Raw genomic sequence first — 288,358 nt, forward strand, 5'->3', positions numbered from 1 at the left:
ATGTGTGATCAAAAACTAGGTCACCTGATCAAATGAAAGGAAAAGCTTGTGAACACTCTAGAGGCCACAGTTGTGACTTAATCTTTATGAAACTTGGTAAGAATGTTTGTGTTAATGATCTCTAGGTCATGTGGGTTCAAAAACTAGGTCACCAGGTCAAATCAAAGGAAAAGCTTGTGAACACTTCAGAGGCCACAGTTGTGACTCAATCTTTATGAAACTTGATCAGAATGTTTGTCTTGATGATCTCTAGTTCAAGTTCTAATCTGGGTCATATGGGGTCAAAAGGTGCATGTAAATCACCTGTTTAAATCAAAGTAAAAACTCATAAACACTCTGGAGGCCACAGTTATGACTCAATCTTTATGAAACTTGGTCAGAATGTTTGTCTTGATGATATCTAGGTCAAGTTTGAAGCTGGGTTATGTGGGGTCAAAAACTAGGTCATTAGGCCGGATCAAAGGAAAATCTTGTTAACATTCTAGACACAATTTAAGTTTCAAACTCATGAGAATTGGTCAGAATATTTTTCTTGATGACCTCTAGATCAAATTCGGATCTTGGTCATGTAGGGTAAAAAACTAGGTCACTCAGTCAAATCAAAGGAAAAGCTTGTGAACATTCTAAAGGCCCCATTTGTGACTCAATCTTTATTATGCCCCCCTTCGAAGAAGGAGTGATATATTGTTTTGCAGGTGTATGTCTATCTGTCTGTATGTAGACCAATCCGTTTCTGGATAACTCAAGAATGCTTGGGCCTATATCATGAAAGTTAATAAAGGTCAAGTTTGAATCTGGGTCATGTGGGGTCAAAAACTAGGTCATCAGGTCAGATCAAAGGAAAAGCTAAACATTCAAGAGGCCATGTCTATAACCCTATCTTCATGAAACTTGGTCAAAATGATGATCTTGATGAACTTTAGCCAAAGTTCGAATCTGGATCATCTGGGGTCAAAAAACTAGGTCACCTGTTAGAATAAAAGAAAACCCTTGTGCATGCAGTAGGGGCTGCATTTTTCATTTGATGCACGAAACTTGGTCAGAATGTTTGTCTGCATTAAATCTCGGATGAATTTTTATCTGGGTCTTGTGATGTCAGAAACTAGGTCACCAGGTCAAATCAAAGAATAAGCTTGTTTACATCCTAGGGGGCACATTTTATATGCCCGTTTGAAAAACGGGATGTATTATGGGAACGCCCCTGGCTGGCGGGTGGGCGGGCGTCCACAGAATTTGTCCGGAGCATATCTTCTTCATGCATGGAGGGATTTTGACGAAACTTTGCACAACTGTTCACCATCATGAAACAGAGTGTCATGCGCAAGAACCAGATCCCTAGGTCTAAGGTCAAAGTCACACTGAGAGATCAATGGTCATATTCAAGAATGACTGTCCGGAGCATATCTTCTTCATGCATATAGAGGTGTTTTGATGTAACTTGGCACAATTGTTCACCATCATGAGACAGAGTGTCATGCGCAAGAACAAGGTCCCTAGGTCTAAGGTCAAGGTCACACTTAGAGGTCAAAGGATACAATAATGAAAACTTTGTCTGGAGCATTTTTCCTTCATACATAGAGGGATTTTGATATAATTTGGCACAAATGTTCACCACCACGAGACGGAGTGTCATGTGCAAGAACCAGTTCCCTAGGTCTAAGGTCAAGGTCACACTTAGAGGCCAAAGGTCAGATATAAGAATGCATGGAGGGATTTTGTTGTAACTTGGCACAATTGTACACCATCAAAGTGTCATACGCAGGTCCCTTCTTTAGAATTACTTCCCTTTGTTGTTACTGTAAATAGCTTACTAGTATGTTGCAACTTTTTCATTTAAATACTAGTCGTAGAGAAAAATCAAGATCACTTTTCTGTAGTACAATATGCATGTTACATCCAATTTTGAGGTGTATTTTGACCTATCTCTACCTGGTAAGGATTTTTGTTTGGACTTACAATTTTTTTTATTTTTTTTTTAAAGATTAACTTCCCTTAGTTGTTACTTTAAATAACTTATATTTTAACTTTTATATAATTGACCATAGGGAAAAATCAAGACCACTTTTCTGGAAAAATCAAGACCACTTTTCTGTGGTACAACATAGATGTTACTTTCAAATTTTAGGTGTATTTAAAGATATCTCTACCTGGTAAGGAGTTTTTTTGTGGACTTAGAAAAAAAATTACTAAACAACTACAAAAAAAAATTCCATTTGCAAAAACAGGTGTTAGTGTAAAGAAATTTGCTGTGACTGGCACATATTGTGACATTCTGGCACTCGTTTTTGTTCACTTACAATATTTTTTTTGAATTACTTCCCTTTTATGTTACTATAAATAGCTTATTTTGAAATTTTTTTATTATTGACTGTAGGGAAAAATGAGACCACTTTTCTGTGGTACAACATGGATGGTACCTCCAGTTTTTATGTGTATTTTGACAAACCTGTACCTGATAAGGATTTTTTTGTGGACTTAGAATTTTTTTTTGAATTTCTTCCCTTTGTTGTTCCTGTCCTTTGGGCTTCAGCAGTCAAGTTCTTTAAATTTTGCTTCTATCCTCTGATGTAAGCCTTCGGGCGTATACTTCTCTGCTTGGCGGAGCTCTTCTTTGTTTCTATCTTCATAAAACTTGGTCAGAATGTTTGTTATCATTAAGTTTTGGATGATTTCAAGTGGGGTCAAAAACTTGGTCACAGTAGGTCAAATCAAAGGAAAAGCTTATATACACTATAGAGGCACTATTTTGCTCCAATCTTCCCGAGACTTTGTCAGAATGTTTGTTTTCATGAAATGGACAAGTTTGAATCTGGGTCATGTGGGGTAAAAAGCTAGGTGACTAGGTCAAATCAAAGAAAATGCTTGTCACACTGCAGATGCCAAGTTTATTTGTCCTGTCTTAATGAAAATTGGTCAGAATATTTGTATCCATGAAATCACTAGGTAGAACATGTTTACACTGTTATGGTGTGTTACTCAGGTGAGCAACTATGCCCTCTATTGGCAATGTTTTTGATGACTGAATAATCTGAACATTCATGGAAGAGGGTCAACTAAAACCATTTCTTTTTATCTTGCTCGATAATCAGATTAGTACATGTTGTTTGAACCAAGCTGAAATTTGGAACAATCTTGGAAGAATTTTGAAACTTCCATGCCAAGTTTCATCACGTTCCTGTAGTTTCAGAGATGTTGTTTCAAGAAAATGTGAATGTGTGGACTGGTATCATCTTATCTCTAGTACTGTGCTCAGGTGAGCTAAAAAGAAGGTACAACACAGTTATTGTAAACTGTTCAACAGGAGAACTCCAAAAACAAGAACAACATTTTCTTATTTAAGTAAACATTTTATTCTCCAAAATTATATCAAAAAGATGAAAATAATGACATTGAAAAATGAAATGGTAAATGGCTATGAAATCTATCATTCTACATAACATTATCTACATAGTTCATGCAGCCTTGCAGAACATGGAATGATTATATGATATTGTGTCATAAATACGCTACTAGCTATATATTCAAGCATTAACTAGAGCAACAAGACAGTAGACTATTAAACTGGAGCTTTTATCAAAGTGGAGACATTTTCTATTGTGAGTTTTACAAAAACTAAGTGCATGGAAGATAAATCAGCCACAGCCTTTCCTTGCAGAGTTTGGTTAAAGACATTTGGAAAATAAAAAGAAATCAACACAACCACATGAAAAAATGCTGAATTTTCAAAGAAGCTAGAAATCTTTTGTCCTTTTATATGTATTTTTACCAATTTTAACAAAATTTATATTTCAAATTTTTACATACTGGTATACAGATGATACTCAGAAACAAAATAAACCCATTAAATTAAATACCTTTTGTGGCAATTTTAGTATTTTTAATGACAAAAAACTTGAGACAAAAACGAAATTCTAAAAAATACTTTCATCAAAATTCAATTTCAAATATATATTTGAATTTATTCTAAATTACCTCATCCTCGGTACTGCTGCAGTTCTCGGAATACAAAAGAAATAGCTGCAAGTGAAGCACTAATAAAGAACATGCATTACCAGTACTAAATAAAATAAAACACAACCTTCAAATTGTATACTACATGTTTGTTTAAATAGAATAAAAACTTCAATCTCACTACAACATAGTACAACCAAATATAATGAATAAATGTAAGTTTCATGTAAGCGTAAGTTTATACATATTTTAGCGTAAAATGAGAAAGTATAAATGCAATACTTGTGAAGGAATTTTGATTCACAGGAAACAGAGACAAGAAAAAATTTAATTCTGAAACAGTAAGAGACAATAGCAAAATATGTATGAATGAACACTGGAAAATCATACAAGTGATCAGAAGCTTGTTTCATGAAACCTACTGGTAAGAAAGGTATTTTTAAAAGATTCATTTTAACTTCTTGGATATTGCAAGGATCTACGTCCAAAATTTACATAATACATTTTGTTAAGGAACAGTGAAAGTTTTGGGAAAAAAAATTATAATCACTAAAAACTGTTTTTCACATGAACATCATCTTGGATGACAACATAGGATTAAACTTAATAGCTTTTGCAAAACAAGCCCCACAACATCATTTGTTTTATGCTGGAGGAACCATTTTACACCAATATTTCAGTCATGCAACGACAGGAAGTTAATCTAACCAATATTCTTGCATATTATTGCACTGCTAGCCTGTTGTCCACAAACTCTTCCACATGAATCAGAGGTGTACGACAAAAGATTTCAGAAACAATGTCCTGTATCAAATCATCACTGAGAAAACAAGCCTCACCAGACATCAAACTTGGGACTTCATGGTCCACTGATGAGTACTCTCCATATTGAGGTAAACAACATCACCTCACCACAATTACATAAGTACATTTTCAAATGCCACTGTATGGTAAACTCATTTTCTGACATGGCACAGTTCATTTCGACTGTTGACAAGATTAGTTTGTCACGTTATCATCCACTGAATGTTTACATGATTTTCCAGCATTCATTCATCACGAGACTAGTCACACACTATCAATAACATGTTTCAATAAAGAGTTACAAACATTTTTGATTTTCTACATGAGGCAACATCTGTCCATAACCAGACTGGGAAGATTACAGTACAGACTAGACAAATATCTGAACCCAAAATTTTACCCTGAATGAAAAACAAGCATGTACACAAAACAATTCTTGAAGAAGAAATAATTAGCTAAATGAAATCGATGAACATTGCATTCCCTAATTCCATACATGGTATTGGTCAACTTGTTTCAGAATGCTGAAAATATTAATTGTACAAGTCATTAAAAATAGTTTTACAGTAACTGGAACATTTCAATTTTCAAAATTTATTTTAATGATTAACTAGTTCTGAATTTTAATTTTGTCGTATTTTCTAAATTTCAGCTATTTTGGAAACCATTTGTTTCTTTAATAATGAAGCAATTCTAATTTTTGTTCACTTTTTTTATGCTTTTAACATTTTTTAGTTTTTTTTCTTTTTAATTTTATTTACCAAGATTTTACATGTGGATTCACTATGAAATCATCAAATGTTTTTCCCCATAACATTGGAACAACTAAAAATATCTTTCAAAACTCTAAAATTTTCTACTACTTACTCCAAAAACATGTAAAAAGATTAGTTTAGTTCTTGCAAAAAACACAGAGAAAAACCAACAAAAAAACAAAAGATAACTGTTATAGAATTGTTGAATCAAACAGTAATATTAATATATACTAAAAAAGTCAAATGCTTTTTACAGAAGCGGCTATAAATAATTTTCTCGCATTGCAACTTCAATAAAATTTGTATAACACAACGTTAACTAGCATAATAAATATCAGGAAAAATGAAACTTCACATAATAAATACAAATATGCAAAACCTGTTTCAAACTGCAACCAACACTGTTTGCTAACCACACTGACCAATACAGATAATAGAAGTTTTCATGAAGTATAAACTTTTGAAAATGACAATAATGAAAGCATGACTGACAAAAAAATGCAAGACAAACATAATTTTTAAACTTAAATAAAATCATAAAGATTGAATTTTTTCTGAATATAATAATTACTATGAACTATATCATGGATATGGTGATTCTTCCAGATAAAAATCTTGTTCCGACATATTTACAGAACAAGAGCTGTCCATATATAATGACAGCATGTGAAACTTTTGCAACTTACATACAATAGCTTTACCTGTCTAAGTTGAGACAGAGCAAGACTTTGTAAATTTTTAAGTCAGAGAAATAGAACCTGGTTTAAGATGTACATGTCAGGATGTTGATAACATTATGAAGAGTTTGAAATCATTCATTACAATAGAGAAACCTGCTGACATGCAAAACTTTCACCAAAAATTTCTATGTTAAAAAGAGGCATAATTTTGCCAAAATCTTAGCCATACTTATGAAACTTACCATCTGTGGCAAACTCATGATGCAAAAGATGTGTGTAGAGATTGAATACATTTGGTCAGGTATGTTTCAATGAAAGTGTGACAGCAGAAGCTCCTCTATTTGAAAAATTTCGAATGGTCGACCGGAAAATGAACTTTCAAAAAGTGCAGCTGACATGAATGAAATGCTCGTATTGCAAAGAAACTATAACCCCCGACAGACTGTAAACCAGGTGAGAATCTGCAAACTGCAGTGTATTCCTAGTAGACAGGTTGGTCATTGTAAAAAAAATAAGAACTACAATGGATATACAGTTGGTACCAGCCAGGAATTGTATATACATGTAATAAAATTAAACATACAAAAATTTACATGTACAATGTGTAACAGGAAACGTAATTGACAAAATAATCAAGGTGTTGGGTAATCAAATTAAGACAAAATTAACTTAATAATACTGATCAATTGTGACACAATAAAAATAAAGGGACAACAATGTAGTAATATAAATAACACAACCTTGGAAAAAGATAATTTATAAGGAAACTAAGAAACAAATATCTATTACTACAACCAAATGACATCAAGTCCAAGTTACAAAACGATAGTTTTCTTTATTATTTTGTATGTCAATGGATATTTTGTTTTAACATAAAACAGAAAAATAAAACTGTTTTCATTGACAAAAATGTTTACAAAAAGCACTTTTACGTATCTAAAATAAGTAAACAACAGACATGAATTTCACAACAATATATCAAACTGATTATGTCCGAGATTAAAGCTTTTTTAAAATGTAGCCAAAGCAAAATATGTCTATTTTTCTTACATCAAATTTTACTAAATTTTCACTAAAATATATTTCAGCTTGTATTGTACTCTAGCCTCCTAACTTCTTCTGAAAAACCCAACAAAAAAATTCAAAAATACGTTGCCTAGTAAACACGATACTTCAATTTCATAAGTTACAAGTTTCTCTCTCTCTCTTTTTTTTAAATTTAGTAAATCAAGTAGTAATACTACAGTGATCAGGCTTAAAAGTAAATTAATGTATATTATATGTATATTACTCAAAAATGAACACAAGCTGTATGTGTAAATCTGTTTACTCACAATACTGAAAAACAACATATGAACATTCACTTACAGTAGGCAATGAAGATATGCATGTTTATACTTTTGTGAATGCATAATGGTTTTACAGTAAGACTTGGTGGGATAGCGATATTGCAAAAATAAATCATCATAAACTATGTCTTTCATCTATAAAAAGATACATTGGTCCTGATAAAATTAGAACAATGAATGGAAAAAAAACTAATGTGCTGGCAGGGTTACAATGGTTCCTATAGGAACATATACTAGTAACACATATTAACTACTGACATGTGTGTGGATTGAGCTATTCATGCATTACATATCTTCAAACCACAAATGATTACAGGAAGAGGTTAGAACCAGTTTGTTGGAGTCCCGATTCCTCTAACCATAAAACTACATGTACTAACATTCACATTGGGTGATTTACACCTAGCACACTACAGAACCAGTGAAGAGTGATGAATTAGAGCATGTTCTGTACCTTGCACTACAATTACTAACAATCTTTTGCGAGAGTCACCAATATGGGTTACTGTTGGTGACTATGAATAAGCTTAAATACATGCAAGCTATATCTGGTTTATGTATTCTTCAATTTGTCTGAACTGAACTACAGAATTAACTTGAGCAACTTATATATTCTGAGACATGTTCAAGCTGTTGGACTACAGAACAGACCCTCAAGAAAGATCTTCTTTAGCATTTGTTCAATTAATGTGATCCAAAGTAAGTCTTATTCTTTTTGCATTCTAGTGATTCTAGTTGCAAGTTTATAACATGACTGGAGCCAAAACACAGATATACCATTCTGTTTGTAACATGAATGTAGCTGTAGTATAGAAACATCATTCTGTTTGTAACATGACTGGAGCCAAAACACAGATATACCATTCTGTTTGCAACGTGACTGGAGCAGAAACACAGATATACCATTCTGTTTGCAACATGAATGTAGCTGTAGTATAGAAACATCATTCTGTTTGTAACATGACTGGAGCCAAAACACAGATATACCATTCTGTTTGCAACATGACTGGAGCCAAAACACAGATATACCATTCTGTTTGCAATATGAATGTAGCTGTAGTATAGAAACATCATTCTGTCTGTAACATGACTGGAGCCAAAACACAGATATACCATTCTGTTTGTAACATGAATGTAGCTGTAGTATAGAAACATCATTCTGTTTGTAACATGACTGGAGCCAAAACACAGATATACCATTCTGTTTGTAACATGAATGTAGCTGGAGTATAGAAACATCATTCTGTTTGTAACATGACTGGAGCCAAAACACAGATATACCATTCTGTTTGCAACGTGACTGGAGCAGAAACACAGATATACCATTCTGTTTGCAACATGAATGTAGCTGTAGTTTAGAAACATCATTCTGTTTGTAACATGACTGGAGCCAAAACACAGATATACCATTCTGTTTGCAACATGACTGGAGCCAAAACACAGATATACCATTCTGTTTGGAACATGACTGGAGCCAAAACACAGATATACCATTCTGTTCGCAACATGAATGTAGCTGTAGTATAAAAACATCATTCTGTTTGTAACATGACTGGAGCCAAAACACAGATATACCATTCTGTTTGCAACGTGACTGGAGCAGAAACACAGATATACCATTCTGTTTGCAACATGAATGTAGCTGTAGTATAGAAACATCATTCTGTTTGTAACATGACTGGAGCCAAAACACAGATATACCATTCTGTTTGCAACATGACTGGAGCCAAAACACAGATATACCATTCTGTTTGCAACATGAATATAGCTGTAGTATAGATACATCATTCTGGTTCTAACATTCCTCAATGCCCTATTCTAAATTAATCATTTTTCAACTTGAAGAAAATAAATGGGTATATACATAATGTGTTTTTTCAATTGTCTTGTATAAAAATACTCTATGATAAACATGACTGTACGTCACAAATTAACATTTCCATTGACCTTTCTATGGGCTCATGTATCAGTGACTTGTACACAACCTAAACATTCATAACAAACATGCACTATTTATTTCTTACACAAGGACAGTTGCAGTTACTCCTTAACAGCAATTACTCATTTTTAAATGTTTATCATGATTTAAACTAGTAAAAGATAAACTTCTTTGAGACATAATTTACAACATATAAGATTCAATGACAATATTATACTAGACAAACACAGACTTTTTTTTTGCACAATTTACAAAATTTAATCTCATATGGGAATGCTTGTAAACATCTATCTTCCAACTGACAACATGGCACAAAGGTGCCTGAACATTTCTTCTCTTTAAACCTTTAGCACTTTTTCTTTCTTTTCCCCGTCACAAGTACCAAAAAAACTGGATAAAACTAAGAAACAAAGTAGAAATACCATTGTAATGACACTTCATCTTTGGTCACACAACCACCTTGTGTCGTAACTGAGACAGTTTTTGTAAATAAATACATATCTACATCTTACTATAAAGCTAAGAACTACCGGTAAATATAACTTCAGTAAACTATTTAGTATTATTTTTTTTAAGTATTATGCCTCTAAAGTAGTGGGACGGTCAGCCTTTCACAACCTTTGTAAGTATAAATATAACAATGTAATCTCACTGTGCAGACAGGGCAACAGCCTCTCAATACTGCACATAAATCTACTATTACCTTTCCATTTATATTTCCTAGGGTTTTGAAAAGTGTTGGTTATTATCTTTTTCACCAACTTTTTTGCAGTTACCTAGAGAAAATTTGTCAAAATTACCCCTAATCACATACATAATTTGCGCTAACAAACGTTCCTCATTTTTAGTCCTTGGCCACAGCAACCTGGTATTCCTTTTGGTCATACCATGAAACTATTGTGGAGCATTATGAGACACTTTCAATAACATCAACAATAACACGGCAGGTCTTGAAAATCCATCCAGATTACAACGTTTCAGTCATGTAGAAATAACAAGCCTGACTATCTCTCCTGTATTTACGTATATCCTGTCCTGTTTATGTAAAAATATGTCACAGACCATTGATCCATTATAACACTGAACATATTTTTCAATACAAATTCACTTTAGTTAGTGTTTCACAATGTAAATATACTCTGTGAGATCTGTTATGTATACATGTGTTCCTCCTCGTCACCTCCATACATATTGGCAAGTTTTGCAAACTTCGGTCCCCAGTCACTGAGATAATCGTAATCCTGATCCTCGGATCCTGATGATGTTTGTAGTGAACTCAGGGAACCAGCCTCGCTTCCGCCACCCTCAAACACAAACTCTCGGACACCGTCATGTGGCGGGGCATTAGGGTCCTCGTCAGCATCTCCTAGTCGTTGTTCTATGAAGTCTCCAACATCAGGTCTCTCACCTGGAGCTGGTACAAAAGAAATGTGCAAAAAGATAAATATGATATTCATAATAAATATGTATGTAAACTAGAGATGCTTTTGAGAAAAGCGCATGTCTCCCACAACTGCCTTGTTTGTCTGGATTGTTCAGACGAATGGTTCCTATCAAAAATGTCTAGTCTGTCTGGATGGTCTGGACGAGTGGATCCAATCAGTAATTAAAGGGCCATAATTCAAAAGTGCCTGGGCGGATTTGGCTAGTTATCGAACTTGGTCGAGGTCTTATGGTCAAACACATTTTGTTCAAGTTTGGTGAAGATCGGATGAGAAATGTTCGACTTACGAGTGCGGACAAGCTTTGTGACAGACAAACAGACAGACTGGAGTAAATCAATATGTCTCCCACACCACTGTGTGGTGGGAGACATAATTAGATATCCTGTAACAAAGGAACGTTTTTTAATGAAGCATTTCATTGTACCCTTTACAGCAGACATGAATAAACAAGAACATGATTTTCACAGACACACAACATTGTAATTTGTATCTCCCCACTCATGCTCTCCTAAAATCGCTAAACTGACCTATGCTCTGGAAATGTGGCCTCTAACGTTTTAATATTATAAAGTATGACCATTTTGACTTATTCAAGGGCCATAACTCTGGTGTTACTAGAGCAATCTGTCCAAGGATCAAACTTGACTAAGATCTTGTGGTCACAAACACGAAGATTGTCAAAGAAATAAGGTAATGTGTTAACAGTAAAATTAGTCACAGACAACACAAGGTTGGAAGAAGGCCAACCACAAGAGCTAAAATCCTGGAACGTAGTCATTTCCACTTAAAATTTAATGACATTATCCCCATACTTTTTGTAGTTTTGACTGAAATTTCTGTTAATAGTTATTTGAATATTACTCTGACTTGCATAGGTATTCCTGCAGAAGCTCACAATTTTGTAAAACAAATAAGATTACCTCTCCTGCCATATCTCTCATGCAATGGGTCATATCTACCCAGTGTATCAACATCATCAGGTTTCCTCAACCTAGTGATGTCATAACCATCTTCATCTTCTTCACCTGCAGAAAAATACATTTCTGTGTCATGCTAGATGTTTATATACACATATCTAAATTCCTTAATTTCAAAAATTACCAAATTTTGTTAAATACATTTCTATTATAGTTTCAGTTTTTTCCAACTCCCTATATACGAGTTGAGACTACAAGGATTAAAGGATGGGTGGAGATATCACCTATGATTAAAATCTACACATAATTAAAATATGTAAAAGACTGAAAGTAAAATGTCACTTCTATCGTGTTCACAAGGTAAAAATTAACAAATTTTGGCTATTTCAAGGGTCAATCAGGGGCCATAACTCCGGAACCTATGACTGGATCTGACGGATTCATCATGGAATCCAAGATCTATTGTTGTTAAAGATACTTTGCAAGTCTGTATCAAATCAAACCATAAATGAAGTCTCTATGTGGCTGCAAAAGCCAAAACAGCAAATTTTGGCCCTTTAAGGCGCCATAACTCTAGAACCAATGATGGGATCTGGCCAGTTTTCGAAAGGAATTGATATATTATGCCAATACAAGTTGTGTGCAAGTCTGATTAAAATCGATTGCAAAATGTGGTCTCTATCGTGTTCACAAGCCAAAATAGCAAATTTGGGCCCTTTAAGGGACCGTAACTCTGGAACCCATGACGGGATCTGACCAGTTTTCGAAAAGAAATACAAGCTGTGTGCAAGTTTGATTCAAACTGATTGCAAAATGTGGTCTCTATCGTGTTCACAAGAAACTGTGGATGGACGACGACCGACGCCAAACGACGGAAAAAGTGTGATCACAAAAGCTCACCTTGTCACTACGTGACAGGTGAACTAAAAAAAAAATCTGTTCTATTTTCAATCTGGCAGTATCCAATGTCTCAATATGTAAACATTCTAGAGCATTTACTAGCATGTGACGGTAAAGGAATCATATAAACTTGCACAAACCTGCCCCTTCCTCGTTGTAATTTATCACATTTTCACGTATGTCATCATCTGGGTCAATGTCCAGGATGTATTTCTCAGGATCTGTTCTCCTCTTGTAACGCATCAACAGGAATGCTATTAATGCCACAGCTACAGAAAATAAAAATCGTTTCAAACTGTTTGAAAATTTGTGAATAAGAACTTTTCATAATCAATGAAAATGACAAACAGATATTTGAGTAGTTCCATGCTATATAAAAGTTTTATGACTGTTCGCATACAGACAGATTCAGTTGGCATTAAAATTCACTTTCTCTGAAATGCTACTTATGTATGAATACGTGAAATGCATCTTTATAACTAGAAGGTGTTTTTGTCACCAAAACATATGTCTCCTCCCTATGTACTCTAAGGATGGAAGAGGGGCATGTTTGTTGTGTTGGTATGCAGGGCAAAAGTCAGTTGGCGGCCATTTTGTGCAGCGAATCGGAACGTGTTGGCGAAATGCACAATTAGGCTTGGTACTGATTACTCCTGTGAAGTTTCATCAAAATCTGTCCAGCAGTTTGACCTGTGAAATCCGGACAAGATTTTTTCATTTTTAGCTCTAATGGCCATTTTGTGCAGCGAAGCAGAACATGTCAGCGATATGCAAAACTAGGGTTGGTACTGATCACTCCTGTGAAGTTTTGTCGAAATCCAGCCAGCAGTTTGACCTGTGGAAGCCGGACAAGATTTTTCTATCTTTAGCTCTGGCGGCCATTTTGTGCAATGAAGCAGAACGTGTCGGCGATATGCACAACTAGGCTTGGTACTGACTGATCATTCCTGTGAAGTTTCGTCGAAATCCGGCCAGCAGTTTGACTGTGAAAGCCGGACAAGATTTTTCTATTTTTAGCTTTTGCGGCCATTTTGTGCAGCAAAGCGGAACGTATCGGCTATATGCACAACTAGGCTTGGTACTGATCACTCCGGTGAAGTTTCGTCGAAATCCAGCCAGCAGTTTGACCTGTGAAAGCCGGACAAGCTTAATGCGGACTGACGGACGGCAAAGGAAAACAAGAGGACCATGATGGTCCTGAATCGCTCACCTGTCCCAACATGACCCAGTTTTGAACTGAGTATGACGTCATTTTTTTCTATTATTTGACATAGTGACCTAGTTTTTGAGCTCATGTGACCCAGTTTTGAACCTGACCTAGATATCATCAAGATGAACATTCAGACCAACTTTCATACAGATCCCATGAAAAATATGGCCTCTAGAGAGGTCACAAGGCTTTTTCATTATTTGACCTACTGACCTAGTTATTGATGGCACCTGACCCAGTTTCAAATTTGACCTAGATATCATCAAGATGAACATTCTGACCAATGTTCATGAAGATCCATTCAGAAGTATGGCCTCTAGACAGGTCACAAGCTTTTTCTATTTTTAGACCTAATGACCTAGTTTTTGATCGCAGCTGACCCAGTTTCGAAATTATTCTAGATATCATCAAGATGAACATTCAGACCAACTTTCATACAGATCCCATGAAAAATATGGCCTCTAGAGAGGTCACAAGGTTTTTCTATTATTTGACCTACTGACCTAGTTTTTGATGGCACATGACCCAGTTTCAAACTTGAACTAGATATCATCAACGTGAACATTCTGACCAATTTTCATGAAGATCTTGTGAAAAATATGGCCTCTAGAGAGGTCACAAGGTTTTTCTATTTTTAGACCTACTGACCTAGTTTTTAACCACAGTTGACCCAGTTTCGAACTTGGCCTAGATATCATCAAGATGAACATTCAGACCAACCTTCATATAGTTCCCATGAAAAATATGGCTTCTAGAGAGGTCACAAGGTTTTTTTATTATTTGATCTACTGACCTAGTTATTGACGGCACGTGACCCAGTTTCAAACTTGACCTAGATATCATCAAGGTGAACATTCTGACCAATTTTCATGAAGATCCATTCAAAAGTATGACCTCTAGAGAGGTCACAAGGTTTTTCTATTTTTAGACCTAATGACCTAGTTTTTGACCGCAGCTGACCCAGTTTCGAACTTGACCTAGATATCATCAAGATGAACATTCAGACCAACTTTCATACAGATCCCATGAAAGATATGGCCTCTAGAGAGGTCACAAGGTTTTTCTATTATTTGACCTACTGACCTAGTTTTTGAAGGCACGTGACCCAGTTTCGAACTTACCCTAGATATCATCAAGATGAACATTCTGACCAATTTTCATGAAGATCTTTTGAAAAATATGGCCTCTAGAGAGGTCACAAGGTTTTTCTATTTTTAGACCTACTGACCTGGTTTTTGATCGCACGTGACCCAGTTTCGAACTTGATCTAGATATCATCAAGATGAACATTCTGACCAACTTTCATAAAGATCCCATGAAAAATGTGACCTCTAGAGAGGTCACAAGCAAAAGTTTACGCACGGACGACGGACGCTGCGCGATCACAAAAGCTCACACTGTCACTTTGTGACATGTGAGCTAACAAATATCTCCCCTACCTATGGGGGAGACTTAAAAAACTTTCAAGAATTATACTTACTTGGGATCGCAAATATACAGATGACAATGATGATGATAAATTCTGTTGTAAGTCCTGCTTGAGCCGGGTCTGTGGCCGACAGTATATTACATAATCTGCCTGTCCAACCTGATGGACAGACACATGTGAAATTCTGGTCATATGGTTTGGTGATGCATATTGCTCCAGTGAAACAAGGTTGGTCTCTTGTACAATAGTCAATGGGCAGACAGTTATAACCTTCTGTGTATGTTCCAGCAGGACATCTGAAGAACACAAGTCATGTAGATGCTGTAAATTCTATTTTTTTTAATCATCATTTAAGCTTACAATTAATATTCTTTGCAATACATTCTTTAATTTGAATGATTGTTTTAATGAATTTTTATCATGGTAAAACTATGACTAAAAGTGCAATATATTACCGGTACACCTACTTACTAAAATTCTAATCTGGCAAAAAGTCAAACAATAAGTCTGCTTTCGTATTTACCCTGAAGAGGGAAACTGTCCAGAACAGGAAACCAGACAAACAACCTACCTGCAATCATATGTTCCCCACAGTGGAAAACAGATCACACGAAACAGGAAACCAGTCAAACCTCTAAATTGCACATCTGCAATTATATGTTCTCTAGTGCAGACAATATGGAACAGGGAACAAGTCAAAGAACATACCTGCATTCATACAAACCACAAAGAAACAGGGTCATACAGATTTGAAAACACTGACACAAATTACTGTAAAATCATTTAATTCTGTTGGCATGAAATTTCATGGTTTTGGTCAAAACGATAATTTCGTGGGGATATGAATTCATGGATTTCAACTTTTGAACATAAAATAAATGCGAATTTTACTTGTTCGTTGGGATTAAATTTCGTGGTTTGACTAAACCACCAAATCCACGAAAATTAGTCCCCCACGAATATTAATGATTTCACAGTACCTGCATTCATATGTTCTCTAGCCAGATGCAGACCATATTGAGCAGGGAACCAGTCAAACAATATGCATATCCCAGAGTGGGAAACAAACAATAGGGAACCAGAAAAACAACATACCTGCATTCATATGTACCCCATAGTGGGAAACAAACAATAGGGAACCAGACAAACAACATACCTGCATTCATATGTACCCCATAGTGGGAAACAAACAATAGGGAACCAGACAAACAACATACCTGCATTCATATGTACCCCAGAGTGGGAAACAGACCATAGGGAATGGAGCACCTTCCGGACATTCAGCCTTTTTACAGTCGTCTCTGTGACAATCATTTTCAACACCTTCTTCAAGCTCAAGTGTAGCTGCTTCACTGAGCTCGTTTTCAGAATTTGTCATTGGAAACCATTTAGAGTTAAGGCGAATGTCAGTAATACATGCTGAAAATAAGAAATAGTTTTGTCAGATAAAAAACATAGTGTCACCTATTGCAAAAGAAAAGGCAAAGATAACTATGGTACATTTACCCATTCTGATCCAATTCCAATGTTTTGAAAAACTAGTTTATAAATTATAGGTGAACTGCTCCAAGACATTTTGATTCTTAATTCAGTTAATGCTAATTAATTTTACAACAGAAAAAAAAACGTTCTATGTTAGTTACTGTAAAAGAGCTTACTGTTATTCAAATCAAGGCCATCTGGTATGGGATTTTTAGTGAATACAACATGGGCACCAGTTACGATCTGGTACATCCTTATTGAAATCAGTTCCCGTCCATTCTCAGGTCCCCAAGTCTCGTTCCTGTATCGTCCCTCTCCACTATCCATTTTTAACTCAAACCATTTCCCAATCCTCTTCATGTAAACTGTATGCCATTGGCCATTACTGGCTGGAGCCTCAGCCAATGAGATTGAAGATTCTCCATTGGCCCCGCCCAAGTTGTATAGAACTTGGACATGTCCACCAACCAGCTGTTCAAAAATATCAAAAATGCATTCAGCTTCCTTTAAGAATATTAACATACATGTAAACAGATTTTTTTACTGAAATAATCATCAAGAACAAGCATGGACCCCTTGGTCCTCTTGGATATTTATGCAAAAAGCTCGAAAGACAATGTTTACAAAAAAAATATTAAACTGACCTCAAGAGTGATGAACTCTTCATTATTTGAAGGTAAGTGTAACAGGATGCCATCTGGATCTCTAGTTCGGAACTTCATCTGTATATCTGTGGTGCGTGGTTTTATCTCTGTGTTCATAAAGTTAAACTTGAGAGACCAACTCATAAAACTGTTCATTTTGAGATCCCGTACTGTTGTCTCTGTGAACGAAGGGAAAATAAAACATCGTGATTAATTTGCTATTCAAAAATCATTTCTTTTATATCTTTCGAGGAAATATTTCTACGGGCAGTTAAAAAAATTCTATATAGTATTACCGTTTTCAAGAGCAATTCATTGGCAAGCGTTTGAAGTATAATTATGTGCTTGCATCAAATAGTGATCTATTTATTTCTCACACACACCTTACATTTTCACTCATGGCCATACCACTCTTTTTGCTTTTAATAAAAGATATTTCGAACTTACACTGAAAGAAACATATGAGCCGTGCCATGAGAAAACCAACATAGTGGGTGTGCGACCAGCATGGATCCAGACCAGCCTGCGCATCCGCGCAGTCTGGTCAGGATCCATGCTGTTCGCTAACAGTTTCTCCAATTCCAATAGGCTTTAAAAGCGAACAGCATGGAGCCTGACCAGACTGCGCGGATGCGCAGGCTGGTCTGGATCCATGCTGGTCGCAAACCCACTATGTTGATTTTCTCATGGCACGGCTCATATATCCTTACTATAATGAGTGGAGCTAAAACTTTACCTTTACTACAGTCATTTGAGCTAGATGCTGTTGATCTATACCCTGTATGACAGGTACACTTGTACTGTCCATTGATCAGGTTTGTTACCTCACACGTGCCGTGTGTATCACACTTTGGGCCCTCGACTGAGTTTATACCACATAAATTATCCTCATCTGGACAGCCGTTTACATGGTTCTCTCCCTTTGAATACTGGCCAGTGTATAAATCATACAGCTGAAAAAAATGACAATATAAGTAACATATGAAACATGCCTTCTTAAAATGTGATATAACTACGCATATAATATTAGCAATAATCATTTTTAATGATTTGGAGACATACTTTAAAACACGAATCTCAACATTACATGTATGTGCATTTTTACTCTGTGCAGTAGTCATAAAAAAGTCAAAATCTTTATTCCCTCGATTCATTTTTGATCAAGGGAAAAAAGGTAGCCATTCAGCTAATAGCAAAAGCTATATCTTTTATTATAGATTTTGAAGAATGCAAGTAAGGAAAAAATTCAATAAATAGTTCACTCTGCAGAAATAGCAGTAGTTCTTTATACACACTATGAATATGAAATTTTACACTCATGCTATTTTTGTACAACTGCCAAAAAGGAATACATGTTATTAAGATTACCTCTCCATTATGAATCAAGTTTCTCATACATCCTACAAATCTTGTGTCAGTGATATCAGCTGGTATGCTTGGTTGTATATATCTGCCTCCAAGTTGTAACATGGTGTTTACATTGAGGAATAAGTTCTCTCCCGGTGTCTTCCTGCTAACCTGACACGGTGTGCGATCTATAACCCTGTCAGTAGCAGGGTCTATATCTAACATGTCACAGCGGTCCACTATCATTGTCACTTCCTGTACAAAGAAAAGTTGTTACCATGTTAAATTCTATTCATCTCATTTTTAGCGGGACAATGCAAAGAACAAGCAGAGCTACTGCATTCATCCATTCCCTGGCCTCGGTGTCGGTGTCCTGATTTGGCTGTGTTTTTTATGTACGCTGGTACCTCAGAAACTTCACACACTTGTTCATTGTGATGGTCTAACATGCATGCACTTCACAGGTTCCATAACTCTGTTTTTCTTTAAATTATGCCCCATTTTTACTTAGAAATGTTTGGTTAAATATTTGTATATACACTGGTATCTCAGTAACCACTGGTGGGAAGAATTGTGATGATCTGACAGGCAGTGCACATGTTCTATCACTCTTTTCTGCTTTTTCATTAAGTTATACCCCTTTTTCATTTTTTTGTACATTTTACTTTTTTAGTGCCAAGGCTTTTGGATAGCCAAGCATTGCTGTCCTTGGACAGTTCTTGTTATATTTCTTATACTGAGAATACAAAACCTTGCATAGGAAATCAAAATGTTCGATTATCATGAATGTCTATTATACCGTTGATAAAATTATGAATTTACTGTAATTAAATCCACATTCAGTACCAACATTATCACAGATGAGGAATTAAATGCAGACAATGGGGTAGATGAAGAATGCTTCCCTTGCACATCACATGACAACTACAAACTAAGAAAGCAATTACAATCATTTTCTAAACAAAATTCAAATGCATTTCTACAAATACGACAATTGTCTCAAAGCTTTGTTACGTTTGTTAATTCACACTTCATGCTTAATAAAAAGATTTTAAGATAAGGTGGAACAAACTGACCTTTCCTTTCCTCATAATATCAATATGATGCCATCGCCCATCGTTCAATTTCTGTAGTGGTCTGTCACCTTTAAGGTCAAGCCCATCCAAGGTCAAGATCACAGTCCCTGACCCATGATCAAGTTGCAGCACTGGGTACCCATCCATTAGCGACAGAGCAATGAAATCTTGTGCATCATCTCTCCCAAGTTCATCAACAGGACCGTTATAGAAGATAAGACCATCTGCTTTCTTAGAAAGGAATTCTATGCTAGTCATACTCTCCTCACACTGAGCAAATGGAGAAAATAATGCATAACCTTCGTCAAAACTGTGGCGGGTCATCTGACATCGTGGGCCATCAAATCCATTTGGACAATCGACACATCTGAAAGACAAATTTGTTTCTGTTTTTTTTAATCATGTTTATTTTTTGTAAAAGAGGTTATTAGAAGATTTAAACTTTTCCTTCTGTTGAAGATAAACAAAGCAATATTTTGTGTGTCTTTTTTCTCATACTGATATTACTGTGAAATCATTAATATTCCGTAGGGGACTAATTTTCGTGGATTTTGTGGTTGAGTCAATCCACAAAATTGAATCCCAACAAACAAGTAAAATTCCCATTCAATTTATATTCAAAAGTTGAAATCCACGAATTCATATCCCCACGAAATTGCCGTTTTGACCAAAACCATGAAATTTCATGCCCACGAACTTAAATGATTTTACAGTATATACCCCATTTTTATATGAAACTACAGTCTTACAACAGTTTAATTTCTCCATTCCAGTAAATTATCTGAATCTCTAGACAGAAAACAAAACAAGAGGACCATGATGGTCCTGAATCGCTAACCTCTTCCCAAATGACCCAGTTTTGAGTATGACGTCGTTTTTTCTATTATTTGACATAGTGACCTAGTTTTTGAGCTCATGTGACCCAGTTTTGAACTTGACCTAGATATTATCAAGATAAAAATTCTGACCAATTTTCAAGAAGATCCATTGAAAAATATGGTCTCTAGAGAGGTCACAAGGTTTCTCTATTATTTAACCTATTGACCTAGTTTTCGAAGGTACGTGACCCTGTGTTGAATTTTACCTAGATATCATCAAGGTGAACATTCTCACTAATTTTCATGAAGATCTCATGAAAAATATGGCCTCTGAGAGGTCACAAGGTTTTTCTATTTTTATACCTACTGGCCTAGTTTTTGACCGCATGTGACCCAGTTTCGAAACTGACCTAGATATCATCAAGGTGAACATTCAGATCAATTTTCATGAAGATCCATTGAAAAATATGGCCTCTAGAGAGGTCAAAAGATTTTAATAATTTTAGACCTACTGACCTAGTTTTTGATCGCAGTTGACCCAGTTTCAAACTTGACCTAGATATCATCAAGATGAACATTCAGACCAACTTTCATACAGATCCCATGAAAAGTATGGCCTCTAGAGAGGTCACAAGGTTTTTTTATTATTTGACCTACTGACCTAGTTTTTTAAGGCACGTGACCCAGTTTCAAACTTGACCTAGATATCATCAAGGTGAACATTCTGACCAATTTTTATGGAGATCCATTCATAAGTATGGCCTCTAGAGAGGTCACAAGGTTTTTCTATTTTTAGACCTACTGACGTAGTTTTTGACCGCACATGACCCTGTTTCGAACTTGGCCTAGATATCATCAAGATGAACATTCAGACCAATTTTCATACAGATCCCATGAAAAATATGGCCTCTAGAGAGGTCACAAGGTTTTTCTATTATTTGACCTACTGACCTAGTTTTTGACCGCACGTGACCCACTTTCGAAACTGACCTAGATATCATCAAGATGAACATTCAGACCAACTTTCATACAGATCCCATGAAAAATATGGCCTCAAGAGAGGTCACAAGGTTTTTCTATTATTTGACCTACTGACCTAGTTTTTGAAGGCACGTGACCTACTTTCGAACTTGACCTAGATATCATCAAGGTGAACATTCTGACCAATTTTCATGAAGATCTCATGAAATATATGGCCTCTAGAGAGGTCACAAGGTTTTTCTATTTTTAGACCTACTGACCTAGTTTTTGACCTCACATGACCCAATTTCGATCTTGACCTAGATATCATCAAGATGAATATTCACACAAACTTTCATACAGATCCAATAAAAAATGTGGCCTTTAGAGAGGTCACAAGGTTTTTCTATTATTTGACCTACTGACCTAGTTTTTGACGGCACGTGACCCAGTTTCGAACTTGACCTAGACATCATCAAGATGAACGTTCTGACCAATTTTCATGAAGATCTTGTGAAATATATGGCCTCTAGAGAGGTCACAAGGTTTTTCTATTTTTAGACCTACTGACCTAGTTTTTGATGGCACATGACCCAGTTTCGAACTTGACCTAGATATCATCAAGGTGAACATTCTGACCAATTTTCATGAAGATCTCATGAAATATATGGCCTATAGAGAGGTCACAAGGTTTTTCTATCTTTAGACCTACTGACCTAGTTTTTGAAGGTACGTGACCCAGTTTCAAACTTGACCTAGATATCATCAAGATGAACATTCTGACCAACTTTCATAAAGATCCCATGAAAAATGTGACCTCTAGAGTGGTCACAAGCAAAAGTTTACGGACACACGCACGCACGGACTGACGGACGGATGGACGGACGACGGACACCGCGCGATCACAAAAGCTCACCTTGTCACTTTGTGACAGGTGAGCTAAAAATAAATTCTGCCATAATTTTCACAAAAATGATATGTACCTGACGTCCCCCCAACTATCTTTGACACAGTGACCTCCATTGAGACAGTGTCCAGGTGTACAGTCTGGTGGTGCTGAGAAATCTGTAGCTGCACACTGGCATTCTGCCACTACACTCGTAGCTACACCAATAAATGAAGTGCCGTTAGCGTTAACGTAGTTAGGATTGTCCCCGATGACAAGCTTGTTGGTACAGCCACCTGATTCACAGGTTTCTCTAAGACACATGTCAATGTTCACCATGGCAATTTGTATTCCTGTTGCTTGTTCAAACTGTAATATACAATACAGTAAAAACTGAAATAAACTGCATTATATTTACTTCTTATCAGCATTTGAAATTTTTTTTCAATCTTTTAAACTGACTTAACATCAGTGAAATTTAAAAAGGTAACTAATGAGAATTTTTTTGCAACAGGAAAGATTACTATGGTTGAGAAGTAAATATTGAATATTTTCACTAATCAGCGACCTGATTATCAATCTCAAAGCATAATTCTTCACAAGAAATTTTCCCTGACATACTAAAGAAATGTCTTGTGTTGTGACCTGTTAAGTAAGATAAACATGCTTTCCTCACCAGTAAAATTGTTCATACTAAAAGTAAAGAATGAGCATGTTTATTCACGTATTACAACAACAGGCCCAAACTGGTTGGTGAAGATCCATTAGTTGGTTCATAAGTTAAAGGTTAAATTTGAGTGTGGTCCATACAAGGGTACTACAGGCCCAGTTTGATAAAGATCATTTGGTTTTAAGGAGCTCCATAAATGGTGTTTTATTTTTAGCTCTTGTTGCCCCTTTAAGATTCCAAGCAAAACCATCTGAACTAAGTGAGGACCATACAATGATGCTACAGATCAAGTCTGATTTAGATCTACAAAGTTGTTCATGAGAACAAAACATTTACAGGTTTATTTCAATTTTAAAGGGGCCAACAGGGAACCAACTGAATAAGTTAAAGGGAGGTCAATACAAGGATGTTTCAGGCCAAGTTTGGTGAAACTCCATCATCCGGGTTCACATGAAACTGTTCAAAAGAGCCATTCTTTAGAAACTGTGAGGACCTAACAATGATGCTTCCAACAAAGTTTAGTAAAGATTCATCAAATGGTTCATGCGAAGAAGTCATTTAAAGGTTTATCTATTTTTAGCTCAGGCAGCTTCCAAATGGGTCCTAGCTGAACCATTTAATCAAAATTGAAAGCAGTCAATATCAGGATGCTACAGACCAAGTTTGGTGTAAATATGGCCAGTAGTTTCAGGAGGTGTTAAAAAAAAAAATGTTGGAGCAGGATCATCGATGTCAGACAGTCCAGCTATACCAAAGGCTTACACTGAACAAAGCTCAAATGAGCTATAAAATTTTCCTTTAACAAACCTCACTTTTAATTCACGAATTAACAATAAACTCTTGCTAACCTCTTCTGTGTCCAGAGCGACAAAGCTGTCTAGTTTACTGGGTGGGTAGTAAGGTGAACCATGTGCTGCATAGCGAATGTCAACCATATTGTTCTCTACATTCATCACACTGAATATTGCGACATTGTTCAGGGGAACACGTAATTTGTCTGCTAACACAGTCTTGAACTTGTCATATGGACTTTTACCATTATCTGGACGTGTAACAAACTCTTCAGCAGTCATACCTGTAAATATAACACATGGTCTCAAATAATGATTCTTAAAGACCTGTTTCTAAATAACTTCAGCAATGAAATCAAAAGGCAATTTCAATTTTTATGTACCCATTCCTCATAAATTGTAAGTTCAAGCCAGCCAGTTTACTCTCAAGATGACCTGAATACCAATCCAGGACATGCAAGCTCATTCGCTAGGCCAGGCATATGTTTCCAGAGGAAATATGTCTGTAATTCATCATCTAAGTTTAAACATGAATTAATGTTTAGAAAATTACTTTAAGAGAAAGTCATTACACCTACATAGAGAACAAGTTGGCACTTAGATAAAATCCAAAGTAATTGGATAGGCTTATAATTATGCTACCATACATAACTAAACACTGCTATTTTTCAACAACACTGTAGAAAAATGACACTAAGAATGAAGATCTATAAAAATCTGGTTCAACAAGTCTACAACGAAACAGGCTTGTCACATATTTCCTTGGTACCAACCTTCAAAACCAACAGGTTATTCCTGGAAACTAAAGAGACACGGAAATCAAATTAAACCAAATACCTGAAAATCTGATGGAACCAGAACTGAAGATGGCTTCATCTGTGATCTCCTCAACTATAACCCTCACTGTAGCTGAAGCATTGATCTTTGTAAACACACGGAAATCATGAACCTTTGCCTTGAAATTATGTACTCCTGCTGGAGTATGCTTGTTCATTCTGATCAACCCATTGTCAAAATCAACACTGAAAGCAAAATTAGTAAATAAGTATTTTACTGCAGATGTGAAAAATGTTATCAGAAGCTTATATTGTATTGTATACACTTGACAATTACCTCTTTCAGTATTCTCAAACTGAATGAACAGATTGGTGAAATAAAAAAAAATCACATTCATGGCCTCCAGAAAACAAGTCCAGTTCTTCATCTCTGCTATGCTACACTGCCCTTATATTTTAATCTGAACTTTGTGCTACAAATTCATTTACAGTAAAACATTGTTCTCTCGAACTTGAGAAAACTGGAACACTGCCTTTTACTCGAACTCACCGTAAGGTCCCAGCAAAATACCAGTATAATGTAAAGTGTTTAATGGCTCAAACTACTGATAACTTGAACAAATTTTGCCAGTCCCGTCGAGTTCGAGGGAACCAAGTTTGACTGTATAAATGTTTAAATCTATGTATTTTATCCATCAGTTTTAAAACTTAACTGACTTAATTACATTCAATTATGTTTTACTTAATGACCGAAATATACGTTTTGAGTATGGTTAAAGGAAACAAAAACATTTACCTGAAATATTTGGACATTGCTGGTGGTCCAACAAAGTAGTAATGTTTGTCTACAACATCCCAGTCATCTAGGTCAGCTGAATACACATTTCCTATTGTAATGTCATCTACCACACCTACAATACATATTTCCAATAACAATATCATGTTTGTTTGTATACAGGACTCCTCCAGAAGACTGTTAGTAATCTTAGTTGGAGGATAGTGCAAGATACAGAAGACATTCCCAATTCCAGAAGCTTCCCTGGTCCTTTAGCATGTCAGGTGTAAAGCACCCATACAAGGGACTCTTATCCCAATGTTAGTATTGTAATGTTTAGTTGGAGAAGTGGGGGCTCAAACTCACGGCCCCTAGTTTCGTAGTCAGTGTTTCCATTGGACCGCTGCATCTGCTCTTAAGAAAAGACAACATTCCCCGGTGGGCAGTAACAATATCATCTTCCACACCTACATTAAATACTTCCAATAGAAGGTGGGAGATATAAAGCAGATGGAGGTCTGGGGGTCCCATTGGAAGTCTGGGAGTCCTCCCATTTCGAACTTTATTTACTACAGAAAAAGTAGCAGAGACTTCAGACCACTATAGCAGGAGGAACTCCCAGCCTCTTAATGAAACCCCTGCAGAAAAATGAGTAGCATTAAATAATAGTTAAGTAATATAATGTTAACAGATTGTAGAAATAATGCTTCATTCAATTTCAATATATTTTCTTACTGTTCTAAAGAATCTTAATTGCTGGTTTTGAGTTTTCAGGATTTCAAATACAAAATTTAATCTGACAAAAACTATCTACTGTCTGGGAAGAATGTGCTACTGTCAAAGACATAGTGCAAAAAGTGTGAGGGTGTTTGAAATGTGTCTTGAAAATGTGTGCCACACTGTGGGAGAGTATACCTGTATCAGTGGAGTCTCCTGTAAATATGATAAAAATACTCTTTATTATACATAGTACTACAAAAAGTAACAAATCCACATAAAGATTCCACAAATATCACTTGACTTGATGACGTGATTTTGGCACACTGTGCTGAATTATTTTGTTTGTTTGTTTGTTTTGGGTTTAATGCCATTTGTTAACAGTATTTCAGTTATGTAATGGCGGGCAGTTAACCTAACCAGTGTTCCTGGATTCTGTACCAGTACAAACCTGCTCTCCACAAGTAACTGCCAACTTCCCCACATGAATCAGAGGTGGAAGAGGAATGATATCAGACACAATGTCATTCATCAGATCCTCACATAGAACATACGCCCCACCCAGGAATCAAACTCACAACCCTGGGATCCGTAGATCTGTGCTCTCCCTATAAAGCTAAGCGGGCAGGCTGACTTATTTTACTGACACAGTTCTGGTCCCTGGCAGTAGGCAATTTCTGATGTTAACAATATACAGTCAAACCTCGTTCACTCCAACTTGGATAATTCAAACACCACCTTTTGCTCAAACTCATCGTAAGGTCCCAGCAAATTGGCTGTATAATGTAAGTTGTTTGATGGCTTGAACTGCTGGTAACTCGAACAAATTTTGCCGGTTCCCTCAAGTTCGAGTGAACGAAGTGACTGTATAGCAATGTATATAAATTTGATAAAAAAGACAATAAACAGCTTAGACATGCTTTCTGGCTATAATGACACACCTAGTTTCTCAATGCCCCTGTTGGCTAGTAACCAAACTGAAACAAGAGGGCCATGAAGGCCCTGTATCGCTCACCTGACCTATTGACCTAAAGATCATCAAGATCAACATTCTGACCAAGTTTCATTAAGATATGGTCATAAATGTAGCCTCTAAAGTGTTAACTAGCTTTTCCTTTGATTTGACCCGGTGACCTAGTTTTTGCCCCCACATGACCCAGATTCGAACTTGACCTAAAGATCATCAAGATTAACATTCTGATTAAGTTTCATGAAGATACAGTCATAAATCTGGCCTCTAGAGTCTTAACAAGCTTTTCCTTTGATTTGACCTAGTGACCTAGTTTTTTAACACACCTGACCCAGATTTAAACTTGACCTATAGATCATCAAGATTAACATTCTGACCAAGTTTCATTAAGATATGGTCATAAATGTGGCCTCTAAAGTGTTAACTAACTATTCCTTTTATTTGACCCCCGTGACCTAGTTTTTGACCCGACATGACCCAGATTCGAACTTGACCTAAAGACCATCAAGTTTAACATTCTGACTAAGTTTCATGAAGATATAGTCAAAAATGTGGCCTCTAGAGTGTTAACAAGCTTTTCCTTTGATATGACCTAGTGACCTAGTTTTTGACTCCATCTGACCCAGATTTAAACTTGACCTAAAGATTATCAAGATTAACATTCTGACCAAGTTTCATTAACATATGGTCATAAACGTGGCCTCTACAGTGTTAATTAGCTTTTCCTTTGATTTGACCCGGTGACCTAGTTTTTGACCCGACATGACCCAGATTCAAAATTGCCCTAAAGATCATCAAGTTTAATATTCTGACTAAGTTTCATGAAGATATAGTCATAAATGTGGCCTCTAGAGTGTTAACAAGCTTTTCCTTTGATATGACCTAGTGACCTAGTTTTTGACCCCACCTAACCCAGATTTGAACTTGAGCTATAGATCATCAAGATTTGACCAAGTTTCATTAAGGTATGGTCATAAATGTGGCCTCTAGTGTAAACTAGCTTTTCATTTGATTTGGCTTGGTGACCTAGTTTTTTATCCTACATGACCCAGATTCAAACTGGACCTTAAGATCATCAATATTAACAATCTGACCAAGTTTCATGAAGATACAGTCATAAATGCGGCTTCAACAGTGTTAACAAGCTTTTCCTTTGATTTGACCTGGTGACCTAGTTTATGATCCGAGATAACCAAATATCGAACTCGTCCAAGATTTTATTAAGGGTAACATTCTGACCAAGTTTCATTAAGATTGGGCCAAAAATGTGACCTCTAGAGTGTTAACAAGCTTTTTCTTTGATTTGACCTGGTGACCTAGTTTTTGACCCCAGATGACCCAATATCGAACTCGTCCAAGATTTTATTGAGGGTAACATCCTGACCAAGTTTCATTAAGATTGGGCCAAAATTGTGACCTCTAGTGTTAACAAGCTTTTCCTTTGATTTGACCTGATGACCTAGTTTTTGACCCCAGATGACATAATATCGAACTCGTCCAAGATTTTATTGAGGGTAACATTCTGACCAAGTTTCATTAAGATTGGGCCAAAAATGTGACCTCTAGAGTGTTAACAAGCTTTTCCTTTGATTTGACCTGATGACCTAGTTTTTGACCCCAGATGACCCAATATCGAACTCGTCCAAGATTTTATTGAGGGTAACATTCTGACCAAGTTTCATTAAGATTGGGTCAAAAATGTGACCTCTAGAGTGTTAACAGTCAAATTGTTGACGACGGACGGACGGACGGACGGACGACGACGGACGCCGGACACAGGGTGATCACTAAAGCTCACCTTTGAGCACTTCGTGCTCAGGTGAGCTAAAAAGTTAATAATTACCTTTGAAGTCATATTTGTATACAAAAATATCTTTGTGTCCGGTACCATGGGGATGATTATTTTCGTCACCAATCTCAATAGTCATTGTGTTTGTTGCCGTTCTACTTTCCGGACTTTTCTTGTCCCGCATGTCGGACATAATGATCGGTAAATAATGGAATTTCTGCTGGTCTCGGAAAAACATTTTCTGTGCTGTGATAGTTCCGGTACCTCTGCCATTGTCACCATCTGTAAAATAGCTTGCATTTTAATTCATTTATTAAAAGAAACCATATTCTTTTCTTTTAAAGAAGTATACTAGAGGTAAAGGAGACATATTTTTTATCTTGAGCCAAAGCTTACTCTCCAAGATACACATTTTAGTTCCAACCTGATTCTTTTTTTTTCTTTAATTGGTGAATCTAAGTGCTTCAGCTGAAGAGCCATTTTCTGTATATCTAATGGTGACGTGCCATTTTTTAACATCCAATTTAATGGCAAGTTTCCAAAGCAGGACCTGTTTTTGTAGGTATTTTTACACTTCAATCTCTTTACTGATGTATATTTTGGAAACTATTTTTATCTATTTATAAATCACATTCCACGTGTTAAAGTATAATTCCGTAACAGTGAAAATTATATGAGCCGTGCCATGGGAAAACCAACATAGTGGGTGTGCGACCAGCATGGATCCAGACCAGCCTGCGCATCCGCGCAGTCTGGTCAGGCTCCATGCTGTTCGCTTTTAAAGCCTATTGGAATTGGAGAAACTGTTAGCGAACAGCATGGATCCTGACCAGACTGCGCGGATGCGCAGGCTGGTCTGGATCCATGCTGGTCGCACACCCACTATGTTGGTTTTCCCATGGCATGGCTCATATAATGAAAATCCCACTGTTTGAAAGTGAAAGTCATAATCTACTGATATATTTCAATAAAGTACTGAAACACATAAAATAAACACTCAAAACCAGGATAAATCTCACAGAACCTTTAAGCTATACATTCCATTTTCATTCATTTTGCTACAAAGTATGCAGTCAAATGTCTTCTCCTTACATAAAAAAGCACTGCTCATAGGCATTCTATTTGTATACAAGTACTTAACAAGATCAGTTAAACATGCATTCTCACAGGCAAAAGAGGATTCTGTTATACTTACTGGGATCAAATTCCATGGTAAATTCTAAATCCCCATTATTACATGTAGGATTTTCTTCACAAGGTGGGAGTGAGAAATGGAACGGAGCTCCATATTTGGGCGTGTCTTTGTCCTCAGCGCTAAATGTTATCACAAACTTGGGTGGAGCTTCTAACTCCATCACCATTGGTGGGTATGGTAATACAAACTGTGGGGCGTTGTCATTGAGATCTTCCACAAAGATGCGGAGAACAGCGGTGCCAGTCTGTGGTGGGTAACCTGTAGGAAGATACATAAAAGGATCCTCAAGGAATTTGAAATTATTGGACAGAATGGACTATTATATAGTAAAAGTAACCAAACAGATTTAAGAAAAAATTATCACCATTGTATTTATTGCCTGTATAACTTTTTGTCACTCTGGCAAAACATTCTATCCAAACCATGTAAAATATTTCATAATACATTATAATCAATACAAAGCCATCACTTACTTCAAAAAAAATTCAAGTTCTTTCATATGTGAAAATTTCTGCTCTACATCTTGTGTTTAAGCACTATCTGACACATTAACTTTCAAGATTTACATAAACATAGTTAATTAACATAGTTTTACTGAACTGCCTATTTACCTTTATCTATGGCTAGTATATGAACTTCGTATCTCTCCTCTGGAAGTCCAGCTAAGCCCTCTCGGTCTAATGTTTCCCCATCAAAACCTCTGCGTACTTTTACTTCTCCATTCTGGCTAACAGTAAACCTCCGACCTTCATCTGTGCGCCGGTCAATAGAATACCTGTCACAAAAAATACTCTGCATCAAGGAACTAATTGATAACCATATGAAACAGTCAAAATACATATTATGGCGGCAAACAAGTTTTGAAATCTGTAGTTTAATTACACTTAACAAATTTTGGTAAAAATCTGAAGAAGGATAATAACAACTTTCAAGCATTTACTTTTTCAATTCACAAAGGCCAAGTGGTCAAGGTCCTCGACTTCGATCACTCCCACTTTGCTCATGTGGATTAAAATTCAATCTTAAGATGTAGAATTCTTTTTTGTAAAGATTCCATCAAGCTGCCGCACAGAAGGTTGGTGGTTTTACCAAAATGCCCACCAGTGCCTGAAAATAATGCCTGGAGGGGCACCAGAGGTCTCCCTCTACCCTCAAAAGCTGGAAAAACACCATATAACAATTTCACTTGGGACATCATAATCTTCTATTTTTCATCAAGAAGTGAGCATACTTACTCAAACTCGGCATTCATTTTATCATCTTTGTCAGTAGCCGTGCACTGCCATAGTACCGTTCCTTCAGGTAGGTTCTCTTTGTGGCGTATTGTTTTCACCTTGGGTTGAAATTCCGGAGCATTGTCATTGTAGTCTTCAATGGTAACTTCAATGTAAGCCGTGTCTTGATGTAAACCAGTTGGCTCATTGTCCTTTACTATCACTGTCAAGTTGAAAAACTTGATTTTCTCATAATCTATTTCCTGAAAAATATTTAAAAAACCTTTTTTAAAAAAAAAGTTTTCAAGATCACAATACAGAACTTGATGTTCATTTTAATTATAAGATATCTTTCATTTTATAAAAAAGTTAAACCTTCATGACGAAATAAGAAATCTTCCAATTATCTAGTCCTATCAGAACTGAACAGAATAGAGCTATATTTCACCCAGGTATTTAAGAATAAAACAAGTGGTTTATCCAGCAATTTGAATAAACATTTATAACAATGGTTCCATTACAAAGTTAAATATTTTGTTACTAATAAAAATAAATGTAAGATTTGAGAAAAGACTATATCATACACATAATTCATATTACAAATAATATCACAAAGTATAGGTATAAAATGACCAATCATTAAACTCAACACCAAGATGAACAGGTATATAATGAAATTCTACAACTAATTACATGAATCCGATGCCTAACACCTAATGATATTCATCTCCATGAGGGCATGAGGGAAGAGAAGCCAGTTTCCCTCTTAATGCTGAGCACTAAGGGAGCTACTGGTACTATTTTTCATGTCTCTAGTATGACAAGACCAGGCAGCAAACCCCTGAACTGCTCTTCCACTAGGCTAATGAAGTGATGCCTTGCATCAATATTGTATCACTTTTAGTGGGACAGTAAATACAGTAAACGTGAGGTGAATGCTGGCAAAAGAGGCAGCAAGTTTTGCATTAATAAAGCCTCTAAATGCAAACTGGATCATTAAAATATTATAGTACGGTTGGTAGTAAAACCAAAAGCAAAGCTAGAGCTGCTTTTGAGAAAAGCACATGTCTCCCACAACTGCCTAATCATCTAAATAGTATGTCAGTCTTTATATACTGTTTACTCACTACAAATAGACCTTTGAAGTGTAAAAAGGCTGATTTTGGGTTATTCAAGGGCCATAATTCTGAAGTGCCTTGTGCCATTTGGCTAGTTAATGAACCTGGCCGAGGAGTTATGGTAAAAAACATTTGGTTCAAGTTTGGTGAAGATCGGATGAGAAATGTTCGACTTACAGCATGGACAAGAGTAAAAAGGCCGATTTTCGGTAAGTCAAGGACCATAATTCCGAAGTGCCTAGGCCAATTTGGCTAGTTATCGATCTTGGCCTAGGACTTATGGTCAAACACATTTTGTTCAAGTCTGATGAAGATTGGATGAGAAATGTTAGAGTGCGGACAAGAGTAACAAGAGCTGTCTCCATAGGATGACACATGCCCCCGATGGCACTTTGAATGAATACTTATGGCCGATGTTAAGAGTTTAGGACCTTTGACCTACGGAGCTGGGTCTTCTGCGTGACACGTCGTCTTACTGTGTCACACATTCATGCATAGTTATTTTAAAATCCATGCATGAATGACGAAGATATGGACCGGACATGCCCATCAATGCACTATCATGAAAAATGACCTTTAACGTCTAAGTGTGACCTTGACCTTTGAGCTACGGACCTGGGTCTTGCATGTGACACGTTGTCTTACTGTGGTACACACTCATGCCAAGTTATTTGAAAATCCATCCATCGTGACAAAGATATGGACTGAACACGCCCATCAATGCACTATCCTTTAACGTCTAAGTGTGACCTTGACCTTTGAGCTACGAACCTGGGTCTTGTGCACGACATGTCGTCTTACTGTGGTACACATTCATGCCAAGTTATTTGAAAATCCATCCATCGATGACAAAGATATGGGCCGGACACGCCCATCAATGCACTATCCTTTAACGTCTAAGTGTGACCTTGACCTTTGAGCTACGGACCTGGGTCTTGCGCGCGACACGTCGTCTTACTGTGGTTCACATTTATGCCAAGTTATTTGAAAATCCATCCATTGTGACAAAGATATGGACCGGACACGCCCATCAATGCACTATCCTTTAATGTCTAAGTGTGACCTTGACCTTTGAGCTACGGACTTGGGTCTTGCGCGCGACATGTCGTCTTACTGTGGTACACATTCATGCCAAGTTATTTGAAAATCCATCCATCGATGACAAAGATATGGACCGGACACGAAAATTGCGGACAGACCGACAGACGGTTCAAAAACTATATGCCTCCCTTTGGGGGCATAAAAAGGCTGATTTCCGGTAATTCAAGGGCCATAATTCCGAAGTGCCTTTGCCGATTTGGCTTGTTATTGAACTTGGCAGAGGACTTTTAGACTGCGGACAAGATTTTTGACAGACATACACACACAGAGGAGTAAATCAATATGTCTCCCACACCACTGTGTGGTGGGAGACATAATTCTGTGATTTACCACATAAAAAAGGGACGTATTTTTCTGACAGAAATGAAAATATCCAATATTTGTTATACTGTGAGTTTTAATCTGACCAAAACTAAAAATGCCATTACATTATATATTAGTATATTTACCCTATAGACAGTTAGCACTCCAGCATTAGGTGGTATATCCTCCACACTGAAATATGTTCTATCACTTTCCTTCAGTGTATATGATAACCTTGCATTCTCATCAATATCTTTATCTGTCGCCGACACCGTCACAACTGGCCCGGACTTCTGGTTCTCAGACATACTCACTTTATAAATTTTCTGAAAATTTATCAAAGAAAGGTAAATATCATTTTCGTTATTCTCACAAATTTCAGCTTAAACTTTCAAAGTAACATATTTTATGTAGGCATTCATTGCCTATCCTAATAAATAATTCCTCCGAGCTAAAATTCTGTAAAACTCATGGATTTTCATTCTAAACTGAAATTGTGTCTCAGAATCACTCATTGCCTGCTTTTACTTTAATGCATTAAGCTCACAAGAATTGTTACCTCCAAATCCTACTGTTCCATGTTGCAACTACTTATCTAAATTCCACAAAAGTTTCAAGATTTACAAAATCAGTTAGTGTACTTCACACTGCCTACCTGTACAAACTGTGGGATCTGATCATTGATATCCAATATGGTAATGGTTGCTGTGGCACTCGTTCGCTTCTGTTCAATGCCTCGATCCTTCGCCACGATAGGTACAAAGTACTGCGCTATATTCTCTCTGTCCAGGGAATCGGCTACACTCGTCTGTATAAGTCCTGTTTCTGGATTGATCTTGAACAGGTGTTCTCCATTCGGATCAGCAGGTGGGTTACCAAACCGGTCAATCTCATAAATGACAGTTCCGTTGAGCCCTGCATCAGGATCTGTTGCAACCACTGTCATCACTGACTGATCTATTTAATGCAGAAATAAATCTTAGTGAAGATGTAGAGTAACATGCATAAACTTTACTCCATATAAATTTTCTAACTCTCAAACCTTGCCAAAATTTATGAAATTCAGTCTTCAGAATAAAGATAAGGCCAAGCTTAATTTGACCTATGTTAAGCATCTTCAAGCCAGTAATTTTCATCTATCTGATGGTAAAAACAAAACATTTCCGAAGATGTTAAAAATGCAAATGAATTACATTACAATGGCCTTTCTGTTCATTACAGAATCTCTATACAAGTTTTAAGCTATTTCAAGTAAACAATAGCTTACTTGTAAAACACATTATGCCACTTATGATGGAATGTTGGAAGCACCTTGACCTTTGACCGAATGATCTCTAAAACAACCGGGTCATCAACTGATTTACAGGCAATCACTAGCATTCTCTATATATTGATCAGGAACCATATTCAGTCACAAAGTCTGTGACCTAGACTTTTGACTTACTGATTCCCAAAAAAAATAGGCGTATTCTGTTGATCACATGTAATTATCTGATAAAGTCTGAAAACTGTAGGCCATGGTGTAGCAGAAGCCTTTTTCATTCTCAAGATCAGTGAGACCTTTGGCCTTTTCCCCCAAAACAATACAAGTCATAAACTGACTACAGACAATCATTCTGTGACATTTAAAGGCAGCAGGCCTACAGGTACATTTTATACTTTAGTTGTTGAGAGGAAATCATTTTCCACCTTGATGGTCACTGTGACCTTGACCTTTGACCTACTGACTCCAAAACAAGAGGGTCCATCTACTCACTGCAGACAGTTGTCCTACAACTTGTACAGGTGTAAATTTTTAGTTTCTCTAATGTATATTACGTAATTGTATCGTCAAATATTTTATAAGGAATCAAGGAAAAGATTATTACAGAAAAGTTGTATCAAACAACAGAATGTGACTCACCTGCTCTTGAATGTTCCTGTACAGATCCCTTCAAGTCCCCCTCTCTGAAGACAGGAGCATTGTCATTTATGTCCAGTGGTAGAACTTTAACATAGGCATAACCAGACAGAGCCTCTGGAGTGTCCGGTTCATCCTCTGCTCGAACATTGAACTGGTAAACTTCTCGTCCATAAGGTTGGTCTCTGTCTAATTTTTTGCGTAGAAATATTTTTCCTGTGTCTGGTTCAATTGAGAAGACTGGATCAGCAGAATTTGTGCCATCCCCAGTAATGTAGAACTTGAAGTTACTCTGACGGCTCACATCTTTGTCTGTAGCCGATACCTACAATAAAGTAATGTGTGCAAATACACTCTCCATATAACTGAGCCCAAAACAAAGGGACTGCAGCAAGCATATGGAAGGCAGCAAGTAAATGGAATGACTAGGTAAAATCAATAGCAAGCAGTGTCTTACACAAGAAAAGGAATGGCCAAAAAACTGACTGCAGAAAGTAAAGGAATGTCAAGATGGTTGGTAGCAAACAGAAGGAATATGTCGGCCAATGCTTCTTTTTTCTGACTGATCAATAACCATTTTCAATCTCAAGGCACTGTGACATTGACCTTTGACCCCTCAAAAATAGGGGTCAGCTACGGATCACAGTTAATCATTCCATGAATTTTTTGATGACAATAGGCCAGAGTTCTTTAGTTATTGTGTAGAAATCATTTTCAGTTTCAAGATCACCGTTACACTGACCTTTAACCTACTGATCCCTAAAACAATACCGGTCATCTACTGAGCACAGACAAACATCCTATGAAGTTTGACAACTGTAAGTCAAAGTGTTCTTTAGTTAATGAGCTGACACTGGTTTAAGTATAAAGGTCACTGTCATCTTGACCTTTAACCAACTGACCCCCAAAACAAAAAGGGTCATCTACAGACCACAGACAATCATCCTATGAAGTTTGACCATTAAAGACCAAGCAATCTCTAGTTATGAGTCAGAAGCAAAATATAATTATTGTTTACTAAAGGTCAGGCAGGCTGACCATCAATGAGCAAAACAATACACCCCGTGGCAAAGAAATATATTATGATCAAGTAGAAAATATGGCCTCTAGGGGGCAACAAGGTATCTATGATCTGACCTAGTGACATAGTTTTTTACCTCGGGTAACCCAGTTATAAATTTGAGTTAGATTTCATAGCAACAAACATTCTGACAACAATATGATTTTTGAGTAGAAAATGTGGCCTCTTAAAGTGATTTGACTTAAGTTTTGACCTCAGTCAACCCAGTTTTGAACCTGACCTAGAATTCATATAGACAACTATTCCAACCAAATTTTAAGAAGATCAGGTAAAAAATGTGGCCTCTTGAGTGCATACAATGTTCCCTATCATTTAATTCTGATCTCAGGTTGAACTTTACCTAAATTTTATAGGGAAAAACAGTCTGACAAAGATTTATGATTTTTACCATTTTTACCAAGGGGATTTGACAACCCGATCATTAGAGATAGACCCTAATATTTTCAAAGATAGAAATACATTAATTGACTTCTAAGTCCTTCAAATGACCAAAAATGATTTTACAAATGTGAAATTTATGATAGTTTTGTTTATATCAATAACAGAATTTTCAATACTTAATTTAAATTGTGATCCACAAAGAATGACAACTCTTGTCTTAGGCCAGTACTTGTATAAGCAGAGATATCTATTAGTTTACTTCCCTTGCAATTACACAATTGAGTGGAAAATGAAACAGCTTTAGATAAAATATCATAACTTTATGCACAACAAAAACATTTAGGATATATTCATATATGTTTGATTTACCCTTTAAAAACTGCTTCATATGTTTTGGTCAGAAGGGTTCTACTTAAGGATGAATGACACAATTTCTTATATGTATATAGGCAAAAATTTTCCTACAGACAGAATTTCTTTAATCTTTGTGTACTGACTGACAGTCATGTTTAAAATGGAAATATGTATTAAAAATCATTGGTACCCAGGCTTGATATTGAATTATCTGCCCTTGAAACAGAAAATACTAAAAAATCCAATTTTCAAGGACAGATAATTCAAGATCAAGGCAAGGAAACTGTGCATTTTAATTTATATTTCTGTTTCAGGCTTCATTTGCAGTCAGTATACAAGGTTTAAAGAAATTCTGCTCATGGGAAAGACTTTGCTGTATTATTTTGTCATGTTCATAGTGAAGGACATTTGCCACAGTGTCTATATTGACATGGGGCAAAATTTTCTTACAGACAGAATTTCTTCTTTAAACTGTGTTTACTGACAGAGAATCAAATCAAAAACAGAAATATGAAATAAAACAAATCATATGTACACAGCCTTGGTCATGAATTATCTGCCCTTGAAAGCCGGCAAATACTTAAAACTATTTTCATGGGCAGATAATTCAATATCAAGTCTGGGTACCTATGATTTTTAATACATATTTCCGTTTTAAACTTGATTCTCAGTCAGTACACAAAGTTTAAGGAAATTCTGTCCATAGGAAAATTTTTGCCTACCTACATATAAGAAACTGTGGCATTCATCCTTAATTTGCACTTCCCTGATATTATGTACTAAATACATAATGCACAATGCAGATGTACATAATTTACTTAACTGTTTCACTTTACTTTTTATCATTAAAGAGGCACCACAAAATAACTGTATTTTTTTGTGTTTCCATGATAGTAATTATACATTATTTGCATGAAAAATGTCAGATATACAAGAATTTAGTTTCAAATTGACAGTGACATATAGTAGGCCAATTCTTGAATTAATGTAGTAATATATAAATAAATCAGTGTATTTACAGTCAGCGAACGATAATAAAAATGGCGCGAAAATGTCAGGCGAGTCTAAGAAAGATAATTTAGGTGGGTCAGTTATCACGGTAAATTAGATAGGCATTCTTACTATACTAGTCAAATGAAAATTAACATCTATTTGAACAGAGAATTAGCTCAGGTGGCTAAGCTGTAGGTTCTCAATTGCAGTGCAGAAAGTAGCACGAGTTCGAATATCGCAAGATGTTTATTTTCTAAGGAAATGTTTTATATAGCCTGCTTTATTTTTGTTTTATTTCAGTTTGATTCTCAATTTGTCTTCTTTTTTTTTTTTACTTATTACGTGTATAACATTTTCTTATTTTATATCAATGAAACTTTAATCATTACTATTTACAAATCATTTCATTTCCGACTCGTCCACTGTATCTTTGCAGATTTGTCAGCTGTCTCCGTTTCAGAATTTTTACATTCATAAGCTGTGAAATCACTCATTAGAAGTTCTTTTAATGTTCGCCATTTCATGCTATGGAATAGTATGTGAGTGTATAATGTGGGAGTACGTACCGTACTTACATTCTATCGATATAGATGGATGTTCACGAAAAACCCGTGTATGCTGTATTACCGTATTATTTTCAAAGCCAGCGGAAAAACTGGTATTGAATCTATGCTGAAAAAAGTGAAAAAAAAAATAAATTCTTCAACCAAGTATCGAATTCCTGACCCCGGTCGTCATACCTAGCGGCCTAATACGTTGCGCTAATACAATACTTTGTTCATCGATTCTCAGTTTGAGATACTAATTCATATCGTTTATGCGTGATTTACCTAAACTCGTAAATAATACGGTCAACTGCGTTTGTTTACAAATATCAAATTTTCGTTTGATTACTGTACTATAATTTAGATAAAGTTGTGAAAACACATTTATTCAGGAAGGGCCTAAATTGTCCACCTGAAAACTTGTAGTATAGCTGTATATTACCTGTATTATAAGAATGATTTTCGTGAAGAATTTTTGTTTAATTTCAAATTTCTCAACAGTTAGATCAGCTAAAATTTCATAAGACCATAACAAGTAATGTGATAACATCAAATTGTGTGTTATTGTTTACTGGCATCCATACATATATTTGGTAAGAAGTTTGTGAGATAAGTAAATTTATCAAACATTGTAATAGACAGACAGACATGACAAAATCAATATTTTCCCAAAACAGAAGAAAAGAATATCAGTTTAAACATGTACATAAAGGTAGTTTAAACAGATAAAGCCACATGTGTGTATTGATTAGACTTATAACTCTTTATCAAAAATATTCAAAGAGTATCTAGAAAAGAAGGTATAACCAACCTAAGACATCAAGAACAGAAAATGCTAAGGCTAAGAGACTTCACAAACAAGACAAAGGACTGTGATGCAACAATAAGAGTAGAGAACAAAGAATTATTTGTTTCCACTGCAGTCTTGAGCATTGCTTCTCCTGTGTTTGCTGAAATGTTTGAACAACAACCTACAAAAATACTGGAGTTACCTGGGATTGAATACAACCAGTTTACAGAGTTTCTGAAATGCATCTATCCTGATATAATGCAAGATATAACAGGTAAGTTAAACACATAAGTTTTGTTTTCATACATTAATTGGGCAAAAACACGCCCAGTTGAAATTGATGGTTTATTACCATGGTAATTCATGGTTTACCATGGTAGTTCATGGTCATGGGACAATGGTTTACCATGGCTGTGGTAACTGGCACCACAGTCACAAAACATGGTATCAGACCATGGTCAACCATGGTTGTGGACCACAGTCTACCATTTATAGTCAGACTAAGAAAGTTTACCTTTGAATCTATCTATAAATGCAGGAAAACTATTCTATAACTAGGAAAACTTTTGGTGCCGAAATGCAGTCAGGTGTCTTTGGTGCATTGTAAAACCTGATAAGTGTGAAAATTACTAACATGACCATGGTCAACCATGGTTAAAAAAAAAGTTGACCATGGTCAAACTGCTGATTGTCTTTTCTGACAATGGTCGACCATGCTCCTAACCATGTTTTCACCATGGTATTTGATGGCTGATCATATTAAACATGGTCAACCATCAAAAACTGTGGTGACCACAGTCAACCATGGTCATCATTTCGTCTGGGCAGATAATGTGCAAGAAAGTGATGAAAAAAATTAGGAAGTATCATTTACTATTGTCACACTACGATAAGCTTAATACTTCACTTTTATGTCTGGAATAATTGACAACAAGAGCCATGTTAGACATGGCTAACACCCCTGCCGGGCATATTATAATTGAAGGCTAAAGTTCCTGGCAAGTTAGTGTCTGAAAGTATTAATTTTGGGGAAAGCTTTGAAGAACCGTTTAGTTGTGGTCTGCATCAGGGTTTTAAAGATGTGGAAGAAAGAATAAGTCAGTAGTGAGGTGGTTTACTGCTAAATTTTATTAATTTTCATGAACAGTATAGCTATGATGTTTTTCTATGTGGCTACTGTAAAAAGAAGGAATAGAAAGCTAACAGGGAACAAGAGTGCCAGAATGTCACAATATATGCCCGTCGCAGCAAATTTCTTTACTCTAGCAGCTGTATTTGGTTTAAACAATATTTATTTTTTCAAATTGATTACATGCAATTCATACAATATACACACTACAAAGTTATAACTGTACAATGTAACAAAACAAATTACAGAACGTGTTAATGATTGCTCACAGAATTGAGGAGAAAGCTTGGAGCTTATACTAATGCCTCGCTTCTGAAGGTCGTATAATGCTTCACTTACGGTGTTCAAACATTTCAGTTATATGGGTTTAAACCTACGTAAAACAAAAAGAAATAAATATGTACAGTAAAGGTTGATAATAAGAAATAAATGAAAACTTGGAATGAATAGCTTAGCAAGCATGAACAGCATACGTAAAATGATAATAGTTGCAATGATATCAGGTATCACATATATAATATTAGTTAAATAGGAAAGAGTGAAAGATGAAAGATGTAGAGAAAGTAGCAGTTATATTTGCAAATGGAATGTTAATTTTGTGGTTGTTTAGTAATCATTGTAAGTCTTTTGTTTTTCTAAGTCCACAAAAAGACTCCTTACCAGGTAGAGATACCTTAAAATACACCTAAAATTGGAAAATAACATCTATGTTGTACCACAAAAAAGTGGTCTTGTTTTTTCCCTATGGTCAATTATAAAAATGTTACAATATAAGTTATTTATAGTAACAACTAAGGGAAGTTAATCTTAAAAAAAAAAAAAATTGCAAGTCTACACAAAAATCTTTATCAGGTGGAGATTGGTCAAAATAAACCTCAAAATTGGATATAGTGTGCATGTTGTACTACAGAAAAGTGGTCTTGATTTTTCCCTACGACTAGTAATGAAAAAGTTACAATAAAAGCTATTTAAAGTAACAACAAAGGGAAGTAATTCTAAAGAAGGGAACTGCACATGACACTTCATCTCATGGTGGTGTATAATTGTGCCAAGTTACATCAAAATCCCTCCAAGCATGAAGAAGAAATGCTTCAGACAAAGTCATTCTTGTATCTGACCTTTGGCCTTTAAGTGTGACCTTGACCTTAGACCTAGGGACCTGGATCTTGCGCATGACACTCCGTCTCATGGTGATGAACATTTGTGCCAAGTTATATCAAAATCCCTCTATGCATGAAGAAGAAATGCTCCGGACAAGGTTTTCATTCTTGTATCCTTTGACCTCTAAGTGTGACCTTGACCTTAGACCTAGAGATCTGGTTTTTGCGCATGACATTTGCCTCGTAGTGGTTTACATTTGTGCCAAGATATATCAAAATCCCTCCATGCATGAAGAAGATATGCTCCGGACAATTTTTTTTAAAGAAAATACGATAAAGGGGAATAACTCAAAAAATAGGCAAGGTAGAGTTATTGTTCTTGCATAATGCACTTCCTCCCAATGTGTTCTATCAGTGTATGAAGTTTGAAGAAAATCCCTCCAGTACTTTTGGAGTTATGCTCCGGACAAAGATTGTTGCAGACACACGGACGGACGGACGGACGGACAGACGGAGAACATTTCTAATATCCCCTTCGCCTTTGGCGGGGGGATAAACAAAATACATATATGCAGGTTAATAAGCACTATGGGCTTAAACTCTGCTAGTACAAGAAGTAGAACATTGGCTTGGGTACACTGTTAGGCTACATATTTTCTCAGATTTAATTTGAACCTCTCTAGTAGTTTTAGGATAAGGTTATGACAATAATGAATCTACAGACATAATAGATATAAACAGTACTTCATCTTCAGGAGGCTTAATAAGAATTCAAATCATTTATTTTAAGTAACTGTTATGTTTTTCAGAAACAACTGCCTACTGGATCCTGCCACTTGCTCACAAATATAAGTTACATGTACTTCAGGAAAAATGTGTCAATCTGATTGTTAAGATCATCCAGAGAGATCACACAAAAAATGCTGAACAACTGTATCGGCACATAAAACTTTCCGAACTCTATGATGTCCAAGAATTTGAAATATGTGTTGAAATGGTGTCAGAATGTAAACTACACATGATGGAAGAAGCAAACAAGAAATACCCTATATTACCAAATACAAATGTAACAATACTAAAACTGGCATTAAGAAAGCTTGAGATTGCTATGGAAGATGCAATGGTCTGTGAATTGCATATCAACAAAGACACCTTACAGACTTGGATTAGAAGAAATTTACTGGATTCTTCAACTCAACAAGGCCAAACTGTACAGGATCTAGGTATAGGGTACCTGAAAGCGCTTAGACTGATTAATAATCACAGTTTAGATGACTACCTGAGGCATAAAACCATTAGAAAACTTAAATCTCTAGAGGAATACAAGTCAGTAGAAGAATACAACTTACTTCCATCTGACCTTAAAAAGAGTGTAGAACAGTTTAACAGTACAAAAGTTTGGTGGTAAAGATCACAACTATTTAAGGTTGAGTTACTTTCTTCTGATTGTTGACTGTAAACTTATTACAGAAGAAAACATTGCACTTGTAATTGTGATTTAAATGTTTGGCAAAGTATAAGAGATGGAAAAGTGAATTTGCAGAGGAATCTGTAAAGTTATCATTTTGACTAAGTAAATAGAGAAACATTACAAAATTCATTTTCTGCACTTATTTTTTACTCATTTTAAAATTTAAATATAAATACCAAGCTAAAACAATAATGTCGGCATTATTTCATCCATCTACTAGGGACTTCATCAGCCAACTGATCTTCTTTACATTGACTGGGGATTAGGATTAACACCACCCGAGGGCTTGAGTGACGTTAATGCTGTGACTGGAAATGTATGCAATTATTCTCTGAAGAGAACTTTCAATAAACACAAGATAAATGTGCGTTTTAAACCACAGCACACTTAGACAAATCCTTGTAAAACCATAGGATAAAACAAACAAACAAGAAATCAGCAGTCAAATTTACCATATAAAATGAGAAGGACATGAAAAGTTTCAATGTAACAAGGACTACATATGTGAAACAGGACAAACTCTGAAAGCAAGGTTCATGGAACATAGATGACGTAGTTCTAGTAGTTGCGAGGTATCATGCCTAATACACCAAGACAGCCCAAGTCATGCTGTCTCATTGGAATCTGTGCGAATTCTTGACCGGGAACACTCTTAGTTTAAAAGGTGTGTGTGTGTGGGGGGGGGGGGGGGGGTCAAGGAGGCCGTGTACATCAGAGCATACACACCGGTGCTGGACAGGGACTGGGTCGTTTCCAGTTACCGCACATGTGGGACACAGCATTAACATCACTCACGTCCTCTGGTGGTGTTAATCCTAAACCCCAGTCAATGTAGAGAAGATTAGTTGGCTGACAGAGTCCATAGTTGATGGATGAAACTTCCCAAGGCTGGATGGACAGACAGATGGTTGGACAGACAACCTGTGAAACCGGTATACCCTCCTTATAACTTGGGAGGGGTGCGCTCGGGTTTGTCCGTAAGACAGCAAATGCTCGACTATTCTAACTGTTGTCCCAAGAAGCAGGAAATTTTACCCTAAGTGTTAAAACATCTATAGATCTATAGCGTTTCAATCCAGTATCTGCATTAATTTTGGAGATAAGAGGTTTAGAGTTAAGGGACTTGACCCAGTGTGGTTGGTAATTGACCTTGAAAAAGAAAAAGAAATTTTAAAGCCATATCCCTTTAAATAATAGCTATACATACTTGCACGCAAAATGTTATGTGACGCCAACACTGACACCAGGTTGAGTAGAATAGCTCGGACTATTCTTCGAAGAGTCAAGCTAAAAACTGTTAACAGGATAAGTAGGGACACTTTTCCCAAAACATACTGTAAGAAGAAATTGCACAAGTTCATGCACATACCTGTACAAGAAATTGCCCATCTGGGTATGGAGGGATAGTTTCTTCCACAACATTGACTATCTCATATACATTCTGACTGAACTCTGGTGGGTTGTCATTAACATCTGTCACATTAATGAACACTTGTGTGAAATTCTCAAATCTTCCATCCTGTACCATCACACGTAGTTGGTAACTCTGTAAATGTCAAATAATTTCAGTCTAAACCAGTACCACTTTTTTGAAGAAACTGTGCAAAGTTCACTATCATATTAATATCCAAATCTAGGTTTATTATGAAATGTAAATCATTTCATTTAATAAAAGGCTGTATTACAACAAAACTTCAGGCAGGAACAGCAATCATATTACACAGACAAAACTGTGTATTTCTTACCAATATTTACTTGTTTACTAATTTCTTACATGAAAAATTGGAGTAAAAAGACGAAACTGGCAGAGAGAACATTTACCCTCTAATGGATCAAGGTTGGTAAAGCAGAACTCTCTGTTTAGGCTGGCTTCAATAAGGAAGTCTCGTTTTATAATATACAGATGTAACTTGGTGTCTCAGAATTTAAGGGACCAAGCATTATACGTCGAGACAACCAAAACTCAAATGAAATGATACTTGGTCTTTTAGGAAGGGACTGTGACAGCGGGAATTTTGAGATAAACAAGTTTGAGATACCAAGTTTCCATTGCATATTGCTTGACAGGTACAATCACTTACTGTAGGTGGTGTTTCATAATCCAGGGTCTTTGCCACATAGATGTCTCCAGTCTTCTGTTTGATACCAAACACATTGTTCACATTGCCCTCCGTGATTGTATAGGACAGCTGGTCGGCTGAAATCATTAAAACATATATTATTCATAATAAAAATTACACATGCACATTTCAAACCACGGAATGAAAAAATACTATATGGACTGATTTTAGAAACTGATGTCAAGTGAACTGTATATAAATGACATTACGGCTTCATTGCATGGACAAGAACCTCTATGGAAACTACTGTATGATTTCAAAGTGTACTGATCATAACATATGAAGGAATGAATTATTTTGCAAGCAAGCTGTTATCAAAGCACAAACAGAATTTATTATGAAGAAAAGCATGCTTTTGATTGTTTATTCATAGCATAATTAAATCAAATAGCAGAATTTAATACAGTTTACACCTAGTCTATCTCATGAACCACTTGATTCAACACAATAACCCATAAAGCACTGTCAAATACACACTTACCTCGTCATTAAACCATAAAGCACAGTCAACTCCACACTAACTTCACAAATAAATAACATCACACAATCAACTCCACCCTTACTTCATCCTTAACCCATATAGCACAAGTCAACTCCACACTAACTTCACAAATAAATAACATCACACAATCAACTCCACCCTTACTTCATCCTTAACCCATACAGCACAAGTCAACTCCACACTAACCTCACCAATAACCCATATAACACGGTCAACTCCACCCTTGATTCACCAATAACCCATATAACATGGTCAACTCCACCCTTGATTCACCAATAACCCATATAACACGGTCAACTCCACCCTTGATTCACCAATAACCCATATAACACGGTCAACTCCACCCTTGATTCACCAATAACCCATATAACACGGTCAACTCCACCCTTGATTCACCAATAACCCATATAACACGATCAACTCCACCCTTGATTCACCAATAACCCATATAACACGGTCAACTCCACCCCTGATTCACCAATAACCCATATAACACGGTCAACTCCACCCTTGATTCACCAATAACCCATATAACACGGTCAACTCCACCCTTGATTCACCAATAACCCATATAACACGGTCAACTCCACCCTTGATTCACCAATAACTCGTACAACACAGTGAAATACATCCTTACTTCACTAATAAAACAAATAGCACAGTCAGCTCACACTAACTTCGCAAGCAAGCCAAATAGCACAGTCACCTCAACCCTAACTCACCAGTAAACCAAATAACACGGTTACCTGTGCCCTAACTTCATTAATATATAGCAGAGTCAACTCCACCCCAACTTCATAAGTAAACCATATAGCAGAGTCAACTCCATCCTAACTTCATTAGTATATAGCACAGTCAACTGTGCCCTAACTTCACTAGTAAACACTATAGCACAGTTTATTCCACCCTAGCTTCATTCTTAACCCATTTAGCACAGTCATCTGCACGTTAACCTCAATAGTAAACCATACAGCACAAGTCAACTCCACCTTAACTTCACTAGTGTATATAGTCAAGTTCACTCTAACTTCACCATTAAACCATATAGCCCATTGACATGCATTACTAAATGGTAATAAACCTTGCATACTATAATTTAGAATTCTTCATGCTGCTTCAAAGATCATTAAATTGCTAAACAGTTCTTTATATGCGTCATTTCATGTTTATTGTTAACATGCAAATAATAATATTAATTAGCTCAGAAAACGAGAGGGCCATGATGACCCTATATCGCTCACCTGAGTACCATTGCTCTTAATGATAAGATCAAGTTTTGACATAGACATACACTTTAAATACCATCAGGATAAATATTTTCTTGTAACAGTCCCTTTTGACCTATGGGTCACATACTAGTCATAACCAATCTTCATACCAAGTTTGAGGGTCCTAGGCTCAAATGCTGCATTTTTGTACTAGCATGACTATTCCTTACCCTGGAAGACTTAAATAACATTTAAAACCAATCTCATTAGATGCTGCTGAGGTATATTCATTTACATAAATAAAGGGAGGTAATTTGTCATAAATTCAGTCAAAAGTTATCTCCCCTGATTGTCCGAGTCCATCTGATGGCATAAATGACATTTCAAATCAGTATCTTATACACCCATGAAACAAAGGGAGGTAATCTGACATAAAATCAGTCCATTGTCTCAGTCCAACTAATGACAATAATGAAATTTCAAATAAGTCCTATAAATACTGGCATAAATGAAATTTCAGATCAGTATCTTCATTAGTTACGGAGATAAACCAATTTTAATTTGAAATAAAGGGAGGTAATTTGAAATAAAATCACTCCATAGTTATCTACCCTGATTGTCTGAGTCCAACTAATGACAATAATGAAATTTCAAATGAGTCCTGTAAGTACTTACTGATATAAATCCATTTTGATTACAATCAGGGGAGGTAATCAGATGTAAAATAACTCCAGAACCTATGATTGGATCTGACAGATTCATCACGGAATCCAAGATTTATTGTTGTTGAAGATATTTTGCAAGTTTGTATCAAATCAAACCATAAATGAAGTCTCTATATGGCTGCAAAAGCCAAAATAGCAAATTTTGGCCCTTTAAGGGCCATAACTCTGGAACCCATAATGGGATTTGGCCAGTTTTCGAAAGGAACCGAGATATTATGCCAATACAAGTTGTGTGCAAGTTTGATTAAAGTTGATTGCAAAATGTTGTCTCTATCGTGTTCACAAGCCAAAAGTAGCAAATTTTGGCCCTTTAAGAGGCCATAACTCTGGAACCCATGATGGGATCCGGCCAGTTTTCGAAAGGAACCCGAGACAGTACGTCCATACAAGTTGAGTGCAAGTTTGATTAAAATTAAATACAAAATGTGGTATCTATCGTGTTCACAAGGAAACTGTGGACAGACGGACGATGGGTGATCACAAAAGCTCACCCTGTCACTACATGACAGGTGAGCTAGAAAAACAATGAAAATAGATACATGTAGTTTAATATTCCACAACTAAATCCCACAAAATCAAGTAACAGAAAAAGAATGGAAGGGAAACCAACATTTTGGCATATAGATGCCTAAATCCATGAATAATAGTAACCAAAATGTAACATGTGTTATCTGTTGTAAATAAACATACTTACCCATATGCAATACGTTTGAAATATGATTTAAACTATAATACAGATATATTCTACCCTATTTCAACATTTTTTTCTTTCCAAATATTACTTTTGAACTGAACCAGAACAAAACATAACACAACACATTAACATGCAAGACAAAACGTAAGATGACAAAAAAGATTGAGTGAAACAGACATGAAAATCTATGGTGAAAACCAATCAGTTCCTAATGATTTAACAATGACATGTACATACCTGACCCTGTTAATGTAGATGAAAAATGAATGTTAAAATATGTGATATACGTGAAAGAAACATGTGATATATGTGAATGTCAACAAATGAATTAGCAACAGATGTATGTTAGATCTACCTAAATTTCTACACAATGTATGAAACAAAGATCATATCTGAAGTTATTACCTAATGCTCTATACAGTGCTTATCTGACATAATTTGACTATTTTTCACAAATTTTATCAATCAAGCATATGGGGTGAACACAAATTTAACTATTTCCGTCTCAGATGACTGTTCAATGTGCAACAGAGGTACTTAGCAGTACAGTCTGCCCAAAGTAGTTGTACAAATCAGGTTTTTTTTGGAACTAAATTTCAATTATTGCAACGTTTTTCAGAAATTAATTAGGTAATGAAACAGTCATTTCATGGATATTTCAGAAATTAACAAGCAAATTCGATGAATTGGAATCCCCCGCCGAAAGGGTCAGAGTTGAGGAACGGCAAAAAAGTATATCCAGGAAAAAGTTAAGAATGTTACCAAGAAGTAAATAATTTCATTAGTCAAAATCAAATTAAAAGAAAATGAATGGTTTGTTTGGGTGGGGGGTGGGGGCTGGGGTGAGGATACAACAGTTTACATGTTGATTATAAATATTGATAGAAAACGAAAAATGAAAAAAAAAAAAAAAAAAAAAAAAAAAAATTGGGAGGGGGAGGGGGGGAGGGGGAGGGGGGGTGACCAAGTTAAGGTGGTGACCAGGTGTAGGTACACAACATCACATGTTTATAATAAATGTTCATGGAAAAGAATGAAAGAAGTTTAATGAAATTCTTCCAATTGGTTGGTTTGTTATGTACAGATCTGTGGATTTTTAAACAATTAAAGGGCAATAACTTTATGGAAAATTGACCAACTGAAAAAAAAACTTAAAGGGCATCGTCGCAGTATCTTGGTTCATGTCTATTTCAAGTTTGATGAAATTCTACCTGCTAGTTACTGAGAAATGGCTACAGACGGACATTTTTCATTAAATCAAGGGCAATAACTCTGAGGGAAATTGACCTATCAAAAAAAAAACTTGACAGGCATCAGCGAAGTATCTTGGTTCATGTCTATTTCAAATTTGATGAAATTCTACCTGTTAGTTACTGAGAAATGGCTGCAGACGGACATTTTTTATTAAATCAAGGGCAATAACTCTGAGGGAAATTGACCAATCAAAAAAAAAACTTGACGGGCATCATCGCAGTATGTTGGTTCATGTTTATTTCAAGTTTCATGAAATTCTACCAAGTAGTTACTGAGAAATGGCTGCGGACGGACGGACGGACGGACTCACGCCATTTCAATACCCCCCTCCCGATTTCATCGGCGGGGGATAATTAGGTAATGAAACAGTCATTTCATGGATATTTCAGTATTGAGGGCAAAACAGACAACAGGCAACAATGCTAACAATTTCAGTAACTTTTGTGACCAGCTTGATGCATGATGTTTTATAATTTTTTTTTTTTTTTTTTTTTTTTTTGTAAAGTTCCCAAAACTCTTGTCTTAATTCTGTAAAACTGTTTACCTTCATCAAGATCCTTCGCTACGACTGTAAGAATTCTTCCATTGCTATCAGCTCGTTGTTCCGGTACAGAGATCTCCCAGCTCCCCTTGGTAAAGTACGGAGGATTGTCGTTTTTGTCGGCGATCATCACTTGTACCTGAGCAGTGGCTGAAACAACATTGGATAGTGTTAGGGTTGAGCAAGATAAAGTCATGTAGCCATGGTACAGTTGTTAATAAAGGAAAACAATGGTGAATGGTTCACATATTACACTGGTTTCAGATGTTTTATTTTTCAGATGTAAATATTCACAGTAATTGTATGATTCAAATCATGAGTCTCTTGAAACTCTTGAACCATTATCAGCAATATTCATTCAAGTTAAATATACAAGGAATTTTGCAATTATGCAACAATGTATTAGGCAAGCTTTTTTTCAAAGTCCCTGATAAATGCACTAACAAACAAATGACTGGATTATCACTGGGAATTCATCTCCATTATAAACTGACTATTTCAAATACTGTATTTTTGCCTGCTTTCCACCATCTGATTTGTCTTTTGCAAACTTTACACTATTTTGGATATTCTTTGCGAATGTACCATGGCTGTGAGAATTCTTTGCAAACTTTCCACTATTTGGGTAATTCTTTGCGAAACTTAGCACTACTCAGAATAAATACTTCTTTTTCAAATGTACCACTAGTTGTGGTATTTTTGCTAACTTACCACTATTTTGGTCATTTTTTTACAAACTTAACTACTATTTTGAATATCTTTTGGCAAATTACCACTATTTTGACTCCTTTTTTTAATCAAACTTACCACTATTTGGTGTATTTTCTGGGAAATGTCCTGGAGCATCAGAGTTAACTCCATCAACTGCCTTGATCTTGATATAATACACACCCTGTTCTTCACGATCAAACTGGCTTCGTGTTGTAATAATCCCAGTCAGTCTATCTATACTGAAGTGCATGTACGCATCATTCGGATCTTCCATCAAACTGTAGCTCACCTACATCATAAAATACACAAATTTACATGAATTATGAAAATGCTTTTCATATCTAACTATTTGATTCGCTAGTTTCATAAAGATTACTCAAAATCTGAAATGTTTATTCTCAATCTTTACCAAATACATGTATAACTTCATACACTACAGAGTCCATATCCACCGATGCTTTTCCTAAATATTCAATTTGCCAGTACTTTTTTATATGGATTTATATCACTAAAAGTTTGTTAACCTGTCTGTAGCTAGAGAAGGCAGACTGCAAGTTTCATTACATTTTAAGCTCTTTTATAAATAGCACAGCAAAACAGAAACTTAGCTAACTTCAGACTTTAAATGTTAATGATACAGACCAAGATTTCAGTTTCGCTTTTGTTTGGTTTTCCATCACACAGACACAATAGTAAGTCATACAAGGACTATCCGACCTTTTCTTGGTGCCCCTCTCATTATCATTTTAGAAACAGGCAGGAATCTGGGTAGTACCATACACCCTCTGCAAGCCAGTGGGGGCTGGTTTACTGACATGAAAGAACTCTTCACCGCAAATGAGATATCAAACCCACAGTGGTGAAGGGCAAGTGATTTCATATGAGTGACCTTAACCACCATCTAGACAGTAGTAATGGTATGTACCTCATTATTGGGTGGATCATGATCAGGGTCAACAGCTTTGATCTGTAACACTGTCTTTCCGGGAGGCTCGTTCTCCGGTACACTACCTCTGTATGAGTTACTCAAGGTTGGATCAAGACCTTCGAACTGTGGAGGTTCATTGTTCATATCCTTCACCACAATGATTGGTCGAATCTCAGCTGACAATGGGGTTTGTCCCTGGTTCTACAAGATTAATAAAATATACACAGTTTGTTTTTACACAAGTAATAATTTTAAGATACCTGTCCATTCATGAATCTACAATAATCTTCTGATTAACTTCATGTAAGAAACAGCCTTGACCTATCACACAGAAATGAATCAAAACATTGTGCTAAAAGTCTGTTTCTTCATTTGAAGTAATAATAAGGTCACATTCATGGTAAGTTTAACATAAGGAATTTAGCATACTACGTAACAATTCTCATCCAGTTATTAAGAGCACACTACACTAGGAATATACTGTAGACACTGTATAAAGACACTACATAAAGAAATATCAAAAAGTGGTCTCTTAAAAGAATGGTCCCATAATTATAAAATTATGTAAATTTAGAAAGACAAATAATGTGCTTGACTATTAATATACCATGTACACCAATTTGAAACTGTGTTAACTGTTGTTCAAGATCTGTATGAAGATCACAGATGCTTCTTTATGTCACATGACTGTTTTGTGGAATGTAAGAAATTTTGATAATATATACATTTGCAAACAAAATTGATATTATAATTAGAATTGCCAGGATATACATGTCATTTAATACTTTTGCAATTTTAGCTGCTGCTGCTGAGTCTGCTAGTCACATAAAGAAAATGCATTTAATAGGATCTATTTATATAGTCAACATGTCAGGGCACGATTTAAAGCAGTTGCTTACTAGATGAGTCACTTAAAACAAAGTGGTCACATACACAATGCCAAATGTAATTGATGGAACCTACTGTAACTCGTAAACGAAGCTCATATCTGTTCTGTACATTATAATCCAGCTGTCCCTTCAGGATAAGTGTGACCCTGTTGCCATCTTGGTAAATTCTGAATGGTCCCAGTTGTTGTACAGTGTTCTCCATTGAGTCTATCAGTGCAAATGAAAGACCATCAAAAGGTGCGGGAGTGTTTGAAGCTGCTGCCATTGTTGCTATAGTGTATGGGATAGGTGCCGTCTCTTTCACTGTGTATTCTCGCTCATAGTTATCACTGTTCCAGGTAGGTGGGTTGTTGGTGCGGTCCGTGACACTAATGGTAACAGAGCTAAATGCACTCAGTGGTGGGTCTCCCTGGTCTTCTGCCTTCACCCTCAGAATCACAGAATCCCTCTGAAAAATTATTGTTCAGTATTAATGGGAATAAACTTGCCAAACATTGATGCATCTGATTTCTAGCTTTCCACTTAAAATAACTAGGATTGAGAAAGAATCTTTTATGCAGTCCAAACAATTTTTTTTGTTGGGTTAAACATCACACCAGCACAATTATAGGACGTATGGCGACTTACCAGCTTTTGATGATGGAGGAAGACCCAAACTGCCCCTGCATGCATTATAATTTATTTCAGCAAGAGCTGACACCTGGACAGAACCACCAAAACCTTCCATAAACCAGCTGGATGGCTTCCTTACATGAATTCAACACCCCTGAGTGAGGCTCAAACCCACATAGGTGAGGGGCAAGTGATTCGAAGTCAGCAGCCTTAACCACTTGGCCATGGAGGCCCTACAGTCTAAACGTAAAAGGCATCAAGTTATACAAAAATCCTTACCCCATGTAATCCTTTCTCCAGGTATATAATACCAGTGTCTGACTCCACTCTGAAAAAACTGCCAGGATTATCTGTCAATGTATAAACAACATTTGCATTTTCCCCTTCATCCCGGTCTGCTGCACGCACAGCAAAAATCCTCCGCCCTACGGTGGCTGATGACTCACTTATTGATGTAGCATAAGATGGAGAGTCAAAGGCTGGAGAATTATCGTTGACGTCACCAATCTGTACCCAGAACGTGCAATGTGAATCCAGTGACTGAGGCTCCCCCTGGTCAGCAGCTTTTACAGTAACAGGGATGCTGCGAATACCTGTGAGTGCTTCACGGTCAAACCGTACTGCTGTTACTACACGTCCATTCGTTGGATCAACTTCAAATTGTTTTGGTTGCCGTGGTGATGTAACAATAGAGTATGTTACATTACCATTGTTTCCTCTGTCATTGTCAATGGCAGTTACCTGAAACAATGTAATTAATGTTAAAAAGATCTAATACATTCATTTTATTTGATCAGATTCCACTATTAATTAAGACAAATGAATTTTGTGACCAATACTTAGTCTAGATACATGAAATATCATTAGTTGACAAGGAAAAAAAAAACCTCTTTAACTTTTTTAAATAATTTTACAGGTTTTTAAAGTTATTTATTATACAGCTACACTGTAAAAACACTTATCAAATTTGAATTAATGTCTGTAAACTAACAACAGATAAAGGAGTATCACCTGTACAACAAAAGTTCCTATATCCTGATTTTCCAACACTTCTGGGGCATAATTACAGCTGGGGAACTGTGGCTGGTTGTTGTTTGTATCTTTGATTTCCACGATAATAAATGTATCACTGGACAGCGACTTGGCCTCTCCACAGCAAGAGCCGTCATCGTACGCTGTGATGTTCAACGTGTAGAAAGGAACAGACTCAGGAAGACTGCTAGTCAATGTTATCAAACCCGAGTCTGGATCAATGCGAAATGGTGGGCTTTCTACTTGCATAGCTGAAAATAGTAAACATTGTATAAAAACACCAGATATCTGCAATTTTACATACTTAAGAACATCAAATGCTGAACATTACAAATTATGATTTTCTTTTTATATTAATCAGTTTTTCTGAAACAAAGACTTCTTTTCAACAAAACCATTTTCTTATTTCAAGGTTTCTGCTTCTACAGAAGTAGCAAGAGAAAGTCTCTCTGTTTACAAAATGAGAAAACATGTTTAAAGCAAAGTTTTAGTTGTTTTAAGAAGGGATGGAATCTCTTAGCTAAAAATAATTGAAGATAACACTTCGAAACACTTCAAAGAAAATGGGATTTTTTCAAAATACTAAACTAATATATAGTAATGACAGACAGACAACACCAAACACTTATCTAGGACCTCTAGACATTGTTGAGTTTTCTGAAGGACATAATATGAGATAAAACATTGTATGATAACCGCACTTTCTGTGACTAAAATATTAAGCCATTTATAAAATACTTTAAGCAGAATGACTTACGTGTAAAATAGTATTTGATGTTATCACCATCATCATCTGTAGCCTGTATAATCGTGACAACACTTCCCGCAGTCTGCTCTTCACTGATCTTAGTCAGCAGATGATCACTTCCGATCCCAAACACCGGAGCCTCATCATTCACGTTGGTAACATACACGATAACGGAAGCCATACCAGACCTCGGTATCTCTCCTTTATCTCTAGCTGTCACATTAAACTTGTACTGATGATCAATGCGGAAATCAAAGTCCAATTTCCTACAGGAGAAATAATTAAGATTTGTACACGACAAATGCGTGATGACATAACTGCGAATCTCTGCTGTAACTTAATACTGAGTAATTGTCTGCAATGTTGAGAGACTAACTGACAAGTTAGTGACAGCTCACTGACAATTCCTGAGAAACTTTCCTGCTCACAAAAAATTCCCATTCTAATGGGGGAAGTTTTGCATCCAGGTTACTTAACGACTCCTGGCATTAAACGTAATGGAGTTCATATTTTCCATGGTTAAATAGAGTCCCAAAAGTGACATTCACTAACTGATATTTTATTAGCTCTTGGCATTTACTTCAAATAAAATCTACATTTTCATCTGAAACTTCCTGAAATGGTCATATCAAGGAACATCTTTTTTTTGTTCATTCAAATTGCAATATTAATCAACAAGCAAGTGATGCAAAATACAGCAAAATAATTGCTGAGAAAATGTAAACTTCAGAGTAAGACCAATGAATCAAATCTGTTAATGTTCCATATTGATTTAATTCTATGTATAACAGAGAGAGCAGCTATCCAAATAGAGACTATGTATTATTACATGGTTAGACAGGCACTACTTTCAATGTTGCATATACATATTCTGTCAAAACCACAAAGGAGGTAATAAAAAAAGCATGGATTCAATAATACTTTCTGCTACGTTTATCAATTAGACACTAGATAAGAATTAACAAAAGTAAGTAATATAGTTCATGTTGAACCAAGAAAATGTGGCAGTGACACTGTAACCAAAATCATCAAGACCCTTCAAATATGGTTAGTTAATTAACTGATGACTGTTCAGGGCTTTATCATCTTTTGAAAATAACATGCAATAGTATTTCATGACAATGGTAATTTCTTCATCCAATAATCGTTAGATTCCCCACTGTTCTAAAGATCGTGCTTCAGGATACAAGAAAATTATGAAATAATTTTATGTCTACATTATATGCAAAATTATAAATGTTAAATACTACTTCATCAGGTGTTTAGTGGTCCAAAACTGTCCCCATTGAAATGTTCAGACAAGACACAGCTGTGGGTCTGAAGGCTTCGTTTTAATTTATAAAAGAACATTAATCAAGCAGGCTAAACGTAGAACATGTTCCCCCTGAACTAACCAAGCAAATGGTGTTAAAAGTATACACTGAACTCCCCCAATCCATATAACTATCCTACTAATTGCTGCTTGTATTTTGTGTAATTAAAATAAGCCTGATCAAAACTTTACATATATTCAAAATTTTATATAGTTTTTTAAATCGTATCTCTTCTTAAGAACATACTTAGCAACAGTAATTTGTCCTATGTACTGGTTGTTGATATAAACAGTCCGTACAGTGAAATGACTGTCACTGACAAAATATTCGATCTCTCGATTTACTCCAAAATCTCTGTCTGTAGCTGTCACTGTAAAATATACAAGTCATCATTAATGTTGCAATGTAGACATCAGTACAAGTTTGTGTCATGGTATGGGTTTAATGACATTTTTTCATTATTTTAATAATGTAATGGTAGTCAAATAGACTAACCCTTGTTTTTAAGATTCTGTAACAGCCCTGGCTTGTTCTTCACAAGTGCATCACGGGGTGGGTGGGGGGGATTACCCTGAGATCAAACATGCACCCTCTTACTTTAGTGTCTTCTCTGCCTACTGAGCCAAGCATCAGTACAATATAATATGATGTTTCATACAACAGCTTCAGTTTGGTATAAACATTGGTGACAGGAACTGTAAGGTTAACCTTAGTTTATTTGCCTTTTCATTCAAACCCTTACTTCCTAGGCCTATATTACTGAACAGAGATACTGCCATGCCCTCTCAGATGGGCAAACTTCCAGGCTAAAATATCTAAGCACCCAACTATAAAATTTCAATATACAAATTATCCTGTACAAATCTTGTCACCTGTAAACATAACCAGTCCATAATTACCTGTTTTGATAATGCCTAGAGGCAAACTGCAAACTTCAAAAGGTCTAGAATTAAAACTTATAATGACTAGTCACAGACAGTGTAATAATCAGCTTTTTTTACTGTCAACTGTTAAACAGTACTCTCGTTTTACGGCACAGCATTTTTTTGCTAACCATCCTTTATTTTCAGGGGAAATACTTTGGGTTCAAATACTTGCATACAGAAACTCATTTTATTACACACAGAAAAGGCCATACAATATTCTAATAACTTGTTGTTTTTTTTTCAAAACCTGGTTTAAAATGTCTGTAAATGTCTTATAAATGGAAGGAACTAAAACAGATCTATGATATAGAATACCTTGTAAGGGTATAGCAGGGCCTCCTATAGGTGTACTCTCAGACAATACAAAGGTGTAGGTGGACAGCTGGAACTTGGGGCTGTTGTCATTCACATCCTCTACATCTATTATCAACTGAAATTACATTTTCATCAACACATCTAGATTAAAGTTCAAGGTCATTTTATATTCTAGATTCAACAAATTTAAAACTGAAGATTCTCCTAAAGAAACCAGAAAGATTTTACGAGTTTGTTGTTTTGCAATAATGTAAAGTCAATTTAATGCAGAGATGAAATTCCACCTAATCAACTTGGTGATTTCTGCAATCTCAAGTTATTAAATTACAGTAACAGCAAAACCAATTGCCTTTTAAAATTGCTCATTAAAACTTCAGAGATTACAAATCAATGAAAATAACAGTTTTCCAAGAACCATATGAAAATTAATCACACGTAGGAGTAATTTTGATATTATTATAGCATGGAAACAAAATAAACCACTTTTATGTTTTTCTGGTATATTCCCTGAAGATTTTGCTGCCAGATTCAGACTTTCAAACATTCTAAATGTATGTCTGTTGAGTAGTGCTTTTATCTTTAAAGTAAGATACTTAACATCAAGCAGTTTTAGAAGTTTCCAGGATACTGCTGTTGCAAATTTTATATTCTTCAGTTCAAGACTAGAATATTTTTGCAATCTTGTTACCTGTGAAGTACTTGACAGCCCAGTTTCTTCTTCCGTTGCTGTGACATTTAGTGTGTACTGGTTTGGAAGCTCCTCATAGTCGAGGTCCTGTAGCGTCTCGACGTAACCTGCACTTGTAATGCTGAACAATCCTGACAACCTGCCGCTAGCCTCTGTCAAGTTGAATGTTGTTTTATTTTGGACTGAATCTTGAAAAAGTTTCAAATGAATCCGCAAAAAGTTATTGTCCATGTCTAAAATTCTGAAAATAAAGGAATTAATCTAAAGGTCATGTTTTAAATTCAACTGAACCTCTACTAACATAAAAATATGGAATGCAGCATCTGAAGTGCTCTGTCACAATCTGTATGAACAACTGAGAGTAAATATGGTACAGGGAAGATAAAGGTTAATGCCGTTGCACCATGACAAGAAATAAAGCAAATATTCTAGATGACATAGCAGTTTCCAGTTACCTTTAATACTGCTGGGAACTATTGCAAGACATGACAGAAATGTTAATATAAATAGAACTAAATTTACATTTCGATATTATAGTCATACGAAAATCAAACAAGATCTGTTTGTAGAACATAGATATCCACCATGATGTCTAGTCTCATTTTCAATCCCAAGATCACCTTGACCTTGACCTGTGATTTACTGATCCCTAACACATTAGGGGTCATCTACTGACCACAGGCAATCCTCCTATGAAGTTTGTGGACTGTAGGCCAAGGTATTCTTTACTTACCTAGCAGAAACTGTGCTGCTGTCTCAGTGACTTTGACCTTTTACCTACTGACCACCAAAACAATAGGGGTCATTACTGACCACAGGCAATCATCCTATGAAGTCTGACCATTGTTAGAGCAAGCAATATTTAGTTATTGATTGGAAACCAAATGGTCTACTGACCAATCAACAGACCAGCAGATAATGAGTAAAACTATTCTTCAAAGAGAGTCATGGTTATTGCTTAGTACTGGCATAATTTACTGATTAAATCATCTCAGTCAGTTAGCTTAACCCTAATCATGCTGGACACTATTGATTCTGCCTTTGCGGCCAGTGTAGATTATGATCAGCCTGCACATCCGTACAGTCTGATAATGAGCTGCACTGTTCACCATTCAGTCAGTATCCTTTTGGTATGAACCCCTTTTAACAGTTAATGGTACTGTCCAAATTGAAAGATGGACAAGTTCTTTATAGAAATTTAGCATGTTAAGGGTTTAAGTAATGGAAGTGTGTAACCTGGCTTCCTGGATTCTCTACCATACTAATCCATTTTGCACAACAAACTGCAAACCTTCCAAAGAGAGGTGGATAACAAATGAATTCTGACATATTGTTTTCTGTAAAAAAAAAATTGTCAAAGAGAATATTTGGCTTGCTTGGGGATCAAACTCACTACCTCTCATTCAGTCTTGTACTTTACCTTCTGTGCCACTCTGGTATACTAAAGAGAAGTTTGTACATTGTCAATGAGATCAACATATTTAAGGGTCTCAAACCTAACAGTGACTTACTTGCTTCCAGGTCCACTTTTTTCATAAACTTTAGCCTTGAAGGGATTCTCAAACAGCTGTGGTGGTCTCAGACCCACTAGAACCTTTACAATAGCGAAGTCAGATTTCTGTGGTGGTGACAATCCAGCAGCCATGTCCTGGGCTGACACTACCAATGTGAACTCAACTCCATTTGAAAACTGACCCGGCCCACTGACAGTTGTGACAATTTTACCAACAATGTCCCCAGTATCTAGGTCTTCCTCCGTGTTGATTCTAAACTTTCCTTCACCTCCTGCAGCAACAACAACAATGTTAATGGTAATAACATTTATATAGTATACTTTCAGCCAGCGTCAGGAACAAGCACCAATTTCTCTAAATATTGAATACTGCACAAGAAATATCAATAAAGATCACATGATCACCAAAGTTTGTACATGTATACTTTTTTCTCCATACATGTTGAGTTAATTATAAGACTATTTTTATGTGTAAACAGGAGAAGAAGAAAACAGGAAAAAAAGTTGTAACAGTTTTGTCTTCCATTTCCTACATTACAATGTAATACTGGTACAGCTACCAATATGTAAACATGTGTAATACAGTTTGGTTCAGACAATATTTATTTCGAAATACGAGTTGCACACAAACATGTATTAAAGTCACAGAAATGAGTAAGTTACGTTACAAGCTTGTATTAAAATCTCTTTCCTTTGTATCTGCCATTTCTGTTCCCAACTGCGCTATGAGCATTTAACTGTAACATGCAATTCACTCTGCATGATATTTATTGCTCTTTGAACTTTTATTAATTGACTATTCACAGAAATAATTTGATCAAGTTACATGTTCATTACAACTGCACATATTTCAGAGTAACTTCAAATATGGACAGCAGACGGGCAGTCTGTTGGAACTATTAATCTATTTCCTTTTACAAGAACTTGGCACCCCCTGGAAATTGGCTATTTCCGGTTCTATAAGACTTCATTCCAGGAAAAGATTTAAGGTATATGTTAACCTGATTTGAGACAAGATCAGCTTATTATCTGTCTGGTTTTGGTAAAAAAATTCAGATCTTATTTTCTTCATCAAATAAGTCTTGATTTAAGTAAAAACTTCAATTAATCCTTAGCATGCTAGACATGATTGATTCTGCTTTTGCGACTAGTGTAGATCATGATCAGCCTGCACATCCATGCAGTCTGATCAAGATCTGCACTGTTCGCTATTCAGTCTGTACCTTTTTAACAAGCACCCCTTTTAACAGTTAATGGTACTGTCCAAATTGTTTGTTTGTTTGTTTGTTTTGGGTTTAACGCTGTTTTTTACAACAGTATTTCAGTCATGTAACGGCGGGCAGTTAACCTAACCAGTGTTCCTGGATTCTGAACCAGTACAAACCTGTTCTCCGCAAGTAACTGCCAACTTCCCCACATGAATCAGAGGTGGAGGACTAATGATTTCAGACACAATGTCGTTTATCAAATAGTCACGGAGAACATACGCCCCGCCCGAGGATCGAACTCACGACCCCGCGATCCGTAGACTGACACTCTACCTACTGAGCTAAGCGGGCGGGTCTCTGTCCAAATTGAAAGATGGACAAGTTCATTATAGAAATTCAGCAGGTAAAGGGTTAAACAATCTTAGTTTTACAGTTACACAATTAAAATCATAATAATGAAAACTTTCCTGGTTTAATATCTGTCGATGACTCCAAGATTCCCCTCAAACATTATGTTTGGTTAGGAACAAACAACCTTCTTCAAGCCAGCTTGATGGCTTTCCCAAAAAGAGAAAACTGATCATCCAAAAAAATATTCAGTGAAGTTCTCAGTAAAGATACATTTGATAAATTTCATTCTGCCAAAGTACATGACTGAAAAATGTACATACAATAGCACTAAAACAGCTATTAAGTCTATGTTACCAACAGCATCACATTTCCTTTAACAGAGAAATGATTTTTTTCTTGACCCTCACCTGACCTTCATTTGTACATAAAGTAACTACAGATAGGTGATACAACCAAATATAAAGCTGCTATAGTGTAACATACAGACATAATGACAATTTTATGGCTAGGAGCCATGTAATTGACTACCATGACAACCTAATATCTCACACTGTAACAGCTTCTTGTTATAGCAGTCTCCTCTACTACCACTTACTTTAAGAGGTTCTGATTAAAAATTCCCTACCCCAGACAAATTACATCCTTGCTGATCAAATATAGATATTTTATTTATAAGCTATATTCCAGTTGTGACAAATGAGTCTATGTGAATTTTTGTTGGTGCAAAGGATTATGTAACTTATCACAGTACAACATGTGAATTTGAAGATAATTAATGGACTTTCATCTGACTCATTGAACACTAAAATTAAATTAAGGCTGCAGCTCTAAATTCAGCTTTAAATCTAATTTTTGACAGTGGACTTGGATCGATCTGCTTTGGTGTTTCGGGGCAAAAAAAGAACAAAAAGAGAATCTGTAGGAAATAACTCTAGTTAAAAGCAGATTGTTGAGAAGATGCTAAACTGAAAGTCCATTACAATGCTGCTTTTTCATGGCCTCATGTATCTTTACATTATTTGTATTTGATATTATGAATTCATCAGCCTGTCACAGTATTTATACAGATGCAGCAAATGACAAGAAGATTTTCTAAATATCAGTAGACATTATCGATCAATCACACCCTATGTTGTAACAGACATTAGTGTATACTTTTATTTTCAGGCAACTTAACCCTTACCCTGCTATATTTCTATAATGGACTGGTCCATCTTTCAATTTGGACAGTACCACTTATTACTCAAAGGGGTTTTCACTGAAAATTTACTGACTGAATAGCGAACAGTGCAGACCATGATCAGACTGCACGGATGTGCAGCCTGATCTTGGTCTGCACTGGTCACAAAGGCAGAATCATCTGCCGCCAGCAGGCTAAGGATTAATATTCAGAAGCAAGTATAAAATTGACCAAAGACAAAAGAGGACTAAACACTGAATGGTGTACTTTTATGCTACATTTCCATTTTCAGTAGTAGCTTTTTTACATACTCGGCACCTATGAAATGACTGGCTGACACAATTCTCATGCAAACACAATGTCATGCCATCCTGACTTTGAAGTCAACTTACTATTTGATGGTAAGAATCTAATTTTACAGACATTTATTCAAATAAATTAAGAAATAAAAATCTTTACTGCAGGAAAAAGTAACTCCAGTCCTGAAAACTGCTTCTCCAATATGGTTTATTATATTAGACAGTGCCATTTACTTAAAAGTTTTACAAACTGGCTTAATTTCAGACAGAACAAGTTCAATTTCCTGCTACATTAAAAATTGGAAACACTGGAATCTTCCATTACCATGCTATAGCTCTGAAAGTGAGGATTTTTATGGAATCTGACATGTAAGAAATGGATCAATTCATAAAAAATGTTGCCTGACTTCTCAGTTTACAACAAAGCATATAGTGACAGCTGATGGCATGTTTGTTATAATTAAGGAAACTCTTCTTTCATGTTGTTAATGATTTAGACGAGATGTTCCGATCTGATTCTTGTATCGGTACCACCGCCTTGCTAAATTACGGAGACAAGTGATTTTTTTTATCTGGCTCAAGAGGCTAATATCTTATTTTCTTCAAATAAGTATTTTTTATTTTATGCTCTTCAGTGAAATACTAAAAGTAACAAAATCAGACAAACATGAGGGTCATGATGATCTTATATCACTCACCTGCTAAACCTGGCCTAGGAATCATCAAGATGAACATTCTGACCAAGTTTCATGAAGATAGGATCATAAATGTGACCTCTAGGGTGTAAACAAGCTTTTCCTTTTATTAGACCTGGTGACCTAGTTTTTTACCCCACATGACCCAGTTTCGAACTAGGCCTAGAGATCCTCAAGATAAACATTCTGTGCAAGTTTATTTCAAATCAATGCATAAATGAAACCTCTTTATGTCTGAAAGGGTCAGAATAGAAAATTTTGCCCCTTTCAGTTTTCGAAAGAAACCGAGATATTATGCCGATACAAGTTGTGTGCAAGTTTGATTAAAATTGATCGCAAGATGTGGTCTCTATCGTGTTCACAAGCCAAAAATTGAAATTTAAGGGGCCATAACTCTGGAATCCATGATGGGATCTGGCCAGTTTCCGAAAGAACCGAGATATTATGACAATACAAGTTGTGTGCAAGTTTGATTAAAATCAAATTCAAAATTTTTAATGTGGTCTCTATCATGTTCACAAGGAATTGTGGACAGACGACGGATGGATGACAGTAGAAGGGTGATCACAAAAGCTCATCTTGTCACTACGTGACATGTGAGCTAAAAAGGCTTATTTTTACATAAGACATTTTAAATTTCTAATAACAGAGCTTTGAGAGGGAAACATATCCATGACAAAAAAAACCTATAATTATCTTAACATATTTCGACAACATTAAATTATCTTTAATTGACAAAAACTATGTTTATTGTTGCCCCTAAAGCACATCAAAATTTAAACAACCTTTACCTTGCTAAATTTCTAATAATTCAATTTGGGCAGTATCACTTATTATTCAAAGGGGTGTTCATGGATGTGCAGGCTGATCTTGGTCTGCACTGGGTCGCAAAGGCAAAACACTTGCCACCAGCATTCTAAATGTTAAAAGACACTGCCACAGTACTTTGTATTTACAGCTACTTCAGCGAGTGTCTTTTTGACACGCAAAACTTTTCATACAAGACAGTTCAAATATTCCTGCATGTTGCATCAGCAATTACCTGATTCAAGGTTATACTTGAGCCGAGAGTTTTGGTCAGGATCATACGCATATAGGGTGTACACGTTCTCGCCAAGACCAGGGTTCGTGGAGACCGTTGCCAAGAATGGTACAGGTTTGTTCCGAAATACCGGTTTCTCATCGTTCTTATCTTGTACACGAATCGTAACTTCAACAATTGTGTGATCTGAAAAATATGAAAATAGTACTTACTTTTAACTAATTTATTTCAACTCACTTAGAAGAAATTTTTAGTATTACCATTAAAAGTATCCTATGAACTTAATTGGGTTCAAATCAATACACTCCAGATTCTTAATCATGCTGCAGTCAAATCAAGTAAAATATTTGATTTTTCATTAATTAAATAATATCAGATGCTTCATAATTGTTTCAAGATTAGCTAGTCACCAGGTTATCTAGTCATAACTTTTGTTGTTTTTTTAGGACCATATCCCCCCTGAAGAGAGCAAATTTACAATACACTGGAGACAATTTCTGTGCCCAGATGGTCTTATAAACAATTTTTCTACACATGCATTTTGTCACTTTGCTTAAAACTAGAAAATAGTATAACACAATATAAACTTCACTTCTGTCCAGTTTTTGCCTTAGAAATAATTGTACCATAATTGCTTTGGCACTGTCACACTATAGGAACTGACAAAACAAGACAAAACTATTTTAGCCGCCTGTCTACTTAAGTGGACACAACTTCTTCTGCATGTCTTTAATAGACGCTGATCAATTATGGGGCCGATTTCTCGCCCAACAGGGAGCTGAGAGCAATCATTGGGATTAATTTCATGCTTCAGTCAGATGGAATAATGAAATTAGTGACATGTTTGTCCAGTGAATGAGCAGTTTTATAGTCAGAAAACATCTCAATTATTCAGGCATGATTCATGTTCATTTTCTTCAGCTACTATTTCAGGTTTTCTCCAGTATAAAATTATTTATAGCCACAAACTATTTCCATCAGTATGTCCACCATCTTTACAAAAAGGTACCAAATTTTATAAAATTTTGATAATATTCGTTTTAACAAAAAGGGATCGCAAAGATGCTAGCTTCTCAACCTTGAAGTCCTATGTTTGAGTCCATTGGTAGGGACATGACTGGGTCTCTTCATTAGAAACCTGAGTTATATGTATTTCTAATGTAAAGAAAGGGAATAAGTCCTATAAACAAAAACACAGTAAAAATCATGTTCATATTGCTATCACTGTGATCTATGTACTGAGCTGAGTATGAAAAACCTGCAAACACAAAACACCACCTCTAGATCTGTCAGTAAAAACTGATGGAATACATTTTTTTGCCACACAAAATACTCTTGTTTTTTTTTTCTTATCTCCAAAACAGAAGGTTTTTCTTGTATACTGAAAGTGGCAGGAACCAATATATCACTCAGATAAAAAATTACACAAATAATCACACTTCCATGTACAGCATTACTCACAAGGCTACCATTAGTAATTGGTTATAAACTGACTTTCAACTTATTTACCACTGTATTAACACAAACAGACATTTTTCAACCTTAAACTCTGTGATTTTTTTATGTTATATAATATACCTTACTAAGCAATTTTAGGGTCTGTGATCAAGTCATATTAAAACCTTACCCTGCTAAATTTCTATAATGAACTTGTTCATCTTTCAATTTGGTCAGTACCATTGACTGTTAAAAGGGGTGCTTACCAAAAAGATACTGACTGAATGGCGAACAGTGCAGATCATGATCTACACTGGTCGCAAAGGCAGAATCAATTGTGTCCAGCATGATAAGGGTTAACTTCCTTTTAATATCATGACTTTGAAAATAACTACATAAAGACCTTTAATTAAAAGCCAGGTATGTTCAGCAACACTAACAAACATCATACCGGCAGTGCTTTTTACATTAAAACCAAATCTCCTGAAACAAGATCTTCCATGCCTGTTTAAAAAAAAAAACAAAAAAACATTCTTGTACAAATCTATTGGATGACTAAATAACAAATTCTGATACCTTTTGCTAAAACACACATCTTTAAACACAAGATTCATGTTCAGATGAAGTTATTACAATAAATACATAACTGGCATGCCACCACCATCACGTGGCACGTGCGAAACATGCTCTCACAGCACGTCATGTCATAAACCACCGACTTTCATACATGATTCTATCCACAATAATAATTAACAACAAACTTCCATAACTTCAAACATCATTTCTACAACTTGCCTACAAACCACAAAATTCCCAGAACTAAATTTAATTATGTTTTGGTATTATAAACATTTCAACCTACATTTTATTTTTTAAACAGAAGATGCATAAATATTATAATCAAATATATGAAGTTTATTGCAACATTTTGACATCTGTAAAAGTACTGCATCAGCATCAAACAACTCCATTGAAGCCCTACAATTCAGCATGAGAGAAATAACTATAAATGTTCTACTTTTCAGCACTTCAAGCAAAACTTAAAGGTTATCAGTCTTATTACAATTTATTTAATATACACTTAAAAAGTGTTGTTTTTTTCAGAACATTTTCAGCCTAATTATTTTTCATTGACAGGAAGCATATTTATTTGATAGTATCTACAAACTGTTAACGAATGTTAATTACCAGTCGTACTCAAGCAAAATTTATCTTCCAGAACAGATATAAAATATGAATGTCTTCAATTAATACCAGTTGTCTTTGATGCAATTATTCCTAAAAATTTCTTCTTCCCAACAGACTGACCTCACAATCACATCCTTTATTAAGAAAGTTTGCCTGCGCGAAAAAAACTAAATTAAAATTTTTTCAATACATTTTAATTAAATTGACAGTTAATACATATACAGTTCTGTAAAATGATAGAGGGGGCAGTCACTCAAACCACTGTTTTAGAGCATAACTCACATTATGAACCTGCCCATACTTTAAATAAATTGCCTGGTATGTCATCTGGTCTCTTCCTCAACCATTTAACCTAGTGACTACATAACCTCAGCTATCATGCAGTGTCACTGGAGGTCCAGCAGTGCAAATGACCATGCAGCCACACTGCTGTCACCTAGCATGTATTTGCCTATTTCTCATCTAGTCAGCCAAGAAAACACCTATCTGATACATATCAGACAATGAAACACACATCAAGACAATCATTTCCTAGAAAAAGCATGTTGCAACGCCACATCTACAACTCCAGATGTTGTTGTACCTAGTCTACCATGGTTAATTAAGAGTTCAAAACTCTGTGTTCCACAATCATGGCATGGATATGAGGAATTTCCTAGCAGCCAGTTTCTGCTGCATTTTTTCTTCTACCTGTCATTCTCAACAAAAATAAAACACATTATCACACTCACTGTTATATATAGGACTGACATAGGCCTGTCAGAAAGAATTTCAAATACCAATTATCTTTTATTTTACAAAACTGTGAGCTGTCCCTTACGAAAATGAAATATGGAAACAAGCTGGCATTAAGCTGCAAGGTAACTGTCAATGATCTGGCAACAGTCTGTCAAAAAAAAAAAAGGTAACTGGAAATAATCTGACTCCTATATGGGAACAAACTTCCAAGAAAAAAAGTTTAGCTGAAAATAATATGGACACTATTTCCATATTATTTCCAGTTTCTGGGAATAATCTGCAAACTATATGACAATAAACTGGCTCATAACAATCAGCATGTAAACACACTGACAATATTGTCAGCTTGTTTCCAGTGTCTGGAAGAAATCTGGCTGGAAAATGGCAAGAAATTGGAAATAAAAAACATAATTTCTATAATCGAATTGAATGAGTACTGAGATACCAGCTTGCATACAAAAACTTAAGCCAAAAATGCTATGTGGAAAAAGGGGCTTAATTTTGGAAAAAAGTATAGTTATGGGACCTGCTTAGTACATGTCAGGTCCTGACATTGAACAAGTGTGTAATTAGTATCAATCTATAATTCTGTGAAAAAAAAAAAAAAGAAAACATAGGGGCATGTCCAATAACTTCTATTTTTTGAATAATCGAGATAAAAATTACATAAGTGACAATATTGTATGGATTTTCTGTCTGTCTGACAGTACATTGGATATAAATTTACTCAGAGCAGATTCTGACAATGAACTGGCTACACAATGGCAATACACTGGCAATATACCCATCTTAGCAATTTTCACAGCAAAACAAATATTACAAGACACCTTATCAAAATGGCCGAGTGTTGCATTTTTCCCTCCAAAACTATTTTCAGTTTTCAATAGTTTTCCAGCACTGATGGGCACATGGTAAAGGTACTTTTTCATCATTTTACAGTTACTTGTTTTCATTGTAACACAGATTCTGTCCGCAACAAGTATTTTTGCTAAACAGATGCAGAAATTTTAAAAGTCATGTGTTTTCGCTACCCTGTAAAATTAAACTTGCAGATTTACCATAATCTTTGTCAAATTTTCTTTGGTTTCAATATCATATTATTGATAACTGAAATATTGCAAATCTTAATTGGTATTAAAATTGAGTCACAAGCAAATGAAGGTTTTAAGTCACATTAAAATTCATAATAAACATTAATAAGGATAAATAGAAAAAAATATATACTGACACTAAACTGGAAACAAACTTCCCATACACTGACAATGCTATGACAATACAATGGTAATAAAGACAATTTTCCTAGGGGGAAATAAAAAGAATTAGTAACACTGAGTAGTAAGCGATATATTGGGATTCTAGTCCATCTTTAGCTCAGTAGGTAGAGCGTCGATCTACGGATCATGGGGTCGCGAGTTCGATCTTAGGACGGTGCTTATGTTCTCCGTGACTATTTGATAAATGACACTGTGTCTGAAATCATTAGTCATCCACCTCTGATTCATGTGGGGAAGTTGGCAGTTACTTACAGAGAACAGGTTTATACTGGTACAGAATTCAGGAACACTGGTTAGGTTAACAGCCCCCTGTTACATGACTGAAATACTGTTGAAAAACAGCATTAAACCCAAAACAAACAAACAAAACTAGTCCATCTGCAACACTAATGTATACCCGCTGTTACATGACTGAAATACTGTTGAAAAACGGCGTTAAAACCCAAAACAAAAAAACACTAATGTATAAGTGCTCATAACTTTGTACTGCATAAAGGAATTTAGTTAAAACTTTAAATAATGATAGTTTGCTAAAGTGTTTCTCTTGTCCATATAAGAGAGCCTGGCATGTTGTGAATGACTATACACTGACAATACAATGTTAACACACTGGCAATATGCCAGTGTGTTGTCAGAAAAATATTTCCAGTTTACTGGCTGTGCACTGACAATACAAGGACAACAGACTGGAAAGTCCAAAAAGCCGCTTGTTGTCAGTTGTGTATCCAGTGTGTTGCCATATTGACATTGCATACCAGTTTGTTGCCAGATTGTTGTCAGTGTTTATTTCCAGATACCTCTATATAATTTAGCTCCTTCAAATAGTTTTATATGAAAAATCGATGAAAGTTTGTTAAAACGTCATTACAAACATCACTGACAACAAACTGTATATAAACTGACAGCAGACTGGAAGTTAAATTTTACAGCTGGTTTTCAGGTCTGGAAATCAGCTGACAAGCACATGGACACATGATGGTTATTCAGTGGCAACACACTGGATCAGTTTATTGTCAGCTCTGGAAATAGGCTGGCAAGTAACTGGATTTAAGAGTATTATTGACTGGAAACACACTTGACATAAACTGACCACACACTGACAATAGGGAAGGTTTTTCATAAGGGGTGTTAAAAAAACATTGTCATTCACTGTCTAAAAGTGATGGAGCTCACATTCAATACCACAAAATGCTAAACATCTAACTATCTAAATATATTGAAGGCAACTCCCATCTTGAAACAGATTTTGTTTTTTCCCCCTGAAATACAAGGATGGCAAACAATAGAAACATTATAAAGAGATCAGGCTTATCAGAGCCTCACATACCAACATGCATGTTACAAGGCAATAAAATAGCACATAAAAATGCTTCCTTGACACACTTGGTGCTGTTATAGAACAAACAGAATATAGCATTGCATCAACAGAATGATGTGAAAAAAATGGAAACTTGAAGAAAAAAATGTTTGAAAAAATAATAAAGCATGCTTACAAGGTTGAAATACTATTTCAGAATATATAAATTGATGGAAGAGCAATCAACAGAAAAACTGAAAACCTTTTATCCAAAGTCTAGCGAATGTTATCTTTCGAAACCGAACAGTAATATGGTATTTGTAATAAAATCTAGTGAATTTACAACAATATAGCAGAATCCATTCTGAGAATGCAATCCTTAGTTTTTCAAGCCATTTACAGGAAGTTCATTATAATGACAACTGACAAACTTCACAGGAGTTTCGCAAAAATAAGGACAAACATCCATGGGTACGCTCCAAGAATGCATCCTCAGGAATGCATGTACTATGGATGTGTAAATGATTGATATCTACATTAGAATATGTAGATAAGGTAAACAAAAGAACACATGGACAAAAGAAACAAATTACAAAATAACAAGACCTGATTGTAAACCATGTTTGCCTTTACGACAGCCTGTTTCATTTTTAGTCTTGAGATCACAATGACCTTGACATTTGACCTACTGACCCCAATACAATACATGATATCTAGTGAAAACAGACAATCATCCTATGAAGGCCAAATCCAATGAAAACTATTTTCAGTCTCAAGTTCACTGTGATCTTGAACTTTGACCTACTAACCCCGAAAATACTAATGGTCAAGAACAGGCAATCATATGATAAGTATGAAGGCAGTCAAGCCAAATGGTTTTCAAGTTACTGAAAGGGAACAATTTTCAATCTTGAGGTAAATGCAACCTTGACCTTTGACCAGTACTGACCCAAAAAAGCCAAAACTGTTTTTACTTACAGAGTGGAAACTTTTTTAGTCTTAAATTGATGTCAATGACCTTGATTTTTGACCTAATGACCCCTAAACAACAGAGGTCACCTTGTGAAGACAGGCTATCATCCTATGAAGTCTCAGACGACTGTAGGCCAAATCATTATTCTAAGTTATTGAGCAGAAATCTTTTCAGTCTCCAGGTCACTGTGACATTGACCTTTGACCTACTATGCCCTCAAACAGTTGGCTTCATCTGTAATGATCGAAAACCACAAGGTCTACCAGCAAACCTACAGACAGAATGACAATGAGCAAAGAAATATACCCAACTTGAAGTAGGGCATAATAAGACTTCTGTAAATATTCCTAGGGTTAAAAACTATAATTCAGTTCAATTCAAACAAAGATCAATAGCATACAAAACTAAATATAAAATGCCATTTACTATTTAAAGATTTAAAAATGCATAACTTGTTTGTTCCCCCATTCATCTGTAATGTTTCTATTACAAAGGAATTCATAGATGAGTACAATGGGAGTTCCTGAATACAAGAAATATTAGACAAATTATCTGGGAAATTTCTGCATGGTTCTGATTTTGAAGAAGTACAGCTTCCTTTATTATCAAGAACCACTTGAAACTCTATGCATAATACAAGTTCTGCCATTGTTATGTTATGACAACATTATCTCTAGCTCTTGTAATAATCATTTATCTCATACTAGTTTAAGAAAAGTAAATTTTAGCTTGTAAAAAATTCATTATTATAATGAATCTTTGACCATTTTGTCTTTTGCATAACAGCATTACACAAATTTTCAATTTAAGAATTCATCGACTTTGTCCCTTTTATGAAATGTATACCAGTGATTCAGACTGCATTAAAATCTAGAAAGAACTTGTGTTACTTGCAAGAAAGCTTTGTCTATCAAGTGAGTACAATATATGGAATTATTCAATGTTTCTGGAACCATTACAAAGACATTAATTCTATAAAATTCCAATTTTCCTGATACACTTTTATCATAAGGCTTTTATCATCAGAAAACGGAGACATAAAATCCTATTTGCAATCTCATTCTAGACAAAAAGGTATGTTTTAATACAGGCAATGTAGCTCCTGCCACTGATCAATACTGGGTTGTGAAGGAACCTTACACCAATATTGTGGTAGGAAAAAATGAAAATACATACATTCTTGGAATGAAGAAATATCAATGTCTGCTGGAAGCTGGCAAAGGTTTCAAGGCAGACGTAATTGTGTGTAATAATTTACATTTTTGTGACATCTAGGTTATATACTCTTTCCTTATATACCAATCACTGAGACTGATGGACTTAAGGAGCAAAAAAACCTTTAGTTTTGCCAATCATTTATATCTTTAATAGCATAAGGATTAAGGAATGAACAAAACATACTCCGAGCACAGAAAAATGTACTGAACGTGCATGATACCATAAACCAGAAATACTGGGACATTTCCATAGCCAAACCACGGGGGAATAACTCTTCCATTTATGGTTATATCTAAATTTATTAATTAAGTGACTACAGAAATAGACATTCATTTTTCTGTAAAGCTATCTTATATCAAATGTATATTAAAGAACTCGAGCTATGCTCGTAGACTAGCTTCCTGCATTTCTGACCAGAACTGAAGAGATTGTGAAGACCATCATTTCATGGTCAAATTCTGCATGTTCTGCTGTCGCTAGAATTTGATCCTGTAACATCTCAGCTCAATCCAGCCCCACTGTGCCTCCTATGACTCCAAAATTCAACAGTTACTGCATCAGTTTCCTCATTCATATGTCAAGCTGGCATATTTTCATAACCAGTTTTATTGCCAATATCTGAAGCACAGTCACTACAGAACACCTGTGGTTAGTGTTGATTCACTGCATGAATACTGCTCATTAATGCAAGATCATCTACTATTCCAACTAATATTGTCCAAGATATTGAAAGGTTCATTAATTTCACTACAAAGAAATAAAATTTTCCCCTCTATATTATGCATCAGACTCAATTTACCTGTATAATTAAGGAACTTTGATACTAATTTCAACAGATTGCCAGACATAATGTTGACCAGTTTTAAATCCCTGGCTAATAATAAAAGCCTAAAATGTTCAGAGCATTGTCACTGGGAATTTAATCAGTGAGAACAAATTACTTATCTCTTACAAAATCTCTGAGTGTGAGTTAATTGATTAGTACCACACTTTACTTGATGTTTGACAGTACTGAATGTTGTCCCTGAGATCACAAGCAGAAACTTTTAATATATACTTTGGTATAGTCATGATCTAGATGATTCCGTTTCAATTAAATTAAATCTAAATTTAGCAAGACAAGCAATCTGAAAAGGTTCCATATATATATATATATATATATATATATATATATATATATATATATATATATATATATATATATATTAATTACATCAGCCAGAAAATTACTGCCTAAAGTGTTGACAAATGACTTTGTGACCTAGTTTTTTTTAACATTTCAAACTTCACCCTGTTCAATTGCTTTCACATAGATCTGTTAGCCTTAAAAATATACTTTGTAGAGTGGTTTTGACTGCAGGTGACTCAGCTTTTCAATCTCACCTATATTTCATTATGTAACAGACAAAAATTCTGACCTTGAAGCTTAAATAAATGTGGCTTATAGAAGGCTTCTTAAGTGTCCTAATTTTTAACCTCATATTTCTAACTTGACCTACATTTCATAAAGGCAAGCATTCTGATTAGGTAGAAAATATGACTTAAATAGTTAACAACCTTATCTATGATTTTATCAAGTGACCTAGTTTTTGACTACAGATGAAACAGTTTTGATCCTGAACTAGACTTCACTTAATTACCATGTTTATATATAGAGTACCAAATTTCATTTGAAAAATATGGAACTGTAGGAAGAGTTAAGTATTCTTGTAAGTAAATAAAGGCCAGAATGACAGACAGGTCAAGCTATATATACCTCATGAGTCTTGGACACTAGGTCATAAAAATAGGGCTTGATCTTAATTAATCAGCATATACAATAAAGAAATTCTGAGCACCCAATTTTTTCAACATGTACAGTAACTGTTTATCTTTTTCTTTATATTTCTGTAGACAAAAATTTGAATCACAGCATATTTTTCTCCCTATAAATGCAGACATCATTACCAAAATACCAGCAGTTATCTTTAATCTATTTGATATACCACTTTCATTTCTCAGACTCTGACAGAAATATGTTAAGCTCCTTTTGATTTAGGAGTTAGAGAAAAGGTAACAGGAATACCTTATGATCCCTGGAGCTTGTTATAGAAGCTTTATTGACATATAAACAGGGGAAGAATGACTAACACATATCATCTGAAACATATCTTGTATCAAAAATTAACAGCTAGGGACAAATATTGCTCAGGTACAGAATAGCTAAAAGAGGAGTGCCAGAGTCTCAGTATAATGATCTAAATCAGTTTAAAACTGTACTCCAGTTAATCCATTTAACAGAACAGAACAGAACATATATTTTATTTATGACTTGTATGTACATACATTGTCATTAGATAAAGAAAATATAATACACATATATAGTCACGAATTTCTAACAAACAATAACAAAATTTTTGACATAGGTATCGTTCTAGATAAATCATTTTAGATAAATATGGTAACAGCTAATTCAGGGATAACTTAACACAAAAGCTCAAACCTGCCTAATTTCATATCCGACTATTATGAGGATGAACTATTATACAATTTTTCTTTTCTTATTGTTAATGCTTCCTAAATATATCTGGCTAATCTAATAAGAATGGTCTTATTTTCTGATTTAAGCAATTCTATAAATTTAAACATTGACGGCCGGTTGAAGAAGTACTTTTTAATATATTGTTTTCTTATTTGTGAGTAACAAGGGCAAATCAATATGAAATGGTATTCGTCCTCGATATCACGTAAATTACAACAGTCACAGTAACGTTCATTTCTTGGTGTTCTGTTTCTACCATATCTACCTGTATGTATTTTAAGAGAATGGGCAGACAGTCTAATTCGTGATACAAAACTTCTTAAATTTTTTGGTAGTATGTCAAGGTAACTTTCATAAGAGAAATCATTTTTACATCGTGCATATAGTTCTAAAACGGTATTATTTTGTATTTAACCCTTAATTACAAACCCTTAATGAAGAAGTAATACATTCACAGGTTCACAGAATCTGATGACAGACTTTTCTGAGATCTATAATTAATTGTTTTCTGAGAAAACAAATGGCCATATGTTGGAAACATTATCACTGATTGATAATCAGGGACCAGGTATCGATCAATTATCAATCAGAGATCATCTATACTGACAATGTAACTTCAAAGAGATTCTGAAACGATAGATACACCTGTGCTATAACTTATATCGGCAATATGAATCAACAAAGTGACACTCCCATAGTTTTTAATTTTAGAATCTTTAAGTATAACTATTTAACCAATTTAGCCAGACTATATTTATTTTTCAAAACCAATGGTTCATCAACGCAATGTCAAGGTAAAACAAAAGCTCTAAAAACACGAAATGCCCCCCTTGATGCATTCTGACAGTAATTGCACAAGGAATAGAAATTATTTGGTCACTGTACAAAAAAAGCTCTACTGTTCTGGGTCAATGTTACCTTAACCTTTGACCTATTGACCTCAAAATCAATAGGGCTCATCTGCTGATCATGATCAACCTCCCTATCAAGCATCCGGAAACTGTTTAACTGTTCTGGGTCAATGTGACCTTGACCTTTGACCTACTGACCTCAAAATTTATAGGGGTCATCTGCTAATCATGATCAACATCCCTATCAAGTTTCGTGATCCTAGGCCTAAGCATTCTCAAGTTATCATTCGGAAACAGTTTAACTGCTCCTGGTCACTGTGACCTTGACCTTTGACCTATTGACCTCAAAATCAATAGGGATCATCTGCTGGTCATGACCAACCTCCCTATCAACTTTCATGATCCTAGGCCCAAGCATTCTTGAGTTATCATCCTGAAACCGTTTAACTGTTCAGATTTACTGTGACCTTGACCTTTGACATACTGATTTCAAAATCAATAGGGGTCATTTGCTGGTTATAACCAACCTCCCCAGGGGTCACGCTGTCGATCGCCACTTGAGCCATTTGCGACAAAAAATTAAATGTGGCTCCGAAATTTTCGTATTGGCGAAAATGGCCCAAAGCTATGTCTGTCTGCAAAACTACGGCCAGTTTTACGAACCAAAAGGTGTGAAAAATCGATAATCTGTGTAGACACAACATCCGTTATTGAAAGGGAGGGAGCCAATTTGCATTTTTTTTATTTGATCAGGCAGTTAATTGGCGATAATTAGATTATTGAATAACAAACTGGCCGATCTTCGTTTTGTGCACTTGATACGACTTTATGAGCAGTCGGCCATTAGACAAATTTTCTATGATTGCCGAGGGTTAGTTTGGGCAAAAACAAATAAAAATGCTTTAGACAAGCAGAAATTGTAAGTATTGAACAGCTATGATGATAGAAAAGCAATAAAACATAGGTATTTTATCAAATATTTAATTCTAACTTACGTTTTTCCAAATTTGTCACCCGTTTTCGCGTTGTGATTTTCGGATATTTCTGTCATTTCTGACGAGATTTTTTAGTGCAATCTTAACAAAAAGCCAATAAAAAGTCTACATTTAAGAAAAATATGACAAATGTTGCAAAAGGAGCTCTTATTTTGAAGTAATTTTTGAGAATAAAACATGCGAAGGCATCGAACCCCACCCACTTATATAGCAATGTGCAAAATAAGACACTGTTTTTTTTTAAACATTTTTTTTTTTTTTTGACATCTTTATTTTAAATGTGATTTTCGGAATTTTTTTATTAACTGACATGTTTATAAAAATGATAATTTTAAGAAATTAACACAAATTGATTTTCTAAATAGCTTTTTAAAGGGTTACTAAGAAATATGTAATAACTACATTAATTTCTTGAGTAGTATGAGTACTTTGGTACATATAATGTAGTCCTACAAGAACGTCAATGCTATGCGCTTCGCCGTTGTTGGCCTCATAATTTTATCTTCGGAAAAAGCAGTGGCTCAGAGAAAAAAATTCCCAGTGTGACCCCTGCTCCCTATCAACTTTCATAATCCTAGTCCCAAGCATTCTTGAGTTATCATCCAGACCGTTTAACTGTTAAGGGTCACTGTGACCTTGACCTTTGACCTACTGATCTCAAAATCAATAGGGGTCATCTGCTGGTTATGACCATCCTCCCTATCATTTTTCATGATCCTACATCAAAGTTTTCTGGATTTATAATCTGAAAACGGATTGGTCTACATACAGACCAACTGACTGACACATATGCAAAACAATATACCCCTCCTTCGAAGGGGGGCATAAAAATAGGCATTTATAAGAATGCCCAAGAACAGTTTACTAATACTTATTTCTTTTTTTTTTTCTTTTTTTCGTTTGATCTGGAGGCCAGTGCCTTTAAACTTGCAAGATCTGTTTCTATCTCCAGTAACAATGGTGTCTGAAGCCCATCATCAGCAGTAAACAACAAATTACTGGAAATAATTGCCTGCAGTTCTAACTAATTACATGCAAAGGAAACCATTATTGCTCTCCTAAGATCATGTTGTTATTTCTCTCCATCCTCAATAAAACTTGAAGCTTTTAAAATCACCTGTTTTTTATGACCACTTGCCCTGAAATGAACCCCCTAGACACACTCCAACTTGAGAAATGCAAGACCTAAAATTGTTTTGGAAGCAAAGATTTTCAGTGAAAGACCAGTTTATTATTCTTAGCATTACATTTTGTTATCCTTGTAACCCATGGACTTAAACTGATTTAAAGACATAACTATGCAGCATATTTGAATCTTTTGGTCCCTTTAAAATCATTGGTTTCTTTGAAAATGTTTAGTTTATCTGCAAAATTGAACACAACAGTTTACAAACAAGACAACGACTGTGGAACTTATATCTACAATCAATTTGTCATTTCTATAAAAAATGTACCTCATGGCTGTAATACCCAAGTTCCAAATACACGATCAAGTTGGTGAACAGACAGACTGGACCTATATGGGGTTCCCAGTATTGTATTAAAATCATTACACTAATTAGTTTAAGAATATCAACTATTTATCAAACAAATTACTATTCTCTATCATAAACAAATTAATAGAAAGGATACAATCTAATTATTTCCCAACCATCTAATTAGCTGTAACCAATCTGTCAATAACTTCAGATGAGAGCCTTGCATGCTTTGGACCACACATTATTCTTCAAATGTTTTGTATACCTAAAACTTGACTGACCTCAGCTGGGACTGAACATCTGTTCAATACATTACTGGCAGACTGACCACTGATCTGTTTCCAGGTTTCTTAGACTGAACAATGCCAGTCAGAGGTCAAAACATCAAAGAAATGTGGAATGGCATGTTGACAACTGACCATGAAACTAAATTATTTATATGCAAATACATGTACTTGAATGTCATTAAAAATTCTTTCAATCAGCATGAAATTTCATAAAAATAGTTACTTCCTTGTGGTTTTAAGCTTGTTTGTTTGTTTTTGGTTTAGCACCAATTTTCAACAGTATTTAAGTAATGTCAGCTTTTCTCCTAAACTATCGAAGCTATTGCTTTGAAACTTGCAACATTTGTTTACCATCAACAGCTGATTCTGTACAACAAGAAATACAACTCCATCCTGCTTTTTTGCAGGAATTATGGCCCCTTTTGGACTTTGAAAATATCTGATTTCTTGGTTAAGTTTTATGTTTAGGTCAACTTTTCTCCTAAACTATCAAAGCTATTGCTTTGAAACTTGCAGCACTTGTTTACCATCAAAAGCTGACACTGTACAACAAGTAACATAACCCCATCTTGCTTTTTGCAAGTATTATGGCCCCTTTAGGACTTAGAAAATCAGATTTCTTGTACATAAGAAACATAACTCCATCCTGCTTTTTGCAAGAATTATGGCCCCTTTTTGACTAGATTTCTTGGTTAAGTTTTGTATTTAGGTCAACTTTTCTCCTTTATGGTCAAAGCTATTGCTTTAAAACTTGGAACAGTTATTTGCCATTAAAAGCTGATTCTGCACAGCAAGTAACATAACTCTACATTGATTTTTGCAAGAATTATGGCCCCTTTTGATCATAGAATTTAAAAAAAAATCAGATGAGCATCTGCACGGCGGTGCTCTTGTTTATATATAGAACTGTAGTGGCTTATGGATAGTGCTTCAATTCAAACATTAAATTTCTTTTATCTTCAGCTGCTATGTTTCAACTGCAATAAAAACATGCATAGAGCAATGCACCATTCTTATTACTGGAGATAATGGCTCCTTATAATTGTGGCTGGTGACCCATAGGCCAATGTTTAATCAGGATGGGGTCAGTTTACAAGTCATAAACTTGTGATTTATATATCCAATTACTCCTGTTTATGACATTTTGGCACTTATATTGAACAAATATTTACACTGCTACACCAACTCCCAGCAGGGTTGAAGCAATTTTTGCCAGATAAAGTGTCAACTTCATTTTTGTTAATGTCTCTCAATGGAATACAGGAATCTCAATGATTAAGACTTCCTGGACAACAAGTTTTAATGATCTCAATCTTAAATTGTTATCTCAATTTAACTGCAAAGTACATCTTTTCAGCTGTGAAATTTTCACTGAGTTTTTTATATTTTGATTCTCACATAAAAAGAGAGCTGTTAAATGAGGAGCACCATTCCACCCACTAAGTTCGTATAAGTTGAAAATAGGATATTATACTATAAACTGTAAGATATGACGCCTGGCTAAGAAGGGTTATTTCATGATGCTGTTTAGGTTCCAAATAGAAGCATTCAGTCGAATATCTCTTGTGAGACATATACTTACATAATATGTAAAGCTTTGTCAAGTGTAAAAATAAACCTGCAAAACTTTCAACTGTGACAATTACCAGAAGCTCCAGCTAGAATGTGAAAAATTTCAAATTATAGTCAAGCTAAAAACCGAGCTGTTAATTACTTCTGGTATTGAGGTAACTTTTAATTGTTTGTACAGGAAGAAACTCCTAGTAGTTCCTATTGTTTTACTTATCCGAAAACAAGGCAATTTGCAACCCAACTCAAGAAAATAACGTCACTTTAATGAATAGGACATGGGGGACACATTAGTGACTTGGGACATTTTGACTTAATACCTTAAATCAGAATGGCTGAGAATCCACCAAGCTGGGAGATCAAACTTGCAACCTGTCATACTAGCTCTCCTAACTAATATTCTGTTTCATCTATCCCTAACCCTACCCCGATTTCCCAAACTGAGAATTGCAACTCAAATTTTCAACTAATATAAAACTATTATCAATGATGCAATAACAAATACTGGCTGTCTGTTACAAAATCAGATCAAAGATTCCGTCACAAACAATAATGACCATAATTTTTGTTCCTTGTCATTTAGATATCAACTGAGACAAGGCTTGAAAACTAATTATCTGGATTAATTTTCTCCATACATTAATTGCCAACTTGCATGCACAGTCTCTGCAACACAAAGGAATCTTTGCAAACAATAATGTGCAACCTAAAACTGATATGTTCCCAGAAGGAATATAAAACTCAGGAAAATAAGATTGGTTATTAGTTTCAATGTTTAAGGGAAAAAAAGAACAGTCTAAGCTTTTCATGCATGATACATTAATTAAAGCAAAACTGATTAAAACTTCTTCTCTGTGCTTATATGTGTATTTTTGGTTTTCAATCTTATTAAAAAAAAATATTGTTAAAACATAATTATTACACCTATTCTTAGGTTTAGACAAGCTGAATATTGGCTAGAACATGCAACCATGAGCAAAATTCAATACCATAGAAATGTCCCTTATGAAAACAAGTCGGAAATCACTGGATACAATAGCAAATTACAAATATTATGCACAGAGCCACACAATTTCTTGCGATTTTGATCAGAATACTGGCCTAAAATACCCTGCTAAATTTCTATAATGAACTTGTCCATCTCTCAATAAGAAGAATTTCATTTGCAACATCACAGTTACTGCCCTTGAAACGGTTAAAATTGTTAGGTTCACATTGTTAACATACTCCGGGCCACATTTCCAGCATGAATCTTTAACACAACAGAGCTCCAGATAAGATTTTAGGTTAAAGGGTATTTTACCCCCTAGTTTTTTTTTCAAATGGTATTTTACTCCTAGATGTTTTTTCAAAAGGGTATTTTAGAATTCTAAATGGTTTTTCAGAATTCGAAATCATTCAAAAGGGTAATAATAATAACTGTTTGTATTTATAATTTTCTGATATTCATGTGCTCCGCTGAAGTGCCTTTGTTGACCAATGCTGTTTTCCTGAATATTTTTGAGCCTTCATTCAAATAGTTTTAACATTTAGTTTACTGCATACATTACATCTTACACTACATCTTAATTTCAGTTACTGACCACTGCGATATATCAACAGCCAGTGATACTTTGACTGTCAATGTTTTTTTCAGAAACACCAACATGTATGTGCTTCGGCTTTTTCAACAGTTACCCATTATATATCATAGATCACATGCTTAGCGATAGGCATTGTCCGAGTCATCTCCTGTCACACACTAATATACTTGAAATGGAAAAATGGCATTATTTTACGATATCGTTTGCGTTTGCTTTTTTATGAGACACCTTTTGTTTGTTGTACTCGATTACAAAAAGGATGTGCTTGATTTACGATAAAATTGGATTACGCACTTAAATCGAGTAAAATACGTATCCCGTTTTTTCAATGCGTATCAGTATGCGTAGGTTTGATTTTAAATGCGTTTTTTGTAAATTTCAAAACGTATTTACGCAAATACGCATCTTATCTGGAGCTCTGACACAATATACAATTATGGTCATATGTATGATGTACGTATGATCATTGTCAAGATTCCTTCAATAATACAAGAGTTTTGGCCCTTGAATTAGTCCAAACTAATATACGACTTCTAGTAAACTTTTTTCAAAAAGTCCTTATTTTCTGGCTTCCAGTTTTTTTTCTTCAAAATTTATGATCAGTCTACAAACTGAAACCTTAAAAAGCAGATCATCTTAATCAAATGTTAAAATGAGCTGCACCATGAGAAAACCAACATAATGGCTTTGCGACCAGCATGGATACAGACCAGCCTTCGCATCCACACAGTCTGGTCAGGATCCATGCTGTTTGCTTCCAAAGCCTATTGCAATTTAGAGAAACCGTTTAGTGAACAGCATGAATCCTGACCAGACTGTACGGATGCGCAGACTGGTCCGGATCCATTCTCAGGTTCCAAAGCCACTATGTTGGTTCTCTCATGGCGCAGCTCAAATGTTAAAATGTCATTTCAAGACCACATGTTTCAATGATTCTTTCAGACTCAGTTATCTATGTTGAGCAACTGAATATCTTTCTATAATAGTTCAATAAAAAATGAAATATTTTCATCCATTTTCATTAAATTTCTTTCTTTCTCAGGACAAAATCAAAGGCCTGAATGGCCTGAGTCGGCTAATGATTGATGTACTGACAGTATAGTCTACCAGTTTCAGTTTGTTTTTAGTTTTTTTCTTAAAATTTCATAACACAGCTGGATATTTACCCAAAATATTATATCCGGATACGATTACACTTTTCTCCAGTTTGAACAATATATTTTACAAATTGTGATGATACGAAGACATTTAGCAGCAACTGGCAGTATCTGACATTGAAGTTTACGGTTAAATTACCTCTTATTTAAAACTTTTCATAAAAAAGTTGTTTCGTTTCGTGAAAGCAGCCAAACATAGACGATCTACTTTCGATTTCAAAAACTACAAGAAAATACAATTTAATGTTTCGCTGATTTGTTTATTTCTCGAAAAATAAGAATTAAAATCATTTTTAATATCAGTAGTAACTAAACAAACCAGTAAGAGCTTCTTCTTCCGATAATTTATCCGTTTACTGACTGCAAAATTCAACCCAAGCAAAGTTCATAGAAATCATACAATGCGTGGTTACGTTCAATGTGGGAGAATTAAGGCTGATCGGCTATGTTACCTAACGCATCCAGACGATTCAGATTTTGTTTTTAAAAAAGCATTGTGTGCGTTTCTGTAATTTTATATACGTTTTTATAGCTTAGAAATTATTAGACATGCGTATTTGCATTATTTCTATACGTAATTTACGCTAATACGCATTTTATCTGGAGCCCTGTGGAACTATTTTTTGTCTTTTGCTGGATGTTACCCAAGCTTTGTAAGCCTGCGCAATTCTTAAAATGCACATTTATGCTTAATGAGTTACATTCGAGAAATGCACAATTACAAGTCATAAATATGACAGATTACATCGTATATTGGTCATAGCAAAGGGAATTGACACAACTTAACTTCATTCATGCAGTGAACTGTTTGAAGTTTAAGAAATCTAATGGAACTACATCCCTTCACTGTGTTATTTGGTCCATTTAGAGAATCGTTGGATAGCAAGGACTCGTCAAAAGGCTTTCAGCCTTTAGCCGACTCAAAAATGCAAATAGCTTCAGATAATATCAGCAAAATACCATTAGCTTTTTCTGTAGAAGAGTTTTTTGATTGATGGAATTTTTGTCAAGTCCCAGCAACTTGGATGACATAATTAATTCGAATATGACCTTCACCCCAGGCCAATCTTTCTTGGCAATATCAATTCCCTGTGTTCACAAGGCATTACTAGAAATTTTCTCAGAATCTGCCTGTTTGATTTTCAGAAATCTTAACTGTAATCTTGCAGTGTCTGTTTCCAATATCGTCACAGCAACATAGAAATCTGAATTTCTAAAGCACCAAGCTGCAAAAATGTAAATCTAAAATTTCCATAAAAGGCATTAACACAGTGAACTCTATTTATGAGCAATCTGTTACTATGACACCAAGATGCAAAAAAAATTCCTGTCTAGACGTTCTTATGGAAATGAAGGCATATACACAAAGATCCATACTTTGTTTCAATTCTGTTTTTATTTCTCCAAGGAATGCCATTAATAATGGAGAACAGTGGTGTGTAAATTTGAATATTTATTGAACAGATAACAAACATGAGTTTTAATGAATAATTCAACCCTTTACTCTGTTCCCCTAATGCCGCTTAATGATCCCAAAGGTCATAAATTTGACATGCTTCCCAATATTGAAAGAAGCAATATTTCTGTGAATTCAGGAGCACCACTTGCATTTGAAAGACTTTCGATTTTATCATTAAACATTAAAATTAATATAAATGATTGAAGGAATTTTTACAAGCTTGTTTGAGAAGTAACAATAAAATTACTTTCTCTCATGTCTGTGTGATCATATTATGAACTGTACAAAGTGTTGAACCAATAAAGGGAGGTAATAAAAACACTGAAGTTTACATATTAAACTGCATAGTTCTGATCAAATATTCTGATCAGTTTTAATTATTAATATGCTCAACCTACATCTATAGATGAAAGTTTGGTAACACTCATTTTCACATGTTATCATTTCTGCAGCAATATTTCACTACTCATTTTTTTAACGAATAAATAACATTTGCATTAGAATAGAATACTTAGACTAAAGCATTTCTTAGCAAAAAGACTTAAGATTAAGAAAAGAATAGCAATTAATCCTTCCCTGGAAAATGGAAAAGATGTAAGCCATATCCTGGTTCTTTCTAAGACATATTTTAGCATGAAATCTTGTTAATACCAAGGCCATTGTGCTTATATTTATCAGTTAGAACTACAATGCTACTGACACAAATCTTATTAGCGCCCTGATTCTGTGTTAATGAGCCAGCTACCAGAAAATTTCATTCCTGGAAAACAGCTCCCTGGGGACCTAAGATTAAGACAGCATAGCTGATATTTTTAAACCCATTCTTTCCCATTCCATTCTGATACACATTGAATATATTCCAACATGCATTACACTGATAAATGGACTTCTTTCTGACCTCTAAATAACCTTATGCAAATTACAGGGGGAGCTCAAAGCATTCTTTGGCATTGTATATTAAAAGCTAGGGGTGGGTATTGCCACGAAAATTGGTATTGCGATATATTGCAATATTGTATGTGGATACTGCAATATACTGGGATATATTGTACCAGTTATTTAATGAACAAAAACATGATGAATCATACTGTTTTTTTCAAATTTATTCAATTAAAAATGAGTAAAATGACTAACTAGTATCAACAACACGAGTGTTTGCTCCACCTTCTCAATAAATAAAAATACCAGTAAACAAAAAAAATAAAAAGTTTTGACTAGATTATGGGGAGTATTGACAATTTGTCATACACAAATACTATTAACTGTTGATGATTTTGCCTTTATTTTCAACAATCTCGAAGTCCGACATGTTGCTATCATGCTATGACGCCGATTACCGGATATTCAAAAGTGAAAGTAGACTGCGTCAAAATACTATTTAGTTTATTGTGCGGCACTACATTCGGTTTACGGATACAATCATATGACACAGGTTGCTCAATTCACCGATTATAAACGAGGAAAGTGGTATAGCTGTTGTATGAATAATAAATTCTAGTTGATAGAAAAATTACTAATGAGTCGCTGACAAATACGAAATTATATTTATCTAAATTTTCTTATTGGTTTTATTATGTGGAATTGGGTCCGTAAAATAGCTGTAAACCAGTCTGCTACCTGCACCGGAAATGAAAGGAGAAAAATGAAAACAAAGTTGAATCGTGCTGGCAAGAAAAGGATTTTTTTTGTGAATCTTCTTGGTTTACGTTAGTGTTACTTAATGTTATAAAATAACCGGTATTCGAAAATCATATCGCAATATCGTATCGTCAGAAAAAACATCGCAATAACCGGTCTACCGCGGTATATCGCCCACCCCTATTAAAAGCACATTAAAACTAGAGCTATCACTAAAGGTGATGAATGTACCCCCCCCCCCACCCCCACCCGCATGCACTGACACAGTACATTGCAATTTGACCCACACAAGATTGCATAATTATGTGGACTGTATGTATACAGTATAGTAACAAAAAACAAAGTCTCATAACTATGCAGAATATTTATCTAAAAGAACGTAACATGCACCATGCACAACTAGGGTTGGTACTGATCACTTCTGTGAAGTTTCATTAAATTGTGTGCAAGGGTTCAGAAGATTAGGCGCACACAAGACTGCATATGCAGACTGTATGTACATAGTATATTAACAAGAAACAAAGTCCCATAACTCTGCAATTTTTGTCGTTGAAAGCACCTAACATGCCCCATGCACAACTACTGTTGCTACTGATCACTTGTATGAAGTTTCATTAAATTGTGTCAAGGGGATGAGGAGAGATGGTGCGCACAGATTGTGTCTATGTTTATAGTTTAGTAACAAAAAACAAAGTCCCGTAACTCTGCAAATTTTTTTTCTGAAAGAACCTAACATGCCCCATGCACAGCTACTGTTGTTACTGATCACTTGTGTGAAGTTTCATTAAATTGTGTCAAGTGGATGAGGAGAGATGGTGAGCACAAGATTGTGTCTATGTATATAGTATAGTAACAAAAAACAAAGTCCCATAACTCTGCATTTTTTTTTCTGAAAGAACCTAACATGCCCCATGCACAACTACTGTTGCTACTGATCACTTGTGTGAAGTTTCATTAAATTTTGTGATGGGGATGAGGAGAGATGGTGCGCACAAGATTGTGTCTACGGGACAGACAGACAGACACGGACGGACAGACAGACAGACAACCTGAAACCAGTATACCCCCCCTTACAACTTCGTTGTCGGGGGGTACAATAATAATTCTGTACCTGTCATGCACAAGAAACGATGATAAAGTTAGATAAATGTTAAGTTTACCCTGGCTTACCCTGCTAAATTTCTACAATGAACTTGACCATCTTTCAATTTGGACAGTACCATTCACTGTTAAAAGGGGTGCTTACCAAAAAGATACTGACTGAATGACATACAGTGCAGATCTTGATCAAACTGCATGGATGGGCAGGCTGATCAAGATTTACACTGGTCACACAGGCAGAATCAATTCTGTTCAGCATGATAAGGGTTAAAAGCAAAAATATTTTCAGAATACCATTTCGATATATTATTAGATAAACTAATATACTGGTCATTGAATCAAAAACAGTCAATATAATTTAGCCCTTTTCCTTTGTTTACAAAATTAGTACAGGATGATCTGACAAAAAACATTAAAGTTTCAAAAGAAGACTTCTAACTTCAAATCATTTCAAGACTTGTAAAATAAAGCATGGGTCTGAAAAAGTTCTTTTTCCTTCAATTAGATATGATTGACAAAGCCATTGTGAAAGGGCTTGAGACAATGTGTGCATACAGGGAGAAGCTAGGGGATCAATACAAGTCTCTTGTAGCATCTCCCAGACACTAGCACTGTGTGCACCGAATACTGATATCTACTGACCATCTGTTAATGGTTTCCTCTAAAATCCTACAAAATCTCTAATGCATCATGCAACAAGCTAATGATGAATTTGGAGCCAACTACATAAAAAGTATACAGTTAAATACTGTAGCAGAGTGCATTGTCTGTAATAAAAACTTGTGTGAATCAGTCCCTATGTTGTTTATTCTATCATACCTTGTGCACTCTAACAGAGTAAAAGATAACAATATTCAAAAATTGTCTGGGCATGTCAAGCTGCAAAATAGATTGCTAGAGGGTATGTCAAACTGCCAAGTAGATTGCCCATGGGCACGTAAAATTTCCAAGAGCATGTCAAATTGCCAGACTTAGTACACTGCCTTGTGGGCATGTCAAATTGCCAAGAAGATTGCCCGTGGGCAAGTAAAATTACCAGACATAGTTCACTTCCCTGTGGGCATGTCAAATTGCCAAGTACATTGTCCTATGGGGCATGTCAAATTGCCAAGTAGACTGCCCTGTGTGCATGCAAAATTGTCAAGTAGACTGCCCTGTTTGCATGCAAAGTTGCCACATAGTTTGCCCTGTGTGCATGCAAAATTGCCAACTAGATTGTCCTATGGGAATGCAAAATTGTCAAGTAGATTGCCTTGTGGGCATGCAAATTGCCAAGTAGATTACTCTGCTGGCATGCAAAATTGCCAAGTAGATTGTCCTATGGGCATGTCAAATTGCCAAATAGACTGCCCTATGGGCATGCACAATTGCAAAGTAAATTGCCCTTGAGGCATGCAAAATTGCCAAGCAGATTACCATACAGGAAACTTACATTTCAGATGATTTAAAATCTGTATTTTCTGCTTTAAAATCTGTACTTTTTTGCTTGTAATTCTGCAACATGTGCAAGAATTAATATGGCTGAAAAACTATCTGCAGGAGATTTCTTCACATCCCATTGCCTGCCTTTCTTTAGTATTAATTATCGGAAAAAGTATGGAAGAGAAAAAACTGGTTATTGATTATGAAAAATCTGCTAAACTGTCACCAAAAGAGCCATACTAGCTGAGCAAGCCAGCCACTGTTAGACAAGTCCATAATTAACAGAACTCACTAGGAGTTTTCTGCATGTCAAATGGAAGTGTCAGGACAAGATTTATGTATCTAATCCCGAGACCAAACTAGGGCTTGAACTGCCTGTGATAAAAAGATTCTTTAAAATAGTTAATGCTAATTCTATACTGAAAGCCAATCAATATGCAAAGAGATGTCAACATGCATACCAGACTCCTAGATCTATATCTTCAGGCAAAAAAGCAAGCTCACTCGGCTTTTGTTTTATAGCTATTTCCCAATATTTGTAAGGCAATTTCAAGCATGTGAGAATACCAAATGAAGATTTATGCCTGATAACCCACAATTTTCTTCTGACATGATGTTTTTATATTACACTTTTAGTGCAGATGTCTGCTTTTTGGCATCAGCAGAATTTTTACAATCAAATTTCTATCGATTCTCCCACTAAAAACACCCTGGTCTATATGTTGGCGATACTTATACATAAAGGAGTATCAAACTCTAGCTGATTTTCTTTGAGCCGAATACCATCATTTCAACAACATCTTTATATACACCAGCATTTCAGTTGTAAGACAGTGTTTTATATCATATATTCATATAGCACCCTTTTCCTGATAAAAACATTCAAAGATGTTACCAACACTCGCATTACTTCTAGAAGTACCCAGAAACTTCCAAACAAAACAGAAGGATGTAACATTGTAAAATTGTCTGGGAGAACATTTTGTTAAGCAGAGATCAAACTCAAAACCTTTTCAAATTTGTTAATCCTTCAAAATGTAAGAAATTGTTATACTTTTATTTCAAATTGGAACAAAGAATTACCTACTACTGCAAAAACTTTCAAAATACACAAAATACTGTATAACAAAAATTTCAGAATACAGAATTAAGAATGATTATCACAGCGAAGACATCTGAATACAGCCTTTACAACTGTATTGTAAATCGAAACCATTTGTGGCAATCTTATCTCTGATTTTCATCTAACCTAGGGTAAAAAATCCATTGCCGAACAATAGTATCAAGTAACTGATTTCCTTTTTTTACATAAATAACAAATCTGTCTTTTCATTTATTGAAATGCAGGACATGAATAAAAGTAACCACTGGGGTCATTTAAAATTTTGTCTTGTGATTGTTACAATTTATAAGAAAGACATACTGAAATGTGTGTGCCCTTGCCTCTAATTAATCCGACAGCATAAAAGGACTTGTTGATCTTATCTTGGAATTTATCCAACCTATTGACTGTAAATTTGTACAAAGCAATAAGTCCATCAGTTTTAAGCCCCTATCAAAGTTGTAAGAGTTTTGCTATGTTTACTGGTTTGATATATAATGAACTGGTTATCAACCGCTAAAGGCGTAAAGGTCAAGGTCACAACAATATTTTGAGGCTGTTAGTTTCCAAAAAAAGACCCCGTTTTTCTTTTACTTTTTTTAGAATGAGGAGGTGGGGGGGGGGGGGGGGGTTATTTTTATCAATATTTAGGCATATGGCAGTAGAGCCTCAGGCAGATTGGGCAAAAAAAAAATGAAATTCCAGTCAACATTCCATATATGCCATTGTAAGTTCCATTTCAATGATGTTTGATAAATTTGTAAAACAGTAATGACACTTAAACATCTCTAAGAAAATCAAAGATAAAATAAACATCTGACAGTTAACTATTATAATTACATATAATTTACCAATTAAGAGAAATGAACCGCATATCGTACTATTAAATTTTGACATAACGTTAACGTCTTGGATCACTTCCAACTGTTATGCACTAAAGAAATAAACTACAGAAGCAATTTAATTTAAATGCCTACAATGTATTACAAATAATACCAAGGGTGCTACTATTATTTTCTTTATTATATTAAAATGATAATATCTAAATACAGCATGCCAGAAAAATATATTCTAAATACTGATTAAAACCCGTGACTAAACAGAACAACTACTTAAGTGAAAGTAAGCATTCTTACTTATGGATTTTAATATTATTTATTTCTGCTGCAGATTACACTTTCAATAAAGTGTTTTCAAAAAGGATTATAGAGGTTTAAATACAAGGCCAGAATTATGACCAATCTTAATACCAAATATATAATCATCTAATGCTCTATCTTTACACACCCACACCACCAGAACGGATCACAGGTCAAAGGTAACACATATGGGCCGCACTATGAGAAAGTCAACATAGTGTATTTGCGACCAGCATGGATCCAGACTAGCCTGCGCATCCATGCAGTCTGGTCAGGATCCATAATTATGCTGTTCGCTTTCAAAGCCTATAGCAATTAGAGAAACCATTAGCGAACAGTATGGAACTTGACCAGACTGCACGGATGTGCACGCTGGTCTGGATCGATGCTGGTCACAAATGCACTATGTTGGTTTTCTCATGGTGCAGTTCATATATAATACAACGGTTAGGGCCTCAGGTGTAAGACTACTGTGCTGGCAACTCATTTCTGGAAGCCAAAGGTTGAGTTCCTGCCTCTAATTAACCAATTACTCAAAAGGTTGTAAGTTATCTTGAATAAAATTAAGCACCCATTAAGACAATACAGTATTATGCAAAGGAGTTACAATACTAATGGACCATTATGTCAGGTAAATTATACTTTCAACAGATCTCATTAAAACAAGACATGCACTGTTCAAAGCATTATGCAACAAGGCTGACTGCTGACTACTACATTCATGAGAATATTTTAATTTGATATTCGATACACAACTAAATAAACAATTTGATGAGTGTTATCACAAAGGGGAAAATAATTGAGATAACTATATAAATCTGTGGCTAAATTACTACGTGCATATCATTAACATTACAACAGCAAAGCTATTCATGACCTAATCATTTAATTGCAGATTACAATTTACATATCAACAAATTTGTTTAATGTAGTTACTATACAGATGCACTTCTACTGCCTTCAAAATATCAAATAAATATTATATACTAAAACAAAGGTACTAGGAAAAATTATCAGGGGCTATAACTCAAGTGATTAGGGGCTATAAATCTGGTGATTAACCAGAATAGGGGCTACAATTCTGGAGATACTTTGTGAATAATAAACACATTTGCTAAGCAGCAGTTCAAATTATTATACAAACATTTTAGACAAAGTTTAACAATCCCAACAAAAGACAGGTACAAAATTCACGAACACTCTTTACTTGTATTCATGCCTAATGTTTTGTTCATAGGAGATAACCCCTGAATTATGCCCCATTTCCTTTCGAAAACACAGGGATTAAGAAAAAATTTGTTGAGATAGCAAAAGCAAGAAAGCAGAAATTTAATAAATAAAGACTATATATATCTAGTTGGCAGGCCGACTGGAACATTTGTCCTTGAACTACAATTTGTAGAGTCACAATTTACCCTCATATCAGTGTTTTTTCAGACATACCTTAGACACCAGCATATGTAAGATGGAAGCATAAAGCATCAGGCTTGGTTAGCTCTTATCTCCTGTATACCAAGCATGTCAAATACATCATGATCTCATACACGTTTTAATGAAATCATTCATCTTGGAAAGCAGAAAATATAACCGATGTTATTATTTTAAATTTACGAAGTACCTCTCTATTTCATTTCAGTTAGGCAGAGCTGATAACAGACCGATCTCCTTGGGTTCAAACTTTATAAATTATATTTTGCAGCAAAACCAAAAAAACGAAAGGAAATCTTGCGAGACCTACAAATGTTGTAAGAAGGTAGGGAAAAGCTAACCCTGCAGTGGTTACATTCACAGAGGACACATTATATCTGTAACTGTCTAGAAAGTCATTCATTGTTTGTTTCTTTTAAAGAACAGTTCAAGACTTAGAGAATTAAACACGTTTATAGGTTTATCCACACTTAATTCTTAACCAATATCTAAAATATTGTTCTAATTCAAACAAAAGTGTCAGTTTTAATATGCTTAAAGGTCAATATGAAACAATAATGCTCAAAATTAAAACAGAATTTTACAACAGACTTCCTAGTCTTTATGAATCTATTTCTGAAAATTTGTAGCGCAGTTAAGATATTATCATGGATATAGAAAGTAAATTCATGGGAAATTCATATTCTAGGCAGACCTGTTATAAAGTACTTGAAGATAAAAATGTAAGGCGGAGACAATAAAAATGCCTGTGCTGAACAACAGGCTGATAAAAACTGCTATAAAGTACAAGTGGCTGGGCTGTGAAGTCTTAATCATATGGTTCTTTAACTGGGCTATTAAGTTTTCACTCAATTTTACAGGTATGTATTCTGAAAATAACAAAATTTTATGAACAACCAGCGGTTATAATCTATAGTTTGATTTTCATTTTGTAAAGTGAGCAGAATTTTTACTTTCACTATTTCACTAAAAATGACTAATTCAACTCAAGCTCCTCCTCTAACAAAAATCAAACACATATACCTCAATACATTAGCTGATAAAACATTTGTGCTTATATTCTTTTAACATTTTCCTTTTTTTAACTGAAACATTTTAAATGTTGGTTTTTACATAATATATGAAAATAGTACTTTTTTATGATGATACAAGTTAATCACCTTGTCAAGCAATCATGCATGTTAGTTAACAGGGAAAATTATCAAAGGAATACAGTGACTCATATGTTTTAATGTCTTTATCTTAACCAAAAATAATTCAATTAGAGTATATCCTTTTCCTGAATAAAGATAGTGTAGGACACAAAATCTGATCTAGGGTTGGGACAGTTTAGGGGACTGCAAATGAAAATCCACAGAATCTGGTCATTCCAGAGTACATTAATAAAAAGATTTAACAATTGAACTTTGGGCATGCTATGCTACACTAATGGTATTTAAGAACAATTCCTTTTTTTTTTGTAAGGAACCCAAAGCAGATATTTTTATCAATGGATGATGGCAATGTGTGTCCAAAGTAAAATTCTTAATTTATTCTGAGTTTTAGATGGATGTGCCCCTCCAACCACTATCTCTGGGATGAGCAAAAGCTTCAAGAAACATTCAAACTTACATGTTGCAAGGGTGTGGTGCAAATTAAAGTAAGCCAGCAGCCTTCATTGCTCCATCAAAGGCCTTCTAGTACAATTCTACAGTTGTTTTTGTAATAAATACCATCAGTCGAGATATAATTTACAATTAACAGCTCTTAAAACATTTCTTTACAGCCTCCAGTTATTATCAGACAATGTGCAGCTTACATTTAAATATTTTCTTTGTCTGACCCTTCAGAAGGGAAGAATACGGAATTTCTACAGAACTAATAGAGAAAATGTCTCTTAAGAATAATTCTGACACCCTAAAATGTAACTATTACATTAGACAGACAGGAAGAACCGAGACAAATTATAATGACAAAAATGAAATCAATAATTCACACTTGATATCTCTTTGTCAAACTAGTGTCTCTTCCAAAATATCTCCAGTGAAAGTACTGGCAAATATTTCAAACAGTGTCTGTGTGTGTGTGTGCACAGCCGCTGGCAGATTCCTAGAAATCTGCAGGAGCTGCTGGGAATTCAGTGTGCAAGACACAGTGTTGCTTTCTGTTTAAGTAACAAATTTATGCAGTCTCTAACTTTAAATATGTCTGACATTTGCTTTTCTGATGAAAAAACTTTCTCGCCAGCAGTGTATTTTCTGACCTGTGCATTTCATACACTGAAGGAAACATTTTATAAAAATTTTAGTGAACATCCTCACATCACAATGTTACGACACCAAATGTAAAATGATATATTTTGACATTAGTTGATATAGATTGATTCTCAATCATTCTGTCTAACAAATAAAACATTTTTCTCAAGTAAGGTGAGGGAAAAACATTTTTAGATTCTCATTCATATTTCACATTCACAACCAATGAAAATTTTGAAGGTTGAGGGTTGGGCAAGGGGACTGATGGGTTCATACTGGGGCAGTGGAATCTAACAAATAATTTTTTAAATTATTGTTTTACACTGAAATATTTTAAAAATATTTCTCCCCACAGCATATCATATTTCAGATGCTATCTTACCCAAACAACTATAAACCCTTCTGTTCCATCTTATATCTACATGGTCTTTAACAAGAATACCTGCCCTGAGACAAAAGACATCAGCAACTGGCACTAGCAATTTGACTTGACACCTTTCAGATAATCAATGCACTCCTGACTTCTATCATAGTAAAGACAATGAGAACCTAGCTTGAGAAAAGCTACATCAAATCAATACTGGATAACCTCTCTATCAGTTCAACCTACTCTAGATTTTGCAAAGGTTAACACACTAATGCTTGAATATTGTTTAATGTTAGACATATTTCAATGCATACAATGTTGTACTGGTAACAAGTACAAATAACATCTGCACTGCAATGTAATGCTAGTAAATAATAACACACAATCAACATTTGTGCAAGAGAGTTTGATGGCCAGGAAACTCTTTTTAGATAAATCATGGCTTAATAATTCTCAAAGGAAACACAACAGTGCAGATCTACGATCTAATGACTCCAAAAACAAAAGAATACTGCATGAAAAACAACATCAGAGAACAAAGCAAAATCCATCAAGGAAACAGACCATCTTTCTTCATAAACAGGAATAAAGTGAGAATTTTAAGTAGTGTTGGTGAAATGTAAACATTATCAGATGGTTTGAAGTGCTCTCATTGAAATAAATGACTAAACTGACCTGAGAAATGGTCAAAAACCTTAACACCCCTGCACAACCATAAACCAGATCAATATTGATTGAGCTGTTGAAACACTGCTATAAAAGTATAAATGAAACATTCCAATTTTCACGGAAATGATACTGGGTGTAGGCAAACACTAATGCGTCAAATATAATCATTTCAGCAAGAAAAAAATCGATAGTAAAGTTACATTGACATAAAGATGCACTTACCCCCTATTTGCACTGAGGGGATTATAAACAGTTTATTCTTTATCACCACCTCCTATCTTGATTCTGACAAGATCAAAACTGAACTAAATTGCTTGGTGGATGCTATTTGTCTCAAAGAAAACTCCAAACCAGTGGTTGTCTTGCTACTCAAAGCTTTTAACATTTTACCATAAAAAAATAAATGGAGAAAGTATTTACATTTTTTGTAAGGTATTGGATGTTTAAACTATACACCACAGAAAGAAAACATTTAACAGAGCTGTGGAATCCTCTACAGCTTACTGAGCTTAGAGACAATATTTCTGTTATTATTATAATCTAGATAAAGATAAGTACTTCCAGTTCAGTCTGTTATAGACATTACATAACCCGTAAAATATATCACCCAAAATAACATAATAGAATCCATATGTGCTGTATCTTCTATATACCTGTTGTTCTACCATATACTGTACTAATGAAACCCACACATCACAGCTGAATGTTTAACTCTTTGAGGAATTTAAACTTCAACTGTATCCTCCATTTTGTTTAATACTTTTTAGTGTTCTCTTCAATAAGATATCAAGTTTAATATACATCAGATTTCTACAGAAGGATCATCAAGTAGTTGTAAGTTAAATGCATTTATCTCCCGACAAATTTCATACTTTTGTATAAACTGCACTCACTGATAGTTTAGCAATGACTCAACTATGGAGATGTATAAACAGTGTATTGTCAAACAACTCAACATAATGAAAAAAAAAATACAGAATGACAAGTTGACAATATAATCTAGATATGCAACCATGATTGTCACAAAAGAAATAATAACTTTGCTACCTGTATGAATATATACAAGATCATACAAAAGGAAGCTATTTACTTGCTGTTTTATCTGCAAACTTACACCCATTTATAAATGAAATCTAGAAATAGATATTTTGCAAGAACTATAAACTGGCTTGTTTTTAGATCTGACAGCTCAAGCAATTCAGCTTGTCTGCTGATGAGTAATTTTGATGAATAAAAGCTTTCCTTGTCATGCAGCTTAGAAAATTGCAACAGCAACTATATGCACTGAAAGTTGCGAACGACTGTAGAAACTGGCATCAATAAATTATTTTGAGTGACCGAAAGAAGTTAAGCTACACTTCTGTAAAATTTGGTGAGGATGGTGAATGACTGGGACTGAAGCTTACCTTCAGGTGTGTTCAGATTAGTTCTGTTATATATGAGAACAATCTGACGATGATTCATGTCCTCATAGTCTAAACTTCTTCCTGGTTTCAGATACACCTGACCATTGTAATCCGGTTCATCAAATATATCAACACTTGCCGATATTTGCTTGTATCTCTCGGCTTGTGGTCGCGGTTGGACAGAGGCAACTGTAAAAAGTGAGGAGGATATTGTGCTGTTTTCTACTATATCAAACTGCCTTTTTATAGTCAGAGTTGCCCTTTTTGTAAGATGGTGACCATTGCTATGTTTAGGCATGAATGTGAGAGTATTACTCTGAACCTTGATGCAAAGTGACAATGGCTCACTAACATGCTCTGCAGAATCTGTGGCAAAGATATTAACATTGTAGCTTCCTGGATAGAGATAATCACTTTCGGAGTACACATCACCCGTTTCCTGGTCAACATAGAATTCTGTACTTCCTGTCAATGTGTATGTAATGCGATCATTTTGGTCCCCATCAAATGCTTTAACTGTTGTGATTTTACCCCATGACTGGTCAGATGATGTTTGAACAGACTGAACTGACAATTTGAATTTTGGAATAACATCATTTTTATCTAGTATATGAATCTCTATAAAAGTTGAAGCACTCTTTCCACTTGAACACTTTCCCTCAAGCCTAACAAGATATACATCCTGAAATTCTCTGTTGAATGATTTTAGAGAGGTAATGATATTATCATGAGTTGATCCATAGAAGACAGTTTGAACACTAAAACTTTCACTTCCATTTAACAATGAATATGTAACATTTTCACAGCCTAGCACTATCAAATGACCGATGATTTTCACATGTTGACCTACATTCTCATTCTCTTTGATGGTGCCAATGTACTTGGGTTGTTGAAAGACTAGATGATTTTGCGATGATTGTACTATACTGATATGTAATGATTCCAAAACGTTATCATTTATTCCGTTCTTCACAACCAACACTTGCGACTCACCAACTAAACTGTGGAGTTTATCTTTGGTAACTACAGCACCATTTTCTTGCACGTTGAAAAAATTTTGTGTATCTCCATAACATGACTCAATTACATGAGGTGCTTCTATTTTTGTTAGTTTTGTTATTTCATATCCAACAGGTGCACTTTGTGGAACTTGAAAGCTCCTGACTATTTTGGCATCACAAAGTGACTGAATGGAATGCAGTATTCCAAACACAAATATCCATAAATTGGTCTCCATTTTATATTTCCCTGACCTATGCAGATGTTGAAATAGATACATTGCGGTTAACTGCTAACTGCACAAACTAATGCTGAAACATTCTGAAATATAAATGTGAAAAATTGTTGATTTAAAACATAATAATTCATGGTATTTTTACTTATTATTAAATATTAAGTTATAATTTACTGATAGTGATAAACATTTCCAAAAATTGTACTCCCAAATTCCCATGCAATTTACAATCAAAATGGAAATTTTTAAAAGTCATAATGTAGTATTTACATTTGTATAATCTATGTTTATTGATACAAGCAATGTAAATAAAAGGGTTTTTAAATACACAAATTCCGCTACACATCTGTGCACTCTATTCAAACCATTCATTGTACATCAAGCGTCTCCAATGAACCAGAACAAAAAGAAATTGATTAAAAATTCCGTTACATCAAACAACGATATTTACTCGCACTACTTACGCACTCATGAAAGAGCATCATTTTTTATTTAATTTTAAATTCTTCAACCGAAATCACACATTTTCTCCAAAAATTCCTTGCACTTGTCACTGAAAATAACATAACATCACTCTCTCACTTCCCAATGCTGAAAGCGTTCGCGCAGTGCAGATGAATGTCAGATTGCGCTGTTCTATTGAACTCCCGCGGTATCTAAAGAAGTGAGTTACGCGCGAAAAAATACTTTGAAGATGACAATCATTAAGCTCTTGTAACTAAAGCAGTGCACGGCTTCTGATACTTTAAAAATGGTTGTAACATTCACCCTATATTGATGCTAAAGATTTTACACTGGAAAATAGACTACATTTAAAAATCTATCTTGTTTTAAAAGGTTGAAATAGTTAACCACCACCACCACCACCTGGAGACTTCTAGAATGACGCATGCATAGGGCCTAATTTAGAACTAGATCTAGATCTAATATCTGAATTTTTAGAAAATAATGCTTCTAGATTATAAAATTTACTAGATCTAGATCTATTAAACTCTTTTTATGGATTTGTTGCATCAAACAGAAAGCGTTTTATGCAGGCAATAAGTAAAATGTAGTGTTCCAACATGTAAAGTAGCAAAACTAACAACATCTAATGACTTGCTAAAATCTTATATAAAATTCTTAGAAAAGTCCAAAGAAATTGAAACCCATTTGAATGTATTTTTACATTACGGTTGTTAAAAGTAAATGAACACGGATATTCAATCTGATCACGTGTGTAAATTATCAGGTATGGGAGTCTATCCCTACTACTCTAGGAGCGGTAAAGCAAATTAAAGAAACACTTACCACCGTATATGTTGATAATGTTCCGTGTTTTGCCAAGCTATATTAGAATATTGCAAAATAAATCAGAGGATAGTTATCCCTTGTAGTTATTTCAAACTACCTTGTAGCGAATACTTATGTGACAAAATATTTAACTCAGCATGAGCTTTTCATACTTAGGTCTTTCACAATAGATTTGGTCGTTCCAACCACAATCTACTTGTTATATTGACAATACCCTTTAAGATCGTGCCATTCAGACATTTTGTAGGGATTTTCTTTTTTTTTCTAATGTACTTACGCTAATCAGGCTTATTTTATTTACCGCGTTTTCAAACAGTGATTCATAATAATATGCCTATGTAAGAGACCATACACTCTCATATGTCGTGTAAATGAGAGAAAGTTGAGTACATTTTCAGGGATACCTAAATATTTCAAAGACTATTGCAGTTCACACCCAGTACACCATATCTAAAGCTAAACAAGATATTTTTTAGCAGTGATCTTTATTAATAATTCCGTACAAAGGGCAAATGCACATAATATAGAGTTATATTTTATCACCATTTAAAAAAAAACGAACATCGATTCGCATCACAATTAAAACATTCACAAAGTACGTAAGAAGAAAACGTTATAATAAAACAGACCAATAGCCTACTTCTAATATTAGACTGGCATCAGTCGTTAGAGTCCTTTAAAAAATATCTCTGTCATTAAATCCTCTCAAATAGCACCTTTTGAAAAAATCTCTTATCTCTGACTCTAATCGACTCTGTTGAGATAAGCCTAGAGAGAGAAGGTTTTTTTTTTTAGAAATTATCAGTGTCATTATGAAGAAATAAATAAACAATCTTTGTAAGTCTATTCTAATAGCAAAGGATACACATTCATTCTTTTTTGTTATAAATTTATTCCTTTATAGTAAAATTTGTTCGTTTTACGAAGGACCGATGCTGACTTCACGTCTAACTTTTCCTATTTCTCATTTCTTATTATAGGCTACACTATGAAATGAAAAGTGAAAAATGTCAACTTCACATTTCTCACTTCTCACTTTTCAATTTTTTGGTAACGAAACTGTGAAATATGAACTTCACATTTCATAGTTTTTATATCTTACATAGCGTATAAAAAGAAATGAGATGTAGGAAATGGATTATATAATATCTATTATTTTAACTTGAAGAAATATTTTTAATTTTAAGTCATTACCTTTTAAAGTACCAAAGATATGTCTATAAATGAAGATTAAAAAAAAACAGCCTTAAAAATAACCGAAGTATAACAACTTGGTGTCTTTGACCTTGGGTATAATGAGCCCAGCCCCAGCACATACTTTGTTTGTATCCTGAACAATGTTTATGTGAAGTCGCGATAAGATATAAGCAATAATAACAAATATATGACAGAATAACAAAGGTTGCCGAAAAACTTTAACCTTAAAAATAACCTAAGTATAGCACCTTGGTGACCTTGACCTTGGGTATAATAGGCCCATCCCTTGCAAATACTTTGTTTGAATGCTGGACAATGTTTATATGAACTTACAGTAAGATATAAGCAATAGTAACAAAGATAGGACAGAAAAACAAGGTTACCGAAAAACTTTAACCTTAAATATAACCGAAGTATAACATCTTGGTGATCTTGACCTCCGGTATAATGGGCCCAGGCCCCGCACATACTTTGATTGCATGCTGAACAATATTAATGTGAAGTTATAGTAAGATATAAGCAATAGTACTTAACAAAGAAAAACAAAGATTGCCGAAAAACTTTAACCAAGCCAAAACGCCTGGGCGAGTAGAATAGTTTCCGCTTGTGCAAGGGGTGAAACTATTAGATTTGCGACTAAGACCTTTCCGGAGTTATTGCTCTTGATTACGTTCTATATTCCCAAATGTTATATGGTTGAAGAGTTGCGAAGTTTATTTTTGTATACTATGTTATTCCCTGGCCAGAATGATGTTGTCAGGAAGGGTTATAACTATTTTCTATCAACCACTAGGTATGCTAAATTGAGAGTGTGATTTTTCTTGAATAGAGAACAGTTACTGACAGTCTGTGCAGTCAGACATTTGTATTTTGATTTAATACTTGGTACGTAAATCTTTCGAAATTATTCTCGCATGTGATTTCATGCTTGACAAGAATTTCATAATACTATCTACTGAAATAGTATATATATTATATTAACGACAAAGAGATTAGTTTCAAGTTACAGATATTGGCAATACATTCGTTAAAACCGATCAATACAGTGGCTATATAGATCACGAGGCTGAAAACAGTGAGAAAATAAAAATGGCTGAGGATACTGTACAAGAACCGATGAGAAATCAGCTATTTAATCTATTGAAATCATTACCAACGATGGAAAGTGTGGCTTCGGAAGCTAGTGATCTTCACAAAGCTGCTGTTACAGGTGACATGGAATTATTAAAATTAAGTCTCTCTTCCAAACAATGCGATATTAACTTACAGGATGAATGGGATCACACAGCCATATATATGGCGGCGCAGAAGAGCCATAGTGAAATAGTTTCTATCCTTATTTCACATGGAGCTAAGATAAACGCAGACGGTGATGATTCGTTCAAAGATACCAATCCAATGCATCACGTTCGTGATGTGCCTACTGCAAAAATTCTACTTAAAGCAGGCGGAGATGTAAATGCAAGAGACTCCAAAGGTAATTCACCATTACACAGAGCAGTTATGAGAGAAGACATATCGATCATATCGCTGTTATTAGAACATGGTGCAGATGTTACTATAAAGAATAATGAAGGTTTGTTAGCTTTGCATACCTGCTGCAACTCATCGGGCAGCGATACCATGGTAACAGCCATGAAAACTTTAATTTCGCACGGAAGTGATGTAAATTCAACAGATCATTTTAGAATGACACCGCTACACCACCTAGCTAAATGGTCAACGGCATCAAAATTAACAGTTCAAACTCTTGTATCAGAAGGGGCGGATTTATATTGTCGGGACTATCGCGGAAACTGCCCAGTTCATTACTTTCGTTTATATTTTAAAGATGAAGAAGACAGTTTCATAGAGACGTTGAAAGAGTTTTTTCCGTCACCTAACACCGCAAATGTGACTGACATGAAAGGACAGACTCCACTTCACTTAAATACAGACACATCTGCTAATGTTGTGGCAAACTTAATAAAGTGGGGTTGTATGATAACGGCACGAGATAATCAGGGGAAAACTGCTCTTCATGTTGCATCAGGACTGAAGAACAAGATAGGAATTGTAGAGGAGCTGTTAAAAAATGGCGGAAACGCAAATGCGCACGACGACTGGGGGAGAACGCCATTACACGAGGCAGCGAAAGCAGGTAACGGCGGGGTAGTCGGGTTATTAATCAAATATAAAGCTGATGTGAATTCACGAGATATACGTGGTTGTTGTCCTCTTCACGAGGCTGCTCTAAAAGATGATGTTCAAGTTGTAGAGATGCTTACACAGAGTGGCGCCAGTGTAAATAATGTGGATGAAAACATTTCTTCTCCTCTTCACTTTGCCGCATGGGGGAATTGTGAAAATTCGGCGAAACTTTTGCTAAAGCACGACGCCAATGCCGAGTTGAAAGACAAGCTCGATGAGACACCTTTGGAAGTTGCAAAATTTAGGAGAGCTGAGAACGTTGTCTGCGTCCTTTCTGATCTCACAGGGAAAAGCAATACACACGCAGTAGATGAACATACTGAAAACATTTATGCATTGTCTAATTGTGGAGACAATTTCCTTACCTCGGACACCGTTTTACGAATGATTGAAAATAAAGAGATAAAGAGAAAAGGACAGCTTGATCTCCAGTCTTACCTTAAACATATCCTAAAATCGCCTGAAATAGGTCGAGGGTTTGATGAAGACGAAGCGAAAGAAATTCAACTGGCAATGGAAGAGTTAATGCAAACTTTGGCAGAAAAGATTGGAAGAGAAGACAGGAGATTTATTTGTAAACTGCTGCATGCTGGAAGCACATCGGAAGGCGCCAAAACACGATGTCCAGATGAGTTTGATTACATATTTGCTCTGGAGGAGTTTACTAAACATTGTTGGCCTGTCTTTTCCGAACTGGACAGTAAAACCCAGGCTGGAGTTTATGTACCAGCGTATTACCCCAGTAGAACTGGCGGAGCAGATGTAAGACCTGATTGCGTAGAAAGAGAAATGTCTGTGTCCGTATCCGATTATGCGAACATGACAATAAACAGTGCACCAGAAGCAGAAGACTTTGTCAGGTTTGCTGGATCGACAACAATGCCAGTTCACAAAATGTATGATGGATTTTCGCAACTTCTCACAAAAATCGTCTTTAGCAAAGATTTTCCAAAACATCCGAAGCTGAGGATCATGGAGACGACCATTGATCCAGCAATGACGCTCTGCTGGAGAGGATGTAGGTACAAGGATTTGGAAATAAGTGTTGATGTAGTACCAGCTATAATTCTACCAAAGTGGCCGGAACAGTTTAATAAAGAAAACATTATTTTAACACCGGATATTCTTCGGATACCTAGCCTTGTCGTACCGAAAATGACTGCAGGAACAGATGAAGATCTGTGGAGATGCTCCCTCGCTCCTGAGGAAACGGCTATATTCAGAAAACTAAAACCGACTGTAAGAAACAGTTACATTACTTGCAAAGCGCTGATTAATTCATGTATTTGCCCTCACGTAAATTTTGGAGGTTACAATGAAGCTACGGTTGTATACAGAATGGAACACGATAGTCTATCTTCAGAAGAAGACATTGACATTTACGAGTATCCAGAGTCCGTAGTGCCATCTTACATGCTGAAAATGATGTTCTTTGCTGCCATTGAATCAAAAGCTAGAACGTCAGGGTTAGATAGTGTGTATATTGACCTTACTAAAACGCCAAGCGTACCCGACATTGAAAAGGGAGAAGACAGCAAAGAAACTGTTTATGGACCAGCTGAAAATATGTATGTAGCAGAAAAATGCTATGACTTGGACGTACCCCTTGTACTTGATGTTTTTAGGCGATGCGAGGAATGCATTGAGAATGAATTTATACCGTCATTTTTCAATCCTAAGCATAATGTTTTAGGTGCAGGTGTAATGGAGCGCGGTTTAGAAAAAGTTGCATTATTTGTTAAATTCATTCGAGCGTTGTTAGAAGAACAATCCTGAAGAAATTGTAAACTGTTCCTGTAGTTGTAAAGGACACAAATTACTTTAAGATCTATGAAAAATAAGCTTAGATTCTGTATAAAGTTAACAGTGGAGTGAATCTTTTACTGCTAGTAAGCAACAGATACTGCTATGGAAATGTAGTTTCTAAAGGTTTATCTCTGTAAAATTCTGTTTACTAGTCTTCCTCACCATTCCAGTTTCCAGATCCATATATTTTTAAGTACGTATCTTTCAAATACCAAATACTTACATATTTGTTTGCAAAAATAATGCATAAACTGTGCAGCGGAATTATTGCACAACTGTAGGAGCCTAATATCTTTTTTGCGTATTTCTCAATTCAAATCTAATAATATTTTTACCAGATGCTTATCTTGTATTCTGATACTTTTTTTGAAAGAGATTATTATTTTGTTCAAAACATTTTTCTCATTACTGCTAAAATCACAGAAAAAGTAGGTATTTTTGCAATATTAAATGGGTTACTTTTTAGTAGGAAGTACAGTAAAGAATTGATCGTTGGTGAAACTGTTTTTACAGAATTTATGGTCATCATTTGGTTGTGGTCGACAGGTGTGTCCAGTGTTTTGTAATCGTCAGATTTGTTTCTTCTCTGTCTTAAAAAATGCAGCAAAATATTGCATGCAGTTACAATGAAAATAAACCTAATCTACTATATTTAGAGGCTTTTAGTGTTTAGGCTATTAATGTATTACAAAATCACGTGTTCCTTGGTAAAAGAAAGATGTAATTATCCCCCTTTGAAAAAAAATCGAACAGAACAGAAACTTTATGTTGATATTACATTATATAACGATAGTTTTTGGCTTTCGAGATATTCCTTTAAATCTACAGTCAAACCTCTCTGAACGGAGAACACCTGGCCTAAACGACCAGTGGTTTGGTTTCTGTTCTAACATATACACTGTATTTCAACCTGTGAATAAAAACCTCCTGTCAATAAAGAACTTGTCACTCTCGAGGGTGGTCTTTTTGAAAAGGTCTGAATGTGTTCACTGCAACAGAGACCCATATTTTGAAAAGCTTGCAAAGCCAATTTAAAACATTAACAGAGATGAACATTTGCAAGAACCCAAACATAATTGTTTTTTTTAACCATTACCCGCTAAATTTCTAAATGGAGTAATCCATCATACAGTTTGGGCAGTACCACTTATGATTCAAAGTGTTCACTGAAATTTTATTGACTGAATAGCAACCAGTGAATGCATGGAGGTGCAGGCTGATCTTGGTCTGCACTGGTCATAAAGGCAAAATCACTTGTCGCCAGCAGGCTAAAGCATCATAGACATTTTCCTCCCTTAGAATCACTATTATTGTTCCATAAATAAATAAACACAATTTACACAAATCCCTATGTACAGGATTATGACAAATGATAACTCTTACTTTGTAATAACTGGATTTCTGCTTAAGTATTATGTAAAAGAATAAACATTTTATAACATATTTTGTCATGTAATTTATATTTCCTTTTTCAGTAGACAACACACTTTCAAATGATTCCAAAGTTATACAAGCTTACCCCACATCAGTATTTGATAAATTTTAATAGCACTGTTATATAGAACTTGCTTATTTATGGATCGGATACCTTAAAACCTGTTTTTATCAAGTACTGAATCATTTTAAAGTTACTGCTAATTTAAGTTTATCAATTCTAGAAGTTATTTAAAGTCAGGTGGAGACAAAGTTTGTGAATATACTTATGTAGGAGTTATATTAGACTCAAATTTTGTATCTAAAAACAAAGAAAATCTTACTGATATTACAAAAATACCTTTTGCTGTATTTTGTTAAATGCATTTTGCCGTTTATGTATGTAACGTTGTTTAGCCCATTAGAACCATTTTTCACGCTGACGTTGCATCAGTTCTACCCTGATCAGGCCTTTTGGCGAAAAGTTGATATATTAATACTGAAACAGTTTTTCGTGTTTCGTGGTATTTTTCGACTAAATGTATCTAGAAACAAGAGGGCCATGAAGGCCCTGTATCGCTCACCTGACCTATTGACCTAAAGATCATCAAGATCAACATTCTGACCAAGTTTCATTAAGATATGGTCATAAATGTAGCCTCTAAAGTGTTAACTAGCTTTTCCTTTGATTTGACCCAGTGACCTAGTTTTTGACCCCACATGACCCAGATTCAAACTTGATCTAAAGATCATCAAGATTATCATCCTGATTAAGTTTCATGAAGATATAGTCATAAATGCGGCCTCTAGAGTGTTAACAAGCTTTTCCTTTGATTTAACCTAGTGACCTAATATTTTATCCCAACTGAACCAGATTTGTACTTGACCAATAGATCATCAAGATTAACATTCTGACCAAGTTTCATTAAGATATGGTCATAAATGTGGCCACTACAGTGTTAACAAGCTTTTCCTTTGATTTGACCTGGTGACCTAGTTTTTGACCCCACATGACCCAATATCGAACTTGTCCAAGATTCTATTGAGGGTAACATTCTGACCAAGTTTCATTAAGATTGGGCCAAAATTGTGACCTCTAGAGTGTTAACAAGCTTTTCCTTTGATTTGACCTGGTGACCTAGTTTCTGACCCCACCTGATCCAGATTTAAACTTGACCTATGGATCATCAGAATTAACATTCTGACCAAGTTTCATTAAGATATGGTCATAAATGTGGCCTTTAGAGGGTTTACTAACTTTTCCTTTGATTTGACCTGGTGACCTAGTTTTTGACCCTACATGACCCAGAATCAAATCTGACCTTGAGATCATCAAGATTAACATTCTGACCAAGTTTCAGGAAGATATAGTCATAAATGTGACCTTTACAGTGTTAACAAGCTTTTCCTTTGATTTGACCTGGTGACCTAGTTTTTGTCCCCAGATGACCCAATATCAAACTCGTCCAAGATTTCATTGAGGGTAACATTCTGACCAAGTTTCATTAAGATTGGGCCATAATTGTGTCCTCTAGAGTGTTAACAAGCTTTTCCTTTGATTTGACCTGGTGACCTAGTTTTTGACCCAGATGACCCAATATCAAACTAGTCCAAGATTTTATTGAGGGTAACATTCTGACCAAGTTTCATTAAGATTTGGCCATATTTGTGACCTCTAGAGTGTTAACAAGCTTTTCCTTTGATTTGACCTGGTGTCCTAGTTTTTGACCCCAGATGACCCAATATCGAACTCATCCAAGATTTTATTGAGGGTTACATTCTGACCAAGTTTCATTTAGATAAGGTCAATATTGTGACCTCTAGAGTGTTAACAATCAAATCTTTGACGACGGAAGAACGGACGGAGGACGGACACAGGGCATTCATAAAAGCTCACCTTGAGCACTTTGTGCTCAGGTGAGCTAAAAAAGGAAGAGTTACTACATTTATGTAAATATAAAAATAGAAGATGCTTTTGTAGAAAAAAGCATGTCTCCCCTAATGCATAGTTGTATAGGTAAAGTCAATGGGGACAGAAACGAAATTGAAAGAGACAATGATGACTGGCTGCAATTGTGATAATCTTTGTTTGTTTTGGGTTCAACACCGTTTTTCAACAGTATTTCAGTCATGTAATGGCAGGCAGTTAACCTAACCAGTGTTCCTGGATTCTGTACCAGTACAAACCTGTTCTCCGCAAGTAACTACCAACTTCCCCAAATGAATCAGAGGCGTGATAATCTACCTGCCATGTCCAATCATTCCACTAATTTTCAACATTCTGGGCCTAGTGTTTTCAAGTTATAAATTTGAAACGGTTTACCATGTTCAGGCCGCTGTGTCCTTGATCTTTGATTTAATGACCCCCCAAATCAGTGGAGGTCATCTACTCTGCATGTCTAATAATCCTATTCAGTTTGAACATGCTGGGTCAAGTGGTTCTCAAGTTATTGATTGGAAAGTTTTCCATGTTCAGCCCCCCCCCAGTGACCTTGTCCTTTGATGATGTGACCCCAAAACAATAAAGGTGGTCATCTACTTTGTAAGTCTTATCATCCTATGAAATTTGAAGGTTCTAGGTCAAATGGTTCTCAAGTTACTGACAGTAAATGGATTTCCATGTTCTGTCTGCTGTGACCTTGACCTTAAATGGAGTGACCCCAAAATCAATGGGGTCATCTACTCTGCATGTCCAATCATCCTATGAAGTTTCAACTTTCTGTAGTTCTGAAGTTACTGACCGGAAATGGTTTTCCATGTTCAGGACCCTGTGTCCTTGACCTTTAATAGAGTGACCCTAAAATCAATAGGGGTCATCTACTCTGTATGTACAATCATCCTATGAAGTTTGGGTCAAATGGTACTCAAGTTATTAATCGGAAATGGTTCACCATGTTCAGGCTCCTGTGACCTTGACCTTTAACAGAATGACCCTAATATCAACAAGAGTGTCAGACTGTCACAAAATACGCCCGTCATCGAATTTGGCCTAATTCAATTTATTTATTTATTTGGGTTTTACGGCGCACCAACACAGTATAGGTTATATGGTGCCAAACAGGACTACAAATTTTGGTTCCACATCTCATTTACATCGAAATAAAAACATGAGGTATGGAATCAAAATTTGCATACCTGCTGGAATCACAGAGTTACTGCAAAACCAAGTGTTAAGACCCTATTAGTCGCCTCTTACGATCATGCAAGGGTAAGGCAGTGTTTCCAATTCTTTTCATACACAGATTGTCCCAGAACCTTAGAGTGCCTGGAGTGATTTTGCTGGTTATCGAACTTGGCTGAGATACTATGCCCACGAACACTGTCACCAAGTTTGGTGAAGATCGGATGAAAACTATCTGACTTAGAAAGCAGACATGCTTTTGGACGCCTACCGGCTGTCACGGTTAATAAGGGTCATCTACTCTGCATGACCAATCATCATATGATTTATTTATTTGGGTTTTACGGCGCACCAACACAGTATAGGTTATATGGCGTCAAACAGGACGTTTCAACATTCTGGGTCAAGTGGTTCTCAAGTTATTGATCGGAAATGGTTTTCCATGTTCAGGCTCCAGTGACCTTGACGTTTAACAGTAACCCAAAATCAATAGGGGTCATCTACTCTGCATGACCAATCATCGTATGAAGTTTAAACATTCTGGGTCAAGTGGTTCTCAAGTTATTGATTGGAAATGGTTTTCTGTGTTCAGGCCCTTGACCTTGACCTTTGATGGAATGACCCCCAAAAACAATAGGGGTCGCCTACTCCATAAATCCTACGAAGTTTGAAGGTTCTAAGTCAAATAGTTCTTCAGTTATTGATCGGAAATGAATTGTGACGGACGGACAGGGCAAAAACAATATGTCTCCCCTTGTTGCGGGGAGACATACTTAACAAGTTTAGGTGTATTACAGTACTATGCGCTAGGTTCAAAATAGTACATATTCATTTGTATTCATGTATAACTAACACACACTATAAATGTGCACAAATGGAAATCTTTTTAACAATTGACTGTTGCTGTATGAAATTTAGTTATGAATGTAACTCTATGTACATTTGAAAACAATTTTCTACATTTGAAGTGAATACCTGAAAATAAAACATTTCAGTGAACCATGGCCATTGGATATCTTTTAAAAAGTGCATAAAGACCAGTAATTCCAAATCCAGTTTAGTACAGACAAGAAGATATCAGCTAACCTGGCGAGCCCTCCGGTACAGTCAAATCATATACATCTGAACTAAGACTCCTCTCAAATGAGCCTCACAAAAGATAAAACACATGAGGAAAACAATGTTCTTTAAACATATATTCATAACATTTCCTTTTCTTATGATACAGAAATTTTATAAATATTAATTTTATCACAGTAATATTTTGTCAATGCAACACGAATACTTTTTTGAGGTAGCGAAATACGTTTGATGAATCTTTTGAGCTAAAATGTACAAAGGGTTTATAAAGTGGTTTTGGTCAAAACGGCAATTTCGTGGGGATATGAATTCGTGGATTTCAACTTTTGAACATAAAATGAATGTGAATTTTACTTGTTCGTTGGGATTAAATTTCGTGGATTGACTCAACCACGAAAATTAGTCCCCTACGAATATTAATGATTTCACAGTATGTAAAACAGAATATAAGGTTTCATCATACATACTGAGCTACTTTTTGATAAAAACACCAATAACTTTTGAGACTTTAAATTCTGCTTGTATGTAATTAATTATATATCAACTTTATTTTTACAAAACAAATAGAACTTATCATCTAAAGTTAGCACCAGAAATATGTACCTAGGACATCCCAATTATTATAAGCTCGGGAACAATTACTACAGTCCACTTGGCAACTCTGTGAACAAATTAACAAATTGCTAATCGATGCTGAGACAGCATTGTGACATTTTTTTACAGGCAAATGCAGGCAATTTGAATTCACAATATGTTCTGGAATAAATAAAGAAGCTAAAAATATATTATACTATTATAATGAGCTTAATTGGTTTTTTCTAAACAAGTGCTGGGAAACTATCCACTCATTGCCATCTGAGTAACCAAACACTTCAGAACAAAATATGAAAAACAGTCTCCAGTTGAACAGTTGCTGGTCAGCATCTTTGCCGTAAGCTTTTTGTAGAATCTGCATCACTTTGTCCTTGTTTTGATCCAGTCTTTCTAACCACGCCTCTAACGTCTTACTGTAATGTTTCCCATTGATAATCCAGTAATCTTCTATCCTCACTCCATTCTGAAACATCCACATCAGAAAAATGGAAAAACAGAAAATAAACTAATACTCAATATACCCTGGAATCATTTTATTTTGTGGGAATGCTATTTCATGGTTCTGGCCTGTAAATGTAGACTGTACAAGGCCCTCTATAACTGCTGATGTATTGTAATGTCTGGACACAATGCATCTGACATTCTGTGGGTAAAATGGGTATAGTGGAACCTGTCTAATCCGAACATGCTCGGACCAAAAAAAAGTTCGGATAAGAGGGGTTTTCGGATTAGAAAGGTTTCTATTTTAGAATGAAACATTATGCTGTTTGTCACACATGAAGTGTAAATTTATCTTTCTGTTTACAGACTAATAAAAATTATCAAATTATAAGCAGCATGTAGATTGCTTTAGTGTAATGTAGATTTCATGTTAATTCAACTTCTAAATATCACTTGTAAACATTTTTTCACCACTCCTACATTCCCAGAAAATGTAATGATCAGATTTAGTACCACTTTCAGTGTTTAAATGAACAAACTGCACAAAAAGTTTTGCGGAAGGTACAGATTAATAAGGATCTATACATTGGCAGTACTTATTGCACGTATGTCTATTCTTACAAATTTCTGTTCAAACAAACTATCTGAACTTGCTTCTTTCACATCTGTGCTTATTGCATGGATCCACAAAGCAAAACTCTGACAATGACATGACTTTTGATTACCCCTACCAGTGTTGGGGCCTATTGATGCTGACACCTTTATAAAGAGTAATAGCTAAAATTGTAAACAGACTGAAAAATGTCAAAAGTGAGCAAGATTTACATCAGATACATTGACTAAGGTTCGGATTAGAAAGGTAGATTGTAATTAATGTAATTAGATATAAAAATCGCAAAATTTTGTTCGGTTTTCGGAGTAGAGAGGTTTCAGATTACAAGGGTATTTTTACAATAGAGAATGAATAAGAAACTAGAAATGTGTCCATGGGACTACATGACAAAGGACATAAATTTTTTCCTAGGTCAGGGGCCATAACTCCTACAATACTGAATGAATCCGGACGCGAAACCCCAGGTGCACAACCGCAAATGCTGACCAACATTCCTTTAAACTTTGGTGACTCTAGGTCAAATACTTTTGGAGCTACGCGCGACAACATTAAAATGACCAATTTTTAACTAAGTCAGGGGCCATAACTCCTACAAGACTGAATGAATCCGGACGCGAAACCCTAGATGCACAACTGCACATGCTGACCAACATTCCTGAAAACTTTGGGGACTCTAGGTCAAATACTTTTGGAGCTTTGCGCGACACAACATTAAAATGATCAATTTTTAACTAAGTCAGGGGCCATAACTCCTACATGACTGAGTGAATCCAGACGCGAATCCCCAGGTGCACAACTGCACATGCTAACCAACATTCCTGTAAACTTTGGTGACTCTAGGTCAAATACTTCTGGAGCTACGTGCGACACAACATTAAAATGACAAATTTTTTACTAAGTCAGGGGCCAAAACTACTACACAACTGAATGAATCCAGAGGCAAAACTCCAGGTGCACAACTACACATGCTGACCAACATTCCTGTAAAGTTTTGTGACACTAGGTCAAATACTTTTGGAGCTAGGCACGACACAACATTAAAATGACCAATTTTTACAAAGTCAGGGGCCATAACTCCTACATGACTGAATGAATTCGGACGCGAAACCCAGGTGCACAACTACACATGCTGACCAACATTCCTGTAAAGTTTTGTGACTCTACGTCAAATATTTTTGGAGCTACATGCGACACAACATTCTTGGAAGGACGGAGGACGGACAGACAGAAGGAAGGACGGACAGACAGGGGCAAATCTATATGCAGCCCCACAAAAGTGGGGGCATAAAAATGGGACCAAATAATTTGTTCAGTTCAGAAAGGTTTTCGGATTAGAGGGGTTCCACTGTATAATGTTTTTAAAACCAATGAAAATCATAAAATAAAAATTTGATACACATGCAAGACTGAAATATATTTCATCCATGGCTTGGCCACTCATGAGAAATATTACATATAGTGTTCACTCAGCAAAATATACTTCAATCTAACAATGAAACAAACAAATATTCTCAATATTATTTATTTCCAAAAAAGCAGCCTACCTAGAAAGTCTCCTCAACTTGTTAGGTATATGCATCATCAAAGACAATGATCTATGAGGCCAGAGGAAAAACTGTGTTACTCTACACTGGAGGTTCTACTGAGAAAAACGTACTGATTTTTTATAAAGAAATATGATTTACTTAACAATACTTAGATTGAAAATTCATGAACAAAGGATGCAAACCTGAAAATACAAATACAGGTCTACTGAAGGCATTGTTCCACCCGTGAAGAAGTTTTTCGCCATCCACTCTGTGTCGGACCCTGGCTTTGTATCAAAGGCGTATGGGTGAAGTTTATGACACAACACTTGTATAAACAGTTTCCCAGAGGGTTTCAACCATGAAGAGACTCTTTGCATCAAGATTTCATAATTCTTCATATGCTGTAGTAAGTGAAGCAAAAACTGAGAATATACATTGAGAAATAATCAAGAGTTTTTCATGTTTGCAATAAAAGAAATTACCTGATTGTGCATGAGGGTGGCAAACATAAAGAGTTTTCTGGCAATAGTGCAATCTTCATTGAATAAATTTAGCAGGGGCTTTGGCAGTCAAGTGATTAAGGTTGCTGACTTCAAATCACTTGCCCCTCGGTTCGAGCCTCAGTCGGGGTGTTGAATTCTTTATGTGAGGAAGCCATCCAGCTGGCTTACCGAAGGTCAGTGGTTCTACCAAGGCGCCAACCCGTGATAAAATAATGCACGGAGGGGCAACCAAGGTCTTCCACCACTATCAAAGCTGGAAAGTCACCATATGACCTTTAACTGTGTCTGTGTGACATTAAACTCAAATCCCCATTCCCCCCTAAATAATAAATAGCAAGAAGTTACAATAAATTTCAAAATCAAAATCTGTTACCATATTACCATAATTTATCTAGTTTTTCTCATCAACTACATATACATGGCTCAATTATCATGATCTGGTTTTAAAAGACAATGATGAAAATGAAACGACTGAAACTGTGTGTTATTTGCGACACAAGCACTATATGTATCTCACAATTATTATGTCACATCATCAAACGTCATTTGCTCATGAATAAAATCATTGCTTATCATTTAAGATGCACATTATTGTATCGGAAGGGTTGTGCCCTCTTGATATAATTCCTTCATACTCGAACTTCAAACGATGATTTTATTCAACAACAATCTGTGTGTGGGACTCATTATTTCTTAAACAAACAGGTATCATCACAACAGCACAGAGAAGAAGCAAATAAGCTGCGCACCTCAAACATTTCTATGGAAATTATCCTATCAAATCTTTTTGCTGTCGTGAAAACATTTGCATCTGCTGTGATGCACTCGAGTCGCCCCTGGTAACCTCGTTCTAAAGCTCGATCTTGTATCAGTTGTCTTTGTGTGTTGGAGTTTGATACGCAGGTGACAATACATCTAGGAAACTTCTCACAGATATACAGTGATAGTGATCCCCAACCACAACCAAGATCCTAGAACACAAAGTCAGAAGGAAAATAATCATTGGAAGTCCTGTGCCTTTGCTTAAAGTGCAGAGAAACACTTTAAGCAAAACCTAAGTGGATAAACATGTAATATAACAGAAAATACAGCTTTTGTATCATATTAAATGAAAACAAGATGATTAATGGCCATTAAAAGTATTCAATTTCAGAAGTATATAACTGAGTGCTTTAACTTTAAAAGAAGGAAATGGCTTCTAACATCTCAACACAATATTATGTTTATTTGAATCTGGTTTAACAATTGTTTCAAACAGTATTTCTGTTGTATAATGCCAGCCAATGACCTAATGAGTGTTCCTGTATTCTGCAACAGTACTGCCCCACATCAATCAGAGGTGGAGGCTGACAGAATGACTTCAGACACACCATCTTCTGTCAAATGAGCAGGGCCATGAGAAAACCAACATAGTGGCTTTGCGACCAGAATGGATCAAGACCAGCCTGTGCATCTGCGCAGTCTGGTCAGGATCCATCTGTTCACTAACAGTTTCTCTAATTGCAATAGGATATGAAAGCGAGCAGCATGGATCCTGACCATACTGTGCAGATAGCTAACCCACTATGTTGGTTTTCTCATGGCACGGCTCAAATTGTCACTGAAAACAATTGCCCCGCTCATGGATCTAATTCCTGACCTTTCAATTCATAGAGTTAACCCAGCCAGCAGCAACACAACATTTAGTAAACAATTTACAATGTACATTGAATTATCATAAATTAATTGCTAAAATGCACTGAAAGACTTTAATATGTCAACACTCAAGATAAACTCCAATAAAATATAAGTTTTTTCTTGATTTGTTTCTAAGTTTATTTCTGATAATATATGAGCCGTGCCATGGGAAAACCAACATAGTGGGTGTGCGACCAACATGGATCCAGACCAGCCTGCGCATCTGCGCAGTCTGGTCAGGCTCCATGCTGTTCGCTTTTAAAGCCTTTTGGAATTGGAGAAACTGTTAGCAAACAGCATGGATCCTGACCAGACTGCGCGAATGCGCAGGCTGGTCTGGATCCATGCTGGTCGCACACCCACTATGTTGGTTTTCCCGTGGCACGGCTCATATCATCTTTCTACCATTCCTAGAAATTTCATATCTGATATAAAAATAAAATAAAACAGACTTAATGACAGTTAAGAAAGAAGCTGTTTATCTTAGTGATGCAATATTTAAGTGTTTCTGTGTAAATAAATGATAAAATTACCAGAACTGTTTGTCCATCTTGTACACCTGCTCTTTCACATATTTCTTTTAAAGATAAATCTTCAGCTACACATGAAAAAAAAATGTAAAATGCATAATCCTACCTTCATAACACATAAACTTGAATAAGAGGTCAGAATTTTGAAATTTCATTTTTTGAGGAGATTAAGATTATCACATTCTGGAATATCCTACTTGTTTTGTATATAACCATAATCATATCTTTCACTTTCGATACAGAATACTACGGTTTTCATTTCCAATGATTATATTTAATATCAAATTTATAAAATGACCTTTTTGTTAAAGGTGGGTAATCAGATTTTGGCCATGTAACGGATTTGTTCGAAACTTTAGCATCTGATCATTTACACTCATTTATGTTCACTTAACACTTAATACAAATTAGATTTTCACTGGAGGTATTTTTAAAATTTCATTTTCCTATCCTGGTTGCCCAACCAAGATAGAGTTATTTTATCATAAGTATAAATTTGATAAACATACTTTGCCTAAGGAAATGTATAAATATTAGACATATTGTAATATATTTGTAAAATATTTGCATTAAAAGTTATGTATTTAGATGGAATTCATTAGAAACGCAAGTTTGAAAAATTATTATTACCTCCCTTTGCCTATCTTGGTTGCGCAACCAAGATAGATTGGAAATAAATGAATTAAGAAGCTACAGACAGCTTTAAAACTTGTATTTTGGTTCAGATTGTTCAATAGTTGATATGTCTATCAAATGCAAATGTAAAACTAGACATTGTATCGAAATAAAAAGAAATACCCAGCTTTTTATATACTTTCATATTAAAGGGGAGTAATTACAAAATTTTATAAAAATAATAAAATATACATTTCAAATAGGAATCTAACTCTATGTAATCGGTCTTTTTGTTCCTTAAATAATTCTCTACCAGAATATGCAAAAAGTAAAAAATGTCATTAGATGTTGATTAAATGTGACTGACCACCTTTAATCATGCTTTATGCAGTATTTAAGAGAAGGGGAACAAGGGACATTTATGGCATGATTTTTTTATATAAACTATTCAGTAACTTTTTAACAACTAAAAGTCCAAACAAAACATACTTTAATCATGTTTTTTTTTCAACATTATTAACTTCGTATTTCTTTTAAATTTGATATTTAAGTAAGCTTTTATTATAATTTAAATACAAATTTACCTTCTTCCAGTGTGTTAACGCCTGCTGGCCAACTGCAACCACTGTATTTCAACCTCTTGCCCAGAACCTGCAAAATGCATACATATATAGTACGTCATTTTTTTGTGGCATCAAAAGTGCTCTCATCTGATAAACATGCTCACAAAAATTCTTTAGAAACAAAAAGACTCAACCTTCATAGAATTAGTCACAATTAGCACTACTGGAATAAGTAACGGTCTCGGAATACATTTTCATAGAATATGTTGTAAGGTCTGCAAAAATTGGAAAATTTCAAACAGCCGAATTCCTTGTACTAAAGTGTTTTAAAAAAAAACTGAAATAATCAAGATGAATATCAATTAACTAGTAGAAGTCATCAAAATAATGCCAATGCCTGGATAAATGATCTTTCAAATGAGGTACACAATGGAAAAATGTAGCAGAATATTGAAACTGTTACTGTCCTTTCCCATGATAAGGTATAGTATGTATAATACAGGGGCAACCAATCTTTACTGGGTGCTACTCTAACATTTACCACTATTATTTCAGTTAATCACTTTCAAACTTAGATACCTGCATATATAAGAATACTAGTATTAAAGCCTGGTTTACCGTTAAGAAAAATTCTGATGGTACTTCATAATGTTGCTCATTAGCTTTTTCAGTCTCTATGGCAACAGGAGAATCTCTAAGCCTTTGGATAAACTTCTTCTTGAAGAAAGCCTGTTTCTCTAGATCTCCTCCACACTCCAGTTTCTGTATCCATGCTGAAAGGTTTGCTCTCACTCCTGGAGTACAAAAGAACATCGAAATTAATGACTTCTCCAAAACATCATAGAAATGAGTTTCCAGTTTTACCGAAGGCGGATTATCTTTAAAGCCTTTAAGATTCATGAGGCTGCCGATACGTGAATTAGTTGGACTGTTATCATTATTTTCAAGATTTTACACTGAATATTCATATATATTTAGTGAAACAAGAGGACCATGATGGTCCTGAATCGCTCACCTGCCCCCACATGAACTGAGTATGATGTCGTTTTTTTCTATTATTTGACATAGTGACCTAGTTTTTGAGCTCATGTGACCTACTTCTGAACTTGACCTAGATATCATCAAGATAAAAATTCTGATCAATTTTCATGAAGATCCATTGAAAAATATGGCCTCTAGAGAGGTCAAAAGGTCTTTCTATGTTGAGACCTAGTGACCTAGTTTTTGAGGGCAGTTGACCCGGTTTCAAACTTGACCTAGATATCATCAAGATGAACATTCAGACCAACTTTCATGCAGATCCCATGAAAACTATGGCCTCTAGGGTGGTCACAAGGTTTTTCTATTATCTGACCTACTGACCTAGTTTTTGAACGCATGCGACCCAGTTTAAAAACTGACCTAGATATTATCAAGATGAACATTCTGACCAATTTTCATGCAGATCCCGTGAAAAATATGGCCTCTACAGAGGTTACAAGGTTTTTCTATTATTTGACTTACTGACCTAGTTTTTGACCGCACGTGACCAAGTTTCGAACTTGACCTACATATCATCAAGATGAACATTCTGACCAATTTTCATACAGATCCCATGAAAAATATGACCTCCAGGGAGGTCACAAGAACTTTCTATTTTTAGACCTACTGACCTAGTTTTGGATCGCAGTTGACCCAGTTTCGAACTTGACCTACATATCATCAAAATGAACATTCAGACCAACTTTCATGAAGATCTTGTGAAAACTATGGCCTCTAGAGTGGTCACAAGGTTTTTCTATTATTTGACTTACTGACCTAGTTTTTGACCGCACGTGAACCAGTTTCAAACTTGACCTATATATCATCAAGATGAACATTCTGACCAATTTTCATCCAGACCCCATGAAAAATATTACCTCCAGGGAGGTCACAAGAATTTTCTATTTTTAGACCTACTGACCTAGTTTTGGACCGCAGTTGACCCAGTTTCGAACTTGACCTAGATATCATCAAGATGAACATTCAGACCAACTTTCATGCAGATCCCATGAAAAATATGACCTCTAGAGAGGTCACAAGGATTTTCTATCATTTGACCTACTGACCTAGTTTTTGACCGCAGTTGACCCGGTTTCAAACTTGATCTAGATATCATCAAGATGAACATTCTGATCAATTTTCATGCAGATCCAATGAAAAATACGGCCTCTACAGAGGTCACAAGGTTTTTCTATTAATTGACCTACTGACCTAGTTTTGGACCGGATGTGACCCAGTTTCGAACTTGACCTAGATTACATCAAGATGAACATTCTGACCAATTTTCATGCAGATCCCATGAAAAATATGACCTCCAGAGAGGTCACAAGGATTTTCTTTTATTTGACCTACTGACCTAGTTTTTGATGGCACGTGACCCAGTTTCGAACTTGACCTAGATATCATCAAAGTGAACATTCAGACCAACTTTCATGAAGATCTTGTGAAAAATATGGCCTCTAGAGAGGTCACAAGGTTTTTCTATTTTTAGAGCTACTGACCTAGTTTTTGACCGCACATGACCCAGTTTCGAACTTGACCTAGATATCTTCCAGATGAACATTCTGACCAACTTTAATAAAGATCCCATGAAAAATGTGACCTCTAGAGTGGTCACAAGCAAAAGTTTACGCACGCACGCACGGACGGACGGACGGACGGACGCACGGACGACGGACGCCGGACGCTGCGCGATCACAAAAGCTCACCTTGTCACTATGTGACAGGTGAGCTAAAAAGAAACATTTATGCTAAATATTCTTATTTTTTTATAGCAGAGCTACCGGCGCCACAAAGTGGCGCCGACAGCGTTGCATTAAGGTTAGACGTATGAACAAGAAAAGGAATAGAGAGATCTAACAGTGTATACTATCGAGTTGAAAATTCGTGGTACTTTTTTGGAATCGGTGTTGTTCGGATTTTTTCATGTGCTCTATGCACATAGTAATTAATCAATAAAGACGTCAGTAGACGCTTACTGTTTACGGTTGACAAAAGCGTCTCACTTACTGCTTTGAATATTGAATAAAAATGTAAATGCGCGTTTGATAATAAAAATTAAGAGCTAAATACATTTTGTACGAAGGAAAAAGAAATAAAATACAATATTTTCATTTTGAAACGACTTTCCTCATGCTGCCAATACCAAACTTTATTATATATACTTATGTTTGTCATGATGACGTCATAACTCCACAGCGATGTAGTGGTTAGCGAGTTCGCGTTGAAAACTAGAGGTCGTGAGTTCGAACCTCACCTGGACCAGATTTTTTTTTTTCATTTCCTTTTTTAATTTCAGTTTTTTTTTCTATTAATATGAGTTTTGAAAATATTGTATAACTAAAGTCATTCATGTGAAATTTAACAAGTGTTTAGTTTTGATGTCAGGCTCCAATGTAGTGCCTGTGCAGTAGTCAGTAGACATAACTTTAAAAACAAAAACAACTTTAGGATCAAAATATACAGGCAATGAACTGTGGAAAGCAAATAATGCTCCAATCTGACTAAAGTACTTGATCTTCTAAACGAAGATCTGAGAACGACCCATTCACATTCGTCTTCTGTATATTTTGGATTTCCAGTATTGCTATTTTTATTTTATCCAATCAGACGACATGTTCGAATGTCAAAGAGTAAGAAAAATGTGCAGTTATTCCAGGGCTCGAACCCAGGACCCCTCGCTTACAAAGCAAGAGGCCTACCGACTGAGCTAACCGGCTATCTGATACATTATGACATAAGAATTGTAAATATCAAAAGTCAAGGCTACAGGTAGATCTGCAAGATGTTGTAAGTTAGGCTCTAAATGGCTAGCGAAAGGGTCGTCAGAACGAGGCAATGAATAGGTCGTTCTCAGATCCTATGCGTAGCGTAATAGGATATGTACTTTAGTCAGATTGATAATGCTCTTCTCCCCGTTCGCATATATTTCATCCGTTAGCTTTAAAAACACTAACCAGAGATTATCTAAAAAACTAAAACTAATGGCGATGAATTATCAATAAACATCAAAAAGGTTCTTACTACCATCCCTATTTTATAGTGCCAAAAGATTAACCACAAAAAGCCATAGAAATGTTAATTTAGAAGTTTAGTAAATAAACAGGGTTTTTCGAGAATTTCGGCATACACTGTTTTTCTCAGGTAAAATTCTGATCATTAACTTTTAAAAATTGCTAGTCTTTTGGGTTTAAAACAAGCTTTGTACAGTCATGTAAATGATTGTAATTTTCCCGTACAAGGCGTCTATTATAGCAGTTTTTTGACTGAAAGTTGGACACAATCATTCTTCCTTTCAGAAAGAACCAAAATTTGACAATAATGACATTTAAAAGGATTACAATACTCATTTCCAGGAGTACATAAATTCTAATTTCTATTAACTTTGGAACTGAAACTTTAACTTTTTACATTAAGTCCTTATTGCCAAACATTCACACGCAAAGAGACAGAATTCCTTCGGCTATTGGCCTAATGAGATTCTGTTAGGTTTGAAGCTTTTCAATTTGAAGGGGTTATCATTTGTGACTGGTTTCCAGTACAATGTATAATAATAATTTAATATGTAAAATTGTTGATGCAGTACGTTTTAATAATGATAACAGAAGTTATTCAAATACGTTTTCTTCTTTATCTTGGTGCAGATTTATATCTATATCGAACTTTCTTTTAATTATATAGAGAATATCTTACGAGTATTTCACATGTCAAGAATTAAATTTGATGCAGTCTAAAACATGCATTCAGAAATCATGAATTATCGTTAATACTTATAATTTTAATAGATCTAATAGAACATAAACTTCCTAAACGACTCCATAATTCCAGACAATTCCAACACCACTCCTTTAATTTTAAAGGGGCACTGTGATTTTTCAGGGAGCTCTGCCTTTTAGGTAGCACCTAATTTCATATTATATTAACTACAACAAGCAAATTCAGTGAACTAGTATCCCCTGCTGAATGGAATATGTATATGTGCTATCTACCTTTCTTCCATATAGTCAAACCCCTGCTGGGACCTAGACTTTGTGCATCTGCTATTTATGTGAGCGTCACACTATCTATCTGCCATTGACATCAAACCCCTTACAGGACAAATTGTTTGAAAGATCTGAGCCAATGTACATGACAGATTCTAAGTAGGATGATATGCAGATAGTATTGTAAGGGAACACCTTTACTTAGATAAGGAAACTGAAAGCAGCTAAAAAAATACAGTCCAAATAAAACTTGTCTGACAGGAATTTAAGATCTTCTAATTACCGTTTCGTAAGGCTTCATCTGATGCCATGACCAAAATTTGCATAAAAACACTAAAAGAAATTTGTGTGTGCAAAGTGGTCAAAGTCCTTCTTTCTCTATGTTAAAATCCGAACATTTCCAAATGTGTTTACTTGAATGGTTTACAAAAGGGAACCAACGGCAGCCTTTTTTTTAAAAAAAAATTTGAAAACAGTCTACTCACACGGAACAGTTTTGATTTCATCCAAAAATGTCAACAGCTCAAAATTCTGAGGAAACTCCTGATGTTTCACAAGAAAACAAAGATGAGAGTCAAGGAGCGAGTGGAGATTCTAGTATTCCAACAAGCCCCACGCATGTCAAATCTAAAGGTGCTGCAAAAATTTCGTTAAAGTGTTTTTAATTCAATTGTCGTTAGTTTTCGCGAGACAAATTCCTGATATCCAAAATTAAAAATGGGCTGAAACTACAGTCGTATCGCTAATAGCGGAGCACTAAGGAAACTTTTTAGTGCATGATAATGTGCATTCATAATTCGTCAATTTCAAACATGTCTAAATTTGAGATTAGTGCCACCGCCTTTTATCAGTCTATTCACATGATTCATTGTATTGCTCTACAAAAAAGTACAAGATACAAGAATCTTTATTTTACGTTGGATAAAGTATAACAAAAAAATTAGCTCATGAGCTATTTCCCGGCAAACAAAGAAAACAGAAATTAACAAAAATTAAAGCGGTTAAAAAGAAAGATAAGCAAAAGGTACTAGTTAGGCATAATAAAACATAACATATTTTTAGCACTTGGTTTTTATAATTAATATGAAAAAAGCAAAGCCTCTGAGCTAGCGTAGCTTAAACGACAAAGAAACTATTCACTGCATAAAACAATTCCGAGAACCTATTCACTTGAAAAGAAACAAAAATTTAGTGTCATTATACCTGTAACAGCGAATATCATACGTTGCAAAATTTATGGAAAGCCGGTGTCACGGTCACGTCATTACCTGTTTGCGGAGTTCTTATGGCTTTATGCTTATTTATGACATTTTATACCATTTTCTGGCCAATGCGTGATATCCCAAACAAAAAAAAAAGGCCCAATAAACACTGTCAATAAATGCCACTAAAACCGTGATCTGCAAGCGAGTTATTTATCCAATAAACACCATCAAAACCATGTTCCAATTTCACATGCAAATGAGCTTATGGATCGCTAATTAACATAAATGTGTCATTTAACAACACGCTAATGGAGCGCACAATAGATTGCTCAATGGAACGCATAATAGATCGTATAATGGAACGCATAATAGATCGTATAATGGATCGCATAATGGATCGCTTAACGGAACGCATATAATAGATCGCTTAATAGATCGCTCAGTGGAATGCGTTTCATCAAACTGATACATTCCTAACTACAGGCTGTATTTAATTGAAACCTGATGCATTCAGTTTTGGCAAATCGTTAATGTGATTGGGTATAGCCTAGCTGGCTTTGCAGAGATATGTTGAAAAGGTCTTTCTGTTAAAATTATTCAAATATATTATTTGTTAAATTATATATATTATATATAATACAAATTTAGCAATCATTCAACATTTTCATGATCATTTGGATGCAGTTTTATACAAATCGTTTGATAAATCATGCAGCTAACAGAAATTCCATCTTAAATTTTGTAAAATATGGATAGACAAAGAGAAACATATATTTATTAACTAGTTTCCATATAAGAAAGTATACAGATCATTTGAATCAGCATTTCAAAAATATTGTGTTATGCATTTAATAAATCTTGGAATTCTAACATACACTTATTTTATTGAAATCTATAAAGAATCACAATGTAAACATGCATTCATTTATACTGAATTGTAAGTACATGTTTTAAGAAAATACCTTTAGTTTAAAATCACAGAAATTAAATGAAATAACAACCACCATTTTCTCTTCAGTAAATCCATATCATTTGTCCAACCTCTACACTTACTACCTAAAAATGCACTAATTTCTGTCCCTCAATATTATACCTTAGATGAGATTACATAACATAACCTAGCAACTAGAAGATCTGCTGTTATATGGTACATTGGATGGATTAAAACCATATGTTTCCTGATAAAAGAGGAGAAAGCCTTCTGAATGGCTCTGTAAAGTTAATAACTCGCTTCAAAATCGCGATCCATTTAATGGAACACATTCCGTTTGCGATCCATTGCAACCATTTCTTGATTGTTTCAATGGATCATTAATGGAACACACTAACAAACACCAATAAAGCGGTTTTGATGGTGTTTATAAGGTGTTTTTATAGTGTTTATTAGAAAAAAATTTTGTTTGGGGATCTTTTAAAAGAAAATCTTATTTTTTTCTACCAACTGGAAATCTTTCTTGCATTATTTTTGAGTGATAGATAATATTCAGCAATCAAATGAAGTTCTGTATTCACTGCCAACAAAGCATTTCCTGTGAGCACCTGTCCTCTAGGGACACGCACTTTGTAAAATAAAAGCAAAATTGAAATTATTTCCATAACATAACTTTTTTAAAAATAAAGACACCTAATGAACATAGAGATTGTAACTCAAATATAAAATTAAAAAAAAAACAACAAAAAAACAATTTTCCCGACTTTGACGGAAGTAGAACAAAATGGCGGCGCCCAGACGAGAGGAAAATTTTTCAGCTACATCACTTTGCCCCATTCGGCACACCTTTGTTATATTCGCCTACACAATGCCTTAAGGTGAGCTACGCGCTCGCAATTGCGCTTTGCGCAATTGCTCGTGAGCTATGCTCGCTCTAAAAGCCATGCCAGTCTAACTCAAGCAATGGTGCTATAGCCCTACTAGTAAATAATAGTACATACGCAACTATATAGTGTATAGACTATGCTAAAAAACTATGATTTTTTATCTCTTTTAAAAAAATATATATGGTATTTTTAAATGTAAATACTGATAATATAAATATGTGTCAGAATGTACATGCGAATATTATGACAAATGGAATAGAATTAATTAAAGATAATTCATGATAATAATAGTAAAGATAATTAATGATTAATACCAAACTGGGAAAACAAATTCAAATGGGCCTATTAAAGAAGCGACAACGCTTAACATCTAAAGATGTTCTGGCTTCTATTCTACATGAAGTACATGAATAAATTAAATGGCAGCAGTTAAGAATGGCATAGTTATATGGTTAAAAAGAAACTTACATACATAGCACATACAAGCACAGACCTGTAAAAACTAGGTACATAAGTAAAAGGGAAATGACATATTACATATAAAACACTACATAGTGAGTTTATAATATTGCATAGAAGGTGCTAATTTTGGCAGCAGCTATATATAAAAGACAAATAAAAGTCTGATGAACAGAATGGCCAAGAAACTGATTTCAGTGTTAAATGCAACAAAATGTGTGCAAGTTACAATATAACATCAACATTCTCATTCATGCTAAAGTTCGCTAAAATGTTATGCTTTATCCGCTATTGGTTATATGACTGTACGAATTACTTTGAATTTTTCAAAGACATGAAAAAGTCAAAGTGATCCAAACTGTCAGTAATTCTCCTTTTAGTTCTACCTATGCATGCAATATGTGAAACAATCCATTTTAGCTCCGCTATTCGGAGAATAGGGGGGGCTATACTACTCACTTCGGCATCGGTGTCGGCGTCAGCGTCGGCATGACCCTTCTTGGTTCAAGTTTTCGGCAACCTTTGTTTTTCTGTCATATCTTTGTTACTATTGCTTATATCTTACTGTAACTTCGCATAAACATTGTCCAGTATACAGACAATATATATGTAGGGACTGAGCCCATTATACCCAAGGTCAAGGTCAGCAAGCTGTTATACTTAGGTAATTTTTAAAGTTAAAGTTTTTCGGCAACCCTTGTTTTTCTGTTATATCTTTGTAAATATTGCTTATATCTTACTGTAACTTCGCATAAACATTGTCCAGTATACAAACAAATGTATGTGTAGGGACTGAGCCCATTATACCCAAGGTCAAGGTCAGCAAGCTGTTATACTTAGGTAATTTTTAAGGTTAAAGTTTTTCGGCAACCCTTGTTTTTCTGTTATATCTTTGTAAATATTGCTTATATCTTACTGTAACTTCGCATAAACATTGTCCAGTATACAAACAAATGTATGTGTAGGGACTGAGCCCATTATACCCAAGGTCAAGGTCAGCAAGCTGTTATACTTAGGTAATTTTTAAGGTTAAAGTTTTTCGGCAACCCTTGTTTTTCTGTTATATCTTTGTAAATATTGCTTATATCTTACTGTAACTTCAAATAAACATTGTACAGTATACAAACAAAGTATGTGTAAGGGCTGAGCCCATTATACCGAAGGTCAAGGTCACCAAGTTGTTATACTTTGGTTATTTTTGAGGTTAAAGTTTTTCAGCAACCTTTGTTTTTCTGTCATATCTTTGTTACTATTGCTTATATCTTACTGTAACTTTGCATAAACATTGTCCAGTATGCAAACAAAGTATGTGCAGGGACTGGGCCCATTTTGTCCAAGATCAAGGTCACCAAGGTCTTATACTTAGGTTATTTTTAAGGTTAAAGTTTTTCGGCAACCTTTGTTTTTCTGTCATAACTTTGTTACTTTTGCTTATATCTTACTCTAAGTTCTCATAAACATTGTCCAGCATACAAACATAGTATATGCAGGGGCTGGGCCCTTATACTCAAGGTCAAGGTCACAAAGGAGTTATACTTGGAATTATTTTCATGTTAAATTTTTTCAAAAACTTTATTAATAGACATATCTTTGGTACTTTAAAAGATAATGACTTGAAATTAAAAATATTTGTTTATAATCATCATCTGCATGTGTGGTTACGTACTTCATAACTCTGATTGTATTTTTGACAGAATTATGCCCCTTTTGTACTTGAACTTTTTTTTGCAATCTTCGCTTTCTGGATATTACTTTAATGCAATATAAGATAAAGACTTGAAACTTAAAATGTATCTTTATCACCATCATCTGCATGTGTGGTAGCAATCCCCATAACTCTGATTATTTTTTTTTTGCAAACTTCGTTTTCTGGACATAACTTTGGTTCTATATAAGATAATGACTTGAAACTCAAAATATATCTTTACCATCATCATCTGCATTTGTTGTAACAATCCTAATAACTCTAATTTGTGTATTTGATGGAATTTTGCCCCTTGGTGTATCTTCCTTTTATAGTAGAGGTCTCTTATTCAGACATATATTCATTTTACTGTCAAATCCCCGTATAGTGGAGCGCGCTGTCTTATGGACAGCTCTTGTAATCTGTGGTTTTGAGTTAAATTGTAATTTCAACAGAATTTCTATAAATTTACAGACTGAAAAACCTTTAAATACATGGACAGTCCATATAGTTACAGAATGTCTGTAAAACATATAACTCCTAGACCAGGTGAATATTGCCAAATAAATGGGTGACTACAGTAGTCTACAATTGTTAGAATAAATCTCATTGGTCTTGTTTAACTGTTGCAGAATCCTTGGATTTAACATGGTGATCTTGACACTTCACCAGCAGGTGTTACTTCTGTCATGTTTTTGGCATTTTCAGCTGATGTTCTCCTTAAACCAAGAGGGAATGCTCCAATCTTATTTTTGTTTTGTTACTTTCATTCATGTTCTTCATCCAGCAGTTGATGCAACAGTCATGTTTTGTTATATTCAGTTGATGTTCTCCGGAAATCAACAAGTGATGTTCCGGTTATATTTTGTAACTTTCAGCTGATGTTCTCAGACCAACCAGTGATGCTCCTATCATGTCTTGTTACTCTTATAGTAAATGTTCTCAAACCAGCAGGTGAGGTGATGCACCTGTCGTATTTTGTTACATTCAGTTGATGTTCTGCTCAGACCAACAAGTGATGCTCTTATCATGTTTTGTTACTTTCACTTGATATTAATTTTCATTACTTTGATGCTCTCCTCAAATTAGCAGGCAATGCCCCTATCGTGTTTTTGTCTTGTTGCTTTCAGTTGATGTTCTCCTCAAACCAGCTGGTGATGCTCCTATCATGTTTTTGTCTTGTTGCTTTCAGTTGATGTTCTCCTGCAGACCAACAGGTGTTTTCCTATCATGTGTTTGTCTTGTTGCTTTCAGTTGATGTTCTCCTGCAGACCAACAGGTGTTTTCCTATCATGTTTTTGTCTTGTTGCTTTCAGTTGATGTTCTCCTGCAGACCAACAGGTGTTTTCCTATCATGTTTTTGTCTTGTTGCTTTCAGTTGATGTTCTCCTGCAGACCAACAGGTGTTTTCCTATCATGTTTTTGTCTTGTTGCTTTCAGTTGATGTTCTCCTGCAGACCAACAGGTGTTTTCCTATCATGTTTTTGTCTTGTTGCTTTCAGTTGATGTTCTCCTGCAGACCAACAGGTGTTTTCCTATCATGTTTTTGTCTTGTTGCTTTCAGTTGATGTTCTCCTGCAGACCAACAGGTGTTTTCCTATCATGTTTTTGTCTTGTTGCTTTCAGTTGATGTTCTCCTGCAGACCAACAGGTGTTTTCCTATCATGTTTTTGTCTTGTTGCTTTCAGTTGATGTTCTCCTGCAGACCAACAGGTGTTTTCCTATCATGTTTTTTGTCTTGTTGCTTTCAGTTGATGTTCTCCTGCAGACCAACAGGTGTTTTCCTATCATGTTTTTGTCTTGTTGCTTTCAGTTGATGTTCTCCTGCAGACCAACAGGTGTTTTCCTATCATGTTTTTGTCTTGTTGCTTTCAGTTGATGTTCTCCTGCAGACCAACAGGTGTTTTCCTATCATGTTTTTGTCTTGTTGCTTTCAGTTGATGTTCTCCTCAAACCAGCTGGTGATGCTCCTATCATGAAGAAGAAAAAATGGGCAGTAGAGAGAAATAAGAAAATTGTCTATATATCTGACTTTATCAAGAAATTCATTAAAATGAGTGCAAATGAATCACTTGTAAGTAATACATGATTTTAGTTTAATTTACGTGTATACTTATTTATAATGGCTTGACTGTGATGAAAGCCTGAAGCTTGTACGAATCGGTCCCAAGTCTGGTTCCTTGAAAAAAACAACAGTACCAGTGTCATATGGCTGAGCGATTGACACCTAAACCACTAGAATGCTCCCATGGTAATTATGTCTCCCAATGGTGTTGGATGAGTTGTGTGGAAAGACGGACAGAAAGTTAGCACTAAATGAATATGACACACAACTCATCCAACACCACCGTGCAGATTAACACAAAACTGCACAAAAGTGATCGATGCCATACCTGGTAGTGCATGTCCTGGTATGTTCTGTTTTGATGATTTTCATATGAGATATGGCTTTTGATTTGTCAAATTTTATGAGGTGTTGGCTTCTTCTTTTATGTTATTGGACGGAATTCCACGAAACCTTACAGGAGTGATCAATGTAAAACCTTAGTATGCATATTGTTGGCATATTCCAGTTTAGTGATTTTCAGTGGAGTAATGGCCACTAATTTGTTGCAGTTCACCTTGTTTTGGCGATTGCTCTGATACCACTAAAAGGAATTATACTAAACTTCACAAAATTGATGATTACCAAGCTTAGTTGTACCTGACTTGTGCATTTTCCAGTTCAGTGACTTTAAGTTATCAGTGCCTAGCCTAGTTATGCATACCATCGGCTTACTCTGGTTCAGTAAGTTTCATTGGAGTTAAGGCCCTTGAGTTTTTGTATTTTTACAGTGTGTACACTACTTGCCATATATCATTGAGCTGAATTTTGCCAAACCTCACAAGTGATCAAAGTTAAATGACATTGTCATGGACATGTTTTGGTTAAATGATTTACAGCAGTGTTATGACCCATGTTTTGTCAAATTCTATCATGCCTGCTAGTTCTTCTATACTGCTGGTTGGAATTCCACAAAACTTCTCGGGAGTGATCAGTGTCAAGCCAAGTTGTGTATACCTCTGGAAATTTGTGGTTCATTGATTTTCTCTAGAGTTATGGCCCTTCATTTTCAGCATTTTACAGTGCCTTCATAATAAGAGTTGGGAGAAATTATTAAGTTTTTCATGAAATGTCCAGTACATTGTATATTGTAAAAGTTTATCCTCTATCTTTTTTTTCCACTAACTATTGAGGGCTTACTGCAAAACTATTGTAACTATTATATAGATAAAGAACAATATACAATAGTTTCCTGCTAAGCCTCCAGTATTGTGTCTTTGAATTTAAGACATTCCCTTCAGCCACCATTATGTCAGCTCACCCTTTTAATACAGTTGTTTTGAAAAATAAATTGACATATCATTCATGATTGAGTTTGATATGTCCTATTTCTGTACTCTTTAAGTCAGAGTGTGTATGGGAAATAGGTTTCAAATATTTTAGATTGCTTTTGTTTGTTGTTGTTGTTTTTTTTTGGTGGGGGGGGAGGGGGGTAGGGTAAGGGGAGGTTTAATAGGTCAATGGTCAAGGTCACAGTTACTGTAAACTGAAACTGGACTCTTAGTCATACAGTTCAACAGCTATACTTTCAGATGTAACACTGTGATCACTGAAAGAAGATCTCTATTGTTTTTGGGGTCAGTGGCTTAAGGTCGAGGCCACAGGGACCTGAATTCACATATGGTAATTCCTTCGTTTCTGGACCCAGAGTCAAAAAGCGTAATGGCTACAGATTTCATACTTTACAAAATGACTAAGCACCACTTGAGGATGATCACTATTGTTTTTGGGATCAATCAGTAAAGTGTTTTACTGTCTTGTCCCATTCTGCTTATACCCTTTTTAGGCAGAGCTCTTGTTTTCATTACTTTTTTCATCTTTCTGTTTCATGTGTTTCAACTCCATATTGTTTTTAGTAGTCCCTTCTCTTTACCTCCCTCCTTCCTTTATAGTATTGTTTTCTTTCTTCCTTGCTTCACTTTTTTTTTCATGAGTAACTGCAGCTTGTTAGTGTTGAACTGTAAGAGAAAGTAAATGTTACTTTTAAACACTGTACATTTGTAATATTAAAAAAAATGATGTGGGATGTAAAAGGATTATTCATATTTCTGATTTTGCTTTAAGGTTAAAGTTTGCATAAATGTGATAAAAAAACACATTTTTTCATGAGAATTATATCTCCCACATCACTGTGTGTTGGGAGACATATTGATTTACTCATGTCTGTCTCTGTGTGTGTCCGTCGTGTCCGTCTGTCTGTCACAAATCTTGTCCGCACTCTAAGTTGAACATTTCTCATCCAGTCTTCACCAAACTTGAACAAAATGTGTTTGCCAATAAGTCCTCAGCCAGGTTCGATAACTAGCCAAATCGGCCCAGGCACTGGGGAATTATGGCCCTTGAATTACCGATAGGCCGCTTACTCCAAAACTTTTACGATAGGCAACTTCCTCCAAAACTTACTTCAAAACTATCAAAGTTATATTTTCTGTGAGTAAACAGTATAATAAAGACAGACTTACTATTCAGATGATTAGGCAGTAACTGTTGTGGGAGACATGCACTTTTCTCAAAAGCAGCTCTACTTAATATCTCAGTTATGTCAATTTTTCTTGCTTCAGTTTATACTTTTATATATAATATTTATTACAGTTTCTGTATGTAAACCAGTCATTTTCACCATCACCAGATACTGAAGTTGGATGTGTTTTTGATGTAAGTACTGCTTATTCTGTCTCTGATTGTGGCACAGAACTTACGTTACCACTAATTTTCAATCATTTTCCTCCGATATCATTGGCTTTTGCCTAACAAAAGCTGAATTGCAGGTATTTTAAATGCTGCAGCCACTCTGCTGGCTTGTGAAAATTGTTAGTTCTTGTGTAACTGGTTAACTTGTTTATATATGGCATAGGTATTGATTTGGGTGTGACAAAGCAGGAACTAAGCAATATAAAGGGGGAAGGTCACAGGTTATCACACAGAAAATATAAGCAAAGGCCTGTAAGACTGGCTATGACATTAAATAAACTGATTTTTCTTCTATTTAGACTAAACAAAAATGCTGAAACAGCTCTTTATATGCTGAATGAATCGTCTAAATAAATTCATTAGTGTTAGTGAACTTTTTCATTGCTATATTATTGTAATATTTTCTATACGTTATATAATCTTACTTCATGTTTGTGTCGTTTCAGTGTTTTGGTAGTGACGGCAAACTAGTTTTACATTACTGCCGCACACAGGCTTGGGGATGACAAGGGATGTTACAAATGATTGACTTTATACTTTTTAACTTAAATTAAATTATATAAAACACTGGAATATATGCCATACAGTGTTATCAAGGGATCTTAGATTGCATAGGCCACCCTGGCACTAACCTGACATAAGGGTATCACTGGAACTTCTTATGCCTATTATGGTTGTTTTTATAAGGAACGTTCAATTTATTTATTGTTATTGCGGTATATTTTGTGTCCAAAATATAACCTTAAAAGTAAGCATAATAAAGGTGATTTTTAACCTATATTTGCTCTACGTCCTGCCAGTCTGTCCATCAGTCCATTGCTCTTCTTGAAACTACAAGAGGGAATTTAATGAAAATTGAGGTGTTTAATGCATGGCAGTGGGTGGAAGTTCGTAGTGAAATAACCATTACCGTACGCTTCTCAAAGTGTCTCCCTTTCTGTACTTAATGTTGTTCTGACAACAGCTTTGACACAGTTGAAAGTGAATATAAGAAATGTGTTAATATTTAAACTTGGGACTATTTGGAAAGAATATAATATCGATCATCAACTATCCTGAATAGCTCTTGCAATAATATATTCAAGGGTATTCATAGAAAATTTAGATAGTCATTCATTTCCAGTTAATTTTGTCTATTATATGTAATTCACAACATTTTTTTGTCTGTCCCGACAATTTTACAACTGCTGATACATTGATAGATGACACAAAGTAATATCAACTTTGTTAATTACTGATTTATCTCCCTTCCACTCTAAGAAGAAAGTGACTGGGGATACTGCTGATACTATACTTTTGAAATGAGACTGATGAAATGTTGAACTAAATACAGACTCCTTAAAGAAAGAAGAGCCTTAGTGAATTAGTAATTAGCCTACTCAGTGTATTATACAATGTTTGAATGTGTTAACTACATGGATTTTATTTGTTGTGTATTGGTTGAGAGGTTGAAATCTGATCTTGTATTTCATGTTGTCAGTGGTTTATTGAAATAAACAGGCAGATTATACTAAAAAAGTTCACTGTTTGAAACAGTACAATATTGATTTTATAATTGTTACTATTACAGAACTACATTTGAATGTTAAAAGATATTAATTAAAAAGTATACATTAATAACATACAGAAGTACATAAAAATTTACAAAAATTTTAACATATCCACTCAACTATATTAATACAAAAAGTTTTTAGAATCACCAAGAATTTTTTTCAAATACCAATTTTATGACATCTTGATTTTGTGTGTGATATTGCCTGGTGCATGTGAGGTTGCAAGGATGAAACTGGTATGATCATTTAAAACCCTTAAAAAAGACATGAAATAAAAAGAAAACTTGTTTGTTTTACATGATTTAAGATTGAAATATATTTCTTTTGTGAACACTGAATTTTAAATGTTCACACGTGGTCTCACTCTGACATTACTTCCTGAAAATATGCCATCTAATGTTCACTCAGCGAAAGATATTTCGATTTTATGCTGAAACAAACAAAGTATCCTCTATATTTGACTGTGATATTGTAAAAGTATGGTATACATGTGCTTGTATTATTTTGTTGTCTTGATGAGTGACTTCATTATTGTAAATTTGTATTGTATTTTTTTTGCTATAAGTTGCTTCACATATTCCGTAACCACATCTTCTGTATTTATCATTACACATAAGAGCATGGAAAGAAAGTACCGAGTACATGTATAGTAGGGACTGTTTGAATTTTTCATGCTGTTTGAGATAATGATTTTTCAAATATAATTACACAGTGACTATCTTTATGCTTTTTCTAACTAAGTGTTGATAAAAACTCTTTCAGATAAAACATTATTTGTACATTTTAAATTGTATCAATATATGATATGTTTCTATTAATACAAGCAAATTAATTTGAATGCCTTGAAAATATAAACAGAAGTGTTACTTCCAAAATGTTCCCAGACTTGAGGAAATTTACTCTTGAAATTGCCCGTTAAAGTGTATGTTTATTTTTTAATTGCTTAACTTCATTTATATAAAATGTTCATGAATTAAAGTTGTTTTTATTTTCACTACAATGACTGTAAGAATAGTGTATTGTGTATATTATGGTGTATATAACGCATATATTTTTGTCTAAACATGGTCAGTACATGTAACAATTAATTGCCATACTGACTCATGAGCAGAACCAAAGACATTAAATTTTGTTTCCTGTGCAAAAAATTCTCTGCAATGAACTTGAACTTGTAATAATTACATTATTATACTTAAGTAAAACCAAGTTACAGTGAGTCAAACAACAAGGAGTATATCTGTCAACCTCTGTGATAGCCGGTGCTAGGGGGCTCGGGCAGTGTTGCATTTTCCATTACTGCTCATGAACAGACTCAATCAAACCGAGTCTGCAATTTTCACTTTTGCCTTGTTCTCGGTGCTTCCGAGGGATCTACTTTTCAGGTTTTATTTACTGCAAATTGATGGATTTAATAATAACGAGTTGTTGCTATATTTGAACATTTATTGACTTCACTAAAAGGCAATAATGTGCAGTAACAAAATAAGAGAAACTTTATCCAGATACTGTTATTGGTTAAATACACAGTTATTTCCCTTTGACCATGTATGTTATTAACACTTGGCTTACAACTTTATTGTTTGTTTATTAATTATTTTAGTTAGTCAGGGATATTTGTTTTGTTTTCTTAAAATGTTGATACATGTTCTGCTGGCAAATATAGTAATTAAGTCAAGACAAAAAAAAACAGTGTGACCTTTAACCCATATTGTGCTGGACGTGATCGATTCAGCTTTTGCGACCAGTGCAGACCATGATCAGCCTGCACACCCTGCTCTGTTCGTCATTCAGTCAGTATCTTTTTGGTATGCACCCCTTTTAACAGATAATGGTACTGGCAAAATTGAAAGATGGACAAGTTTATTATAGAAATTGAGCAGGGTAAGGGGTACCATTCCTTTATATTCTGGTAACAATGTTCCTTATTATCTAGAAGATTTACTTTAAAAAGTATTTATAAATTTAATGGATAATTGGACTATTTTAAGCTTAATTATTTGTTAAAATAGATAATTTTATATACAGAGTATTGTGTAAAGCTTTTAATGAATAATGGTACTTTTGAATACATGATATCTTAAAATTTGAAATTCACATTGTTCTTTATTACACCTGCACTCAGTTTCTAGCTGGACTAAACAAGTACAGCCTCAGAAATAATCAGTACTAGTGTATAACCACTTCAGTCAGTTTCTTCAGTTGTGTACAATGGCTTGTGTTGGTATGTAGAAACCATTTTGGTAAAGATTTCTTGGCTTCATACACTTTTTAGTTCCACTATTCGGAGAATAGGGGGGCTATTCTACTCGCCCTGGCTTCGGCGTCGGCGTAAGCTTTCTTGGTTAAAGTTTTTCGGCAACCTTTGTTTTCTTTTTACTATTGCTTATATCTTACTGTAACTTCACATAAACATTGTCAAGCATACAAACAAAGTATGTACAGGGGCTGGGCCCATTATACTCGAGGTCAAGGCCACCAAGGTGTTATACTTAGGTTATTCTAGGATGAAACTTCCAGCACAACAACATACACATTTTAAATCATTTAATTGTTATAGTTTTCCACAGGATGTCAAATAAATAACTTTTATAACATTTTTAGCTCGACTATTCGAAGAATAAGTAGAGCTATCCTACTCACCACGGCGTCGGCGTCGGCGTCGGCGTCACACCTTGGTTAAGTTTTTCGTACCAGTCCACATTTTGACAAAGTCTTTTGAGATAAAGCTTTGAAACTTTCAACACTTGTTTACCATCACCATGGCCAGTTATAGGCAAGAGTACATAACTCCATCAGGGATTTTGGCTGAATTATGGCCCCTTTTGACTTAGAAATCATGGTTAAGTTTTTCGTACCAGTTCATATTTTGACAAAGTCTTTTGAGATAAAGCTTTGAAACTTTCAACACTTGTTTATCATCACCATGTCCAGTTATAGGCAAGAGTACATAACTCCATCAAGGATTTTGGCTGAATTATGGCCCCTTTCGACTTAGAAATTTTCGTACCAGTTCATATTTTGACAAAGTCTTTTGAGATAAAGCTTTGAAACTTTCAACACTTGTTTACCATAGCCATGTCCAGTTATAGGCAAGAGCACATTACTCCATCAAGGATTTTGGCTGAATTATGGCCCTTTTTGACTTAGAAATCTGGGTTAAGTTTTTCGTACCAGTTCATATTTTGACAAAGTCTTTGAAGACAAAGCTTTGAAACTTTCAACACCTGTTTACCATCACCATGTCCAGTTATAGGCAAGAGTACATAGCTTCATCAAGGATTTTGGCTGAATTATGGCCCCTTTTGACTTAGAAATCTTGGTTAAGTTTTTCGTACCAGTTTATATTTTGTGTAAAGTGTTTGACATATGGCTTTGAAACTTTAATCACTTATTCAGTATAATAGTCTCTATCTGTAGGAAAGAGTACATAACTCTGTCATATATTTTGGCTTAATTATTGCCCTTTTTGGACTTGCAAAATTGGTTCTGATTTCATACAAGTCCACGTTTTGTCAGAACTATTTGACATATGGCTTTTAAACTTTGAACACTTGTTTATCATCATGATTTCCATCTGTAGGGAAGTGTACATAACTCTGACAACTATTTTGGCTGAATAATGGCCCTTTTTGGACTTTGAAATTTGTTCACACATTGCCATTTAGTGCAAGACTTATCAAAATCCACAAATATGGGAACATTGTTTGTCTAATGTATTTTTTTCTTTTGTCTGAATATCTGTAGAAATATTTTGACCCCATTCTTCAATCAATTCTTCGAATAGTCGAGCGCGCTGTCATCCGACAGCTCTTGTTATATTGTATATTATAAGTGAGTGGAGCATGATTGGTCATGTCAGCTTCTGATATAGACATAGATTCTCGCGCGAAGAAGTGATCGAGGGCATATTTTAAAAACTTATTTTCCTAACCTTTTAGCGCTATAAACAAATATCCAGTATACCAAGGCACCTCTTTAGTACCTTTAAACGAATGGCACTCCTCAGTACCATCATGTATCCAAATAAACCATATAGCCAGGTACCCTATTTGTACCTAATAATGGTAACCCTTGTACCATATAGCCAGGTACCCTATTTGTACCTAATAATGGTACACCCCTGTACCATATTAAACCGATAAACCATATATCTAGGTACCCTATTTGTACCAAATAATGGTACACCTTCTGTACCATATTAAACTGATAAACCAAATCACCAGGTACCCTATTTGTACCAATAACCATTAGCGTAACAATGCCTACCTTCAAAAAGACAAACCTATGCAAAAGAGGGAGTCATTGTAAGAACGCCTAGCCCTTTTCGCTCTCTGGCAAGTTCCTACAAGCTCACAAAAAACTGTAGTCACAACGACTGTAATTTAGACCACATGGGCTTTCAGCCTCCGCAGATAACTACTGTGGTAGGCCGAGATAGCCATGGGGATGCAAAAAGATTGTTATTATATTAACGGTATATAATGATATGCCCCCGATCACGTCCAAGCGAAAGAATTTTCCGCTGACATAACAAGAAAGAAAGAAAAATAAAATGAAAAAATTATAAGACAGATTAGAATAAAGAAACATATGAATTCACTAAGTACATAAAACATAGTAACAAAACACAAGTTCAAACGATATGTTCATGTCTTTTCCTTTTAGAGATGTTTTCAAAATAACACAATTGTCATTTATAGCTCGGATTATTTTATGTTTACCAACAAACTCACAAACACATAGGTTTTCAGCCTCCACAGATAACTGTTGAGGTAGGTCTAGAAACCATAGTGATATAAGAAATTGTCATTGTAAATAAATTGACTTCACTTAACAGTGAAGATCGCAAATTATGAACTGAAAAAATTAGCACAAGCATGTTTGATACACAGTTGTCATTTATAGATCGTGATTATTTTATGTTTACCAACAAACTCACAAACATCAACAGATAACTACTGTGGTAGGTCTGGACACCATAGTGATATAAGAAATTGTGATTGTAAATGAATTGACTTCACTCAACACTGAAGATCGCGGATTATGAATTAAAGAAATTAGCACAAGCATGTCTGATACACAGTGTTCATTATATATATCGTGATTATTTTATGTTTACCAACAAACTCACAAACACATAGGTTTTCAGTCCCCACACATAACTACTGTGGTAGGTCTAGACACCATAGTGATATAAGAAACTGTCATTGTAAATGAAATGGCTTCACTTAACACTGAAGATCGCGAATTATGAATGAAAGAAATTAGCACAAGCATGTCTGATACACAGTTCAGGTGGTGATATCCAAAATGTAGAAACGAATCCGGGAATAACAGGATTACAAAACTTTCAACACTTTAAATAGTTGAACTTTTTAGCACTGGAGGTAATAAAATAACTTTACATGATACAGGTGGCTCACTTTTGTCGTCGATGCTATTCATGATTACGTGTATATTTGTAGCTTGGTTTCAGCCTCAGTCTGGCTCCAGTCCGATCGATCAGATAGATGTATATAAAACCACCTGCATTGAAATGTTGCGTCTCTGTTCGATGAACAAAAACTTTTGCAGACTGAAAATACAGAGAAAATTGGACGGCAGGCAGCGAAATTGAACGGATGTTTCATAAAATAAAAGTTACAAAACGAGAGTAGGCAATAAATCTTCCAAAATCAAATCCGGCTTAAATCATACAAGGGTGCGGTGGGTGGGTTTTTTAATGTTGTACCAAGCTGAACTTGCGGACTGAAAGAGAGACAACGTGGCAGTCATGTGACTTTTATACTTGGCGGAAACGCAAACGATCTCACGAGATTTACCATGGTTACCATGGACAGCATCTCACAACGGTTATTTCCGGTAATTATCTAACCTGGCATAACTGGGAAGTTAACACCAGAATAAACTAGATTAATGTCTAAAATTAATCTCTCTTATTTTCAAGGTTAAAGTTTTTCGGCAACCTTTGTTTTTCTGTCATATCTTTGTTACTATTGCTTATATCTTACTGTAACTTCACATAAAGAATGTCCAGCATACAAACAAGTATGTGCATGGGCTGGGCCCATTGTACTTAAGTTCAAGGTCACCAAGGTGTTATACTTCGGTTATTTTTAAGGTTAAAGTTTTTCGGCAACCTTTGTTTTTCTGTCATATCTTTGTTACTATTGCTTATATCTTACTGTACCTTCACATGAACATTGTCCAGCATACAAACAAAGTATGTGCAGGGGCTGGGCCCATTATACCCAAGGTCAAGGTCACCAAGGTGTTATTACTTGGAATTATTTTCTTGTTTATTTTTCGAAAGCTTTGTTTATAGACATATCTTTGGTACTTTAAAAGATAATGACTTGAAAAAAATGTTTCTTTATAATCATCATCTGCATGTGTGGTTACAGTCCCCATAACTCTTATAGTACTTTTGACAGAATTATGCCCCTTTCATACTTAGTGTTTGGGCAATCTTTGCTTTCTGGATATAACTTCAATCCTTGCGTGTATCAGTGCTATACACTGGGCACGTTAAAGAACCAGGCTGTCTATTCGCAACGAGCTAGGCTAAGTTAGCCGGGCAAGCCTGTATCTGATTTCTGATCTCTCTGTCGTGGGGGCTTTGTCTCACTCTGTCCCTCTGGTCAGATCGCTCTGTGTCTGTACTAGTAGAGGATGAATTATGCGCCCTGTGTGGCAGCAATTGAACTATGTAAAGTGCCTTTGAACGTGAAATTGATCATGAAAAGGGCGCTACAGTAAACCTCACTTATAAGGAACTCGGATATAAGGAACACTCGGTTATAAGGAACAGTTTTCAATTCCCCGATCTAATTCCTTCTTTATTCATTGTAAAAATCCTCGGTTATAGGGAACTCGGTTATAAGGAACACTTGGTTATAAGGAACACTTTTTCCAGTCCCGAAGTACGAAATTCTATGGAAAACTAATCGGTTATAGCGAACAGACATAAAGAATAAAAAATATTAAAAGCCGGAAATAAATAAACAGGAGAATCGCCGATGATGTCAGAGTAACGTCGCACGCGCATAAACACAAATTATTTGCTTTCTATGATCTTTAGTTTGTTAATTCATGGATACGATAAAAAGAAAATATATAATATTATCATTAAAATTTACCAAATACTAGACGATTATGTGTTATGCTTCAGTCTTTAAAATATACTCGTAGATAGCACATGTGTGTTATTTAGTTTATATTCCTATATTTGTAATTCTAACCACCGTAATCAAATAATACAACACGCTTAATTCTGCGTATTTAGACGCATACAAATGTACTTTATGAAAAAGGGACGCTAGAAAATCCCAAACGCGATTCCCCGTGACGCATATTTTTTTTCCATACGCGTGCTTGCTCAATACACAATGGAAAACAGTTGGCCTGTCAATCAAAAGGCGGAGTTTACGATGACTCTTAGTGCTCCTGAACAATCGGAGATGCACGTTTTCCAATAGATGCATGATCGATTAAGTTAGTATTGTGTATTCTAATCAACATGAGACAAACCACAAATAATTTTTGGTTTTTAACACGCGGCGCACTTAGGAGTTTTGAATTCGCCGCTAATCGGGATAATTGGATTAAATGATGATTGAAATTAAACTGTTGCAGGACAGTCACAGGACTTGATTGTGTTGTTTTTCATACCCGTTCCCGAATTAATTAAACAATAATTGGTTTACATAGTTTTCAAATGGATGCGATACGAAATATATTCTCTTGGCTGATATCGTTTAGTAATTTTTAGCGTAGAATTTCCTTATGCAAAATAAATATAAAAATGGACAGAAATACGCTACTTTCTTACATAAAGATTCATGGTCGGCCCGGATTGTGAACACATAGTCCACTTCAAACGTCAGTCAAATAGTGTACGCTATACAAATTATGTTCATTATACAAACCTCGGTTACAAGGAACTAGTTCGCTATACGGATATAAGGAACCTCGGTTATAAGGAACAATTTTTAGAGGTCCCAAGCTGTTCCTTATAAGCGAGGTTTACTGTATATAAATCTGGTATAATAATGATAATAATAATAATGATAATAACTTTAGTACAATATAAAATAATGACTTGAAACTTAAAATGTATCTTTATCATCATCATTTGTATGTGTGGTAACAATCCCCATAACACTAATTTGTATTTTTGACCAAATTATGCCCCTTTCATACATTTTTTGACAATCTTCGTTTTCTAAACATAACCTTGATAATATATAAGGTTATGATTTGAAACTCAAAATATATCTTTACCATCATCATCATTACCCCTTCCATACTTGACCTTTAACCCCTCTGAGTAGTAGGGTCTTTTTATATCTTGGTGTTTCTTCCTTTTAAAGTAGAGGTCTCTTTATAATTGAGATACAAATTCATTTTACTATCAAATCGCCGAATAGTGGAGCTCTCTGTCTTACGGACAACTCTTGTTAGCCTGCTGATGCAAGACAATGCTAACCAAGCTAATTGCCAAATGTTTAATGTCGGATATTGACTTAGAATTAAAGCTAGTAGAAAACTGAAAGGCAGAACAATAAATGCCAAATGCTTCTTTGCATGGGCTTAATAAAAACATTATGAGCTGAGAATATGAGAATAGTCCTTGGCCCTTTGTTATAAAGCTTTAAATCTTTTAAAAACCTTTCTTTTTGAAACATTTTAAAGGAAATGGTTGCAGACCCGTGTTCAGATGACCAGTAGAGTATGACACTGTTTCAAATCAGATATATATCCAAATAATTGAAAGTAACATTCATCAGCTTAAGATCAAGTTACATATCCTTTGCTCAAAAAGTAAAAAGAATGACTACATGTTTATCATTTGGCAGATTTTGCATTTAGCATATAACATTCTGTATGCAGCATTTAGAATGAAATATTTGGTAAGAAGCATAAAGCACTTTTTTTTTTGCATTAATAATAAAAAAAGTTTTGAAAGGCGTGTCATTGACATTTTCTGGTTCAATTATTTTCAGTGGAGTTCTGGTCCATTATTGGTCATATTTTATGTTTTGGCTACTTCTCTTACATATTGTAATGAGCTGATTTCCACCGTACATTACATGAGTGACCAGTGCCAAGTGTAGTTGTGCATTGTCACCACGTTCTGATATTCCCAGGAAGAATTATACCAAACTTCACTGAAGTGATCATTGCCAAACCTAAATTGTGCATACTGTTGGCACGTTCCAGTTTGAAGATTTTTAGTGGAGTTCTGGCCTTTGATTTATTTGTCAAATTTTATGATGTTTTGACCACTTACCTTATTTTTATTTCCATTGAACCTTAAAGGAGCCAGACCGCCTCGTTAACCCAATGGCAGAGCACCCGCTTTAAGTGCAGTAGGTCATGGGTTCAATCCCTGACTGCGTCATACAAAAAAAGTAAAAATGCTACAAATGACTTTTGTATGAACGCCCCATTCTTGGAACGGACGTCATTTCATTTTACAATGTAAGTCTGTGGGGAAAATCACAAAATATTGATTTTTAACATCATTTTACATTAAAAAAGAAGAAAAACATGCCTAGAGTGTTTGACTATGTTATATTATGCATGTTTTTTTGTCTATTCAGTAATAATCAGAAACATTATTACCACCACCATCATCATCATGATCATTGTCTTTACCAACACCACCATCATCGTCATCATCACCACCACCAACAACGCCCCTATTATGATTACTATCATTGCCATCATATTTTTCATCATCATTCCTGCTATCATTATCATCATCATCTGTCATCGCATCATCATTGTCATCTTCAGTTTTATGGACGTTTTAGCTGACCAAGATTAACAAGCAAATTTGATGAATTGGTATTCCCTGTTTAATGGGTTTGTGGTGAGGAATGGCGAAGAAATATATCTGGCAAAAAAGTGTGTGTGTTTGTGGGAGGAGGGTGGGACTTGGTGGAGTAGCGAGGCGGGGGGAGGGTACTACTTTGCATGTTGATAGATATTCATGGAAGGTTTAAGGTTTTTAAAAAAGAAAAAAGGTAGTTTCAGAAATGTTCTAATCTCTAAAAACATCAATAAATTTGCTTTTAACATTTTATTGAAAATTATTTAAAGTTCTGTTTAAAGATGTATCAAAATGTCTGATCACACAGACACTAAGCTCCAGGAGCACATCTTTGTAGGATATGGGAAGTATATATCATATGTTAAATGTACGGTGATAAAATGTGTGTTTGCGCTTATACAACGGTGTGTGTGTGGGGGGTGGGGGTGGGGTGCGGTCAGATGTTGATAATAAATTTTCATTGATATTTATTAAATATAAGAATTAGTTAGTCTGTTATGTGCAAACATGTGGATTTTTAAACTTATAGGGCAGTAACTTTGAAGTACTACATTTACAGAGCTCCTGACAAAATTGTGTGTGCACTACCAAATTTTGGTGATCTAAATTCAGTTTGTTTCATAATTCTAGGTCGAATGTGACATGTTATGAAGCAGAAATTACCATATTTATAGTACCCTATGTAGTTAACACTAGAAACTACTATGGGCCATAACTCTGGTGTTACTTGGACAATCTGACTGAAACTTTACGTGCAGCATTTCCCTATAGTGATGAACATGTATATAAAGTTTTATTAAAATATTCCAAATCGCTTCCCAGATATGGCTCCGGACGGACGGACAACGCCAAAACTATATCCTGCCTTCAGCGGGGGTTAAAAACATTGCTTAATCAGAAGAAAACGGTTTGCTGTTTTTATTGTTTATATGGTAATGGGCATGTTAGTAGTTTTTGTTAATGATACTGATGATGATTAATGTAAATGATTTTGTTGCTAGTATCCCTAGTGAAAAAATCAATGGAATTCCAGTGGAATGCTACATAAATTCCACTGGAATCTGCTATGTTACTGGAATACCAGTGGAATTACCAAATATACCACTGGAACTGGAATTTGAAATACCAGTAGAGGTGGAACTCCAATGGAATTTGAATTTGAAATACCAGTACAGGTGGAATTCCACTGGAATTTGAATTTGGAATACCAGTACAAGTGGAATTCCACTCAACTGAATTTCATGATTTGTGAATAAAATAGCACCAGTTTTGGCGGAAAAATGATGGTTTTTATATAGTTTGAAATTCTGGACCAGATTTATGTAAATAGCATGGTATCAGCTACAGTAAGTGCCTTATATATGTTGAAAACAAAAGAAGTTTAATATTATAAAATGTGATATTTTTTCTGTTTCTTTCATTCATATAATTCTAGTCAGATGCAGTCATATTTTTGTCATTGGTTTTCATGACTTTTATTCTTCTTTCCATGCTTCTTACTTTGTCAAAATATGTGTTTTTGTGCCCTCACTATGAGTGGCGGGGGCATATAATTTTAGTCAAGTGTCGTCCATGCATCTGTACGTCCATCCGTTTGTGTGTATGTGTGTAGGAAAAAGTGACGCGCCTAGCTCAAAAAGTATTTAATAAAAATTGATGAAATATTGCATAAGTCTTTAACATGATATGAACGTGTGCACCTCCTATTTTTCGTCTGTCTCTGCTCCCTATTTCTAGAGTTATGGCCCCTGAAATAGTCAAAAAAGCACATTTTCACCTTGTGGCGCACCAAGCTCAAAAAGTATTTGATATAAATTTAATTTAGCTCAAAAAGTATTTGATATAAATTGATGAGTCTAAATTATTATGATATGACCTTGTGCACCTCCTATTTCTATTTTCCAGCTGGCAATGCACCCCTCTCCCAAATTCCAGAAATATGGCCCCTGAAATAGTGAAAAATGCACATTTTCATCTTGTGATGATGCACCTACCTCATCGGTGTGAAGTGAGCAGTTAGCAGTTGCAGCAGTTAACTGCTACAACTGCTGGCAGTTACAGCAGTTAACTGCTAGAACTGCTGGCAGTTACAGCAGTTAACTGCTAGAACTGCTGGCAGTTACAGCAGTTAACTGCTACAACTGCTGGCAGTTGCAGCAGTTTACAGCTACTTGTATTATAGTCCATCAAAGGGAAATTAATCAGAAAGGATTCCTCGGAATTGCCTTCCCTTATAATTGTAACCGTTCCATCAGCTCAGACTTAAAATAGTGCCAACTGAAGCTGATCTTGTAGGATGCACTTAACTAGAAACCCTCAAGTTCACTCAAGTTTCACTAAGCATGCAACTTTCCAGCCATGCTATAGCTCCAAAGAGCAGATATTTCAGCGGGGTGGTTACTACCCTAGGTTCGTACACTGGGTATATCAAGTTTATTCTAAAGTTAGACCAAGTAAAAACCAAGCTGAATAGCAGTTTTCAAATATATTTACAAACCCTTAACAATAGCGAACAGCTAAGTTAATACATCATAAAATGAAATGTGACAAGTAAAATCATGAATACTAGGTACAGTTCATAGATGATGCTTTGCTAAGAACTTGCGGGTTATGACGGAAGAGGGCCGTCCGTAACCCATAATGTACCATATACTATATAAGGGTTATGACAGAATTGGGCTGCCTGTACCCTTTTAGCCTTTAGCCTGCTGCCGGCTAGTGATTCTGCCTTTGTGACCAGTGCAGACCAAGATCAGCCTGCACATCCGTGCAGGCTGACCATGGTCTGCACTGTTTGCTATTCAGTCAGTAAATTTTCATTTAATAACGCCCCTTCTAATAGTAAATGGTATTGCCCAAACTGAATGATGGAACAGTCCTTTTTAAAAATTCAGCAGGGTAAAGGTTAGATGTAGAAATTTATGTGATCAACTGGGTTATGACAGAAAATGGCTGCCCGTAACCCACGGATTTGTGACAAACAAATATGCTAGACGTAGGGTCAGAGTTGCTGACATGGTTGCTTTGATTTCATTAGTATTTAGGTGAAGTTTCAGTAACAGTTAAACTGGTATGAAATTAGCATATTAACATATTCATAAGTAATAAATATTTTAGTCACATCATAATCAGAATTCTTTTACATTTTAAAGAGAAATAAAATTGCTCTTAGAATAATTATTAATATGTAATTCTAACAAACTGTATATATGCTATGAAACAAATGTAATTAAATTTTCAGAATAAAAGGGAATTAATTCATGTGATATTACAGAATTAATTAAGAGTTAAAAACCATTATATAATCATCCTTCACTAAAACGAAAGTGGGGAATTCCAAATTTCAAAGTGGAAACTGAAAAGATTTTGATAGTTTTGCATGTGTCCCGGGCACTAAATTTATATAAAACACGTATATGCATTTTACATGCATTAATATTCAAGTAGTTATTTATCATTATAATTGAACAAAGGAGAGGTAAAAAGAATAAACATAATGTATGACAAGAAACGAAATGAGTGGGGGTGCTTCAAAGTCTGGGCAGAACGTAAAATGGCGAGTTTCGGTGTCGGGCTCCAGTCCCGCAACAGCAGAAGAAACTGGGATGCCACCGGGTGGTCGTTGTAGAGAGGGTGGACGCCCGACACGCCCGGGTGGTGGCCATCCTGGTTAAGGTCTGGTTTCCGAGCAACGGTGGACTTTGGTGTTTGGCCAGGAAGGCTCGAAAACGCCATTTCGCCTCCAGCAGTTGATTGCCTGGCCGTAACCGTAGAAGAAACTGGGGTGCCACCGGGTGGGCGTTGTAGAGGGGGTCCGTGCATGCGGACCCGGCATAGCGGCCATCCCGGTTAAGGTCTGGTTTTTTCGTGAGCGTGCGTCAAAGTCTGGGCAGAACGTAAAATGTCGAGTTTCGGTGTCGGGCTCCAGTCCAGCAACAGCAGAAGAAACTGGGGTGCCACCGGGTGGTCGTTGTAGAGAGGGTGGACGCCCGACACGCCCGGGTGGTGGCCATCCTGGTTAAGGTCTGGTTTCCGAGCAAGGGTGGACTTTGGTGTTTGGCCAGGAAGGCTCGAAAACGCCATTTCGCCTCCAGCAGTTGATTGCCTGGCCGTAACCGTAGAAGAAACTGGGGTGCCACCGGGTGGGCGTTGTAGAGGGGGTCCGTGCATGCGGACCCGGCATAGCGGCCATCCCGGTTAAGGTCTGGTTTTTTCGTGAGCGTGCGTCAAAGTCTGGGCAGAACGTAAAATGGCGAGTTTCGGTGTCGGGGTCCAGTCCCGCAACAGCAGAAGAAACTGGGGTGCCACCGGGTGGTCGTTGTAGAGAGGGTGGACGCCCGACACGCCCGGGTGGTGGCCATCCTGGTTAAGGTCTGGTTTCCGAGCAAGGGTGGACTTTGGTGTTTGGCCGGGAACGCTCTCCCCTTTTTTGACTTGCTTATTTGCTTATTTCTAATGTTTCTCCAGTGGGATAATTGTCGTGTAGTTTTGACTCAAGACACCATTTTCACTTCCAAGGACAAGTTTTCAGTATAGAAAGCTATACTGGTATCTCGTTGCGTATCTCTCTCTAAATAGCATTCACCGAGTAGGTTTATATCATACCCCCCCCCCCCCCTTCCACCCCCACACACACGCACACAAAATAATAATATAAAATAAAATGAGTCTAGGTAAATAAAATGTAGAATGATGACAGATGCGCTATAGTATAGTTTACGTTAGATTTTGTAGTAGTAATGATTTCCTACTGCGTTTCACATGGTCTCCCGTTTTATCTATTTCTTTCACCCTTATTGTGATAAAGATTCACACTTATTCTGCCCACTTCCTTGAAAAAAGTAAGATTAAGGTGTTGTCGCGACCCTATAAGAGCTTGAACCTATAACCCCAGGATCGAAAGACAAACACCTTGACATTGACCCCGTTTTAAGATTTTTTAATCAATCACTAGCCAAAATTAACTCCATGTGATCTCCAGTCGGAACTATCTTTTAATGCCGGGCAAAAGACAAAACCACATTGGAACTGCAACCAGTGAAATTGGAACCTTGACACATTAGTTCCGCGCACACGATACTAGGGGAAAAAGACAACATTGTTCCGACAAGATATTATACGTACTATAACAATGTAATATCATAACAGTTACATTAATGTAACTACAATTTAAACATACTGAGGTCTTTTTTCTTTATAAAGGTATTAGACACAATAATTCTATTAATTCAGTACCAAAGACATAATGTTGGCGTTGTATGCTGAATTGACAGAAATGGTTGATGTCGCAACAATTTAAAACTGTAACATTTTTTTCAAGATGACCAACATGTTTCTGAAAAAAAAATGCTTTTTAATGCTGTATAATGACAGAGCACTAGATATGTGCACATTTTGTAATTAGGTATCTGGCATACTGACAATCCGTTGCTGAAGCAATACATGATAGTTTGATTCTAATATGAAAATTACATTTAACAGGTACGAATAAAGAGTGCTGCTATATATACATTTAATCTTCTATTTCATATGAAAGGCTTGTTACACTTAAAAGCTAATTTAGGCACAGTGTATGGATTACTAGGTACGCAGGATAGAATTCACTCTACGCACTCCTATGTTTTTTCAGCGTTGTTAGCACAAATACACGTTGCACGGTGACGTGTCCACCTACAATATTTGGTGCCTTAAATGAGACGTGAACTAGTGCTTCCCCATTCTTCCATCTACGTTTTTACATAAAAAAAGAGCATATTACAATTGATCGAAATAATAATCAGCGGAACCATGTTTTAATTATCCAAACAATACTAGTCAGTTACAAGTTGCGTGGATAATTCACTCGGACAAGACTCGTGGAATTCTTTCGCAGGTGTAGGCCCTATACTCTGTGTATTGTTTATATAATTTTTATGTTAAAAAATGTTTATGCTAGATATTATTTCAAAAATAAACGTAGCTACATATGGTTCGCCCTCAAAATTGGGAATACAGTAGTAACTGTTAATTTAATGTTTGTTGTTACAGCAGTAATAGAATAAAGAATGTTGTTACCGTAACTGCTATTAAAACCTAAAAGCAGCAAAACTGCAAGTACTACTCCAGTGCAAACTTCCGGTGATCCGTAGGTTTATGCTACTTCAAACTGTATACATTGTATAGATTTTACATTCTTACTAAAAGCTTTGTTATTTTTCAGCTTTGTAATTATTGACATTTCATATATTCGCAATGTTTAACTGCTGTAACTGCCGGCAGTTGTAGCAGTTAACTGCTGTAACTGCTGCAACTGCTAACTGCCAACTTCCTGCTGGTTAAAAACTAGCATGAGTCTTTATCATGATGTAAACTTGCACATCTCCTATTTTACACATGATGATGACACCAACACCCAATTAAAAGCAACACTGCAAGATATACAAGTTTTACAAGTTTATTCATATATATTCCACTGGACTTTAAGTTCATGGTGGCAACATTTACATAATATATGACGAACAGTGAATACATATAAGTGGAGAAGGTATGACATATTACATTTTGACATAATAATACAATTACAATTCATATTATATATCAATTTTTACAAATGATGTATATCTAAATTGTTAGACAATATTTCTCACTGCTGAGAATATGGCTAATTATATCGATACTAACGTACGAGTGAGCAAAATAACTGAAACTTAACATTTATTTGCTAATAAGCTAAATGTCACATTTAATGAACTTCATTTGTGTCAAAAAGTAGATACTATGATTTTTATAGATCCAGGACTCTAGACTCAAAAACTGCCGCACTAACCTTACTGAAACGAAATGTAAGGTAATAACGGTCTAATGAATTAGACTTTGTAAATATAAACTAAGCCGCGTAGGGCCAATCTTACAAACTCGAAATATTGATGTAAGATTGGTTTCACGGTCGTGCATGTGTATATAATAATATTCAGCTGTATCTAAGTTTAATTGTTTAGGAAGTTGAATTTACTATATTATCTGTCTGGTTTCATAACTGTGACACTTTTCTAATACAATAATACATTTATAATACTTTACGTGCACGTAAAGATACAGTCACGTTAAATGTTGTTTGTACCATACACTGCTTCATTTCGAATCACAAAAGCATGATAAACATATTTACCTAGGTTTTTGATTTGTACTGTATTATTACAGCTAAACAGTTCTATCAATTTAAATTTAATATATATTTACCTAATGCAAGGATTTAAGTCACATGATAAATGAATATCCACTGACAGACAGGGCCATCTGTCAGAATCGTCATCTGTCCAGTGTCCCTTGAATGCCCGCCAGTTGCAGTGGGAAAAATGCTGTCCATGCAGTGCATTTTTTACCACTGAATTTCATTAGATATCATTAGTACCATTTCTATTCATTGATTAACCATTGATTTTCATTAGATATCATTGAAGTACCATTTTTTTTTCATTGACTTACCATTGAAATACCATTTATTTTCCATTAGAATTCTTCCAGGTGAGAGTTGTGGATGTAATTTAACTAGAACAAAAAGGATTTCCACTGCCTTTAGGGGTGGGGGTCATCAGCATTTCACTGGTATTGAGATGATATTCTGCTTTTATTCAGATGGAATTCCACTGGAAACTTGATGGAATTCTACTGGAGACTTGATGGTATACCACTGGTATGTTAAGTGGAATTCCACTGGAAACCTGATGGAATTCTACTGGAATCTTGATCGTATACCACTAGTATTTCAAATGGAATTCCACTGGAAACTTGATGGAATTCAGCTGGAATCTTGATGGTATACCCCTGGTATTTTAAGTGGAATTCCACTGGAAACTTGATGGAATTCAACTGGAATCTTGATGGTATACCACTGGTATTCTAAATGGAATTCCACTGGTATCTGGTGGAATTCCACTGGTATTTTTCAACGGTATTTTGGTGGGATTCCACTGGTATTCCAAATGAATTCCACTGGAAAATAATCGCTATTCCAGTGGAATACCAACACTATTCCGTTGAAAAATACCAGTGGAACTGAGATGGAATTCCAGTTGAAGTTCCAGTGGTATTCCAGATGTTCATTTTCACTAGGGATGAAGTGTCCAACGATATTGTGTGCCAAGAATGATAAATTGGTTTTCAGGATAACAATGAAGATGACAGTGATGACGATAACGTAGTTGTTAATATACATTTTCATCCTAAAAGACACAAACATCAATCCATATTTATTTGCTATAAAACAACAACATTTTCATAAAAAAATCAAACTTTAGGTGAATAACTAAATTAAAGTTGACTCTAAGAACTCGCTCGAAAATAGGACTCTAATGTCACCCCAAGGTCTCACTCCAGACTCCAATACAAGACTCCATTCCATATTTTGTTGTATGCCGTTATCTTCACACTTTTTCCAACACTAGCCACTAGACTGATTATAAATATATTTCTACATCATTGTTTGTCTAATTCCATTTTATAGAGACAAAGGCCAGTCTATTTTAGATATTTTCACACAGGAATGACATTAAAATTATTATGATATTGGGCATAGGATATAGACTGGCTCAGTTCACTATGCATTCAATCATAAAAATGTAAAAATATATATCATAGTCTAGGAGCTAGTCTATGTTTTTTCCAGAAAAACCAGTTAGGCGTAGCGTCTGAGAGAAGAATTTAGAACTTATAGTAGATTCCTTATGCTAATAAAGCATTAATTTTCCTGTTTTAGACGCTCTTTACGTTATAAAAATCTGTTATAATAATATATAACAAACTTTCTTTGTGTTAGGTATCCAAAAGTCACATGGGTATGTCACCCAGTTAGTTTAACTTGGTAAAACATATTTATACTTGCGTTCAAAATGAGAAAGAGGAATGGTGGTTGAGGGATTGGAGCAAATATTGTATGCCTGTACCCTTTCAGACAAATTGTTGCCATGTTGAAAATATAGAATTGTACGCATATTATGTTTATTATCACATTCAATGAGTAAAACTACATTTATAATTCAACAAAATACATCTCATTATTTAGTTACATCTGAGGATATTTTCCATGTGTTAAATTAGCAGAAGATTAGAACATAGTCCTGGGGACGACCGAACAAACAATTGCAGACCTGTCCACACTTACACACACATATTCTCAGTCTGCTTCTTCCGCTAACACAGACTATAAACCATAAAAAAGTGCCTTTTACAGCAAACATTCGCTTGAAAGGACAATATGTTAGGGCATAACAGGCAACCTAACAATCTATACCACATAAGCAGAAAGCCCGCCCGCTCAGATATATAGGCAGATCGCAGATCTACGGATTGCAGGGTCCGACGGTGAGTTCGATCCCCAGGGTGGGCGTATTTTCTTCTTGACGATTTGATAAAAGACATATTCTTCCTTTACCACTGATTCATATGGGGAAGTTGGCAAATTCTTGCGGATAACAGGTTTGTACTGGTATAGAATCCAGAAACACTGGTAAGGTTAACTCCCCGTCGTTACAAAACTGAAATACTGTTGAAAAAACGGTGTTTAACCCAAAACAAATACATGCACACAAGCAGAATGAAAAAAAGGGACAGCGTCTAACTATCAATCAGTGGAAACTCAAGAGAGCTGGTATTTAGATTCACCAGCAGTAGTATAATAAGGTACCGGTTGCTATGTAAACTTGTAGTATAAAGTTTAGGGGAAAAGAGGTATAAAAATGAGCAGTTTGTTTATACTTGTTTACATATGAGTAAACAATGTTACTAGGAAAAGTGTAGGTATCGGAATGTGAAAGATAACAGATGAGGTAATAGTATTGATTGAATATCGAATGCGAGAGATAATGAGTTCAATTCAGGGGGACTAGATATATAAGTATATGTAATGGTAAATTGTTTTCAGGTTTCACTGAGAAATTTTATGATTTAATAATTTATTTATTATTTATTTTCAGTTGTTGTTGGTATAGTGCTCCTTGTTTTCTCAACAATTTTATATGTGATGAGAAAAAGATAGAGTACCCGTCCATACAATACAACACTTGAATTATAGTAAGAGAAAAGAATATGTCTAGTTTAGATGTAGTACAAACTCTGTAGCAAGAATTAGAAACCTATTCTTGTGATATGCTTGGATAGGAATATATTCCATATATTTTAAGAAATATCAATTGTATATTTACAGTGTGCTTGTGTCTGTTCCTTCTGTTCATGCTAGCTTTTGTACTCAAGAAAAAATGTATGAAAAAGAGGAGAGATAGAGCTATTTCGTTAGAGGAAATTGTACAAATTGAAGCTTTTAAAAATAAGTAAAAGACTAGAATATAAGATTAGTGCACATACTATTTTCAGGTTCTATGGGTTTGGTGATTGTACTTTTCGGAGTAGTAAAAAAGAACTTTTATGCAATAGTTAACATCATTCCTCATCGCCAACCTCAACGAAGACCAAGAAGGAGACGAGTTTTGCAAGATATTGTCCAGTTTGCAATTTTAAGAAGGGGAGGACGTAACAGACGTCCGCCACAAAGATATGTTGCTCAGTGAGATATATGATTGCAAATACAGTGATTCTATTTCTACAAACTCCATTCCATAAGATATTACTTATACTTTGGATGATATTTTCATACTGATCCGACCATCCATAGGTCACAGAAGGTTACAAATGTCTGTTGACTTGTCTTTTTTTTGTTTTAGAGAACTAACAAATTGAAAAAATCACTTGTTGACAATTCTAAAAACTATCACGGTCACTTTTGAATTTGTCATGTATAACTGATGAGAGGTCAAATGGGAACAGGGAGGAAGCCTTGCTGGTGATGTGTTCAAAGATATTATTTGAGTCACCTCATGCGAAAACCAACCTTATACTGATTGTGACTAGTAAGAATTCAGATCAGACTCAGCATGCACATCTGTGCAGTCTGATAAGGTTCGATGAGATGTTCAGCGAACAGTATGGAACCTGATCAGTCTGCGCGGATGTGCAGGCTGATCTGGTTCCATACAGGTTGCGATCGATTTAAGGATTCAAGGTTGGTTTTTCCATGACGAGTCTCATTTGTAAAGTTCTGTTCTTTCCTTATAGTATTATGTAATTTATTAGTGAGTATAGTTTAGTGTAGAGTCTAGTCATACTGTTTTATTTCACTCATGGTTTTACTTTAACTTTACTCAGAAGCCAGTCACTTCTTGTAAATATTTAACAGTAGATTTTTCTTACACTCTCGGGTTTTTAAGATTTATAGTTCAGCTGGAATTAATCATAATAAAACTGTAGTTACACAAACTTCATTTTATAAGATATAAATGAGTAGTACATGAGAATATGTACTTTTTTGTAACAATATTTTTCTACATGCATTGTTGGTTTGTTCAAGATTGCTCAAATTGATCTCACTACTTCACTTTTCATATCATTGAACCAATTAGTTTCACAAACATAAACTTCATTCCATAAGATATTTATATAAATGAGTATTATTTCATATACTTTTGGTAACATATTTTTCTACAGTGATGCTGTTGTGTTCAAAGTTTGCTCAATTGATCTCACTAGTTGTATTATTAACCCTGTACATTTTCTTGATTTTAATTGAATTTGCTCAAATTGTTGATGTTTGTTTTGTGTAAGCATTCTACCATTTATCAAGATAATTTCATTTTAAAAGTAGTTTACACATTTGGTTTTAGAGAACTAACAAATTGAAAAAATCACATGTTGTCAATGCTAACAAGAGGACCATGATGGTCCTGAATCACTCACCTGTTCCCACATGACCCAGTTTTGAGTATGACGTCGTTTTTTCTATTATTTGACATAGTGACCTAGTTTTTGAGCTCATGTGACCCAGTTTTGAACTTGACCTAGATATTATCAGGATAAAAATTCTGACCAATTTTCGTGAAGATCTATTGAAAAATATGGTCTCTAGAGAGGTCACAAGGTTTTTCTATTATTTGACCTATTGACCTAGTTTTCGAAGGTACGTGACCCTGTTTTAAACTTTACCTAAATATCATCAAGGTCAACATTCTCACTAATTTTCATGAAGATCTCATGAAAAATATGGCCTCTAGAGAGGTCACAAGGTTTTTCTATTTTTATACCTACTGGCCTAGTTTTTGATCGCACGTAACCCAGTTTCAAAACTGACCTAGATATCATCAAGATGAACATTCAGATCAATTTTCATGAAGATCCATTGAAAAATTTGGCCTCTAGAGAGGTCAAAAGATTTTTCTAATTTTATACCTACTGGCCTAGTTTTTGATCGCACGTAACCCAGTTTCAAACCTGACCTAGATATCATCAAGATGAATATTCAGACCAACTTTCATACAGATTCCATGAAAAGTATGGCCTCTAGGGAGGTCACAAGGTTTTTATATTTTTTGATCTACTGACCTAGTTTTTTAAGGCACGTGACCCAGTTTCAAACTTGACCTAGATATCATCAAGATAAACATTGTGACCAATTTTCATGAAGATCCATTCAAGGGTATGGCCTCTAGAGAGGTCACAAGGTTTTTCTATTTTAAGACATACTGACCTAGTTTTTGATCGCAGATGACCCAGTTTCGAACTTGACCTATATATCATCAAGATAAACATTCAGACCAACTTCCATACAAATCTCATGAAAAGTATGGCCTCTAGAGAGGTCACAACGTTTTTCAATTATTTGACCTACTGACCTACTTTTTGACTGCACGTGACCCACTTTCAAACTTGACCTAGATATCATCAAGATGAACATTCTGACCAATTTTTATGGAGATCCATTCACAAGTATGGCCTCTAGAGAGGTCACTAGGTTTTTCTATTTTTAGACCTACTGACTTAGTTTTTGACCGCACATGACCCTGTTTTGAACCTGACCTAGATATCATCAAGATGAAATTCAGACCAACTTTCATACAGATCCCATGAAAAATATGGCCTCTAGAGAGGTCACAAGGTTTTTCTATTATTTGACCTACTGACCTAGTTTTTGACCGCACATGGCCCAGTTTCGAACTTGACCTAGATATCATGAAGATGAACATTCAGACCAACTTTCATACAGATCTTATGAAATATATGGCCTCTAGAGAGGTCACAAGGTTTTTCTATTTTTAGACCTACTGACCTAGTTTTTGACCGCACGTAACCCAGTTGCGAACCTGACCTAGATATCATCAAGATGAACATTCAGACCAATTTTTATGAAGATTCATTCACAAGTATGGCCTCTAGAGAGGTCACAAGGTTTTTCTATTTTTAGACCTACTGACCTAGTTTTTGACCGCACGTGACCCAGTTTCGAACTTGACCAATATATCATTAAGATGAACATTCAGACCAACTTTCATACAGATCCCTTGAAAAATATGGCCTTTAGAGAGGTCACAAGGTTTTTCTATTATTTGACCTACTGACCTAGTTTTTGAAGCCATGTGACCCAGTTTCAAACTTGACCTAGATATCATCAAGTTAAACATTCTGACCAATTTTCATGAAGATCTTATGAAATATATGGCCTCTAGAGAGGTTACAAGGTTTTTCTATTTTTAGACCTGCTGACCTAGTTTTTGACCGCACTTGACCCAGTTTCAAACTTGACCTAGATATCATCAAGGGGTACGTACTGACCAATTTTCATAAAGATCCCCTGAAAATTGTGACCTCTAGAGTGGTCACAAGCAAAAGTTTACGCACGGACGCACGGACGGACGGATGACGGACGCTGCGCGATCACAAAAGCTCACCTTGTCACTTTGTGACAGATGAGCTAAAAACTATCACAGTCACTTTTGAATTTGTCATGTATGACTGATGAGAAGTCAATTGGGAATAGGGAGGAAGCCTTGCTGGTGATGTGTTCAAAGAGATTATTTGAGTCGCGTCATGCGAAAACCAACCTTATACTGATTGTGACTAGGATGAATTCAGATCAGACTCAGCCTGCACATCTGTGCAGTCTGATAAGGTTCGATGAGATGTTCAGCGAACAGTATGGAACCTGATCAGTCTGCGCGGATGTGCAGGCTGATCTGGTTCCATACAGGTTGCGATCGATTTAAGGATTCAAGGTTGGTTTTTCCATGACGAGTCTCATTTGTAAAGTTCTGTTCTTTCCTTATAGTATTATGTAATTTATTAGTGAGTATAGTTTAGTGTAGAGTCTAGTCATACTGTTTTATTTCACTCATGGTTTTACTTTAACTTTACTCAGAAGCCAGTCACTTCTTGTAAATATTTAACAGTAGATTTTTCTTACACTCTCGGGTTTTTAAGATTTATAGTTCAGCTGGAATTAATCATAATAAAACTGTAGTTACACAAACTTCATTCCATAAGATATAAATGAGTAGTACATGAGAATATGTACTTTTTTTGTAACAATATTTTTCTACATGCATTGCTGGTTTGTTCTAGATTGCTCAAATTGATCTCACTACTTCACTTTTCATATCATTGAACCAATTAGTTTCACAAACATAAACTTCATTCCATAAGATATTTATATAAATGAGTATTATTTCATATATTTTCGGTAGCATATTTTTCTACAGTGATGCTGCTGTGTTTAAAGTTTGCTCAATTGATCTCACTAGTTGTGTTATTAACCCAGTACATACTGGTTCGAGTCGTAAATTCGGCCAGGTCGTAATATTCGGCCACCCACTTTAAAGCTTTTTTCGAGCCAGATGCTTGAGGACGCATCTGTGTCATCACAAGCACTTGCGTTAGCAACAAAGTCGGCAAAAAACAACAAGTTGAGGTGAATATAAAAAAAGTTGTCCTTCCCTAAAGTTGTGTACTCTTAATAGCAAATATTTTGTCTCGCGGGTCGCGTGACGTCATTGCACGCGCTCGTTTATGCTGAGGCATGGCAAGGGTTAATTCAAATCTAAACTTTATAACACAAAAAGAACATGCGCTAACTAGCATAAAACGTGTTAAAAACAAGAAAATGAATATATTGTCCCTCAACGTCATTGAATTTCCATGTCTACGTTGTTTTTTCACGTTGACGTCATTTCCTTTTGAATCATCCGTTTTGGGGCCGTAATACGTTTATGCTTTGCCACGGAACGCGCATATATAAAAATGTGTTATAATAGCACGTGAGCGAGAGATTCTTTTTACTCTCCTGTTGAAACACCCCCGAAAAGTGACAAGAACAGCAGTTTTATGCTAGAATGTGTGATAAACAGTGACGTAAAAATTAAACTATGTCATGCTGGTGTGAGAAGGATGACTATTTCCCACGAGGTATGCTATTGAAAATTGATTGCAGTTTGTTGAAAAAAGAACAATTATGGCTGTAGCATCGATTTATTTCCAAGAAAATGTTGAAAATACAACTAACTTTATGTTTAAAAAGTGGCCGAATATTTACAACCTCTAGAAGGCAAAATGTGGAGGCTAAACCTGTCTGTTATTTTAAGCGCGGTTGTATTGTTTAGGCCTACCATACTGTAAACGGCCGTTAATGATATTAATCAATGTTGCTTGTATTAAAGCACATGTGGTAGAAATTTTGTACAAATCAATTGTAAAACGAAAGAAATATTTATGAAAAACCGCAAACAATGACCGAATTTACGACTCGAACCAGTATACTTGATTTTAATTGAATTCGCTCAAATTGTTTATGTTTGTTTTGTGTAAGCATTCTACCATTTATCGAAATAATTTCATTTTAATAGTAGTTTTACACTTGTTTACCATCATGATGCCTACCTCGAAGCAAGTCAGTGAACAGAATTTGCCTGAATTATGAGCGGTTTTGTACTTAAAAATTGTTTTATGAGCAAGCAGTGGGAATAGTCGTGCGTGGTGTCCTACTGACGGCTCTTGTTATGTTTGATGTTTGCATACATATCTAGTTTTTTGATAGACGTATGTTAATTATGTATTTAAAATGATTCTACTTTTTGTTAATTACAAAAGTTTTGATAAATAAAAACGAATATAAATCTCTCGTTTTTCATTTGTGTCTTGTTGAAATGAGAGAAAAACACTTTAATGCATTTACGGATATTTGATACAATCGTATAGCGTGGATTGAAAAAAAACGAACAGCCTCCGTGGATTAAAGAAAATGGAGACGTTAATGAAAAACTAAGAATATGTTATGACCAGCACAAACATTTAATTTTACTCGCAAACGATGACGGAAATAACGAAGAAAAAGCTGTCGGAAGAAACGAACGCCTGTTTAACTTTCCTGTTACAAACTCAGTATCATTAGATGATATAATGTTACATATAGAAGAAATATATCACAAAAATCCCTACGCGTTTAAATTAAATTTAAGTTTTGGGATCATTCTTAAACATATAGAAACAGGTGAATTAAACGAAACCTATTTCGAAAATCCGCTGCTAATTTCTAATCGAAAAGATGTTGTTGCTTTGCGAGACAATCTCTCCCAAAAAGACATCATATCTTATTTAATGCGGTAAAGAGAAAACACTAAATGGAAACCGTTTGTTATAACAAATGTGCAGTACGAAGTATATCAAACTTCTTTTCCTTTAGGTAATTCGACTTCCTCTAAATTACCCGAATACATAACTAAAAGTAGAAGCATAATAAACTTAGAAAGACACCCACATACTAATCAAATCTACTCTGATCAAAAATGTTTTTTTCGTTGTCTTGCTTATCATAAAAAAAAATCATTGTACATTGAAAAGCTTACAATTCACTTTTATCAAAAATGGATAAAGTATGTATTAGAAAATAAACTAAAATCTTCAGACGTGACTTTATTGCGTACGGCACATCTTGAAAAATGTTTTAAAACATAAACATTCATGTTTACAGTATAGACGAAAACCATACAACCACTGCTCTGTATAAATCACGAGAGGTTATAGAACTTAACGGAGTAAAAGATGTTATGTACTTAAATTTATATGATGATCATTTAAGTTACATAAAATCTTTTGAAACATATTGTAGCAAGTGCAGTTGTATTTTGTGCGGCAAACTATTTTCCAAAAGAAAAAAATGCAATGTGCATGAGAGTTGTCCAATGAAAACAAAGTTAAAATTTCCAGGAGGATATTTTAGTTTACCAAAAACTGTCTTTGAAAGGTTAGAAGAAATAGGAGTTTTTGTGGAAGAAAATAAAAGACTTTTCCCTTGGTTTATTACGTATGATTTCGAAAGTTTACTCGAAAAAGAAACTTACACGAGTGCATCTAAACTAACATGGATGAATACTCATAAACCTGTGTCAGTTAGTATATGTAGTAATGTTGAAGGTTTTCAATCTCCTCACTTCATTTTTGATCCTGATTTAGACTCGCTTATTTCGAAAATGATAGATTACATGAACAAAATTAGTGATAAAGTAAACTCTTTGCTGTTGAGAAATGGGGTAATGTTTTTAACTCTCTTGAAATGTTGGAAAGAAAATAAGGAATTTCGCAAGATAAGGAACAAACAAACTCAACGTTATCGAAATCAGTTAACGATGATGTTTTTGTAGATGAGGTTCGTTTTATTTATGATGGTGATGATGTCGATGTTGATGATGATATGGATGAAGATGCTTATGATGAAGATGATGATGAAAATGAAAATAATAGCTGTTCTGCTAAAGAAACAAATGAATACGAACATGCTTCAGAGGAATTTTTGAAAGCACTTGAGAAAGAAAATGTGTTTTATAAGTTTCTTAAAAGTGTTAACGAAACATACAAGTTCGTGGAAATAGAATATAATGACTGGGATCAATCATCTTCATCATCATCATCATCATCATCATCACTATCATCATCAACCCCTCCAACAGCAACGCCAAGGTCATCTTTCTCTTCCCAGCGAGAAGAAAATGAAATTGAAGTAGCCCGGTTCTCTCCTTTACTTTCTTCTTATTCCCCAATCTCTCTCCCCACGTGTAGTAATTCTATTACTTCGTCAGAACTGGGTGATGATGTCAGTTCATGTGTTTCAAGTGAAGAAAACAGTAATAACGTTGTGACCACAGTGAAAGAAAAAGTTTATTTACCAAATTTAAATTCGAAAAATCTAATGAAAACACTTCTAAAAAATATTCGCAAAGATTTTGAAAATTTCTGTCATGTTGTTCCTGTATTAGGCTTCAATTCAGCTAAATATGATCTCAACTTGATTAAACAAAATTTAGCTTTTCATCTTGGGCTTCATGTGATTAAAGAGAAAAAGTTTATTGTTAAACGCAACAATGCATACATGTGTGTTGCAAATAATAAATTAAAGTTTTTGGATATGATAAATTACCTCCCCCTAGGAACATCATATGATAAGTTTTTAGCCACATTTAAAATCGAATCTCGTCAATCAGTGTTTTGTTATGAATATTTTTCAAGTTTAGATGTGTTGAATGGAACCTCTTTACCACCTAAAGAAGCGTTTTATTCTTCCTTAAAACAAAAAAAAAAAGTCTTTTGGAAAATGAACAATATATTGTCTACAACAATTTAAAGGAAGAGGGGCTAAGTAAAGAAGAATGTTATAAAATTTTACATATCAAAGAAGATGGAGATGAACCAAAATCTACATTGGAAATGAACTATAGAAAACTTCAGAATTTATGGGAAAAAGAATTTTTTTCTACCGTAATGGATTACTTAAAGTATTACAATAATCAAGATTCATTTCCCTTTGTGAAAGGAGTTGAGGCTTTCTGACAATTTTTTATACAAAACGTACATATAGATATATTTAAAGATTGTATTTTAATTCCCGGTGTTGCGAGAAAGATGTTATTCGAATGTGGAATGAAACATGGAGCTACTTGCTCGCTTATAGACCCTTTAGACAGTGATTTAGTATAAAAAGTTAAAAAACGCGATAACAGGTGGACCAAGTATTGTTTTTAAAAGGTTTCACAAAGCTTCAGAAACCTATATAGGTTACATTCTACCAATTCAATTCCATATTTATTTCATATTAATAACAAAACATTCAGACCTCATTTTCAGCACTTTAGAGCATTTCAATGATACGAAAACCATATATGGTCATTTAGTATAGCATGTCTTCTTATCAAAATTAGAAAAATATTGACATGTTATGTTGTATATAAGAAAAATAATCTGATCTGAGAAACATCACCCTCTAAAAATGCCCCCATGAAAACAGCCGTTTAGCAGTTACGCGTAGGTAGACTTTTTTCGCATAGAATAAAACTTATTCCAAGAAATTTACTATGAAAATGGTCTAGATCTATTCTCAATACTATAAGCAATAAACATAAGCCAAAAATTTAACTGTCACCTCCTCATGTCACTCATTATACCAGATTTCATCCATAGCATGGAACTACATTTTAGACTACTTCACATGTAACACTGAGTAGTCACTTCCGGTTTGGTGTAATCCGTCCTTCAAAGGGAAAAAACTTTAAATCCTGTAAAAGTATTTTAGGATTAGATGCAAATAGTTTATATCTTCACGCAATCACTAAACCGATGCCTACTAGTAATTATGTTAGAAGAATGAAGAAAACAGGTTTTTATCCAGATGTAAGAAAAAGAAAATACAATTCCATGTTTGATTGGGTGGATTATTTTAATAAGTTTAATTAGAAATGTAAAAATTAATCATAAAATGAACTATGGTCGTGAACTTCGCGTAGGTCCTTACTTAATAGATGGATGGGAAAGCGGGAATAAAAAATTGTATGAATTCTTTGGTTGTTTTTATCATGAACATAAAAATTTTGTGTTAACACAAGGTAAAAAATTTAACGAAAACAACAATAAATATGAAAAAACATTAGAAAAGATTAACTTTTTTACAAGAACAAGGATACGAGCTAGAATTTATATGGGAATGTGAATATAGAGAAAAGATTAGACAAGACGAACAACTCCAACTTTTCATTCAAAGCAGACGCCTTCCTTTCCATAAAAAGTTCCCCATATCTGTAAGCATGGAAAAGATTATAGACCATGTTTTAGATGAAACATTTTTTTGGATTTTTAGAAGTAGATATAAAAGTCCCGAAATCGTTTGATGAGGTAAAATATAAACCTGAAACAGATCTAAGTCCGTACGAATACTTTCAAGGGTTTAGTTCCATTTTTTTGCACTAGTGAGATTCCATTTGAAGCAATGGGGGATTTAATGCAAGATTTCATTAGGGAAAATAACTTAAGCGAAAAACCGAGAACGCTTTTAGTTGGTGGAATGAAAGCTAAAAATATTTTAATCGCTTCTCCATTGCTGAAATGGTATATTTTACACGGCATGAAAGTAACTAATATCAACGAAGTTATAGAATACGCAAAACAAGTGTTTCGTCGAATTCGGAGAACAAGTTACCGATGGCAGGAGGAAAGGGGATATTTACCCACATTTGCAAATACTTGCAATGATTCAAAAATTAATCGGTAATAGTGCATTTGGTGGAACAATTATAAACAAAGAACTATTTTCTCGAATTAATTTGTGAAAGGTTTCAAACAATCATGCTACTGTGTAAATAATCCTAGATTTAAGAACCCCCCACCCCCCACCCCCTCCCTATCAAATTCTTTACGGAAACTGTTATGATGACTTTAAACCTACAAGCGAAATTTGGTTTCCTAGAAAATGTTGTGAGAAACATGCCAAATTTGACAGTCGTACTCCAGGTATATTTAAAGAAGAATTTGTTGTTGATGAAATGATAGTACTGTGTTCGAAATCATATGTCGCTAGAAAGGTGTAAACAAAGATTTTATTAAAAAAGAAAAAGTGGAAACTCCACAGGTCGCTCAACACAACAAAAACGAAAATGTTGCAGGCTCGGTTTGATTGAGCCTGTTCATGGACGGTAGTTAAAATGCATGCTACCGTCCACGCCCTCTAGCCCCGGGTTGAGCAGAACTCAACATTTACACATGCTAAAAGTACAAAAACAATTTAGAGACATCCGCAGATGTGTTCATACGGCGGTGCACATGGAACCTTCAATGCTACACTAGCGTGTAATTCCATGAAGAGCGGCGTATGGTCCCCAGTTAAAATAATGGGTTTGCCCTAAACGAGAAAACAATGAGCAGAACAAAAGAAACTGTTATTTAGAGACTGGATTAGAGGTTATGAAGCCTGCATATCACGGGAACTGCCAAAAGACAAAATTAAAAAGCAGGCAACATATCCAAGGGGTGATTAAACAATACCCAAAGCTATGAAAGCGGGAGTATTGGAACCACCCAGGCCGAAATGTTCATGCTGAGAAACTAAAGAGTACCAGTAACACGACATAAAAGTCGTGCTGAACGATCTGAAAAGATCGAAATATAACAGCCCTGATTGAATGTACGGGGAGACTTTTTACGGCCGCCACACGGCACAAACAACGCTGCTGTGATAATAAAATTAAATCCTCTTTCCATGTACAGGGATGTTTTAAATTCACAAAAAAATATCGAAGCAGTGAACCGAGGGTTCAGATTACACAATAATGAAATGAAATCTTATGAACAGAGAAAAACTGCTTTAACAAATTTTTACTGTAAAAGAAAGGTATTAAAAGACATAATTCACACTGTTCCTTTAGATATCACATAACACCGACTGATAAAAAATAGATATGATTTTACGCAGTAATAGTGTTATGTTATTGATTTCTGATAAATAAATAAACTAATATAGGTTATCTTCTTTTCATTCACCGGCGACAGATTGAAATATTTTGTCTCTCACAGTGACACAGGAATGTTTACTGTTATCAGTTTTTTACCGCATTCATGTATTTCATTTTATGGCGAAATAAATATCTAATACACAATCCACTTTTTTTGTTTTCTTTTTCGCACAATTTTCCCCTTATTTTCTGTAATGTTCAATATCCCCGGAGGTCCGTCATTAAACGGGTGCTCAATTTGGAAAATTCCGCTTCTCCCTGTTTGCTGGTGTTCATTTTCATCACTATCTTCTGTTTGAACTGAAACCGAGTGTGTTATTTTATTCGGTGGTTTAATTTTATTCAATAATTCTTCATATTTTTGTTTCGCTAATAAAACTGTTTCTCTTAAAACCATATTGAAACAAATGTGTTTTTCTGCGAACATTTGTAATTATATTATTTATTTTTCTTCACAATAGATCTAACAACCGGTTCTATTACAATGTGAATAATGGCAGATAACCTTAACAGTAGTCTTCTCTTTTTCTCATATGAAACTGATTTATCAGCCATATCACGAAACACTGACTTATAACGAGACAAAAACATGATTTGTTTTTCGTTAAAGTCACATACCTTGTAACATATTGAATATTAGAGAGTTTGAGATTTCAACCTTCGCCTTCCCTTTCAACGTCTCTTGCGAAGTTAACGTATGAAGTTGAAGTTCGATTAAAATTCCTTGAGATTTCAAACTTTAGAATGAACCTTACTTCTTTTAATCCGCCCATTCAATTTATCTGTAATTATGATCGTTTTTCTCGTGCATTTTGATATCAATTGTCCGAAAGTGCAGGACTTTTACAAGATGTTTTAGAAATGAAAATTAAATAAAAATATTTCAATTAACATAATCATTGAATGGATATTAGTGCGATTACAAAAAAAAAAACAAAAAAAAAAAAAACAAAACAAAACAAAAAAAACAACATTTTATATAAAACGATGTCAGTATACAATGCATGATTGTAAATCATACATGAGAGGAAATAAAAATGATAATCATATCAACGTATTCTATTCCTGATGGTGTTCTTGAAAGACATTTCAGTAAATATGTTTTAAACAAAAACATGAGACATCAACTACAACAAATGCATTTCTCGATATACTTTGAAGTTAAATATATGATATAAAGCAAACACAAAATGCGGTTGACTAGTATTTCATAGTTTTTCTTAAAGTTGTTTTTTTTTACTTTGAATTGGTACTTTGTACATCGAATTCCTTAAAAGACGCGTTTTACTTGTAGACTGTTCCTGTTGAAAATCTAACCTTTTAACAGATATGTTGATAACATGAGCCAATATACACAATTTATGAATACATTTAACAAGCGATTTGAAAAAAATGTAAAATATTCTCGTGATACGATACGTTTGGCATCATGACACTCAGTTTGACTCTGTATAATGCCAAACTCTCAGACAGCACAGTATAACCGTGCCAAGTCACCATGTGCCTAGCGAAACAGTCAAGAACTGTTAGGTGGAGACGAAAATTGTCGCACAAAATAACATGTGGGCATATACACGTATTTGTTTAAATATACTATTTCATAAGTAAAGCATGTGCAGATCAAAGAATTGTGGCTAGAGGGACACCAACTTTAAGAGGGGGGTCACCCATTCAGGGCGACGGGGGAGGGGGGGGGGGGGGGGTGGTAGTCACACCGAGTTTCAAGACCGATGTTCTTTGTAAAATGTTAGAATCAAAGGGGGATTGACCCAAATGCCCCTCTGCCATGTTCTGGGTCCGTGCATGTAAAGAATGGAGCTATCCCATACGACTAACAGGAAACCTCTCGCATCACGATATCATAGATCTAAAATTGTCTAATACTTAAAAAAAAATACCGTCTTACTAGGACCATTTTATGTTTATAATTAAAACGCAATTGTCTTATTAAGTGTCCGGCAGAAACCGATTGATTCTATTTGGAAGTTAAAATGTTCCACTTAATAATAATCGCGCGTTATAATTCATTTTTTCAAGTTAAATTACTGTCATGCCATGTGCCTCCATCCAGATTTCAGTCTTTGATGCCGTGTATGGGGACAGAATAGATGTACAAAGACTGAAGTTTTGACTTTCGTGATATCACATCTTCGGACGTTCAAAACTTCACTTCTTACGACAAAAAGGCCCATCTGGTATAATCAATACCGCCTGAGGACACAAATATGCCGTAGAAGTTAAAGTTTGAACAAAATCTCAAAGTTTCTCAAAATCAGTTTATAACTTCATACTATCAGGTTCAATTCAATGTATTTAGTTAAAATCATTAGCCAAACAAAATTTCAATATTCTTATACTTATTGATAGTGCATCGCATCAAATTAAGTCCAGTTATACATATGGATAATCGAATAACTTAATAAGCAGAAATCCTGGAACTAAGCTTTTTATTTCACATAGTAATAAAACGAAGTCTTAGGCTTACTTGAAATTACATGGAAAACTTTAGTAGCAACGTCTGATATAAATAAAATAAACGCAGATTGGTGACGTTTTACCCTAAATATATATGAGAGACGTTGAAGGGGAAGGCGAAGGTTGAAATCTCAAACTCTCTATTATCTCACTTATAGCGCGTATTTGGTTTTTATCCATAATTCTTATAATCGTTTTCATCTGTTTTTTATTTATTGATATTAAAAATTGTAACATTGATAAATGTTGTTTTAAAGATCACTGCATGATTTAATTATCTTGATATATCAACGTATTTTCACCAGGAAAGATTAACGTTCTCAGCTGCGGACTTTGACTGCCCGCTGGATGTAGATCACAAATAATGTATTAATACAACTTCTCCTTAGCCTTTTTATACGATTTCATGAAGAAATATTTCCTCCCGGGAAACATTTGCCTACCTAGCATCTGTATTTGCAAGCTGTCTCTCAAATTCCGAAACAGACAAATATAATGTAGATTAACGCTAATACTACGTGCGTTTTTTCCTTTCTGAAAGGGGTTCTGCATTATATAAATTATTGTAGCCAAATGGTGATGGGAATGAGTGGTGAACATTTTTTCTGTCCATTCATTGCAATTTTTTCCATCATTAAATCATCAAAGACGTTTATCGTATGTCCATCCCCTGAGACTAGCGATAAAAATTCCTCCTCACTCGGAAAACCTTCGTAAAAATGAATATTTTTAATACTTTTTTCCATTTCAGAAAAAACAGTTTGATATTTACTTCCATAAAAGTAATTTTTTCGTTTTGTTTCCCTAGTAAACATTCAATCCGCATTTTCTAAAAGTCGTTTTGTAAAATATGTTTTACCAACATTAGTTGGACCTATAATTGCAATGTTAGCGGGTGTTTCAAATTTTATGAAACCTTCTTTATCATACCAGGGTGAAGACATGTTGACGTGAAATCAGTTTTGAATTGTTTTAACTAGGCTTTTTCTATAGGATTAGATGGGAGGGATTTTGTGACTTGTGTGTGACTCAGACTCATTTGTACACTTTTCACTTTATACAACAAACAAATATTTCTTATTAATATTTTTTTAATCACGCTACAATTTTATTTTATTTTTATGATCAGTAAGACATAATATTGTTTTGAAACACAACTCAAATTATCTTATTATATACTACTCTAACACTACAACAGAAATTATCAAAATACAAACAATAATATACTATAACTCATTAAACGTGGGTGAGGTGGAAGAGGTAGTTGGAAATCACACATCTAATAACCAACTACGTTTCTTGTCAACGTTATTTCAAAATAAGTACTGTATTTCAACAGAATTACACACGTTACTGTGTGAGGCAAAGGTTTCGCAAATTGAACATCAAGTCTAACATTCCCCTTTTTTACAAGGTTTAAATACGTTTCCGTTGGAAATATCGGCTCCACATCGAAAGTATAAAGTGCAAAACCGGCTGTCAAATCATTTTCTTCTATCTGATTCCCGCAGTCCTCCATCCATTTTCCACTACCTTTTAACATCCAAAGATGAGGTTCAACAGTATCTACACCCGTACCCGCATCATAATTCGCTTTAATCGGATTCCCATTTACTGGTACTCCATCGATTAAAATTGAAATCCTACTTAATTCAAAACCTTGGAAATTCCATGGTGAAAGATTAAACGAACCTATAGCTGATTGACTATTTACAAAACCGATAACAACTTTATTTGGTAATCGACTCGGACAAACATTATCGTAAGTGAAATTGAGCAAACCTTGTGCAATAGATGCCATTTTAAACTCCGACTTTATAAATGGATATTTTGCACCAGGTTTTTGCAACGCCATACTATGTGCATAAATAATGCCTGCATTTACTTGAACTTTACATATATTTAAAATCATTTTATCAATATGAAAATAAAAATCTGGTGACAAACTATCTGACATTAAATAGAATTCAGACCTTGCTGGATAAAACTGAATTAATACACCTACTTGATTCAGTATAAACCTATCTAATTCGAACAAATCGTGGTAAATAGGACCAATCATATGAACAAGTTTACTCTCACTAAAACGTTTAGCTCTTTCTATTAGCGATAAGTTCATTCCTGTTTTTGCATCATCATCCTCTAAGTGACCCGGTGTATCTTTTAACCACATCTGTATTGTCAACTGGCTCGTCTTTGCATCACTCCCATACCGCAGCAAAGTTTCCATCATTGCCTTATAAGGATAATGCGTTGTTGGAGGAGTAATGTTTTTTCCCTGTACAATAACATCAACTTGCTTGAACAAAGATGGAGGGAATAGATTAATAGGTCCCACGTACTCACTTCCAGCTAAAGGTGTATCGTTATTGTGTAAAATACGACCTTTTACACTTATATAACTATTTTTTAAATCGATATAATGAAGACTGTTCTGCTGCGAAATATTGAATTCTAGAGAATGACGCGAAATCTGACTTATAGGTTGAATTCTGTCATAAATTACTTTTTCTACTCCAGTTTGTGTTCCAGGTAAGTCAAATATCATCAACTATTTCGGTTGCATTTCAGAAAAAAAATCCTTATTAATCGCTGCCATTGTTAAAAATCTCCAAAAATATCTTTCCCTTTCTTCGTTATCTGTCTACGTTTAGATACCTTTTTGCTGTACTGTCCTTTTTTAGAAACTTTTTTTCTTCTTTTTTAAGATATTTCTTTTCCGTCTCTCTCTCCACCTCTTTCCTCGCTTGATCTGTTACCATCTGAACCGATGAAACTAATTTAAGTCAAATGTTTTTATCATATTCGTTTTCAATCAAGTTTTTGGGATGAAGTGAATTGTTTGGCGCGATAGCTTCTCTGTTCTTATCTTCATCTATTCACTTTTTGATCAATAATTTCGTCATAATATTTAGCCCACTTTTTATAATCAGGTACATACACTTTGTCACTTCCATTATGTTAAATAAATATTTAAACTCTCTCTTTAAAGTGGAGTGTTAATGTAACCGGTTGAGATAAAATTGATAAATCACGCCGATCCCTGTCTTTTATATGAAATTCCAACATTTTTATTTCATACTTCGATACACTTACATAATAAGGTTTCATATTTATTGATAAACAATCCTTATATACTTTAACTCGTCTTAACTCGTCTTCCAGTTTGTTTAGTTCTGCCCATTGTTTTCTCGTTTGGGGCAAACCGTTTATCTGCGGACAAAACGCCGCTCTTCATGGAATTACACACCTCAACACGTGTATCATTGAAGGTTCCATGTTCATCGCCGTTTGAATGCATCTGCGGATGTCTCTAAATTGCTTTTTGTACTTTTAACATGTGTAAATGTTGAGTTCTGCTCAACCCGGGGCTAGAGGGCATGGACGGTAGCATGCATTTCCACTACCGTCCATGAACAGGCTCAATCAAACCGAGCCTGCAACATTTTCGTTTTTGTCGTGTTGGGCGACCTGTGAAGTTTCCACTTTTTTACTTTAACAAACTAAGTTATTCCCCGTCTATAATTGTGTTTTCGCAAATATTGGAAAAGATATTCAGTTCTACATCGTGTAATAATTTTTCACGAATTGTTAAATCTACGAGTGCTACAGCATATTTTTTCAAAAGAAATAAAGTTTTCCCTAACTGAGAAAAAAATGCCATGGCTGATTATTAGGAAAGTAATCCGAATTTTTATCACTATTAAATACCATGTAAAAACTCATTTTACTTTTGCGATTTAATCACTTTAATATCCCTCTCAGGTATCCACGAATTGAATTTTGCCGGATAACCTTCAAAAGCTACAAGATACTGTATCTTGCCTTTTCTTTTTCTTTTCTTTAAAATATGAGAAATCGTCCATAAATTCTTTTCTTTAGAAATTGCTTGTAAGTCATCCTCATAAAACTTGCCTTAAATCTTTTCGTTCAAAAGATCAGATAAACTATACACATTTATATCTTCAGATTTGCTTTTGTTATTTATTTTAAAAATTTGGGAGCTCCATTTTTGATGGAAATCACGACGAAATGGATGACGAAGATAAACAACTCGTACCAACCCCCCTACCTTATAACGGATTTATTCCCGCTTCCTTATTATAATGTTGTTTTTTCGTTAGTTTCATTATATTTAACCATACTTTTTCTTATTTCGCTTGGTTTAAAACCAAGCGATTTGTGAGGTGTTGTGTTGTAACTGTTTACTACATCTTGTAATATATTCACAAAATTATAACTTCTGTTATTGTGAAAGTATTACATAACTTATTTTTCACAGTTCGAATAAGTCTTTCAGCATAATTACATTTAATATCTTCATTTTCAGAAGCAAAATATTTGATGTTTTTATTCTGTAAAAAAACGCGTTACTTTTCTATTTAAGAATTCTTTTCCTTTATCGAATTGTATAACCCAAGGTTGTCTCCTTTTGTTAACCCGCTTACTACTTCATCACCGGTTTTGTTTTTCAGGGGTTGAATAAATAGATACCTCGAAAATACATCTACACAAAATAACATGTACTTATAACTTTTGTTATACTTCGAAATATTTTCAAACACAGCAAGATCAACACCCCACTGCGAGTCTACTCCCGAAGTAACAACTTTTCGACGTTTAAATTTTTGTTTATTTTGTCTATGTAATGTATAAACCTCCTGACGTTTTAACCATTGAGAAATTTCTCGTCTACTTAAACTAAACTTTCCTTCTTCTTTAGCGACCCTATACAACTTTTCAACTCCACTATAGGAAGCTGGATGAGAAACATTGTAATATATATTCTGTAAATACCTATTATAACTCATTTTGTTTTACTTCCTAATTAATTTAACAATATATTCGTTTCATCTTACAATATAACTTAAAGTAAATAAGAAATATATTTCGTTAGTAACACGAAAATAAATGAATCATCTTCAATCATTCTATTACCTCATCTGTTATCTTTCACATTCCATTACCTACGCTTTTCCCTAGTAACACTGTTTACTCATTTGTAAACAAGTATAAACAAACTGCTCATTTTTATACCTCTTTTCCCCAATACTTTATACTACAAGTTTACACAGCAACCGGTACCTTATTATACTACTACCAGCTCCTAGATTATGATATAATATTTGTTAAATTTTTAATAATGTGAATTATAATAGCTCGAGTGTAATATATAATGCAAACAAGATATTGCTATTCAGTCCAAAGTATGAATAAACAAGTTACCGATCATTCATATCGCGTAATCAGATACTTTCAAGGCCGATTATGTGTCTATTTTTGATCGTTATTTAAAGTTTTTCCTAGAAGATTACGTGTAGTTTCACTGAAAAATATTATTTAGAGGAACTTTTAAGCGTGTCATCTAAACTTTAAAAAAAAACTGTCGACAGAATAGTAAATGTAAAAATTGAATTCTTTGTTTCTACGGTCATCTGATAAATATAATAAACCAAATGTCTGGACTTTTGGTCATATTATTTATGTCACTGTCAACCAGTATGGCAAATTTAGCAAACGGTACAAGAGGCACTCTTCACGTTTTGGACATTCAGAAACGATGGCTGGAGTGGAACAAAAATAGATATATTGTTTCAAACAGAGATTCAAGAAATAACATGCGAATTGAAAGTCTCATTCCTCATAAAAGAAATGATAAAATATTGAGAAACGGGGATTATATGGCATTTACCTTGTACAAGAGAAATGGACAAGTTATAAAGGAAAATGCTGGAGTGTTTCATTTTGTTAAAACCGAAGAAGCGAGGGAACTTATATTATCTAGTAACTGCAAACGGAAATCGTTACACGCCGGAGCTTACTTGTATTTCTATGGCAAATGTCCTGAAGATGATACCAATATCGTAGCGTCTGGATACTGCTACAGAGGCACAATGGATAAGGGTTTGGTTTTTAATTCTGTAACTTTTAATAGTGCTCGTATGGAGTACCTAGATGGACAATATTACGTGGGCGAGTCCAAAGAGATGAACAGCATTGAAGAGTCCTTAATTAGCACATGTTTCAACTCCTGGAAGGATGCCAACTTCCCTGTAACGTCTTGGAGATGTGCAACGAAAGGTATCCGCTTAGCAAAGAGATCGACAAGAAAACAGGAAAATGCAAGATTTAAACGCTCCGAGACTTGCAGCGAGTGTGACTGTTCGGACGTGAGTGGGGCATGGCATTCTCTGCCTCTAACAGTATGGACCTATTTTTGGGCTACCATTATGTTGCAGGCATCATTTACTATTTTCCAATGAAGTTTGTAACGCAGACTTTAAAACTAAGAAATAATCTCTTCGAGCTCAATAACGCTTTGTTCTGTAAATTAAAGCCCAACAAATTTCTTACCATGTTTAAAAGTAAATGTGAGATTTTTCAGTATAAAATGTACTTGTAGAATTTATTTGATCCTATAAACATGATCTTTTACAACCAAAGTAATATTACAAAGGTATTTTTGAAAAGGAAAGTCACATATTTTGCATGTACGTAAATTCCAACTTTTTCATTTTTTATATTTACTTTGTTACTTTTGCTAGCCGAACTATAGTTTATACTTCTAGCTGTCGTGTGTGCTAATTTAATCAGTAAATCAGTACATTATTAAAGCAATTTTAATAAATATGTTTACACGTTTTGCATAAAAGAAAAGATTAATTAACAACTGGGCTTAATTACATATACATGTTTATTTTAGTTGTATTTATTTTATGTTTTTCTTGTGATAACGTTTGCTTATCTGTTCTTTTTTTTGTTGAGTTGAGTATTCGTTACACATCTGTTTAACATTCGCAACAATACCTACAATGTCGGTATAAATTTGCAGTGTTATCACATTTCAGCATAAAGACTTCCGTAAATCAAATAACAAGATACAATAAAAGTAGATGATTTATTACTGATTGTTATCTTTTCTTTGGGTAAGTAGAATAATCTATGAAACTGTTTCCCTTTTGGTAAATCTCCATACCTGGTCAAACACTTGATCGCTGGTACAGCTCCTCTAGCCGATTTGTCGTTAAAGAATAATGAGTGAACTTCAATAAAACTTGAATAGAAGTACCATCATAAATAATAATACAACGGGGAAGGACACCGTCTTGGATTGATCAGTGGCAAATAAACAACAAAAAAATAGATGGGGGAGTTTAAACCATATATATGTAATTGCGCATAAACCCTCATTCTTTCATCCCCGACATGTTACAAAATAACGGGACTGTGTAAATAAGAATTATCACTGCCTTGTTAACCTCTTATAGATTCACCCGTAATTAAAAGCACAACATGCATAACAAAAAAAAAGTTCGTCTGAAAACCTAAAGAACCAGATTCACGTCTCAGTACTCACCGAAAGCAGAGCAGCAGGACAAACACCATTTAAGAAATGACCATCACAAATGACCGTTGTTGTGATAGTTATAGCTAAATAAATTATACGAAGATTCGTTGGAAGCTAATAAACAAACAAAACAGAATAACGGACGACTCGACTAAATTTAAATACACATAACATTAATTAAAAACTTTAAATGACATATACTTAGTGACTTTGTAGAAGGTAGTAACAATAGAACATTAGGCAAAAAAGAAAAGATAAATATCAAAATATATTCAGTGTAAACTGCTACATGTCTGATTGTAACGACAACACAACAAAGTGCCATTTAATTTGTGTGCTTAGATTACCTTATATGAATAATTTATGTGAAAAAGACCCTTATCGTTTGTTCAGATCCACATCTCAGAACATAAATGCATGCAGCGATTTCAGACAATGAAGACCATTCGATGCAGTATCAGAGCGTAGGTATTATTTATCAAAATAAAGACTGATGTGTTTTATGTCTCTGTATGAACAACAGGCATTCAAAAGGATGGCTTCATCCAAAGTTAAATAAAAAGGTTGTTTCGAAAAAAAAAAAACAAACAAAAAAACCCCCAAAAAAACAAGCACATTGATTTATCCCATTGTTTATCTATCAAGACCCATGTGGAGTTTATGCTTTAAATTGAACGAAACACACAAGAAGTTCTATTTATCTCATAAATATCGAAAAGGCGGAATATCGCGTACCTTCCATGGGAAAACTAGCAGTGCCATGATGATACAAAAATACTGTGTAGGAGCAGGGGTATACGTTAAGGTAGCAGTTGGTAGTTTCAGGCCTTAGATGCGAATTGGCGGGGTCAAAATCTTAAAATCAAGGTTAGTGTCAAAACTGAAGGCCCTGTTTTCAATCAATATGATTTTCAATGCAGATTTTGTGCTTTGGTGCTGTGTAATGGACATTTTAAAAAACTTCTGACAAGCATTCAGCCGACCTGAACGGAATTGGTGTCCTGAAGTTGGTCAGATGAGAAACTGCGAATGTTGATTGCTGGCTCTATGTGCAAATGTCAAAACAACAGAGGCCTAATTCAATAAGGACTACTGAAAAAAAGTAATCGGATTTGTTACACAGAATAGGCACATGAGAGGGTTGTATTCAAGGCACTGTGCATTGTTGGACTCCTGTTTTTCCCCTAACTTTTTGCCACAAGGACAAATATGGAAATTATTTGAAAAATTGGTCCATAGTTACGCGAACCTATGTTTCACTATTAGCTACGTATGGACTACAGAGTCTTATAAATGGCAAATATTTCTATTGGATTTTAAGAAAGCATACAAATACATGATAACTATGTGCTCTTTCAAATCTCATTGTTTAGTTGATTTCTGCTGAATCTAAGGAAGACGTCTTCGGCCGGCTTGTGAAAAGTCCAAAAACTGGCATCTGCTACCTGAAAAGTATCTAAATGGACATTGGGAAAATCAATGAAGGTCAATAGCATTTAGATACCGTTAATTCGTTCACGATACGACTTTGATAGAATACTAGCTGGTTTCCAAGTTAGATTCGGCAATTTAAAATACCCGGATGTGAGCTGAGCTTTAAAACTCATACACAATTTCTAACGAACCTTTGACACTTTAAGAACTTATTTTTTTGTTTAAACATAGCTAAAACGAAGATTCATTCGTGTTTTAAAGCCAGTGTGAAACGTTATTAAGTGTAAAGGTATTTACTTTTTACAAGTGTTCTTTTTATTTAACGATATATGTGTCTTAAGCTCATAAAATTAAACTGATTTTATTGCTTTAGATAATTTACAATTTTACAGTGTACAGACCCTCTGTACGCCCAAACGGAAGTCCCCAAAAACTAAACTAGGCATTCAAAAATAAAAGCACATTTTTTTGCTGTCGCGGATGGCTTGAATTTTCTTTGTTTATTTCGTTAATATCGCATAAAATGAGAGTATTTTTAATGTACATATTGTTTAAAAGCTTCTGCTAGATGCCAAACATGCCTGATAAAACTCATTATATTATACTTAATTTCAAGTCAAATCAGGTGTTGTTATTTGTTCTTTTTCGTAATGAAACTATCAATTCTTTGAAATACATGCATCTTGAGCTTTTGCAAAGGTTTGAAAACTTTGGTACTTGGTAGATAAATGTCTTACGTATCGACAAGTACCAGCATATGGTGACGAATACGTTTTCAGGAAAATGTGTTTTTCTGAGACATGTATGCCACTTTTACTATAATACTGACCCACTAATCGCAATTTTTAAATTCCGGACTGTACGCTCAGTCGAAAAACTGTACGCCTATTCAAAACTTCTTTTCATTCTTATATTTCAATATTTGGACTATGTTCTATGCTAACCAACAATTGAAATAATAATTATAACATCTTCCATTTTAGAACAGTCAAGGACTAGTTTAGATATTATTACTGAATTTTAGATTCCACTTTTCATAAATTTTAAAGTATTAGATCACACCTCAACAAAACACAATGAACTTACTTTTAAAGTAATACTCTCCACACAAAAAAACTTCAAATAATTCCAGCAGAAATTCCTCCTCAAAACAAAATTATAACCTCCATTCAAGACTCTAAATGTTTAGAAGAAGTAGACATTTTTACATGATACCAAAAGAAAAACAGACAACAAACAGGCGTCTTCAATAATCGATAATTCCGATGATGAAGAAGCAGATCTGAATGCATATTTTGAACACATCCACATGTTTGAGGCATATGTTGATACACAGACAAATGTATGTTTGGTTGTTGATTACAACAACGACGAGAAAATAAAAAAAAAATCTGACGCAGCGAATAATAAAATGCATTCTTGACATCATATCTTATCTTCGATTTACCCACAGGTGGCAGTAGCTTACCTAGGAAATAGGCGCAGTGCAATTACAACATATTTCTATCAGTTGATAAAAATGTTGCTAATTTTTAGTGATACCGCTTCACGGAGGATAAGTTTTTCTCTAAAAATTTCACCTCTTTTTCTGTGAAATGTTTACCACATATGTACCACCGGAAACACAACATATGATTTTAAGCGGTGCCCATTTTGGAATACATATGTTGGTTCCCCCTCCGCGACAGCTTAAAAAATTAAATTGAAGAACGAAAGTTGACGTCTTGTTTTTAGCGACTTCCGTTTGGGCGTACAGTGAGTCTATACACTGTGAATTTATTAAATATCTGTATGTATAGCTATAATCATAAATATGTCATATTGTTAAGAGCCATTTGTTAAAAAATATGGTCGTTTCCTTAATTGCTATATTTTTTATATTCTTGAATCTAAAGTCCTTTACGTTGTAAATACTTGCGATATAATCACTTTTGTTAATATGAAAGTCATTAGCAGTACTCCAGTGTTTTTCTTATTAGAGCTGTCTATTACCAACCCAAAATTAGTTTTAAAGGTAAAATACATTTAAAACTCTGAGGAAGGATATGTTAGCTACACGATTAAAATGATTAGCCATAAAACGACCCACCTCTGAAGTAAGCAGAATACCAAGCTCCAGAAAAGTTAAAATCATCACTACAGAAGTAATTGTTTTGAATACTACTAAACCAAATCAAAAGCTGAAATAATCCATTAGAAAAAGTTTACATAGATAAAGTAGAAACGCCAAACATGACAAAATGAAAATGTTGCAAGCTTGGTTTGACTGTCCCTGTTTTCGGACAACAGCACTAATGTATGCTTCCATCATCGCTCTCTTGCACTGGATTGAGAAGAACGGAATATTTGCACATGTTACAAGTACTGAAGTCTTTTAAGAGACATCATTAGATGTGTACATACGGCGCTTTATCTTTCAAATAACATAAATTGCTAAATGCACCTAGTTACGTGTACACGTGTCCTCGGTAACCAAAGACGTAAAAAATGGTACTAGTAGCTTCCTCACTTGGCGCTCAGCATTCAGAGGGAAGTGCTAGGACTGGTCAGCCCGGTGTCAGTATAATGTGACTGGGTGGGATATCATGTCACATGTCTACGGCGTGATATTCCAGTGAGGCAGCAATTATGAAATTACGTTATATTTCAAGCTAGTAATTCTAGTATTTTTTTACGATATTGGCAAAATTGCAAATGGCGGTTTAACTATTTTGATCCAGGAATATTTGTCCTGTCAGCTTTTGTGTTGTAATTACACGGATCACCATATCTCTAATATTTCTAGATCTAGTATATGAACAAAACATTTTGCGGTCGAAGCAAGCCGAAATATTTCCAAGATAAAGAAGTAAACGATCATGCATCTGGGATAGTTAATGCATTGGAATGGAGGCTCACATCAGTGCGTTCCCACTACCAGACACCACTGTATCCGCCTATTCATTGATGTTGTCGTGACGTATAAATTTGAAAAAAAAGCAAATAAAACATGTTTTCACAATCCATTTACTGTGCAGTGCGTGAAAAATATTAAATGTATGGTGTATCTTACTGAAATATGTACATATGAAACATTCAGTGTATTTTGTTCCAGTTTCACTTTTCATTTAGCTTATGTATCAAAGCTGTCTGTCTGTCTGTCTATTTCATATTATATAGAAATATAATATAAAAAAGAAAGATAGACAGCTTTACTCAACTTTATTCAATGCGCCTTATCTCTGCCGTCATCATTGGATTCCATCTCCTTTGCTTCAGTCGATTGATTGTCAGTTATAGCGTCGCGATTAGAAATGTTTTTAAATTCGATGCTTTTAATTCCGCAAAAACAGCCTTTAGCTTGCGTGTCACTTGATTTGCTGGAGATTCTTTCACTGCTGTGTCTAGAGCCTTTTGTACCTATCTGAACTGCACCCTCACAGCTATATTGAATTTTCATTTCCACGCAATAGGGCGTACTACTTTTTTCCAGTACTAACGGTGGATTAAAATTAACTTTACAGTTTTCTGGCTGTGTTTGATGCATACGAAAATTTTGTTCAAATTCTAGATATTTAATTACGACATTGACAGACAACTCTAGTCCTAGATTTTCAGGAAGCTCAAACTCTTTCATAGGTTTCAAAAAAATTGCATACTCGTCATAAGTAAAATGAACAGCCCGATCCATAAAGGGTGATATTCTTTCATTTCTTTCTATTGAAGTTCTGGATTCAGTACTTGTGTACAAGTCTCTCACGCTCTTCAAATACGGTTTAATTTCCTCGAGGGCAATATTCAACATTGCTACATCCTTTGCTACAAGTATCTCAAAGGAAACAGATACACTGTCATTTATATGTAGGGCCTTGTCTTTGTTGTTTACTTTTAATGTTTCTATCTCGGGCAAACGTACTGTGCAGGAATTAGTTGGAACCGAAATACCTGGAAGTTTGTTAATGTAGCCTGCAATATCTGCATATTCTGCAACAGAAAAATATCCCTCTCGGCTTGTACATTCCAGTAAGGACTTATATGTCATTGTTGGTAACCTCAACTGATAAAATGCCTCACCAAGACATTTACGGATATTCAAACCAGTTTCTTCTTGGTTACCTCCAACGACTTTCTTCCTTGACCATTTATCTGCCGTTTTTAATATTTCTTCCTCATCGGCGTAAAATGTATCTCCTTTTAAAATGTACAAGAGATGTTCAGGGGATAAATTCATAAAATTATCTGAGTTGAGGACTTGCTTCGCTTGATTGTCGATAAAAGAGCAACAAACATCTCTCAGGCTAGTTATCTTGTATAACATTGCATTTCTTAGTACTTCACAAGCGTTGTTTGGTGTGATGATTGTAGCCAGATAGTCAGCACAGAACTGTACCAAACTTGGAACCTGATAAAAATGTGCAATTTCCAAAACTCCAAAGGCATTTTCCTCAGCCAGTTCCACTGTATCACTGTAAATGAACCTGGTGAAAAAGGGAGAATAATGAGCTGGAGTTAAAGCCGAGTTATAATGTGTTGATCACACGTTTTGACAAATCGTGACTAAATCGTCAATGACGTCACGAGAAGGATTGTTTTATTGTTGGCAAACAATGCACCAAAAGTAAACTAAATCTAATGTTATAACACAGTGAAAGCGGAAAATTGCCAATTTTCAGTATGCGCGAAAAAATGTTTCTTTAAAGATGTAAGTATGAAAACAATATCAATCTCGGGTATTAAGAGCAGACACAGTGGTCCAGAAGTAACACTGTCTGGCTACCCAACCAAGGGTCGTGAGATCGAGTCCCCACTCCTCCTGCTGAAAACATTAACGTTACAATCAAAGCCTACAGCATAATTCTTTCACCACTTTTATATTTGCTCTTGTTTTACAGTAATAATAAATAAACTGATTTATTGAAGCTTCACCTTAGAAACAGATGCAATATTTCCTTTTCTACATTTTTGAGTTCCACTTCACCTTTTCCGTCAGCGCAAGGACCAAAGAACATCGCTTGAAACACGGGGCTTCTAGCTGCTAGAACAATTTTATGCGCTGTAATCACCTCCTCTTCGTCATGATCTTTACATCGAAACTTGACATCTGTCCAAAGACCCTTGTCATACATCTCTAACATACAGGTACCAATGCTCTTTCTTTGTTTCTTTGCTGCCAGTCAATACATGGAGGCTGCTGGATCGCTCTTTGACTTGTATGGTCATTCATTGCCCTCAATTAAGTTTGTCATACAGTCTGATGTAGGGAAAGAAACGAAACACATTTTGTGTTAAGGTTGCTTAAATCTGATCTTGAAAGTAAAAGTCTTGACTGTTACTTTTACCATATACGACCGCGATATTTGACTAACATTTAAGACTCATTGAATAAAATTTCAGCAAAAGCATATTATATCTTATACGAAAATACGCAGTTTGACAAGAAAGAAAGAGAAGCTGCTAAGCAGATATTGCAATATTGTTTTTTACAATTTCATTTTCATTTCTGTTAAAGGTACTAACTGCATACATTAGGCGAAAAATAATTTCTGTCAAACATACCATAAAAAGTAAGTGCTTTGAAAGTGACTAGTGGTAAAAACTTATTGACATGGTTTTTTGCTAGATTTTCTTACTAATAAACAAATTATTGTACAGAATGTATTAAACCGTTGCAATGTTTTTGAAATAATCCAGAAAATTTACATTCGTCTTGCATGTTATCAATATCTTACTTGTTTACTTCACCATTTTGTTCAGTGCCATATACTAGCATACATTCTATGCCAATCTTGGTGGATTTAATATGTTGAAAAATTTCACTAAAACGCAAGTAGCTTGAACAGTAGAAAAACACGCCTTTGAAAATTTCAAAAATATGCAGCAACAAGCCCCATTATTTTATCATAATTTTATGTAAAACATCGTATGCAACCATTTTATTTTAAACTGTTATGCCTATTGGTCTAATTTGAAAAGAATAACAACTTGAACACATATATCAAACCAATAGAAGAATAGCGCGTTTCACCTTTTGCACATGAGAACATGAACAAGACGTCAAAGGTAAGTCAAGAGTTGCATGTACATATCAGATGTCCCCTTGTTAAAGGCCTAGATTTTGGCAGTGGGCCAAGTGATTTCTGTCTTCACCAGCACAATTGGGGGCTAATGACCATCACAGTATGGTTCCAATTAAGAAGTGTCAATGTATATTGGAGAGTCAGTCTACCTTACAAGTGTATCAATTAGTGAGAAGGGAAACAATGTAATTTATCTTAAATTGATATATAATTGATAACTTTAAAGTTATACTAGTTTTTTGGGGGCATTTCTATGTAAAGAAAAATATCTGTTGATCAAACAAAATAATAAGGTAATTAGAAACTTATTTTCACAATAATGATAAACTTACTTAAAGAAATATGCAAGTTTTTATTTTTTTCAAAGTCTGTCTGGAGAATTGTGATATTTCAGAAAATTGTGACTTCCACTCATCTAAAGCTTGCAGAATACTGTAAATAACATTTGTCTAAAATTTGAAAACAGTATGTGCATTTCAAAGTTACAAAGCAACGCATGAAAAAAGTCACTTTTGGCAGCATACTGAAAATGAAAATTCAGTATAGATGGAACACAATAATTTTAAGCTCAAATAATGTTGATTACATAAATACAAAAAACCCAGTTTCTAATTAGAAAAATATTGTTTGTCAGCACAAAGAACTCCAGGACCTGAAGTTTTCGCTATACTTGTGTTTTATTATCATTATTATTTTCAATATTATTACTGTATCTTTAATCACCCTTCATGTAGTATAATAATAATAATAATAATAATAATAATAATAATAATTATTATTATTATTATAATTATTACGATTATTTTTATTATTATTATTATCATTATTATAACATTAAAGTAATACTTATTATCATCTATATAATATCAGAATAATAATTAATATTATTATTAATTCCAATTCACTGAAAAAAACTTCTTTCAAATCATCTGCACACTTTTCTTTCGTGGGTCTAGTGGGGTTCCTTGCACTGTTGCTTAATTTGCCCTCTAATCAGTTATGGTAACATAATTCGCTGATAAGATGCAAGATATGATTGGAGTTGGTTTATTGGATGTGGGGGGGGGGGACATTATTTAGTAGGAATCTAGGCCTTTAATGGCCTAGAGTTTGGCAGGGGGCAAGGATTTCTGTTCTTTCCAGCACAGTAGGGGGAGAATGACTTCACAGTATGGTTTCCAATATATACATAGGGTCAATGTTTATTGAGAGGCAGTCTACCTTTCAATGTATCAGTTAGTGGAAGAAAGGGGATCAAGTAATTTATTTAAAATTATTGAATAATTAATAACTATTTTTTTGTTATACTTGGGTGTTGCTTTTTTTGGGAATTATTTGTAAAAGTTAATATATTGTTGATCAAACACAATAATGAAATAATCTGAAATTTTTTATCTCATAATATAATATTCAGATTATTTCTTTAAAGGTCATATGCTAAAGTTTTTTTTGTTTTTCAATATTCTGTTCTACGAGATTTGTGTGTGATTTCGCTGATTAAATGTGATTTGCATAATTATTAAAGCTGGCGATTTAGTTTTAGTAACAATTGTCCTAAAATTGAAAACAGTAGTGCATTTCTAAAGTTACAAAAGCCTAATGATGTTAAAAGTCACTTTGGCATATCTATATCTGAAAATGATAAATGAGGTATAGATGGGAACACATTAATTTTATATTATTTTTTTGTCAGCACATTGAAATCTGGAAGTTTCACTCACTTATCTTGTGAGTTTTTGATAATTATTTTTTTCCATATTATTACATGTGTCGTTTATTCATACTAATATGTTATATATTGTAATATATAATTATGATAATATTTATAAATGATGTTGATTGTTATTATTATTATTATTACATAATGTAATAGTTTTTATAATCTATATATTATCTATATATTAATATTTATTATTTGCATTACACATTATATGAAGTAAAATTAATTTCTTCAACTTCTCTGCACACATACTTCATGGTCTTGTTGGGGGCCTTGCTGTGATTAATTGCCTATAATCAGTTACGGTTCATAATCGTGATTATGCAGAAGATATAGATGGGAGTTGTTATTTTGGGATTTTGCGGGGGGGAGGGGGTGGGGGGGTGGGCACTTATTTAGTAGTGAATCTTGCTAATAAATAAGTACTTTACGTAAATGTTAAATTATCCAAAAAGTGTAGTTATCATGGCAAAAAAGCTAAGTAAAGAGATCAAAGTACCGTGTGATCTTGTCTACAAAGTGTGTTTTTATGTTAGAAAGCTACACAATATCGTAATCTTATTCTTTATCAAAAAAACATAGCTTTTTGACATAGAAAGACACTATTTCGAAGAGTTAACACCACAATTTGACAAAATAACATGTTTACTTAGCATAAAAGAAGTAGGTGGACAAGTAAACATCACACTTTGACATGAAAACATAGCATTTTAACATAATAAGACACAGTTTTAACAAGCTAACACCACGATTTGACAAGATAGCATAACAGAACGCTTGTATGTCAATTTCAAGAATAGACAGATAACAAGAACAGATACTGTAATTTACTGTTATAACTTGTACTTGTTACAATTCATAGTTTTTTGAACTTGATATATTCTAAACAGCCATCATAACAAGTCACTCTACAAGTTCACAAGAGTTGGACAACTTGTAATCTTATTAGCATGGCTCGGTGGACAAATTCACACATTACTTACAACAAGATTGTGTTTTAAAGTAATATAACGTTATGTAGTTATTCTACTTCATTACACACGTTTTCAACTATATGACAAATCTTCCAACAAGATCTACATGGTAGGTTATATAATTAGGACACTATTTGGCAGATAATTTCACACCACTCATTGTCATGATGACATAGATTTTAAATAATAATAATACACAATGCCGCCAATGTTTACACTACACCATGACAAAATACATCAACTTTCTAAAACTGCGGTTAGTCAAGTTTACTTCACTCTCTGACGTGACAAGATATATTGTCGTATGTATTTAGGTCAGTTTGCACGGCGTTTTCTACAGAACAGTTCGTGTTGTTTGGATGGTTTGAATATTGGTATTAGGAGAGTCGTGTTTGCATACAAATATTCTATTTTTAGATACTGATAAGACATTGGATCGGTGTGGGCAGAAGCCGACCGTCCTTGTTTTTTGTATACTGGTGATTGTTTTTTAACTGGTCTAAACTTTCTTAAAACTCATATTACTATTTAGAATTGTTTTGTTCTATGAATGGGGTTATAATAATAGCAATTAATTGATTTCTTTTTAATTGTTATTCGAAGTAAATATGGATTATTTATGTGAAACGCTAATTACACTGTTTTCTAATGGTTGATGAAATTCACTACGCCGCTATTAAATTATATGGCATTTTAAATCGGTTTTTATTGAAAAAATTTATTTGGATACATAATATATGAGTTTGTTAGTATTTCAAATCTTTGTGAATTTGAAATCCATTAATGAGCATACAAAGTTTTTTATAAATTATAAAATTATGGTTCAATTACGCATTCGGTTGTTATATATAATTTGTTTTGCCAAAACACACCAGGTAAAACATTTGTTAACGCGTGTACGTCAGGACGGTCTCTTCCTGATGATTTAAATAAAACCTCTAAATGATAACAGTATTTGTTGGACCCCTCCCCATTACAAAATTTAAATTTGAAATCTTGGTGTAAGAAGTACATTCCTGTAAGTTAAGTCCTTGCACGAATGTATAGCAGCTCGGTGTTATTTTAACTAAGATTTACTTTCTGTCGGTGTTGCTATCATTAACCTATTTGAGTAACAAACGCTACATTTAAAACATCACAGTTAAGAAGACACAAAAATGTATAAGTAAATATCATTCACTAACAGACTTGTGCCCAATTTAAGTTTATATAATTGCAGTTTATACTTACAAACACAGTCGAAATCACAAAATATATTCTCCAAAGAATTGTTTTACTCGAGTACAGTGTTTACTTCTACAATACAGCCGTTGATCATACATTTAATATTTAAAAAAGATCATATTGCTTAATTTATATAAACTTGGTCATAAATTACAGAGATCATATTACTTAAGTTATATAAACTTGAATTGAATGTATTATATTAGATTTTAAACACATAAAGTGTTAAATTGGCCGTATAGGCAAGTTCAAAGCTTTTATTGCTTGTTAAAGATCCTGGAAGAACTATGTTTAAAACTCAGTTCTCCCGTTATCTTCCACCACTGCCTGTTTATTTTGAATATACAGTACCGAGCGTAGGTACGATCATACAAATTGTGTTTCTTTTTACAATTTCGGATTGCTTGAAAATGCGCTTGTTAATGTTACCATCAAGGTTTTTGGTGTCATATCAGAAGCCGTGGTCATGGGGGGGGGGGGGGGGGACACAAGAGGGATAGAAACCACGACCCCAGGGTTTCGGCCGGCCTTTAACACAACATGACCTATCGTTATAAAATTGCTGGGAGTGCATTTATATTTTACAATATCAAATTTGCCTTAATATATAAGAATTTCTCCCTTATAGTTATAGACACATTACAATTTAAAAGATAAACTAATATAAATTCTGTATTTTTGAAGTTTATTATCAAAACATGTAATTACAAATATAGTAGATTCTTTCTTTTTAGTTTTCAGCAACAAATAACAGGTTTTTTGTTTTCAGTATAATAATAAAAATAAAATTTTTCTCATCTTATACATCTACCAGGGAGTTTTCATTATCATTGCCTTACAGATTTACTCATCCTGTTACTCGGGTATGCAGGTCAGTTAACAATAACATATCTATTTCTTTTTATGTGGAAAAATGAGAAAATAAGACATTGTCTTTTCGGTTCATGAATATTTCTGCATCGCTGTTTCTTACCCCACATCTAAACCTAGCCTATAATGGGACATACTCTTTAATCTATTTTTTTCCAATAAGTTTTCACTTTATTCCTGTCTCTTCCAGTTGAGCCAACATCACTTAAATGTCTCTATTCTATATATATATACCGGGTATGCTGAAATTGCAGTTTTTACAACTTAAGAATCCTAAAATTAGTTATAGCAGTATCCATTGACATCAATCTTTACTCGTAATGTGCGACAGGTCTCCATATTTTTCACGTGTGATGCTAGCAAGCAAGATTCTTTAAGCAAAATGCATGGCCCGACTTTTGATTGTAGTTTTGTATAAGAATATGTAGTTATTCAACATATGAATGAACTAGATGAACTGTACTCTCATACAGCTTTAAGAACACCACATGTTACCTACTAAGGATATTACATTGTTAGTAACAATGAATGGCGAAAGAAGTCTGAAAAAAAAAACCCAACTAAAATCATTTGTCATATTGTGTCTTCTGAAATTTGCTCTGATTTTCATTTTTGTTTGTTTTGGTTGCATGATCTGATATTACTCTTTTTGTTCAACTCGCATGTGTGAATGCATACTTCTATTAAGTTTTTTCTTCCTTGATTTTTCCGCAATAATGCATACTGCGCTGTCCGAAATGTAAAATAAATGTCTATTTCGTTTTTCTTAATCTGTAATTATATATACCAATCTCTAGAAAATACGGATCTTTCTTATTTACCATCGGATTAATGGACTTATTTTAAACCACACATTAACAGTAGGGCTGTTCTAATAAGAAACATTACAATAAGAACTTGAATAAAATCATTGTTTGGAGTTCAGATGCAAAGGAATCATTTTGGAAAAGTTATGGACCATTTAGAGACGGAAATTAGTATCTCCAAAACCACTTGTACATAAATTGTGATGTCATCGCTTGTAGAAACTGGTCGTGGTATGCAACTTTGTTTTCGAATCTTTATGGAGGGTAGGTAATATAAATTCGCATGTCATGTTTTTGCAGGATATGGACGCTATGAATCAAAATTGATTTTTCATACAAATGGAGTAGTAAATGTAAAATGTTTGTTGCGAAGTCAATCTAACACAATTGAACTTTTTACCCTTGCGTCCGAACGACCAATGGTTCAACAGGCAATTTAATTCCACAGGTTTTATACCAATTAAAAATAAGTTTTTTTTAAAGTTAAAATTTATTTCTATGATATCGATGAGTTTACTGAATTAAATATATTTGTTTGAAAGAAAGAGATTTTCTGATAATATTTTCCCCCAGTATGTTATTAACTTAAAAAAAGGGAAGAAATTGATATAAAAGCTACCTGTTCATCTTGTGCGTAAAGATGTAAACAAAAAAAAAAAAAAAAAAAAAAAAAAAAAATAAAAAAAAAAACCCCCCCCCACAAATCAAAGTTTGTTTAAAAGTAAGGGGTGGAATTTAGATATTCACAAAGGATAGGTTACCTTTATTACCTAAGAACAGGTTTATCACTTACCTGGATTTATAATTTTTGTGGGCCAGGTAATCCCGTTGATAATGGACCCCTGTCAATGAAAAACTGGTTGCCTGTTATGTAGGGAATGATTTATGCTATGACAGTGATGTAAAAAAGGAGTTCTTGTGATTTTAGCTTATGCTTTCCTATTTTTTTTTAACGATTCAAAATCATTCTGGTTGAAAAGATTGCAAATATTTTTGTTGTGAATCCCTTAGTTAAACGAATTACACACTTGGGGCTCGGTCAATTATCAAATGTCAATATATAAAAAATCGGGTAATAAGGGGGTAGTGTATACCCCGGAATTCACTTGGAGCGTTGATTTAGCAGAAGTATTACTCAGATACCTAGTAATAGTTTTTTTAGGTTTACGTGTTAGTGTGTTTGTGTATTGTGTTGAGGTTCTGTCTGATGTCTTTAGTCGTCAGGAATGCTTTTGCTTATTTTTTTGTTTGGTGTTTTAGGTCGTGTTATCCGTTATTGTGTTTTGGTGGTTATTTGAGGGGGTTTTTCATGGTTTGTTTTTTTACGGGTGTATATGTGTATGTTGCATGGGTTATATTGTTTGGTGAGGTAGGGAAATGGTAATGGGTGGGGTAGTGGTTGGTTTTGGTTGTGGTTATTTATTTGGGTGTAGTGTTGGGTTTAAAATTTAAATTTATATGTATCATTCAGGGAATGATGGATAGGTGTAGTAATAGAAAGATTTATAGAAGTTTAAAAAGAATTAGGGGGAATATTTTTACAGCAATTTATTTCTTTTTCTTATTTTGATATTTGCAGGATATTGGTCGATTAAATTTTAACTAAACAAATCATTCTTGTATAAAATTGGACTCCAACCGTAGCAGTTAAAACTTATATAAGGTTACTGTTTCTTTAAGTTATATGGTGTTTTAAAAGTATATCAAGAGCAAAGCAAAATTTAAAATTTGGTGATCGAGTGCGTTTATGCAAACTTAAAAGACATTTTGATATACGGATATACACCAAATGGACAAGAGGAAATATGTATAATTTATTATTTTTTTTATTAAATCCACAGAACATACACTATTTGATTTAAATTGATGAAATTTTTCAAGGTTCATTTTATGATCTAGAACTTGTACCTACTACACAAGGAAGTTTTTTGAATAGAATAGTTATTCGACGAGACTATAAGAAAAAAACAAGCTTAGTTAAATGGAATGGTTATAGTGAAAAATTTATTGTTGGGTACCTTTTTGCGATCGTGAACCAAATTTAATTTAGAAATTAAAGTTTAATTATATATTGCGCATTAAAAAGCTAATTTCTAATATTAAATGGAATTGAATACAAATTGTTCAATTTAATTATTCTATTAACTTAAATAGCTGCTGCTTACAGAAAAAGTTATAATAAAATTTTGTGGGGGAGTGTATGTTACTGGGTAATATTTTAAAGCAGTGTCTTTGGTTGCTCATGCGCTGCATTTGTCGTGTTCCAGACCTATTCCTGTTTTTGTTGCTGTGTTGCTGGTGCTGTTCCCATCAGTTATCCATATTTATATAATGACTAACTTGACGATATGAATTTTATTTTAAATATACTTCATCTCAAATATAACTACTTAGAACAAAAGAACGGATTGGATAAGAATAAAACCAAATAATAGAAGATCCTAATAAAGTTATTCAGGTATATTTTTACAATTTTACTTTTAGAAATGCAGAAGAAAAATAATTATTCAACACCTCTTGTTATGCACATGATGGAATTTTTAATCTTATTCGGATATATAAAAGTATAAATAAAAGTTGATGAGTTGTTTTAAACTTTTAGTTAAAGATTTTTTATTATGTATTTTTTTAAATTGAGAAATTTTTTTTTCAGATGTAGGTATATTTGCATCAGGTAAAAGTACGTTTTTAGATAATTATTAAGTTTATAATCTATATTTTTTAATATTATTCAGAACAATTCCGATGTGCAAAATTGTTATGGTGGATCCAGTGCTACGAAGGTTTCCAGCTTCGCAAGTTATAATTCATATAACCTTTTGGAAATTGTGTCTAGAACCTTCCAAATATGTTATTTCTTTTCAGTTAAACAACTTTAAACAGTCTTATAAAATTGTTATCTTTGCTTAAATCAGTTTGTATGGTGTTCTGTCCTTGAACGAGTTGGTATATTAACTAACAGTATCGTTTTTACATAACATCATCACGACCAACGGTGTTATAATTGACCCGTGAGTGGGCAGTAGGATACAATTTTTTTTATACTGATTCATATTATAATACCATATGGAAAAAATCAATTGATGGATTTGGGGTTTATGTTATAACCGACCTAGAGAATATATGTTTTAAAGACTGCAAAAAAAGAATCTGAACGGAAGGGGAATACAAAGTTGGTTTTAGTTTGATTAGAAAAACTACACAACTTACTAGAAGATATGGTTAAACCAGAAAAATATTATGGGTTTCATGAAGAGTATTAAATTTTAAACTGTGATAACAATTTAGAAAAAATGACTTTAAATTCGTATTCAAAAGTTATAGGATAATAAAAACAAATTTCTCAAATCAATTAATTCATTTCCTTGCGCTTTTTAAAGATTTTTTTCTATTAGTTATTATTTATAGATGGTTAATAGAAAGGTAGTTGAGGTATGTTTATGTCTAATTTTTTGCTCTTTAGGGTGATATTTTGTATCACAGACACAAATTCTATAAGATAGTTTCTTTTAATAAATGAAGAAATGTTATTATATACTAAACTTGTTCAAATATTTAGCGATGAATAATTATAAATATCTTTTGTCATTGATAAATTACTAAAATGTTATAGATCATTATTCTTTTAAAAAATATATTTATTGTATGTGACTGTGGTTTGTCTATTATCTGAAGAAGATAAATGTAGAAAGTTTTGTGATTGTCCCAGCATATATAATTATCGAAGCAATCCTTAAAAATTATTGTATCCGGTTGTGTTACTATTGAATGAATTTATTATATAGAAGCACTTACAATAAAGCATCTAATGAATTTGGTTTTAATGCTGGGTTTATTAAAAATTGGGTTGTGATGGGACTAACCGAGAGTAAATGTGGAATATCATAAGAATTAAGGGACTGATAGATGTATAATTTAAATATTTTATTTCTTCTTAATGATATTTAATAATGTATTTATGTTATTATTTTTTTAATTTATTTGTTTATCCTTTTTTGCTTGTTGATTTTTGTCTTTTTATTATGTATATAGAGGGAAATCGAGTAGATCTTCATAACATTATTTTTATTTGAAATTTGTTATTAAACTTACTTAGAGAACAAGATCAAAATAAGCAATTATATTTATACTTTAAACGTTCTTATGATATACTTCAAATCTGAACTTATAACTTTTAAAGGTATAAAATATAAATATGTTGTTTTAAAAATAACTTTTGCATAAATTGGTTACAAACTGATTTATCAATTTATAAAGCTCTGGTTATTTTCAATCATAGGCTTTAGAAATTATTAAACACAAAACGTAAATATAAAAACTTTACATCAAGCTTTTGATGATATAATATATAGTATGGGTAATTGGATTTCTGATGGAATGTGGAAGCTGGAGAATTGAGTACTGTTGATGCTCATTAATGTAATAGATATAAGTGTATAGTCCTATTGGCTGCTTCATGTTATTTAGATTATTACCATAACCATTACAAAATTCAATGAAAGATTAATATATATATTGTATGATGATAATGAATGTTTTTGATGGTGTCATTTAGCTTACAATTTTCTGCTAACAAAGAATTTTGAATGAGTTTCAAATTATAAAAATTAATTTTTATCGTTCTTGTGTGTCTGGAATTAAATTTCCTGTTACTTTATATCTATTTACCTTAAAATAGAAGTTTTAAATGATTTTTCTTTTAATATATTTTGGATATGAAGAGGAATTTTGTATTTATCCTTTGTTCAATTATCAAAATATTCAATACGGAAGAACAACTGTGACATGGTTGCTATTTTTGATGAATATATATTAAATGATTTTATATAATGATGATATTACACTGATGATGTCTGTAAGCCCTCAAGAAATGTAGTCTAATCATTATGTTTGGTTATTAATGGACTTTAATAGGATTTATGAATTAACAAAACATAAAATACTAAACACAAGAAACATTTTTGTAGATATTGCCTGATATCTTTTTTACTCAAGAAAGAATATTAAATGAACTATTCAAATTGTTTAGCTATAATGGTATCCTAGGTGGTAAAAATGCCAAAAGAGGGAAGTAAAGTACAATTTATAATTGATCATGAAAGGTTTAGTCAGTACCTTTTGTAATTTATGCTGATTTTGAATCAATATAACTTAAAAAGTTTTAACTGCTTTTCCTTCAACTGAATCTCATTTATGAACCATATATCAAATATCATAATTGATTGTGGTTAAGGCTATAAAGTTTGTTTGGTGTTATGTCGATAAATATTCTAAACCATACCGGATTTATAGAGTCCTTATGCAGTTTTTAAGTTTATGAAAAAAATGCTGAGGAAGAGGAATATTGTAAAGATTATTTAAAGAACATTTTAACAAGGATTTGATGAATGTCTAAAAAAAGTTGGAAAAGTGAATTTAAAAAACTAAGTTTTGTCATATCTGTGATAAATGAATATATTGAAGGTGAAGTGTCAGTAGTGATCATTGTCATATCATCTGGAAATTCAGTGGAAGTGCTCACTCTGTATGTTATTATTTATTTTAAACGTTCACATAAAATTCTGTTATTGTTCATAAGTTAAGTGGTTATGACGGTCATTTTATTATGCCTAACAAATAGGAAAATATAAAAAAGAATTAATGTTATTCCTATTACTATATGGAAGATATAGGGCATTTTATGATTTCTGGGACTTGGTCTTTTTTGTTATTTCGAGTTTAGGTCTCGATCATTGGATAACTAGTAATAAATATTCCAGGATATTTAAATATTTATCTCAAGGAATTTGATTGTGAAAGCTTTAATTTTATTAAAAAAAACAAAAGTGGTTTATCCTATGATTTACTTGGATTCATTTAAAAAATTCATAGAAAACAAAATTACTTCTTAAAGACGAGTTTTATTCAATTGTATGAAACTATTATTTTCTGATATGAATATGAACATGCTAAAAATGTTTGGAATAAATTTAAATTTAAAATAATTTGGGAGAATATCATGATCTATATTTAAAAAATGAAGTATTCATTTTAGTGATGTATCGATAATTTTGAAAACTATGTTGAGAGTACTACTAATTAGATCCTTGTCATTATTTTGTTTTAGTATGTCCTGGTTTTAGCTTGGATGCAATGTTAAAAAATGTGGAATTTTAAGATTTGATTTTATAACTGTATTGGTTATATCTCTTTTTTATTTTGAAAAGGGACTGAGATGAGGGAATTAAGTTATATTTCAAACAGATACAGCTAATAGGCCAAACAATAAATAGACTGAAGGGACTTATAATAATTCAAAAGATGAAAGCAAATACATATTGTACCTCGACGCATAACCTTTACGGTTGGGGCTATGTGTACAACCTTTACCCTCTGGAATCCTTTTAATTTTAGATCGTAATAATACAAATAAGAATTTAATTGCAAAAGGTTTTAATAACTAAACTTTATTGTTGATTGTGATCTTGATTATCCTAAAGAATTACATAAAAACCACAATGATTATCTTTAGATACTGAAAAAATTAAAAAACCCAGATCAATGGCTTTTGTTTTCGTAAAAATATTAAAACTGAAATTTGTATCTGGAGTATGTAATGTATAAGTAGTTGGTTCAACTTTAATGAAAAAAACCATATTATGTAGTTCATTATAAAATCTTGAACTATTACAACTATTAGGATTTTAATAAGTAACTAAATACACAAAATATTAATTTTGACGAAAGTCCTTGGTTAAGAAAAAAGTATATTGATTTTAATACTCAAAAAAGATCCTCTAAAGCAAAAAATTCATTTGAAAAGGACTTTTTTAAGTTTAATGACAATACTGTAATTCGGTAAGGACGATGGAGAATTTACGCTAGAGGATTTATATTAAAATAATAACTTCATGAGAAAACCTTTTATTAAAATTATAGCAAAACCTTCATTTGTTTAGTTCAAAGATGTTTAACAAGAATCTTGTTTGGATTCATGGAATAAAAAGAAAGTTTGTATTAAAAACTGACTTGTAATGTTGGAATGTGCATTTTAGATTTATCAAAATATTTATGTATTGATTTTCATTAATAATACATTAAGGGAAAGTCTCGAGGGTAATTGATAAATTATTATTCACTGGACATGATTCCATTATGTTATGAAATTAAAACCAATCTGCATATGAGGATTTTTAAAAGGACAAAGATTTTATTTGATAAGTTGGGTATTATGTAGTAATTCAATTTTTATTTCGACATTATTAAAATAAAGTAATTGGAAAAAATTTTAAAGATGAAGCTGCCGGAATTCCCATTGTTGAATTCTGTCGGATTTTAGAAGTAAAATGTATTTCATATTATTTGAAAATTCGAAGTTTATATTATAAATGTTAAGGAATTAATATAAAATGGGTGTTTAGAAAAACTAGTGTCATACATATTACAAGTTGCTTTGTTTTATTCATACCTTTCTAATTCACACTTAAAGTTATTCGTGCTGTTATGCATATCTTTCCAGTTATGTTATAATTAAAACTTCTTTATCATGTTATGACGATAAATGATATATCGGGTTTATGGTTTTGATCATTAGCTTACTCTTAAATTATAGATCACTATATATTTTTGTTAATGTATATTAGTACACGTTTAAAGATTCATATAAAATACATTCATCCTTTTAATTCATTTGCATATTTATAGTTAGAGATTCTTTTTTCTATTATTTTTTACTTGTAAACTTTGTAGTATTTCACTTTCTTTATTTTTTATTTTGTAATTAGCTTACTCCTCTTATCTATTTTATTGCACCAACAAAAGAATATTTAAGATGAATATTAAATTAATTGTTCTTCCTTTTTACATTTTTGGGAACTAAACCAGGACTAGCATTTACTGTTTTCAATTGATTTATTCCACCCATCAGTATCTTGGGTTTTAACTGGTTAAAAAAACAATTGGAGGTTTTCTTATTATTGACTTTCTATTTGTTTTTCTATTTTATTTTCTTTTTCTTTTATAGTATTGTAATATTCCCTTTATATTAATTATTCCAGTTAAATTTCAGTTATTTTATATGTCCTTTGTTATTAATAATAATTTAAATTAATAGTTGGTGCATTTACTTTTTGATTATGATTTTTAGTATGTTTATACTAACTATATCTACAACGGTACTTTTTTCTTGTAAACATTTTAATGAAAAATTTAACAATAATATTCCCAACAATAGAATACTTGTTTTGTCTTGATATTGATCATTGTTGTATTGTACTTTTTGAGTAATATCCGTCACAATGCACTCTCACGAGATTCTTTAATTACTTCTTTTGGTGGAAGGAAGTCCAAAAGGAACAAAAGTTATATTATTTAAGTGTAACAAACCCATGGTGTTACCGGACAAAACGAGTCGTCCAAATTTATCAAGTCCAATATTCAACTTTTTTTTAATTTTAATAATTTTTTACTTCCTAAATACACCCCTAAAGTTTTTAATTTTTAATTGGTTTACCCATTGTTCATTTTCCAAATGTTAGATATTGGTATGGGTTTATAAATTTTATTTTTTTTTTTACTTTAGGAATTCGTCTGTTTGGTCTCCGTTGAGAATCAATATGTAGTACTTTTCCCTCTTTAACAAGATGTAATCTAAGTATTCCTAGACTTGCAGCCCATCATAAAATATACTTAAAACCCACCTATCTTATAATCGCACCGTTTGATATTTTGTGTTAATTTAATCACTACTACAGTTCCTACTAGTGCTTTCCTTGATTTAGGTGTGAAAAAAGTAGATATCTAGGTCCGATACGAACCATATTTTCTTATCTGTTGCTCGTTATCATACCATTTCCAGTTTTTTACTAACACCAGTAACTGGTGCTTTGCCGGACATTAGCAACAATGCATAAAGGTGATAATATTTTTGGAGGCTATTTTGATGCATTGGTCAGAATTGTTTTTCTAACAAACAGCCGAAAGCTCCTATTATATCCTCCTTTTTGACCTTGACTGGAATTTTGTTTTTTTTGAATTTGTAATTTCTAATCCCTTCTTATTTGAATACTAGTCTTTTTTTAAATTTGATGTATTTGTGTTTTTTTGTTAATTGGTTAAAGGGATGTTTCCTTGTTTTTGTGTCTTGTTTTTAATCTAAAAGTATGCGGGAATTATAAGTTTTTATTAGAGTGTGCTTTATTTTTTCATTTTTGTACATATGTTAAGGTTAATTTTATATTCATTCTTTTTTGATGTCATTATTTATTTTAGATTTATTTTATTTTAACTATTACAAGTTCATTTCCTTTTAGTATTTTATGTCTACTAGTTTCCCTCATTTATTACATTGCGTAACTAGACTTTTTGCTGATGGGTATTTTTTATTAGATGTTTAATGTTATATTGTCGTTTAGGGTCATCTGTTAGTTTCTTCCTTTTTATATTCCAAGTTAAAATGAATTTAAATCAATATATTCTAAAAGATTTGATCTATTGTTAAGAGACTTCAGTAGTTTTGTTATTTTGTTTATAATATTAATTATGTTCATCATCATATTTTTGATATACTTGTGTATTCTGTTTTGAGATAAAAAACACAATTACCAACTTCAAGACGACAGGAAAGCTCAAAGTGCAATTTAATTTGCTGCAATTACTTTTATTTGTTTCTAATTAAATGAGGGTTATGTTGTGTGAATTACTTTTGGTTCAGGTCGTTGTAAATTAACATATACATAGTTGTGGTTTTGTTCACCAGCTGTTATTCTAATGTTATATTATTTTGTTGTGAATATCAGCTTGATGGACATATCATTTCCTTAAGGTAATGGTCCATTTGCTTTTTTTAAATCTTTCAGTAGGTAATTAGCATCAAACCCATATTCATTGAAAATTTAACGTGGATCCATTGAATTAATTTTGTTACAATTACTCTAACAGCTCAGTAGCAATTGCTCTATAATTTATTTTCAAATATCTGTCAGCTGCTGGTTTATTTGAATTTGAATTGGTGGTAAAATTTTTGTTTCTTATACCCTGATAAAATGAATAATTTTATAATGGTATTATTAAGCTTTTACATTCTTTTTTAGCTTGGTTTAATGTCGTTCTATTGCGAATCCTCTTTAATTCCAGCTTGGTCTAGCATTCTTTCTGCATCTAGCTGTTTGTATCTAAATAAATAAACTCTTTTGGTCCAGTTGATTTTGCATTATCCTCAGAGTGTTCAACCAAACTCTTATACATTTATTTCTTTGTATTAAATTATTACAATCATAAAATTTTTCCTTTTGTGTTTTTTACTATTACTGTTCATTTAATGTTGCTGCATTATGAATTAATGCTATTTGTGATTTTCACCCACCAAGCACCATTTATTATGACCTTTAGATGTTATTTACTTTAAAACTTACTTCAAAATAAGCCATTAAACCAATCAATATATGTTCTTCTTCATATTGTTATGGGTGTATTTCCGTTTTTTTTTGTGGTTTAACATTATTTCCAAGGGACTGAATATTGAAGCTGTTCTAATTGATATTGGAGTTATATCATATCTTTCAGCAATATTCTTTTGTTTCTAATACATGTATATATTAGTTTTATTTTATTTTTATTCTTGTTTTATTTTTTAGTTTTTATGTTATTTTTGTATAAATTAATCTGTTAATACGTTTTTGTTGGAGCTGAAGTTCCAATCCGAGCTATAAGTCCCTGATTCCTGGACTATTTCTATTTATTATCATATGAATATCCTCCTCATTATTATTTTTATTATTATTCTTTCTTGTAATGTAATTGGCAATTAAAATTTCCAAATGATGGGCAGGTTTATTTTTTAGTTTTTCAATCATTTTTAGTGCAGTTATTTTCAACTTCTGTTCCCTTCCTTTTTTGATTTCCAATTTTCAAGTGCGGCTTTTCCTGCTGTTTCCAATGCCTTTTTTTCAGCTGTTGCTAAATTGAAGATGCAAGACTCCGCCTTTGAAAGCAATTTCGTTAATGTGTCAAAGATACCTGTTCCGTGTATGATTTTCTTCGCCATTGTGTGAGCATCAACATATTATTAAAAGATTCCTGTCTTTTTTCATATACTTTTTTTGTAACATTATATAAATCTAATTTTTTAATAAAAGTTTTTAAAAACTAAAGTTTTAATTTATTTCTTATTCGAAAATTGTGTTTAAAAACTGTGTTTCAAACTAATTAAATATATTTTATTTTACTCAAAATACATCTGTAATATATTTTATATAATTGAATTTTATAATTATTTTTGAATTTCAGAATATCATCTCTTTGTGGGTCTTTTGTAAATGATAAGCTATTGTTAAATATGAGTACTTTAAAGATTTGGTTTTATTACACTGTAATTTTACATCTACAAGTGATTTATCTTTAAGTCAAAATGAATGTATATTGTTATCACTGAGTTAGTTTATTTGGTGTTTTAGTTCCCCATTCTGTTTTGTCTATATTTTTTTTTATCAAATCCTAGCTATGTATGTAAATTTGATATTTCCATATTCCTTAAAATTATCTGGAATTGAAATCATAATTTTTTTAAAATTCTTATATCTATAATGCCAAAACTTATTCTAGTGGTGCAATTTCTGTATTTATCAAATCAATAATCACCATTTTTTATTATGTTTCCGTAATATTTTATTAATTCGGTGTAACTTGTATGATTACAGTTGTATTTATGATATCTTTCAATGTCTTTACATTTTGATAAATATTATCGAATTTCTTTTATTGTTCATTTTTCATCATTCATATTAGCATAGTGTGGGTCATAGTGTTATTACTATTCAACCTTACATCATAAGTTTTTGTTTTTTCTAAAATTAAAGTACGAAACTAAATCGGTTTTTATATGCACGCGGTTTATTTTTTTTTTATTTAATGTGTCTGAAATTTATTAACTTTTTGTTGTTCCATTTTTATAATTATCTTTCTGTGCGTTTCGTTACCTTGTTATTATTTATTCAATGTTTGTAATATTTTTTTTGTATATTTCATTTTCATGTTGTTATGGGTTGATAAAAGTGAATTCATTGTGTTATTGTTCATCTTTTTTTATTATACAGTGCTGTTTGTTGTTCTTCTTTTTGATTGCTCTGCTTTAATTGAACACAACAATTTTATCCTAGTCGTATTATACCTTTGAGGGGGGCTTGTCTGGGACATACGGTCTGTCATTGTCACTAATTACTTTTTTAAATTTAATAGATATTGTATTGATAGGTAAATCCTGACTTTTATGTTTAATCTTTAATTATTTTTATTGAAGAATTGATTGTTTTTCTTATTGTTATATTTTTATTAATCAAATCAATTAAATTCATCATTCTACTTTAGTGTTAATTATTCTTTCCTGTTTATTCTTATTTTAGCAATTAATTTGTTTTGACCATTAAAGTTTATTTAAGTTTATTATTTAAAATACATATTGTCCTTGGGTTGAATTTTATATGGGTTATGATGTTTATTCCTTGTCCCTAAATATAGGAGCTAAATGAAAAAGTAGGTATCAACCGTTGTTTGTACTTTACCAAGTTCGTTTTGTGTATGGTTTAATTTCTTTTGTTTAATTTCTCGTTTATTATGGATATTTTGATCTTGATTTTTGCTAGATATCAGACGTTTAGTTCACAATTTTCTAGTAACATTACCGATTGTATTTTGGACTGTGTCTTCATATATTTTTATTAGGATTAGATTTCATCCTGCATGTAAAAAAGTCAAACATTTCAGACGGTTTGGAATTTTCCATATTCTTTTAATAATTCAGTATCCAAACCAGCATCAATTCATATTTCATGTATTTTTTCCTCCCCAGTTTTCTTATTCCTCAACTGGTCTTCATCTTAGGAGACTCTGTAATTGGTATTGGTTTCGTGGAATAGCTGTGGTACACCTGGTTTGTTTGTATGTCTTTCATTTCATCACTAATAACGCTAATTGTTGTTTGATTTCCTGGTAATGCTGTTTACTGCTTGTTATTTGTTCTTTTTGACTTTTTCTATTTTTTCAGTATTTGGTTTATAAATTTCAGTATACTTATCCGATTTGTAGTTTTCTTATTTTTTCTCTTATTATTTCTTCTCTTAGATTGTCTCATCTTTTGCCCACTAATTTTTTTTTATTATCATTTAATAAAGTTTTGATTGCATTTATATACTATGTAATGGGGGGGGATTATGTAAAATAATTAAAGGATAATGTAAGATATAGTAAATAATGTATTATTTTATAAATGGGAAATTCCAATTTATGATACAAAAAATGATAATTCAATTAATTTAAACAATTTTATCCTTTTTATTGCTAGTTTCTTGTTTTAGATTGTTTGAATCTGGGGTTGTCAGGATCTGGCGTAAATACAAATACATTAATGCATATAGTTCGAAAAACCTCGTTTTTATTATGATAAATTATACTTTATATGCTAAAATATCCTGCAACTATTCTAAAAAATATCATGATTTAATAACAATTAAAACCTCAAATTGCATATAAAAAATGTATTAAATTAGATCAAATGATAATTCTTGAATATTCAGCTTCTGATACCGACCAAATTGAAACTTGTGAGAACCTTGAATCAGAAAAAAAAAAACCAAAATGTAGTAATATTGATGATTTTGTATGTGGAAGATAAAAAGGTTACAAAATAAATAACAAAATTACTTTATTCAAGGGACGCCACAAAAACTGTTGTGTTTTTTATATTAGTCAGTTTACTAGAAAACACCAAAGGATTTTCGGTTTTAACTGTTCACAGTATATTTTATTTGATAAGTCCGGGTTGTTAATATGGAAAAATAATAGGATTTGTGTTTGAATAAAATATAGTTCGTGATACTTTTTCTAATGCAATACAAATCAAAAATATGATTTCTTATATATTGACAATCCTATGGATGTTTTTAAATAAATTACATTTACTGGTAATCTATAATAATTTTTTTAAGGGAGTTTTTAATTGACGTAAAACAAATTAGTGAACCTGACAGTATAAGTCTATAGTTATATTTGATATTGATTTAATGTGTTTATGCTACTAAAAAATGCAATTTCAAAAAGATCTTAAAAAAGGTTACGGTATCGTATATCATTCACAGAAATAATAAGGAACTTGATAACACTAATGAATAGTTTATTAGATATGGGTTGGTAATGTAAATAATTACCTAGGATAATTCAAGATAAACAACGATGCATAGTTCCAAGACATGTTTGGTATAAAAATATTCAAATGTGTAATAGTATGACTGATATAATCTTGAAGACATCCAAAGTATTAAAAACAAAAACACTAGAAGACGAAGTAAAGAATATTGAGAATTATCAAAAGATTTTAAAAAGTATTCATTATTATAGAGATTAATCGTAAATTACAAGGTAAAATTGAAGAAGAATTGAAAGCTATGGTTGATTCTATTAAGAACTTGAATGAGAAATTCTGATTGACAGAATCGACAAACATAAAAGAAGTTTGTCGGTTTTATTTAAACATTTTATTCACCCAAATTCATGAATTTTATATTGATAGTATGATTAAACATGAAGACTATAAGACATCGAGTTTTGAAGCTGAGAAAAGTTACAAAATATGGATCAGTTAGAAATCAGAACGATTAATTAAACTAAATACTGAAACTGAAAATAAGCATAATGTGTATTAGTTTAATTTCAAATTAAACTTGCAGTATATAAATCTGATTTGGAAAGGCAGCTTATTCAAGAGGTGATGGATCATGACCCAGCATTAGATTAACTTAAAAATGAAGTAATTCTAAAATAGATGACTTTTAAAAAACAAAATTCGAAATTGGATTAGTATTGTTGACAACGTCATAATTTAAAAGTATGCGCAGACTTAAGTATTATTACAAAAAAATTACAAGATGATATTATGAATTTTTTGCTATAGTTGATGAACTAAAATATGAACTGGATTTGTGTAGGGGTTGAAAAATCAGGAATACTAGGAGAGTTAATTACTGATAATACTGAAGCAATTTACATAATTAATTAATCAGACTAGAAATTTGAGGGGGAGATAAACATCTTGTAACTTGATGATAATGTCGATGCACATCACAATATAAAAGTTCGAAGAGGTTAAGTAAACTTAAGGTTTATTACAAAAAAAGATATGTATGAATTTAAGAGACATTTAACATGATAATTGTATTGATAAAATTAATAAATAGAATAAATGATTTGGACTCTGTGTTTGATATATCAGCTAAACAAAGGAGATTCAATCTCTTGTATATTCTCAGTAATTACTGTTAATACTAAAGCAATAACCGCTAATGTCGGAGAAAATACACTAATTACCAAAGAAATTACAAAAGTAAATAAATGGTTTTCTTTAAAACAAGAAATTAATTAGATAGAACAAAGAATACTGTTGACATTCTTTCTGCTTCTGAAGTTTGCCACAAACAAAAACGATTGTTGATTTAGCTGAATTATTTCTTCAACTTAAATAAAAGACAGGAAAATAGAAGAAAGGCTAGAGGAAGTGCGGTCTTGAAGTGTTTCTCTTTGAATCTATAATTACAATCTTTTTGATTTTGTAAATGAAAAATAAAAGTTTTTTATCCGTCGTGGTGCTGGATATTTCAACATATGAAAAATATGACTCGCGGTCTGAACTATTTATTTGCATTTAAAATTTAAACTGGAATTATTGTTGATTATGAAGATTTTATAAACTCAACCATGAATATAAAATTATTTGGCTCAAGATTGTGATTTTGAGTGTGGTTTTGTGTTTTATAGTTAAAAAATTCCGGAATGTATATTATAGAAGATTAAGATTTTATTTAAGGGGGGCCTGGCCCTGAGTGACCAAATAACCATTATAAAGCCCATATCTCATTTTATATTATAAGTGGAAGTGAATATCTTACAATTCTTGGTATAATGATGTTTTTGATAATGTATATATAACAGCTGAGGGTCTTTGACAATTGATTGTTTATTATATATGTATATTAGAAAAATATTATAATTTTATCTAAAACAAGGCAGTTGATTGATATTAGCCTCATGACGATTCGGCATCTACAGTATGTTACATTTTTCGCTTTGGGGTTTGTACATCAAATTCTATATTCGGTTGAACCAAAAGGACAGTGAGTGATATATTACAGGGCGTTAAGTATAATAAACATACAAATATCAGACCAAGACAAAACATTTTGTGGTTTTAGTATTGTTTATTTTTCATTAAAATGTACAACATGGTTTTATACTTTTATGATTTATTTGTATTAAAACACTGAGTGTTAAACCATGTAAATAATTGTAAATAATTCATATCATGCTTTGCCTATGGTTATATCATACGGTTTTGAGTAATTTCAGTGGTTTTTGTACTTAAATCTTGTTATTTTGTGTAAGAGTTGTAATAATAATATGCAAATTATGCCATTGTTTCTGTACATTTATTTAACCCCGACGCCAGGTATAGAATTTATTACGTGCACACCCGACAGGGTTAGTGTGATCCATGTAGTCTTTCCTATAGAGACCTCTTCGGTAGGCTCACATACAGCTGTTTTCTATATCATCAAACTGCCGGTTTTGGCAGCCAGGTATTACTTCTACCCCTTGTGTTCTTGTCCCTCCCGAAACATTCGAATATAGAGACAAGAACGAATATGCGCAATTCACAAGTGCTTTACAGCATTGGACGGAAGAAGAATTCTTTATGTGCTCTTACCTGTCAATGTCATAACATGCAGGCTGTAACCGTTAACAAGACAAGGCGATCCAGTACACTAAACATACTGCAAGCTACCTTTAAACTGACACGGAATCGCAGATTGACTTCCGGAACTAGCATAACAGATCGTCTCCATGATATGAAAAGTTGAAACCGGTTATATATAGTGTATATTCTTATTATAATAGGTTATGGTTTTTGAAATTATCATAATTTTTTTTTTATGTGTTATAATTATTCGCCAATTCTTTTTGTTTCTAAATAAAACACTCCTAAAGTTAATTTTATTCTTCAATACTAATTTAATTAATTTGTATGAATTTCAATTATAATAAGTGAGATATACTTGTTTTTTAATATAAAATGAGTGATAGAATTTGTAATTAACTACCTTATTTTATTTGTTTTATTTAAGCATGTGGTTTCCGGTCTGTGTTGTTTTTAGGTGTGTTTTCTTTTAGCATTTGGTTCCCAGTCTGTGTTTTGTTTAGTTTGAAATTTTGAATTGTTTCATTGGAATAATTATTAATGTATTTATTGGTATTGTGTACATTTTGGTGTCATTTCTTATGTCTTTAACTGTTGTTTTTATCTATGTTGAAGGATACAAAACTATTGGAAGTATAAGAGTGATTTAACAGAAAATTAAATGTGGTCTAAAGTATACTCATTATATTTTTTACTTACTGTATGTTATATTTGGCCAAAACTTATTCTTCATTTTGTATTCGGTGTTGTGTTTAAAGTTTTTTAAGATGGATAATATTTTTAAAATATAGATTATGTTTATCTTCATTTTTATCATCTTTAATTAAATCATCTTTTAGTTAAATAGAGGTTTTTAGTGGGTAATTAAATCCTGTGGAGGTTTAAATTGTCGGCATTGGTCGGTTCGGCCAGGGTTTTAAAAGGTCAAATGGGGTTAGAGTGACTTCGCACAAACAAATTAACTTTTACTACTGGTGTTCCATACTAACTGGAATTGGTCACACTAATTTCTCGGATTATGGGATGGACGATAATGACACAGTTTGGATATGACAGGACATAAAGAGTAATGAGGATGCATACTTATAAGTACTCCTATCGATGTTTCATAGTTTTAGGATTTAGTAATAATATGACAACTGAGGTATAGTATGAATCACGCATTTTTGGCAACTACCACGTCATAACACTTATCATGCTGAACACGATTGATTCTGCCTCCGTGCAGTCTGATCATGATCTGCACGAACAGTCAGTCAGTATCCTTTTGGTAAGCACCCTTTTTACATGTTAATGGGAATTGTCCAAATGGACTGTTGATCAAGGTCTTTATAGAAAATTTGCAGGGTGGTAAGGTATTAAGTAATCAGTTTCTACATAGCACTTTTCGTAATGCTTTTTGCTCTACGTATAGTCATAGTGTTTGAAAGAATATTCAATTCGCTATCAGTGTAGCTCGTATCATATTCCTGCTAACTCCGGTAGGTAAATGACAAAGTCACATTATTGTTGTTATCTTAAATGTTGTAATTTACTTGCATAAGGAAAATTGGATTCGCATACTTGCATATGGTCGTTTCGAAATGAGCGTGTTGCAATTTGTTGTGTTTTATCCAGTAATGAAAGTTTTATTGATGTTTTAACGTCGTGTAGCGTAAGTTGCATGCACGCATGCGGGGAACGGACAAACAACTAGATCATCAGAAATAAATAAAATCAGCAACATTTTTCTATTCGCATTTTGCACTATATTTGAAGAAAATAAAAACATTTCAGGAGAAACATTTCTGAAAATGAACCGATTCTCTTTTGTTTCACTATCAATATTTAACTCGTAACATTTACCATGAAATAGGAAATGGACTCCGCATCATCGTTCTTCATTTAGATGTTTTTGATGGAAGGTATCTTTTAGTGGCAGGGGCCAGTTTCGCATTTGGCCCGGGAACGTTTTTTAAATAAAATAGTCATATGTACTTTACAGGGATTTATATTCAACTAGGTTATGTTTGATGTTTATTGATCTAAGGATTCCTGGTACGATTGTTTATTGTGTAAAATAAATATGTGCTTGTATGATTTTCCTAGCTCCATGTAGACGGGCCGGGTCCTAAAACTTTACTGAGGTAACGGAAGTCAGACGAATTGAAAAACGGTCCGCATCACCAATGCTTCAGCTCAAATTTGCGGTAATATAGTAAACGGTTATGTAGCATCTTTTGTCCACCATTATTTCGTCTGGCCAATGCTTTTAAAAATATGCTTGTGTGTTTTTTGTGTCTGTCATTTGCTGTGAATACGGTACTGGTCGCGCCAAGGAGTGCATTTTGGCCTTTTTTTGTCTAAAAATGTGTGTCATGGAAACCTGCGTTTTACTCGTTTTTATCACAGAAGCAAACAGAATCGGCTAAGACTGGAAAATGTACATTATGAAGAGTGCTAGTATATGCGAGTCATTCGTCAAAATAACTTTGAATTGTCGACGAAACTGGATTTTTTATGATTGTAGTTCGCCAGGGTATCAGCGACAGAGTTGTGGAGTTTTCATATTTACTGTCCTTGCCACCATAAGTGGAATTCGGCCTTAAACATTTGTTTTCGAAAAATCTCTTGATTTTTGCGCTCAGTTCGAAACCTCTAGATTAATATTTTTAAATACTTTATGGGACTTTTAAACGCCTCTAAAGGACGGTACAGCAGCTCCAAAAATGTTACGGTGAGGACACATCAGATGTTGAAGTCAATATCTGACACAGACTATATTTTGTGTAATTCTTCCACAATTAACAGTGTTGTTAGCACCGTAAAAACACCGTTTTCATTATTCATAACCAGAAGCGCATATTTAGCCACAATCAGCTCTGTTTCCATCGTTCAGGGGGATGCTTGGAGGGGTGGGGACCCCATTCAAATTAGGCAAATATGTGGAGTGGGGGCATTTTATTTTAGCAATATGTATGCGATATATGACTTGTATTTGATTTTTACTGATGGAATCGTTGAATCTACGCCAGAAATTGTTAAATACAGACGTATTATTTCATTATTAGTCTCGTAGCGACAATTGTAAATTTGGGACTCATTTTGCGGTGTAGGGGGTGGGCTAGATTTGACGTCTCACTATTCAAGACATCTTTCTGTACTTAAATGTATTTTTGTGTGTGTGTTATTCGCAAAATAGGTATATTAAAGTTAAGTATCAGTCATAAAATCCGCTTTTGGTCATAAAATGATAAATCTTAAAGTGGCAGGGGCAGTTTGCATTTGGCCCCGGGAACGTTTTTTTAAATAAACTTGTAATAGCTTCTTTTACAGGCTATTATTCAAACTGGTTTTTTATGATGTTTATTGAAACTAAGGATTCCTGCGTACGAGTGATTATTGTGTAAATAAATATGTGCATGTCTCGATTTTCCTTGTCTCATGTTTGACGGCCGGGTCTAAAATACTTTACCTGATGGTATCGGAAAGTCAGACGAATTGGAAACGGTCTTAATCATCTCAGCCTTCAGCTCAAATTTTGCGGGAAAATGCAACGGTTATGTGAGACTTTCTTCCACCATTATTTTCGTATGGCCTCCATGTCTTTAAAAATATGCATGTGTTTTAGGCAGTCTCATTTGCAAGATAATACGGTACAGTTTGCGCAAGGAGGCATTTTGGGCCATTTTTTCTTAAAAATTTAGTGTCCTGAACCTGGTTTTTACTCGTTTTTATCACAGATGCAAAAAATCGGCACCAGCACTAGACTGATTATGTCACATAATGAAGTGCTATGTTTATGCGAGACAATTCGCTCAAAATAGCCTTGAATTTGTCGAAATGGTATTTTTATGGATTTTTTTCGCATGGTTTCTGCGCAGAGTTGTGGAGTGTCAAATTTAATGTCCCTTGCCCTTGTTCAAGAAAGGGGACTTAAATACTTTTTTCCTCCTTATAAACTTCATTGAACAGGAACTCAAATCAAATCCTAGTTCAGCTAGTTTGATCGGATGCGTTTGTATCGAACGATTATATTTGATGTAACATCTACGGGGGGCGATTTCAAAATTTTGAAACCGGATAATCATTTGAAAGGTATGATATCGAATCGAACGGTAATCGGCCGCCATATTTGAAATGCCCGTTTTTCATCTTCCTGACGACCTAATGGTTCTTCCAGCAGCTGTACTTCATTAGGAACTTACTTAGGATTTATGTTTGGAAGCAGTGTGATAATAAATTAGTCATATGTTTGTGTATTTTATTTTAGATATATCACGACAAGCAAATCGAGACGGTTGATTATGTTCAAATTGAATGTGTTTTTAGAGAGTAGCGGAAACTTTTACTGCGGGTCTATGTGACTGGTCAAGAAATGTAAGAAATAAAGGTACGATTAGATTTCGTGATGTTTATTGTTTGTGGCGATTAGGGTTTGCAGATTGAAACGGTTTCACTAGAAAATCGAATTAACGTGTAATCGTCTCCAGTCCTTGGTTTCAATAAGTAGTATTCGATGAAATCAATGAAAGGCATTATTTCAGAAGTTTACCATTTGACTATATTTGAAGGTGTTACGACAATTTATGTACAACAACAGATGCTTATACAGCAAACATCACTAGCTTTGCAAGCTTGTCGCTGAGTGTTTGACCCTCAATCTGAAGACACTGCCGAAGCGTGGGTCCCGCAAGGTGGTTAGCCACCACTTGTCACATCTAAATCACAATAAGTTTACTGCATACTATCCTGCTGATACTGTGTGTGTTTGCCTTTTATTCCGGCTGTTTTCATTGATTCCCAAAGGAACTGTACTACAATATCGAGTTATTCGAAGGACCTCGTAGTTTTATTGCAGGCTCTAAGAATACTTACGAACAGACAATTTTGCATAATTCTGAAAATACGTAGAGGTATTAGTAAGGATTTGAATTTTAAACATTCTTCAAAAGATAAATGGCTAAATTGTATTTATACAAATGTGCTAAATTTTTATTTGTTTTCGAAATCAAGAACTATATTAAAGATACATGTTGCTTTCATGCTAATTTAGATGACCTGAAAGAATTTTAAGAGTGGAGTTCTATTCACGTCTTTATAAACATGCATCATGATGATTTCACTTTTTTTCATTAACTTAAAGGAACGATTGCGGAATATATTTTTTCAATTAAGCGTATGTTTAACAAGTAACAATTGCTCCACAACTATTAAGTATTACTCCCCAGAAACCAGCAATAGAACGCCCACCCATGAAGTACGCAGAGAGACACTGCAAAATACCAAGCTCCAAAAACAAAGCTAAAATCATCACTACATAAATCATTGTTTTGAATAAACCAACCAAGAGCTGAAACAATTGATTAGAAAAGTTTAAAATAGATAAAGTAGAAACGCCAAACATGACAAAAATGAAAATGTTGCAGCCTTAGTTTGACAGAACCTGTGTACGGACGATAGCACAAATGCATGCTTCCATTTACGCTCTTTTGCACTGAGTTTAGAACTGAACGATTGCACATGTAGATTTTAGATACATCCGAAAATGTGTTCATACGGCGTTGTACATGTAACCTTTGACAGTACTTATAAAAGGCGGCGTATGGTTCCTAGTTTAAACAATGGAGATGCCTTTGCATAGAAAACTATAGGTTGAACTAAACAAACTATAATTTAGAGAGATCACAGACACTGTCGAAGATTAAATAAGAAAGCAGGCACCATATTTAAAGGGAAATTAAACAATACCCAGAACTGTTAAAGCGGGAGTAATGTATCCACTCAAGGCAAAATGTTCAAGCTGAAAAACTTAACTTACCACTTAAACAACATAACTGTCGTGCTGAATGATCTGAAGCAGCTCTGATTGAACGTTCGGGAATACATTTTATGGTAAAGTTATGTTTATGAATTTAAACAAACATTTTCATGATACTTTTTAGCTCGACTTTTCGAAGAAAAGGTAGAGCTATTGCACTCGCCCCGGTGTCGGCGTCGCCGTTGGTTAAAGTTTTTTTATAAAGTAAAATATCTCTGTTACTATCAAAGCTATTGACTTGAAACTTAAAATAGTTATTAAATATCAAAGTCTACATCAGGAGAAACAATCCCCATAACTCTGGTTTGAATTTTGATGGAGTTATGCCCATTTTAAACTTAGAATTTTTAATTAAAAGTTTTATAAATGTTTTACTGGCAAAGCTCCAATTCAGAGTCAAGCACTGCGAAAAGTCGAGAGCGCTGTCTTACGGACAGCTCTTGTTACCATTAAGTTATGGTTATAATTTTAATAAACATTTTGTTACAGTTTTATGTGGTTGATTGTACTGATGAGACATAATTTTTGGTCCTTCTCCAATGTCTCAGTTATAAAGAAACAAAAGGACAATACTGGCTCTATATCGCTCACCTAACTCAAATCGGTACATGTTGCCTATTGATGGTTTTATCAATTCCAGTGTATTTAAATGTAGTGGAAAGGTATTGTATCCAAGTTACCTGCAAAACAGGATAACACAGTCATGAATTTAACAGTCCTCAATTTGTTTTCTTTGATTTCCTCAAATTTCTAGGCATTTGCTCCATACTTTATTCATATTAGGCAGCAGAAAAGTTTCTCTTCCCATCAGTAGCTGTATCAACATATTTCTTGTTAAATACTGCGGGTTTTAATATTAATCTTAATATTAAAACAAATTCCTTCGTGCGTCGAAAAATTTCACTATAGAAAATGTCACAATTTCAACAGAACACTTCTTGATTTGAGCTTTACATATTTTTTTTTAACTAGCTGATCACTCACCAATAAAAGATATACCTAATTCTATGTGCAGTAATTATACATGCTTTTCCATGATTAGAAGTAACAAACTGTATAGTTTGAAGTAGTCAATTAGGCTACAGTAGCGGAATTGTCTCCATTGTTTTACCCGGAATCAGTTGTTTTTTTGCTCAATTAACTCTTTTTCATGAAAAGATCCCGGACTGTAAACTTTGATGCAATTAACTACACTTTTACTTAGATAAGTAGTGCCTGCTTATTTTTTTATTTCTAGTTCCAGTGCCTACATATTGTTAACACATATATAGAAATTTCAAAAATATTGAATCGCGCAAAGACATACTTGAATCATTTTACTACAAACAACCAAACTTAAAAAAAATATCAAAATACACATAAATGCTAAGATTAAAAAAAAACAAAACGGATGAGTACTATTGATATAAATAAAGAGGAGTATATATCTTTTTTTACTAGAAAATGGTTATATATCATATAATTTCAAATGATATTTTTGTTATGGAATAACAACGACGTTATTTTGGTATTCTTCATCTTCTTCTTTTATAACGTTTTCCGCTATACTAGTCCGTAAGCTAGACAGTTTAGTGTACTTTTGTGACTTTTCAAAGATATGTTACAGTCTAGATCTTATGGAATCCCGGTGCGACATGCTTTTTGCTATTTGCTTTTTGCGTTTTGCTATTTGCTTTTTGCGTTTTGCTCTTTGTTCTTTGCTTTTTGCGTTTTGCTATTTGCTTTTTGCTCTTTGCTTTTTGCGTGTTGCTATTTGCGTTCTGCTTTTTCGTCAGTTTCTTCTGAATTTGGTGCCATAGGTCACAATGCAAACGGTAAAAGATGTTGGAGATTGGCTTGATGCCAATGGATTGGGGGCTATAGGGATAAAATTTCCAGCCCTAACTTTAGCTGGGTATGTGAATATTGTAATTAAATTACAATGATTCCGAGTCACGGTTCAGACTTAATAGCTAATGTGGAGATGAGTTGTAAAAGCAGTCCAGTTAACTCTGACAGGAGAGCAGTGCTGGCAGCAAGGGGACCCGGTTTCACATTTTTCTCACTATATGATTTTGTGACATTTGATGCCTGCACTTTCATACATATCAAATGTGTGTATATGTATCTGCACACAAATGACCAGTAGGGAATGCAATCCTGAGGTTATTATGGCAGTTTACTAAATCTTGCAATTGTCAACAAGTAACATACTTTATACTACAATATAATGCAATGGTTTTAAAGTGAACATCAGTCTAACCTTACTTCTGTATTCAATTTGATAAAATTTGAACAAGGAGGTATAACTTGTGATCAAAGTATACATGTATTAGTTAATGTTTATAAATAATAGCTACTGCTGAGTTTTTAATTATCCTTTGCCATTTTTTTTTATTCATTTTTGGTTGCGGGATTTATCCCGCTACCAAAGTTAAGTGTATTTCTGACAATCATGTAGTATCTTTATTTGATTCCAAATCACATCCAAAGGAAGGATGTTCATGTGCTACACAAAGTAGTCCCATTCATGGACAATGCGGATGAATTATCAATGATCAAGTAGTTCTTATTCATCCTCTATCCATTCACACTGGCCATTTAGATTATATAAGATCTGTCAATGATTAGATATTCCAGCCCATGGTTACATCTCTGACTTCCAGCTGTTCATGTAAGGTCAGGCAGAGTTTATCTTAGATATGAGGCACATTAGTATTTGTTTCTTATACATGTATATTTATAGATTTGCATTTTAAATGAAAATAATTCTAGCAAAACCCGCAACCACCAGACATCTCAAGGCTTTGATTTATGCATTTTATGATTTACATACTACTTTGCTGTATCAGTATATTTACATAAGATGTAAACAATATTATAGTCTTTTGTTTTAGTTTTAATTTATAGAAAATGTATCTTTTTCTGAAGGATTACATACATATGTAATATTTAATATTTAGATAAATGTCTCTGTTGCTAAGGGATCACTTCTTGTAGTGTAAAGAAACACACTTACTCTTGTAAGAATTCTAGGTTCAAGTCCTAGCAAGAAGCCCTTTGCACATTGACAGATCTTTATATGCACATAAACTGCTAAGCAGTTATCTAGCCTGACTAAAATATGCAGTTTTAATTTTTTAAGCAAAATGAGTATTTATTCATATAAATGAGCATTTCAGTTTCCTACTAAATTTTCAGTTTTTATCCTTAACAAGATATTAAATAGAAATAAATTTAGGCGTATAAAAATTGTTTGTTACTAGTATCCCGACCTACCCTAAATTTTTGGCCCGACCCTAAATGTTTTTATGACCTTTGAGAATATTTTTTTCATTTTTTAAAGAAAAATTTGCAAAACTGCACTTTTTATGCTTTAAACATGGTCAGTGATGTTAGAAATCAACTTACTGATGTTCTAAAGGCATAACTGCCTTATTTGTATTCATTTTTTGACACAAAAATAATTTCTGAAAAATCACCCCCCTCCTCAAAAAAAAATGTTCCGACCTACCTACCCTAATTTTTTTGAGCATGTTACCGGAAACAAAGAATTTTTTAGGCCTTACTGATTGAATTAATACTGAAAGTGCAGAAGGACCCATTACATATGCAGAAAAATGGCTAAAAAAACACTGCAAAGTCATAAATACTTGTGGCAGACTAATTTTCATGGATTTCATAGTTTTGTAATTAATCATTTTTATCTTCCATAAAGTTAATTTATATCCATGGTTTCTGGTCCCCCTTAATACAATGACACAAAAGTTCAAAGTATTAAGTATTATCTGATCAAGTCAGGGGTGTCATTGGATGCCATCCAACTCATTGTTGCCAGATTTTGGATATATACAGTGTGTCATCAGAAAAAATGTCAAAGTTTAAAAATTTACCCTGGGACTCCCCATCTTATCATGAAAAATGAAGCATATACATGTTGTTATTATTTGAAGATATGGATTCTACTCCATAATCTTAAGTATGGTTCAAAAATATTCAAAAATAATACTTGTGAGATAACTGTCAGAAAAGTTTTATAATAGTGTTTTTGTAGCCTTACTTATTGAAGTAATATATATGTTATACCTCATGTTGTCATGTATTATGACTTGAGAGAAATGAATTAAATTGAAATTGTACAATCAACAGTTTATTCAAGCAATCATTTTAGCACCTGTCGATAATCCCATTAATGTAGATGTGATTAGATTAGCACATTGTTAATTGATTGTTATTAAATAAAATAAACAAACTAGTACTGATTATCATACAGTTTTAAAATCATATCAAAGTAAATTTTCGAATAAGTATTACACAATATCTTTTTCAATATGATATCGAGGTTATTGACAAGCATTTGCAGACAGACACTTTATTCACCCAAGGTATATAATATACAACATGAGGATATGCAATCTGTTTTTTTAACAATGTAGTGTTTGTTCCGGTAGCAGTCAACAGAATATAAAATATGAACCTAATAAGTTAGCAGTATACACAAGTGCCAAGGGGGAACTCGTAGAATCGTATCTCATAACTCATTTACATAGGTGCAAATTACTTGTAATCATTCTATTCAAGATTATATCTGATCATATCTGGTTCTTTAACACACATATTTAATTATAAACACATGTATACAATACACTAATAAGCAAAGTTATATTACTATAATATGCAGTTAAACAGATTCTAGAAAATTCCTGTCTTTGGCGTTAGAATTAATTAAAATTCTGACTCCAATACCAATGAAAAAAATCAGGCTCCAAGTCAGATTTAAAAAATATATATATATTTATATCACTCTGAATGACATATTCTTGGTTCAGAAACTGCATTTAGGTTTAATATTTTATAATTTATTTATATAATAAGGTTTTTGTATATCATAACATAACACTTTTTTTCTGAGCAGCATTTCTTTCATCATTTATATATTGGACACTGCTGAAGAAGAGTGCCAGATTAATTCTGTGTAGAGTATGTAAATTGTTACTTCAATATGTTATTCTGATAATTTGTTGAAATCCTCTTAGAATTCAGAATTAAGCAATCACAAATTGCAAAATTTTACGTGGGAGGACCCATACTCCCCCCATACAGAAATAATACAACACTATCTCAAAATTCTGGTGTGTTTAAGAATATGCTTCTTTAAACATTATCAATCAACTGTCATTAAAAAATTAAAGATACTTTTAAGCAGATGTTAATGCTTCTTTCGTTATGATCAATCATTTATCATATCAAAGTTTTTTGTAGCTAAAAAATATCAGCCCAGAGATGTTTATATGCTGTTACGGACGCGACCATCAGAAAATAAAAACAGCGTCAGTTAAGTTATGGTACATACAGTAGCCAGAACTAAGTTTCTTGAATCTTGAACTCAGAAAAATGTGACAAGAATCATTAACATTTATTTATTATTACCGTTATAAAGTTTGATTAATGCAACAATCAACAAGATTTTGAATAAAATAATTATAAGATATGAATAAAAGTTGTATACATATATATAAAACCTTGGACTTTACACCTTCCTTTTGAGAGGAGTAAAGTCCTAGGGTGTATTGTCCCAGAAGTGTAAAGACCTACATTTGTTGTATTATGCAATTGAACATCTACAAGGCATCCATCACTGCATATTATAGTCACTTTTTATTTGTTGACGCTGTAAAAAGATGCAAATGGATGTGCAAATCGCAAAAAGCATAAAGCAAGAAGCAAAGCGCAAAGAGCAAATCGCAAAAAGCAATACGCAATAAGCATAACGCAAAGAGCAAAAAGCATGTCGCACCGGGATTCCATAAGATCTAGTATATAAATAAAACATTTTGCGGTCGAAGTAAGCCAAAATATTTCCAAGATGATTAAGTATAAGATCATGTATTAGAAACAGTTGACGTATGGGAGAGGGGACTGACTCACAACAGTGCCCTCCCATTACCAAACACCTCTGGATCATCCTCATATAGCACAATTTGTTTCTTTGTTTTTCACTTTTCATTTAGCCTATGTGTCGGCTATTTTATATTATATTATGTTTCTAAAACTTAACTCAATACGCCTTATGTTCGCAGTCGTCATTGTATCCCATGTGGTTCAGATGCATATCATTATACGCGTGGGGTTGTCCATCACTCACTCAGTCAACATTTTCCATTTCCGGAACAAGTGTAATAGGTGCAGCTTTCAAACTTTATAGTATGATTGATCATCACCTGATAAGGATCCCTATTGTTTTCAGGTTGCTCTGTGCTTTCTGGAGATCTACTACCCTTTTTTAGTTTGCTATAACAATACCAACGTACTCGTCAATGCGCGTAAATCCCGGATACCCTCAACAAGCAAACAAATATGTTTTATCTTTACAATACCCCATGCTGTTTACACAAATGTTTCAAGTACAAGTCATTAGGCTTAAACAAACTTGTCTTGCACATTTAATAATATTGTGAACGGCTATCTTTTACAAGGAAGTTGTCCTCAACAGTGTCGGTGGAGATTGCTAAAACTTCCTATAAAGTAAGTGTAATATAAAGTTTTTGAACGTGGTAATTTAGGATTAAAGGAAGGTCGTAAATTGTCGAACTAATTCTTTTATAATGCTTTGATCATTGCATATTATATATATATATTTTTTTTTAAGAATTGATTTTTAAACTTAAGGATGTAGGATCAAAATATTTCCACAATTAAGATTTTTTCATTCCCTGTGAGATTGAAGAGACAAAGAAGGACAGTAAAAGCACAAGTCACCGCACTCGTTTTTTTTAGAGCATTACCTTCACCCACTATTTAAGCATTTCTGAAAATAGGTAAAATTGAACTAAATAGGGCTACTCTATAAAACATAACATATTATATCCTACCTAATGTTATAGGGATTTCAGGTATTACAAGTTACTATGAGTAACTATCAGTATTATATAAGCATAAATGTCACTAACAAATCTCTTTTATTTTTACATGTTGGCATGATTACCCATCTTCCTTATTTTTCAATGGAAAAAAAATTTATTTTAGTCTAAAACGTTCTGCTGTTAAGATTCTAAGAATATTAAAAATGTTGCTTGAATGCTTCAAAATGAAAGGGAAAAATGTTGGGGCCATCGTGCATATAAGAGATTTATTTACAAAACAAACTCTTTAAAAACTGGTGAAATTTTATATCTTTAAAATTCCCAGATAACATAAAGTGTTATGTTGAAATTTTTTATTTCAGTTGTAGCTTATCATTATATATATCAGTCAGAAAAGTATCAGAACCAAACCTGATCGACTTTAATATATTTTTGAAATTACCGACCCTAACCCATTATACATATTATATAAGTTTTAGGCAAATGCCAGCCAAAAATGCGTTTTGCATTAAAAAGAATTATGTTTGGTCATTATTAGCCATGTTTTAAATTTTGCAGTATTTTTTAGCATAAAGTTTGTTTAGAAAGAAGTAATCAAAAAAACATCAAAATCCTGGATAAAAACGCTTACAGGTAAATCCTTAAAAAGGTTGTCACTAAAATAAGAGTATGAAATAAGTAACTGTTTTGAGAGTAAGCACTGAATCATAGTTTGAGTAATATTAATTTGAGTATAAAATAACTGACTGTGTTGAAAGTAAGTTCTGAATCGTAGTTTGAGCAATCTGCATTTGTGTATATAATAACTGACTGTGTTGGGAGTAAGCACCGAATCGTAGTTTAACTAATATTTATTTGAGTATAAAATAATTGACTATGTTGAAAGTAAGCTCTTAATCGTAGTCTGAGTAACCTTTGTTTGAGTATAAAAAACTGACTTTGTTGAAAGCTCTGAATCGTAGTTTGAGTAATATTCATTTGAGTATAAAATAACTGACTGTGTTAAAAGTAAGCACTGATTCATAGTTAAAGTAATCTTAATATTGTCATTTGAGTATAAAATAACTGACTGTGTTGAAAATAAGCACTGAATTATAGTTTGAGTACTCCTTATTAGAGCATAAAATATATGACTGTTGAAATTAAGCAGCGAATCGTAGTTTGAGTAATCTTCATTTGAGTATGAAATAACTGACCGTGTTGAAAGTAAGCCCACAATCGTAGCTTGAGTAATCTTCATTTGAGTATATAATTACTGACTGTGTTGAAAGTAAGCACTGAATCATAGTTTGAGTACTCATTATTAGAGCATAAAATAACTGACTGTGTTGAAAGTAAGCACTGAATCGTAGTTTGATTTAACTGACTGTGTTGAAAGTAAGCACTGAATCGTAGTTTGATTTAACTGACTGTGTTAAAAGTAAGCATTGAATCGTAGTTTGGGTAATCTTTATTTGAGTATAAAATTACTGACTGTGTTGAAAGTAAGTTCTGAATCGTAGTTTGAGCAATCTTCATTTGTGTATATAATAACTGACTGTGTTGAAAGTAAGCACTGAATTGTAGTTTGAGTAATCTCAATTTGAGCATAATAAAACAGACTGTGTCGAAAGCATGCACAGAATTGTACTTTGAGACATCTTCGTTTGAGTGTAAAATAAATAAATGTGTTAAAAATATAAAATAACTGTCTTACACAGAATTGTTGTTTGCGCAACCTTCATTTCAGTATAAAATAACTGACTGTGTTGAAAGTAAGCACTGAATCATAGTTTGAGTACTCGTAATTAGAGCATAAAGTAACTGACTGTGTTGAAAGTAAGCACCGAATCCTAGTTTGAAGTAACTGACTGTGTTAAAAGTAAGAATTGCGTAGTTTGGGTAATCTTTATTTGAGTATAAAATTACTGACTGTGTTGAAAGTAAGCCCATAATTTTAGTTTGAGTAACCTCCATTTGGGTATGAAATAACTGACTGTGTTTAAAGTAAGCCCATAATCTTAGTTTGAGTAACCTTCATTTGAGTATGAAATAACTGCCTGTGTTGAAAGTAAGCACAGAATTATAGTTCGAGTAATCTTCATCTGAGTATTAAATAATTGACTGTGTTGAAATTAAGCTCTGAATCTAGTTTGAGTCATCTGTGTAATCTTCATCTGAGTATATAATAACTGTCTTGCACAGAATTGTTGTTTGCCCAACATTTATTTCAGTATAAAATGACTGACTGTGTTGAAAGTAAGCACTGAATCATAGTTTGAGTACTGCTTATTAGAGCATAAAATAGCTGACTGTGTTGAAAGTAAGCACCGAATCGTACTTTGAGTCATCTTCGTTTGAGTATAGAATAAATAAATGTGTTGAAAATATAAAATAACTGACTTCCACAGAATTGCAGATTGTGCAACCTTCATTTGGGTATAAAAAAAACTGACTGTAAGCCCATGATCTTAGTTTGAGTAACCTTAATTTGAGTATGAAATAACTGCCTGTATTGAAAGTAAGCACAGAATCATAGTTCGAGTAATATTCATCTGAGTATTAAATAATTGACTGTGTTGAAATTAAGCTCTGAATCTAGTTTGAATCATCTGATAAATCTTCATTTGAGTATAAAATAACTGACTGTGTTGAATGTAAGCACCGAATCGTAGTTTGAGTAGTCTTTATTTGTATAAAATTAGAGCTGCTTTTGAGAAAAGCACATGTCTGCCACTACTGCCTAATCATCTGAATAGTAGTATATGGGTCAATCATGCACCAAGATCTCAAATGCCTAATCATATTATAAAGCCCGCCCGCTCATCTCAGTAGGGTGAGCGTAAGTCTATCGCAGTTTCGAAAGTTCGGTCCCCGGGCGGGGCGTATGTTCTCCATGACGATTTGATAAATGGCATTGTGTCTGAAATCAATCTTCCTCAACCTCTGATTCATGTGGGGAAGTTAGCTGTTACTTGCGGAGAACAGGTTTTAACTGGTACAGAATCCAAGAACACTGGTTAGGTTAACTTCCCACCGTTACGTGACTGAAATACTGTTGAAAAAATGGCATTAAACCCAAAACATACACACAAACAAATAATTATCTGACATGATTTTATCTTTAGGCATAAGTAATACATATACTACCATTCACATTAGTGGTATATTGGTTCTTTATGTCTCCAAGACATGAGCGACTTTCGGTAATTCAAGGGCCATAATTCCGAAGTGCCATGGCTGATTTGGCTAGTTATCGAACTTGGTGGGAGACTTATTGGCAAATACATTTGTTTTGAAGTTTGGTGAAGATCGGATGAGAAATGTTCGACTTAGAGTGCGGATACGATTTGTGACAGACACACAGACGCACACACACACACAGACAGACTCACACACACACGCACGCACTCTCGCACGCACACACAGAGAAGTAAATTAATATGTCTCCCACGCCACTGTATGGTGGAATACATAGTAACTGACCGTGCTGAAAGTAGGGCGGCGGTTATCACCAAAATTAGTAAATATTCAATTATTCAATTTGTACAAACAATTCAGTCAGTGCAGCCTAACACTCCATCCCGTCAAGTAAATTTGCATTCAACGCATTGTGTTTTGAAAACAATTCATTGAAAACCTTGTTTGCGATTAGCGTAGATGCACCATTATATAAAATCATCCAATGAAACATGATACCATGCTGCTCAATGCGAAGCTGTTCAACGAATCACAACGTGACGCGGTATAATAATAATACATAGTTATATAAACCGCCTTTTTGTAATGTAGAGAGGCGTATGAAACTTGATGCACTGCAATCCAAGATAAAAACGTTTAACACAACCAGAGTTTGTGCAGTGTAAAATAAAACGATTCATTAATAAAATCTGTAAAAAGATCCTTTGGAAGCAAAGAATGCAACCAGAAAGAATAAAAGCAGACTCGGTAGTCTGTTCATGAGAGGTAATGAAATGTGCAACACCTCTCACGCCCCCTAGCACCGACTTAAGCGGAACTCTATTACACATATGTTGAATGGACTGCATGATCCTAAAGGACCAGAAAATACAACAACACTGAATCCAAGAACGGTGAGACTTTTTACAGCCGTAACACGGCACTTAAAGATTGATTTGTGATAGTTAATAAAATCTGTAAAAAGATCCTTTGGAAGCAAAGAATGCAACCAAAAAGAATAAAAGCAGACTCGGTTGTCTGTTCATGAGAGGAAATGAAATGTGCAACACCTCTCTAGCTCCCTAGCACCGGCTTAAGCGGAAAACTTAGTACCGTCTAATGAATATATTGAAGAAATGTTTTTTTGTAATTTGTAGCAGCGTATATAAATTTGATGCCATGTAGCCAAATACGGAGCCGCTTAACACAACATGAATACGTGAAGTATAAAATGAAACGATTCATTTAAACTTGGGACCGTTTAATGAATATTGAAATGGTATTGTGTAATTTGCACCACGATGAAAATTCCGACCGAGGCAATGTTCTCCAATAGATCAAATTATTTAGCCGAAACATACAAGAGGTTGACAGATTTACATCTCGCGTGATCCAAACGATCTTGTTATAATGTAAAAATAAATGTCTACGTCAATGTAGCAAATAAACAAAGTAATTAAATTAAAAGTTACTTCAAAGATGTTCAAAAGCTGTGATAAAATGACAAAGGTCGCCAAACACGAAAATGTTAAAAATGTTACTTCCTCGGTTTGATTTAGCTTGATTGTGGACGTTAGCGGAAATGCATGCTACCATCCATGCCCTGAAGACCCGGGTTGAGCAACATGGTTAACATTTGCACATGCTGCAAGTACCAGGATATACTTCAGAGATATCCCATTCAACAACATCATGGTCAGGGGTCTATTATTCTCAGGAGAAAGTTATCTGTACATAGTGGCTGTTGACCAAGTATAACGGAGACCAGGATCCTCCTCAAGGCTACTGGGAAACTACAACGATCAACCATGCCGATTTTAGAAAAGTTGAATAGGTAGAAATAGCTTTGTAGACTATGATTCTAAAACTTTTTTAGTGTGTAAAGATGAATACAACTAAGCTATGTAATATAATTTTAATATCCAAGATCTATACAAGAAATAAAATGTTTTTGTTTGTTGTTGGTGTCCTTCAGAAATATTTTACACGTCACGTATGTACACGTATGTAAACGGAATTAATAATTAGCTGTATCTGCATGTTACAGTAACAAAGTTCGCCTTAATTACAAAAGTTTATCACCTTGAACGTAGCATTCCCTTTGTATATTCATCCTTGTTCCACTCCCCCCTTCAACTTCCTCCCCCACTCCGGCCCCCTTTTTACCCCTTACCACTTCCTCTTCTCTATCTATTATTCGCATAAATCTATATGTTCTTGTTAGATTTTTGACGCAACACGTCTGTAATATTTTTCCGTTACGGCTTCTTTTTGTTGTAGGCCTACTTTGCAAATGCGTGGCTCTGAGGCTGTGTTTTTGGTGCTCTGTGCTTCCGTTAGTTAAGGACATTCCGAGGATCGGCCAGACGTAAAACACCACTGGGGAGTTTAATCTTATAAAGAGTGTGCACATTACCATTCTCAATCTGAACATGTAATGACGTGACTTAAATTAAAAGCAGACAAATAAAACTCTAACACACGTTTAAGACGTTTAAACAATGTCAGTCTGATGTTATCTGTCATTTTGTCGCACTTGTTACAAATTACACTGAACTAGTCAATAAAGTCTAAATTGTATCCTATCTAAATTTCAGAGGATAAACTAATATATATTTATATATATACATATTTCTTAGTGGACGGCTGCATTCTTTTAATTTGACATTTCCTGTATGTCTTTGACCTTCTTTTTTATAATAAAATTCATCACGACGAACTTTATCATAAGATAATGGGTTAGGGTAGATTTCTCAAAAGCACAGAGCACCTAAAACACGGCATCAGAGCCATGTATTTGCAAAGTAGGCCCACAACAAAAAGAAGCCGTAAAGGGAAAATATTACAGACGTGTTGCTTCAAACATCTAACAAGTACAAATGAATTTATGCCGAATGTAGAAAGAGATGGAGAGGTAAAAAGGGGTGGGTGATTTGGGGAAAAAGTTGAATGAGCGAGTAGAATAAGGATGAATATACAAAGGGAATGCTACGTACCTTAATAATCTATATAAAGGAAACTAGGGGTCTAAAATGCGTTTAGGACATGTCAGCCTCGCATTTACACGCACTTAAGTCATCAAAACAACTGATGATAAGTTAGTTTTCAGTGTGACAGCTTGTCTTACGTTTTACAATTAGTCTTCAGTGTTACAGTTAGAATTCAGTGTTACAGTTTGTTTTCAGTGTTACATTTAGTCTTCTCAGTGCATTACTAGCACGCGTGCTTCATGTTCACATAAGTATGGACTCGTAACTAAAATGTATATGCATTTGTAGTTAAAATCATTCCTATCTTAAAAAGGTATCTTAATATGTATTATCTTCAGGATAGACGTATTTATTTATATTTCGCGCTATTCTTATACACTTGTTGTCAAGTGCAATGTTGAATATAAGACATTCAAATCACTTAACATTTCTGTTCCATCTTTGTTATCTGCCTGCTGTAATATTTCACCCTATATATTTTGAATTATTTTATGCACTATTCCAACCCGTTCCTATTGCGCAAAGTTGTTTATCTTTTGTTTAAATTGATGTAGTCTTTCTCATTGTACCGATTGTTCTAATATCCAGTAATATACAAAATAAATAATATAGTTGTTAGATTTCATTCCACTATCAAAGAAGTTTTCCGTCTTTTTGGAACGTGGATTTCCTATAAATAATTTTGATTCTAATATGCTTGTCTACTATATTTAATCTACTGTTTTAGATTAAGGGCATATTAGAATCGAAATAATTTATAGCAAAACCGTGTCTTAACACTTTTATACACTCGGGCGGTAATACGGTATACAAATAATTTCACTCGGGCTGCGCCCTCATGAAATTATTACGCACGACGTACAACCGCCCATCGTGCATAAATAGTGTTAAAACACTCTTTTCCTATAAATTATTTCTTAAATAACATTGAGATTTAATTTTGTGTTGCTTCATGACAAGTATCTTATTCATAGGTTACATCCACCGTATCAAGGTCAAAGTATTTCATTTTGAAATTAACGGGTAATACTGCTTTTTGGACACTTGGATCAAGATAGATTTAAAAAATAGAAAAACGCATGTATCCCACCATTTACTATGCAGAAATTTCAATGCCACAAATTAATGGCCTGGGAACCATAGCATTTCAGCGGCATACACAGCTTGTCTTGGTAATTGTAACTCATGTGAAGTTTGTTGGTATTCCACCCAGCGGCAAAATAGCAGGACAGATCAAGGAATTTAACAAATCAAAATTAATGGCTCCGCTGAAAATAATTTAATCAGAACATGACGATAGTATGCACTGCTACACTTCGTGAGTTTTGGTGAAATTCAGCCTAATTGTATACAGCACGTAGTGTAAACACTGATATGACAAATTCGGGCCAAAACTCTGCTGAAAATGTCTGAACCGGAATATGCTGATGAAATGTATTTCTAGGTTTGTCACTGATAACTCCTTTGGTTTGGTGGAATCAGTTCAATGGTGTAAAATAAGCAGCCACTATATCATAATATTTGACAGATAAAGGACAATAACTCTCACTAAACCACACTATGCCGATAATATATGTAATTAGACTTTAAACTGATAACTTCTGTAGGGTTGGTGTAAATCCACCCTATCATACAAGAAATGTGGCTAGAACATTTTAAAGTTTTGGCGAATAAAGGGCGGAAAAACATCAAAGCGGAACATGTCAACGATATACACTAGGCTTGGCAATGAATGCTTTTATGAAGTTTGGTGTAACTCCTTCTGGTTGTATTGCAGAAGTTCCACGGGCGATGTACAACCAATCAAGAGCCACAACTCTGCTGGATATTACTGAATCGAAACATAGCTATGATATGTTTATCTTGAATTGACAGCGATGATTCCTGAACGGTTTGGAAGAAATCTGCCTTATGATATAAGAGAAATGGCCAATTAATAATAAAATATGAGGTAGCAAGGGACATAATTCCATCGGAAATCGTTAAATCGAAACTGCTGACAATTTGCAAAATGGAGATTGGCACTGATCTCTCACGTAAGGTTCGGTGGAAATTCGCTTAATGATAAAGAAGAATTTGATAAATCAAGGGACATAACTCCACTAAAATACTGATGACATGCATATCTAGGTGTGTCACTGAATGATCACTCCTGTTGAATTAGGTGTAGCGAAAATTACCATTTTATCAAAATTAAACATGTTTCATTTTCATCATACTTTTGTTTTTATGGTTTAAGCGAAAGTATAGAGTAATCAATATGCCGTTGTAGCGTATTAATGTATTTATAGTGTCACATCCGTGTATGACTGAATCATTATTTGTTCACTCCTACGTAATTTACTTCTTTCGATACTTATTCCTTGAAACTTGTGGTTTCTCCGTAAACTTGTAAGTTTTTTTTAAAGTTTTGTACTGTTGAAATAGATTGTATTTCGGACAGCTTCAGGACGTTACTGTGTCGTAAAGTAAGTATCAGTTTATCTTGGTTTTAAAGTGGTTTAACTCCCTGGGGCCGAAATGCGACTATAGGCGTTATATTTTCTACCCCCGTAGCGTCGATATCCGACTATACGCGCGTTATCACAACTCCCCAGGACGGCGATTGACGAGTATAGTCGCGGCACCGAGATCATGCTGAGTGTGACATGTACTTGTTCATATTTGATAATCTTGGCAAAAGCAAAATTATTTTGCATACTGGGTATTATTTTTTATAATTAGTGCTAATTAGTTCCCTTGTTAAAATAAGTGTTTGCCGTTATGCGGCCATGTAAAGACGAAATCCACTGTGTTTCGTTCATACTGTATTTCAAAGGAGTAAAATAATGTCGTCTGCCAAAAATCTTTCTTAAAATAAAGAAAATATTCATTATCATGCAGCTTCTGACATATCAGTTCCGTCCGATGATGATTCAGACGATGAAATTCCATTATCAGGTAAATGAATGGTCGGAAAATGTTAAGTTTTAGAAGGCTGAAATATTCGTACACTTACATCGAATACGATACAAACTGAAAAACATGAACACAACAAAACATATTTTATAAAATACAAAAACAACATGACTACATAAACGTATGATTGTAAATTTAATAATCTTTCAACGGTAAATGTATATATTACAATTTAACTGTCTCATCGCGTGCCACAAAACGTTTGTGTACATGTATACATCAAAATTAAACAAAGGCATGATCGATATTCACACAATAACGGGTGTCAATTTTAAGTATGCTTTTGTACAAAGTCTTTGTTAATATTGTATTTCTATTTAATGGAATTCAATGTCTTTACATGTGAAAAAGTAAGCGAACCAGAAACGTTCAAATATTTTCAACGCAGTAGGTTTGTTAAAACAAAACTGTGAATACTTCGAAGTGAAAAAAAATTCTATTTGGATATAGGTTACGGATGAAATAGGATATAAAAGTATGTTTTGAAACTTCGAAGGTTTTGCAAGTTTATTTTAATTTATTTTAATCACCAATGATTCCCTGCATGATTTCAATTGACTGCATGCGCGTGATATTGTGATAAGATCAGAAAATGTTCTTCGACGTTAGGTGGTAATTCTTATCTCGCCGCAGCAGATGTATTACGATATCGGCCTCAGGGAGTTAAGGAAAGCTTTTTCATATTTAAATGGGTTATTATGAAACTTTTCATTTAATATTTCTTCTGGTATAAACGCTTTTTTATATGTGTAAGTAGTTTGATATAATGTTTTTTTATTTCTAATTGGTCTTGATTAATTTTCGAAAGACTGAAAATTAGAAGAGGGTTATTTTCCACTTGTCCATTATGAAAACAAACCTGAAACATGATTTTCATGGAAAAAAGTCTGATCTTTATGAAATGGTTTTATCTACATATTACTGATGCCAAGTTCCAAATATATAGGAATAAACCCGCCTGACTTTAAACTGACTATATACATGGTTTCTAACGTCTGTAAAAGTTGCGATTATCTGATAATGTTTGACTCAAAATTATATTTGATACTTAAGTGCCACCGTGCTAAATGTGTATAAAGGTACATTGCAATTAACGAGATTTCGTTCCATATATATATGAGACCGAGTTCTAGATGAAGGAACTGTGCGTAAGATGAGTTTATGTTAAAACTTAAATAGAAAAAGTTGAAAACCATAGATTACCCAACACAACGTAAAGCAAAACCAGACTCTTTCAACTGCCGGAAATGAATAATTGAGCCGTGCCTTGAGAAAACCAACATAGTGGGTTTGCGACTAGCATGGATCCAGACCAGCCTGCGCAAACGCACAGTCTGGTCAGGATCCATGCTGTTCGCTAACAGTTTTTCTAATTCAAATAGGCTTTGAAAGCGAATAGCATGGATCCTGGTCTGGATCCATGCTGGTCGCAAACCCACTATGTTGGTTTTCTCATGGCACGGCTCATATGTAAATATGGATTTGATGGAAATCATTAGTTAAGGAGGCTTTACTTTAGATAACCTAGTCATATCCTGCTCATAAAAACTTCATTTTTATAAATTGCATGTTGACTGACGAAGTAAGAAACGTGCTGGTCTGTAAAGAAAATAAAATACTGCAAAATTTTGTTTAATCAGAGGCATATATGTATGTGACCCTCTACTCAAGTTTGACCCACAAACAAACTTCAGTGATATTTTACGTGTTTACACCTACTGTTAAAATAAGTAAATATGGCTAGGAATAATTAAGTAATGAATTTAATAGAGTGCAAACGTGTATAAATATGTCATCTGTTTGAAAAATATAATTCAAGTATCACTGGATTATCTGTTAACTGAATTTGACGAGGTTCTTACGGACATACAGTTGATTTATAAATATAATGTACTGGTGAAGAATGAAATTCGCTAGAATGTGAACATGATTAAATATATTAAGGTTCATGGCTTTTGCTCTTAAGTTTAAATATGATCATATATTAGACTTACCAAAATCTGTTATCCATACAATGTGTGCCCAAGTTTCATTAAGAATATTGCAGATGCTTGAGTGTAAACGAATCATTTATGGACAGACTGACATCCAGTCAACCTCAAAACTCATCGTTTCATGCTTATGTAACTAACTCAATATATAAAGAATATCATCAATGGATCCACTTTTCAATTAATATAAGGTAACGATATATTAGAACTATTTAGTACGTACTTTGTACTCTCTCTCTGTTTTGTTTCAGAATGCTATCGACCATTGTATTTCTCGCAACAATTATTCTGCCAGTTTGTTTGGCCGATAACAATTGTTTAAAAGAGGGTTTGTATTTTCTGCTTGACTATTTTAAGCAAGCTTATCTTTAAGGTTTATAGGAATGTGCCAGATATTTTGGGAATGTTTATGATGATTCTTCTATTCAAAGTAAAAGTATGTGACCGATTACTAGAATTTACCAAAGAATAGGCCAATAATTCTTGAATTTTTATTTTGCTAATCAGTCAGAAAAACTGTTAACATAGCCGCTGCCTTGAAATTTTACAGGTATAAATATATTTTATAGATAAGCCTTAGAACTTACCATAACGTTTTTACATTCAAAATAATGTTATTCACATGCATTTTTATAACAGAGGGATGCGACTGCATTATAGCTGGACCATGGCAGAATGAGCTAGGATCTAATGTTACATTTTCGTGCAAGAATGGTCAACTTGATGGTAAATACTACTCAAAAGTTGGGGAAGCCGAGGACTATTACACTTTGTCAGGGAGGTACACAGTTTCCGGTCCAAAAAACGACACGGTGGAGCTTGGTTGGGTTGTCGCCTGGAATAATAAATTTCGCAACTCGCATTCATCAACTTCGTGGTCAGGCATATATTATCCTGTCGACAAAGTCATCCGTACACAATGGCTGCTGACTAGGTATCAAGAGCACAAAGACTATTGGATGACAACTACTGTCAATCATGACGAATTTAAACGAATAAACTAATATATGAATTGTTCTTGGCTCTGCAAATATGGAAAATGCAAATTTGAATAACATGTAAACGTATTATTTTACAAAGATTATCATGTATATATAAAGATGTATAATTAACAACAAATTGCCCAATAAATATTGTTTAAATAGTACTTGAATATTTTAGATAATGTATACAGCTCAACCCACCTAGCAGGAACACATTGATACTTTATTGATAAATGAAAAGTTCCTGTTATTGACATATAGAATACATATTTTCATTTCTGTTTGCTTTCACTTTATTTCTGTTAAACAACAACTTAAATATTCTAATAATATACATAAAATCTTTCAGCATAAAAGCTCATTTTGACTTGTTTTTCATTATTGTTCGTGTGTATTTTCTTTTATACTTACCCCTGTTTCCATTGGCAGTGCTGTACTGGTGACTGCGTTCCTTCAGCGTGGCTTCTTCTGTTTGACTTTTGTCAATGTTATAATTCCTTTGGATCAAATATCATTCTTATGAATGATAGACTGAAAAACGTATTAACAGTGAGTACAGATAATGTTTTCAATACTAGGGATCAAACCTTGCTTTCTTTCCTACGCTGGCTTATATTGTTAAATTGAAAAAGCATGTGTATCATACACAGCATCAATGACAAGATTCAACAAGTCGAAAGCGAAAGTAACAGTCAGACGCTAAAACTAATTTCAGGTTCCTAGCAAAAAATGTAGGCAAGGTGGACTTAGGAGTACATGTTATACTCGCATTGTAGCAACATGTATTGAACAACAGTACGTTACCGATGCAAACAAATTTTGCTTGTTACCACTGGCACCAAACCAGAAAGAAAATGACAATGCAAATATCACATCCACAGACAACTGGAGTCAGGTTCAATCTCCCCGCCACTTCAATATTTAAAACAAACTGGATATAGATGGACTTCATATACTGTTTAATTACAATTTCAGCACGTTTAAAAATGCATATTTTACCAATTCTCTTAACATGACACGACGGAGAATTCTGAAACTGAATTTAAGGAACAATAGTCAATTGAACTGTTTATTGTGAAATGATATGTATTCATATTGATATGCGGAGCTTTAAGTTTTAGAAACTCGCATCTTTCGTTGTAAAGGGAATTGGTGGTATTAAAAGAGCATCTTAACCATGCTGAGATTGTAACCAAAACATGGTCTATAAGCTATACCTATGTCCTCGTACTTCGGAAAATGGGTAATATGCATATTGAACAGTTTAGCAACTAGAAATGTATCTTTTATCGTGCACCATCACACTATTCGCAGATAAAATGTATACCTGCAACATGAATAGCCTGATTTATAGTTTTGACTTTCTCAAAAATGAAACTTTGATCGGACAAGCTTTTATGTGTCTAATATGTGATAAAAAGGCACTACTTCAAAACTAAGTTAACGCAATGTTTTAATTTTACAGGACACAGCGTCTTTTGAATAAATTGGAAACTGAATGCCCGTTTACTATATCAGCTGGCCAGGACAATATGAATTCATCAATGGTCCTTAAATTTTTCGACTATTGATAAAAGTGTAAGACTGTTTTTCTTTGATTTAACCTTTCTGATAGTCACAAGTATCTATATGTCAGTATAGCACACTAAATGATTAATCATTTATATTCGTAATCAAACAGTTCCAGTAAAGTTATTAAGTCGCTGACGAACCTTTTAAAACAATCAAGGTGGTGTCTATTTTTCTGCCAAAACAGAGTGTGATACCTGCCTAGTTGACTGAAACAGAAGTTTTTTCTGGAGATGATCAGCCAATCAAACCAAAGGAATGACGCTATATATTGCTACTTTTTTCGGCCATTTAGTTTAGTACTGCGGCAAAAAGTTCTTAATAGATTAATAATAATTCATAAACCCTCGTAGACAGTTTAAATTTCAACTTTAACACATATACATTCTAAATTTAATGCAAGCAAAATTATCTGTTTCCGAAAACACTCGGAAGGAATGTCAGCACTTGAAACTTTAAACAGTGGAATACAATACATTATACATGTATATAAAGTGAACAACAGCACAAGTCACATGCGATTAAGCAGGATGATAAGTAGATCCCTCGGAAGCACCGAGGTTTTGATTGAGTCTGTGCATGAGCAGTAATGGAAAATGCAACACTGCCCACGCCCCCTAGCACCGGCTTAAGCAGTATTCAATCTTCAAATCTAAATGAGTTGAAATCAATGATCCCGAAGGACCAGAAAATATAACAACACTGAGATGAAGTCGGGGCGACTTTTTACGGCCGCCACACAGCACTTAAGCCATGAACATAAAATGATCGAAGGTTATGTCAAGTAGAAATCTGGATATGGAACACTGACTTTTCGAACCTTCTTTTGTCGGGGGCAGACAACTCATATAGCGGATATTTTCAGCAAATTTCTTTTTAAATCGTCATATTTCGCTCAATTTTTAATAAAACTTTAAGATTTTTGGGAATTAAGTGTTTTGTGTTAGTATCTTTCTATTTATAGTATTAAAAGCAGGTTTACTCTCAAGTTTATTCATGCGCAACGACTTCCGTTATTTTAATAAAAATGTTCTTAGTAGTTACATCTTTTAATGAATCCTGACAAAATTGTTATATAATTTATCTTTATAGGAATGCAAAATTGAAATAATGTAAATAGATAATATATTTCAGAAAAAGACAAAAATATTCAGTGTGGTTTATAAACAGCTATCGGTCTTTCTTTTTTATCAAAATTACCGTAAAATGTTTGTAATATAATATTCATTTTTCAATACAAAACCTTTAAAACAACACTTACTACACTTTTGTGACATAAATCCGCGATCGAATATATCATTTTCCTGAAAAAAAATCAGTTAACGCAATTAAAAGGGAGATAATCGGTAAATGGAAATATAGTGTGCGTATTTGTCGCATTACCGTGAGTAATGTGTTATAATATTGGTTAGTTACAAGTATCCAGGCACTTATGTATTTAGATTAAATGGTTCGTGGTCTCAAAAAGAATAATTAAGTGGAATCATTCATGGCGATTTACCATTAAATAAATTGCACATTCTGACATAGCTGGATTTGGTTGCAAGTTAAACAAAGAAGAAAGTAGTCAATCTCTATATATTTAAGAAATAAGGATTAATATCACGGGGGCGTAGCTCGAGTGATATAATAATACGCATCAGAACGACAAACAATTAAGAGCAAATCACTAAATTAGATATATTATTTCGATTCTAACACGTTACGAAGGCCTTTAAAGTACATCCTTGACGACATCCATCAAATGCTAGTATTAGCCTATTTTCTATTCTGTGTTGATTTTTTTTTCCTGCGCGACTGACGTAATAATTGTGACGTCAGGAAAATGTATTGATATATAAAATTACACAATTATCAGCTAGGAAAATGAATTTGGTTGTGTTAGAATCTGCGATAAACAACGGTTGACGCGCGGACCGATAAGACCGCATTATAAAGTCCATTATGACGTCAAATGGTGGCATGACGTCCGGTTTATTACTACTTGGATAAATGAAGCCCAGCAATATTTTATCATAAAATTTCAATGACCATGTAAGAATAAAAATAAAGAAGGCCGTCGAGTGGTTATTCACCTGATTTGTCACGGTTCAGAGCTCAGATGCGCAGGAATTGAACCAAAATGTTTTTAATATATCTGATTAAAATGCGATATTTTTAACAACGTGATTTATATAAAGGCATGGGAGTGATATTTTAAGTTAAATGTTTCTATAACTCTAACAAAGCTGTTTTACTCTTTGTAACGGCATGATGTGTGTATCATTCTGTATATTTTTGCAAATTTACGTAATAAAAGATATACTCAAATGAATAGTACTAAGTCGCGATTTATTGATTACATTAATCAAACTGTATTTTTATCTGACATATGAATATTTTTAGATTGAAGGAAAATTGATATCAAAACATAATTTAATCACACAAAGCATGAAAAAGTCTTACAGAGTTATCATCCTAAAGGTCTATGGCCATAGTTTAAAATAAAAATCAGCTAAATATATTCGTGTTTTAAATATTTCGAACGCATCAATGTAGTACATACCAAAATGGAAACTGCTAATTAGCTATTTATATCATATAAGTACATTTTTATTTGTCTTTCTTTAACATTGTTTTCACTGATTCAGTTTTGCATTTCTTTAACTGTTTTTCAACTTACGGCATATATTTATACTAGCATGCATCTTCATGAAAGTGTCTTATGACTAATGTCCAGTGTAATCATAAAAGAATAACGTTCTGATATTTGTAGCCCCGTTTTGGAAAACCAATTAACTTCGGCAGAACTATTTATTTCATTTCATTTCATCAAATGCAATCGTTTTAGCGTACTAAGTTGTGTAAAAAAATGCTTATGTTCATCTTACATTCCCTTTCATTAAGAAATAGATTGTGGTTTAGTGGTTCACATCTGGGTATGAAACATATGGACGTGTTTAGTTTATAAAGGCGGTAGTCTTCACATGCGCTTTTAATAAAAATCATTTATTACATACCAAAATATAAATTTGTAAACCACGATGGTGATATGTACTTATAACTACTACTTGAAATATTCAGTCTAATTTTACATATTTTGGGAGTTGTACTTCTCGGGAACACTACAGCAAATGTATTAATGTGGTGTGGCAATGCATTTTTCCCATTGGTCACATCCGGTAACATACACATTTACCGCAATTGTTCCGCCTTTACGTAAAGTCGTAGTAATGGTACATAGGTTTATCGTTTATAATGCAGAAGCAATTTTAACATATACTAATGAGGTAGCCAGTCCAAATTGTAATGCACTTTGTTGACTTAGAAACATATGTTAAAGTACATTTATAAATATTTTGTCTACAGTTATACGAAAGACTAGCACAGTATATCATCTCACTGGTGAAATGCAGTTTGATGTAAATATGTTAAAGTCGCCACACTATAAGAAAACATTAAGCAATCATACATTTTTTCTCTCATTAATTTGACCCAAGTTTCATGAAAATCCTTCAAGGGGTTGAGGAGAAACAGAATAGACACAAAATTGAAGGCTCAAACATTTAACCCTAAGTTGTGACCTTGACCTTGAGCTGGCATGGCTGACTCATAAGTTCTGCACATCGTCTTGATGAGGTTCTCATTTGACTCAAGTTTGATGAAAATCCTTCAAGGGGTTTAGGAGATACAGAGGGGACACAAAATGGAAGGCTCAAACATTTGACCCTAAGTTGTGACCTTGACCTTGAGCCGGCATGGCTGACTCATGGGTTCTGCACATCGTCTTGATGAGGTAACCATTTAACCCAAGTTTCATGAAAATCCTTCAAGGGGTTTAGGAGATATAGAGCGGATACGAAATGGACGGCTAAAACCTTTGACCTTGAGTTGTGACCTTGACCTTGAGCCGACAAGGCTTACTCATGAGTTCTGCACATCGTCTTGATAAGGTGACCATTTGACCCAAGTTTCATGAAAATCCTTCAAGGAGTTAAGGAGATATGGAGCGGACACAAAAGTGTTACGGACAGGCGGACGGAAGGACGGACGGAGATCATTCCTATAACCCCCACCACTCGTGGCGGGGGATTAAAAATGGAGTTCTAAACAAATGTTTTAAATGACTACAATAAACAATAAAATATGAGCTAGATACTTAAATAAATATATAAAGTTTTTCTACTGAGCCGCTTCTAAATGGGTTGAGGCATTGATGTGAATAAAATTATTTGATATTGCATGTTTCAATTAGCTGTAATTTTGACATTTTACTAACAATATACTTTTCTAAATGAGTAAACATATAAGCGTGTAGTATTTTAAAATGTGTTTGAAAAAGTCTTAGTATTACGCTAGAAGATTTGGTAAGTGCATGTTGTCATACAGTTTACAGCTGTATGCAACATCGCGGTACAAATAAAATCTCTCTGACATATCTCTACAAATATTCTTTAAGGGAATATTTCTTCTTTCAGTTTTATATACGTTCCTTGCTTTTTAACAATTAGAAAGGGTCTGCTTTTCTTAGTATTTTATATGCCATCTCTTAGCCTAGCTCTGTTGCGAAATAGTCATGAAATTAACCACTCTACACTGTTCTTCATTATGTTATATTAAGTAATATATCGCTGCAGAAGTATAGAAAAGTGTTTAATTCTAATTAAGATCTACGTATGAATTGATTATTACATAAATACGAGGTTTAGTTCGTATCCACAAGAAAGAAATATACAACATTTAGAATGAGCAAAACATGAAGCATCTCTCCCGTATGTGTGGACAAGATTAAAAAGACCCGAAAAGGCATTTATAGTCGGAAGAATTCTAAAGCGATATAATCTAATTATGATCACATGCTTCCTCTTTTGTATAAAACTATTTTATAAAATTTTGTCTTTGTTTGAAAACAGGATGTAAAGTTTACGAAATGTGATATGTCGTTTTAGATAATTTATCCCTGTTCATACAAATTATTCCAAAAGTAACCTTTCTTTGATATTTCTTAAAATAATGTAACTTTGAGATGCTCTACATAGCCTAATTGTTTTTTCACCAGATTATTATTAGAAATTTCGAAAAGGGCGATAAAATTTTATACGTTTCTGAACATGATCAAAATATTTTTACGAATTCAATAGTCCTAATCATGACGTCATAAAACAGTTTGCCCAGGCTTTCATGGTTGACTGATTCGAGTGTTCCATATCAAGAATTTATCTTCTGGTATTAATTCTTTATTATCTTAAGTCTCTACTAAAATGTGCAAGGTTCGGCCATATTTTAGGATTTATAAGCCGGGCTAACAGTAGTGCACCGCTTTAGACTCACAAGCACAAAAACGCACCCCTATAAGCAGGAAAAAAGAATCGTGTACGGCCTTAGGATTCCAGCAGCCAAAATAAAGGGGAGCGACGAAAACTAACTCAAAATAAAGGGGGAGTTGGGATGCAAAAAAGAGCACACATGCAAGGGGAAAGGGCGTGGGGGGGGGGGGGGGGATAGGGGGAGTTAGGTGGAGGAGAAAACGCTTACAACAAAGAAGACAACATACGCTACAGACAATACAAGACAGACAGAAAACCAGCTGAAAATAGGGGCACCGCCTTGGAACAGTCAGTAACCTATATAAAGGAAACTAGGGGTTTAAACGCGTTTAGGACATGCCAACCTCGCACTTACACGCACTTAATTCATCAAAACAACTGATGATACAGTTAGTCTTCAGTGTTACGGTTAGAATTCAGTGTTACAGTTTGTTTTCAGTGCTACATCAAGTCTTCTCAGTGCATTACTAGCACGCGTGCTTCAAGTTCACATAAGTATGGACTCGTAACTAAAATATATATGCATTTGTAGTTAAAATCATCCCTATCTTAAAAAATATCTTAATATATATTATCTTCAGGATAGACGTATTTATTTATATTTCGCGCTATTCTTATACACTTATTGTCAAGTGCAATGTTGAATATAAGACATTCAAATCACTTAAAATTTCTGTTCCATCTTTGTTATCTGCCTGCTGTAATATTTCACCCTATATATTTTGAATTATTTTATGCACTATTCCAACCCGTTCCTATTGCGCAAAGTTGTTTATCTTTTGTTTAAATTGATGTAGTCTTTCTCATTGTACCGATTGTTCTCGTATCCAGTAACCATGGTAACATGCAAAATAAATAATATAGTTGTTAGATCTCAACCCACTATCAAAGAAGTTTTCCGTCTTTTTGGAACGTGGATTTCCTATAAATAATTTTGATTCTAATATGCTTGTCTACTATACTTAATCTACTGTTTTAGATTAAGGGCATATTAGAATCGAAATAAATAGCAAAACCGTGTTATAACACTTTTATACACTCGGGCGGTAATACGGTATACAAATAATTTCACTCGGGCTGCGCCCTCATGAAATTATTACGCACGACGTACAACCGCCCATCGTGCATAAATAGTGTTTAAACACTCTTTTCCTATAAATTATTTCTTAAATAACATTGCGATTTAATTTTGTGTTGCTTCATGACAAGTATCTTATTCATAGGTTACATCCACCGTATCAAGGTCAAAGTATTTCATTTTGAAATTAACGGGTAATACTGCTTTTTGGACACTTGGATCAAGATAGATTTAAAAAATAGAAAAACGCATGTATCCCACCATTTACTATGCAGAAATTTCAATGCCACAAATTAATGGCCTGGGAACCATAGCATTTCAGCGGCATACACAGCTTGTCTTGGTAGTTGTAACTCATGTGAAGTTTGTTGGTATTCCACCCAGCGGCAAAATAGCAGGACAGATCAAGGAATTTAACAAATCAAAATTAATGGCTCCGCTGAAAATAATTTAATCAGAACATGACGATATTATGCACTGCTACACTTCGTGAGTTTTGGTGAAATTCAGCCTAATTGTATACAGCACGAAGTGTAAACACTGATATGACACATCCGTGCCAAAACTCTGCTGAAAATGTCTGAACCAGAATATGCTGATGAAATGTATTTCTAGGTTTGTCACTGATAACTCCTTTGGTTTGGTGGAATCAGTTCAATAGTGTAAAATAAGCAGCCACTATATCATAATATTTGACAGATAAAGGACAATAACTCTCACTAAACCACACTATGCCGATGATATATGTAATTAGACTTTAAACTGATAACTTCTGTAGGGTTGGTGTAAATCCACCCTATCATACAAGAAATGTGGCTAGAACATTTTGAAGTTTTGGCGAATAAAGGGCCATAACACTGCAGAAAAACATCAAAGCGGAACATGCCAACGATATACACTAGGCTTGGCAATGAATGCTTTTATGAAGTTTGGTGTAACTCCTTCTGGTTGTATTGCAGAAGTTCCACGGGCGATGTACAACCAATCAAGAGCCACAACTCTGCTGGATATTACTGAATCGAAACATAGATATGATATGTTTATCTTGACTTGACAGCGATGACTCCTGACCGGTTTGGAAGAAATCTGATGATATAAGAGAAATGGCCAATTAATAATAAAATATGAGGTAGCAAAGGACATAATTCCATCGGAAATCGTTAAATCGAAACTGCTGACAATTTGCAAAATGGAGATTGGCACTGATCTCTCACGTAAGATTCGGTGGAAATTCGCTTAATGATTAAAAATAATTTGATAAATCAAGGGACATAACTCTACTAAAATACTTATGACATGCATATCTAGGTGTGTCACTGAATGATCACTCCTGTTGAATTAGGTGTAGCGAAAATTACCATTTTATCAAAATTAAACATGTTTCATTTTCATCATACTTTTGTTTTTATGGTTTAAGCGAAAGTATAGAGTAATCAATATGCCGTTGTAGCGTATTAATGTATTTATAGTGTCACATCCGTGTATGACTGAATCATTATTTGTTAGCTCCTACGTAATTTACTACTTTCGATACTTATTCCTTGAAATTTGTGGTTTCTCCGTAAACTTGTAAGATTTTTTTAAAGTTTTGTACTGTTGAAATAGATTGTTTTCCGGACAGTTTCAGGACGTTACTGTGTCGTAAAGTAAGTATCAGTTTATCTTGGTTTTAAAGTGGTTTAACTCCCTGGTGCCGAAATGCGACTATAGGCGTTATATTTTCTACCCCCGTAGCGTCGATATCCGACTATACGCGCGTTATCACAACTCCCTAGGACGGCGATTGACGAGTATAGTCGCGGCACCGAGATCATGCTGAGTGTGACATGTACTTGTTCATTTTTGATAATCTTGGCAAAAGCAAAATTATTTTGCATACTGGGTATTATTTTTTTATAATTAGTGCTAATTAGTTCCCTTGTTAAAATAAGTGTTTGCCATTATGCGGCCATGTAAAGACGAAATCCACTGTGTTTCGTTCATACTGTATTTCAAAGGAGTAAAATAATGTCGTCTGCTAAAAATCTTTCTTAAAATAAAGAAAATATTCATTATCATGCAGCTTCTGACATATCAGTTCCGTCCGATGATGATTCAGACGATGCAATTCCATTATCAGGTAAATGAATGGTCGGAAAATGTTAAGTTTTAGAAGGCTGAAATATTCGTACACTTACATCGAATACGATACAAACTGAAAAACATGAACACAACAAAACATATTTTATAAAATACAAAAGCAACGTGACTACATAAACATATGATTGTAAATTTAATAATCTTTCAACGGTAAATGTATATATTACAATTTAACTGTCTCATCGCGTGCCACAAAACGTTTGTGTACATGTATACATCAAAATTAAACAAAGGCATGATCGATATTCACACAAAAACGGGTGTCAATTATAAGAATGCTTTTGTACAAAGTCTTTGTTAATATTGTATTTCTATTTAATGGAATTCAATGTCTTTACATGTGAAAAAGTAAGCGAACCAGAAACGTTCAAATATTTTCAACGCAGTAGGTTTGTTAAAATTGTGAATACTTCAAAGTGAAACAAAATTTCTATTTGGATATAGGTTACGGATGAAATAGGATATAAAAGTATGTTTTGAAACTTCGAAGGTTTTGCAAGTTTATTTTAAATTCTTTTAATCACCAATGATTCCCTGCATGATTTCAATTGACTGCATGCGCGTGATATTGTGATAAGATCAGAAAATGTTCTTCGACGTTAGGTGGTAATTCTTATCTCGCCGCAGCAGATGTATTACGATATCGGCCTCAGGGAGTTAAGGAAAGCTTTTTCATATTTAAATGGGTTATTATGAAACTTTTCATTTAATATTTCTTCTGGTATAAACGCTTTTTTATATGTGTAAGTAGTTTAATATAATGTTTTTTTTATTTCTAATTGGTATTGGTTAATTTTCGAAAGACTGAAAATTAGAAGAGGGTTATTTTCCACTTTTCCATTATGAAAACAAACCTGAAACATGATTTTCATGGAAATAAGTCTGATCTTTATAAAATGGTTTTATCTACATATTACTGATGCCAAGTTCCAAATATATACGAATAAACCCACCTGACTTTAAACTGATTTTATATACATGGTTTCTAACTTCTGTAAAAGTTGCGATTATCTGATAATGTTTGACTCAAAATTATATTTGGTACTTAAACGCCACCGTGCTAAATGTGTATAAAGGTAAATTGCAATTAACGAGATTTCGTTCCATATATATATGAGACCGAGTTCGAGATGAAGGAACTGTGCGTAAGACGAGTTTATGTTAAAACTTAAATAGAAAAAGTTGAAAACCATAGATTACCCAACATAACGTAAAGTAAAACCAGACTCTTTCAACTGCCGGAAATGAATAATTGAGCCGTGCCATGAGAAAACCAACATAGTGGGTTTGCGACTAGCATGGATCCAGACCAGCCTGCGCAAACGCACAGTCTGGTCAGGATCCATGCTGTTCGCTAACAGTTTCTCTAATTCCAATAGGCTTTGAAAGCGAATAGCATGGATCCTGGTCTGGATCCATGCTGGTCGCAAACCCACTATGTTGGTTTTCTCATGGCACGGCTCATATGTAAATCTGGATTTTATGGAAATCATAAGTTAAGGAGGCTTTACTTTAGATAACCTAGTCATATCCTGCTCATAAAAACTTTATTTTTATAAATTGCATGTTGATTAACGAAGTAAGAAACGTGCTGGTCTGTAAAGAAAATAAAATACTGCAAAATTTTCTTTAATCAGAGGCATATATGTATGTGACCCTCTACTCAAGTTTGACCCACAAACAAACTTCAGTGATATTTTACGTGTTTACACCTACTGTTAAAATAAATAAATATGGCTAGATATAATTAAGTAATGAATTTAATAGAGTGCAAACGTGTATAAATATGTCATCTGTTTGAAAAATATAATTCAAGTATCACTGGATTATCTGTTAACTGAATTTGACGACGTTCTTATGGACATACAGTTGATTTATAAATATAATGTACTGGTGAAGAAAGAAATTCGCCAGAATGTGAACGCGGTTAAATATATTAAGGTTCATGGCTTTTGCTCTTAAGTTTAAATATGATCATATATTAGACTTACCAAAATCTGTTATCCATACAATGTGTGCCCAAGTTTCATTAAGAATATTGCAGATGCTTGAGTGTAAACGAATCATTTATGGACAGACTGACATCCAATCAACCTCAAAACTCATCGCTTCATGCTTATGTAACTAACTCAATATATAAAGAATACCATCAATGGATCCACTTTTCAATTAATATAAGGTAACGATATATTAGAACTATTTGGTACGTACTTTGTACTCTCTCTCTATTTTGTTTCAGAATGCGGTCGACCATTGTATTTCTCACAACATTTATTCTGCCAGTTTGTTTGGCCGATAACAATTGTTTAAAAGAGGGTTTGTATTTTCTGCTTGACTATTCTAAGCAAGCTTATCTTTAAGGTTTATAGGAATGTGCCAGATATTTTGGGAATGTTTATGATGATTCTTCTATTCAAAGTAAAAGTATGTGACCGATTACTAGAATTTACCAAAGGATAGGTTTTTAGCAATGTACCAGATATTTTGGAAATTTTGATGATGATTCTTCTATTCAAAGTAAAAGTAAGTGACCGATTACAAGAATTTACCAAAGAATAGGCCAAAAATTCTTGATTTTTTTATTTTGCTTATCAGTCAGAAAATTTATTAACATAGCCGTTGCCTTGAAACTTTTAAAGGTATAACTATATTTGATATATAAGTCTTAAAACTTAACATATTGTTTACATACAAAATGATTGTATTCACATGCATTTTTATAACAGAGGGATGCGACTGCATAATAGCGGGAACATGGCAGAATGAGCTAGGATCTAATGTTACATTTACGTGCAAGAATGGTCAACTTGATGGTAAATACAACTCAAAAGTTGGGGAAGCCGAGGACTATTACACTTTGTCAGGGAGGTACACAGTTTCCGGTCCAAAAAACGACGTGGTGGAGCTTGGTTGGGTTGTCGCCTGGAATAACAAGAAATTTGGCAACTCGCATTCATCAACTTCGTGGTCAGGCATATATTATCCTGATGACAAGGTCATCCGTACACAGTGGCTGCTAACTAGGTATCAAGAGCACAAAGACTATTGGATGACAACCATGGTCAATCATGACGAATTTAAACGAATACACTAATATATGAATTGTTCATGGCTCTGTAATGCAATCATGGAAATTGCAATTTGAATAACATGTAAACGTATTATTTTACAAAGATTATGTCTATATAAATTTAGATAGAACACGCTTAAAGATATATTATTAACAACATATTGACCATAAATATTGTTTAAATAGTACTTGAATATTTTAGATAATGTATACAGGTCAACCCGCCTAGCAGGAACACACTGATACTTAATTGGTCAATGAAAAGTTCCTGTTATTGACGTATAGAATACATATTTTCATTTCTTTTTGCTTTCACTTTATTTCTGTTAAACAACAACTTAAATATTCTAATAATATACATAAAATCTTTCAGTATAAAAGCTCATTTTGACTTCTGTTTTTCATTATTGTTCGTGTGTATAAACGTGTACGCTTTTACGTTTATACCTACCCCTGTTTCCATTGGCAGTGCTGTACGGGTGACTGCGTTCCTTCAGCGTGGCTTCTTCTGTTTGACTTTTGTCAATGTTATAATTCCTTTGGATGAAATATCATTCTTACGAATGATAGACTGAAAAACGTATTAACAGTGAGTACAGATAATGTTTTCAATACTAGCGAGCAAACCTTGCTTTCTTTCCTACGCTGGCTTATATTGTTAAGTTGAAAAAGCATGTGTATCATACACAGCATCAATGACAAGATTCAACAAGTAAAAACGAAAGTAACAGTCAGACGCTAAAACTAATTTCAGGTTCCCAGCAAAAAATGTAGGCAAGGTGGACTTAGGAGTACATGTTATACTCGCATTGTAGCAACCTGTATCGAACCACAGTATGTTACCGATGCAAATAAATTTTGCTTGTTACCACTGGCACCAAACCAGAAAGAAAATGACAATGCACACATCACATCCACAGACAACTGGAGTCAGGTTCAATCTCCCCCGCCACTTCAATATCTAAAACAAACTGGATATAGATGGACTTCATAGACTGTTTAATTACAATTTCAGCACGTTTAAAAATGCATATTTTACCAATTCTCTTTACATGACACGACGGAGAACTCTGAAACTGAATTTAAGGAACAATAGTCAATTGAACTGTTTGTGAAATGATGTGTATTCATATTGATATGCGGAGCTTTAAGATTTAGAAACTCACATCTTTTATTGTAAAGGGAATTGGTGGTATTAAAAGAGCATCTTAACCATGCTGAGATTGTAACCAAAACATCGTCTATAAGCTATACCTATGTCCTCGTAGTTCGGAAAATGGGTAGTATGCATATTGAACAGTTTAGCAACTAGAAATGTATTTTTATCGTGCACCATCACATTTAATATTCGCAGATAAAATGTATATCTGCAACATGAATAGCCTGATTAATAATTTTGACTTTCTCAAAGAAGAAACTTTGACCGGACTAGCTTTTTATGTGTCTAATATGTGATGAAAAGGCACTACTTCAAAACTAAGTTAACGCATTGTCTCAGTTTTACAGGACACAGCGTCTTTTGAATCAATTGGAAACTGAATGCCCGTTTACTATATCCGCTGGCCAGGACAATATGAATTCATCAGTGGTCCTTAAATGTTTCGACTACTGATAAAAATTTGAGGTAAAGACATTGTTTTAAATGGGACTGTTTTCCTTTGATTTAATCTTTCTGATGGTCACAAGTAACTGTATGTTAGTTTAGCACACTAAATGATTAATCATCTGTATTTGTTATCAAACAGTTCCATTAAGGTTATTAAGTCGCTGACGAAACTTTTAAAACAATCAAGGTGGTGTCTAGTTTTCTGCCAAAAACAGAGTCTGATACCTGCCTAGTTGGCTGAAACAGAAGTTTTTTTATCTGGAGATGATCAGCCAATCAAACCAAAGGAATGACGCTATATATTGCTACTTTTTTCGGCCATTTAGTTTAGTACTGCGGTAAAAAGTTCTTAATAGATTAATAATAATTCATAAACCCTCGTCGACAGTTTAAATTTCAATTTTAATACATATGCATTCTAGATTTAATGCAAGCAAAATTATCTGTTTCCGTAAACACTCGGAAGGAATGTCAGCACTTGAAACTTTAAACAGTTGAATACAATACATATACATGTATATAAAATAAACAATAGCACAAGTCACATGCGATTCAATTCATTAAGCAGTGTGAGTAAGCAAGCCGTCAATGCGCTTAAGCTGCTCAAGAATAAATGTGCGGCACTTACACAGCATTTCAAAAATAAAACCATGTATTACGAGCACGCGAATTGCCTTGTTAAAATACCATTTTCTACTGTTAATACGTGTGAAAATCATTGTTGACAACAATTGTAGTACAGCTATACTAGAATTGATGGATGAAGAATTCAAGCCGCTTTGTTGTTTTTGTTTCCATAGCTTATCTTTTTCATTCTGACATCCTTTTCAGTATCAGCATTTCAAAAGCACAGCTAAATAAAAATGGTATTGTAGTGACCTTGTTATACACATACGGCATTTGAATAAGCGCTGTTTAGACAAAGAATGCAACGAAGAATAATAAAAGCAGACTCGGTTTGATTGAGTATGTTCATGAGAACTTATGATCTGTACAACCTCACTTGCCCTGAATGTTTTCCTCTGTTCTCGCAAGTTTTAAAAACGTTTGAATATTGATTCATAGAGCTGTACTCTGTATATTCGAAAATGCACATTGCACGGAAAGGCATATGTGTATACAACTGAGACAGTTTCCTTTGTATTTATCTGTTAACCCAACATGTGCGCGATACTAACATACATTTGTACTAACTAAAAAAAAACTCAAGACGTGAAAACTGTCCTGTGATGTTGTTTTTAATAAATTATGAAAGTGACGCGTGTACCATATACCTTGTGCACTGTCAAGTTTGGATACTGCAGTTATTGATGTACCATGTGAACAATTTAAAACAGTTAATAAGTATATTTGCTTAAAGATGGGTCAAAATAAGTTTAAAAGTTATACGAATAAGTAAGATAGAGTGCGCGCATGTGGAAAGGTCGTCATGTCTTTCGTTTTAAAATTCTTAGTTCGATCATCAGCATAGGTACCATTGATGATTTACATCTAAATCAAATGAATGTAATGCCCATTCGTCTTCAATATTTTTCTCAAGTAGAACAGTTTGTCAATGGCTTTGTTGGAGCAATAATTAATAATATAATAAATTATCATCCTCATTAGAGTCTCGTAGATGTACACACAGTATATTTACAAAACTTTTAGAAACAGATTTTAAAACGAGTCAAAAGGACCATTTGTATAACTAGCCAATTCGAAACAAAGTGTCTCTGCAACGTATGTAAATCTGATATTGTTATCTGGCGGAATGTTTGTGCTATGATGTATTGTGTAACCCTTACCCTGCAAAATTTCCATAATGAACTTGTTCATCTTTCCATTTGGACAGCACCATTAACGGTTTAAAGGGGTGCTTACCAAAAAGATACTGATGGAATGGCGAACAGTGCAGATCATGATCAGACTGCACGGAGGTGCAGGCTGATCATGTGCTGGATTAGTCACAAAGGCAGAATAAATCCTGTCCAGCATGACAAGGTTTAATCAATGGATATGTTGTGCGACCCAGGTAAACGACATCCTCATACATATGACGTTAACTTTGTTGAAAGTTTTTCTTCATTAATTTAATACTAGTAATGTCATTAACTCTATTGAAATCTACTGAAAAAAAATCTTGTAATAAGAGCTCAGTGTATCATATGAAGACAATTTATTTTCAAGCCGATATCACCGTCAGTTAACGTAAAACATACATTTCACTACATTTCACTGAATAATGTAGGTGTTGGATCTCTATTATCATTCATTTCACAGGTAGTCAATAAACAATCTACCTGTAAGGAATTATGCCTTATCAAGTTATTAAGACAACTGATTATGGATGATCGAATTCATTTAAAGGGTAGTCAATTCTTGTGTTTAGAGTAATTCTAAATCAAAAAATAAAACAATCAAAATATTTTTAATAACATAATGCTTTGAAGCTTCATGAAACAGGAAAAAGAACATTTCTTAGAAGATTTTAGGAAGTAATAGAAATAAGACTTGGGACATTTTTAACATCACTGTAGTGATAGTTACATTAAACTTTGAGAAACGATAGGGTGCAATAATAAGTAATTCATATTATGTTCATTTATTATTTAGGTCACTGAAGGTTGCTGTTATTTATACTTGCTCAAAAATGACATAAAAGCATTACCCAGGCATACAAAAGAAATAAACAGCAAAAAGAAAAACAACAACAACAACAACAAAAAAACAAAAACAAAACAAAACATCATCGTATCATTGGATGACGTTGTCCGTCAGTCAACATTTTCCATTTCCGAAGCAAGTGTTATATAGGTACACCTTTCAAACATTGAAGTATGATTGATCACCACGTGACAAAGGTTTTATAGATTTTAGATTGCACTGTGCTTCCTGAAGATCTAGCCTTACATTTTATTTTGCTATGATAAGATCAACGTGCTTATCAGTGCGTAGATCCCGGATATAATCGACAAGTAAACAAATATGCATTATATTTACAATACCCCATGCAGTGCGCACAAATGTTGCACAAGTGATAACGTTTAAACAAACTTGATTTGCACATTTAATAATATTGCGGACGGTTACCTTTGATAAGAAAGTTGTTCTCAACAGTGTCGTTCGTTGGAAACTATTAAAATACCTTGTAATGTAAGTTTTATTTCGTTTTTTAACAGTTCTTGAACGTGGTGTTTTATGGTTAAAAGAATTGTTAATTGCCGAAGTATTTCTCTTTTGGCTTTGATCATCATACCTCTATCCTGCTTTTTGCAAGAATTGTGACCCCTTTTAGACTTAGAGAATCAGATTTCTTGGTTAAGTTTTGTGTTTAGGTCAGCTTTTCTCCTAAACTATCAAAGCTATTGCTTTAAAACTTGCAACACTTGTTCACCATCAATAGCTGACCCTGTACAGCAAGAAACGTAACTCCATCCTGCTTTTGCTAAGAAGTATGGCCCCTTTTGGACTGAGAAAATATCAGATTTATTGGTTAAGTTTTATGTTTATGTAATTTTTTCTCCTAAACTATCAAAGCTGTTGCTTTGAAACTTGCAATATTTATTCACCATCATAAGTTGACTCAGTACAGCAAGAAACATAACTCTATCCTGCTTTTTGCAAGAATTATAGCCTCTTGATTACTTAGAAAATCAGATTTCTTTGTAAAGTTTTGCGTTTCGGTCAACTTTTCTCCTTAAGAGTTTAAAACTCAGAGCAGTTATTCGCCATTAAAAGGTGACTCTGCACAACAAGTACCGTAACAACTCTGCATTGCTTTTTTGAAATAATTATGGCCCTTTAGGACGATATTTCTATTACACAAAGACAAGAAAATCAGATGAGCGTCTGCATCCGCAAGGCGGTGCTCTCGTTACCAATTAGTACATACCTAAATCAGCAAAACACAAAAACGAAACAAAGATTTAATGTAATAATGTAATGAATGAAATTTTACAGTCTAGACAGTTAAACAATCGAGAAGAGGATTGCCATAACATATAATAATGTATTAAGTTAATGGGTACAATTATTTATTATAAAAAATAGTATCAAGTAAGTCATATGTTAAGAGCACTAGAAGTATTTAACCAACATTTCTTGTACGTCTTTGTAGAATGTCGATGCATTTCTGGACCATGCGTTTTGGACTTCGTCCGGTGATGCGCATGAGGACATGGAGTGTTTTGTGGGTACGTAAATATTTTAGGAAATTTCCATTGCCTTTCAGCTACATAGCGCTTCTCAATACACAGAGTAAAATTTTACAATAATATTTTTATGACTGTTTTTGGTTTAAACATAGTTTTATTTCCCAATATGTACATTTAAACAGTTAATTACATACATCAATGTTGGATTGGACTGGAAGCCAGTAGGCTTATTGAAGTCCTCTCCATTATTCTAGTTACTGTTTTTCTTATTTATTCATTTTTAACGTCAAACAAAGATAATTCTCCGGATGCCATATATTACCATTTCGGAGCACCAGCTGTGGTACCTTACACGCTGTATCAAAGGATGTACTGAACTGAAATGCTGATTCTATGACTATTTTGATCATTCTCTTTTCTCGAGTGAAGCAAGATGCACAATGAACCAGTGTAAGCTCCCCAGTGGTGGTTTTGCCAGTGACTGTTCCAAGACGGTGATCCATTGTGTTCTTTCGTTTGTTCGTATTCGTTTTGTCCTCGTCTGTTTTCTTCGTCTTTGTCTGTGCGTGTGTTTGTGTATGTATGCTTGTCTTACCAGACATGTCATCCAATGCACAAGCTGTTGACAAGAGTGCATACCGACGCAACGCAACAAATCAAGACTAGGTACGTGGTCTGCAAAACGTTAAGGATCAGACATTAAATATGAACGGACAAACAGACAAAATAAATACAATATCAATTAGCTTTGGATGGGGGATAAATGTACCAGACCTGTCTGCTTAAAAATAATGTCATATATTTGGCGTTAATTCTGTAGTTAAAAACTGTAATTCTATTTTTTGTTTACCACTGTTTTGGTATCACTGACAGTGTTCATGGACGAAGAAAGAGAACATTTTTCTCTATCTTATTTGAAGTTTGATAGGCTATGAGTACCTTAACGTTGTCATTTATTTATTTCCAGAATGCAGGTTGGCGAAACATATCCACAAATGGTGTGTATATGTCTGTCTTTCTATGAAACACGCAAGGTTTTAATTAAAGTAATAAGTATTGGCAATTTGTCAAAGAAATTTTCCAATTTTCTATCTTTTTCTTAAGAATGTTTTATTTTTGACAAAATCAATTACCCTTATTTCAAAATACTGCTTGTCCTATTATAAGTTTATCTAATACAATGTATCAATTCATATTCAGTATATTCAGTACTAAAGACTAATCAAATATTTACTCACCTATCCAATAATTACAGAGGGAAACGAATACGATATAGCAGGAAGATGGTCTAATGAATTAGGATCTAAAAATACATTCAGATGCAAGAAAGGCCAGCTGGATGGTACATACACATCAGCTGTTTGGAATGCCAAGGACTACTACGATATTTCGGGAAGATGTATTGAACCAAACAAAGGTGGTGAGCTGCTTGACTGGGTTATGGCTTGGAAAAACAAGACGTTTGGGAACTCCCATTCAACAACATCATGGTCAGGGATCTATTATGCTCAGGAGAAAGTTATCCGTATACAGTGGCCACAGTGGCTGTTGACCGACTATAATGGAGACTTGGAGCCCCCTCAACGCTACTGGGAAGCTACAAAGATCAATCATGACGAGTTTAGAAATATCAAATAGGTAGAAACAGCTTCGTAGACTATGATTCTAAAACTTGTGAGTAAAGATGAATAGAACTTAGCTATGAATTTTAATATATAAGATTTAAAAAAAAACAAGTATCAACACTGTTTTGTTTGTTGTTTGTGTCCTTTGGAACTATTTTACAGGTATGTAAACGGAATTAATAATCAGTTGTATTTAAGAAATAATTTATAGCAAAAGAGTGCTTTAATACTATTCATGCACGATGGGTGGTTATACGTCGGGCGTAATAATTTCACGAGGGCGCAGCCCGAGTGAAATTATTTGAACGACGTATAACCACCCGAATGTATAAATAGTGTTAAAACACGATTGTGCTATAAATTATTTCCATTCTAATAAGCCCGTAATCTAAAACAGTAGATAAAATATAGTAGCGCTCTTTCTTGGTCGCAACAAAAACTTTGACGTCACTGCACGTTAACATGACGTCATTCTAGCGTAAGAGTGCTTTAACAGAGGCAAGCATATTAGAATTGGATGTAAAAACGTTTGCCGTGATAACAAAAGTTTATCATCTTGATACTTACTATACGTGTAAGCGAATACAATCCTGTTCATAACGTAATGCTTACGGTATGAAAAAAATCTTTATTACAAAATTATTAACAAAACACCAGGGGTCGTATTCATAAAGCATCTTAGGTATAAGTATAAGAATTGATTATTTACTTAAGTATTACTTAAGTAAGACATTTATTTTACTTAAGTATATTTGTTATTCGTAAAACAACTTAATAAGTAATTTTTGTTTTTTATTGTGGACGAAAACATTAAAAAAAAACAACATTAATTTCAGACAGATACATATGCACAATTATGTTTAAAGTGCTTTTATCTGAAAAACAACACTTTAATCGTACTCTCCACGCTATTTTTTTCTGACTTAAGTCATTTCTTACGTATCTTAAGTTTAAGCTGTTTTATGACTAGTTTTTACTTAGACTTAAGTTGAAATCACCACAAACTTAAGTAAAATCTTCAACTTAAGTCAAAACTTATACTTAAGATGCTTTATGAATACGGCCCCAGCTGTCATCTAACAAACATGCACTTTACCATATGAATAGAATGAGCGTTAATAGATATATTTTGATAATGAGTTAACCGAATCATCTCAATTGTATACTGAGTCGAATGTCGATAAAGTAAGAAAGTGACATATATTATAACAACTTGTGTACCAATGTTCTGCAAAGAAAAATTAGAAAAAGCAAATTGACAATTAGAAAAATCAAGAAAAAACAAGACAAATCTTCAATAGAATAGCTGCGTTTCAAAATTGCACCATACCGAAAACGAAACCCTACGCATATGCATGTGTGTTTAATTGATTGACATTTACACAAAAATGTACAGAATCTAGATAGCGTCTAGTTTTCCACCGAAAAGTCTTATACCTGCCTAGTTGAATGAAACAATCAGAAGTTGTTTTTTGTGAGTGCAGTAACCAGTCAAATGAAAGGAATGAAGCAATATATTGCAAACTTAGATCAGTTGATATATAAAATGAACAATAACACAAGTCACGTGCGATTTAATTCATTCAAATATATCGACCAACTTTATCCTAATAAAGAGGGGATGGGGGAGGAGTAAACGAGCCGCCAATGCACTTAATTGGCGTAAGAATAAATGTGCAGGACTGACGAAGCATTTTAAAGATAAAACCATGTATGACCAGCACGCAAATTGCCTTGTCAAAAAAGCATTTTGTCCCGTTAATAATACATGAAAATCATTCTTGACAAAACAATTATAGTACAGCTAACTACAAAAAATGATGAAGACTTGAGTTCAAACCAGTTTGATCTGTTTTGTCATTCAGTCACCCTTTTCAGTATTAGCATTTTAAATGCGCAGCTAAATAAAAAAATGGTATTGTAGTGGCCTTGCTGTACTTATACGGCATTTGAATAAGCGCTGGTAAAAATTAATAAAATCTTTAAAAACTTTTCGGAAGCATAGAATGAACACAAGAAGAATAATAGCAGATATGGATTGATTGAGTCTATTCATGAGAGCCTATGAAGTTCGTTTGTATCGGCTTTTAAAAGTGGAACTTTATTATACATGTATTCAATGGATTCTCCATGATCCCAAAATGGCCAGAAAATATAATAACACTGAATCCTAGTACGGGAAGACGTTTTACAGCCTGCTAGACCACGCCTGGTAAACTACAGAGCTACCTCTTTAAGAGGTATACGGTAAACTGCTCTGTCGCAACTTCCGAGGTAGTGCACGTCGCGATAAAAGAACATAGAATATCAAAAATCGGGGAATGGTAGGCGATATAGATATGATTTAACTTTACAGAGAATTTAAAGTTTGCTAATTCATTTTTAGTTTGTGGCCGTGGTGATGTTTACCAACAAGCTGATTTAGCAGTAAATTTGGCCATTTCGTCATTAAAGCACTTTCATTATCAAATATTTACATTTTAACTAATATAAAGAAGCAAACCGGGTAGGATACCTAATATCGCCAGTTTCTTCATCGTAATCGAACACCTTGTCTTTATAATGAGTTTATCATAACGAATCACCGAATAATAGTTCTGGTCACGTGCCCTTTTCACATGCTTACCAAGTGTGTAATCTTCACGCACAATGTAATCCAAATCTTTAGCCTTCCTTACATGTGTCAAAACACTGTTCCTGTCAGAAACAGTTTGAAATCGAACAAGAATCGTGGGTTTATCATCTGTACCACTTACTTGCAGGTGTCGGGTAGTTTCTAAAGCAATGTTATCCGCATCCGGCACCGACAGAACATTTCAAATAATATTCCCAACATTACGTTCTGTCACGGGTCGCTTCTCAGACCTTCACCCAGTGCTGCGATCGGTAAGTATGTTATGTTTACGTGACTGAATATCAATTGACTCAAAGTTAAATCGGACCAATTTAAATTCACGTGAAAGGACATCATTTTATGTCACTATTAAGCAAGTTTAAATAACAGTAATCTGCAGTGACCTAAATAATGAAGGAGCATAATATGAAACACCTAACATTTCACCCTATCGTTTCTCAAGTTTTAACTAGCTATCACAACAGGGATGTTAAAAATATCTCACACCTTACTTTTGATACCTCTTAAAACATTCTAAAGATTGTTCTTTTTCCTGTTTCATGAAGCTTCAATGCATTATGATATTAAAGAAAATTATTTAATTCTTTCATTTTTATTCAGAATTAATATAAGTTTTAGTTGACCAAACTTAAAATAAAGCTTAACCATCCATTATCTTAATAACTTGATACGACATAATACACCTATTGGTTAATTGTTTGTCGACTACTAGTAAAATGAATAATAGAAATCCAACATCTACATCATTCAGTGAAATGTATGTAATAAGAAAACCTTTTCAGAATATTACAATAAAGACATTATTAAATTAATGAATAAAATCTGAAAAGTAGATCTCCCTCAGAGGCACCGAGAATAAGGCAAGCAGTGAAAATTTTAGACTTTGTAAACAAAGTTGACGTTATATATGTGAAGTTGGCGTTTACCTGGGCCGCATAGCCTACCCTTTGTTTAAACAATACGTCATAGTACAAACATTCTGCAAGATAAGAATATCAGATTTTGTATATACATAGCAGATTCACTTTGTTTCAAATTGGCTAGTTTTACAAAAGGCCCTTTTCACACGCTTTAAAATCTGCTGTTAATAGGTTTATAAATATACTGTATGTATATGTATGAGACTAATAAAGATGGTAATTTATTACATTTACTAATTACTGCTACCAACAAAGCCACTGAAAAACTGTTCTACGTGAGAAAAATATGGAAGACGAACGAGCATTACATGCATTTGATTTAGATATAAATGATTAATGGTACCTATGCTGATGATCGAACCAAAGATTTTAAAACGAAAGACATGACCACCTTTTCACCAGCACGTACTCTATCTTACTTAAATTGACACGTTTTCAACTTATTTTGATCCATCTTTAAGGAAATATACTTATTTAATTGTTTTAACTGCAATAATGAAACTTGACAGTGCACAAAGTACATGGTACATGCATCACTTACACAATTTATTACAATCACAACATTTATATCAGCACGGTTTTTACGTTTTGTGTAAATCTAAAAGAGTTTTTAGTTAGTACAAATGTATCTTAGTATCGCGCACATGCTGAGTTAACAGATAGAAACAAAGGAAACTGTCTAAATTGTATACACCTATATCTTTCCGTGCAATGTGTAAAAATACCGAGTATAGCTCTGCGAATTAATATTCAGACATATTTTAAAACTCGCGTTAACAGAGAGAAACCTTTCAAGTGTCTAGCAGGCTGTAAAAAGTCTTTCCGTACTAGGATTCAGTGTTGTTATATTTTTCTGGCCATTTTGGGATCATGGAGAATACATTCAACATGTATGATAGAGTTCCGCTTAAGCCGGTGCAAGCTGAGTTGGCGTGAGAGGTGCTGCACAGTTCATAGGCTCTCATGAATAGACTCAATCAAACCAATTCTGCTATTATTGTTCTTGGATGCATTCTTTTATTAATTTTTATAACCAGCGCTTATTCAAATGCTGTATAAGTACAGCAAGGCCACTACATTTTTTTAATTGGCTGTGCATTTAAAATGCTGATATGGAAAAGGATGACTGAATGACAAAGCAGATCAAACTGGTTTGAAATCTTCATCATTTTTTTTGTAGTTAGCTGTACTATAATTGTTTTGTCAAGAATGATTTTCATGTAGTATTTATAATGTTCTTTTTTGACAAGGCAATTTGCGTGCTGGTAATACATGATTTTATCTTTAAAATGCTGTGTCAGGGCTGCGCATTTATTCTTAAGCAAATTAAGTGCATTGTATTCAACTGAACTAAGTTTCAAGTGCTGACATTCCTTCCGAGTGTTTACAGAAACAGGAAATGTTGCTTGCGCATTAAATCTTTAAAGCTGAAATTTAAACTATGTACGAGAGAATATGCATTATTATTAACCAACTAAGATTTTTTTGTCACAGTACTAAACTAATGGCGGAAAAAGTCGCAATATATTGCTTTATTCTTTTCATTTGACTGGTTACCGCACTCAAGAAAAAAATCTTATTGTTTCATTCAGCTAGGCAGGTATAAGACTTTTCGGTGGAAAACTAGACGCCATCTAGATTCTTTTAAAGTTTCGTCAGCGACTTAATAACCTTACTGGAACTGTTTGATTAGGAATACAGATGATTAATTATTTAGTGTTTCTATACTGACTTACAGTTACTTGTGACCATCAGAAGAGGTTAAATCAAAGGAAAACAAATGTGTAAAATTGTTATCAATAGTCAAAACAATTAATGACCACAGATCTTAACTCACCATTAAAGAAGTTTTCCGTCGTTTTGGAACGTGGATCTCCTATAAATATTTTTTAATAACATCGTGGTTTCCTTTTTTTGTTCCTTCATGACAAGTATCTTATCCATAAGCTACATCCACCGTATTTCTAAGTATTGTATTTTGCATATAACAGGATATTAACAATCACAACAGCAATCTTTAAGTGCCGTGTGGCGGCTGTAAAAAGTCTCCCCGTACTTGGATTCAGTGTTGTTATATTTTCTAGTCCTTTGGGATCGTGGAGTCCATTCAACAAAGATGTAATAGAGTTCCGCTTAAGCCAGTGCTAGTGGGGCGTGAGAGGTGTTGCACATTTCATTACCTCTCATGAACAGACTCAATCAAACCGAGTCTGCTATTATTCATTTTGGTTGCATTGTTTGCTTCCAAGGGATCTTTTTTACAGATTTTATTAGAACAATCGGTACAGTGAGGAAGTTTACATCAGTTTAAACAAAAGAGAAACAACTTTGCGCACTAAGAACGGATTTGAAAAGTGCTTAAACAGTTCAAATTATATATGGTGAAATCCTACAGCAGGCAGAGGGAACTGATATGTAAAGTGATTAAATGTCTTATAGTCAACATTGCACTTGACATTAAGTCTATAAATATAGCACAAAATATGAATAAATACGTCTGTCCTGAAGACAATTTCATACGGCTAAGCACTAACTGGCTTATATCTCTAAACTGGCATATATCTCAAACAAACAGGCATGAAGTGTCTTCATTGAACAAGATCAAACCACATGTACTGTCTCATATATCTCAGTCAAGCAAGCACGTTGGTCAAAGACAACCGTAAGGGGATTCCCCTAACAGTCTCAACAGTCGCTATTGAGTAGTTAGAATAGAATTATTACAGATAACGTGTGTACAAGAACTAAAAACCATTCAAATCACCAACGCTTAGTCACTCTATCAAATTCTTGGTCCAACGCAATGTTCTACCCAGTATTCTACCCAATGGCCCAAAACAAGCATCAACACCACTGTAGTGTCTCATATATATCTCAGTCATCTTCTCTAATTGTAAAAAGAACGAACAGGCATGAAGTGTCTCCATTGAACAAGATCAAACCACATGTACTGTTTCATATATCTCATTCAAGCAAGCACGTTGGCCAAAGACAACCGTATTACTAATAGGGTATTCCCCTAACAGTCTCAATACTCCTTGCTGAGTAGTTAGAATAGAATTTGATGAAGCTGACATTGCATGTTTATAAATCTGGACAGAACAGTTTGATAACTACATTACGAGTCTCTAATTGTAAAAAGAACGAACAGGCATTAATTGTCTCCATTGAAAAAGATCAAATCACATGTAGTGTCTCAGTCAAGCAAGCACGTTGGTCAAAAACAACCGTATTACTAATAGGGGATTCCCCTAACAGTCACAACAGTCGCTATTGAGTAGTTAGAATAGAATTTTGATGAAGTTGATATTGCATGTTTATAAATCTGGACAGAACAGTTTGATTACTACATTACGAGTCTCTAATTGTAAAAAGAACGAACAGGCATGACTTGATTTGAACGAACGTCCAACCTTGTTCAATGCTATGCTATCATTGAGACACTTGATGCCTGTTCGGTCTTTTGCACATTAGAGAAGATGTACGCCCTTTTTCATTTCGCGCTGTAAGAAGGGCGACCTGCTTGACTTGTCATTTTTTTAGTATTAGTGACACTTGATGTGACTTGTACGAACGTTCGGACTTGGTCAATGCTATCATTGAGACACTTGATGCCTGTCCGTTCTTTTTAACTTCATCAAAATTCCTATTCTTAACTACTCGACAACATCCGTGTCGTTGCTTGACTTGCCGTTTTCAACTATTTGAGACACTCGATGTGACTTGTACGAACGTTCGATCTTGGTCAAAGCTATTATTGAGACATTTGATACGTGTTCGGTTTTTTCTACATTAGAGAAGAGGTCAGTCCATGAAGCTGTGGCATCTCAAGGGTGACCTGCTTGACTTGTCGTTTTTCAAGTATTAGAGACACTAGACTTGATTTCAACGAACGACACGACGTTCGACCTTGTTCAATGCTATCGTTGCTTGACTTGTCGTTTTCTATTATTTGAGACACTCGATGTGACTTGTACGAACGCTCGACCTTGGTGAAAGCTATCATTGAGACATTTGATACATGCTCGGTTTTTTCACAATAGGGAACATGACCGCCCTATCGAAGTTGTGCATCTCAAGGGCGACCTGCTTGACTTGAGTTTTCATCTATATGAGAGACTAGACTTGATTTCAACGAACGTTCGACCTTGGTCAATGCTATATGCTTGAGACATTTGATACGTGCTCGGTTTTTTCACAATAGAGAACATGACCGCCCTATCGAAGTTGTGCATCTCAAGGGCGACCTGCTTGACTTGTCGTTTTTCAAGTATTTAACTTGTACGAACGTTCGACGTTTGGTCAAAGCTATCATTGAGACATTTGATACGTGCTTTTCATCTATAAATCTATAGGTCGTTTATAATCAAATAAAACAGTTTCAGTATGAGAGACTAGACTTGGTTTCAACGAACGTTCGACCTTGGTCAATGCTATATGCTTGAGACATTTGATACGTGCTCGGTTTTTTCACAATAGAGAACATGACCGCCCTTTTACCTTGTGGCAGCTAAAGGGCGACCTAACTGACATGTCATTTTTTTAGTATTAGTGACACTTGATGTGACTTGTACGAACGTTCAACCTTGTTCAATGCTATCGTTGCTTGACTTGTCGTTTTCAACTATTTGAGACACTTTTGATGTGACTTGTACGAACGTTTGACCTTGGTCAAAGCTATCATTGAGACATTTGATACGTGCTCGGTTTTTCTACATTAGAGAAGAGGTCACCCCATGGCATCTCAAGGGTGACCTGCTTGACTTGTCGTTTTTCAAGTACTAGAGACACTAGACTTGATTTCAACGAACGTTCGACCTTGTTCAATGCATGAATAGTTTCAATCGAACACGATCGGACGTAACATTCCATAGTCCATGTTTGTTATCAATGAAGGCAACACGCATCTTTTATACCTGTGACAATTCAATTTACTCAAAAGTTATTTTTTGTCTTTGTTGCAGCTGTCTGTTTTAAAATGAACAAACACTCATGAAAGTACACCCCCATTTTATAGGGCGGAGGGTCTTTTACCAATCTATTTCTCCTTTTTTCTCGAACAAATTGTCTTCTTCAATACTTCACCTTTTCACACAAGCACTCATTTTCTATTCACATTTTATCCTTAACCCGTTTTGTTAAGTATATATAAACAATGTGACCCATAGGGCGGGGTCATCTTGGTAGAAGACCACTCGATGATGCTACATACAAAATATCAAAGCCCTAGTCCATATGGTTTTGGATAAGAAGATTTTGTAAAGTTTTTCACTACTGAAGTCCACATAAACCATGTGACTCCTGGGCGGGACCATTAGTGATGTTCCGATTGTCGCCGACGTTCGATTAATTATCGCCAAGGTTTCAAAGTCGGCGACATCGATTTTCAAGACTTTTTCAGATACCTCTCGCTGTTTACTATTTGATTAGCTTTTATTATTCCTACAATACAGAATAGTAAATAGTGGAGAAAATTTAAAAAAAAAAGATAGTAGAACTAATTCCAGACCAACCAGGAATGCCCCAAATATAGTTTCCATGTCAAATTTGGCGGCATTGCATCTAGCATTACTTGAATCCCAGGTTTTTAGTCGTGGAGACAAGATGAATTCCAGTTAGTTTTCCTTTTGTCCAGTACTCCCTCCCAGATGGCAGTTTAGACTGTGTTGTTCGAAACTTTGAACAGCCGGTTAAGCTAACGGTTGGTTAACTTTTAAGGCTATATGTCGACATTTTAGAAGACTTTGAAAGACAAATGTACGAGTTAAGGACTATGAACAATAAAAAGCCTTCACCATAAAATAAAAAAAATCATACTAATATTTCCCACCAAGACAAATATTTTGAATCAAAATCTAACTAGTAGTTCGGTTAACCGCCGGTTAAAGATTCACACAACTCGGCGCGGATTGCCCGACAGTTGCTAAAGCTGCACACTACAGCATTCGTGTCATAAAATTCTTTATCAAAAGTAATAAAAGTAGTTATACAATAATGTGAAAGTCTTGAGAAAGGTTTGCTGTTATTAGCATATTGCGACATTACACTAGTCTATTTTGGTCTTTCGGTTCCGATTCTTTCGATTAATCGAATCGGTGAGAGATCCCAATCGGGCCGATTAATCGATTCTGCTTCAGCTGTCCAATTCTCATCACTACCCAGAACCAAGCGAGTCGATTCTAGATTTTCAAGATGCCAGTTTTGTAAATTTATGTAGTCACTGAAACTGAATTGATCTGTACCGTATAGTATAATTGTAGTAGTGTTTTATATTAATATTATTCACAGCAATGTTGTGTTGCATATTGATTGATTGATTGATTGATTGATTGATTGATTGAGTTGAATTTTACGGCGAATCGACACAAAAAGGTCATATATCGCCGAGAATAAGTTGTATTGAAAACGTAAACTGTAAAGCCTCTCTAAAAATATTTGCGTAAAAGCGTATATACATAAAGGGTTATAAGTATCAGTGGCTAGCTATCAATAATATTGTAAAATATGTAAATTAAAATATATGATGTTGAGATTTTGTGGTAAATGCCTATCTACTTCAAAAAGGATAAAATGTTGCTGACTGACACTTTTTCAAACGATTCTTTCATAGATTGAGCGTCAAAATATGACTGTGCTGGGGAGCGAAGTCCACATAGCGATGAGTAAGCGGTGTTCGACATGGTACGCATTCAGATTGATCTGATAAGCATGAGACAAACGGGTAAGTCCTATATGACAACGAGAAAGAACAACTTCCCCAACTGATGTGAACAGTCCTGTTTCCTTGGTGCCATTCACCGAAAATAGGATTTATATCATAAAGTTTATTGAACGAAGCATTGTTCCATGACGATTGCCATTTAGGTAAGACGTATCCAGACGGAGAAAATAAAATTTTCTTCACTATGATTAGATACAAAATTTAGGGCTAATTCTATAGCTTTTGTAGAAATATGCATGTGAAAAAAAAGTTTAAAAGATAATGTGTAATTGGATTAATTAGTTTGCACTCCAATTGACACAGGTATATATATTGCTCGTATGTGACAGAAAGCTACCAAGTCCGCTAAGTTATTTTTATGGAATACTGGTTCCTAAGGCAAGCCTTTATTTAGGTCTTACACCTGCTAATTACGTAATAGTTATTGTATGTGTGAGAGTGTGTTACCAGGATATATCTGAGCTAGGGGTACATCGAGGGTATTTTTCTCTGTACATATCGTCGGGGCCGGTAGGCCGAGACAGATATGAGCAGAGAAAAATACCGAGATGTACCCCTAGCTATGATATATCCTCGTAACACACGAACATTACATATTATAACTGTTTTATCGCATAGTTTTATCATTAAACATTATATATTATTTTCATTTAAATTTGTTTATTATTATTTTTACACTTTTGATTCTCTTTCTGTGCCTCGCTGACTGAAACACGAAAACTTCTGTTTTAGAAAAGGTGTTCCCCAGATAAAAGTATCCAACAGATTTCTGCACTGGTTTTAAATCTTTGCATTTCATTGGCCAAACATATTATTGTTTTTCTTGTAAAAAAAAAAAAAACAAAGAAAAAGAAACATTTGAGAAAACTCAGAATTTCATATACTAGTATTTCATGTATTTCTGAATTTGGCAATAACTATCGAGTCTTTGAAACATTCTTTTACTTTATAAATGTAGGTGTTTGTGATAATTCTTTCTCTGTGAACTGTAAATTGGAGCTAAAACCATCTTTTCTTTGAAAGGAAAAATATACTCCCTCGATAGGACCTGGCCACGGTAAGAGAAAAAGTGTTGCGATATATATCGGAACAGTTTTACTGTGCTGATATATATCACAACAGTTTCTTTCTAATGAAACTCCATAGAGATTTCCGTGTTGATATATATCGTAACAGTTTTGTAAAATATCAGCACAGATTTTGTGGCAATAATGTGTGTTACCATGTTTAACATACTGTAAATATCAAAGGAAAATTGCCGCACTATGCAATAAATAGAGATATAATCTTTATTCGTTTATGTATGTAACCTACACATGTCCCATTATTGGTTCAATATATCAAATATCGGCAATACTAGTGCGTCGTTATATTACTCAATAAAGGATATGCATTACGGTATTCCAAAAATTCAAAAATAAGAAGAACACTTAACGACATGAAAGTCACAGTGCGGATAGCTGCAATTGTATTCCATCTATAATTGGAAAGTCTTATCACTTATATGGGCTTGAGTGTAAAGTGACTCGTTACAGAAACGAAAAAGTAAAAGAAATGGAAAAAGGAAAGAATTAATTTAAATTGCGGATCATTCGATTCTGATGATATAAAGGATTGAATTATATTTTATCGGTATACATGAAAATTTTCGGCTTTGATTTTTAACTATTAACTGATTGTCACAACATCCAGCTTTGATTTATATGCTCTGTGACACTAGCATACAGTCCAAATAAAAATCATTTTTAACCTGTCAATTCGAAGAAGGTAACGAAATGTGTCTGTCCCACAAAATAGCTTAAACAGCAAATCTTGCCGTAAAATGAGAACATAACTGATTCGTTGTACATGGACAATAGGCTAACATATTATCTTCGTTCGGAAACATAGAATGCAACCAAGCAAAATAACAGCAGGTACGGTTTAAGTGAGTCTGTATAATATTTTATAAGAAGCAATTAGATATGCAATAACCTTCATGCTATCTAGCACCAGCGTAAGTGGAATTCTAATGTCGTGATAGTAAAATTGAATTTATTCCATTATCCAAAACGACCAGAAAATGTAACAACACTGAGTCCAAGTTCTGGGAGACTTTTTACAGTCGCCACAAGGCACTTTGATTATATAAATAACTGCAGTATAATTGTTATAGTGTTTTATGTTTATACTATTTTCAGAAATGTTGTGCTGTACAAATATTGATGTGAAAAAATGAAAATCTTATAAACGTAATGTGTAAATGGACTGATTAGCTTGCAGTCTAATAGTATATTATATCATGCTCGGGTGTGACAGAGAGCTTACAAGTCCGAGAGCTTTTAAGGGGGGAGGGGGATACTGGTACATAAGGACACACCTATATTTAGTTCCGACACCTGTTGATTTTATACTGAATGTTATAACTTCTTAAATTTATTTGCTAGCTTGTCTTTGTACTGTATCATAAGACGAAATAGTTACGCTTTAATACAATATACTTACAAGTTTAATATAAAAATATCATGGGGAAGTCGATTAGTTTTTCAAAAGATTTTATTGGATGTAAAACGTACAGATCGTGTAAAATGAACGTGTTCCCGTTCCCTAAACGACGCTAGCATATAAATCATCCTTTTTAGCGTAGCACATTATATAACTTTTGTTTTGGGTTTAACGCCGTTTTTCAACAGTATTTTAGTCATGTAACGGCGGGGATTATATACCTTTAAGACAAATATAGCTATTGGAAAATGACTATAGATATATAAATATCATGTCAACAAAAATAGGAAAAAACGATATTCCAATGACACATAAAGTACAGAAAATGTTTAAACATTTGTTTTAACTATTTATGAAACAAACGTCTGTTTGCCAGCTTTCTGTACATTGTACAGCAATTATATGGTAAGAACGATATTTATTTTGAATGAAATTGCATTTAATGTTGAATGAATATTTCATTATTAATTGTTATGTCAGTGTAACGTTTATGATATTACGTTTATGCTATTACTAATATATTTTGTAACGTAATTACTGTTTATATTTTTAATAATTGTTATATCGATCACTGAAAAGTGAAATAAAAGAATCTATATAATGATCAATTGTGATAAAACAGTGAATGTTTGGAGGTTTGAGTGTGTGTGCGGGGAGGGGTGAGGGTGAGCAGAGGGTTTAATGTTAAAAAGAACATAAAGGAAAATGTGTAATTTTTAATTTCAGATCACACTTTCTAACACTTCGTTTAAATACGCCACAAATAAACATATTACTACGTGTGATGTCGACAAACAAATAATTACCATCTGTACTCATTTCAATAAATAGTATTACTTCGGAAGCAGACTAGAACAATGGTATGCCACGTACATGTTTGGTCAGCAGATACTGAATCTAAATCGTTTGGTCACATATCTCTAGAGCTTGAGATTTCAGAACAAGGGCATACGGAAAATACGGACGTAGAAACTAAGCAAATACAAGGGCGTTCAGAACAGAATCTCAAAGAGCAATTACCTTCAGAACCAGAGTTTAAGGAATGGACGGAATTAGATTCATCCGATTTTTGCTCAGAACAGGATCGTGCAAATTCAGATCCGTTGGAGAAATCTGTATCATCAACACAGGAGTTCGACGTGTGGACGGATGTACACTTTGAATCGTCTCCGGAGGAATGGGTTGAAATTGACGAGACAGGAGATAATGCAGGGGAGAATAAAAACAAGAGTATATCGCAAGATCTTAAAGTAGAGAAAAATATGTCAACGAAGGGGTCATCTGTACAGAAATTATTACAAACGGCATTTCAGTCTGTCAATGAAAAGTCTTCGGCGGAAAAGAAAAACGTTTATATCAGTTTATGGCCAAGTAAGAGGGAAAGTATAAACGTTTGTACAGTGTTTAGCGGAGTAGAGTCTAAATGCTTTGAAAGCTTAAAGGAGGAAATTCGTGAAACTAACTGTCACCCAACGGTTACATATCACCTCACAGATCTAAAAGAAACCGCTATCACAGAGTGGTGGAATCAATTTAAAAGACACCCCCAACAGTGGTCATGTCCTGGAAACAGTTGTTCTAACATTGTATTTCGAGCATTATGCGTCGGGAGTGAATGGTTCGTTGGTCGTAACGAAGCAGTAGCTACAACTCCGGAATCTGTAAGAAAGCTTGTAAAAAGTTATCTTAAACAAAAAGATAAGAGAATAAATTCAAGCAACAAATGTAAGTCACGCGTAAAGAAGAAATGTTTTATACTCCGTTTCATCAATAATATATGGAATGTGTTACAACATAAACTATCTAATTCTATATCCAAAAAAAAATATTATTACAGTTTATAGCTTTACACCTTTGTTTATTATTTAGTATTGTATTGTATTGGTATTCGTTTATATATGTAACTTAAACATGTCCTGTTATTGGTTCAATATATTAGCTGCCCTTACGATATTAAAGTTAGTGGACCGTTCACCGAAATGCGTTAATCTTTTTAAATGCATGTATGGTATTCCAAACATTTAAAAATAAGTGGAACACTTTAAATTACGACATAAAAGTCACAGCACGTATAGCTGAAATTGTATGACCTCTATGATTGGAAAGACTAATCACTAATATGGACGTAAGTGTAAGGTGACTCGTTATAAGAAATTGTAAGCCTACACTTATGTACCAGAACTTCTCGTACAATACCATTCGAATAAACACAGTCATGTTCTTCAAATCAAATACTTATAACAGCGAACACTTTGTATACAAAATGTGATAAAGCCGACGTTATCCAGATTCCAAAGCCATTATAAGACATTTTCAACATGATTTTAAAGATTCTAAATTATGTTTGATATAGTATGTTTTTCTGATCATTGGTCGCAGTTCGAATTATTCAGTTATTTTGTACAATACAGCCATGACTGTACTAGAATTGAATATTTTGTTAAGGAAACCATGCCCTTTTAGAAATATAACAACTAGTTATCTACCTTTAGCAAAAAAAGACGCACCGGTTGATATACGTACTGGGAAAGTTTACAAAATATGTCATTTCTAAAGCTACAGCTGATAAATTACAATTTAGAATTGTGAGATTACATTGTCAAAACATACTAAAAAAGGCACCGAAAAAATAAACCGCGGTGGACAAATGAATTGTCTAACTTGTGAACTGAAATGGGTAAAGCTGAAAAATTTTTCTTTGTTGGATTTAACGTCGCACCGACACATAATAGGTCATATGGCGACTTTCCAGCTTTAATGGTGGAGGAAGACCCCAGGTGCCCCTCCGTGCATTATATCATCACGAGCGGCACCTGGGTAGAACCACCGACCTTCCGTAAGCCAGCTGGATGACTTCACCCGAGTGAGGCTGGAACCCACATCGATGAGGGGCAAGTGATTTGAAGTCAGTGACCTTAACCACTCGGCCACGGAGGCCCCTAAAGCTGAAAGGAATGGTTGAAATGTAAAACTAGTAATAAGAAAATATTTAAACAGGTCTATATTGATAAAAGGGAATATTTTGATCGTTGTGTTCAGAAGGCCAAAAGAGAGCATATTAAAAAGGCTCAAAATGATATTGATAACCTGTTAGCTGTTAAACCAAACAAATTGGTAAGATAGGTATTGGAAATGAGAGAGTTAAAAATATCCCTTTTGAGACAGTTTTTCTGACGGGTAAGTCTGTAAAAATCCTTGGGTTGTGTTAGACAAATGGACGTCTGACTTTTCTGGCCTTCTGAATACAGACGATGGGAATAATTGCTCTAATTTTGAAGTTGGTACAAGCGGTAATAAAGCTGATGACTCTTTAGAATTTAACCCGAATTCAGTAATATTGGTTGAAGAGACATTTAGAGCTATTTCTCAGGCGAAATCTGGTAAAGCTCCTGGTCATGATAATATACCAGTTGAGTTATTAAAAAATGATTCGGCTCTTTATACTCTTACTGTTGTTTTTAATCAGTGTCTTGATACAGGCATAGTGCCATCAGCATGGTCCAAGGGTATAATTAGACCTGTGCCTAAGTCATCAACTTCAGACCCAAGGGACCTGCTATCATACAGCGGCATAACTCTTGCATAATCAATGTTTAAAATTTATTGTAGTATTTTAAACGAAAGAATTACTAAATTTTGTGATCTTAAAAATATCCTTCGTGATGAGCGAAATGGTTTTGTTAAAATAGAAGTACGATAGATCATGTCCATACACTTAAAAAGTATTGTAGAAACAAGGAAATTAAAGAAACAAAGTACATATGCAGCCTTTATTGATTTCAAAAAGCCATATAATAATATCCATCGGGCTAAATTATGGATAAAACTACAAGAAATTGGTCTAAATGGCAAAATTCTATATTCTGTCATTTCACTGTATAAAGATGTTCAATGCTGTATAAGGTTAAATGGCTTTGATTCTCCTTGGTTTGAAGTAAATTGTGGCTTGAAACAAAGCTGCCCGTCGGCGCCAATACTTTTCAACTTGTACATTAATGACTTAGTTACTGCTGTTAAAGAAACAAATATTGGAATCACAGCAAATGACGAGTTGATAAGTATCTTATTGATTGCAGATGATGCTGTAATTCTGGCTGAAACTCCAGAAGATTTACAAAAGCTACTAGATATTTTACATGTTTGGTGTATAAATAATACTCAATTGTAACAAATCAAACATAATTCATTTTAGAACACCTAGTTGCGTACAAACGAGTATTGTCCTTAAGTTGGAAGCATTTCCGCTACATATTGTACATAGTTACAGATACCTTGGTGTTTTACTAAACGAATTTCTAGATTTTGCAGAAATAGCAAAAAATGTAGCCATGTCAGCTGGTAGAGCACTTGGACTTGTAATCTCAAAATGTAAACCTTTTGGAGGTTTCAACTTTTCAACATTTTCAAAACTATATGATACAATGGTTTCACCTGTTATATTTTATTCAGCTCTCCCATCTGGGGTGATAAATCTTACTAATGTATAAATTCTGTTCATAACATAGCAATATTTTCTTGGAGTGGGGAAATACACCCCAAATGCAGCTGTACTTGGGGACATGGGCTGGAAGCCAGTATTTGTTAAACAATGGGGTGCAGTGGCAAGACAGTACTGCGTCATCTGTTACAATTTACCTCCAAGGAGGGGAAATCGATTTCCCGATATTTGTTCTTTTTAATTAAAGTATAATGCAATAACAAATGTGAACATTTTATTTTCAATAACATGTTAGGTTTGATGATTAAAAAATGAAAATTAATACTTTATTCAAACTTGATAAAGTTCATGCCGTTTCTAAAAATAGCACACGTGTCATCGTAAACAAACTACACACCAGGACATTTTTGGCATAACAAAAGGAAAATGAAATTAACTACGTGAACATTGGATCCTGCACAAGTGGAACAGGGAGTCTAATTTATTTACTGTTATAGTAGTTGATATTTATTGTGCCTACATTAACTGCACAAGAGAAAATGTGAAATTCTCGACCAGACATGACCCTGTTTACTGAGGACACAGATGTTGAAGAAGCAACTTTAAGCTGGCTACACTGGAGTTGATCCTGAGGCTCTGATGTTTCAATTTCTACTACTGGTTCTGGTACGACCACAGAACTTACTGGATTACATGACTTGACGTCAGAAGAATTCCTGCTTTAACAGTTGAGTGCATTACTAAGGTTATGTTTTTCATCATCATGTGGCTTTATGTAAGATGTCAGAATTTGTACATTCCTGTACCCAGTAACAGCCATGATTGCTTCATTTGAGAACCCTTTACGACACAAATGCGTTGACACAAATGCCCAAATACAATGATTAGTGTACCTTTGTGACAATTTTGCTGCTTCGGATAGCCTTGCCATAAACATATATTTTGTTAATTCCCAAGGGAGAGTTTTCAAACCAGGTTACAGACTCAGGACCTACAAATACTCGCTGTGGCCGTTGAAATAACCTTTCAAATTGTGGATGGAGCTTTGAAAGGTACTTCTCAAAGCTTCTAAGTGGGAAGAAGTCATCCCCTGTGTCATACATCCTGGGCTCCTTATTTTTCTCTTGACTGTCAAGTCCATGATGCTTTTTATCTGCCTCATTGTAGGCCATTGTTAGGTAACGTCTATCTTTACATCTTTCTTTAGAACAAATGATCCTTGTTTAAGTGTTTGCAAACCTTCCCTGCCACGGCATCCTATTGAGCAATTATTTCATACATTACTTTGTTCTGCAACGTTTCAGGCTTAAGTTCTGAAAACATCCTACTTTCATATAATTTTATGTGATCTTCCTCAGAAATGGACTCTTTGTTTTTTAAATATTTTTACCTTCTCTTTTCAGACCCTTGGTCAAACCAGTGAGAACCTGATTAGATGCCATGAATTCACGATCCTTCATTAAATTCAGCAGTCTCGTGTATGGTGGCGCTGTGAGGTGACGGTTGATACCTGCTCGGATACCAACTAGTGCTGACCTGGAGTAGTTTCCATATTTCCTGATCTGCAGACAAGCATAGAATTGTTGAAGAAGTGTGTCCAGTGTTTTCGGATCCAGGTCTTCAAATGATTCATTCGGATACTCATTTTCAGACATTCAGGCTGAAAATTCAACAAAAAAAACTATTAGGGATTATTTATGAAGTCATATATTTTAAAATTTAGTGCTTCTTTATTCTGATGGAAAAGTGTTGCATTAAAAAGAGAAAAAAATGTACAAGTAAGTGTTACTAACAAAACTGATAAACTGTTTGTATAGACTGGATCACTCATGCATTGGAATGCCTTATTGGCCTGTATACGGTAATGCCTATAAAAATCCAGCGGTCACACCTTGTTACTTTCGCTTAGTCGCAGATATCTGAAGGACATTAAAGATCGCCATAGTGTTCTGTTGAAAGATATTTTTTTCATAGATTTTGTATTTTAACTAAAGGTTATAAAAATCATACAAAACGCAAAGGCCATGTTTCACTTGAACGGTTCTGTTCAGTCATTGTTAAATTCATCGCTTCGTGATGAACTTGAACCTTGATAGACTTTATTAAATAAACTAAATCGTAATGAAAATAAATTGAATCTGGTTGTTACTCGTGACGTGTCCAAATAAAAATCGTCGTGATACGATATCACTGGAAACGACGATATCAGCTGTCTATTGTCAAGAGAGCGAAAAATCAGTCATAATATGCTACCGTGTATGGAGTGCTGGTAGGGACATGTCAGTTGCCATGAGTGAATTGTTTTTGCTAAATGATATTTGTCATTTGCTAATTGCCATTTGTCAATAATTACTTGCTAAATGCGGATTCAGAAGTGCAATTTGCTAAATGCTACTTGCCAATTGCTCAGTTGCTAATTACAATTTGTCAATTGCTCAATTGCTAATTACAATTTGTCAACTGCTCAATTGCTAATTATAATTTGCTAATTGTTGCTAAATGCTACTTGCCAATTGCTCAGCTGCTAATTACAATTTGCTAATTGTTCATTTCCTGAATGTTATTTGCTAGTTGCCATTGGCTAAATATCATTTGCCAATTACTATATGTTTGGCATCCAAATATAGGACAATTTCACATTGTATGAATAAAGATACATCAAGCATAGCGTTTACTCAAGTTAAAGCAATTACTGTACTAAATTGTGATGCGCCAATAACCCGTTAAGATTCATGTGCAAATACTGAAAAATATTTTGTTACGCTGGTACTTCGTTCAATATGTCGGTGTTATCTCATAAAATGTGCATGAAACACATTTTATCTATTCCCTTTCATTATAATATGTCACAAGTCGTTCGATCCATGTAATTATTCTCCCGACTTCCGGTACAATAAGGTGAAAGATGCATTACTGTATCAATGTATATCGAGGAAACACAAAGTCCGCCTTCAAAACGGTTACCTTGTCGTCATTCTCATTAATGATCTTGAAAACGAATGTTTTTTTAGAGCTTCAACTTGATGCCGATTCATACACAATGTCTCTGTAGCCATTGTTTCACACTGCTTAGTTCAAAAGATATTGGCCAATGTACTCACCGGGTGTTTCTCCGGCGCCGATTTCCGCCATTTTTTTGCGCATTTTTGTGTTATATTTTGCACGTATATGTTACAAGCGCACTTTTGTGCTGCTTGAAATACACATTGAAAGGCAGTTCCTTGTTTTGCATGATTGTGCAGTAGTGAATTCCTTAACATGTTCATGGCCGAGTGGTTAAGGTCGCTGATGTAGAATCACTGGCCTTTTACCGATGTGTTTTCAAAACCTCGCTTGGAGTGTAGAATTCTTCATGTGCTGAAGCCATCCAGCTGGCTAACGGAAGGTCGGTGGTTCTACCCAGGGCACCGCCCTTGATGCAGTAATGCCCGGAGGGGCACCTAGGGTCAAAAGCTGGAAAAGTCGCCATATAGCCTAAATTCTGTAGGTGTAACTCTAAGCCCTACAAAAACAATGATTAACATCATGAAACGAAATATAAAAAAATATGCTTCATTGAAGTGAACATTTAATTTATTCAGTACAAGATTTCAACAATGAAGTGCCTATATCTTATGATAACATTGTTTCACATAAAATATTTTGAAACATTAGACCACCCCCATACGTAATTGAAACGAAAAGAAATAAAATCCATAACAAAACATTTTGAAGCCCAGAACATACCCAAAAGATAATCACATACTCTGTGATTGTAGCTATACATACGAGGTAATTGAATGTGAGAGACTCGCGTCCCTTGGCATCGAACAAAGCAGTTCTATTATACAAACACATTGAATGGAACTAAAAGACCAGAAAATGTCATTAGAGTTTAGTCAAAAGGGTTTCTTGTTCGTTACACTGGCAACGTAACAGGTTTTATGATTTCAGGGTTTTACAAATAAATGATACAGAATTTTATATAGCTATTCATTGAGTGCCAAAGTCTACCCACATATGTACCCTCGTTTAGTTTCATATTTTTTTCCATTCAAATGACAGGAAATGGAGAAAGTCTATATCAAAAAAGTTACAACACAGAACGACCTATGTATAGTGCATTTGTTTTTTGGACACGTGTCGAGTCAGTCATGACACACGATTTCTAAAGACAACACGTGTCGATGCAGTCAAATACAATATTTCTAAAGCCAATACGGGTCGAGTCAGTCATGAGTACTAGAAACGCCCAAGACATATATGAGCCACGCCATGAGAAAACCAGCATAGTGCGTTTGCGACCAACATGGATCCAGATCAGCTTGCGTATCCGCGCAGACAGGTCAGGATCCATGCTGTTCGCTAACGGTTTCTCTAACTGCAATATGCTTTGTAAGCGAACAGCATGGATCCTGACCAGACTGCGCGGATGCGCAGGCTAGTCTGGATCCATGCTGGTCGCAAACGCACTTTGTTGGTTTTCCAATGGCGCGACTCATATAATGTTTCATAACAACAATGCAAATACTGTGAAGAGAGCCATTGTTATCACTGCTGTTGATGATGGACCTGAAAGAAAGATAACGGTAATTTGCAAACATTTCTTGCCACAAACGCATACAAAAATCGCAATGAAATATAGACATTCACAGGCGGTATGGGTAAACTGATGGACAAACAGTAAACTAAATAGATTGAGTTTTGTAAAGAAATGATATGTTTGCTTTAAACATGCTAAACGATCTTTAATTATCAATATAGATATGGTCTAATGTCAACAGAAAGTGATGAAATTATTAGAAACCTAGCAATGTATATATATTATGCTTTTAAAGAAAGAAGTAGGCTAGTTTCAGACTTTACTTGAGCATGTATTTCACACCCTATAAACGACTGTAGCCCCCTCTTCCTCTTGCGAGTGATCAAAACAATAAACAGACAGCTAAAAGTTAAAAAATAACATTTTAAAGTGACTGATTTGCTTTGAAGGTATGTATATTTACATTTTATTGGAAGCTGAACATGATTTGTTTCTGTATATGATGTGTTAGTCTGATGACAGGTAGAATTATAGCAAAAAACTTGATTGATCACTGATTTTGTCCAGAATTATACATTGTCGGCGTCAAAAGTACTTATTTTCTTGCTTGAAGAATGATCTACTTGTAAATTTCACTGTTTCATGGATGAAGAAACAATACTAGTTTGGTAAAATAAAATAAAATCATTGATAAATTCTCCAATATGTTCATACCCGTCAATGAAAGAAGATTCGGTGTTATTTCCTGATTGTATGCGTGCTTGCTTAAATACTGTACAAGTCCTTGCGAGTTTCGTAAAAAGACTGTATGCCTGTTTGTGAGTGACTTCTTTATAAAATATCGGCGTTTCCTATGGTCCTGTAGTACTTCTTCATAATTATAACCCGCAAACAGTTTGAAGGAGGGTGGAATATAGCAGTCAACATGCGGTCTGTCTGGTCGGTCTGTTTGTATATGTGTCCTCATATATTTGGTTGTACAATTACTTCAATGCTATTACACCTACCTCTCTCAAAGATTACGTACAAACATCGGCAATATGTACTTAATGTCCATCTTATTATTTTCCTTTTTCTTTTTAAAGTAACACCTAAAGGTGAAACATGGTCTGCTTTTTTTTTGTGTCAGTGCCGTAACTTCTTTATGCATTAAGGGATTTTGAAGTAACTTGGCAAAAATGTTCACCATCATGAGACCATAATTAGACAATGTGTCGCATACAATTCTATACTTTCTAGAATTTCAAACCATTGAAACCAGTATATAATCGCAACTACAATTAATAAGATGTGAAAATATGAACAGTGAATGGGGTGATTTGGAGTGAAACGGCGACAGACTGAATCTACTAATCCTTTGTGAATCGCTTTCTTGATAGCGTCGCACAGTAAACAGCATTATTTTAGTTTTGTCTTTGTATTTGCCATAAACACACGAACTTTAACATGAAACTTGTCTTATTTTACTGAAAATACATTCTGCGAATGAAATAAGTTCCCATTTTACAAGCAGAAGTGCCATTAGAGGAAAACCTAACCTGAGCAAGAAGTGCTCAAGGTGAGCTTTTGTGATCACCCTGTGTGCGTCGTCCTCGTCCGTCGTCAACAATTTGACTGTTAACACTGAGAGGTCACACTTTTAGTCCAATCTTATTGAAACTTGGTCATAATGTTACCATCAATAGAATCTTAGATGAGTTTGATATTGGGTAATCAGGGCTCAAAAACTAGGTCACCAGGTCAAATCCGCAAGGACAGATTCCTGACGTGTTATCACTATCAAATGTAAATTATTTCTAACCTGAGAAATAGCAGTAAATCCTGACAGGTAGTAATCACAACGGCTGTACTACTCGCGCACGGTATTTATAACGATAACATGTTTATGTTATTATTGAGGAAGGGGGCCTCGGGTAGTTAAACCATTAGGCCATTCGTGACAAAATAGTTGTACTACTTTTGAATCATGTTGACTGGTTTACCATGAAGTACACTCTGAATTACTAATAAGGACTTAATCGACTTTCCCAGTAATGTTTTCGTTATCCTTTTCTATTAATACGTTTTTCCGCAGGATACTTGCGGGTGAAATAGTTTTTTTTTTTTTAAAAATCAGAGGATCATTTTGTTGCAGACGGACAGACAGACGGGAGTCAACCTATAGTCCCCTCCTGTCTCATCTCATATTTATTTTAAAATCGTCAGATAACCGTGATTTCCGTAGGGAATCGACGGTTTATTTCTTGCATGAAATAGTAGGGACCCTGTTTATACTTTCAGTTTCTAATTCGTATTTTATGATAGTATATGCTGTGACAGATTGGACGTACCGGGTACAATAACTATCAGAACAAATCAACACCCAATACAATATTTACAAATTTATTTACAGAAAATGAATATTTACAATGAATAAATGAAAAGTGAAACAAAAATCTTATTATAAGAAAGAAAGAAAAAAATCTGAGCTCAGTAACTCTTTTGTGAAGTGTAAAGTTCTAACACTGACTGTTCGTTGACACAGATGTTTCCGTTAACTTTGAACATTAAGTAGCACAAAAATACAAAATATCTTCAAATAAAGTCCCTTTAAACCGTGAATACGTTGACTCCGTTTTGGCTCCCTATGATGGTAGGTGATTGCATCCCTGAGCTTACTTCAGTGGATCACAAAAATCATCGTCTTTGCAGTTTACGGCACAACTATGGGACAAAAGCTCTGCGCTGGGAAAATCACATCCAGGCGAGTGAAGACAAATCAACCTCGGGTATTGTACTTCCGGGTCGTGACAGCATCACCAGGTAAAAGTTGTCTGGTGGAAGAAGCTAAAATATATAACATATGGTAAGCACCATAGCAAAACAAATAAGCAAGGGCATAAAACTGCTCCTTTGGGTACACCATACCTCCATAGGCTCCCATAAATAATACGTGCTACTTATACAAAATATTATGTGCTACTAAGTTCATACGTCACGTATGGAAAAGATATGAAAAGTTTATGATGAAAAATTATAGATAAGGAAATGATAAACTGCAGCTATTATTTATAATCACAAATTAATACGATGTAATGCGAAATAAACGTAATACAAAAGCTAGCATGAATATAATATCAATTTGATGTAAATTCTTCTAATGTCGAAAGTGGTGTGCACTAGGCATATCTAGTCCAGTCTATTTGTAGGGTAATGTCCCGTCAAATACTAAATTTCATGGGACTCACGGCTTATGCGTGTACTCTGATTATTTGCATTTTCACGGGAATCACATTATAGCCGGGAAATCTGACTACTTTGGCGCGGATTGAAATTTACAATTTAAGGCCCGTTATAGTGGTTTTGGGGATAAAAACATAAGTTACTGAAGTTTATAAAATACCAACTTTCTTGTTACTGAACCGAATTTAATAAAATTTACATGGAAATTCAACTTATGAAATACAGAAAAACATGAGAGGTATTTTATGCGTAAAATCTGACATTTACCTCAATAACTCAAAAATTTACAAAAAGATGATGCAATACCTGTATTTACACTACAGATACATTAGGGCCCGTATGTCAGTTTGTGACATATGTGTGTAAAACCAACACCGAATACTTGCATGTAAACGACGCTGAAGCATTCAATTAATTATTTAATTAAGTAGGATAGCGAGTCACAGACACTCCATCCCCACCCCCAATGGATTAGTACAAGTATCGCACGAGGGGTTAGACATTAAATGACATTATAAACATGACGACTGATCAAAAGAGACAATTTTGTTTGCATTTAAAATTTCATTGACGCCTTTAAAGGACATAAATCGTCTACTCTACTCGCAAGATGGAATACAGTATCACTCGCAAATACGCGTTCAGATCAAATATCAAAATTGGCAAGTCGGCATACAGTTAATGTTTTTACACAGACTAGATAAAAAATCAATTTCATTCAAAAACGCAATAAATACGAAACATTTTATTTACATATATTTATGGAGTATGCATACATATTACAGAAAGCATCATGGATAATTGGATTACAAATCAATTTGGCGTAATCTTTATCAGTTTCGTGACTTGGTCGAGTGAATTTTCATGCAATGAGTGTGATTAGTCAACATTTTGTAAACATTACCTGTCAGTTTCATCTATTATATCACCATATACACATATTTATGTTAGACTTATCGTTAAACTTTAATACACATACAGTGTAAAGCAAAATAATGAATTTGAAGACGATTCTTACCTTTCGCGTATCTGTTTATTGTTTTGATCACTCGCAAGAGGAAGAGGGGGGCTACAGTCGTTTATAGGGTGTGGTATTTGGTACAAAACTATACTGAGATGTGTTAAATGTATAATACATAATTGACAAGTACCTTATAATATTATTATGTAAATGTAAATGACCTTTGCTTCACACATGTGATTAGATGTTATATGTTCTGTATTTCTCTTGTGTATGGGCCGGAGGCCTTATTATGCAATAAAGAATGAATTGAATTGAATTGAATAGATAATCCATTTAGTACATCTACGTAACGAAAATTAGAAATTGCTTAAAATGTATTACATCGAAAATAGCTGAGCATACTTTTTGGGTGATATGCATTGGCTTCTAGAAATTTGAAGTTACGCTCCACTACAAGAACGTTCATATTTTTTTGACGTGATACATAATACTTATTCGCTCTCATATAAATATCAACAACATCGGTAGCCTGATGTTAGAGCGCCCGCTACGAGTGAGAGAGGTCGTGGGTTCGCTCCCTGGCCACGTCATACCAGAGTCGTAAACAATGGTACGTGTAGCTTCCTCTCTTAGCGCTCCGCATTAAAAGGGTAGTCTAGGACGTTTATACCCGTTGTAAGTATAATGTTACTGGTGGTGTATCATGTCACGCGCCTACGTCGTCATATTCAAGTGAGATAGAACTAGTTTGGCATAATGCTCACTGCATCATTTACATGACTGAAAACACTTAATCCGAATACAAATAAAAATCATATAAATACCCAAATTGCCAGTATTTTTGTTTTCGGTTGTCATTTCAGTGTCTTTTGTTACTGTTGTATTATTGGTATGTTTATTTGTCACGTTTGATACATCGGCAGTAATCTGTCGCAGTGTCGTGAATGTGTCTTTGTTTGTAGCACTTGATATAATTGATATAGACATGGTTGTCATATCTGCTTTCGTTGTCCTCTCCGATTCAGTAGCTTTGTGTGTTTACTCAACGGTTGTGGTCCCCGTTTTCCCGACCGCAGTAGTCTTGTGCGTTGACTCATCAGTTGTAGTCTCTGTTTCCCCGACCGCAGTAGCTTTGTGTGTTGACTCATCTGTTATGGTCCCCATTTTCCCGACCGCAGTAGCCTTGTGTGTTGACTCATCAGTTGTAGTCTCTGTTTCTCCGACCGCAGTAGCTTTGTGTGTTGACTCATCCGTTGTAGTCTCCGTTTCCCCGACTGCAGTAGCTTTGTGCGTTGACTCATCCATTGTTGTCTCCGTTTCCCCAACCGCAGCAGCCTTGTGTATTAACTCGTCAGTTGTAGGCTCGGTCTCCCCGACCGCGGTAGCTTCGTGAGTTGGCTTATCCGTTGTAGTCGCCATTTCCCCGACCGCAGTAGCTTTGTGTGTTGAAACATCCGTTGTAGTCTCCATTTCGCTGACCGCAGTAGCTTTGTGTGTTAACTCGTCAGTTGTAGTCTCCGTTTCCTCGACCGCAGTAGCTTTGTGTGTTGACTCATCAGTTGTAGTCTCAATATTTTCATATGTTGTTGTTTCAATTGAATCAGATTGTGCTGTGCGCTTTGTTCTGCGGACTGTTGTTTTAGTTGTTGGAACTGAAATAGCAAATTTGTTTCAAACCCTGAATTCATTCAAGAGATGGATTTTTTATCATTTAGATGTAAAACTAAATAAAAGGTTTAATAAAAGCTTCCATGACCAACGTATAAGAAAGGGCACAACTGATACAAAGCAATAAGACGGAAGTAGTTTAGTCAGTGCAAAGGTACTCTGACCACAAATGACATACATCTAATACCAAAAACTAGGACAAACACCTCTTTCGATTTCAGGCTTATTAAGTAATTTAAGTCGTTCGCTTGTCCCAATCAATCTCTACAAGTTTATCGATTCTTAATCAAATTATATCCACGTTCTTGGTTATGAATCGACCAAACACTGAATAAAGCTTTTTATTGTATTTTTCTTGAGAAGTAATATTATCAAATACAGACAGAAGGGAAAAGTGCAAAGAAATCCAAATACCACGCAAAAAGTTTTCGGATCTTGTATGACGTATTCGGCTAATAAAATTTATTGCTAAGCATTTATCGAAAAAATAAAAAAAATAAACGGAAATTACCCCATTCACTCAGTACTCAAATAACCTGTATCTAGGATAAAATCTGAAAAGCAATGGTCCTTGTGTTTCAGATAAGCAGAGCCTTACCTCATATTAGAAAATTATATACTTATAGTCATCTTGGAAAGCTCCAGCTGGTATTTTTGAATATTGGAAGTGGGAATTCATCAACGATGAAAATAATGTAACCCTAAATAATCCAGTGAAAGATGCTTGATTTATATGTTTTCGGGCGTGACCCAAACCTAACAGGTCCCTGATTGTTATTGCGATTATCACTATATTTGAGTTTTGCAAAACACAGTATACAACATACCCTTAATATTTGACATTTGTGTTTTCTCTCACTGAATAATTTGTATTTGCCGACTTAATAGTCGTGCTTACGATTTCAGTTATGGTGATGTTGGTAGTTAGCATGCCTATGACCTGTTCAATAACACAGGAATCGAGTCTATACAGGTCACATATCTACCGACTTACTCTGTGGGATTTCTTCTTTGTATGATCCTGGAATGGTGTGCACATCAATATAGTCCGTCCGAATAGTTCCACCACCGTCGACAAATTGCCTGACGAGTACCAATATCACCCTGATATTCGGAGAGGAAGGGTCTAATTCTACTGTCGCCCAGTATTTTCTGGATTAAAAAAATGAAACCATTGTTCTATTTGTACTTTTAGTTTAAATCATATTTATCTGCATCTTTCAAATGACAATACACATTCACAAAACCAGCATGCTAAAGGCAAACGTAATTTAACAATTTTATAAATGCACGACTATTCGAAGCATAAGAACTGGCCGTGTCACAATTTTTAACAACATAAAGAGATTTAATCACTACCAACAGCATTGTCGATGTAACTTCGTACCATGACGATAAATTATAAGTACAAAAAATGAAAAACAAAATAAGACAATGAAAAAAACAACAACTTTATTTTAGAGAAAGCAAACAAAGAATTAAAAAGGCTTGTGTTGCCAATTTTCCTACCCAGCGGCCAAATCACAAATTCTTAATATCTATGTAACAAAATTCCGCGAAAGCCGGTGCTATAGTGCGCGAGGTGTTTCCACTTCCATTTTATCAAGCTTTAATTATTTTGCTTGGTTGCATTCTACGCTTCCAAAGGATCTTCTTTCAGATTTTATTGAAATTGTAGTATTTCAGACTGGAGATGAACAATGTACAAGAATTGAATCTTCTGATAAAAAGTGGAACTCCATTGTCTGGTGACTAAGGTCGCTGACCCCTTACTGATGTGTGTTAGAAACTGCGCTTGAGGCGTATACTTCTTCACGTGAAGAAGTAAGATTACGGAAGGTCGTAGGTCATGTGGAGAAGCAAGATTACGGAAGGTCGTAGGTCATGTGGAGAAGCAAGATTACGGAAGGTCGAAGGTCATGTGAAGAAGCAAGATTACGGAAGGTCGAAGGTCATGTGAAGAAGCAAGAATACGGAAGGTCGAAGGTCATGTGAAGAAGCAAGATTACGGAAGATCGAAGGTCATGTGAAGAAGCAAGATTACGGAAGGTCGAAGGTCATGTGAAGAAGCAAGATTACGGAAGGTCGAAGGTCATGTGGAGAAGTAAGATTACGGAAGGTCGAAGGTCATGTGGAGATTCACAGATCTTACTTAAACGTCATACGTCTGCATTTTGTTATCTTGTGGACTTACTCAAAGGTGGCATGCATACTACGAGAAAATATTCTACCAGAGTAACTTTTCTATTTGAATTGTCGACATATTTACCATATTTTATGGTATTCCGTCTGTAAAAACAAAAAAACAAAAAACTTCATCTTATATCGTTGCCTAGTGGTTAAGACTTTGGACTAGCAAGTTTACTTATTTTCAAGGCATTTGTTCAAACCCCACCATAGCCAATCTTTATGCTTACGCTTTGAACAATTGTTTTGATAATTTTATTGCACATGTCTATAAGAAAATCTTTATTCTTTATAAACAAATATGTATCATGAACATAAAGATCAAGGGTGAAAAACAAGGTAAAGGCTTATTTAAAATCTTATTTTTGCACATCTAAGGGTAAAGTTCAGTTTTATATATTCATTTTGGGAAAAGTATTCCCACTTAATGAATCTTGGAAATGCGACAAAAGTTGTATTTTCCTTATATAGCTCTTCATTTCATTTGAACTTTACATAAATCTTCAGGCTCATACATCAAGGTGATGTAAGATGTCTCATAACTCTTTACTTTTCATATAAAATTGTCTCCCTTTGTAACTGTACTAAACTGTTCACATTTTAACTGGTTTTACCAAATTGGCGATGTCGTTGTGCGGGCGAGCGGATGGACGGATTGATGGCGTCTCGCTTGGACTGATGTATTGAAATAAATTTTGGCTTATAGATTGGGATATTTCAAAACGGAGTAAGTGGGTTCAAGTTTAACCTTTCGTCTGCTAAATTTCTATAATGGACTTGTCCATCATTCAATTTGGGCAGTACCATTCATTATTCGAAGGGGTATTCACTGAAAATTTACTGACTGAAAAGCGAACAGTGCAGATCATGATTAGGCTGCACGGATGTGCAGGCTGATCTTGGCCTGCACAGATCGCAAAGGCAAAATCCCTTGTCACCAACAGGCTAAGAGATAACGTCAATATAACATAATTAATAGAATTAATGAGACTTTACACAGTGAAAGGTGGTAATAAATGAAAGTAAAGAGCAAAAAAATCTATATCCTTTAAATAAACTCCTTTTTTGTTCTTTGTTTTTCATATTCCCAGTTTATAATGTAACACAATAGCTTAAAATCCAACGAAAGGAAATCGATGTTACTTGATACAACTGTAATACAAAACAAAATAAAATGAAAAAGCACTAGAATAGAACCATAACTCTTTCTTCGATAGATTTAAAGTTTGACTGAACATTAAAGTTTCAATGAGTAGTCATCACAATTATTTAGCATTTAGTGGGGATATGAACCAAAGTAGAGGCACCTTTAGTTAATTGTTGCCTACTACGAATATACAATTTATGAGAAATATTCTTATTCATATGATTTTTCATAAAATCCGGTAACGCCTTTCAATGGTCCTGTACGTTTGGATAAAAGATATCTACGAGGTAGAATTTGATAAAACCCAATTTTTTTCAAAACTTCAGAATATACTTAAAAAAAAATCAGCCAATATTACAGACGGATCGTATGCTTGATTTTTGTTTTGCTGGATCAGAAAACAATGGGATGGACCTAACGTAGGGTTTTATTAGAGAAGTCTTTGGGAAAATCACCAGTTTAATGACATTTCCGCTAAAAATATCCCTACAATGCAGTGGTCTATAACATGGTGAAATAAAATGTATAGGTCCATGTGCTTGTTTGTGAGAAATTTGCATATTTCAAACTGGTTTCAAGGCATTATGAGTAGGAATTTAACGAGTTAAAATTTCTATTCTAACATGGCTCAATTTGATTGCAAGTTGAACAAAGAAAAAATTCAAGCTCTGTATATTCTGCGATAAACAACGGTTGATGCTCGGACCGGTAATAGAGCATCATGACGTAAATTATGAGGTGCTGAGATATTAAATCACTAATGCCCTCGTGGTTCAATTCTTGCGCATCTAAACTCTGAATTGTGATAAATTAGTCGAAAAGCCACTCGAAGGCCTTGATTATTTGTTAAATGTAACATTTTATCTTTACAGAGGTAGTAACGTTGTCGTTTCAATAAATTTACTCAGGGGTTGCCGTAAATTCATAAAATGAGCCATGCCATGAGAAAACCAACACAGTGCATTTGCGACCAGCTTGGATCTAGATCAGCCTGCGCATCCGCGCAGTCTGGTCTGGATCTATGCTGTTCGCTAACGGTTTCTCTAATTGCAATAGGCTTTGAAAGCGAACAGCATGGATCCTGACCAGACTGTGCGGATGCGCAGGCTGGTCTGGATCCATGCTGGTCGCAAATGCACAATATTGGTTTTGTCATGGCGCGGCTCAAATGACTTTCGTTTGCGTATGCCGAGTCCAAGCTTTATTCTACGTTTTTCGGATAAATGACCTTGAGTCGTGACTTCCGGTTTATCAAACGCACAGAACTACCTTAAGATCGACGTATCTACGCAAGTAGTTGTGTAGTACTCTATATTACATCACCAAGATATTAGTAAGATAAATAAAATCATATTAAAGCATAATTACCTTTGTTTGCCTTGTTAAAAAGTATTTCTATCATAACACACACTTCCATTTTCTATTGATGCTTTAGTTGAAGAGTATGAATGCTTCTGTCGCTTCGCATCATAGCCAAAATATTTGACTGGATTTAGTGTTCCTATTTATTTCCTACCCACTTTTAATTAGCCAGCCGACAACATTGAGATGCCCCCCCATCCCGTAACTGAACACTGTTCAAGTACATTGTCAGTTTGTTCTCGTTAACCTTTACACTGCTAAATTGTTAGAATGAACTGGTCCATCATTCAATTTGGACAGCACGAATTATTATCCGAAGGGGTTTTCACTGAAAATTTACTGACTGAATAGTGAACAGTGCAGACCATGATCCGTGCAGGCTGATCTTGTTCTGCACTGGTCGCGAAGGCAGAAGCACTTGCCGTCAGCAGGCTAAAGAGATTAACTTGAACTAACACATAGTTTTTTATCTACAGAAAGTAAAACTTGTAATAATTTACCTTTGATTGGGTCAGCGCAGAACACAGCAACTGAAAACAAAAATACCTTTAATTTGACAGATGAAAATACCTAAAGATTTTCGGTCACATCTGAGCAACATTATATAACATTTCTCATCTTTCGTGTATTCTGTTTCACCTTTCGTGTATTCTGTTAGAGATTTATAGGAGCAAAAAAACATTTTACATAGAGTCAAATCCCTTTTAGAAATGTATGTTGTATTGATTTTATAATTACGTACCTGTAACATGAAAGCAAATTTCTATTTATTTTAACATTAGGTCTAGTTTTACATTTGTTTTGAGGATATTTCAGGATTTTTCAACAACCTGAACTATACACAAAGATTTGAAACTGCGTGTATCTTCTAATCAGCACTAAGAGGAAATTTAAATAAGTAAAAGTAAAAAAGTAAAACTTAATATATAAATATAAAGTAAAATATAAATGTAAAGTCCATAAAATAAGCAAATGTGTTTGTAAACATGGACGGATCCCAACGGAAGAGGAAGATACATTTTATAGAACTATTTCGATGGCAAAATACACTACATATCGTAGCCCTGACCAACCTATAGATCGGGCCAGTCTGTTTTATAAGTACAACAACACGGTTGACCCATTTAAACGAGTTGTAGTTGACAGCCAGGTGTCGGAATTAACACTTTTGCAATCACATTATATGTAACTGTTAAGGTAAACATTCAGGTCATATGGCGACGTTCCAGCTTTCCAGAAGAAGAAGACGCCATTGTGCCTTTATGGACTTTATATAATAAATTGTAATAACGCATAAACGGGTACCTTAAAATCACCGACTTTTCAAAAATATTTAAATATGTCAAAAGGTTAATTTTATTTTCTCACTTTTCATACTTGAAACGAGTTGTTTAAATTAGCAACGTTCAAAGATTTTTTTCGAAACATGAAAAGACATAACCATCTAGAACTACTTTAATGACAATTTCAACTCAAATCAGTACAATATGCATACCTGTCGGTAGTAAAAGATGTATCAGTAATAAAATCATATTGCATAAGTATAAAGTAGTCCAAACTATTTGTCAACTATAAGATGTTACTTGAAATATGTAGGATATCCTGCTCGTCTGTTTGTTGACAGCTTCCAACTTTTAAAGTTAAAATCTCAAACTATCTCAAACTAGATTATGTTTCAACCATTTAAATTATTAAAGGGCATTTCCGGGAGTCATTACTGCGCCACCTTTAGCGCCGTTGCTGATCTGAGGTTGAATAGTTGTGAACGGTATACGACAATTCAAGTTGTTTCAGCAGGTAAAAACCTAAAAAGCCAGTTCATATCTAATGGATAGGCAAATGCAATGAAAAACAGAGATGCCCATTTAAAAGTAGAAAGACGGAAAAGTAATTAAAATATAGTAACGTTTCTCAAGATGTATACATGTAATAGCGACAGTATATATCTATATTTGTAATATATGTGCAGCAAACCATTTTTAATTAACAATATAAGCTATCAGAAATAAGCAAACGAACAAACATTTGTAAAAATGATTTATCTAGAAATGATTTTTTTTTTATAAAAATCTGTCTAAATTTGAGTATTTCATCTAAATATAATTACGTTTTCTTTCTTTTGTGTATGATGTAAGCCACTTATACAGTAAAAAAGATTAAAAAAAGTTTTCCAGTGAAAATAAATTGTAATAAAATGTGCAATTTTAATATTTTATACGGGAAATTTTCCCGGAAATAAAGATTAAAAATATATTAATTTTGGAATGTGTATACTTAATTATCAAGAATGTAATATATGTACAGAAATAACAATCTAAGAAAATTTGTCAATAAACTTAATTTGGTTGCGATCTTTGCTTCCGAAAGCTCTTTGTGATGTAATTATACTTTAGTTATGCAAAATATAAAAAAGTGTGTGTATGAGTACATCAAGGGCCAAATATGGATGCCATTTGGTGATTAGGATAGTAACATAGTACGAACAAGATAGTAGTATGTAAATAGATTAGTAGATTTGCTCTTAAAGTATGTGTTACTTAAAGGTACTCGTCCAAAGTTTAGATGAAAGTTTTCAACCTGTGCATTTCAAGGTTCGAAGTTCGGCATAGAATGTATACATGACTTTGAAAAATGGTAAAGTGAGTTAAAATACGTGTTAGTTATTGGAAAAAAAGACATTATTTTAAAAGCGTTGCAACGGTTTACTCAGTTTTGAACCATATTTTTTGTTATTTATCAGGATATTTTGCAAACGTCATGCCAATAAGTTTTAACACAGGGCATTTTCATAGAACCCGTGTTTTATGGATTTAAGAGAGAAAAATGTTTTCGATTAAAATGTGTGAACGAGTGGTTTTGAACAAATTTTTCTTAAAATACTGCATTTCAGGTCTAAGTTTTGTTTGTTTACTTAGATACTGACAACGTGGTAACAATGAAAACATTCATGATATGATATTGAAATTTATCAGCAAGGTAAAAAATAATAAAATTAATGAAATATGCACATGTAGTGAACCATATCAGTAAATCAATATCGCGGGGGAGAGGGGCGGGGGGGGGGGGGGGGGAGTGGATAACACAAAAAGGGTAGAAATCCCTTATTTCCATTGTGGTCCCTGTTTGTGATGTTCTGACATAGCGAGGCATGAAACATGATTTTAATAAAAAGAAATACTTAAATGAAGATACTATTGTTATATAAAACATGTAATGTTCCATGTTAAAAATTGCACTTAAATAAAGACTAGTTACAAAGTTTGACACAAAAGGACAAATTTCTGCATGTGTAATCTAATGTTTAAAAAAAATATCCTTAACAGCACTTTTGAAAACAGGAAAGCTGGACAGATTCCTTATTTGAGATGGAAGCATATTCCATTATTTACAATCTAAAAAGGAAAAAAAGACTTCAAACCAAAGCCTTTCACCCCGGGTAGCATAAAAGACCTACTGTCAGTAGACCTTATTCTATATGAATGCACAGAATCTTGGGTCACAAAGTATTGACTTATATAGTCAGGAGATTGACCATTCTTAATTTTGAAAACATGACACAATGTTATTTGTTCCACCCTTTTACAGACTGGTAACCAATTCAATGAAATAAAATGTTCTTGGGCAATATGGGACCTATTTTCCAGATTGAGTATAAACCTGACCAATCTATTTTGGGTAACCTGTAGCTTGTTTTTCCAAAACTGAGATAAGCCGTGAAACCAGAAAGAACAGGAATAGACACTGTATCAAAGCTATAACCAAAAGTCTTTTTAGTATGATCAGTAAGAATTTTTATCAGATTTGAAGTTCAAAGCGTTTGGTTTAACCCACCTTTTTATTAGCACTGTTGTTTTCTCGATCTCTTTTGAAATATGGCTGTCTTTCCTTAAGTCCTGGCTTTGCCTTAAGCCGTGGGTAAGTAAAACACACGAATTTCTAAGGAAGGAAGGATCGTATCGTGAAACGTTCTATGCGTCTGAATCATTTGAAACAAGCAATGTTTTTTACTAATTTTTTTTCAAGAACTGAACCTGTCATAGTGAATTTCTCACTTGATCTACATTTGTTTACATTTTTCACATTGGCGGTGGCAACTCGTTTATATCCAGTGCTTTACACATGCGCGACTTGGTTGTTTCGCTCATTACAGCCCCACCAAACTGTCGTTTTTTCTTTTTTTTTCTTTTGTTTTTTCTTTTTACCTCACCTGAACACGAAGTTTGAAACTCATGAGAATTGGTCAGAATGTTTGTCTTGATGACCTCAAGGTCAAGTTCGGACCTGGGTCATGTGGGCTCAAAAACTAGGTCACCCGGTCAAATCAAATGAAAAGCTTGTTAATACTCTAAAGGCCACATTTATAAACCTATCTTCATGAAACTTTTCATGGAATTACACACTAGTGTAGCATTGAAGGTTCCATGTGCACCGCCGTATGAACACATCTGCGGATGTCTCTAAATTGTTTTTTGTACTTTTAGCATGTGTAAATGTTGAGTTCTGCTCACCCGGGGCTAGAGGGCGTGGACGGTAGCATGCATTTCCACTACCGTCCATGAACAGGCTCAATCAAACCGAGCCTGTAACATTTTCGTTTTTGTTGTGTTGAGCGACCTGTGCAGTTTCCACTTTTTCTATTTTAGTAAGAATGTTTATCTTGATGATCTTTAGGCTAAGTTTTAAATTGGGTCATTTGGGGTAAGAAACTAGGTCACTCGATCAAAACTCAAAGAAAAACGTTGTGTATGTAATAGGGGCTACATTTTACACTGAATTTTCATGGAATTTGAACAGAATATTTATTTTGATGAAGTCTAGATAAAGTTCGAATATTGGCCATCTAGGGTCAAACACTAGGTCAGCCGGTCAAATCAAAGAAAAACGTATGTATGCAATAGGGGCTGCATATTTTCACAGGATCTTTATGAAATTTGATCAGAATATTTGTCTAGATCAAATCTAGGTCAAGTTCTAATACGGCTTGTCTGGGTTCAAAAACTAGGTAGCCAGGTCGAATCAAAGAAAAACGTTGAGTTTGCAATAGGGCTGCATTTTTT

At 34.4% G+C, this 288,358-nt stretch overlaps 10 protein-coding genes and 1 long non-coding RNA gene across 14 annotated transcripts in view; 7 read left to right on the forward strand and 4 right to left on the reverse strand.

Annotated features, from left to right (window-relative positions):
• Nucleotides 1-4,465: 4,465 nt before the first annotated feature.
• LOC123550650 (neural-cadherin-like) lies at nt 4,466-99,614 on the reverse strand. Its single transcript, XM_053545238.1, has 37 exons — nt 99,480-99,614; nt 97,782-99,101; nt 65,251-65,436; nt 60,474-60,747; nt 58,963-59,203; nt 58,275-58,389; nt 57,280-57,403; nt 55,730-55,986; nt 54,952-55,223; nt 54,220-54,681; nt 53,402-53,776; nt 52,436-52,639; nt 51,607-51,799; nt 50,803-50,949; nt 45,837-45,952; nt 45,125-45,301; nt 35,915-36,236; nt 34,667-34,968; nt 34,158-34,337; nt 31,511-31,752; nt 30,887-31,050; nt 30,276-30,533; nt 29,135-29,362; nt 25,626-25,740; nt 24,891-25,075; nt 24,111-24,337; nt 22,690-22,961; nt 19,929-20,295; nt 18,874-19,107; nt 18,242-18,458; nt 17,506-17,684; nt 17,038-17,332; nt 16,597-16,798; nt 15,431-15,675; nt 12,881-13,009; nt 11,844-11,948; nt 4,466-10,892 (listed from the first exon to the last, which is right to left on the reverse strand). Exons 2-37 carry the CDS (start codon nt 99,058-99,060, stop codon nt 10,630-10,632), a joined length of 9,153 nt encoding a protein of 3,050 aa, XP_053401213.1. The 5' UTR covers nt 99,061-99,101; nt 99,480-99,614; the 3' UTR covers nt 4,466-10,629.
• LOC128557618 (uncharacterized) lies at nt 39,953-43,853 on the forward strand. The gene is made up of 2 exons (XM_053545240.1): nt 39,953-40,329; nt 43,094-43,853. Exons 1-2 carry the CDS (start codon nt 40,098-40,100, stop codon nt 43,690-43,692), a joined length of 831 nt encoding a protein of 276 aa, XP_053401215.1. The 5' UTR covers nt 39,953-40,097; the 3' UTR covers nt 43,693-43,853.
• Nucleotides 99,615-102,508: 2,894 nt separating the features above from the next.
• Nucleotides 102,509-106,942, forward strand: LOC128557619 (ankyrin-3-like). The gene has a single exon (XM_053545241.1). The coding sequence runs from the start codon at nt 102,595-102,597 to the stop codon at nt 105,469-105,471; it is 2,877 nt and encodes a 958-aa protein (XP_053401216.1). The 5' UTR covers nt 102,509-102,594; the 3' UTR covers nt 105,472-106,942.
• Nucleotides 106,943-109,911: 2,969 nt separating this feature from the next.
• On the reverse strand, nt 109,912-123,623 carry LOC123549554 (uncharacterized). Its single transcript, XM_045337729.2, has 7 exons — nt 123,467-123,623; nt 118,799-118,974; nt 118,202-118,268; nt 117,006-117,070; nt 115,545-115,766; nt 114,493-114,693; nt 109,912-112,172 (listed from the first exon to the last, which is right to left on the reverse strand). The coding sequence occupies exons 1-7, from the start codon at nt 123,507-123,509 to the stop codon at nt 111,909-111,911; spliced, it is 1,038 nt and encodes a 345-aa protein (XP_045193664.2). The 5' UTR covers nt 123,510-123,623; the 3' UTR covers nt 109,912-111,908.
• Nucleotides 123,624-123,657: 34 nt separating this feature from the next.
• On the forward strand, nt 123,658-137,610 carry LOC123549555 (ubiquitin-like protein ATG12). The gene is made up of 4 exons (XM_045337730.2): nt 123,658-123,816; nt 130,287-130,423; nt 133,046-133,108; nt 133,591-137,610. The coding sequence occupies exons 1-4, from the start codon at nt 123,696-123,698 to the stop codon at nt 133,648-133,650; spliced, it is 381 nt and encodes a 126-aa protein (XP_045193665.1). The 5' UTR covers nt 123,658-123,695; the 3' UTR covers nt 133,651-137,610.
• Nucleotides 137,611-179,878: 42,268 nt separating this feature from the next.
• Nucleotides 179,879-187,517, reverse strand: LOC123543710 (uncharacterized). The gene is made up of 3 exons (XM_045329779.2): nt 187,393-187,517; nt 182,318-182,642; nt 179,879-181,869 (listed from the first exon to the last, which is right to left on the reverse strand). Exons 2-3 carry the CDS (start codon nt 182,524-182,526, stop codon nt 180,618-180,620), a joined length of 1,461 nt encoding a protein of 486 aa, XP_045185714.2. The 5' UTR covers nt 182,527-182,642; nt 187,393-187,517; the 3' UTR covers nt 179,879-180,617.
• A 39,362-nt stretch (nt 187,518-226,879) lies between these two features.
• Nucleotides 226,880-230,863, forward strand: LOC128557621 (uncharacterized). The gene is made up of 3 exons (XR_008371270.1): nt 226,880-227,038; nt 229,771-229,847; nt 230,159-230,863. It is a non-coding gene; the product is annotated as an uncharacterized LOC128557621 (long non-coding RNA).
• A 9,060-nt stretch (nt 230,864-239,923) lies between these two features.
• On the forward strand, nt 239,924-244,068 carry LOC123549551 (streptavidin-V2-like). 2 transcript variants are annotated; one of them, XM_045337728.2, is made up of 3 exons: nt 239,924-240,024; nt 242,834-242,910; nt 243,321-244,068. In XM_045337728.2, the coding sequence occupies exons 1-3, from the start codon at nt 239,939-239,941 to the stop codon at nt 243,686-243,688; spliced, it is 531 nt and encodes a 176-aa protein (XP_045193663.2). In that variant the 5' UTR covers nt 239,924-239,938; the 3' UTR covers nt 243,689-244,068. The 2 variants fall into 2 exon arrangements, with proteins under 2 accessions (XP_045193663.2, XP_053401219.1); XM_053545244.1 differs by having other exon boundaries at nt 239,946-240,101.
• Nucleotides 244,069-248,247: 4,179 nt separating this feature from the next.
• On the forward strand, nt 248,248-251,151 carry LOC123550284 (streptavidin-V2-like). Its single transcript, XM_045338712.2, has 4 exons — nt 248,248-248,405; nt 249,370-249,445; nt 250,374-250,404; nt 250,662-251,151. Exons 2-4 carry the CDS (start codon nt 249,371-249,373, stop codon nt 251,042-251,044), a joined length of 489 nt encoding a protein of 162 aa, XP_045194647.2. The 5' UTR covers nt 248,248-248,405; nt 249,370; the 3' UTR covers nt 251,045-251,151.
• Nucleotides 251,152-260,999: 9,848 nt separating this feature from the next.
• LOC128557620 (uncharacterized) lies at nt 261,000-270,892 on the forward strand. 3 transcript variants are annotated; one of them, XR_008371269.1, is made up of 3 exons: nt 261,000-261,307; nt 264,518-268,956; nt 269,633-270,892. XR_008371269.1 is itself a non-coding variant. In XM_053545242.1 (3 exons), the coding sequence occupies exons 2-3, from the start codon at nt 264,649-264,651 to the stop codon at nt 269,650-269,652; spliced, it is 888 nt and encodes a 295-aa protein (XP_053401217.1). In that variant the 5' UTR covers nt 261,827-264,196; nt 264,518-264,648; the 3' UTR covers nt 269,653-270,892. The 3 variants fall into 3 exon arrangements, 1 of the variants encoding a protein (XP_053401217.1); XM_053545242.1 differs by lacking the exon at nt 261,000-261,307 and adding an exon at nt 261,827-264,196 and having other exon boundaries at nt 264,518-265,516; XR_008371268.1 differs by lacking the exon at nt 261,000-261,307 and adding an exon at nt 261,828-264,196.
• A 7,083-nt stretch (nt 270,893-277,975) lies between these two features.
• LOC128557983 (papilin-like) overlaps nt 277,976-288,358 on the reverse strand; it is a 26,480-nt gene continuing 16,097 nt past the window's right edge. The window contains exons 7-8 of the mRNA XM_053546683.1: nt 279,600-279,757; nt 277,976-278,589 (exon numbers count right to left, since the gene is read on the reverse strand). Coding sequence (XP_053402658.1) covers nt 277,976-278,589; nt 279,600-279,757 — 772 coding nt within the window. The remainder of the gene's footprint in view (nt 278,590-279,599; nt 279,758-288,358) is intronic.

This window comes from Mercenaria mercenaria, chromosome 6 (genome assembly GCF_021730395.1).
Source record: "Mercenaria mercenaria strain notata chromosome 6, MADL_Memer_1, whole genome shotgun sequence".
Classification (NCBI taxonomy): Eukaryota; Metazoa; Mollusca; class Bivalvia; order Venerida; family Veneridae; genus Mercenaria; species Mercenaria mercenaria.

Coding starts and splice junctions, on each gene's coding strand:
- LOC123549554 (XM_045337729.2), bottom strand. CDS start 123,509: ATGCAAATTTTGGTCATGGCATCAGATGAAGCCTTACGAAACG. Junction 118,975..123,466: donor AGATGAAGCCTTACGAAACG/GTAATTAGAAGA, acceptor TTTGTACTCCAG/GAGTGAGAGCAAACCTTTCA. Junction 118,269..118,798: donor CATCAGAATTTTTCTTAACG/GTAAACCAGGCT, acceptor TGCATTTTGCAG/GTTCTGGGCAAGAGGTTGAA.
- LOC128557619 (XM_053545241.1), top strand. CDS start 102,595: ATGGCTGAGGATACTGTACAAGAACCGATGAGAAATCAGCTATTTAAT.
- LOC123550284 (XM_045338712.2), top strand. CDS start 249,371: ATGTCGATGCATTTCTGGACCATGCGTTTTGGACTTCGTCCGGTGATG. Junction 249,446..250,373: donor GGACATGGAGTGTTTTGTGG/GTACGTAAATAT, acceptor ATTTATTTCCAG/AATGCAGGTTGGCGAAACAT. Junction 250,405..250,661: donor GCGAAACATATCCACAAATG/GTGTGTATATGT, acceptor CAATAATTACAG/AGGGAAACGAATACGATATA.
- LOC123550650 (XM_053545238.1), bottom strand. CDS start 99,060: ATGTATCTATTTCAACATCTGCATAGGTCAGGGAAATATAAAATGGAG. Junction 29,363..30,275: donor TACCATGGAATTTGATCCCA/GTAAGTATAACA, acceptor GCTATTTTACAG/ATGGTGACAATGGCAGAGGT. Junction 16,799..17,037: donor TGGCCTTGATTTGAATAACA/GTAAGCTCTTTT, acceptor TCTTATTTTCAG/CATGTATTACTGACATTCGC.
- LOC128557620 (XM_053545242.1), top strand. CDS start 264,649: ATGGTATGCCACGTACATGTTTGGTCAGCAGATACTGAATCTAAATCG. Junction 265,517..269,632: donor AATAAATTCAAGCAACAAAT/GTAAGTCACGCG, acceptor TTCTCTTTTCAG/ACCCTTGGTCAAACCAGTGA.
- LOC128557618 (XM_053545240.1), top strand. CDS start 40,098: ATGCTAAGGCTAAGAGACTTCACAAACAAGACAAAGGACTGTGATGCA. Junction 40,330..43,093: donor TATAATGCAAGATATAACAG/GTAAGTTAAACA, acceptor TATGTTTTTCAG/AAACAACTGCCTACTGGATC.
- LOC123549555 (XM_045337730.2), top strand. CDS start 123,696: ATGTCAACAGCTCAAAATTCTGAGGAAACTCCTGATGTTTCACAAGAA. Junction 123,817..130,286: donor CACGCATGTCAAATCTAAAG/GTGCTGCAAAAA, acceptor TGTTGCTTTCAG/TTGATGTTCTCCTCAAACCA. Junction 133,109..133,590: donor AAGTTGGATGTGTTTTTGAT/GTAAGTACTGCT, acceptor GTGTCGTTTCAG/TGTTTTGGTAGTGACGGCAA.
- LOC123543710 (XM_045329779.2), bottom strand. CDS start 182,526: ATGTTAGAGATGTATGACAAGGGTCTTTGGACAGATGTCAAGTTTCGA. Junction 181,870..182,317: donor ATATTGCATCTGTTTCTAAG/GTGAAGCTTCAA, acceptor CTTTTTCACCAG/GTTCATTTACAGTGATACAG.
- LOC123549551 (XM_045337728.2), top strand. CDS start 239,939: ATGACTGAATCATTATTTGTTAGCTCCTACGTAATTTACTACTTTCGA. Junction 240,025..242,833: donor TGTGGTTTCTCCGTAAACTT/GTAAGATTTTTT, acceptor ATTTTGTTTCAG/AATGCGGTCGACCATTGTAT. Junction 242,911..243,320: donor TAACAATTGTTTAAAAGAGG/GTTTGTATTTTC, acceptor TTTTTATAACAG/AGGGATGCGACTGCATAATA.